The sequence below is a fragment of the Capra hircus genome, chromosome 17 (genome assembly GCF_001704415.2).
Source record: "Capra hircus breed San Clemente chromosome 17, ASM170441v1, whole genome shotgun sequence".
Classification (NCBI taxonomy): Eukaryota; Metazoa; Chordata; class Mammalia; order Artiodactyla; family Bovidae; genus Capra; species Capra hircus.
This window is the reverse complement of record NC_030824.1, coordinates 69248393-69536750: the sequence shown is the minus strand read 5'-3', so window position 1 is coordinate 69536750 and position 288358 is coordinate 69248393. Positions and strand designations below refer to the sequence as shown.

The window sequence follows — 288358 nt, the reverse complement described above, 5'->3', positions numbered from 1 at the left end:
CTTCCTGGGATCCTGGATAGTTTGCATCCACCAGCAGGCTCACAGCTTGAGATCATCTCCCCAGAAGAGACAAATGGAACACCTGGGACTATGCCCTCACAGCACACACAGGATATCGAGTGGCAGGAACCAGGGAGGTGCATAAGATGCACAGACCACATAGGACCATTCGCCCACCAAGCACCCAGTCGCTTGAGTAGCCTGGACCTGGGAAGAGCAAAAATCCCACAGCCTATCTAGATCTGTGCCCTTGCAGAGCACCTAAGAACCTGAGTGGCTGAGACCTGGGAAGTTCATGCAACACAGGGTCCATTTGGGACAGTACCATTGCAGAGCAGCCTGGAGCTTGAGCAGTGTGGACCCAGGAAGTACATACCACCTTGGGCTGTGGCAAACCAGTGTAGTCCATCCACTGTGAACACTCCCCACACATGCCAGCTGTATTTGTTTTCAGTGTCCCTCCCTCCCCACAGCACAACTGAACCAGTGAGCCTAAATCAGTGGCCACCATGGCACCACCATGTCAGGGAGGAAATTAGACACTGAAAAGACTTGCAGAGTAAACCAAAATAAACAAAGAAGGGGAACCATCCTGGAAGTGACAGGAGCAAGAGCTTAAAACCTTGAAGCTAATGCTGAGACTGTGCTTTTAAGGAGTAACTATACACCTTGAGAACAAGTACAAACAAGAAAAAGGGACTTTCTAACAATAAGCTAACCCCACATGACCCACAACTGCTGAAGAAAAATTTCTAGATATCTTTTTACTATTATAACTTTTAATTTAAAAAATTTAATTCTATATTACTCTTTCAGTTTTATAGCTTACTATCACCTTTTAAAAAAAAAAAACTTTTTTTAAAAGTCTATTTTTTGAAAACAAATTCCATATGTATTTCTTCAGTTATTGAGATCAATTTTGTTTTCTGTTTTCATATTGTATTTTTGAGACTCTAACCTCTATTCTAGGTTTTTAGTCTTTGCTTCTTGATATTTGCTATCAATTTTGTACCTTTAAGAATCTAATCTTCATAACCATTTTCACTTAGGGATTTGATCACTGGTTTGATAGCTGTCTTGCCTTTTCACTCTCACTTTTCTCCTCCTGGTCACCTCTATCTCCCTCCTCCCTCTTCTCTATATAACTCTGTGAATCTCTCTGGGTATCCCTGGCTGTGAAGATGTGTTTCACAATTGACTTAGGGGTTTTATCTTCTGTGTTGGATGGAGATATCTTGAGGCTACTGTAAGAAGAGGACTGAAACCCAAAGTCAGGAGTCTCACCTCCAGAAGTTTAGAACACCAGAGAACTCCTGACTCCAGGGAACATTAATACACAAGAGCCTACCCAAAAGTCTCCATACCTTCACTGAAATGAAGCTCCACCCAAGAGCCAACAAGTTCCAGTGCAAGATAAACCATGCTAATTCTCCAGCAAAGCAGAAACACAATCCTGAACATAAAAAGAAAGGCTGCCCAAAGCCATATCAAACCCATAGACACCCCAAAACTCACTACTGGAAATTTCATGGCACTCCAGAGAAAAGAGATTCACTTCCACCCAACAGAGCACAGACACAAGTTCCCACAGCCAGGAAATGTTGACAAGCCACTGGTCTAACCCTACCCACAGGAAGAAGACTCCACAATTAAGAGAAACCATGACATTCCAGACTACACAAAGGGCATGCAAATACAGCAATCTTAACAAAATGAAAAAGCAGAGAAATATTCAACAGATGAAGGAAAATGATAAAGATAAAAACCCACCAAACCAAAACCAACCAACAAACAAACCAAAAAAAAAGGAGATAGGGAGTTTACTTGAAAAAGATTTCAGAATAATGATAGTGAAGATGATTCAAAATCTTGAAAACAAAATGGAATTACAGATAAATAGACTAGAGACAAGGATTGAGAAGATGCAAGAAATGTTTAACAAGGACCTAGAAGAAATAAAGAAGAGTCGATCAATAATGAACCATGTAATAACTCATATTAAAAACACTCTGGAAGGAATCAACAGTAGAATAATGGAGGCAGAAGAGAGGATAAGTGAGACGGAAGATAGAATGGTGGAAAGAAATGAAGCACAGAGGAAAAAAGAAAAAATAATTAAAAGATGAAGAAAAACTCAGATAACTCTGGGACAATGTTAAATGCTCCAATATTAAAACTATATGTGTTCCAGAAGAAGACAAAAAGAAGGCAAGTGAAATTACTTGAGAAGATAATAGTCAAAAACATCCCTAAATGAGAAAGAAAATAGCCACCTACATCAAGAAACCCAGAGAGTCCCAAACAGGATCACCCCAAGGCAAAACACCCCAAGACACATAATAATCAAACTGACAAAAATTAAACACAAAGGGCAAATATTAAAAGCAGCAAGGGAAAAGCAGCAAATAACACACAAAGGGGTCCCCATAAAGACAACAGCTGATCTTTCAATAGGAACTCTTGAGGTCAGAGGGAATGAAAAATATACAACCAAGATTACTCTTTCAGCAAGGATCTCATTCAGATATGAAGGAAAAATCAAAAGCTTTACAGAGAAAGAAAAGCTGAGAGAATTCACCACAAACCAGATCCTCAACAAATGCTAAAGGATCTTCTCTAGACAGGAAACACAGAAAATGTTTATAAAAAAGAACCCAAAACAACAAAGTAAATGGTAACAGGATCATACTTATCAACAGTTATCTTAAATGTAAATGGGTTAAATGCCCTGACAAAAAGGCAAAGACTGGCTGACTGGATTCAAAAACAAAATCCCTACATATGCTGTCTACAAGAGACCCACCTCAAACCTAGAGACACATACAGACTGAAAGTGAGGGGCTGAAAAAAAATATTTTCTGCAAAAGGAGACCTAAAGAAAGCAGGATTAGTGACACTCATATGAGATAAATAGACATTGAAATAAAGACTATGACAAGAGACAAAGAAGGACCCTACATAATGCTCAAGGGATCAATCCAAGAAGAAGACATAACAATTATAAATATATATATATATATACTCAACATAGAAGCACCTCAATACACAAGGCAAATGCTAACAAGCATGAAAGGGGAAATTACGAGTAACACAGTAATAGTGGAGGCCTTTAATACCCAACTCACTGCTATGGATAGACCAATGAAACACAAAATTAGCAAGGAAACAAAAGCTTTAAATGATATAATGGACCAGTTAGACATAATTGTTATCTACGGGGCATTTCATCCAAAAACAATGGATTTCACTTTTTTCTTAAGTGCACATGGAACATTCTCCAGAATAGGTCACATCCTGGGCCACAAACCTAAACTTGGTAAATTTTTAAAATTTGAAATCATTTCAGACATCTTTTCTGATCACAATAGGGTGACACTGAATATCAACTACAGGAAAGAAAAAGAAAACTATAAAAAACACAAACCTATGGAGGTTAAACAACAAACTTGTGAATAAACAATGGATCATGAAAGAAATCAAAAATAAAATCAAAATAGGCATAGAAAAAAATGAAAATAAAAGCATAACGACCCCAAACCTATGGGATTAAGTAAAAGCAGTGCTTAGAGGGAGGTTCACAGCAATACAAGCCTACCTCAAGAAACAAGAGAAACATCAAATAAACAACCTAAGTTTACACCTAAAGCAACACAGAAAAAGAAGAACAGAAAAACATCAAAGTAAGTAGAAAGAAAAAAATCATAAAAACCAGAGCAGAAATAACTGAAAAAGAAATGAAACAGACTATAGCAAAGATCATCCAAGCTAAAAGCTGGTTCTTTGAGAAGATAAATAAAACAGATAAACTGTTAGCCAGACTCATCAAGAAACAAAGGGAGAAAAATCAAATCAACAAAATTAGAAAAGAAAATGGAGAAATCACAACAGACAACACAGAAATGCAAAAGATCATAAGAGACTGCAGAAAGCAACTCTATGCCAATAAAATGGACAACTTGGAAGAAATGGACAAACTCTCATAAAAGTATAAGCTTCCAAAGCTGAACCAGGAAGAAATAGAAAATCTGAACAGATCCATCACAAGTATAGAAATCTAAACTGTAACCAAAAATCTTCCAACAGCAGATGAATGGATAAGAAAGCTGTGGTACATATACACAATGGAGTATTACTCAGCCGTTAAAAACAATTCATTTGAATCAGTTCTGATGAGATGGATGAAACTGGAGCCGATTATACAGAGTGAAGTAAGCCAGAAAGAAAAACACCAATACAGTATACTAACACATATATATGGAATTTAGGAAGATGGCAATGACGACCCTGTATGCAAGACAGGAAAAAAGACACAGCTGTGTATAACAGACTTTTGGACTCAGAGGGAGAGGGAGAGGGTGGGATGATTTGGGAGAATGTCATTCTAACATGTATACTATCATGTAAGAATTGAATCGCCAATCTATGTCTGACGCAGGATACAGCATGCTTGGGGCTGGTGCATGGGGATGACCCAGAGAGATGTTATGGGGAGGGAAGTGGGAGGGGGGTTCATGTTTGGGAACGCATGTAAGAATTAAAGATTTTAAAATTTAAAAAATAAAAAACTAAAAAATAAAAAAATAAAAAATAAAAATAAATAAAAAAACAAAAATCTTCCAACAAAAGTCCAGGATTAGATGACATCACAGAGAAGGCAATGGTAACCCACTCCAGTACTCTTGCCTGGAAAATCTCATGGCTGGAGGAGCCTGGTAGGCTGCAGTCTATGAGGTCACTAAGAGTTGGACCTGACTGAGCAACTTCACTTTCACTTTTCACTGTTATGCATTGGAGAAGGAAATGGCAACCCACTCCAGTGTTCTTGCCTGGAGAATGCCAGGGATGGGAGAGCCTGGTGGGCTGCCTTCTATGGGGTAGCACAGAGTCGCACATGACTGAAGTGACTTAGCAGCAGTAGCAGCAGCAGATGGGATCACAGGGGAATTCTACCGAAACTTTAGAGAAGAGCTAGCACCTATCCTACTCAAACTCTTCCAGAAAATTGCAGAGAAAGGTCAACTCCCAAACTCATTCTATGAGGCCACCATCACCCTGATACCAAAACCAGACAAAGATGTCACAACAAAAGGAAAACTACAGGCCAATATCACTGATGAACATAAATGCAAAAATACTCAACAAAATCCTACCAAAGAGAATCCAACAACATATTAAATAGATCGCACATCATGACCAAGTGGGCTTTATTTCAGAGGTGCAAGGATTCCTCAGTATCCACAAACCAATCAGTGTGATAGACCATATTAACAAATTGAAAGATAAACCATATGATTATCTCAATAGATGCAGAGAAAGCCTTTGACAAAATTTAATACCCATTTATGATATAAACTCTTGAGAAAGCAAGCATAGAAGCAACATACCTCAACTTAATAAGAGCCATATATGACAAATCACATCAAACATTATCTCCAATGTTGAAAAATTGAACGCCTTTCCTCTAAAATCAGGAGCAAGACAAGGGTGCCCTTTCTCACTGCTACTATTCAACATAGTTTTGAAAGTCCTATCCACAGGAATGAGAAAATGAAAACGAATAAAAGGAATCCAAATTGGAAAAGAAGAAATAAACATCACTGTTTTCAGATGACATGATCCTTTATATAGAAAACCCTAAAGATGCCAGAAAGTTACTAGAACTAACCAATGAATATAGTAAATTTGCTGGATATAAAATTAATACACAGATATCCCTTGCATTCCTATACAAGAACAATGAAAAAACAGAAAAATTAATTAAGAAAACAATGTCATTCACCATTGTAATGAAAAGAATAAATTACATAGGAATAAATCTACCTAAAGAAACAAAACCTAAGATGGAAAACTATAAGAGACTGATGAAAGAAATCAAAGATGACACAAATAAATGGAGAAATATGCCATGCCCATGGATTGGAAGAATCAATACAGTGAAAATGAGTATACTACACAAATCAATCAATAGATTCAGTGCAATTTCTGTCAAACTACCAGTGGTATTTTTCACAGAACTAAAACAAAATACTTCACAATTTGTATGGAAACACAAAAAAACTCAAATAACCAAAGCAGTCTTGAGAAAGAAGAATGGAACTGAGAAATCAACCTTCCTGACTTCAAACTACACTACAAAACTACAGTAATCAAGACAATATGGTACTGGTACAAAGACAGAAATATAGATCAATGAAACAAAATAGAAAGCCCAGAGGTAGATCCAAGCACCTGTGGACAAAGGGGACAAAATATAAAATGGAGAAAAGACAATCTTTTTTTACAAATGATGCTGGGGAAACTGGCCAACATATGTGAAAGAGTGAAACTAGAACACTTTCTAACACCATACACAGAAATAAGCTCAAAATGGATTAAAGGTCTAAATGTAAGGCCAGAAACTATAAAAGTCTTAGAGAAAAACATGAGCAGAACACTCTATGATATAAATCACAGCAAGATCCTCTATGACAAATCTCCAAGAGTAAGGGGAAAAAAAAATGGGACCTAATTAAATTGAAAGCTTTTTCAGAATGAAGGAAACTATAAGCAAGATGAAAAGGCAGCCTTCAGAAGGGAGAAAACAATAGCAAACAAAACAGCTGTCAAAGAATTAATCTCCAAAATATACAGTGACTCTAGGAGCTCAATACCAGGAAAACAAGCAACACAATCAAAAAGTGGGCCAAAGAACTAAACAGACATTTCTCCAAAGAAGACATACAGGTGGCTAATAAACACATGAAAAAAATGCTCAACATCACTCATTATCAAAGAAATGCAAATCAAAACCACAATGTGATATCATCTCACACCAGTCAGAATGGCTGCCATCAAAATGTCTACAAACAATAAATGCTGGAGAGGGCGTGGAGAAAAGAGAACCCTCTTACACTGCTGATGGGAAAGCAAACTAGTACAGCCACTATGGAGAACAATATGGAGATACCTTATAAAACTGGAAATAGAACTGCCCTACGACCCAGCAATCCCACTGTAGGGCATACACACTAAGCACACCAGAACTGAAAGAGAAACACGTGTCCCAGTGTTCATTGCAGCAATGTTTACAATAACTAGAACGTGGAAACAACACAGATGTCCATCGGCAGACAATGGATAAGGAATGGAATATTACTCAGCTATAAAAAGTATAGCATTTGAGTCAGTTCTAATGAGTTGGATGAAACTGGAGCTTATTATAGAGTGAAGTAAGCCTGAAAGAGAAACCCCAATACAGTATATTAATGTATATATAAGGAATTTAGAAAGATGGTAATGATAATCTTTTATGCAAGGCAGCAAAAGAGACACAGAGGTAAAGAACAGACATTTTGGCTACATGGAAGAAGGCGAGGGTGAGATGATATGAGAGAATAGCATTGAAACATGTATATTGCCATATTAAAATAGATGACCAGTGCAAGTTCAATGCATGAAGCAGGGAACTCAAAGCCAGTGCTCTGGGACAACCCAGAGGGATAGGGTAGGGTGGTGGGAGAGGGGTTCAGGATAGGGGGACACGTGTGCACCTGGCTGATTCATGTTGATTTATGGCAAAATCCACCACAATATTGTAAAACAATTATCCTCCAATTCAGATAAATTAATTTAAATTAAAAAAATAAATGTTTTACACATTGTAAGGAGAAGAAGAGGTGTCTTAGAATTCCCCTTGTCAAAAAAATATATATGCAGAAGATTGTTTCAAGATGGCAGAGTAGAAGGATGTGTAGTCATCTTCTCCTGCGAAAGCATCTAAATTGCAACTAGCTCTTGAACAATCATTAACAGTAGAATGCTGGAACCCACCAAAAAATGATACCCACATCCAACAACAAAGGAAAAGCTACAGTGAAATGATAGGGCATAAAGTGTTAGTCACTCAGTTGTGTCAATCTCTTTGCAACGCCATTGAATTTAGCCCACCAGCCTCCACCATCCATGGGATTTTCCAGGCAAGAATATTGGAATGGGTTGCCAGTTCTTTCTTCAGAGGATCTTCCCACCTCAGGGATTTTCCTGACCCAGGGATCAAACCCACATCTTCCATATTGCAGGCAGATGCTTTACCATCTGAGCTACCAAGGAAGAGCAATAATCATGATGAAATCAAATCACATATCTACTAGGTGGGCAAGCCACAAACTGGAGAACAAAAATTACAGAAATTCTCACACTGTTGGAAACTTCTGAGCCCCACATCAAGCTTCCCACTCTGAAGGTCCAGCAAAGTGATCCCAGGGAATCTGACTTTTAAGACTACTGGGATTGGATCACAGGACTTCCACAGTACTGGAGGACACAAATATTCCACTATTGGAACAAAATAACAACAACAACAAAAAATCTTGTGTGCACCAGGACCTACAGAAAAGGAGCAGTAACCCCACAGGTGACTGAGCCAGACCTACATGCAAGTGTTGTGGGGGTGGGGGGGGATCTCCTCTGGAGGGATGGCTCATCATGGAGTAGAGGCAATGGCAGCAGCAATCCCTAGAGGGGCACTTTGGTGTAAGCCCTCTTAGAGATTGCTATTCAGTTCAGTTGCTTAGTCGTGTCCGACTCTTTGCGACCCCATGAATCGCAGCATGCCAGGCCTCCCTGTCCATCACCAACTCCCGGAGATCACTCAGACTCACGGCCATGGAGTCGGTGATTCCATCCAGCCATCTCATCCTCTGTCGTCCCCTTCTCCTTCTGCCCCCAATCCCTCCCATCATCAGAGTCTTTTCCAATGAATCAACTCTTCACAGGAGGTGGCCAAAGTACTGGAGTTTCAGTTTTAGTATCATTCCTTCCAAAGAAATCCCAGGGCTGATCTCTTTCAGAATGGACTGGTTGGATCTCCTTGCAGTCCAAGGAACTCTCAAGAGTCTTCTCCAACACCACAGTTCAAAAGCATCAATTCTGCAGTGCTCAGCCATCTTCACAGTCCAACTCTCACATCCATTCATGACCACAGGAAAAACCATAGCCTTGACTAGTTGTACATTAGTCGGCAATGTAATGTCTCTGCTTTTGCATATACTGTCTAGGTTGGTCATAACTTTTCCTCCAAGGAGTAAGCGTCTTTTAATTTCTTGGCTGCAGTCACCATCTGCAGTGATTTTGGAGCCCCAAAAAATAAAGTCTGACACTGCTTCCACGTTTCCCAATCTATTTCCCATGAAGTGATGGGACCAGATGCCATGATCTTCGTTTTCTGAATGTTGAGCTTTAAGCCAACTATTTCACTCTCCTCTTTCACTTTCAAGAGGCTCTTTAGTTCCTCTTCACTGTCTGCCATAAGGGTGGTGTCATCTGCATATCTGAAGTTATTGATATTTCTCCCGGCTATCTTGATTCCAGCTTGTGCTTCTTCCAGCCCAGTATTTCTCATGATGTTCTCTGCACAGAAGTTAAATAAGCAGGGTGACGGTATACAGTCTTGACGTAGTCCTTTTCCTATTTGGAACCAGTCTGTTATTCCATTTTTAGTTCTAACCATTGCTTCCTGACCTGCATACAGATTTCTCAAGAGGCAGGTCAGATGGTCTGGTATTCCCATCTATCTCAGAATTTCGACAGTTTATTGTGACCCACACACTAAAGCAGAAATAGATGTTTTGCTGGATCTCTCTTGCTTTTTCCATGATCCAGCAGATGTTGGCAATTTGATCTCTGGTTCCTCTGCCTTTTCTAAAACCAACTTGAGCATCAGGGAATTCACGGTTCACATATTACTGAAGCCTGGCTTGGAGAATTTTGAGCATTACTTTACTAGCATGTGAGATGAATGCAATTGTGAGGTAGTTTGAGCATTCTTTGGCATTGCCTTTCTTTCGAATTGGAATGAAAACTGACATTTTACAGTCCTGTGGCCTCTGCTGAGCTTTCCAAATTTGCTGGCATATTGAGTACAGCACTTTCACAGCATCATCTTTCAGGATTTGAAATAGCTCAACTGGGATTCCATCACCTCCATTAGCTTTGTTTGTAGTGATGCTTTCTAAGGCCCACTTGACTTCACATTCCAAGATGTCTGGCTCTAGATGAGTGATCGCGCCATCGTGATTATCTGGATCATGAATATGTTTTCTGTACAGTTCTGTGTATTCTTGCCACCTCTTCTTAATATCTTCTGCTTCTGCTAGGTCCAGACCATTTTTGTCCTTTATCGAGCCCATCTTTGCATGACATGTTCCCTTGGTATCTCTAATTTTCTTGAAGAGATCTCTAGTCTTTCCCATTCTGTTATTTTCCTCTATTTCTTTGCATTGATCACTGAAGAAGGCTTTCTTATCTCTTCTTGCTATTCTCTGGGACTCTGCATTCAGATGCTTATATCTTTCCTTTTCTCCTTTGCTTTTCACCTCTCTTCTTTTCACAGCTATTTATAAGGCCTCACAGACAGCCATTTTGCTTTTTTGCATTTCTTTTCCATGGGGATGGTCTTGATCCCCGTCTCCTGTACAATGTCACGAACCTCATTCCATAGTTCATCAGATCTAGGCCCATAAATCTATTTCTCACTTCCACTGTATAATCATAAGGAATTTGATTTAGGTCATACCTGAATGGTCTAGCAGTTTTCCCTACTCTCTTCAATTTAAGTCTGAATTTAGTAATAAGGAGTTCTTATGATCTGAGCTACAGTCAGCTTCTGGTCTTGTTTTTGTTGACTGCATAGAGCTTCTCCACCTTTGGCTGCAAAGAATATAAACAATCTGATTTTGGTATTAACCATCTGGTGATGTCCATGTGTAGAGTCTTCTCTTGTGTTGTTGGAACAGGGTGTTTGCTCTGACCAGTGCATTTTCTTGGCAAAACTGTATTAGTCTTTGCCCTGCTTCATTCAACATTCCAACGCCAAATTTGCCTCTTACTCCAGGTGTTCCTTGACTTCCCATTTTTTCATTCCAGTCCCCTATAATGAAAAGGACATCTTTTTTGGGTGTTAGTTCTAAGGTGTTGCTATTAGCACCACCATATAAGCTGCACACTCCCAGGTTGGTGTGCCTCAGGTCAAATAACTAACAGGGAAAGAACCTAGCCCCACCCATCAGCAGATAATTGGATTAAAGCTTTACTGGACCTGATCTTGCCCAACAGAGTGAGACACAGTTTTCTATGAGAGGATGCCAGCTCTTTCCTATCAAGAAGTCTTCACAAGCCTTTTAATCTCACCTACTAAATGGTAATATGTGACAGAATGTGGTCCACTGGAGAAGGGAATGACAAATCATTTCACTATTCTTGCCTTGAGAACCCCATGAACAGTATGAAAACGCAAAATGATAGGATACTAAGAGAGAAACTCCCCAGGTCAGTAAGTGTTCAATATGCTACTGGAGATCAGTGGAGAAATAACTCCAGAAAGAATGAAGAGATTGAGCCAAAGGAAAAACAATACCCAGTTGTGGATGTGACTGGTTATAGAAGCAAGGTCCGATGCTGTAAAGACCAATATTGCATAGGACCTGGAATGTTAGGTCCGTGAATCAAGGAAAATTGGAAGTGGTCAAACAGGAGATGGCAAGAGTGATCCATGAACTAAAATGGACTGGAAAGGGTGAATTTAACTCAGATGACCACTATATCTACTACTGTGGGCAGGAATCCCTTAGAAGAAATGGAATAGCCATCATGGTCAACAGAAGAGTCCGAAATACAGTACTTGGATGCAATCTCAAAAACGACAGAATTATCTCTCTTCGTTTCCAAGGCAAACCATTCAATATCACAGTAATCCAAGTCTATACCCCAACCAGTAACTCTGAAGAAGCTAAAGTTAAACTGTTCTATGAAGACATACAAGACCTTTTAGAACTAAAATCCCCAAAAGATGTCCTTTTCATTAGAGAGGACTGGCATGCAAAAGTAGGAAGTTAAGAAACACCTGGAGTAACAGGCAAATTTGCCCTTCGAGTACAGAATGAAGCAGGGCAAAGGCTAATAGAGTTTTGTCAATAGAACTACTGGTTGTAGCAAACACCCTCTTCCAACAACACAAGAGAAGACTCTACACTTGGACATCATCATATGGTTAAAACCAAAATCAGATTGATCATATTATTTGCATCCAAAGATGGAGAAGCTCTATACCGTCAGCAAAAACAAGACAGGGAGCTGACTGTGTCTCAGATCATGAACTCCTTATTGCCAAATTTAGACTTAAATTGAAGAAAGTAGGTAAAAACACTAGACCATTCAGGTATGACTTAAATCAAATCCCTTATGATTATACAGTGGCAGTGTGAAATAGATTTATAGATAAATAGATTAATAGATCTGATAGACAGAGTGCCTGATGAATTATGGACATAGGTTCGTGACGTTGTGCAGGAAACAGGGATCAAGACCATCTCCAAGAAAAAGAAATGCAAACAGCAAAATGGCTGTCTGAGGAGGCCTTATAAATAGCTGTGAAACGAAGATAAGCAAAAAGCAAAGGAGAAAAGGAAAGATATAAGCATCTGAATGCAGAGTTCCAAAGAATACCAAGGAGAGATAAGAAAGCCTTCCTCAGTGATCAATGCAAGAAAATTGAGGAAAACAACAGAATGGGAAAGACTAGAGATCTCTTCAAGAAAATTAGAGATACCAAGGGAATATTTCATGCAATGATGGGCTCGATAAAGGACAAAAATGGTATGGATCTAACAGAAGCACAAGGTATTAAGAAGAGGTGGTAAGAATAAACAGAAGAACTGTACAAAAATGATCTTCATGACCCAGATAATCACGATGCTGTGATCACTAACCTAGAGCCAGACATCCTGGAATGTGAAGTCAAGTGGGCCTTAGAAAGCATCACTTTGAACAAAGCTAATGGAGGTGATGGAATCCCAGTTGAGCTATTTCAAATCCTAAAAGATGATGCTGTGAAAATGCTGCACTTAATATGCCAGCAAATTTGGAAAACTCAGCAGTGGCCTCAGGACTGGAAAAGTCAGTTTTCATACCAATCCCAAAGAAAGGCATTGCCAAAGAATGCTCAAACTACTGCACAACTGCACTCATCTCACAAGCTAGTAAATTAATGCTCAAAATTCTCCAAGCCAGGTCTCAGCAATACATGAACCATGAACTTCCAGATGTTCAAGCTGGTTTTACAAAAGGCAGAGGAACCAGAGATCAAATTGCCAACATCCGCTGGATCATCGAAAAAGCAAGAGAGTTCCAGAAAAACATCTATTTCTGCTTTATTGACTATGCCAAAGCCGTTGACTGTGTGGATCATAATAAACTTTGGAAAATTCCGAAAGAGATGGGAATACCAGACCACCTGACCTGTCCCTTGAGAAACCTATATACAGGTCAGGAAGCAACAGTTAGAACTGGACATGGAACAACAGACTGCTTCCAAATAGGAAAAGGAGTACGTCAAGCTGTATATTGTCACCCTGCTTATTTAACTTCTGTGCAAAGTACATCATGAGAAATACTGGGCTGGAAGAAGCACAAGCTGGAATCAAGATTGCTGGGAGAAATATCAATAACCTCAGGTATGCAGATGACACCACCCTTATGGCAGACAGTGAAGAGGAACTAAAGAGCCTCTTGATGAAAGTGAAAGAGGAGAGTGAAATAGTTGGCTTAAAGCTCAACATTCAGAAAACGAAGATCATGGAATCCAGTCCCATCACTTCATGGGAAATGGATGGGGAAACGGTGGAAACAGTGTCAGACTTTATTTTGGGGGGCTCCAAATCACTGTAGATTGTAATTGCAGCCATGAAATTAAAAGACGCTTACCCCTTGAAAGGAATGTTCTGACCAACCTTGACAGCATATTCAAAAATAGAGACATTACTTTGTTAACAAATGTCCATCTAGTCAAGGCTATGGTTTTTCCAGTAGTCATGTATGAATGTGAGAGTTGGACTGTGAAGAAGGCTGAGCGCTGAAGAAATGATGCATTTGAACTATGGTGTTGGAGGACTCTTGAGAATCTCTTGGACTGCAAGGAGATCCGACCAGTCCATCCTAAAGAAGATCAGTCTGGGGTGTACATTGGAAGGAATGATGCTAAAGCTGAAACTCCAATACTTTGGCTATCTCATGAGAAGAGTTGACTCATTGTAAAAGACTCTGATGCTGGGAGGAATTGGGGGCAGAACGAGAAGGGGTCAACAGAGGATGGGATTGCTGGATGGCATCACCGACTGATGGACATGAGTTTGGGTGAACTCTGGGAGTTGGTGATGGACAGAGAGGCCTTGCGTGCTGCACTTCATGGGTTTGCAAAGAGACGGACACCACTGAGTGACTGAACTGAACTGAAGTGAACTAGATGGTAGACATAAAAGCAAAAAGGGATATAATCCTGCAGTCTCCAGAATGAAAGCCACAGTTACAGAAAGCTAATCACAATGAAAAGGCATAGACTTATGGCCCAGATGAAGGTACAAGATAAATCTCCAGAAAAATAACTAAAAGAAGTCAAGATAGCCAACATTTCAGAAGAAGAATCCAGAATAATGAAAATGAAGATGATCCAGGAATTTGGAATATGAATGGAGAAGAGGTGAAAAACGTTTACCAAAGACCTAGAAGAACTAAAGAAGGAATGAACAGAGATGAACAACACACTAGAGGAAATTGATAGCAGAGTTACTGAGGCTAGAAATGGACAAATAATTTGGAATACAGAATGGTGGAAATAACTTCTGCAAAGCAAAAAAAAATAGAAAAAAAGAATGGAAAGAAAGAATGACAGCATAAGAGACCTCTGGGATAACATTAAATGCACCAACATTCTCATTATAGTAGTCCCAGAAGGAGAAGAGAGAAAGGATGTAAGAAAATATTTGAAGAAATAATAGCTAACAATTTGTCTAATGTGGAAAAGGAAATAGTCAACGTAGTCCAGGAACTTAGAGTCCCAAGTAGGATAAACCCAAGGAGGAACACCCCAAGACACAAACTAATCAAACTGACAAAAATTAACGACAAAGATAAAATATTAAAACCAGCAAAGGAAAAATGACAAACAATATACAGGGTAACTCCTATAAGGTTATCATCTAATTTTTCAACATAAACTCTACAAGCCAGAAAAGAATAGCAAGATATATTCAAAGTGATTAAATGGAAAAACTTGCAACCAAAAATACCCTACCCAGCAAGACTCTTATTCAGATTTGACAAGGAAATCAAAAGTTTTCCAGAGAAGCATAAGTTAAGAGAATTCAGCACCACCAAACCAGCTTTACAAGTACTAAAGGAACTTCTCTTGGAAGAGACATACAAAAAATAAACCTCAAAAAATTAGAAAAATGGTAGTAGGATTATACATATCAATAATTACCTTAAAGGTAAATGGGTTAAATGCACCAACCAAAAGACATAGACTGGCTGGGTGAATACAAAAACAAGACTGTTTTTATGCAGTCTATATGAGACCCACTCCAGACCTAGGAATACTTACAGACTGAAAGAAAGGGGATTGGAGAAGTATTTCACACAAATGGAAACCAAAACAAAGCTGGAAAATCAATACTTATATCATACAAAATAGATTTTAAAAATAAAGGTTGTTAATAAGCTTGTTTTGTCTCTACAAATAAGGACACTACATGACCTAGGATTCAATCCAAGAAGAAGATATGACGATTATAAATATATATCCATCCAACATAAAGTACCTCATACTAACACTCATAAATGGGGAAGTTTACAGAAACACAATAAAATCAGGAACAAGACTAGGATGTCCACTGTCACCACTTTTATTCAACATAGTTTTGGAAGTCTTAGCTACAGCAATTAGGGAAGAAAAATAAGTAAAAGGAATCCAAATCAGAAAAGAAAAAATTAATCTACCACCGTTTCCAGATGACATGATACTATACATAGAAGATCCTAAAGATGCTACCAGAAAAAATACTGAACCTCATCAATGAATTTGGTAAAGTTGCAGGTTACAGAATTAATGCACAGAAATTTGTTGCATATCTACAAACTAAAAAAAAAAAAAAATCAAAAAGAAAAATTCAAGAAAGAATTCCATTATTATTGCATCAAAAAGAATAAGATACCAAGGAATAAACGTACTTATGGAGATGAAAGACCTATATTCCAAAAACTATAAGATCCTGATGAAATGAATCAAAGAACACATAAACTGATGGAAAGATATACTATGTTCGTAGATTGGAAGAATCAATATTGTTAAAATGACTACATTACCCAAGGCAATCTATAGATTCAATATAATCCCTATTAAATTACCAATGGTGTTTTCATGGAACTAGAATCAAAAAATCTCAAAATGTATATGGTGACACAAAAGACCCTGAATAGTCAAAGCAACCTTGAAAAAGAAAAGCAGGGCTGGAGGAATAAGGCTTCCTCAAAAATAGTATGGTATTGACAAAGAAAAAAAAAGAAATATAGATCAGTGGAACATAATAAGCCTATGGACAATTAATATATGACAAAGGAGGCAAGTCTACATAATGTTGGAAAGATCATCTCCTCAACAAATGGTGCTGGGAAACCTGGCCAGCTACATGTTAAAAAATAAAATTAGATCCTTATTTAACTCCATATAAAAAACTAAGCTCCAAATGGGTTAAAGATCTGAAAGTGAGAACAGACACTATAAAAACCTTAGAGGAGAACATAGGCAGAATATTCTCTGACATAAATCACAGCAATATCTTTTTCAATCCATCTACAGAATAATGGAAACATAATAAAAAATAAGTAAATGGGACTTGTTTAAACTCAAAAGCATTTGCACAGAAAAGAATACAATAACCCCAACAAAAAATTCCACAGATTAGGAGAAAATATTTGCAAGTGATGTGACCGATAAAAGAGCAGTCTAAAAATTTACCAACAGCTCATGACACTTAGGGCTTCCCTTGTGGCTCAGCTGATAAAGAATCCATCTGCAATGTGGGAGGCCTGGGTTTGATCCCTGGGTTGGGAAAATCCCCTAGAGAAGAAAGGCTACCCACTCCAGTATTTTGGCCTGGATAATTCCATGGACTATACAGTCCATGGGGTTGCAAAGAGTCAGACATGACTGAGTGAATTTCACTTTCACTTTCACTTTCTTTCATGACACTTAACAGATCAAAACAAACAGACCTCTCAAAAAGTGAGCAGAAAACCTAAATAGGCAATTCGCCAAAGGAGACATACAGATGGCCAATAGGCACGTGAAAAGATGTTCAGTTCAGTTCAGTTCAGTTCAGTCTCTCAGTCGTGTCCAACTCTTTGCAACCCCATGAATCGCAGCACACCAGGCCTCCCTGTCCATCACCAACTCCCAGAGTCCACTCAGACTCATGTCCATCGAGTCAGTGACGCCATCCAGCCATCTCATCCTCTGTCATCCCCTTCTCCTCCTGCTCCCAATCCCTCCCAGCATCAGAGTCTTTTCCAATGAGTCAACTCTTCACATGAGGTGGCCAAAGTACTGGAGTTTCAGCTTTAGCATCATTCCTTCCAAAGAAATCCCAGGGCTGATCTCCTTCAGAACGGACTGGTTGGATTTCCTTGCAGTCCGAGGGACTCTCAAGAGTCTTCTCCAACACCGCAGTTCAAAAGCATCAATTCTTTGGCACTCAGCCTTCTTCACAGTCCAACTCTCACATCCATACATGACTACTGGAAAAACCATAGCCTTGACTAGACAGACCTTTGTTAACAAAGTAATATCTCTGTTTTTCAATATGCTATCTAGGTTGGTCAGAAATTCAAGTCAAAACTACAATGAAATATTACCTTAACCCAGTCAGAATGGCATTACACCAGATGGTTATCATCAAACAATCCACAAATAGTAAATCCTGGAGAGAGTGTGGCTAGAAGGGAACCCTCCTACACTGTTGATGGGAATATAAACTGGTACAGCCACTATGGAGCATGTTATACAGCCACTATGGAGCATGTTATGGAGATTCCTTAAAAGACTAAAAATAGAGCTACCATGCGTGTGCATGAATGCTCATTCAATCAGTCATGTCTGACTCTTTGCTATCCACTTTGTAGCCTGCCAGGCTCTTCCATGGGATTGTCCATGGGATTTTCCAGGTAAGAATACTAGAGGGGTTGTCATTTACTTCTCCAAGAGTTACCATATGACCCTGTAATCCCATTCCTGGGCATATATTTGGAGAAAAACATGGTCTGAAAAGATGCATGCATCCCAATATTCATTATAGCACTGTTTATAATGGCCAAGACATGGAAGCAACCTAAATCTGCAGGATTTAGGTTGAGGAATGGATAAAGATGTGGTACACATATATAATGGAATATGCATATATACAGCCACTAAAAGGAATTAAATAATGCCATTTGCAGCAACATTTATGGAACTAGAGCGTGTCATACTAAGCGAAGTAAGTCAAACAAAGCAGGAGAAATATCATGACACACATTGTATGTGGGATCTAAAAAGAAATGATACAAATGAACTTAGTTAGAAAACAGAAACAGACACAGCCTTTGAGAAGGAGCTTAAGGTTACCAGGTGGAAGGATGGGGTAAGGAACAGTTAGGGAGTTTGGGATGGGCGTGTACACATTGCTATATTTAAAATGAATAACCAGCAAGGATTTGCTATATAGCACATGGAACTCTGCTCAATGTTATGTTGCAGCCTGGATGTATTATGAGTACAGAATGGATTCATGTACGTGTATGAGTAATCCTTTTGCTATTCACCAGAAATTATCCCAACATTGTTAACTGGCTACACCCCAATACAAAATTTAAAAGTTTTATATATATATAATATGTTTATATTATATATATATATATATATATATATATATATATATATATGTTTGATATTCAAGCCCCAGTATCTCAGAATGTTCTCTTATTTGGAGATAGGTTCTTTACAGAGTAATGAAATTAAAATGAGTTCATTGGTGTGGATCCTAATCCTATATTGCTTGTGTCTTCATAAAAAGAAGAAATTTTCACACTGATTTGACTGAGGTGGACAAAGAGAAGAGCATCTGAAGACACCAGGAGATTGCTATCTACAAGCCAAAGGATGCCTGTGGCCACCAGAAACTGGGGAAGATATCTCGAGCAGATTTTATCCCACAGCCCTCCCTCAGAAGGAATCAACTCTGCCAACACCCTGATTTCAGTCTTCTAGCTTCCAGGATTTTGAGATAGTACATTTCTGCTGTTTAAGCCACCCAATTTGTAGAACTTTGTTACACCAGCTTTACCAAACAAATATGTACTATTAATTTACTAGTAGTTAAAAGGAAAGTGAACTCACCCTCCCTACACAATCATAAACTAGCCTTGAAAATAGAAAGCATAGAAAGCTATGTAAATAAAATGCAATCAATCATGCTCATTGTAAATTCCCTTCCCATCAGTATTTCTTAATCGGAGGAGATGAGACATCTAGGGGACATTTGGAGACACTGGGAAATATTCTGTCACAGCTGCTGGCATCTAGTGTATCTGGAAGCAAAGGATGCTGCTAAGCACCCTATAGTAGACAGGCAGCCCTTCACAATAAGATCCATATGGTCCAAAAGGTCAAAACTACTAGTTGACAAATTCTGTTGCTTATGTTTCAGACCGAAGTTTTCTTTATACATAATATATTGTTATTTTCATTCAACAAATAGTTGAATGCTTTCTACATTTCATGTGAACATGAAAGGATATTTATTAAAACATATATTTTCTTAGTATTATAAACATCAAGTGCAATGTAGCACACCATCCACAAAAAAAGTGGCTCTTCTGTAAGCATCATGCCCATCTGCTTTTGGCCACTTTCTTTAACTAACTAATGTAAGGTTCATTATTCTTTTTCCATTTTTCAATCTGCTTAGAGCAATACATCACTCTCTCCATATACCGACTAAATCTTCTCTAATAAAATGATACATGTCTCAAGAATGCACCTGCTCAGAAACGGGTTTAGCCTCCCTGTTTCTGTAAAACGTATGAGAAATAATCCAGACTGAAAGGAAAGTAACAGACAAGCTGCTACTAGGTTCTGATCTGATGGAACTGAGGCTACATACTCTGTGGTTTCTATTATAACGGTCTACACAATCTTTTTGGTATAGTATGTCTCCCTTCCTGGTCCACAAAAGGATTAAAACGCTTTTAACTGTATGAATTTCTGACTTTTTTCTTTAGAGAATGTGTAATGTGTTAATAGATTTTTTTCCTTTGATGAGTCTGAATTCAAATCTCAAATTGAGATAGCTAATGAAAAGATGTCTTGTAGTTTCACATAAATGTCTGATGGTCTTTTATATACTTTAACCATTGTTTATTTGAATTTGCTTCCAAAATTTTGAGCATTACTTTACTAGCATGTGAGATGAGTGCAATTGTGTGGTAGTTTGAGCATTCTTTGGCATTGCCTTTCTTTGGAATTGGAACGAAAACTGACCTTTTCCAGTCCTGTGGCCACTGCTGAGTTTTCCAAATTTGCTGGCATATTGAGTGCAGCACTTTGACAGCATCATCTTTCAGGATTTGAAAGAGCTCAACTGGAATTCCATCACCTCCACTAGCTTTGTTTGTAGTGATGCTTTCTAAGGCCCACTTGACTTCACATTCCAAGATGTCTGGCTCTAGATTAGTGATCACATCATCATGATTATCTGGGTCGTGAAGATCTTTTTTGTACAGTTCTTCTATGTATTCTTGCTACCTCTTCTTAATATCTTCTGCTTCTGTTAGGTCCATACCATTTCTGTCCTTTATCGAGCCCATCTTTGCATGACATGTTCCCTTGATATCTCTAATTTTCTTGAAGAGATCTTTAGTCTTTCCTATTCTGTTGTTTTCCTCTATTTTTTTTTTTGCATTGATCGCTGAAGAAGGCTTTCTTATCTCTTCTTGCTATTCTTTGGAACTCTGCATTCAGATGCTTATATCTTTCCTTTTCTCCTTTGCTTTTTGCCTCTCTTCTTTTCACAGCTATTTATAAGGCCTCCCAGACAGCCATTTTGCTTTTCTGCATTTCATTTCCATGGGGATGGTCTTGATCCCTGTCTCCTGTACAATGTCACGAACCTCATTCCAGAGTTCATCAGGCACTCTATCTATCAGATCTAGGCCCTTAAATCTATTTCTCCCTTCCACTGTATAATCATAAGGGATTTGATTTAGATCATACCTGAATGGTCTAGCGGTTTTCCCTACTTTCTTCAATTTCAGTCTGAATTTGGCAATAGGAGTTCATGATCTGAGACACAGTCAGTTCCTGGTCTTGTTTTTGTTGACTGTATAGAGCTTCTCCATCTTCGGCTGCATAGAGTATAATCAATCTGATTTTGGTGTTGACCATCTGGTGATGTCCATGTGTAGAGTCTTCTCTTGTGTTGTTGGAACAGGGTGTTTGCTCTGACCAGTGCATTTTCTTGGCAAAACTCTATTAGCTTTTGCCCTGCTTCATTCTGCATTACAAGGCCAAATTTGCCTGTTACTCCAAGTGTTTCTTAACTTCCTACTTTTACATTCCAGTCCTCCATAATAAAAAGGACATCTTTTTTGGGTGTTAATTCTAAAAGGTCTTGCAGGTCTTCATAAAACTGTTCAACTTCAGCTTCTTCAGAGTTACTGGCTGGGGCATAGATTTGGATAACTGTGATATTGAATGGTTTGCCTTGGAGACAAACAGAGATCATTCTGTCATTTTTGAGATTGTGTCCAAGTACTGCATTTCGGACTCTTTCATTGACCATGATGGCTACTCCATTTCTTCTGAGGGATTCCTGCCTGCAGTGGTAGATACAGTGGTCATCTGAGTTAAATTCATCCATTCCAGTCCATTTTAGTTCGCTGATTCCTAGAATGTTGACGTTCACCCTTGCCATCACTTGTTTGACCACTTCCAACTTGCCTTGATTCATGGACCTGACATTCCAGGTTCCTATGTAATATTGCCCTTTACAGCATCGGATCTTGCTTCTATCACCAGTCACATCCACAACTGGGTATTGTTTTTGCTTTGGCTGCATCCCTTCATTCTTTCTGGAGTTATTTCTCCACTGGTCTCCAGTAGCATACTGGACAGCTAATGACACTTCATGGGAAATACATGGGAAAACAGTGGAAACAGTGTCAGACTTTTTTTTTTTTGCGGGGGGGGGGGCTCCAAAATCACTGCAGATGGTGATTGCAGCCATGAAATTAAAAGACGCTTACTCCTTGGAAGAAAAGTTATGACCAACCTAGACAGCATATTCAAAAGCAGAGACACTACTTTGCTGACTAAGGTCCATCTAGTCAAGGCTATGGTTTTTCCTGTGGTCATGTATGGATGTGAGAGTTGGACTGTGAAGAAGGCTAAGCACCGAAGAATTGATGCTTTTGAACTGTGGTGTTGGAGAAGACTCTTGAGAGTCCCTTAGACTGCAAGGAGATCCAACCAGTCCATTCTGAAGGAGATCAGCCCTGGGATTTCTTTAGAAGGAATGATGCTAAAGCTGAAACTCCAGTACTTTGGCTACCTCATGCGAAGAGTTGACTCATTGGAAAAGACTCTGATGCTGGGAGGGATTGCGGGCAGGAGGAGAAGGGGTTGACTGAGGATGAGATGGCTGAATGGCATCACGGACTCGATGGACGTGAGTCTGAGTGAACTCCGGGAGATGGTGATGAACAGGGAGGCCTGGTGTGCTGCGATTCATGGGGTTGCAAAGAGTCGGACACAACTGAGCGACTGACCTGAACTGTACTGAACTAGTTGAATTTGAGGTACATTTTTTATTAAAAGAAAAAAAATAGATTCTAAATTACTCCAAAGATAAGAATGAAACACACTGACAGCTTTATTTCGTGTGTATTAGCATTTATTCATTTATTCACCATATCAGAGAAGAGTTTCAAATGGCCTTTGACCAGGAAGAATCTGAGTATTTCATGTTCCTGATAAAAAGGTATCATTTTTTTCCTACGTAAATGTTTAAAGCCATTACTTGATTCACAATAACTCTAAATTGATAGGTCTAAATATGAAATGGAGAAGGCAATGATGGCCCACTCCAGTACTCTTGCCTGGAAAATCCCATGGACAGAGGAACCTGGTAGTCTGCAGCCCATGGGGTCACTAAGAGTAGGACTCGGCTGAGCGACTTCACTCTCACTTTTCACTTTCATACATTGGAGAAGGAAATGGCAACACACTCCAGTGTTCTTGCCTGGAAAATCCCAGGGACAGTGGAGCCTGATGGGCTGCTGTCTATGGGGTCGCAGAGAGGTGGACACAACCAAAGTGACTTAGCAGCAGCAACTATAAAACTGCGCAGGTGAATGGTTTGCTGAAAACAAAAGTTGTGTGCATTTTAAAACATTATCAAGGAATAAGTATTACCTATATTGTACACAACAAAATTGAGTGTAAATGATCTTACAACCTTATGTCACATTTTTACTTGAGTATTATGCTATTGGGAGAATATTATAAGTCTTAAAGGGAACTTAAAGAGAAGAGCTTAAAAGGAAGCTTGCAACCTCCAGAGGCAGGACCTCTACAGCTTTTTGTTGTATATGTTGATAAAGCTTTTGCTGAAAGCCTGGAGTGCTGCAATTAAAGGAAAAGAAGAAACTTTAAATGTTTGTATGTGCTTGTTGTTTATTTATTCATTTGTCTCCTGGGAGCATTAAATCCTTGAGGCTTCTGTCAAATACCACTCTTGCTTTTCAAAAAACAGGGTTTCCTTGGGGAAAAGATGCAAATCTTTTCAACAGCAAAGAGTCAGGAATAAACTGAAGGATAATAGAGCTGTGTGGAGTATAAGCTTCCATGTGAATGCTGTCAGCATAAATTGTGTCGTTAGTAACACCATAATAATAATAATAATAACAATATCAGAAAGACAGAGTTTTGAGAAAATAAAAAGACAAGAGTGTGTAGTGCAAAGCTTAGGAAGGGGAGTCTCTAGGGAAGGAAATGTGCAGAGATTTTATTGTAATGCAGGAAACAGAGCATGACTGTAAAAAAGAGTGAATTCTAAAGAAGAAAAAAAAAGTCAACCACAGCTAAAGAATACAAGACAAAAGGGTCATGAATGTATGAGGAGTTAGTAAAGACACTGAAGATTTATTAAAGGAACTGATGTTGAATAGAAATTGAATAAACCTCCAAAAGAGCCTGAAAACATTCTCTGACATGGAAGTAACAATAAATAAAGATGCACAGATCACAAAGACAATTTTGAAATACTGATATAGCCATTGGGGTTTATTATTTTAATAATAGGAGGTAGAGAACTATGATAAATACCCTTATGAGAAGGGATTTGTGAATTAAAACTAAACTAACACTTCTATATTTGCTTCTAATTTATTATACTTTATAAAATTTATTGTCAGTTTGATTGTCAAATGATCACTTTTAATCAAAGTATCACAAAAAATCTCTAATCAATCTAGCATCTGAAATAAAAGTCCTTAAGTAGATTGTTGATGAAAATGATGCCAGCAGGTAACAACACCACTTCAATTAATTCAATTATTTCCTTTCCTAATAATTAGAGATAAAAGAACAGATACGATATAACCAGTAACCCAGAATGGATGGTTTCCTGACAGTATTTTTTTTTTTTTCATTTGATAACCTCCCTTCTGTGGAAGGTAATGAATTCTCAAACACTCAGAGAGGTGGAACTCATTTCGTTATTCCTAGTTCACTCTGCACCAGATCTCCCTCATCTACTCTGTTTTAGATGGTCAGGAATTATTCAGCAGTAGCTGACAAATTATTTATTATTTCTGGCATAATGCTCAGAACCCAGTGGGAAAATTCCATACTGGGTTCTACACAGCCAATGGAAGCATTCTTGGGCTAATATTTTATACTCCTGCAGGGCTTCTTTCACAGCAGTTATTTATTCATTCTATCATCTCAAATTTACTAGTTAAAACCTGTAATCTGGCAGATACTAAGCAGTTTTCCCTTCCCATCTGGGATCTGGATTAAATTCTAAATGCAGAAGATTCTGAAGCTTTCTTTGTAGGAAGGAGTGGATATGCTGCAGTGTCTCTGTGGAAGGAGCCTGAGTTCCAGCAGCAGCCTAAGTGATGTTTTATCAATGGTGCTGTATAGAAGGAGAAGACTTGAGACTAATGTAAAAATAAGACTGAAAACCAGAAGCAGGAGGCTTAAGCCCAAACCCTGAGAACACCAGAGAACTCCTGACTCCAGGGAATATAAATTGACAGGAGCTCATCAAACGCCTCCATACCTACACTGAAACCAAGCACCACCCAAGGGCCAACAAGATCCAGAGCAAGACATACCACGCAATTTCTCCAGTAACACAGGAACACAGCCCTGAGCTCCAATACACAGGCTGCACAAAGTTACTCCAAAACCATTGACATCTCATAACTCATTACTGGACACTTCATTGCCCTCCAGAGAGAAGAAATCCAGCTCCACCCACCAGAACACCGACACAAGCTTCCCTGACCAAGACACATTGACAAGCTACCTGTAGAACCCCACCCCACCCACAGCAAGGAAACTCCACAATAAAGAGAACTCCACAAACTGCCAGAATACAGAAAGGCCACCCCAAACGCAGCAATATAAACAAGATGAAGAGACAGAGGAATACCCAGCAGGCAAAGGAACAGGAGAAATGCCCACCAAACCAAGCAAAAGAAGGAGATAGGGAATCTACCTGAGAAAGAATTCCGAATAATGATGGTGAAAATGATCCAAAATCTTGAAATCATAATGGAATCAAAGATAAATAGCCTAGAGACAAGGATTAAGAAGATGCAAGAAAGGTTTAACAAGGGCTTAGAAGAAATAAAAAAGAGTCAATATATAATGAATAATGCAATAAATGCGATCAAAAACACTCTGCAGGCAACAAATAGTAGAATAACAGAGGCAAAAGATAGGATTAGTGGAGTAGAAGATAGAATGGTAGAAATACATGAATCAGAGAGCAAAAAAGAAAAACGAATTAAAAGAAATGAGGACAATCTCAGAGACCTTCAGGACAGTGTTAAATGCCCCAACATTTGAATCATAGTCCCAGAAGAAGAAGACAAAAAGAAAGACCATGAGAAAATACTTGAGGAGATAATAGTTGAAAACTTCCTTAAAACGGGGAAGGAAATAATCACCCAAGTCCAAGAAACCCAGAGAGTCCCAAACGAGATAAACCCAAGGCGAAACACTCCAAGACATGTATTAATCAAATTAACAAAGATTAAACACAAAGAACAAATATTAAAAGCATCAAAGGAAAAACAACAAATAACACACAAGGGGATTCCCATAAGGATAACAGCAGATCTTTCAATAGAAACTCTTTAAGCCAGGAGAGAATGGCAAGACATACTAAAAGTGATGAAAGAAAATAACCTACAGCCCAGATTACTGTACCCAGCAAGGATCTCATTCAAATATGAAGGAGAAATCAAAAGCTTTACAGACAAGCAAAAGCTGAGAGAATTCGGCACCACCAAAACAGCTCTCCAACAAATGCTAAAGTATATTCTCTAGACAGGAAACACAAAAAGGGTGTATAAACTAGAACCCAAAACAATAAAGTAAATGGTAATGGGATCATACTTATCAATAATTACCTTAAATGTAAATGGGTTGAATGCCCCAACCAAAAGACAAAGACTGGTTGAATGGATACAAAAACAAGATCCCTATATATGTTGTCTAACAAGAGACCCACCTCAAAACAAGGGACACATACAGACTGAAAGTGAAGGACTGGAAAAAATTTTCCATGCAAGAAGAGACCAAAGGAAAGCAGCAGTAGCAATACTCATATCAGATAAAATAGCCTTTAAAACAAAAGCTGTGAAAAGAGACAAAAAGGACACCACATAATGATCAAAGGATCAATCCAAGAAGAAGATATAACAATTATAAATATAAATGCACCCAACATTGGAGCACAGCAATATGTAAGACAAATGCTAGCAAGTATGAAGGGGAAATTAACAATAACACAATAACAGTGGGAGACTTTAATTACCCCACTCACACCTATGGATAGATCAACTAAACAGAAAATTAACAAGGAAACACAAACTTTAAATGATACAATAGACCAGTTAGACCTAATTGATATCTATAGAACATTTCACCCCAAAACAACGAATTTCAACTTTTTCTCAAGTGCACACGGAACCTTCTGCATTATAGGTCAAATCCTGGGCCATAAATCTAGCTTTGGTAAATTCAAAATTAAAAAAAAAAAAGAAAGAAATCATTCCAATCATCTTTTCTGACCACAATGCAGTAAGATTAGATCTCAATTACAGGAGAAAATCTATTAAAAATTCCAACATATGGAGGCTGAACAACACACTGCTGAATAACCAACAAATCACAGGAGAAATCAAAAAAGAAATCAAAATATGCATAGAGACGAATGAAAATGAAAACACAACAACCCAAAACCTGTGAGACACTGTAAAACCAGTGCTAAGGGGAAAGTTCATAGCAATACAGGCATACTTCAAGAAACAAGAAAATAGTCAAATAAATAACTCTACACCTAAAGCAACTAGGAAAGGAAGAAATGAAGAACCCCAGGGTTAGTAGAAAGAAAGAAATCTCAAAAATTAGGGCAGAAATAGTTTTTGGTCTTATATTTAGATCTTTAATCCATTTTGAGTTTATTTTTGTGTGTGATGTTAGAAAGTGATCTAGTTTCATTCTTTTACAAGTGGTTGACCAGTTTTCCCAGCACCACTTGTTAAAGAGATTGTCTTTACTCCATTGTATATTCTTGCCTCCTTTGTCAAAGATAAGGTGTCCATAGGTCTGTGGATTTATCTCTGGGCTTTCTATTTTGTTCCATTGATCTATATGTATGTCTTTGTACCAGTACCATACTGTTTTGATGACTGTGGGCTTTGTAGTAGAGCCTGAAGTCAGGCAAGTTGATTCCTCCAGTTCCATTCTTATTTCTCAAGATTGCTTTGGTGATTCGAGGTTTTTTGTATTTCCATACAAATCTTGAAATTATTTGTTCTAGTTCTGTAAAAAATATGGCTGGTAGCCTGATAGGGATTGCATTGAATTTGTAAGTTGCTTTGGGTAGTATACTCATTTTCACTATATTCATTCTTCTGATCCATGAACATGGTATATTTCTCCATCTATTAGTGTCCTCGTTGATTTCTTTCATCAGTGTTTTATAGTTTTCTATATATAGGTCTTTAGTTTCTTTAGGTAGATATATTCCTAAGTATTTTATTCTTTTCGTTGCAATGGTGAATGGAATTGCTTCCTTAATTTCTTTTTCTACTTTCTCATTTTTAGTGTATAGGAATGCAAAGGATTTCTGTGTGTTGATTTTATATCCTGCAACTTTACTATATTCATTGATGAGCTCTACTAATTTTCTGGTGGAGTCTTTAGGGTTTTCCATGTAGAGGATCATGTCATCTGCAAACAGTGAGAGTTTTACTTCTTCTTTTCCAATTTGGATTCCTTTTATTTCTTTTTCTGCTCTGATTGCTGTGGCCAAAACTTCCAGAACTATGTTGAATAGTAGCGGTAAAAGTGGACACCCTTGTCTTCTTCCTGACTTTAAGGGGAAATGCTTTCAATTTTTCACCATTGAGGATAATGTTTGCTGTGGGTTTGTCATATATAGCTTTTATTATGTTGAGGTATGTTCCTTCTATTCCTGCTTTCTGGAGAGTTGATTAAAGATCTAAATGTAAGACCAGAAACTATAAAACTCCTAGAGGAGAACATAGGCAAAATACTCTCTGACATAAATCACAGCAGGATCCTCTATGACCCACCTCCCAGAATTCTGGAAATAAAAGCAAAAATAAACAAATGGGATCTAATTAAAATTAAAAGCTCCTGCACAACAAAGGAAAATATAAGCAAGGTGAATAGACAGCCTTCTGAATGGGAGAAAATAATAGCCAATGAAGCCACTGACAAACAACTAATCTCAAAAATATACAAGCAACTTATGCAGCTCAATTCCAGAAAAATAAATGACCCAATCAAAAAATGGGCCAAAGAATTAAATAGACATTTCTCCAAAGAAGACATACGGATGGTTAACAAACACATGAAAAGATGCTCAACATCACTCATTATTAGAGAAATGCAAATCAAAACCACAATGAGGTACCACTTCACACCAGTCAGAATGGCTGCGATCCAAAAATCTGCAAGCAATAAATACTGGAGAGGGTGTGGAGAAAAGGGAACCCTCCTACACTGTTGGTGGGAATGCAAACTAGTACAGCCACTATGGAGAACAGTGTGGAGATTCCTTAAAAAATTGCAAATAGAACTACCTTATGACCCAGCAATCCCACTGCTGGGCATACACACCGAGGAAACCAGAATTGAAGTAGACACATGTACCCCAATGTTCATCGCAGCACTGTTTATAATAGCCAGGACATGGAAACAACCTAGATGTCCATCAGCAGATGAATGGATAAGAAAGCTGTGGTACATATACACAATGGAGTATTACTCAGCCATTAAAAACAATTCATTTGAATCAGTTCTGATGAGATGGATGAAACTGGAGCCGATTATACAGAGTGAAGTAAGCCAGACAGAAAAACACCAATACAGTATACTAACACATATATATGGAATTTAGAAAGATGGCAATGACTACCCTGTATGCAAGACAGGAAAAAAGACACAGCTGTGTATAACAGACTTTTGGACTCAGAGGGAGAGGGAGAGTGTGGGATGATTTGGGAGAATGTCATTCTAACATGTATACTATCATGTAAGAATTGAATCACCAGTCTATGTCTGACGCAGGATACAGCATGCTTGGGGCTGGTGCATGGGGATGACCCACAGAGATGTTATGGGGAGGGAGGTGGGAGGGGGGTTCATGTTTGGGAACACGTGTAAGAATTAAAGATTTTAAAATTAAAAAAATAAAAAACTAAAAGAAAAAAACAAAAATTAGGGCAGAAATAAATGCAAAAGAAACAAAAGAGACCATAGCAAAAATTAACAAAGCCAAAGGCTGGTACTTTGAAAAGATAAAGAAAATAGACAAACCATTAGCCAGACTCATCAGGAAACAAAGGGAGAAAAATCAAATCAATAAAATTAGAAATGAAAATGGAGAGATCACAAGAAAAAAAAAACAGAAATGCAAAAGATCATAAGAGACTACTATCAGCAATTATATGCCAACAAAATGGACAACGTGGAAGCTATGGACAAATACTTACAAAAGTACAACTTTCCAAAACTGAACCAGTTTAGAAAGAACTGGTTTCTTCCCATTTAGGAAGATATAGAAAATCTTAACAGACCCATCACAAGCAAGGAAATTGAAACTGTAATCAGAAATCTTCCAGCAAAAAAAAAAGGCCAGGTCCAGACGGCTTCACAGCTGAATTCTACCAAAAACTTAGAGAAGAGCTAACACCTCTCCTATTCAACCTCTTCCAGAAAATTGCAGAGGAAGGTAAACTTCAAAACTCATTCTATGAAACCACCGTCACCCTAATACCAAAACCCCAGAAAGATGCCACAAAGAAAGAAAACTACAGGCCAATATCACTGATGAACATAGATGGAAAAATCCTTAACAAAAATCTAGCAATCAGAATCTAACAACACATTAAAAAGATCATACACCATGACCAAGTGGGCTTTATCTCAGGGATGCAAGTATTCTTCAATATCCTCAAATCAATCAATGTAATACACCACATTAACAAATTGAAAAATAAATACCATATGATTATCTCAATAGATGCAGAGTAAGCCTTTGACAAAATTCAACATCCATTTATGATAAAAACTCTCCAGAAAGCAGGAATAGAAGAAACACACCTCAATATAATAAAACCTATATATGACAAACCCACAGCAAACACTATCCTCAATGGTGAAAAATTGAAAGTATTTCCCCTAAAGTCAGGAACAAGACAAGGGTGCCCACTTTCACCACTACTATTCAACATAGTTCTAAAAGTTTTGGCCACAGAAATCAGAGCAGTAAAAGAAACAAAAGGAATCCAAATTGGAAAAGAAGAAGAAAAACTCTCACTGTTTGCAGATGACATGATCCTCTACCTAGAAAACCCTAAAGACTCCACCAGAAAGTTACTAGAACTAATCAATGAATATAGTAAAGTTGCAGGATATAAAATCAATATACAGAAATCCCTTGCATTCCTATACACTAATAATTAGAAAATAGAAAGAGAAATTAAGTAAACAATTCCATTCACCATTGCAATGGAAAGAATAAAATACTTAGGAATATATCTATCTAAAGAAACTAAAGACCTATATATAGAAAACTTAAAACACTGGTGAAAGAAATCAAAGAGGACACTAATAAATGGAGAAATATACCATGTTCATGGATCAGAAGAATCAATATAGTGAAAATGAGTCTACTACCCAAAGCAACTTACAAATTCAATGAAATCCTTATCAAGCTACCAGTGGTATTTTTCACAGAGCTAGAACAAATAATTTCACAATTTGTATGGAAATACAAAAAGCCTCGAATTGCCAAAGCAATCTTGAGAAAGAAGAATGGAACTGGAGGAATCAACTTGCCTGACTTCTGGCTCTACTACAAAGCCACAGTCATCAAGACAGTATGGTACTGGCACAAAGACAGAAATATAGATCAATGGAAACAAATAGAAAGCCCAGAGATAAATCCACAGACCTAATGGACACCTTATCTTTGACAAAGGAGGCAAGAATATACAATGGATTAAAGACAATCTCTTTAACAAGTGGTGCTGTAAAAACCGGTCAACCACTTGTAAAAGAATGAAACTAGAACACTTTCTAACAGCATACACAAAAATAAACTCAAAATGGATTAAAGATCTAAATGTAAGACCAGAAACTATAAAACTCCTAGAGGAGAACATAGGCAAAACACTCTGACATACTTCACAGCAGGATCCTCTATGACCCACCCCCCAGAATACTGGAAATAAGAGCAGAAATAAACAAATGGGACTTAATTAAACTTGAAAGCCTCTGCACAACAAAGGAAACTATAAGCAAGGTGAATAGACAGCCTTCTGAATGGGAGAAAATAATAGCAAATGAAGCCACTGACAAACAACTAATCTCAAAAATATACAAGCAACTTATGCAGCTCAATTCCAGAAAAATAAATGACCCAATCAAAAAATGAGCCAAAGAACTAAATAGACATTTCTCCAAAGAAGACATACAGATGGCTAACAAACACATGAAAAGATGCTCAACATCATTCATTCTCAGAGAAATGCAAATTAAAACCACAATGAGGTACCATTTCACACCAGTCAGAATGGCTGCAATCCAAAAGTCTACAAGCAATAAATGTTGGAGAGGGTGTGGAGAAAAGGGAGCCCTCTTACACTGTTGGAGGGAATGCAAACTAGTACAGCCACTATGGAGAACAATGTGGAGATTCCTTTAAAAACTGGAATTAGAACTGCCTTATGACCCAGCAACCCCCCTGCTGGGCATACACACCAAGGAAATCAGAATTGAAAGAGGCACGTGCACCCCAATGTTCATTATAGCACTGTTTATAATAGCCAGGACATGGACGCAACCTAGATGTCCATCAGCAGATGAATGGATAAGAAAGCTGTGGAACATATACACAGTGGAGTATTACTTAGCCATTAAAAAGACTACATTTGAATCAGTTCTAATGAGGTGGATGAAACTGGAACCTATTATACAGAGTGAAGTAAGCCAAAAAGAAAAACACCAATACAGTATCAATTCAGTTCACTTCAGTTCAGTAGCTCAGTCATGTCCGACTCTTTGCGACCCCATGCATTGCAGCACTTTAGGCCTCCCTGTCTATCACCAACTTCAGGAGTTCACTCAAACTCACATCCATTGAGTCAGTGATGCCATGCTGCCATCTTGCATATATATGGAATTTAGAAAGATGGTAATGATAACGCTGTATGTGAGACAGCAAAATAGACACAGATATATAGAACAATCTTTTGGACTCTGTGGGAGAGGAAGAGGGTGAGATGGTTTTGGATAATGGCATGGAAACATGTATAATATCATATATGAAATGAATAGCCAGTCCATGTTTGATGCATGATACTGGATACTTGGGGCTGGTGCCCTGAGATGACCCAGAGGGATGGTACAGGGAGGGAGGAAGGTGGAGGGTTCAGGAAGGGAAACATGTGTATACCTGTGGTGGATTCATGTTGATGTATGGCAAAACCAATATAATATTGTAAAGCAATTAACCTCCAATTAAAATAGATAAATTTTTATTTAAAAAAAAATCCTAAATGCAACTCCTCTGAAAACTAAAGATTAGCATAACCTAAATCCTACTGACATTTAGAGGCAGGAGAAACCATTTCTAAGTGGAAAGTCCAGGAAGGCATCATGGAAGAACTTGGTTGGAATTGGTTGGAAGTGCCTCAAAAGGCAAAGTTGTGAAGGAAATTAATTCCTGCCTATTACAGGCAGAATGAAGGCAAAAATCTTAAGTGTAATGTTGCAGAAAGTAAGTGAGTGGGTAGGAGCCATTCAAGGTTGCCTAGAAAGCTGTATACTGCAAGGAAAGCAGAAGAGATTCCACTGTGAAAATAGGCAGGGCCTAGGCTGTATATTGTCACCCTGCTTATTTAACTTATATGTAGAGTACATCATGAGAAACGCTGGACTGGAAGAAACACAAGCTGGAATCAAGATTGCCGGGAGAAATATCAATAACTTCAGATATGCAGATGACACTATCCTTATGGCAGAAAGTGAAGAGGAGCTTAAAAGCCTCTTGATGAAAGTGAAAGAGGAGAGTGAAAAAGTTGGCTTAAAGCTCTCACGTTCAGAAAACGAAGATCATGGCATCCGGTCCCATCACTTCATGGGAAATAGATGGGAAAACAGTGGAAACAGTGTCAGACTTTATTTTGGGGGCTCCAAAATCACTGCAGATGGTGATTGCAGCCATGAAATTAAAAGACGCTTACTCCTTGGAAGAAAAGTTATGACCAACCTAGATAGCATATTCAAAAGCAGAGACATTACTTTGCCGACTAAGGTCCATCTAGTCAAGGCTATGGTTTTTCCAGTGGTCATGTATGGATGTGAGAGTTGGACTGTGAAGAAGGCTGAGCGCCAAAGAATTGATGCTTTTAAACTGTGGTGTTGGAGAAGACTCTTGAGAGTCCCTTGGACTGCAAGGAGATCAAACCCGTCCATTTTAAAGGAGATCAACCCTGGGATTTCTTTGGAAGGAATGATGCTAAAGCTGAAGCTCCAGTACTTTGGCCACCTCATGTGAAGAGTTGACTCATTGGAAAAGACTCTGATGCTGGGAGGGATTGGGGGCAGGAGGAGAAGGGGACGACCGAGAATGAGATGGCTGGATGGTATCACGGACTCTATGGACGTGAGTCTGAGTGAATTCCAGGAGATGGTGATGGACAGGGAGGCCTGGCGTGCTGTGATTCATGGGGTCGCAAAGAGTCGGACACGACTGAGCCACTGAACTGAACTGAACTGAACAAAGAAGGTCAACTCTCCAAGGTAGTTTAATCATTAATCAAGGCAAGGGAAAGCTCCTAAGCAAAGGAGCAAATTTAATATGATAAATTTTCAAGTGTTTTGAATTAACTAGTGAAGATAACTGCAGATACAAAATTCAGTTAATAGAATATTTTAACAATATAGGTATAAGTTTTGTTTGAAATGGGAAGTGAACAACTGGTTTAAAAGCTCTGATGGCATCATAATTACTATTTATATTCAAGGTACCCAGTACCTTATACTGTATAAAGACAAGAAAATGCTTTGCTAATAAGCAAAGATTTAGAAGTAAGTTAGGAACATACACAGAACTGTGAAAACCAAAGAAAAATCAATTCCAGAGGCTGTGGCATGGTTAAGAAGGACTAAATGACTGATAGCTTTTACATAGGGCAACGTGACAATGAAGAGAAAAATAAGGGCTTAATCAGTGGGTGGCAGAAAACAGAAGGCAGAGAGTCAACCCCTATTTCAAGAAAATTAAAAGGGAAATTTTAAAAGAGACACTGTTTGGTGAAAGGTGAATAATGAATTAAAAGCTACCTCAGAAAAATACACTTGATGAGACAAAGCCTAGTGTTCAGGAACCATGAGACCTCCAGCAAGAGATCAATTATATATAAAATTAAACATAAAATCCAGTCATTAATATTTGTTTAGCACTATTATGAACTGAAAACTATGCTAAGTGATGGAGATATGAAGATAAAAATACACTGTTTCTGTCCCCACAGAATCTATATTCACAAGGAGAATCATCTAGGACTAACAGAAAATTATTATGCAGTAATGACTTTAATTAAAGCATGTACCAATTGTAATAAAAATAGGAGAGGAAGCAAAGGTTTCCTGGGAGAGTTATAGAAGATGCTGTACATCCATTTTATCTCTTCTCATTAAATGAACTCTTCTCATGCTTTTGCAGAATCTTCTCACTCGGCAAAGTCCACATGGTTTGAAAAGACTGATCAAGATTTCCAGCTGCAGGATAAATATACAGCCCTGGGCCAGCCAATCAGAATAACCTATCCTTCAGTGACTAGGGGATGGACATGTGACCCAGTCTAAGCCAAAATCCTTCACAGAATGTTATTTAACTATTAAGTATCAAGACAGAGCCATTTTCTCTTTTTAAAATGGTACATAACAGAATCAAGCAAGCTTTGAGCATAAGGGTTCTCTCTGCAGAAGAGAAAAGCCAGCCTGATAATGAAGTCAACCATGAGGAATAAAATCCAAGAAAAGAGGAAAATAAAGATAACAAAAAAGAGAAAAGCCAGCCTGATAATGAAGTCAAACATGAGGAATAAAAACCAAGCAAAGAGGAAAATAAAGACAATAAAAAAGTAAAAATTCCTAATATATTTTAAGACCCTTAAGACTTTATCCACATCCATTTTATCTGTCTTCTTTGAGAAGACAGATAAAATAGGCAAACTGTTAGCCAGACTCATCAAGAAAAAAAGGAGAGAAGAAGCAAACCAATAAAATTACAAACAAAAATGCAAAAATTACAATAAACAGCATAGAAATGCAAGAGATTATAAGAGACTACTAAAGTAACCACATGGCTAATAAAATGGACAACTTGGAAGAAATGGAAAAATTCTTAGAAAAGTGTAAAATTCTTAGAAAGTATAACCTTTCAAAAGTTAACCAAGAAGAAATAGAAAGTTCTAACAGCCCCATCACAAGCACGGAAATTGAAACTGTAATTGAAAATTCCAACAAACAAAAGCCCAGGACCAGATGGCTTCACAGGTGAATTCTACCCAAAAGAATTAGCTCTTAGAGAAGAGCTAACAGCTATCCTACTCAAACTCTTCCAGAAAATTGCAGGGGAAGGTCAACTCCCAAATTCACTCTATGAGGCCACCATCACCCTAAAACCAAAACCAGACAAAAATGCAACAAAAAAAGAAAGCTACCAGCAAATATCACTGATAAACATGGATGCAAAAATCCTCAACAAAATCATAGCAAACAGAATCCAATAACATTAAAAAGTTTATACATCATGACCAAGTGAGATATCCCAGGGATGCAAGGATTTTTCAATATTCACAAATCAGTCAATGTGATACACCATATTAACAAATTGAAGGATAAAAACCATATGATTATCTCAATAGATGTAGAGAAAGCCTTAGGCAAAATTCAACACCCATTTATTATAAAAACTCTCCAGAAAGCAAGCATAGAAGCAACATACCTTAACTAAATAAAAGCCATATACATCAAACACATAGCAAACATTATCCCCAATGGAGAAAAATTAAAAGCCTTTCCTCTAAAGTCAGGAACAAGGCAAGGGTGCCCACTCTCACCACTATTGTTAACATAGTTAAGGAAGTCCTAGCCACTACAATCTTTTTTTTTTTTTTTTTTTTTTTTTTTGGTACAGTTCTTCTGTGTATTGATGATGGACAGGGAGGCCTGGTGTGCTGCAATTCATGGGGTCGCAAAGAGTCATACACGACTGAATGACTGAACTGAACTGAACTGAGCCACTACAATCAGAGAAGAAAAAGAAATAAATGGAATCCAGATTGGAAAAGAAGTAAAACTCACTGTTTGCAGATTACATGATCCTCTGCATGGAAAACCCTAAAGACAAAAAAAATTACTAGAACTAATCAATGAATATAGCAAATTTGCAGGATACAAAATTAATACAGGAGTTGCTTATATATTTTTGAGATTAATTGTTTGTCAGTGCCTTCATTCACTATTACTAATGGCATTGAAACATGTATAATATCATATATGAAATGAATCACCAGTCCCGGTTTGATGCATGATACTGGATGCTCGGGGCTGGTGCACTGAGATGACCCAGAGGGATGGTACGGGGAGGGAGGAGGGAGGGGGGTTCAGGATAGGGAACACATGTATACCTGTGGTGGATTCATGTTGATGTATGGCAAAATCAATACAATATTGTAAATAATTAACCTCCAGTTAAAATAAATAAATTTATATTAAAAAATTAATACAGAAATCCCTTGCATTCCTACACACTAACAATGAAAAACAGAAAGAGACATTAAGGAAAAAATCCCATTCAGCATTTCAATGAAAAGGATAAAGTACTTAGGAATAAATTTACCTAATGAAACAAAAGACCTATACAGAAAACTATAAAACACTGATGAAAGAAATCAAAGGTGACACAAATAAATCCTGAGAAATATACTATGTGCATGGATTGGAAGAATCAATATAGTGAAAATGAGTATTCTACATAAAGAAATCTATAGATTCAACACAACGCCTATCAAGCTACCAATGGTATTTTTCACAGATCTAGAACAAATAATTTCACAATTTGTATGGAAACACAAAAAAACTCAAATAGCCAAACCAATCTTGAGAAAAAAGAATGGACCTGGAGTAATCAATTTTCCTGATATCAGACTATACTATAAAGTTAAAGTCATCAAGACAGTATGGTACTGGCACAAAGATGAAATATAGATCAGTGGAACAAAATGGAAAGCCCAGAGATAAATCTATGGATGCCTTATCTTTGACAAAGGCAGGCAAAAATATACAGTGGAGAATAGACAAACTTTTTTACAAGTGGTACTGGAAAAACTGGTCAACAACATGTAAAAGAATGAAACTAGAACACTGTCTAACACCATACACAAAAATAAACTCAAAATGAATTAAAGATGTAATGTGAGACCCGAAACTATAAAACTCTTAGAGGAAAACATAGGCAGAACACTCCCTGACTTAAATCACAGCAAGATCCTCTATGACCCACCTCCCAGAGTAACGGAAATAAAAATAAACAAATGGGACCTAATTAAACTTAAAAGCTTTTGCACAACAAAAGAAACTATAAGCAAGGTATAAAGGCAGCTTTTAGAATGGGGAAAGCTACTAACAAATAATTAATCTCCAAAATATACAAGCAGTTTATACAGTTCAGTACTAGAAAAATAAACGACCCAATCTAAAAGTGGGACAAAGAGCTAAACAGACATTTCTCCAAAGAAGACATACAGATCGCTAATAAATACATGAAAAACATCACTCATTATCAAAGAAATGCAAATCAAAACCACAATGAAATACCATCTCACACCGGAAAGAATGGCTGTTATCAAAAGGCCTACAACCAATAAATGCTGGAGAGGGTGTGGAGAAAAGATACCCTCTTACACTGCTGGTGGGATGCAAACTAGTACAGCCACTATGGAGAAGAGTGTGGAGATTCCTTAAAAATTGAAAATAGAACTGCCATACTACCCAGAAATTCCACTGCTGGGCAAACACACCAAGGAAACCAAAAATGAAAGAGATACATGTATCCCAATGTTCATTGCAGCACTGTTTGCAATAGCTAGGACATGGAAGCAACTTAGATGTCCATCAGCAAACAAATGGATAAGAAAGTTGTGGTACATATACACAATGGAATATTACTCAGCTATAAAAAAAGAACACATTTAAGTCAGTTCTAATGAGGTGGATGAAACTAGAGCCTATTATACAGAGTGAAGTAAACCAGAAAAAGAAATACCAATACAGTATGTTAACATATATAAATGGAACTTAGAAAGGCGGTAACAACAACCCTATATGCAAGAAAACAAAAAAGACACAGAGTTAAAGAACAGACTTTTGGACTATGTGGGAGAAGGCAAGGGTGGGCTAATATGAGAGAACAGCATTGAAACATGTATATTACCATATGTAAAATAGATGACCAGTGCAAGTTTGATGCATGAAGCAGGGCACTCAAAGCTGGTGCTCTGGAACACCCCAGAGGGATAGGTTGGGGAGGGAGGTGAGAGGGGGGTTCAGGATGGGGGGAAACATGTACACCATGGCTTATTTATGTCAATGTATGTCAAAACTACTACAATAGTGTAAATGGTCACCTCCAATTAAAATAAAATAATTATTTTTTAAAGATTTTTCCCAGCATAATTAGAAGCAACCATCCAAACTCATTTTGCAAATTGGTTTGACAAAAGTGTTTTAACATACTGTTATGGACTGAAAGTCTGTGTCCTTCCCAACATTTGTTCTGAAACCTTAACCCTAAGGTAATACCATTGCTAATCCTGCTCACAGTGCCAACTGTCTTGCCATTCACACTGTGCACACTCCATTGAACCCAGTGTAGCCAAGGCATGAGCTAAGAGGCTGGAAGAAGATGTGAGGATCCATAGAAACTGTAGACACATTGATTCTCTCCTGGCTGGTGCAGCAGCCATAGCAGCAAACATAACATCACAACATAACCACACACAACCCTTCAGGACTTTTCCAGGTGAAGCTCATACAGGCGTACCACACAAAGTAACCCATGATCAAATGGATATCTCATGATGTGCATATGCAGTACTGTATTTGATCTCAGCTGTTACTTAGTCATTATTTAGAAAATGTGGGGGCAAGAGAGCCTGAACATGCCATCTTGGCTAATTTGCTCTCTCTCCATAAATAGTATTTGGAGATGGGGTCTTTGGAAATAATCAGGGTGATCTGAGATCATGAGGGAGGGACCTGGTCTGATGGAGTTAGTGTTCTTATAGAGAGAGTGCTTTCTCTTTTTATTTTCACTTACATGCACTGAGGAAAGGCTGTGTGAGGATACAGCAACTCAAGGAAAGAGTTCTCACCAGACACAAATCCTGCTGGCAGTTTGAACTTTGACCTCCAATCTTCAGTACTGTGAAAAATAAATTCCTGTTCTTTAAACAACCCAGTTTATGGTATTTTGTTATGGCAGCCCTAGCTGATTAAGATAACTATCAGATACATGGTCACTCAGAACCTTATGTATTATATGTAATATTTGGTTAATAGTATCTAATGGTGATTTTTATCTATCTCCATTACTAGATCATGACCTATATTGGCAGTGCTCCTTTTACTACTAGATATACAGTCATCAATGCCTTTACATCTAATAAGGTTAGAGAATCAATTCCAGAAGTCTGAGAACCAATTCAGGAAACTCATCCTTAAGATTCCACACCTCTATAACCTCTTTCAGTATCAAGAAAGGGAGAGATTTTAAGGAATTGTTTTATACAATTGTAGGAGCCAGAAAGTTTGAGATCTGTATGGCAGGATATCAGGCTAGAAATTCATGTAATAGTTGATGTTGTAGTCTAGGGTATGAATTTCATGGAGCAAAGGCCTGGAAAATCAGGCAAGGTTTCTATGTTGCAAATTTGAGAATTCCTTCTTCTAGAAACCTGTCTTTGCTCTTGAGGCCTTCAACTGAATGGATGAGGCCCAGCACATTGGGGAATGTAATCCAGTTTACTTAAAAGCTACTGATTTAAATGTTAATTACATCTAAAAAATATTTTCACAGCTACATCTAAACTGGTATTTGACTAAATAACTGGGCACCATAGCCAAGGGCACACAAAAAATTGACCATCACCTCTACATAAAGATTTGTACACAAATGTTCATATCAGCTTTATTCATAAGGATTCCAACCTAGAAACAATTCAAAATGTCCATCATCAGATTAACAGACAGACAAATTATAATATGTCCATTCAATGAAATATCACTCCTTAATAAAATGTAAGCAAAATGAATGACTCTCAAAATCATTACGCTAAATTAAAAACCAAACCAGAATACACATTGTATGATTCCATTTAATCAAATTCCAGAAAATTCAATCTATAGTTACAGAAAAGGAAAAAACAAAAAAAGAGAGAGAGAGGTGTATGTGCCAGGAAAAGAAGATGGGAGGAGGAATGAATTACAAAGAGAGGTGAGAAAAGCTTTGGGGGTAGGAGTGATGGAAATGGCTTTATTTTGGATGCGGCAATAGTTTCATTGTGTACATATGTCATCATTCATATGGTAGACACTCCTAAGAAGGCCCCAACAATCCCCACTTCCTGGGAGTCATGCCCTTGTGGAATCCCCTTTGATTAAGAGTAAGTTTCATTTAGTAGCTCACTTCTTTGTAATCCAGGCATAGTTGACACATAACATATTATTTAGGTGATGCCTGTGAAGAAAGCTGAGTGCTGAAGAATTAATGCTTTGAACTATGATGTTGGAGAAGTCCATTCTAAAGGAGATCAGTCCTGGGTGTTCATTGGAAGGACTGATGCTAAAGCTGAAACTCCAATACTTTGGCCACCTCATGCGAAGAGTTGACTCATTGGAAAAGACTCTGATTCTGGGAGGGGTTGGAGGCAGGAGGAGGAGGGGACGACAGAGGATGAGGTGGCTGGATGGTATCACTGACTTAATGGACATGAATATGAGTAAACTCCGGGAGTTGGTGATGGACAGGGAGGCCTGGCAGGCTGCAATTCATGGGGTCGCAAAGAGTCGGACAAGACTGAGAGACTGAACTGACTGAACTGAGTGATAAAGAGTCAGCCTGACAATGTAGGAGATGTAAGAGATGAGGTTTGATCCCTGGGTTGGAAAGACCCCCTGGTGGAGGGCACGGCAACCCACTCCAGTATTCCTGCCTGGAGAATCCCCATGGACAGAGGAGCCTCGTGGGCTACAGTCCCTAGGGTCTCAAAGAGTCAGACATGACTGAAGTGACTTAGCACAAATGCACAACTCACTTTTAGTGAATTAAATGTGATAGAAGTGATGCATTGTCACTTCAAGATTAGATTACAAAGAAACAACTATGGCTTCAGCCTGGGACACTTTCTCTCTCTCTCTCTCTCTCTCTCTCTCTCTCTCTCTCTCTCTCTCTCTCTCTCTCTATCTATCTCTGTCTCTCTCTCAAGATGTATATATACTTTGCTCTGAGGGGAACAAGCTGCCCTGAAGAGGTTCACAATAGCAAGGGTTGATATATCCAGCCAACAAGCCACATGAGTGAACTTGGAAATGGATCTCTGAGGCCTGCCAATAGTCATGGGAGTGAGTTTCAAAGAAGATTCACACTTTGTTCCACACTGAGATGACTAACTCTGGCCAACACTTTCATTTCAGCCAGAGTACTCAACTCAGCAGTTTCCAGATTCCCAGTCCACAAAAATGAGGAAATAAGGAATTTTTGTTGTTTTAAATCACTAAGTTTTAAGGTAATTTATCATAAAGTAATACATAACTCATACGCTTATCAGATTGTACCTTTTAAACATATGTGCAGTTATTAAACTGCCTATCAGTTAAACATCAATAAAGCTGAAAAGAAAGAAAAAAGATAAAGGAAGGAGGGAAGAGGAAGAAAAAGGGAGCAATAAGGGGAAAGTGAGGGAGAAAGAGAGGAAAGTAGTGAGGGAGAAGGAGAGGATAATAGAGAGGGATAAGTAAAGGAAGAGAGAGAGATATGCAGGGAGAGGGGGCAGAGAGGATGGAATAAAGAAACTATGAGGCCAGAACAATCATACATGGTCAGAATAAGGAATGGAAAGGAAGAACATGATGTGGATGCTTAATGTTCTTGATAAATTATTCAATGACTCATTTATTGGAAGGAAAAATAGAAGTTTATCTATTTGGAATACTCAAATCCTACAAAGGAGTAATTTAGAACAAGAGTTAAGTGTAATGTCTTAGAAACAGCACTAGGCAAAGAAGAAAATGGCTGCTCCCACTTCCTGATTCATTACACGTTGAAATTAGGGACAGGAGAAGACTCTATCAAGAAGACTTCTTACGGAAATCAAAGGTAGACACCACTTATGAAATGAACTTAGAGTGTTGTGCAAAGCATCAAAGTGTCAAGGAGCATGGATTTTAATGGACACAGAGGAAATGGTATGGTGGAAGAATATTAATAGAAAGATATAATTAGGGAAAGATTTAGTCAGCAATATTTGAATTTGATTACAAGAAGGTCTTCCCTGGTGGCTCAGATGGTAAAGAATCCACCTACAATATGGGAGACGTGGGTTTGATCTCTGGGTTGGGAAGATCCCCTGGAGGAAGGGAATGGCTACGCACTACAGTATTCTTGCCTGGAGAATTCCATGGACAGAAGAGCCTGGCAGGCTACAGTCCATGGGTTCGCAAGGAGTCAGACACGACTGAGCGGCTTTTACTTTGCTTCCCTGGTAGCTCAGACAGTAAAGAATCCGCCTGCAATGCAGGAGACCTGGGTTTGATTCCTGGGTTGGGAAGATCCCCTGGAGGAGGGGATGGCAACACACTCCATTATTCTTGTCTGGAGGATCCCCATGGGCAGAGGAGCCCGGTGGATGACAGTCCATGGGGTGACAAAGGGTTGGACATGACTGAGCAAGTAAGCACACAGCACACACACAAGAAAGACTATTGCCTGAAAGACTACTGCTTGAATCTGAAACAAAGACAAGTGTGAGGGTGAAATATCCAAACTGAACAACATGCAAAGCTTTTACGATTAGAGTGGAGTAGACTTAACAGTAGGAATTAAGAGAGACACATATTCCTCTAAAATAGAAGTAGATTCCTGATTGTATACACAAAGTGAACTTATATTCAAAGACATTTTTAATCCTTGAAAAGGAACTGAAGACAAATTGGAATTCAGAAACTGGAAACTGATCATTTAATATTCTACATGAGATTACTCATGTCTATTCCATGGTACAGCAGATATTTTGATTGTACACTCAACACCTGTTGTCCCCTCCTTCCTTTAAAACAGAACAGCTATTTTACTCACATTTCCACCCCTGAAAAAGGTATTCTTATCCCCAAACCACAGGTAAATTCTGGTTAGCCCAAACCAACTGTAGTTATCCCATTATTTCACGAATGGCAGGTTTATAGACAGATACGCAATCCAGTTTGGAATAATGAAACAGACTTAAAAGGAATCAGGAGAGAAGTTTTTAAAAGTTTTCAACTAACACACAAGAAAGCAACATTGCCTCCTCTGTTCAACTTGCTCTGTCTGTTGCATTGACTAGAAAGGGATATCTTAAGACCCTTGTTGGGAGAAGCCTAGGTCCCAACTAACTCGAACCTAACACAGCGGAAAGCTAGAAAACAAAATGAATGCTTGATGACATGTTGGACCAGTGAATTAACCAAACCTAGAAATACCTATCTCCCAACAGTTGGTCATTGAGCTGATTTGCTTACATATAGCCAAATTGATTTACTCAGGATATTAACTGCATGGCATATTAAAGTGTGACATGAAAAAAGAATCCCACCACAGGCTACCATAACAAATACCACATATAGGGTGATTTAAAACAGAAATTTATTTTCTCACAGTTCTGGAGGCTAGAAATCTATGAGTAAGATGTTTTCTTTCAAGGTCTCTCTCCTTGGCCTGTAGATGTCATCTCCTTCTAGTGTGTCCATCCACATGGTCTTCCTTCTATGTGCATACATGTCTGTGCCCAAGTTTCCTCTTCTTACCAAGACATCTGTCATATTGGATTAGAGCCCACCCATATTATTGCCGTTTACCTTAATTGCCTCTTTAAAGGCCCTGTGTCCAAGTAGAGTCACTTTATGAGATACTGGGGATTAGGACTTCAACATATGCATCTTGAAAGGACACAAATTAGCCCATAACACTTAGTAATTGGCACTGTGCTCAATTCTGGGGATGAAAATTTAATAAGAATGGTCCCTTTTCTCATAGCACTTTCATTTTAGTAGGAAAATATCAATTAAACATGATTCTTTAATTACAGGCACAACTTGGAGAATAAAAAGTATGACAGCATGGAGTTAGGACAATAAATCTAGTGCAAATGGAAGTAATTTTGCCTCCCAGGGGACATGTGACAACATCTGAAGACATGTTTTATTGTTGCGACTTGGGAGAACTACCAGCAGATGCTGCTAAACACCCTACAATGCACAACGCAGCTCTCCCTCAACAATTATCTTTTCCACAATGTCATAGTGACACTGTTAGGAAACCCTGACCCCATCTACAGGATCATGGAAATGTCCTTTAAACTGACCTCTGAAGAGTTTATACTAATTTACTGAAAGAGCAGAGTAGAAATGGAATTACAGGCAGAGATAACAGCAGATATGAATGCCTTGAGTTAGCAAGAAAAATGGCACATGTGAGAACTGAAAAAAGGCCAATTATGAAATGCTACAGGGAGGGGAGATAAAATAGGAAGAGGTACAGCAGGAGCATGAGGCAGCTCATGCAATCCTGGGCCATATTTGGGACTCTGGTCTTTATTTTTAACTTGATTGAAGAATGATGATGAAGCAAGGAGTATGAAGGATCAAGGAGAAGGTAAACCTACACTCTTTTAGTGATTTAGTGATATTTTGTGTGGTAAATCTTAAGAAGGTGATAAAAAAAGGGGGGATTCATTTGTGATCAATTATATTGTTAATAGTTATACAAAGGAGAAAAAGAGCACTCATGAAAAATTGGATGTAGGAAAAGAATTGGAAGGTAAGACATACTACCTAGGTAGAACATTTTGTTTTGTGCTTGGAAAAGCTAACAATTCTGTAGATCTAAAAAAAAAAGTGCAAAGAAGGAATAGTAAGGGTGAAACAGAATCAGGAATGGCTTAGGTGTCTAGAATTTACACTGTAGGACAATGATTTTCAAGCTTTAGTTTGAGTAAAATCAACCCTGAAGAGCTTTTAAAAGTATAAATTCCTAAACTTGTGCTCAACCTCCAGTTTTCTAATCAAGGTCAAGCAATTTTCACTTCTAAAAAAATCCTAGGTGATTTTAATGAAGGGATGAGGGCTTCTCTATTTTTTCCTTCAGAAAATCTTTAGGAAAATATGAGTTGATTTTCATTGTAGAAGGTATCTAGTGACAATGTGAAGGCTGATCTGAAGGGAGGTAGGGTGACTCTGGAGGTAAAAGAACCAGATAGGGGCACATTATGGTAGATCTAATAACTGAGGAGAGAATGTGAGTTATACAACAGAAGGAAAAGTAGATAAAGCTGGGGTTTCCTTGAAAGGTAGAATTGGCAGAGCTGAAGTAACTGATTGAATGTAGTCATGGGTGACTTCCAGGCTTTCAAGTTGGGTTACTGGGTAATGGTTGTACCATTAATTAGAATGGAAATCCAAGGCAGGGAGCAGCTTTGGAGGGTAGGTGAAAAGTGGAAATGTGACACTGCTATGCTGCTGCTGCTGCTGCTGCTGCTGCTGCTAAGTCCCTTCAGTCATGTCCGACTCTGTGCGACCCCATAGATGGCAGCCCACCAGGCTCCCCCGTCCCTGGGATTCTCCAGGCAAGAACACTGGAGTGGGTTGCCATTCCCTTCTCCAATGATGAAAGTGAAAAGTGAAAGTGAAGATGTTCAGTCGTGTCTGACTCTTAGCGACCCCATGGACTGCAGCCTACCAGGCTCCCCTGTCCATGGGATTTTCCAGGCAAGAGTACTGGAGTGCGGTGCCATTGCCTTTGCCAAGAGTGCTATAGTCTACCCAATATTTTCCATAGTTCAGTAGATGGTTAGAGATGGAGGTTAGTGATAAGAACATAAGCCTAGACATTAGAAATCAAATTGGGATCAATTGTATATGGCTTATTATACAAGCCTTGAGAATGGTAAGATTGCTCATAAACAATATTTAGAATGAGAAAAAATGACGACAGAAGAATGACAATTAGACACCGAGAACATGTAGAGGCATAGAACAAAGGAAAGGGATAGTCAAGTAGATGAAAAAGAAAAGAAAAAAGTCTAAGAAACTAGGGAAGGAGGAATTTTTATGACTTACTATTTCCAATATGTTGGTAATATAAGGGGAACGGGAAGCAACTTATGAAACACTATAATTTTGAAATTTTTCATATATATTTAATTATAAATAAAAGTTACACTTATAAAATGCTTACTACATGCTGGGTACAGTCCAAGTATATATCTATGACATAAGTACTACTAACATTCCTGTTTTATTAAGTAGAAAACTAAGGCACACAGAGGTTAAGTAACTTGCCCAATATCCTACATTAGTACCATGTAGTCTTGCTCCAAAGTTCACACCCTTAAACTTTGTAATATAAATTCCTTATTCTTCAGTTAAAAAACTTACCATACAAGGTCATATGTTTTCCTCCATAGTAGAACATGCACAATACCTAATTCTAAGTGCACAGTGGATACTTACTGAATTGAATTCTCTGTGTAGCTAAAACCGTGAAACAAAAGGAAGTCTCTCTTCAAAGAACAGAGGAAATGATCATTACTGATTCCACCCATAGATGTTTCTGATTAGGAAAAGTTAAGGCAAAAATAAAAGGAAAGGAAAGGATGGAAAAAATAAAAATAAGGTATGGCAAAAGGGATAAGAGGAAGATAGGAAAGGAAGGGAAAATGATCCCTCAAAAGGAATACACATTTTTAGCCATGGCTCCTTAGATTCTGAGATTTTTTTTTTTTATTTAGCCTTTAATTCATTTTGGAACATTACAAAATTCATCCTATCTCTCAGGACCCCTATTCTTGTTTTGCACCAAATGGGGATCAGATATTTGTATTCCTAAAATAATTAGAGCTCTTTGGGGTAAAATTATTATCAAACCACAAAAGAACATTTGATTGGTGTACTTGTGGGCTGTTACCACAGGAACAATCAAAAATCTGAAGCTGTGAATTTTCCATGTGGAAAGGAGCAATATATTTATATGAAAAACCTCTCAGTCAGTAAACAATTCTAGACAAGCTAAAGATTTCTCAGTTTCCATGTGAAATAGTATTCATTAATGAAGGTGTTCTTCAATCATAAGTAAAAAGTTAAAATTGCCTTACTATCCTAATATCACTACTTATAAATTATTATTTTAAAGATCTAAGACTTTAGCATTTGTCTTCATGGTTCTACAAGGTCAGCCTGGCACTAAACACATAAATATGAAAATAAGTGTCAGCTGACTCATCAGATATTAGAATATGTTGGGAGCATTCAATGACTGTTCTATTACAAAAACTGTAGAAGGAAAATATGTTCCTTAGTGATTCTGGTGATGGTCTGACCTGGTTAAAGCAAATGTTGTGTAGAGGTGTAGAGGAACCTGTGGAGGAGCAAAGGTAGTTTTTTTACAGCTGCCCAACATCCTGGAAGGTGGTTTTGCTTTCTCTTCCTAGAGGAATTAAAGAAGAGATCTTATGTCTTCCTTGAAAGTCAAATTCATTTATTATTAACCTTGATTTTACTTGCTTGAACATACTCACTCTTCTTTATGTTTGTCTCTGTGCTCACTGATAAATGCATAGTGTGTACTCTCTTCCTAGTGTCACTCCCTGAATCAGCTCCCACACACTCACCAATTTTAACGCCATCCTCTTGCTCACCCTCAGACTGCAATCCTGACCTCTATTCTTGCTTTAGAATTGTATTCATGCTATTTGATATTTCTTCTTGGGTACTACTATCTCAAACTGAATATCTTCAAAAGAGTGCTCCTGCTTCCCTCCTATAAGATATGCTCCTTTTTAACCTCAGCATTACAGCACCAGTTGTCAGTTCATCTAAAAATTAGGAATAATAGTTAATTCTCTCTTTTGCTTATACCCACACCAAATTCATTAGCAAGTTCTATCAACTTCATTTTAAAATACACTCCAGGGAAAATCAAATCAGCATGGCAGAGTAGAAGGATGTACCCTCATCTCTCCCAGTGCGAGCACCAAAACCACAACTAGCTGTCGAACAACCAGCTGGAAGACTCTGGAACACACTAAAAAGATACCCCAAGTCTGAAGACAAAGGAGAAGCCACAATGAGATGGAAGAAGAGGCATAATCACTTTGAAATGAAATCCCATACTGGATGAGTGACCTACAAACTGGAGAAGAATAATACCAAAGAAGTTCTCCCACTGTTCTGAAGGTTCTGAGCCCTATCTCAGTCTCCCTAGCCTGGGGATCCACCAAAGGGAGCAGGAATTCCTGAGGAATCTGACTTTGAAGGCCAGTGAGATTTGATTATAGGACTTCCATTAGACTGGGGAAAACAGAGATTCCATTCTTGGAGGGCACAAACAAAATATTATATGCACCAGGACTCAGGGGAACGAAGTAGTGACCCTAAAGAAGATTGAATCAGACCTAACTGTTAGTTTTGGAGGGTCTCCTGTGGAGGTATGGGTCAGCAGTGGCTCACTGTGTGGACAGGGGCACTGGCAGCAGAAGTTCTGGGAGGTGCTCCTTGGCAAGTGAGCCCTCTTGGAGGACAGCTTACACCTACCACAGAACGTCCACACTATGCAGAAAATACAAGAGAAGGAAGAGATCTACAAAAATTAAACCCTAAACAATTAAGAAAAAGGTAATACAATCATACCTATGGATAACTACTTTAAATGTAAATGGATTAAATGCACCAACAAAAAGACATAGACTGGCTGGGTGGATGAAGACATGTGCATGTATACATTTCCACTTATCACATCACTCTACTTAAACCCCCAAATTGTATGTAATTATTTAATACTGTTAGGTTAATCATGTTTCCATTATGGCTTACAATTGTAATTATCTTTAATCTTTTTTCTGGCTATTAATTGTGAAAAAGGATAAACATATTTTACCATTGTGATTATGCAACTAGTATTCATTTTAATACCACTGTACCATGATTGGTCAACAGAAAAATTAGAATCCTATATCACTAAAACTACCACTTAATAGAAAAACCTGTAATCACTTTTTAAAATCCAGATGCACATTGGAATTATCTTGGAATTTTTTGAGAAATACAGATGCCCCAATTTTTTTTTTTCCTCCAAAGCTGCAGATGTGATTCTAATGAGCAGCATGTTTTCAAAAAACTTGAATATATGATGATCTTTGACTTTATCTAGTTTGTTCCACATTTTCTATTTCATATTCAGGGCTTCCACTTCATTAATTTGTGTTTTTCAATTTCTCCATCTCCTTTTTTATTGTTCTTTATCAAGCCTTTATTAAGTGCAGTAGAAAAGTTTTTGTATACATACATACATATGTATAATAAGTATATTATATATATTTTTAAAAACTTGTGAATTTTTGCTTAGCCTTTGTTTCTACTTGCTTGACTAAATATAAACAGAATGTTAGTTTCCTAATTTATATTCACTCAAAACTTTGATATAGTTCCATTTATTCTGGCATCTAGTATTACTGCTAAAAGTCTAGAAAGTTTATTTTAGTGACTTTAAAAAATTTTATAATACCATATAAGAAATGAATCGCCAGTCTAAGTTTGATGCAAAATACAGGATGCTTGGGGCTGGTGCACTGGGATGACCCAGAGGGATGGTATGGGGAGGAAGGTGGGAGGAGGGTTCAGGATTGGGAACACTTGTACACCCGTGGCAGATTCATGTTGAAGTAGGGCAAAACAAATACAGTAAAGTAAAAAAAAAAAAAAAAAAAAAAAGTTTTTTGATTGAGACTTAAATGTTCTAATCCAATTCTGAAAATATAAAGAAATACTTGTTGCAAAAAATAATAACAGAAAATTAACATGTGATAAGTATAAAGAATCCGCCTGCAATGCAGAAGACCCAGGTTTTGATCCCTGGGTCAGGAAGATCTCCTGGAGAAGAAAATGGCAACCCACTCCAGTATTCTTGCCTGGAAAACCTCATGGACAGAGGAGCCTGGGGGGCTACAGTCCATGGGGTACAAAAAGTCAGACACAACTGAATGACTAAGCCACACAGTATTTGTAACTAAAGTACAAGTTTTTTTGTTTTCATACCTTTCTCAAAATTCCACATTGTATTTATTTGCTTTGAGCAGCTTCAGCTGCATACAACAAATTCTGATAAATGGTTATAAATATTTTTATTCTGTTACAAATATTTCTAATTTTTCTTGTTTATGGCTTCTTAGATGTAACCGTCATTTGAAAATGGAAATTTAATTTCCAAATACATATTTTGTGTTTTTTTTTAAATATGCATGCACGCATGTGTGCTCAGTTACTTTAGTCAGACCTGGCTCTTTGCAACCCCATGAACTACCAGGATCCTCTGTCCTTGGGATTCTCCAGGAAAGAATACCAGAGTGAGTTGCCTTGCCCTCCACCAGGGGCTCTTTCCAACCCAGGAATCTGACCTGTGACCCCTGAGACTCCTGCAATGAAGGTGAATTCTTTACCCACTGAGCCACCTGGGGAGCCTTTTATAAGTATCATTGATATTAATTTCTCATTTAAATTTAGAGAGAATAGCATTGAAACATGTATATTATGATATATAAAACAGATAGCCAGTCCAGGTTTGATGCATGAGACAGGGTGCTCAGGGCTGGTACACTGGGATGGCCCAAAGGGATGGGATGGGGAGGGGTGTGGGAGGGGGGTTCAGGATGGGGACACATGTACACCCATGGCTGATTCATATCAATGTATGGCAAAAACCACTACAATATTATAAAGCAATTAGCCTCCAACTAAAATAAATACATTTTTTTAATTTAAATACTTTCTTCTCTGAAATCACCCTTTGTGTTTTGTTTTGTTTTGTTTTAGTCTTTTAACCTTCTTGAGGCTTTCAATTGCTAAGTCAATTGTCTCTTTTGGTAAATATTGCATTGCATTTGAAAATATGTGGTTATTTTCAAATATCTTTTGATAATGATTTCTAACACAATTCCACAGCAATAAGAGAACAAATTTTGTGTGATTTCAATACCTTTAGACTGTAAAGTTATATGTCTTTGTATATGTCGATGGATATGTTCCAGTATCTCCTGGTTTATAGTCTATGAGAACTTGAATAGAATTTGTACCCTACTACTGTGTGAAAAATGCATAAATCTTAATTGCATTGAATTGGTTCATAGTGATTTTCATGTCTACTATATCCTTCTATTTTTCTGTCTAGCCATTCTATTAATTTCTGAGAATTTGATGTTGAAATTCTAACTAGAAATTTTAATTTATCTACTTAAGAATATAGCTATAATATATAGTGGAACTATATGTAACTTTGTTCTATATTTTAAAGTCTCCTATAAATTTTTATCATCCTTTCATAATTTAAATTGAAAAAAAATACAATTTAAATGTCTCCAGCTTTCAATACTGTTTCTCATATTCTCCAGTCCCAACTATAACCCAGCCATTCTTCACAGAACAGCTAGGAGAAAGAGGAAAGGAAGAGGAGAAGATGGAATCAGATCTTGCCATTCCTCTTCTTTCTAATTAACAACAAAGTCCAGAATCCTTAACCTGATATCCATATCAAGTATTTAAGTCACTGTTACTCTCTAATTCTTGCTGATGCCTTCTAGTTTCCAACTGTGCAACTTTTTGACCCACCTTAGTCTACAAAGCCAAAGATCCTACCCTCTTTCACAGTCCTTCACCTTCATCATCTTCTCATCCACTTCTTTGAAAAATTGCACAATTGATCAATAATTATAACCAGTTTTTTACATATAATCTTTTGTTGCCCTAGCAAAGCCCAAACACTCCATTTATGCTTAATATATTATTTCTTCTCATCCACGTGAACACATTGCCTCATACCTTTCACATTTCTTTCCAATATCTTAAAATTTTCCTTCTGCACTAAATCTTATCCAAAAGCACATAACAGTATACTTTCTCCCATGTTAAAAGTTTTGCGTTATTTCATGATCCTCTATTTCTGCTCTATTTCTACTTTTTCTTTCTACAATAAAACACCTCAGAAGAGTTCATTGTTATCAGTATTCTTCTCCCCTTTCCTTGAGCCCACTCTAACTGTCCTTTTAACTACTGAATTGGAAATATACACTCCTCCTGTGGGTCTCCTTTGCTTTCACACTGTACCACATTCACAACACTTCTGATGCCAGATATGTGGGGGTTTTCCCCAATCAAGCAATACTCTGATACCAGCTGAGTGTCCCAAAATTTAACTCACTTCTGACACTATCTATCTGGAGATGGCATCAGATCCCATAGGACTCAGTCCCACAATAATCCCCCTCCTCATTATAGATGTCAATTAGTCTTCACCCCTAATTCTGCCAACCAGCTATAAGTCAACTTTTCCATAGCCCTCTCTCTAGACTGGACCATTTTGTAGAAGGGCTTACAGAACTCAAGGAAACACCTATTTATGTTTACTAGTTTATTAAAGGATATAATAAAAACAAAATACAGATGAACAGTCAGAGAGGGCTTCCCTGGTGGCTCTATGGTAAAGAACACACCTGCAACTGAAGGAGATGCAAATTCGATCCCTGGATTAAGAAGATTCCTTGGAGAAGGAAACGGCAACCCACCCCAGTATTCTTAACTAGGAAATCCCATAAACAGAGGAATCTGTGGGATCACAAAAGAGTCAGACATGACTTAGCAACTAAACAACAACAAACAGCCAGATAAAGCAATACTGAGGGGGGAGGTCTAGAAGGACCTCAAATGCAGAAGCTCTGTCCCCATGTAGTTGCAGTGCACCAATTCCCAGCATTTAGATGTTTTCACCAACTCAGAAGCTCTCTGAACCCTGTATTTGGGGGATTTATATGGGCACTTCATCATATAGGCATGATGAGCTATTAACTCCACTTTTAGCTCCTCTCCCCTCTCTAGAGGAGGTGGGCAGTGGCAGTACTGAAAGTTTCAAGCTTCACCTCATAGCTTGGTCTTTCAGAGAACAGGGCCCCATCCAGAAACTGTCAAGGAGCTCACCCAAAGTCACATCATTAGAACAAAGTCTCTCCTATCACCTAGGAAATTCCAAGAAATTTGGGGGCTCTGTGTCAGGAACCAGAATCAAAGAACAAGTATTAGAACAAAGGATGCTCCTAGTGCTCTTATCATTCATGAAATTACAGAACTTTCAGGACCCCTGTACCAGGAACTGTAGCTGCTGCTGCTGCTGCTAAGTCACTTTAGTCATATCCAACTCTGTGCGCCCTCATAGACCACAGCCCACCAGGCTCTGCCATCGCTGGCATTCTCCAAGAATGAACACTGAAGTGGGTTGCCATTTCCTTCTCCAATGAATGAAAGTGAAAGTGAAGTCGCTCAGTCCTCTGGCTCTTCGCGACCCCATGGACTGTATCCTACCAGGCTCCTCCATCCATGGGATTTTCCAGGCAAGAGTACTGGAGTAGGTTGCCATTGCCTTCTCTGAGGAACTGTAGGCAGAGACCAATAGATACAGTTTCTGTTATTTCACAACTACCACTCCCACAAAACTTCTTTTACCTACTTCACCTCAAAGTTGTTGAAACACAATGCGCTCTGTTTCCAAGCTATCTTTTATGTGACTTGCAACAGTATTTGAAACAGTTCTTTACTGTTCTTTACTTTACTCCCCCTGCCTTGTTAACACTTCATTCAATAATGTCTGGCATCCCATACTCACTTGCTTTACCTTCTATCTCATTAACCGTTCTTTCTCAGTCTACATTGCTGGCTTCTTGTCTTTTCCCCAATCTATTACTGTTGATGTACTCTAAGGTTGAGTCCTCATACCATTTCTCCTCTCTTTCCAGTCTTCTTCCTTTGATGATCTCACCCAGATACATGGCTTTATATACAATGTGGTGGTGGTTTAGTCACTAAGTCATGTCCAGATCACCCTATAGACTATAGCCTGCCATCACCCTATAGACTGTATCCCGCCAGGCTCCTCTGTCATGGAATTCTCCAGACAAGAATACTGGAGTGGACTTCCATTTCCTTCTTCAGGGGATCTTCCCAACCCAGGGATCCAACCCATGTCTCCTGCATTTAAGGCAATTTCTTTACCACATATATCATGCATATACTAATAATTCCCTAATTTATAACTCTTAACTCCAAATTCACAAACCCAAGAACCTTCTCAATAACCTTAAATAACATCTAAATGTCTAAAAGCTATTTAAAACTTAAAATGTCCAAATTTGAGCTCTTGATCTTCCTTCTCAAGCTTTCACCTCTAAAGTCTTCCCCATTTTAACTCCATTTTTCCAGGACCGTAGGCTGAAATCTTTCTTTCTCTCATACTGCACATCCAATCTGTCAGCACACTATTCAGGTACCACCTGAGTACAAACAACTAGGCTTCCTGTTTCTCTACAAATTACCTGTGTAGATTACTGCAGTAGCCACATAACAGGTCTCCTTGCCCTTATGTTTGCCACATTACAGGTTTTTCTCAATGCAGCAGCCAGAGTGACCCTGTTAAAACATAACTGATCCCATCAAAACCCTCTAATAGCATTCAATTTCAGTATAGGGAAAAACCACAATCTTTAGAATAGCCTACAGGGATTTAAGGGATATGACCCTTTCTACCACTCTGATTTCATATCTTCCTATGTCCTCAGTCTACCTTGTTCACTTCATTCCAACGTACTGGTCTCCTCATTGTTGCTGAAACAAGCCAGGCAGAAGCCTTGTACTTGCAATTCCTTTTCCCCAATGATTAACACAGCTTATCTCTTTTATCTTCTTCAGGAATTTTTTTATGTTTTTTTCAACTAATTATTTATTACATTACATTCTCAAAACCTAGCAATTCTCACAATTGGTTAAAAATCTAAAATAGGCCAGATGCAAATCACTCTTTTTTTTTAATTTTAAAATCTTTAATTCTTACATGCATTCCCAAACATGAACCCCCCTCCCACCTCCCGCCCCACAACATCTCTCTGGGTCATCCCCATGCACCAGCCCCAAGCATGCTGCACCCTACGTCAGACATAGACTGGCGATTCAATTCTTACATGATAGTATACATGTTAGAATGACATTCTCCCAAATCATCCCACCCTCTCCCTCTCCCTCTGAGTCCAAAAGTCTGTTCTACACATCTGTGTCCTTTTTCCTGTCTTGCATACAGGGTCGTCATTGCCATCTTCCTAAATTCCATATATATGTGTTAGTATACTGTATTGGTGTTTTTCTTTCTGGCTTACTTCACTCTGTATAATTGGCTCCAGTTTCATCCATCTCATCAGAACTGATTCAAATGAATTCTTTTTAATGGCTGAGTAATACTCCATTGTGTATATGTACCACAGCTTTCTTATCCATTCATCTGCTGATGGACATCTAGGTTGTTTCCATGTCCTGGCTATTATAAACAGTGCTGCGATGAACATTGGGGTACATGTGTCTCTTTCAATTCTGGTTTCCTCGGTGTGTATGCCCAGCAGTGGGATTGCTGGGTCATAAGGTAGTTCTATTTGCAATTTTTTAAGGAATCTCCACACTGTTCTCCATAGTGGCTGTACTAGTTTGCATTCCCACCAACAGTGTAGGAGGGTTCCCTTTTCTCCACACCCTCACAAAGAACTAAATAGACATTTCTCCAAAGAAGACATACGGATAGCTAACAAACACATGAAAAGATGCTCAACATCACTCATTATTAGAGAAATGCAAATCAAAACCACAATGAGGTACCACTTCACACCAGTCAGAATGGCTGCGATCCAAAAATCTGCAGGAATTTTTTAAATTCCACTATTTAAAATGATAACCTCTCTTTTTCTACAATACTTCCTATTCCTCTTTACTGCACTATTTTCCTCTGTACCACTTATCAATATTATTCATTTATGAATTCACTTCTCTGGAAATTCTTTAACTTCTCTAATCCATGAAGTACGCATGCCTGTGTGTGTGATAAGGGAACACACCATATTGGACCCAGCCCTCTAATCTGCATGCAAACAGAATGGTGTGGAAGGTTTTCTTCTGAATGTCTCATGATTCCCCCGTCAATGATATAATTAAAATCTGAGTCTAAGCGATACTTCATAATAATCATTTTTACCCCTATTTTTGCAGATAAGAGTGTCTCCGAAAGACTTTAAATGACTGCCTAAGGTCACTCAGCCAGTAACAACTTGAAACATAATCTAAATCCAGGACTTTTTGACCCCAAAGTTCATGCACAAAATCACTTTTCTAGGCCACACTGTCCTAAAGCTGTGCTAATTATGTAATATATAACTTTCATGAAAAGAATGTACTTTCTTTTGCAATATACTATCTGCTTAAGAATAATTTTGCCTATGAATGTTATAATACAAGCTATGACTTCTTTGTCCTTTTTCCATAATACGTTAATTCTTTGTAATTATAAACTGCAAATTCCATTAATTCTAAAGAGAACACCTGCTTACACCTTCAGTACCACAAATATTTATTTTAACAACCTGTTTTATTCTTTCTACTTTGCTCTCTATACTCATAATTGCCATAATTGAGGCTGAGATTCATTTTTCACAGTCAACCTAGGCCAAACAACAAATATAGACTTGCACTTTGTGAAAATGAAATGTGATTCACACTCTCAGAAATTTCTCCAGGCTTTATTTAGGAAACAGCTAAAGATATCTAATGATATATCCCCAAAATATCCCAACCCACTCACCTCCCTTCACTCACTGGTAGATTGATGACTTTGATTTCAGCTTCTCTGCAAGGAGGCAGCAATAGACAGCCTTGCCAATACCTTCTATGAAATGCACTGCAGACCTCTGTGATAAAGACCAGAGCTAGTTCTGCCTTCTGAGCAAATCTTTTCATTCCCCTTCTTCACATTTGGCACCTGTTCCTGGTCAGCTGGCTAAAACTGAGCTACTCCTGAGTACAAATGGCCAAATACCTTCCATTTTATGGAAAACTTTTGAATCCTGGGGTTTAGAGTAGGTAATAGTCATTTTGTAGGTACTTCATGGTCCATCTCAGTAAGTTCATATATGCTGAGCCTTGAGAGAAAAATCAGTGTCTAAATTCTTCATTCAATCAACTCAAGAAGCCTGAAAGTTTCCTACTAGCTTCCATTCTTTGATTTTAGCATTAGACCTTTCCTGGATTTATTTTAAATATAAATATTTCTGAAAGAAGTAAAATATTGTTAGTATCACTTTACTGCTGACTAGTTTATCAGATGTTTTCTTAGAACAGAAGTCATAGAAGCAGTATTAGATTTATGACTTAAAAAAAGGTGGAAGTGCTGGCCCAGAAAAGGGAAATCAGTAATGCATAGTATAAACCTGGCACTTTTCCAAGGCCCCATAAGTGGTTGATAGGAGGAAAAAAGGAAGGAACAAGGAGCAAAAGAAAATTATGTAATATTTTCATAGAAATACAATAAACACAAAGATTTTTTTCTTAAGTCTTCTAAGAGTTAAGTTTCAACAAGGTTCAACATTACTTTTATAACTCACATTCAATATTTACATTCTCTAAAAATAATTTTAATCCAAAATTTCTATTCAAGATTTTCTTCATCATGTCCTTACCAATTATACACACTTAAATATTATTGCTTATGCTCCAGAACTACCCCACCCTCCCATTTCAGATACCTAATATCTGAAAAGTAAAAATCAGTCATTAGTGTTCATCCTTCCTAGGACTAAACTACTCTACAGAATTTCTTAGATCTAGGATTAATCTGTGTGCTTCGTACTTCTCCACTCTACAAAGTGTACAGTAATACCTTCAATTCTAGAGAAATACTCAGATTCCCTGACATAAAGGGAATTAACTCAAACAGCTCTGCTAAAATCACACAAGCCCGATTATCCCCTACAGAACATTGGAAAATACTTCAACCATCTTAACCTCTATTTGCCTAGTACCTATCAGCAGTTTACTCTACTCTCACTAAAATTATCTAAGGATTTGCAAGCAGTTGGTTGCAAGGATAAAAAAGCCTATAAAAATACCCACATTGTTTTTTCTACTTCCTTCTTCCAAGTACACTGGAAAGGACAGGATTTCACACAGGAAACACTTAATGATAATATTTGGAGGAAACTTGCTGACTTTGTAAGACACAACTGGCCAAAATTCAGGTCAGAAATACCCAGGGAAGTAAAAGGCTCCTAGAATTATGGATATAAGGTTTCTGCAGGCAAAGAAGCCTTCTGTAAAGGACAAAGGATAATATGCTTACAAATGAAAAGAGAGAAATATTAGCAAGGCTGCCAACAGCCCAGAGTGTGGTAAACAGGTATGCCAAAAAGTAACTAAAGTGTGACTTTGCAATGAGTGAAAGAAAAAAACAGGCCTTTGACTTAATGAATACAGAAGAAGGAAAATGAGAAAGGGAAGGGAAAGGAGAAGATGAAGGCAAGAAAAGAAAAGAACTACCCAGGACCAGATTCAGCAAAATAAGATCCGTGCTGTAGGACTGAGTGGATAATTCTCTGAGATGCCAATGGAGAGAATTATGTAAGAAAATCCTATACTAAAGAACGTTTGAGAGTGTTCTTGCTATGTGCATGCACCCTAAGTCGCTTCAGTCCTGTCCAACTCTTTGCTACCCTATGGACTGTAGCCCACCAGGCTCCTCTGCCCATGGGGATTCCCCAGGCAGAAATACTGGAGTGGTTTGCCATGCCCTCTTCCAGGGGATCTTCTCAATCCAGGAATTGTACCCACATCTCTTATGTCTCCTAATTGGCAAGCAGGTTCTTTACCACTAGCACCACCTGGGAAGACCCTGGTTTTTGCTATAGTCATTAACTTTATTGATAATTATAAACTGCTGAGCCCATGAAGTAAAATTATCATTTCGTTTCCTAAAAACGTAAGTACTACAAAAGATGTTCATTTATTTCCTCCTAAAGCACTATAAATCAAATCAAAACCACAATGAGATCCATTTTACACCAGTCAGAATGGCTGTGATCCAAAAGTCTACAAGCAATAAATGCTGGAGAGGGTGTGGAGAAAAGGGAACCCTCTTACACTGTTGGTGGGAATCCAAATTAGTACAGCCACTATGGAGAACAGTGTGGAGATTCCTTAAAAAACTGGAAATAGAACTGTCTTATGACCAGCAATCCAACTGCTGGGCATACACACCAAGGAAACCAGAATTGAAAGAGACACGTGTACCCCAATGTTCATCACAGCACTGTTTATAATAGCCAGGACATGTACGCAACCTAGATGTCCATCAGCAGATGAATGGATAAGAAAGCTGTGGTACATATACACAATGGAGTATTACTCAGCCACTAAAAAGAATACATTTGAATCAGTTCTAATGCGGTGGATGAAACTGGAGCTGATTATACAGAGTGAATTAAGCCAGAAAGAAAAACACCAATACAGTATACTAACACACATATATGGAATTTAGAAAGATGGTAACGATAACCCTGTATGCGAGACAGCAAAAGTGACACAGATGTAGAGAACAGTCTTCTGGACTCTGTGGGAGAGGAAGAGGGTGGGATGATTTGGGAGAATGGCATTGAAACATGTATACTATCATATAAGAAATGAATCGCCAGTCTAGGTTCGATGCAGGATACAGGATGCTTGGGGCTGGTGCACTGGGATGACCCAGAGAGATGGTATGGGGTGGGAGGTGGGAGGGGTTCAGGATTGGGAACACGTGTACACCCATGGCGGATTCATGTTGATGTATAGCAAAACCAATACAGTATTGTAAAGTAAAATAAAATAATAATCAATAATAATAAAGCACTATAAAGATAAATGTGTTTTGTCCTATTAAATTCACTGGGGAACAAGTTCCAATGCTAATATTGGAATACATGGAAGGACATGTTAGATGTTTAGAATGTTAAGCAATCAAAGTCAAAAGATATCTCAAATGTTCTTATGAGTTAAGAAACTAAAGCTAAATGACACCCAAAGTCATATCCAGCTAGACAGAACTGGATATTAAACTTTCACCCAGTTTAATATCCAGTTCCTGTGAGCTGTGGTAAAGAGCCATTTCCAAGAGTGTTAAGAAAAGGAAAAGCCCATTATCTTCTCTGCCACAAATGCATATGATGCCAGGAACTGGACTAGGGACTAGGGATATTAAGGTGACTCCTCCACGGAGTTCATGAGCTGAGGGAGAGAATGAGACAAACACTTATAAACAACTAAAATCTATGAAGACACATATAGGATAATATCAGAGTATACAGCTGGGGCACCATTCTGGAGTTCTGGGGGACAATTATAAGGGAATGGGCAGGCCAAAGACAAATAGGTACATTAGAAATGCAGTCTGTAAAGATCAAAGTTTTGCTAACAACTAAACAAAAATGGTTTTGCCTCCCCAGCTTCTCAGAAAAGACTGAACAGAAAATGGGGGAATGCCTTTGGGTTTGGAAGGTCCCTGTCTGGGCCCAGTAGATCTGTGATCCAGAATTTTAAACTGGCACATAGCCCAGGTTTACAGCTGACAGGTGTGTGTCCAGAAGGGCAAAAGGAAAGCCTGTTCTGCAGGACATTTCATGTGTTTCACTCCTAAATCCCTTTCCCTGAGGTAGATTTTGGCTGTAAAAACACTTCTGCTAATTCCTTGCCAGAAGAATTCATTATACTCATAAGTGCTGGTCATAGAACCAGGAAGTGATCTCAGAAGCTTCTGAAAATTGGAGATTCTATAAAGCCCTCTTTGAATTGGAGAATTTCATCTTTAATAATTTCATAAGTAAGCCTTTGGGCTTTACTAAGTGTCTCGTCTTGGGCATACTCTCTTCAGTACTATAGGCACTGGAGAAGATGGGCCTAAATAATGAAGAAATGATCCTTTATTCTTCTGAAGATGTGTCAAGAGCCTTGAATACATGACATGATTAAGACAGAGGAACCAGAACAGAAATTAACACAGAGTATGAAGCTTCTGAGCTTCCTTTAGTTTAGTGTATAAGACAAGGAACACTTTTCTCCCTGGAGCTGCAGAGTTTGAGATCATTTGAGCATACACTGCTTAATAGGGACTAGAGTGATCATTAGAGCTGGGAGGAAGTAACAATGCAGGAATGTGATCTAGGAAATAATAGAACTAGTAATTCCTTTATAAAGAGTAGGAAGGAGAGAATGTTTTCCATATCGTTTTTCAGGTATACACTAATGATATCATATGTGGTAATTCTTGCTAATAGACAGCCCTCTCCTCAATAGGAATGTGATATCCATCATCTGAGGAAAGCAGAACTCAGAACCAAAGGAGAAATATTCATTTTTACACTTACAAAACAAGCTCTAAAAGTCCAATTTGGAGACAAGGCTTTCACTTGGGAGAGCTAAGCTATGTTCCAAAAGAAAAGAATTTGTGTAATACAAGGAACCAAGGTAAAGGACCAGAATGTATATAAAAGTTAATCAGCGCACATGGAAGGGTGCTGGGTAATGTAAAATTGCATTTTACCCCCCCCCCCGCAATGGAAGGAGAAGAAGCCCGTTTTGGATCAGGTAAAGCTGCTATAGAACAGCTAGAAAGGGTTAAGACATTAGTACAGGGTCTTCTCCCTTCTTCCAATTTTGGATTAAAGTTTCCAAAGGATGATGGAGACACCAAGATAATGTTTATGATTCTGATGCCTGAAAGTCTGTGAGAAGACTACTCTGATGACTTCACCAAGCAGAGGGTAGGCTCAGAAAGGGGAGAACAGAGGAACTAGGTAAACCCTTGACTGTTCCTCTGTTTGAACAAGCGCCCTACAGTGTATATGGTCATAATATCTACTCTACCTGTGCTTCCTCTGCTCTGCTCTTAAGTGTTGGTTGTTGAAAGGGACCCTTGTTCAGGCCTCATGTTTCCTTGTGAGGGAATTTCACCTAGAGGGACACTTCTGGTTTATCTTCAGCGCCTCTCATAACTCCTGAAAGCAAGAAGCACAACTTATTTTATTGCTGAGCTTGGGAGAGGGACAGGGCTCTGTGACCTCTGACCTGTCTATCCAGAGAGTCTGCCTCTGGGTCAGATTAGACAACTATGTGGGGTGGAAGGTGAAGGATTTATATGTAGATGCAAATGTCCTTCTGGACTTGGGAGCCAGAAGCAGGCCCATCATTATCACATGCTATCACAATGATTTTTTTCTTACATTGGGTCTATTAAAACTTGAAATTATACTTTCTTAAGGAAACTTCATATTCAGAAACAATCTCTGTTTGTAAATATGCATGTGATTGAGTACTATTGCTTGTGCATGAAAGCTATTGCATTTGGATTATATTGACTAATGGATGAACACTCAATGACACTATATTTTAATGACAAATGAAATGGTATAAAATATAAGCTAAGTACTCTACTGTGCTTTCTTGGAACACAGAATATTAGAAACCACAGGAAACAAGTAAGTAAGGAATTTTTAATTCTGATCTTCTTACCACAGCCATCAGTACTTTCACTAGCATTATAAAAGTTAAATTGTATACTGCTGCTAGATTTCTATATAGTCAGAAGCATCTACTATCTTTGAATTAAAATCTGGCAGATGAAAGAAATTACAAAAGTTTCAAAATTTACAGATATTTGTATCAAAGATTTTCAAAGACATGGGATGCTGTACATTGTAAATACCTGCAAAACTGTTTTTGATTAGTCTGAGAGATCAGAGCCTACTATATTTCAATTTGTCTGTCAATGGAAAATTAAGGAGATGCATACCATTTTGAAATTTCCAAGTGAGTGTAGCTGAGGAAACTGCAGACAGATGGTCCAGGTACAACACCCTAAAAAGCAGCACACACTGCATCTCTAGGAAGGAAATCATTACTTCACTGAGTATAATTTGGAACTGTGTTTTCAATAAGTCAAAGATTTCTTCTTGTTTAGTTGAAACATGTTGTGTTTCAACTGTGTGTGTGGCACACAGTTCAGAGCAAACATATCTTATTCTTCCCTTGAAGCCTGTAATTTAAGCATCAAGGATCTTCAAAACAGATATTTCACATAAGGGATAAAACATCTGATTGATTTCCCAATTTCTGACAGCAGAAACATCCAAGAAGCCTAGTTCATGAGATGGTGTTTTCACTGGCATCCCCAGCTGACAATAATAATAAAGAGATTCAGAGATCTTCCAAATGTGGTCCAAAGGTTCTTGATTCACAGCAGTGAATTCATATCACTGCAAGCATCATGTGAAAAGTATATATAATCTGCCCCATTATAGAACTAGGGGTTAGGAATGTTATTTAATTCTTTAAGGCAAAGACAGCATGCAAAGCTCAATCCTTTGAAATCTAAGTCTCAGTTCACATTATTAAATTGATTATACAAAGTACAGTGGAAATATGGGTGATACAGCTAATTTGATCTTTGTGGACAACAAATTAGATTTGTTTATTTAAATGTCTTAATATCTTCCAGGAAAAAATGAGTGTTAAATGTTAGGTCTGCACAGATGAATACACTATACTTGGACTTTAATAATAAAAACCTAAAACATAAGAAATTGAATGATTTGAGATCTCAAGGTGTTAACCATAATACTCCAGTTAGCTTGTTCTTCATGTAGAAATTTTAGGATGAACAACTTTTGTTAACTTTGTTTTTTTCTTTATATTTTGAATCTTATAGTGTCAACAATATACAAATCAGAGCTTGGAGCTGAATATCTATAGTTAGATTCTTGCTGCAGTTTATGCTGACCACAAACCCCCTCCTGTTTCCATCTCATGCCACCATGCTCTTATTCTCCTCCTGTGCTATCTCTGAATATTATTCAGGAGATTTCTGAACCAAATTGCCTGGATTCAAATCCTAGATTGGAAGCCTACATATGTCTCCGTTTCCTTACATGCACCTCATGCTTGTTGCAAGGATTGAATACACCAATGACTATAGCCCATAGAGGCCAAGATAACAGAGTAGGAAGAACTTGAACTCACCTGCATTACAGCCATTTGTACAGCAACTACCAATGAGAAAGTAATAAAGATTATCAGAAGAGATTTTCCACTTCTAAAAATATCAAGAAGGAACCTCAACAAAAAAAGGGAAAAGAGGCAGAGACACAGTATATTCAAATCCACAGCCCAGGTAGACACCCACAAATGACAAATACGGGGCAGAAATCTCTAATTGATATACATATTTAAAAAAAAGAAAGTAATACAAACATAACAGTAAAGACAATGATCAAATCACAAGGGAAGAGAACAAAAGAGGAAGAAGAAAAACAGCTATAAAACAATCAGAAAACAATCATCAAAATGGCAATAAGCACACACCAATAAATAATTAAGTGGTAATAGACTGAAACACTCAATCAAAAGAGAGTAGCTTAATGAATTTTTAATTTATTTCTTTTTTATTAAAGTATAGTTGATTTATAATGTTAGTTTCTGCTGTACAGCAAAGTGAGTCACTTATACATATGCATATATCCACTCTTTTTTTTTTTTTGGATTCTATTTCCATATAGGACATTACAGAGTACTGAATACAATTCCCTGTGTAATAAGTAGGTTATTATGAATTATATAGCTTATATATAGTAGTGTGTATGTGTCAGCTCCAATCCCTAATTTATCCCCCCTGGTATCCATAAGTTTGTTTGCTACATCCATTACTCAATTTCTGTTCAGTAAACAGGTTCATTTACATCATTTCTTATATATCACATGATATTTGCATTTATCTGACTTACTTCACTAGGTATGACAATCTCTAGGTCCATCCATGTCACTGCATATACATTATATTGTACTTTTTATTGCCAAATAGTGTTCCATTGTATTTATGTACCATATCTTACTTATCCATTCCTCTGTTAATGAACATTTAACTGCTTCCATGTCTTGGCTATTATAAATTGTGTTGCAATGAACATTGGGGTGCATGTATGTCTTTACATTATGGTTTTCTCCAGATAAATGCCCAAGAGTGGGATTCCAAGGTCATATAGTAGTTCTATCTTTAGTTTTTAAGGAACCTCCATACTGTTCTCCACAGTGATTGTACCAGTCTACATTTCCATCAAAAGAGTAAGAGGATTCCCTTTTTTCCATACCTTCTCCAGGATGTATTGTTTATAGATTTTTTGATGATGGCCATGCTCAGCAGTGTTAGGTGATAGCTCATTGTAGTTTTTATTTACATTTCTCTAATAATTATTGATGTTGAGCATCTTTTCATGCTTCTTTTTCTTTTGCCATCTTATTTGGAGTTCAGTTCAGTTCAGTTCAGTTGCTCAGTCGTGTTCGACTCTTTGCGACCCCATGAATTGCAACATGCCAGGCCTCCCTGTCCATCACCATCTCCCAGAGTTCACTCAAACTCACGTCCATTGAGTCAGTGATGCCATCCAGCCATCTCATCCTCTGTCGTCCCCTTCTTCTCCTGCCCCGAATCCCTCCCAGCATCAAAGTCTTTTCCAATGAGTCAACTCTTCACATGAGGTGGCCAAACTGGAGTTTCAGCTTCAGCATCATTCCTTCCAAAGACCACCCAGGGCTGTTATCGTTTAGAATAGACTGGTTGGATCTCCTTGCAGTCCAAGGGATTCTCAAGAGTCTTCTCCAACACCACAGTTCAAAAGCATCAATTCTTTGGTGTTCAGCGTTCTTAACAGTCCAACTCTCACATCCATACATGAACACTGGAAAAACCATAGCCTTGACAAAACCGACCTTTGTTGGCAAAGTAGTGTCTCTGCTTTTGAATATGCCATCTAGGTTGGTCATAACTTTCCTTCCAAGGAGTAAGCACTTTTAATTTCATGGTTGCAATCACCATCTGCAGTGATTTCGGAGCCCAAAAAGATAAACTCTGACACTATTTCCACTGTTTCGCCATCTATTTCCCATGAAGTAATGGGACCAGATGTCATGATCTTCATTTTCTGAATATTGAGCTTTAAGCCAACTTTTTCACTCTCCTCTTTCACTTCCATCAAGAGGTTTTTTAGTTCCTCTTCACTTTCTGCCATAGGATGGTGTCATCTGCATATCTGAGGTTATTGATATTTCTCTTGGCAAACTTGATTCCAGATTGTGCTTCTTCCAGTCCAGCGTTTCTCATGATGTACTCTGCATAGAAGTTAAATAAGCAGGGTGACAATATACAGCCTTGATATACTCCTTTTCTTATTTGGAACCAGTCTGTTGTTCCATGTCCAACTTACCTCTTAGAATAATGGAAATAAAATCAAATATAAACAAATGGGACCTAGTTAAACTTAAACACTTTTGCACAGCTTTAAGGAAACTATAGACAACTTGAAAAGGCAACTCTCAGAATGGGAAAATATAAGAGCAAATGAAACAACTGACAATGGGTTCATCTCCATAATATACAAGCAGTTCCTGTAGCTCATTGTGAGAAAAACAAACAACACAATCAAAAATTAGGAGAAAGAAGACCAAAATAGACATTTTTTTCAAGGAAGACTTACAGACGGCTAATAAACACAAGAAAAAATGCTCAAGAAAGCTCATTATTAGAGAAATGCAAATCAAAACTTCAATGAACGATCACCACTGATTAGAATCAGTTCAGTTCAGTTTCTCAGTCGTGTCCGATTCTTTGTGACCCCATAGACTGCAGCACGCCAGTTTTCCCTGTCCATCACCAACTCCCAGAGCTTGGTCAAACTCATATCCATCGAGTTGGTGATGCCCGTCTGATCTGAATGGCCACCATCTATAAAATATACAAATGATAAACTCTGGAGAGGGTGTAGAGAAAAAGGAACCCTCTTGCACTGTTGATGGAATGTAAACTGATACAGACAACATGAAACACAGTATAGAGATTCCTCTAAAAATTAGAAATAAAACTATCATATGACCTAACAATCCCACTACCAGGCATATACTCTGAGAAAACCATAATTGAAAAAGACACATGTGACCCAATGTTTCATTGATGCATTATTTATAATAACTAGGACATGGAAGCAACCTAGATGTCCTTCAACAGATGAATGGATAAAAAATTATGGTACATGTATTCAGTGGAATTTACTCAGCCACAAAAAAGGAACGCATTTGGGTCAGTTCTAATGAGGTGGATGAACCTAGAGCCTAGAGTCAGAAAAAGAAAAACAAATGTTGTATATTAATACATATATGTGTAATCTGGGGCTTTCCCAGTGTTGCTGGTGGTAAAAAGCTGCCTGCCAATGAAGGAGACATAAGAGATGCAGGTTCCATCCCTGGGTGGAGAAGATCATCTGGAGGAGGGCATAGCAACCCACTCTAGTATTCTTGCCTGGAGAATCCCATGCACAGAGAAGTCTGGCAGGCTACAGTGCATTGCATTGCAAAGAGTCTAACACAACTGAAATGACAGCTTGCACACATGCACATATGGAATCTAGAAAGATGATACTGATGAACTTATTTTAGGGCAGCAATGAACACTTAGACATACAGAACAGCCTTGTGGACACAGTGGGGAGAAAAGAATGGGACAAATATATATATATATATTTGTCAGTCAGTCAGTTCAGTCGCTCAGTCATGTCCAACTCTTTGCGACCCTATGAATTGCAGCATGCCAGGCCTCCCTGTCCATCACCAACTCCCGAAGTTCACTCAAACTCACGTCCATCGAGTCAGTGATGCCATCCAGCCATCTCATCCTCTGTCGTCCCCTTCTCCTCCTGCCCCCAATCCCTCCCAGCATCAGAGTCTTTTCCAATGAGTCAACTCTTCGCATGAGGTGGCCAAAGTACTGGATTTTAAGCTTCAGCATCATTCCTTCCAAAGAAATCCCAGGGCTGATCTCTTTCAGAATGGACTGGTTGGATCTCCTTGCAGTCCAAGGGACTCTCGAGTGTTTTCTCCAACACCACAGCTCAAAAGCATCAGTTCTTAGGCACTCAGCCTTCTTCACAGTCCAACTCTCACATCCGTACATGACCACTGGAAAAACCATAGACTTGACTAGATGGATCTTTGTTGGCAAAGTAATGTCTCTGCTTTTCATATAATGGTAAAGATACCATCAAAACTGTAAAATTTAATAAATTAATTCCATAAAGTTTCAGGATACAAAATTAATATACAGAAATTTGGTTTTTTTCTCTGCATTAACAATGAACTATCAGAAAGAGATATTAAGAATACAATCCCATTTATAATTGCAATGAGATATCACTTTACACCTGTCAGAATAATTGTCAAAAAGAGAATGAACAGCAAGGGTTGGCTAGGACGTGGAGAGATGAGAACACTCGGTCACCGTTGGTGGGAATGTAAATTGATGCAGTCACTATGTAGAAAAATATGGAGGTTCCTCAAAAAGTTAAAAATAAATTTATCCAAAATCCAGCAATTCGACTTCTGGGTATTTTTCCAAATAAAACAAAAACACTAATTTGAAAAGGTATTGCAACTCTATGTTCCTTTTAACATACCTCACAATAGGTAAGATATGGGAGCAACCTAAGCGTGCTCCCTGATAACAAATGGCTAACAATGCAGCATATGTGTATGTGTGTGCATGGATGTATGCATATGCACATATATTGAGCGGGGTTTCCCTGGTAGCTCAGTGAGAAAGAATCCACTGTCAGTGTAGATGTGGGCTCGATCTTGGAATTGGGAACATACCTTGGAGAAGGAAATGGCAACCCACTCTAGTATTATTGGCTGGGAAATTGCATGGACAGAGGAGCCTGGTGGGCTACAGTCGATGGGATTACAAAAGAGTTGGACACGACTTAGTGACTAAATAGCAGCAACTAGTATATAATGAGAGGTTACATCACCATAAGAAAGAATGAAACCTTGGCATTTTTTACAACATAGATGGGCATAGAGGGTACTATGCTAAGCGAAATGTCAGACAGAGAAAGACAAATGTTATATGATTTGGCTTTTATGTGGAAATTTTAAAATAAAACAAATGAGCAAACATAAAAACAAAAACAGAGTCACAGAACAGAGAACAAACAAGTGTTTTCCAAAAGAGAACAAGATGGGTGGATGAGTGAAATAGGTGAGGTACAAGCTTCCAGTTACAAAATAAAAAAGTAATGGGTATAAGGTGTGTAATATGGGGAATATAGTCAAGAAAAAATGTAATATCTTTCTATGAGAATAGAGGGTAAGAGACTTATACTGGTGATAATTTTGCAATGCATAGAAATATCAAATCTTCATGTTATACACCAGTAACTAACGCTGTGTATGAAAATTATACTTCAAAAAACAAAGAAATTCCTCAGAGAAAAAGAGATTAGATTTGTGGTTACCAGAGGCAGGTGTAATGGAGGAAGGTGAATTGGATCAAGGTGGTCAAAAGGTAAAATTTTCTAGTTATAAGAAATAACTATTAAAGATATAATTTAAACATGATAAATATATTAACTTCTATATATTATTTATGAAGTTATTAAGAGAGTAAATCCTAAGAGTCCTCATCATGAGAAAGAAAATTAATAGTTTTTTTTTTTCTTTTTTCTCTCACTATTTTTTCTCATCATCTATATGAGATGGTGAATGGTCACTAAATTTATTGGGGTAATTATTTCATCATGTATGTAAGTCAAATCATAGTATACACCTTAAACTTATTACAGTGTTGTAAGTTAGTTTTGTTGTTGTTTTTCAGTCACTAAGTTATGTCTGACTCTTTAGAACTCCATGGACTGTAGCACAGCAGGCTCCTCTGTTCACTGTCTCCTGGAGTTTGCTCAAATTCATGTCCATTGAGTCAGTACATTAGTTATATTTCAATAAAACTGGAAGAATTTTTAAACTACCTCTAAATTAGATATCTCTAATTTAAATACCTCTAATTAAATATCATTTGAAATGCTTGATAAAGTAAGAAAATTCCATTTTTTTTAAAAAAAACGTTTAATGATTATAAAGAACTTGGAAGGGTGCCAGGCACATAAGAAGTACTCAATATATGTTAGCCATTTCAGTCAACATCATCATCATATTATTCTTTTATATTCTGTTTCTCTGACCTCCTGTTAAATAAAGTCACTCCATTGTCCTTGCCTGGAGAATTCCAGGGACGGGGGAGCCTGGCGGGCTGCCGTCTATGGGGTCGCACAGAGTCAGACACGACTGAAGTGACTTAGCAGCAGCAGGAGACCATTTATTCTGACTTCAAGTCACATGAAGGAACTTCATCTATAACAACCCTTCCAGTTTCTTTCTTGTGCTTCTCAATGAAGAAGGAGTAGCTTATCAGACTGCTGAGCTTCAGAAAGGGACGCTCATTTTTTTTAGTCTGCTTTCATGCAGAAACGTGTTTTCTGATTAACTCTCCTTTCCAAAGCCAAGGACAAGTAAAAATGTCTATTAGGTGAAATTCTAGCAATACTTTTTCACCTCAGAAATGTTCTCTAATCAATTTTTGTCAGTAATTGGGGTAATGTTTCCATTGTTAACTGTCTGCTTTTTGTGTCTAGCTCATGTTTGTTTTTTGTTTGTTTGTTTGTTTGTTTGTTTTTCCAAACAGCAAAGGAAAAGGAATGTAACCTATTCGCTGGCTAAAGTCCCAGCATTAACCTGCACCCAAATTCTAGTCCTTGCCCTGCATTCTCAATCCACTCCTTTTAATTCCATCTCTCAGCTAATGACACAACTGCAGACACATTTCTGGGATAGCTCTGCCCAACCACTGTCCAAAATGTAGTTCATATCTATACCCTGGCCATGATCTTTCTTATTGTTGCTGTTGTTCAGTCTCTCAGTGTGTCCTACTATTTGTGACCCCATAGACTGTAGGACACCAAACCTCCCTCCCCCTCATCATCTCCCAAAGTTTGCCCAAATTCATGTCCATTGCACTGGTGATGCCATTCAGCCATCTCATCCTCTGACACCCTCTTCTGCTTCTGTTACTCAGTCTTTCCCGGCATCAGGGACTTTTCCAATGAGCTGGCTATTTGCATCAGATGACCAAACTACTAGAGTTTTAGCTTCAACATCAGTCTTTCCAATGAGTATTCAGGGTTGATTTCCTTTAATTTTGATGGGTTTGATCTCCTCGATGTCCAGAGGACTCTCAGGAGTCTTCTCTAGCACCACAGTTCAAAGGCATCAATTCTTTGGCGTTCTGCCTTCTCTACAGTTCACTCTCACAACCGTACATAACCACTGGGAAGACCATAAACTTGACTGTATGGACCTTGTCAGCAAAGTGATGTGTCTGCTTTTCAACACATTGTCCAGGTTTGTCATAGCTTTCCTGCCAAGAAGCAATCATATTCTGATTTTACAATCAACATCTTCAGGGATCTTAGAGCTCAAGAAATGAAAGTGTGTCACTGCTTCCACTTTTTCCCCTTCTATTTGCCATAAAGTAATGGGGTCAGATGCCATAATCTTAGTTTAATATTTATAATTAAGTTGGCTTTTCCATCCTCCTCTTTTAACCTCACCAAGAGGTTCTTTCTTCTTTGCTTTCTGCCATTAGAATGATATGATCCACATATCTGAGTTTGTTGATATTCTCCTGCCTATCTTAATTCCAGCTTGTAACTCATCTGGCCCAGCATTTCTCATGATGTGTTCAGTATATAAATTAAATAAATAGAGTGACAACAGACAGCCCTGTCATACTCCTTTCTCAATCCTGAACCAATCAGTTGTTCCATACAGGGTTCTGCTACTTCTTGACCCGAATACAGGTTTCTCAGGACACAAATAAGATGGCCTGGTATTCCCATCCCTTAAGAACTTTCCACAGTTTGTTATGATCCCCACAGTCAAAGGCTGTAGCAAAATCAATGAAACAGAGGTAGCTGTTTTTTCTGGAATTCCTTTTCATTCTCTACGACCCAGTGAATGTTGCCAATTTGATCTCTGGTTCCTCTACCTCTTCTAAACCCAGCTTGAATGTTTGGAAGTTCTTGGTTTGTGTAATTCTGAAGCCTAGCATGCAAGATATTAAGCATGACCTTACTAGTGCAGGAGATGAGTGCAATTGTCTGACTGTTTGAACATTCTTTAGTACTACCCTTCTCAGGAATTGGGATGAGGATTGACCTTTTCCAGTCCTGTGGCATTGCTGGGCCTTCAGAATTTTTGACATATTGAGTGCAACACTTTGATAGCATCATCTTTTAGGGTTTTGAATAGCTCTACTAGAATTCCATCATATTCACTAGCTTTATTGACAGCAGCCCTTCCTAAGACCCACCTGACTTCACACTCCAGAATGGCTGGCTCTGGGTGACTGATCACACCATTGAGGTTATCTAGTTCATTAAGATCTTTTTTGTACAGTTCTTCTGTTTCTTCTTTCCGTCTCTTCTTGATCTCTTCTGCTTCTACTAGGTCTCTACCATTTCTGTCCCTTAGTCTGTCCTTCTTTGGATGAAATGTTCCCTTGATATTTTCAGTTTTCCTGAAAAGATCTCTAGTCTTTTCCCTTCTGTTGTTTTCCTCTGTTTTTAAGCATTGTTCATTGAAGAAGGCCTTCTTGTATCTCCTTATTCTTTGGAACTCTGCATTTAGTTGGGTGTACCTTTCCCTTTCTCCCTTGCTTTTTGTTTCTCTTCTTTCTTCAGCTATTTGTAAAGCCTCCTCAGATAACCACTTTGCCTTCTTGTTTTTCTTTTTCTTTGGGATGGTTTTATTTGCTGCCTTCTGTACAATATTACAGACCTCTGTCTACTGTTTCCTATGCATAATCTCTTGAATTTATTCATCACCTCCACCAAATTCACCATAATTCATAAGGGATTTACGTTTTACCTGGCTGGCCTAGTAGTTTTACCTGCTTTCTTTAGGTTAAGCCTGAATTTTGCTATAAGAAGCTGATGATCTGAGACAGTCAGTTCTAGGTCTTGTTTTTGCTGACTCCATTTTTAGCTACAAAGAATATAATCAATTTGATTTTGGTATTGATCATTTGGTGATGTCCACGTGTAAAGTCATCTCTTGTGTTGTTAAAAGGGGGGTATTTTCTATGGCCACTGCATTCTCTTGGCAGAATTCAGTTAGCCTTTTCCCTGCTTTGTTTTGTACTCCAAGGCCAAACTTGCCTGTTATTCCAAGTATCTCTTGACTTCCTGCTTTGCATTTCAATTCCCAGTGATGAATAGAACACCTCTTTTGGTGTTAGTTCTAGGTGGTCTTCTAGGTCTTCATAGAACTGATCAGCTTCTTCAGCATTGGTGGTAGGGGCATAGATTTGAATTCCTATGATGTTGAACAGCTTGCCTTGGAAATGAACGGAGATCATTCTTTCATTTTTGACAAGTGCTGCATTTGGGATGCATCCAAGTGCTGCATTTTGGATTCTTTTGTTGATTATGAGGGCTACTCCATTTCTTCTAAGGGATTCTTGCCCACAGTAACAGATATAACGGTTATCTGAATTAAATTCACCCATGCCCATCCATTTTAGTTCATTGATTCCTAAAATGTCAAAGTTTAGTCTTACCATCTCCTGCTTGAACACATCTAATTCACCTTGATTCATGCACCTAATATTCCATGTTCCTATGCAATACTGTTTTTGCAGCATCAGATTTTACTTTTATCACTAGACACATCCACAATTGACCATCAATTCTACTTTGGCCCAGCTGCTTCATTCTTTCTGGAGCTATTAGCAGTTGTCCTTCACTCTTTCCCAGTAGCATGTCGTACACCTACCAACATGGTAGGAGGAGGGGGCTCATCTTTCAGGGTCATATCTTTGTGTCTTTTTATACACAAAGACTTTTTATTCATGAAGTTCTCACAACAAGTAGACTGGGGTGGTTTGCCATTCCGTTCTCCTCCTCCTTATTCCAGCTTTAATGTCTTTGTTAGTCACTTGTCTCCCAAGTGAAAATCTCGAGTTTTAACTGACCCCTCTCTTTTGCTCACCTTACATGTTCAATTCTATCTGCCTGATAGATCTCCTGTTTTTCTTGTCCTCATTTCCCACCCTGACACCCTTAATTTGGACTTTCCTCATGTCTCATATATAACAATACCCTGTACTTTGCCTGCCACCAATCTTTCCCCCTCCTCTCCATTTTCTAACTGCTGCTAGGGTGATCTTTCTAAAACAACAACAAAAGAAATCAGTGTAACAATCTTCCTGAATAAGGTTTGAACTCTTCAAGGTAAAAGCTTGCATTATTTGTCTCCTATCTAACTCTCCAGCCTGATTCCTCATGATCAATCTCTTGTGTTGATATGCTCTATAACTTGGTCATATTGTACCCTTTTAAAAATACTGATATTTATTCACATGACTTAATTTGTAGGCTTAAGCACAAAAATAAAGTATGCAGTCAAGATAAAATTTAATTTTACCATCACCAAAAATTCTATCCTACCAAATATGAGTAAAAATCCATGAGTACTTCAAATATACATTCAAACTGTAATATTTTAAAGATAACAATGGTTAAATCAAATGAGCATGTTGAATGATACTTTCCTTTATGTCACATCAATGTTAACGTCGGTGTTTTCAGTGAAGAAAAATCCAACAAAGAACCTCTCATGTCTCATGTCATACTATTCTCAACATAGAACTCGTTGGGCTCAAAATTCAGTCTCTCAAGCCTTTAGGCATTACATGCTGCTCCCTTTCCCCCAAATCTTCTTCACCACATGTTTCTTAACCCTATGACTTCAAGTTGGATATAATTTCCTTCAAAGAGTCTTTGCTAACCTCCTGCATACCCACTGTAATTCTCTCATCCCCACTCCTGAACCTTCGGTGCACATCACTGTGGCTGCCTGTTTTGCCAGCATGTCCTTCCAATCTTATTTAAGGCAGGCACCCTGTCTATTGACTAGTGAATCACAACAACATATCAATCATCGTGTTGCACACAGTAAGTGTTCAACGATTGCTTGTTAAAGAAATTAACAGGCAAAATGCAAGTATAAAGTAATATACCACGCTTTATGGTAAATACAAAAGATAGAAAAGTGGATAGAGTAGAAAGGCACAAAATAGTAAATGGTACTATATTGACTTTACAATATACTTTGAAGAATCAAATTATGTGATACAGATCAGCTCTCTCAGTAGTTTATTCCCCTGTATTCTTCAAACAATAAATATCAATGACAATTTTTCAACTGCATTCTGATACAGCAAAAAAAATTCTGAAAAACTACATTAATTTATAACAGTCAATAATTGTGTTTTGACAGTGTATTTACGATCATTTATTGCCTTTAGTACCCCTAATAAGGAAGAACAGAATCCTCTGCCTCAGCACGCATAGCTGTCACTGCCTTTATTACCTGTGAGCAGTACATGCTTGCCAATGCTAGTTGTATATGAATTGGGGTTTGCATTTCATGAACTTAGACAATAGCAATTGATATTTTTTCCTGTGCTCTTAAAATCTCACTATTATAAATACCCATAAATAATGTCACTCTGTATTGGCACATGAACCTGTGAAACATGTCCTCTTGAAGCTAATCATAGATCATGCTGCTGTCATTGATTCCAGACTTTAATTCCTAACGGCTTGATAAAGCCATGGCTGTGAGTCCTACTGGGTTAGTACGCACTAGGACAATGTCTCTGATTTTATCCACACAAAAAAATCAGCTTTGAGTCATTCAACTTTTTAAACAAAGCGTCATGAGCATTTTCCACCAAAACTTGTTTTTAATTAGGGCCTTTTTACAACATGGATGCCAGACTCTTCTAGAAAAAGCAGTAGTCAACCAGCTAATAACACTCCTGGGTAAATCACTGACTGGGTTTGCTTCTTGCTGCAAGAAAACTAAAGCTAGACATTTATGGGTTCTTGGGCTTCCCTTGTGGCTCAGCTAGTAAAGAATCAGCTTGCAAATCGGGAGACCTGGATTCAATCCCTGGGTTGGGAAGATTTCCTGCAGAAGGGAAAAGCTACCTACTCCAGTATTCTGGCCTAGAGAATTCTATGGACTGTATAGTCCAAGGCGGTGCAGAGTCAGGCATGACTGAGCAGCTTTCACTTTCACTTTTATGGATTCTTAGACATGAAATCCTGCAGGCACATCATAGATGACATACCAAGGACAACTGACACTGTTTTAAAGCCTATGTTTTAAAATAAGCTGTAGGAATTAGGGGAAAACAGATATATCAGGTCGGTTTACCTGATGACAGTATAATTGCATTGTGCCGGTTTTGACAGATCAGTCATGCACTACCAGAAATGCAGCCCATTGAGCTTTGTGCCAGCATTCACACCCAGCTCATATATTTTAAGAGTACTAAACATAATCAACTCAGAGAACAAAAGTCCTCAGTTCAGTCACTCAGTCATGTCCAACTCTTTGCGACCCCATGAATCACAGCACACCAGGCCTCCCTGTCCATCACCAACTCCTGAAGTTTGCTCAAACTCATGTCCATCGTGTTGGTGATGCCATCCAGCCATCTCATCCTCTGTTGTCCCCTTCTCCTCCTGCCCCCAAGCCCTCCCAGCATCAGAGTCTTTTCCAGTAAGTCAACTGTTCTCATGAGGTGGCCTAAGTACTGGAGTTTCAGCTTTAGCATCATTCCTTCCAAAGAACACCCAGGACTGATCTCCTTTAGAATGGACTGGTTGGATCTCCTTGCAGTCTGAGGGAGTCTCAAGAGTCTTCTCCAACACCACAGTTCAAGAGCATCAAGTCTTTGGCACTCAGCTTTCTTCACAGTCCAACTCTCACATCCACACAAGACCACTGGAAAAACCATAGCCTTGACTAGATGGACCTTTGTTGACAAAGTAACGTCTCTGCTTTTGAATATGCTATCTAGGTTGGTCACAACTTTCCTTCCAAGGAGTAAGTGTCTTTTAATTTTATGGCTGCAATCACCATCTGCAGTGATTTTGGAGCCCAAAACAAATAAAGTCTGACACTGTTTCCACTGTTTCCCCATCTATTTCCCATGAAGTGATGGGACCAGATTTGCATGAAATGTTCCCTTGGTATCCCTAATTTTCTTGAAGAGATCTCTAGTCTTTCCCATTCTGTTGTTTCCCTCTATTTCTTTGCATTGATCGCTGAGGAAGGCTTTCTTATCTTTTCTTGCTATTCTTTAGAACTCTGCATTCAGATGCTTATATCTTGCCTTTTCTCCTTTGCTTTTTACTTCTCTTCTTTTCATAGCTATTTGTAAGGCCTTCCCAGACAGCCATTTTGCTTTTTTGCATTTCTTTTCCATGGGGATGATCTTGATCCCTGTCTCCTGTACAATATCACCAACCTCATTCCTTAGTTCATCAGGCACTCTATCAGATCTAGTCCCTTAAATCTATTCCTCACTTCCACTGTATAATCATAAGGGATTTGATTTAGGTCATACCTGAATGGTCTAGTGGTTTTCCCTACTTTCTTCAATTTAAGGCTGAATTTGGCAATAAGGAGTTCATGATCTGAGCCACAGTCAACTCCCAGTCTTGTTTTTGCTTACTGTATAGATCTTCTCCATCTTTGGCTGCAAAGAATATAATCAATCTGATACTGGTGTTGACTATATAGTGATGTTCATGTGTAGAGTCTTCTCTTGTGTTGTTGGAAGAGGGTGTTTGCTATGACCAGTGCATTCTCTTGGCAAAACTATATTAGCCTTTGCCCTGCTTCATTCCGTATTCCAAGGCCAAATTTGCCTGTTACTCCAGGTGTTTCTTGACTTCCTACTTTTGCATTCCAGTCCCCTATAATGAAAAGGAAGGAGAAATTGTCCTCAAACAAGATACATTGTTTTATATCATCCTTAGAACAGAGTTTAAACTAAGTTGTTTGTTGTGTAATCATCAGTTGACTAAAAAAAAAAAAAAAAAAATTTTATGTGACTAAGACTAAGGAATGTAAAGGGGAAGAAAAAGACATTTGTTCTTCCCTCCTCCTTGAGAATTCCAGACCCCTATCTCCTCTTCAGGCACCCCAGACCCCTCTCTCCTCCTCAGGATCCCCAGACCCCTTTCTCCTCTCAGGGACCCCAGACTTCTTATCAACCTGCCTACAAATTGACTTTGTCATCCTCTACATAGAAAACCTTAAAAACTCCATGAGAAAATTACTAGAGCTTATCAATGAATATAATAAATTTGCAGGATGTAAAATTAATACACAGATATAACTTGCATTCCTACCCACTAACAATGAGAAAACAGAAAGAGGAAACTATCCTATTCAGCATTAAAATGAAAAGAATAAAACACTTAGGAATAAATATACCCATAGAAACAAAAGACCCTTATACAGAAAACTATAAAACACTGATGAAATCAAATTGACACAAATAGATGGAGAAATATACCATGTTCTTTGATTGTAAGAATCAATATAATGAAAATGAGTCTACTACCCAAAGCAACCTATAGATTTGATGCAATCCCTATCAAGTTACCAATGGTATTTTTCACAGAACTAGAACAAATAATTTCACAATTTGTATGGAAATACAAAAAAACTCAAACAGCCAGATGATCTTGAGAAAGAAGAATGGAACTGGAAGAATCAACCTGCCTGACTTCAGACTATACTACAAAGCTACAGTCATCAAGACAGTATGGTACAGGCACAAAGACAGGAATATAGACCAAAGGAACAAAATAGAAAGCCCAGAGATAAATCCGCACATCTATGGATACCTCATCTTTGACAAAGGAGGCAGAAATATTCAATGGAGAATAGACAATCTCTTTAACAAGTGGTGCTGGGTAAACTGGTCAACCACCTGTAAAAGAATGAAACTAGAACACTTTCTAACACCATACACAAAAATAAATTCAAAATGGATTAAAGATCTAGATGTAAGACTAGAAATTGTAAAACTTTTATAGGAAAACATAGACAGAACACTTTCTGACATAAATTACAGCACAATCCTCTATGATTCACCTCCCAGAGTAAAGGAAATAAAAAGAAAAATAAACAAATTGTACTTAATTAAACTTAAAGCTTTTGCACAATGAAGCAAACTATAAGCAAGATGAAAAGGTAGCCTTTGGAATGAGAGAAAATAATAGTGAATGAAGCAACTGACAAAGAATCACCAAAATATACAAGCAACACATGCAGCTCAACACCAGAAAAATAAATGACTCAATCAAGAAATTGACCAAAGAACTTGGTGATCATTTTACAATACATACAATGGTGGAGTCATTGTGTCATCTACCCAGATCTAATATAGTGCTAGAAGTCACTTATGCCTTAATAATAATGTGAGTCAGTGAATTTGCATCAGATCAGTTCAGTTCAGTCACTCAGTCACGTCCGACTCCTTGCAACCCCATGGACTGCAGGACACCAGGCTTCCCTGTTCATCACAAACTCCCAGAGCTTGCTCAAACTCATGTCCATTGATTCAGGGATGCCATCCAACCATCTCATTCTCTGTTATCCCCTTCTCCTCCTGCCTTCAATCTTTCCCAGCATGAGGGTCTTTTCCAATGAGTCAGTTCTTCACATCAGGTAACCAAAGTATTGGAGCTTCAGCTTTAGCATCAGTTTTTCAAATTAATATTCAGGACTGATTTGCTAAGATTAACTAGTTTGATCTCCTTGCAGTCCAAGGGACTCTCAAGATGTCTGCAATCCAAAAGTCTGCAAGCAATAAATGCTGGAGAGGGTGTGGAGAAAAGGGAACCCTCCTACACTGTTGGTGGGAATGCAAACTAGTACAGCCACTATGGAGAACAGTGTGGAGATTCCTTTAAAAATTGCAAATAGAACTGCCTTATGACCCAGCAATCCCACTGCTGGGCATACACACACCGAGGAAACCAGAATTGAAAGAGACACATGTACCCCAATGTTCATCGCAGCACTGTTTATAATAGCCAGGACATGGAAACAACCTAGATGTCCATCAGCAGATGAATGGATAAGAAAGCTGGGGTATGTATACACAATGGAGTATTACTCAGCCATTAAAAAGAATACATTTGAATCAGTTCTAATGAGATGGATGAAACTGGAGCCGATTATACAGAGTGAAGTAAGCCAGAAAGAGAAACACCAATACAGTATACTAACACATATATATGGAATTTAGAAAGATGGCAATGATGACCCTGTATGGAAGACAGCAAAAGAGACACAGATGTGTAGAGCGGACTTTTGGACTCAGAGGGAGAGGGAGAGGGTGGGATGATTTAGGAGAATGGCATTGTAACATGTATACTATCATGTAAGAAACGAATCGCCAGTCTATGTCCGATGCAGGATATAGGATGCTTGGGGCTGGTGCATGGGGATGACCCAGAGAGATGTTATGGGGAGGGAGGTAGGAGGAGGGTTCATGTTTGGGAACACATGTACACCCGTGGTGGATTCATGTCAATGTATGGCAAAACCAATACAGTATTGTAAAGAAAAATAAAGTAAAAATTAAAATTAAAAAAAGAAAGAATCTTCTCCAACACCACAGTTCAAAAGCATCAGTTCTTCAGTACTCAGCTTTCTTTATAGTCCAACTCTCACATCCATACATGACCACTGGAAAAACCATAGCTTTCACTAGATGGACACTTGTTGGCAAAGTAATGTCACCGCTTTTTAATATGCTGTCTAGGTTGGTCATAGCTTTTCTCTGAGGAGCAAGCATCTTTTAATTTCATGGCTGAAGTCACCATCTGCAGTGATTTTGGAGCCCCCCAAAACAAAGTCTTTCAATGTTTCCATTGTTTCCCATCTATTTGCCATGAAGTGATGGGATCAGATACCATGATCTTAGTTTTCTGAATGTTAAGGTTTTGAGCCAACTTTTTCACTCCCCTCTTTCACTTTCATCAAGAAGCTTGTTAGTTTTTCTTCACTGTCTGCCATAAGGGTGGTGTCATCTGCATATCTGAGTATCCACAATGCCCAGTTGTGGATGTGACTGGTGATGGAAATAAAGTCCAATGCTGTAAAGAACAATACTGCATTGGAACCTGGAATGTTATGTCCATTAATCAAGGTAAATTTTATCAAATATTGACACAGATTATGTGAATTGTATTTTGACACTAACTTTATTGTTCAAATTGTATTTTGCTTAAGCTCATTAAGAAATTAACTTGTCTTCTTGGAGTTTACATTGACATATATGAGGCAAAATGTACCAGCTCTTAAGTGAATTATCTTCTGAATGTAATTTTCAAATGTAAAAGTAACTGTAAGTCACACTTACTTTTTATAATTACAAAGTATGTGTAAGTCACACTTACTTCAGCCTTTCTTTGTCTTTTTACTGCCCTAGCTTAGGTGTTTAGTTCCTCTCACTTGGACTTCAGCATGATAGGATGTCCTTATTTTTAGAATTCACGTGTTGGAATTTAGAAAGATGGCAATGATGACCCTGTATGCGAGACAGCAAAAGAGACACAGATGTGTAGAGTGGACTTTCAGACTCAGAGGGAGAGGGTGGGATGATTTGGGAGAACGGCTTTGAAACATGTATAAGATGCCTGAAACATACCTTCAAATAGATCAGGAGGAAAAACTACAGAAAGTAAATATAGTAAAATGTTAAGAATTGAACCTAGAGGTTTTCAATGTGCTTATCTTTCAGCTTTTCTGTGTTTGAAAATTTTGTATCAAAATAAGGAAAAATAACTCCTTAATGGATTCAACTTACTCATCCTCTAAGTTTTTGCAAAGCAACTATAATTGTCTTCTTTAAAACTAATGATAATGTCACTCTCTTGCTTAGAAAACTTCAGGAACTCCAAAATCACCTTGTAGAATTGGAGACACTGTTTATTAATAACACTGATGATATACATGGGCCCTGTGGTCAGACCACTTAGGTTCAAGTCCTAGAGTTACTACTTGTTATCTTGTGAAATGGACACATTTCTTAACCTCTCTGTGCCTCAAATTCCACATATGTGAAAAGAAAAGTGAAGTCACTCAGTCATGTCTGATTCTTTGCGACCTCATGGAGTGTAGCTTACCAGGCTCCTCCATCCTTGGAATTTTTCAAGCAAGAATACTGCAGTGGGTTGCCATTTCCTTCTCCAATTTATGAAAAGAAGATAAATAATAACAATACCTACCACACAAAGTGTCATAAGGATTAAATGGGCAAATGCATGTAGCTCGCAAAAGACTGTGTGCCCAGCACATAGTTATGTATCACTGGTAGTTTTATGTAGGTTTAAGTTGCTTCCTTTCATAATATTATTTTTTAATTATTATTATTTTACTTTACAGTATTGTATTGGTTTTGTCACACATCAACAAGAATCCACCACGGGTGTATATATGTTCCCAATCCTGAACCCCCCACCCACTTCCCAAGCCTTTAGAAAATGCCAGATTAAATTAAGTAAAGTGAGAATCTTGACTGTATGAATTCTAATTACAATTAAATATTTTAGTGTCAATGATGAATCTTCAGATATGTGAATCTCACATTCAGTGCATCTCCTTGGACAAGTACATTGCAGATGTGACTTAGGGAACTGCTGAAATAGGAAATAAAATCTCAGTTCCTTCACTTGATTTTGAAGGGCTTCCAGGACAAAGCTGCACCCACCCGTCAGCCTCTCAGTCTTCTGCTTTCACTTACTTTGTTCTTCAGCCAAACTTCAATCCCTGCCACATCCCATGTGCCATTCATTTCTCCAAGAGTGCTTTCCTGTCTGCCTGTGGAAATTTTTCTCCCATCTCCACCCATCAAAACCCGCTCAAGTCGAGTTGCCTTTACAAAGACCACCCAAAATTAATTTTCTATCCTTACTCCAACTGCATATTTTGTTTGTTGTTGTTTAGTTAAGAAGCTATTTTCAACCCTTCTGCAACCCCAGGGACTGTAGCCTTCCAGGCTCCTCTGTTCATGGGATTTCCCAGACAAGAATATTAGAATTGGTTGCCATTTCCTTCTCCGGGGATCTCCCTAACCCAGGGATAGAACCCACATCTCTTACATTGGCAGGCGAATACTCTACCACTGAGCCACCAGAGAAACCTGAGTATTTCGTTCAAAATTCTATAAAATTCTATGAAAATAAATGACATTTTATCATATATTATGGGTTTTTACTTTTATTTTTATGAAAAATCATATTGGAATTATCTGTAACTGTGTAAGAAGCACATTCAAGATATAGAGGAAAACATTTGTTCACACTCATTTTAATCTCTTCCTTCAAATAATTTTTTAATTCTTTGTGACACACACTGGTAGTAGTATATTCTGAACTGAACATGTCTGCATCCATACAAAGCTATACATTGCTAGAGGGTCAAATAGAATCTGGTCATTTTCTACATCTCTCATAATACCTAACAGAGTTCAATCAGTTCAATTCAGTTGCTCAGTTGTGTCTGACTCCTTGTGACCCCATGGGCTGTAGCCAGCCAGGCTTCCCTATTCATCATCAACTCCTGGAGCTTGCTCAAACTCATGTCCATTGAGTCGGTGATGCCATCCAACCATCTCATTCTCTGTCATCCCCTTCTACTGCTGTCTTCTATATTCCCCAGCATCAAGGTCTTTTCAATAAATACTCTGTATGCTACATAAATATGTGGAACATTATTGACTATCAAAATCTGTGCTCACACACTTTGACTCAGAATAAAAGAAAGAAGAGAAAGAATAACTTTTAAAATAATGGCTATTTTGGAGAGGTGGGCAAAATGGCAAAGTAAGAAGACCCTGACCTCACATCTTCCTTCTGTCACACTAAAAAAAATTACAACTATTTGCAGAGCAATTACCAATCAGAATGGCCTGAAAACTAATAGTAGAAAAGATTATCTGCAACAAAATATATGACGAAAGAACTACACTGAGATAAGTTGGAGGGGCAGAGTCCAGTCTAGTCTAGACCCATATCCCTGGTCCACGACTCACAAAGAGGAAGATAATCAATCACAATTACAGAGGTTCTCACCAAGGAGTGATGTATCCAAGCCCCACATCAGGACTGCAACCCAGAGGTTGTGCACCAGAAGGACAAAGCCCCAGGATGTCTGGTTTTGAAGGCCAGTGGGGCTTACATGGGGGAAAGATGTAGGGCTATAGTAAGCAGAGACTTTGCCCTTAACGGGCGCACTCAAAATCCCACACACTCCAAGTCTCCCAGTGCAGAGGCAGTAATTAGGAGTCTGTCAGATCCACTTGCTTGCTGATCTTTGAGAGCTTCTTGGAGAGACAACTGAAACTCTCTCTGGTGACAGAGACACTTGTGGCAGGTATTTTGAGAATCTCATTCTACAATGAGGCCACTAGTGCTGGCAAGCACCATCTTGGTGTCCTTCTAACTTATTAGTGTCAGAGGCATATTCACACACAAGTAAGTTAACACCAGTCCTGGGACACCCTGGGCCAAACTGCCAGCCATACAGGGACCCAGTCCCACACACTGAAGAGCTAGGCTTCTGCCCACACAGCCAGCTGTGCTGAATCCAAGCCCCACCCACTAGTGGGCTAGTAGCCAACCAAGCCAAAGGTAAGCGCCCCATTACCATTCTCATAATAACCCCACCACAACAGGAGGGCCAACAGAGCACACAGGGCGGCACCTCAAGCATACAGCTCTGGTGATAAGAGAGAGTGCTACTGGGCCACATAAGGCATCATATACATAAGACCATTTCTCCAAGATCTGCGAATTTGCCTGACTTGCCTAACACATATAAATAAATACAGATGATTAGGCAAAATAGGGAGACAAAGAAGTACGTTCTAAATAAAGAAACAAAGCAACACTTTACAGGAAAACTAAGCAAAGTGGAGATAAGCAATCTACCTAGTAAATAATTCAAGGTAATGATCATCAAGTTGCTCAATAAACTCAGGAGAACAGTAGATGAACACAGAGAGAACAAAGTGTTGGAAAATACAAAGAAGAACCAAATAGAGTTGAGGATTACAATAACTGAAATTTCAAAATACACTGGAAAGAATAAAAAGTAGATTAGGTGGTAACATCTATATATTCAATGCAACCTCTGTCAAAATTCCACTGGCATTTATCACAGAGCTAGAACAAAAAATGCTAAAATGTGTATGGAAATTTAAAAAAAAGTTAAAATAATATTGAGAAAGAAGAACAAAGGAAGAGGTATTATGCTTTCAGATTTCAAACTTCAGTTTGAAATGTGCAAATCTACAGTAATCAAAATAGTACGGGAGGGGACATATGTATACCTATGGATGATTCATGTTAAGTTTGGCAGACACAAACACAACATTGTAGAGAAATTATCCTTCAATTAAAAATAAATAAATTTAATTATATTTACCAAAAAATGAAAAGACAAACAGTATGGTACTGGAACAAAGATAGATATATATAGATCAATAGAATAAACAACCTAGAAAGAAACACACACCTGTATAGTCAATAGAGACAAGACTATACAATGGGGGAAAGACAGCTTCTTCAATAAACAATGGTGGGAAAACTGGACAGCTATGTGCAATAGATTATGTGCAGTGGATTACTTTCACACACCATACAAAAATAAATAAATAAACTCAAAATTGATTAAAGCTGTAAATGTCATATCTAAAACCATAAAACTCCTGAATTACTACATAGGTAGTAAAGGATTTTGACATCTGTCCTAGCAGTATTTTTTTTTTTTCAATCTATCTCTTCACACAAGTACAACAAAAGCAAAAATAAACAAATCAAACTAAAAGTTTACTCAGAATTGCTTTGGTAATTCTGGATATTTTGTGGTTCTGTATAAAATTTAGGATTATTTGTTCTAGTTTTATGAAAACATCAATGATATTTTCCTTGCATATTTTATGAAAATGTCATAGGTAATCTCCACAAAGAGACAGGCATGACTGAACTAACATGGGTATTTTGACAGGGATTACAATCTGTAGACTGCTTTAGGTAATATGGCCATTTTAACAATATTAATTCTTCCTAACCCAAGAGCATGGGCTATCTTTCCATTTCTTTGAATCATCTTCAGTTTCCTTTATCAGTGTTTTATAGTTTTTAGCATATATGTCTTTCACTTCCTTGGTTAAGTTTATTCCCAGATATTTTTTGATGCAATTTTAAATAAGATTTTATTTTACTCTCTCTTTCTCATATTTCATGGTAGTGTAAAAAATGCAACAGATTTCTGTATGCAAATCTTGTATCCTGATACCTTGCTTAATTTATTTATCAGTTCTAATAGTTTCATGTGTAGTTTTTAAAAAGAAAGTTCACACCAGTCATAAAGGTTATCCTCAAAAAGTCTTCAAATAATAAATGCCAGAGAGGGTGTGGACTCTAACACTCTTGATAGGCATGTAGAGTGGTACAGACACTATGGAAAATAGTATAAAGACTCCTTAAAAACTAAAATAGAGCTAACAAATGGTCCAGCAATTCGGCTCTTGGGCATATATCCAGAAAAGGTGAAATTCTAATTTGAGAAAGATATATGTACCCCAGTGTTCATAAAAGAACTATTTACAATAGCCAAGACATGGAGACAATCTAACTGTCCATCACTGGACAATTAATATAAGAAGCTATATATAATGGAGATTGCCTTTTGCAGCAAATCTATGAACCTAGAGAAAATCATACTAAGTGAAGTAAGTCAGACAGAGAAACTCAAGTATTATACCATTTATATGTGGAATCTAAAAAGTAATAAAAATTAATCTATAAAGAAAACAGAAATAGAATCACAGGCAGAAAACACACTTATGGCTACCAAAGAGGAAAAGGGTGGGAGGAGGATAAATTAGGAGTATGGGATTAATAGATACTAGTTCAGTTCAGTTGCTCAGTCCTGTCCAGCTCTTTCCAACCCGTGGATTGCAGCTTGCCAAGCTTCCCTATCCATTACCAAATCCTGGAGCTTGCTCAAACTCATGTCTATCTATTCAGTGATGCCATTCAATCATTTCATCCTCTGTTGTCCCCTTCTCCTCCTGCCTTCAATCTTTCCCAGCATCAGATCTTTTCCAATGAGTCAGTTCTTCACATTAGGTGGCAAAAGTATTGGAGTTTCAGCATCAGTCTTTTCAATGAATATTCAGGACTGATTTCCTTTAGGATGGACTGGTTTGATCTTCTTGCAGTCTAGTCACAACAGTCTTCTCCAACACCGCAGTTCAAAAGCATCGATTTTTCAGTGCTCGGCTATCTTTATGGTCCAACTCTACATTTATACATGACTACTGGAAAAACCCAGCTTTGACTAGACTGACCTTTGTTGGCAAAGTAATGTGTCTGCCTTTTAATATGCTGTCTAGATTGGGTCATAGCTTTTCCTCCAAGAAGCAAGCGTCTTTTAATTTCATGGCTACAGTCACCATCTGCAGTGATTTTGGAGCCCAAGAAAATAAAGTCTGTCAATGTTTCCATTGTTTCTCCATCTATTTGCCATGAAGTGATGGGATCAGATGCCATAATCTTAGTTTCTTTTAGTGGATAAGATCATGAGCTCTTTGTTGCAAAATTCAGACTTAAATTGAAGAAAGCAGGGAAAACCACTAGACCATTCAGGTATGACTGAAATCAACTCTCTTATGATTATAAAGTGGAAGTGACAGATTAGGGGCTAGATCCAATAGACAGATTGCCTGAAGAACTATGGGCAGAGGTTTGTGACACTGTACAGGAGGCAGTGATCAAGACCATCCCCAAGGGGGGGGGGGGGGATGTTAAAAGGCAAAATGGTTGTCTGAGGAGGCCTTACAAATAGCTGAGAAAAAAAGAAAGTGAAAGGCAAAGGAGAAAAGGAAAGCTATACCCATCTGAATGCAGAGTTCCAAAGAATATCAAGGAGAGATAGGAAAACTTTACTCAGCGGTCAATGCAAAAAAAAAAAAAAAAAAAGAGGAAAACAATAGAATGAAAAAGACTGGAGATCTCTTTAAGAAAATTAGAGATACCAAGGGAATATTTCATGCAAAGATGGGCACAATACAGGACTGAAATGGTATGGACCTAACAGAAGCAAAAGATATTAAGAAGAGGTGGCAAGAACACAAAGGAGAACTATACAAAAAAGATCTTCATGACTCAGATAACCACGATGGTGAGATCACTCACCTAGAGCCAGGCATCCTGGAATGTGAAGTCAAGTAGGCCTTAAGAGGCATCACTACAAACAAAACTAGTAGAAGTGATGGAATTCCAGTTGAGCTATTACAAATCCTTAAAGATGATGCTGTTAAAATGCTCCAATCAATATGCCAGCAAATTTGAAAACTCAGCAATGGTCACAAGACTGGAAAAAGTCAGTTTTCATTCCAATCCCAAAAAAAGGCGAGGCCAAATAATGTTCAAACTACCACACAATTGCACTCATCTCACCTACTAGGAAAATAATGCTCAAAATTCTCCAGGCCAGGCTTCAACAGTGCATGAAGCAAGAACTTCCAGATGTTCAACCTGGATTTAGAAAAGGTAGAGGAAACAGAGACTAAATTGTCAACAACTGTTGGGTCATAGACAAAGCAAGAGAATTCCAGAAAAACATTTACTTCTTATTTACTCACTGTGTGCATCACATCAAACTGTGGAAAATTATTCAAGAGATGGGAATACCAGACCACTTTACCTGCCTCCTGGGAAATCTGTATGAAGGTCAAGAAGCAACAGCTAGAACCAGACTGGAACAATGTACTGGTTCAAAATTGGGAAAGGAGTACCTTAGGGCTCTATATTGTCACTCTGCTTATTTAACTTATTTGAAGAGTAAATCATGCAAAATGCTGGGCTAGATGAGTTGGAATCAAGCACAAGCTGGAATCAAGCTTGCCAGGAGAAATATCAATAACCTCAAATATGCAGATGACACCACCTTTATGGCAGAAACAAAGAAGAACTAAAGAGCCTCTTGATGAAAGTGAAAGAGGAGAGTGAAAAATTTGGCTTAAAACAGATACTAACAACTATACATAAAATATATAAGCAACAAGATTTGCTATATAATGCAGGGAATTATAGTCAATATTTTGTGATAACCTACAATGGATGTATATAAATTATGTATATATATATATATGTATATATCAATTTTGTACACCGGAAACTAACACATTACATGTACACCCATGGTGGATTCATGTCAATGTATGGCAAAGCCAATACAGTATTGTAAAGTAAAATAAAGTAAAAATAAAAATTTTAAAAATAAATAAATAAATAAATAATTTCTGTACGGGACTGTCTGTGCTAATTTTTAAAAATAAAGAACTTTTTCTGCTTCTCCATTTGAATGCTATAAACTAACTGAAGAAATGAACTCTGTAAACAAACTGAACATTTTGATTTCCCTTTAGTAATGGCAATAGGCAAGGTGCAGAAACCAAAACTTAGTACGGAGAAAGTAAATGTTATTTGGGCAGCATACCCCATTGACATGAAATCCAGAGGGAAATGGTAATTTAATATGTTCAGATTCTGATCATCTGGAAATATTGTTTTTGTTCATTGCTCAGTCATGTTTGACTCTTTGCAACTCCATGGACTGCAACATGCCTGCCGTCCTCCCTGTCCTTCACTGTCTCTTGGAGTCTGCTCAAACTCATGTCCATTGAGCTGGTGATGTCATCCAACCATCTCAGCCTCTGTGGTCCTCTTTTCCTCCTACCCTGAGTCTTTGCCAACATTATGGTCTTTTCCAATGAGTCAGTTCTTCATATCTGGTGGTCAAAGCATTGGAGCTTCAGCTCCAGCATCAGTTCTTCCAATAAATATTCAGGGTTGATTTCCTTTAGGAAAAGAATGAATGATACACATCCAATGAATTGTTTTAGAACTTCCCTATAGGAAGCTTCTAAGTTTGATTTGTGTTGGAGAAATTTTGATCAAAAAAGGAACATGTGCATGGGATTTGAATATAGTCCAAAAAGTGGCCTTCTTGGACCCCAAATCATGTAATTCTAGAAGACAGCATAAGGAGAGTAATGTCTGGAGAACTCGTGGAGTTAACCAATAAATATCTATCTAGAATTCTAATGTCTCAGGCAATAAGCAATTTGATATTTTATATGAGAACTTTTACATTGGAAACAAAATGCCCTACCAAAAATTGTTGCTGTAAATTCTGTAAGCTTTAAGCACTGGGAGTGATTCCAAAGCAAAAGGAAACAGCTAAATGGTGTACAGACAACATTTCACTCCCATACAGTAGTGGCATTACCAGAGCTTATTTTAAGCCAGGCCAAGGAGGGCTGAGTGGTACAGATTTTGGCTATTTTCAGAAGGGGGCTAAAGGCATTTGTAGAAAATAAAAACATGAAAATTCTATGCACTTATATATAGATTAAACCACAGATCAGTTTCTCTGGAAACATAAAGGCAGTGAAAGGGTCATCTTGTTATTGTTCAAAGGTATTATGGTACTCAAATGGCTGAACTAATAATAAGTGAAGCAGAGAAGGAAGAATCTGACTCTCTAGCTTTTCCAGGCATCACTGGGCTAACCATGACTTAGAGGTTTGACTCTGTTTGGAAATTTTAAGTGGATATGAAAGAATTGCCAAGTTTCAAAATCTTCATGGAAGCAAATTAAAAAACATAATTACCTTGGGTCCTTCAAAAAGCGGGGGTGGGGGAGTGTCAGGGAATGTATTTGTCTATATTATCATTTGAAATAACAAGTATGTTCTCATGTGGTTTTCTTCTTCCTACTCCTGAAATGTGAATTGCAATCTTAAAGCCTTCAGTTATGAGCAATATACTTCAGATGTGATCTCCTGAAGCAAATAGTTTCTGTAGAAGGAGAAAGCTGGAATAATGGTCGGAAGAGCTTGAAAGATGACTTCTTTCATATCATGGATTGGCCACTCACTAGGTTGTAACTTTAGTTAAGACTCCAAACTTCAGTTTCCTAATCTAAAAAATGGGATAAATTATACCTACCATACAGTATTGTAAAGATAAAATAAGATAATGCATGTACAGTGCTTTACTTGTAGTAAGTCTGACTTTATTTTTCAGTCTTTTTGTTTGAGAGTCTAGGTAAAACCATGTTGTTGTCCAGTCACTCAGTTGAGACCAACTCTTTGCAATCCCATGGACTGCCGCATGCCAGCTATGGGATTGATAGTATGTAATGATAGATAGTAAATACATATTTTAGTATCTAATACAGTCTATTTTTCTCAAGCAGAAATGTGTCTGACTGCTTCCATATTCTTCATCATAAAATTTAATTTCCTGGTGATGCAAAGCAATAAAATCACTGTGTGATTACAACCATCAAAGTCTTGTGTGTGCTAAGTCACTTCAATTGCTCTTTGTGAACCCATGGAGTGTAGCCCACCAGGCTCTTCTCCAGGCATGAATACTGGAGTGGTTGCAATGCCCTCCTCCAGGTAATCTTCCCAACCCACAGATCAAACCCATATGTCATGTTTTGAAATTGGCATGCTTGTTCTTTACCACTGAGCCACCTGGGAAGCCCTACCATTGAAGCCTTAACTATTTATCATGCAAGTCCTTTGAGTAACTTTTCATATCCTCATCTGATTCTCATGGTAAAACTAGCTTTATGTCTCTTTTTGCTAAAGTAGGCAATAAAGCGCAAAAACTTAAACAATCTGCTTACAGTTACACAGCTTATAAGTGGCAGCCCTGAAACTCAACCCCAAGTAGTCTGACTGAAGGGCCCATACTCTCAGAAACTATTACCTACAATGATGAATACACATTCAGTTCCCAGAATACTTTTGCTCCCAGTGAGAGAGACAGTGTATGCTGCCATCACTTGATAGCAACTGCCCTCAGACCTCTCCTGCTATCACACACACATGTACAAAGTCATTTTCAATGATAAAGCTCACATCTCATTTTCATATGAAATTCTTTAAGAACTATCAGGAAAAGTGCTAGGATTTCACCTACTTCAATACTGCATTGAAAGTTTATATGCCTATTAAAGGAAAGCTACCTTCTGACTCCAAGATTCTTGTCTGTGTGTTGTGTTAGCACATCCAACTTTTTGCAACCCCATAGACTTTAGCCCACCAGGCTCCTCTGTCCATGGAATTCTCCAAGCAATAATGCTGGAGTGCGTTGCCATTTCCTTCACCAGAATCTTGTCTGATATCTAACAAGGAAAGCCTTAATTAGTCTGTTCCTCCATTTTTCACTTCATTGGTGGATTAGTAGATTAGTGATGCCATTGAGGGGAGAGTTATTCCTATCACTGTCCATCAGCTAATTTCTTCATCCTTCAGATGCTCTCTGGAATGTCACTTCTTCAGAGAAAACTTCCATTCCCCTTCACAGACTTAAGCTACTCACTCATCCGGCTTGTAACTTTCAATACCATGAAATGGTAATGATGTCAATTCCTAAATTTATACCTCCAACTAAGACAAGGTATTGACCTCTGCATGATCAACACACACTTCAATCTTGACATGTCCTAAACTGAATTCCTGGTCCTTAACCTCAAAACCTGCCCCATCTTCAGTCTCTCTCATCTCAATTAGTGGCTCCTCTACTTTTAAGTTGGTCAAAGCAAATGTCTGTCCAACAGACAAATGATTGTGCCTCCTCTCTTTATCTCCTCCTCTATTTAAAAACGTTCCATCCAAAACTAGAAAAAATGGTACTTGATGAACCTAGCAGAGAATGGACTTATGGACACAGCAGGGTAAGGTGAGGATGGGGTGAATTGAGAAAGTGGTATTTACATATATGCTCTATCACTTAGAAATAGTTAGTGGGAAGTTGCTAAATAGCACAGGGAGCCCAGTCTGGTGCTCTCTGATGACTTAGAGGGATGGGATAAGGGGAAGGAATGGAGGCTCAGGAAGGAAGGGATATATGTATCATTATGACTGGATCACATTGCTGTATGGCAGAAACCAACACATAATTGTAAAGCAATTTTCCAGCAATTAAAAAAATATATATTTTTTTAAATTTCCGTCCAATCCTTCAGGAAATTCTATTAGCTGTACCTTCAAAGACTAGCCTGAATTTTACCACTTCTCAATACCATCAACATCCATACTACTATAATATTTCTCTGAATTTTGGATATCTTGGCTTCTCTCTTTGATGCTTTAAAACTTTCATCACAACAGCCAGAGTGATCCTCTTATAAGTAAGATGATGTCTCTATTCAGAACATTCATAGCTCCTGGCTCTGACTAAAATAATGTTTCAAAGGCCTACAAGGTCCTACGTGGTCTGCCACTCACTGCCTTTCTGACAAGTCCCCTAAATCTCTCTATTCCTTCCAGCCACATTGGCTTCCATGCAGCTCCTTGAACTCACCAGATGTGTTCCTGCTTGCTCCAGGGGTTTGAACTTGCTCCTCTCTGACCACAGCTCTTTCCCTCATTTCTTTCAAGTTTTCAGGCACACTTCACCCTCTCAAAAAGCCCTTTCTCACTGCACCATTAAAAATTGCAGATTCTTGCTCTGTGCTGTTTTTCTCCTTTCACAGTTTTATACTTCTCCATAGCACTTATATTGGAAGCAATATACTACAAAATTAGCTTCTTTTGTTTGTCTGTATCACTAAAGAAATAAATCAAAAGAATTCAATATGGAAATCTTTCTTCAAAAGCTTGCTTGAATCTGGGAGGGATCTTCCAAGAATAAGAAATCTCTTCCGAGGATAAGAAAGAAGAATGTTATAGGATTATTTCAGCATATTCCAAACAGAAAAATCAAGTTACAAGCCTGAATTATCCGAAGCCTGAAAGAAAAGAGGTTAGAAAATTTTTTACTCCTAAGAGCAAGCTGACTTTGCACTTAAAAAAAAAAAAAAAACATGTGCTTTTGATATGTTTTTGTGTTTTTGTTTTGTTTTTACTCCTAGTACACAATTACCCCTCTCAAGACAGTTGTCTTTATTTTTTTTTTTTTACTTTATTTTACTTTACAATACTGTATTGGTTTTGCCATACATTGACATGAATCCACCACGAGTGTACATGCGTTCCCAAACATGAACCCCCCTCCCACCTCCCTCCCCATAACATCTCTCTGGGTCATCCCCGTGCACCAGGCCCAAGCATCCTGTATCCTGCATCAGACATAGACTGGCGATTCATTTCTTACATGATAGTATACACGTTTCAATGCCATTCTCCTAAATCATCCCACCCTCTCCCTCTCCCTCTGAGTCCAAAAGTCCACTCTACACATCTGTGTCTCTTTTGCTGTCTTGCATACAGGTCATCATTGCCATCTTTCTAAATTCCATATATATGTGTTAGTATACTGTACTGGTGTTTTTCTTTCTGGCTTACTTCACTCTGTATAATCGGCTCCAGTTTCATCCATCTCATTAGAACTGATTCAAATGTATTCTTTTTAATGGCTGAATAATACTCCATTGTGTATACGTACCACAGCTTTCTTATCCATTCATCTGCTGATGGGCATCTAGGTTGTTTCCATGTCCTGGCTATTATAAACAGTGCTGTGATGAACATTGGGGTACATGTGTCTCCTTCAATTCTTGCTTCCTCGGTGTGTATGCCCAGCAGTGGGATTGCTGGGTCATAAGGTAGTTCTATCTGCAATTTTTAAAGGAATCTCCACACTGTTCTCCATAGTGGCTGTACAGTTTGCATTCCCACCAACAGTGTAGGAGGGTTCCCTTTTTTCCACACCCTCTCCAGCATTTATTGCTTGTAGACTTTTGGATCACAGACATTCTGACTGGTGTGAAGTGGTACCTCATTGTGGTTTTGATTTGCATTTCTCTAATAATGAGTGATGCTGAGCATCTTTTCATGTGTTTGTTAGCCATCCGTATATCTTCTTTGGAGAAATGTCTATTTAGTTCTTTGGCCCATTTTTTGATTGGGTCGTTTATCTTTCTGGAATTGAGCTGCATAAGTTGCTTGTATATTTTTGAGATTAGCTGTCAGTTGCTTCGTCTTTAAACTGTGATAGTAGATGTTAAACTTGCTTTGAAATTGGGGAAAATAAATTTTGTTAGCTTTTTGTTGGTGTTATATTGCCATCTAGTGATGAAAAACTATATGACTAGCACACAGCTAAAAGGCAAAGTAAAATCTCCACACGGCTTTTCCATTCCTTTACTCTCTAAAATTTTACTGGATTTTTTCTTTCTGGCTTACTTCACTCTATATAAAGATGGCAATGATAACCCTATATGCGAGACAGCAAAAGAGACACAGATGTAAAGAACAGACTTTTGGACTCTGTGGGAGAGGGAGAGGGTGGGATGATTTGGGAGAATGACATTGAAACATATATACTATTACGTAAGAAATGAATCGCTAGTCTATGTTCAATACAGAATACAGGATGCCTGGGGCTGGTGCACTGACTGGGATGACCCAGAGAGATGATATGGGGAGGATGGTGGGAGGGAGGTTCAGGGTTGGGAACTCATGTACACCTGTGGTGGATTCATGTCAATGTATGGCAAAACCAATACAGTATTATAAAGTAAAAAAAAAAAAAAATTTAAAATTAAATAAAATTTTACTGGAGTGTGGCTGATTTACAATGTTATGTTAGTTTTATATGTACAGAAAAAATGAATTAGCTATACATACACATATATCCATTCATTTTTAGATTCTTTTCCCATATAGGTCATTATAGAGTGTTAAGTAGGGTTTCCTGTGCTATACAGTAGGTTCTTAATAGTTATCTATTTTATATATGGTATTGTGTACATATCATTCCCTCTCCCATATCTCCTGGTATCCATAAGTGTTTTCTACATCTGTGATTCTGTTTTATAAATCAGTTCATTTGTCCCCTTTTATTAGATCCCGCATATAAGTGCACATATAGGGCTTCCAGGTGGTGCTGGTGGCAAAGAACCCACCTGCCAGTGCAAGAGACTTAAGAGACACAGCTTTGACCCCTGGGTTGGGAAGATTTCCTGGAGGAGGGCTGGCAACTCACTTCAGTATTCTTACCTGGAGAATTCCATGGGCAGAGGACCCCAGTGGACTAAGTCTGAAACCATTGCACTGCACATAAGTGATATTGTATATTTTTCTTTGTCTGACTTGCTTCACTGACTTTACTTCAATCTCTAGGCTCATCCATGTCACTGCAAATGGCATTACTTCATTCTTTTTTATGGCTGAGTAATATCCCTTTGTACTTTATCCATTCCTCTGTTGATGGACATTTAGGCTCCTTCCATGTCCTGGCTATTGTAAATAGTACTGCAATGAATATTTGGGTATATGTGTCTTTTCAAATTATGTTTTTTTCCAGACTTATGGTCGAGTGGGATTGCTGGATCATATGGTAGTTCTAAAGCTAATATATACAAATGGTACCTAATTAAACTTAAAGATTTGCACAGCAAAGGAAACCATAAACAAAACAAAAAGACAATCACAGAATGGGAGAAAATGTTTGCAAATGAAGTGACTGACAAGGGCTTAATCTCAAAATAAGCAGCACATGCAGCTAACTATCAAAAGAAGAAAACAAAATCAAAATGGACAAAAATTCTAAATAGCTATTTCTCCAAAGAAGATATACAAATGACCAAAAAAGCTCATGAAAAGATTTTTGACATCACTAATTATTAGAGAGATGCATACAGAACCAACACTCACACTGGTCAGAATGGCCATCATCGAAAAATCTACAAACAATAAATGCTGGGGAGGGTGTGGAGGAAAGGGAACCCTCTTACACCGCTTGTGGGAATGTAAATAAGTTCAAAAAGCTATGTGGAATGTAGAAAAGGATACAAATGGACTTACTTACAAGACAGAAATAGAGTCAGAGATGTAGAAAACAAATCTATGGTTACTGAGGGACAAAGCAGGGAGGGATAAATTAGGAGACTGCGATTGATGTATACACACTACTGATAGAACAATGTCAGAAACCTGATCTCCAAAGATTTAGCTTCAGGATCACTCAGAACCAGGCTTGATCACTCAGAACTTTTGGGTGGCAGAAGTTTTATTACAGTGAAAAAGGAGAGGCAGAGATTCTGACATAGACATCAGAAGGACAGAGAGTGCCCACTCGCTAGTCTTAGCAAGGGAGGTATATGCTTTTTCAATTGGTTATTACTGTAAATCAAAAGAATATCTCTAGGTTGTACACTTCTTACCAGACCCACTCCCACAACTTACATTTTAAGATAATGGGATTAGAATTAACAATAGAAAGATCTTACCAGACCCACTCCCACAAAGTACACTTTAAAATGACAGGATTAGTCAAAAGTTTCTTAAGGAGAAACATGTCCTCAAGCAGAATACATCGTTGTTACATAATCATTGGTACAGTATGTGTGTTAGTCACTCAGTCATGTCTTTGCGACCCCATGGACTGTAGCCCACCAGGCTCCTTTGTCTATGGGATTCTCCAGGCAAGAATACTGGAGTGGGTTGTCATTTCCTTCTCAGAGCTTAAGGAAAAACACCCTTGAGCAAGAGGAGTTGTTTTGTTGTGTCATTAACTCTGGAATTAAACAAAAAAGTGTTGTCATTTTCCCCTCCAGAGCCCCAGACCCCTTCTCCTCAGAGACCACAGACTACCTAAGAATTAACTCTCTCACTACTATATATAAAATAGATAACTATCAGTAATAAGGACCTACTCTATAGCACAGTAGGTCTATAATGATCTGTATGGTATCAAAACTCCATAATGATCTGTATGGGAAAAGAATCTAAAAAGGAGAGTGTATACATATAACTGAGTAAGTTAACTGTACAGCACAAACTAATACAACATTGTAAATCAACTATTCTTCAATAAAAATTAATTTTAAAAAACTACACATCCAGCTCATCAAGCTTTGCCTTGGACATCCCTTCCGGACAATCTACTGAGTTAGAACCTCTTCCTGACTAAAGCTTGCCCCTGAAATGTCCAAGCATGGAAAATTATTTCTGTATTTGATAACTTCCCTATATCAAATAAAAAAGGCTTCCCTGATAGCTCAGCTGGTAAAGAATCCACCTGCAATACAGAAGACCCTGGTTCAATTCCTGGACTGGGAAGATCCTCTGGAGCAGGGATAGGCTTTACCCACTCCAGTATTCTTGGGCTTCCATGGTGGCTAAGCTGGTAAAGAATCTGCCTGCAGTGGAGGAGACCTGGGTTCGATCCATGAGTTGGGAAGATCCCCTGGAGAAGGGAACAGCTAGCTACTCCAGTATTCTGGCCTGGAGAATTCCATGGACTGTATAGTCCATGGGGTCTGAAAGAATCAGACGTGATTTTCACTTTCACTTTTTTCTATACCAAGTTGACAGCTTTTGCATGATTCATAAATCACTTTAATGGTACTCATGAAGAAAACACCCTATTTGGGAGATGTTTTCATTAATGTCTCTTCTGGCTTCATGGCAATCAAGGGATGCTTTGGTCAGGGACCTGAAACACTTTTCTATCCACTTCAAAGCAGAGAAACTTTTGAGACCAGTGTAGTTCCATTTAGATATATGTGAAAACAAATATTTATGCATATTTTGGGGATCAATGATAATCACAAACTATTCATATTACATAGATTTATTCATCTTCTAATAAATTTACATTATTGCACTCAACTGACACTTAAGCCCCTGGAAATTACCAGCTTTTATGAATAATTTTTTCTGGCTAATAATCCCAAACTGCTAGTTTATTTGCCTTTCATCTCTCACCACACTTACTTTATATAACAAATACATTTAATAATTTTATAATAAATATTTTAATTGGCTTATCTTTTTCTTAATAATGTCTACATTTCTAAACATAACATATAAAGAAAAATGTGATGCAGAAATTAGAATACATTCACTTAGTTGCTCTTATATGAACAAAAATGGATTGGTATACACTTATAAGATCATCTTGTCTGGTTAACATCTGGTATGGGTATATTTAGAGTACAAGGAGGTCTCCAGAGAGATGGAAGCATGTTTACAAAATGAAACAGAGGTGGTGGTACAGGCCTTGTAATCTATTGATTTATTGCCACTGTGAAAAACAAGGACATCCTTCATTTTTATTCAAGGGAGTTAAATGTTTTTCTCATGGGAAAGATTGTTACAGTTATGGATACTGTGTGCTACATCAATCCACTCAGTTACTATAACAAAATATCATAGACTTGCATTTATAAACAACAGACATTTATTTCTCAAAGTTCTGGGAGCTGGAGGTCAAGACACAAGCAGGTTCAGCATCTGGGCTCTTGCCCACTTTCTGGTTCATACATGGCTTTTTTCTTGCTGTGTTCTCACAATGCAGAAGAGATAAGGGAGCTATCTGGGGTCTCTTTATAAGGGCACCAATCCATTCATAACTGCTACATCCTTGTGACCTCATCACCCCACAAAGGCCCCACCTCCAAATACCATTACAATGGGCATTGGGATTTAACATATGAATTTTGTGGGGAGGGACACAAACGTTAGGTCTATAGCTCATGTAAACAACATATTCTTATAAGAAAGGACAGTAAGTTAAGGGGTTTATTGAAACTCCAAAAGCAGAAACTGAATATTATCTACTTAAATAGCTCATTAGTAGATAATGAGTAATTAACTGATTTTATTTTGCCTTGTCTTGGTAGAAAAATTTTAAAATAAAGCTAAGAAAGGTGCCTGATATACCATAAACTATGGACAAGCTACACACAAGATGGCTAAGTAGAAGGACATGTTCTTATCTGCTGCAAGAACTCCAAAATTACAACTCACTGCTGAACAACCATTGACAAAAGAATGTTGAATCCCACCAAAAAAAGATACCCCACATCTAAGGGCAAAGAACAATGGAGTGGGTTGCCATTTCCTTCGCCAATGCATGAAAGTGAAAAGTGAAAATGAAGTCACTGAGTCGTGTCCAACTCTCAGCGACCCCATGGACTGCAGCCTACCAGGCTCCTCCGTCCATGGGATTTTCCAGGCAAGAATACTGGAGTGGGGTGCCATTGCATGGCCCTGCCCAACAGAGCGGGATCCAGTTTCCCCCACAGTCAGTCTCTCCCAACAGGAAGCTTACATAAGCCTCTTATCCTTATCCATCAGAGGGCAAACAGAATGAAAACTACAATCACAGAAAACTAACCAAACTAATCACATTGACCATGGCCTTGTCTAACTCAATGAAACTGTGAGCCATGCCATGTATGGTCAACAAAGACAGACAGGCTATGGTGGAGAGTTCTGACAAAACGTGGTCCACTGGAGAAAGAAATGGCAAACCACTTCAGTCTTCTTGCCTTGAGAACCCCATGAACAGTACAAAAATGTAAAAATACATGACACCGAAAGAAGAACTCCCCAGGTTGGTAGGTAATTCCAGAAAGAATGAAGAGATGGAGCTAAAGTAAAAACAATGCCCAGGTGTAGATATGACTGGAGCTTGAATTACAGTCTGATGCTGTAAGAACAATATTGCATAGGAACCTGGAATGTTAGGTCCATGAATCAAGGTAAACTAGAAGTGGTCAAACATGAGATGGCAAGAGTGAACATCAACATTTTAGGAATCAGTGAACTAAAATGGACTGGAATGGATGAATTTAATTCAGATGACTGAATGGAGGAGGGGTGAAATCACATTTGTTTTTTTTTAATTTTTATTTTTACTTTATTTTACTTTATAATACTGTATTGGTTTTGCCATACATTGACATGAATCCACCACGGGTGTACATGCGTTCCCAAACATGAACCCCCTGCCCACCTCCGGAGAAAAGAAATCACATTTAGAATCAAACCCCATATCCACCAGAGAGCCTCAGAGGGTTCAAACAAAACCTAGTGCACATCAGGACCCAGACACCCTACAGAGACTGAGCCAGACCTGCCTGTGAGAGTTTGAGTGTCTCCTGGGGAGGTACAACTACTACTGTGGGCAAGAATTCCTTATAAGAAATGAAATAGCCATCATAGTCAACAAAGGAGTCCAAAATGCAGTACTTGGGTGCAGTCTCAAAAATGAGAGAATGATCTCTGTTCATTTCCAAGGCAAACCATTCAATATCACAGTAATCCAAGTCCATGTCCCAACCAGTAATGCTGAAGAAGCTGAAGTTGAATGGTTCTATGAAGACCTGCAAGACTTTCTAGAACTAACACCAAAAAAAGATACTCTTTTCATCATAGGGGACTGGAATGCAAAAGGAGGAAGTTAAGAGTTACATGGATAAACAAGCAAATTTGGCCTTGGAGTACAAAATGAATCAGGGCAAAGGCTACCAGAATTTTGCCAAGAGAACGCACTGGTCATAGCAAACAACCTCTTCCAACAACACAACAGAAAACTCTACACATGAACATCACCAATGACCAATACTGAATCAGATTAATTATTATTTTTCCAGCCAAAGATGGAGAAGGTCTATACAGTCAATTAAAACAAGATCATGAGCTGATTGTGGCTCAGAACATGAACTCTTTATAGCAAAATTCAGACATAAATTGAAGAAAGTAGGGAAACCACTGGACCATACAGGTACGACCTAAATCAAATCCCTTATGATTATACAGTGGAAGTGAAAAATGGATTCAAGGGTTTAGATCTGATAGACAGAGTGTCTGAAGAACTATGGACAGAGGTTTGTGCCACTGTACCAGAGGCAGGGATCAAGATCATCCCCCCAAAAAAAGAAATGCTAAAAGGCAAAATAGTTGTCTGAGGAGGCCTTAAAATGGCTAAGAAAAGAAGAGATGCTAAAGGCAAAGGAAAAAAGAAAGATATACAGATTTGAATGCAGAGTTCCAAAGAATAGCAAGGAGAGATTTAAAAAAAAAAAAAAAAAAGCCTTCCTCAGTGATCAGTGCAAAGCAATAGAGGAAAGCAGTAGAATGGGAAAGCCTAGAGATCTCTTCAAGAATATTAGAGATACCAAGGGAATATTTCATGCAAGGATGGGCACGATAAAGGAAAGAAATGGTATGGACCTAACAGAAGCAGGAGATGTTAAGAAGAGGTGGCAAGAATACACAGAAGAACTATACAAAAAAGATCTTCACGACCCAGATAATCACGATGGTGTGATCACTGACCTAGAGTCAGGCATCCTGGTATTTGAAGTCAAGTGAGCCTTAGGAAGCATCACTATAAACAAAACTAGTGGAGGTGATCGAATTCAAATTGAGCTATTACAAATCCTTAAAAATGATGCTGTGAAAGTGCTGTACTCAATATACCAGCAAATTTGGAAAACTCATCCGTGGTCACAGGATTGGAAAAGGTCAGTTTTCATTTAAATACCAAAGAAAGGCACTGCCAAAGGATGCTCAAATACAACTGCACTCATCTCACATACTAGCAAAGTAATGCTCATAATTCTCCAAGCCAGGTTTCAGCAGTATGTGAATCGAGAACTTTCAGATGTTCAAACTGGATGTAGAAAAGGCAAAAGAACCAGAGATCAAATTGCTAACATCTGTTGCATCACAGAAAAATATCTACTTCTGCTTTATTCATTATGACAAAGTCTTTGACTGTGTGCATCACATCAAACTGTAGAAAATTCTTCAAGAAATGGGGATGCCAGACCACCTTACTTGCCTCCTGAGAAATTTGAATGCAGGCCAAGAAGCAACAATTAGAACAAGACATGGACAAACCAGTTCCAAATTGTGGAAGGAGTACGACAAGGCTGCATATTGTCACCCTGCTTATTTAGCTTATATACAAAGTACATCATGAGAAACACTGGGCTGGATGAAGCACAAGCTGGAATCAAGACTGTAAAGGAGAAATATCAATAACCTCAGATGACATCACCCTGATGGCAGAAAGTGAAGAACTAAAGCGCCTCTTGATAAAAGTGAAAGAGAAGAGTGAAAAATTTGGCTTAAAGCTCAACATTCAGAAAACTAAGATCATGGCATCTGGTCCCATCACTTCATGGCAAATAGATGGGCAAACAAAGGAAACAGTGAGAGGCTTTTTTTTCTTGGGCTCCAATATCACTGCAGATCATGACTGCAGCCGTGAAATTAAAAGACGCTTGCTCCATGGAAGAAAAGCTATGCCCAACCAAGACAGCATATTAAAAAGCAGAGACATTACTTTGCCAACAAAGGCCCTTCTAGTCAAAGCTCTGGTTTGTCTAGTAGTCATGTATAAACGTGAGAGTTGGACCATAAAGAAAGCTGAAGAAATTGAAAGCCGAAGAAACTGAAAGCCAAAAATTGATGCTTTTGAACTGTGGTGTTGGAGAAGACTCTTGAGAGTCCCTAGGACTGCAAGATCAAACCAGTCCATCATAAAGGAAATCGGTCCTGAATATTCATGGGAAGGACTGGTGCTGAAGCAGAAGGTCCAATACTTTGGCCGTCTGATTAAAGAACTGACTCATTGGAAAAGACTCTGATGCTGGGTAAGATTGAAGGCAAGAGAAGAAGGGGATGACAGAGGATGAGATGGATGAATGGCATCACCAACTCGATGCACATGAGTTTGAGCAAACTCCAGGAATTGGGGATCTACAGTGAAGCCTGGTGTACTGCAGTCCATGGGGTTGCAAAAAGTCGGACATGACTGAGCAACTGAACTGAACTGATACCATAAACATTTAATAAATAATAGTGACTCACTAACTGAAGTTGTGCTATATATTTGAACTAATACAGACAAAGTGGCTCAGACGATAAAGCGTCTGCCTACAGTGTGGGAGACGCGGGTTCGATCCTTGGGTCAGGAAGATCCTCTGGAGAAGGAAATGGCAACACAACCCAGTACTCTTGCCTGGAAAATCCCATGGAGAGAGGAGTGTGGTAGGCTACAGTCCATGGGGTCGCAAAGAGTCAGACACTACTGAGCGACTTCACTTTCCTTTTCTTTAGGGCAGAAAGTGAAAAGAAAGAGAAAGTGAAGATAGTAGGGGACTGGAACGCGAAAGTAGGAAGTCAAGAGATACCTGGAGTAACAGGCAGATTTGGCCTTCCAATACAAAATGAGGCAGGCAAAGACTAACAGAGTTTTGCCAAGAGAATACACTGATATAGCAAACTCTGTCTCAGCAAGTGGCAAACTCATATTTTATATATCAGGTTAAAAAATAAAAAATGCAAGACCAGCTAATGAATAAAGATCCAGAACCGACACTGAAGTCCCAAAGACTTGTGACTTCTAACTACTGCACTACTGCCTCCAGCAAATAATAATATACCATGCACATCAGTTAATCAAATATTTCTTGAGTAACTATTATGCTACATTTTTTCAATTAAAAACTGAGGGCATGGTGTCTGTATCAAGCTTACACTGGGCATAACAATATAAACAAAAATTTAATGAAGTGTGATACATTCAATGAAAGAGTTACAAGATTGTGAGAGCACAAAAATGTTGAGTAATTCAGGAAGTAAAGAGAAAAAAAGTAGGGCTGGCCCTACAGAATTTCAAGGCTGTGGACACTAACACGTGTTACCACACATGAAAAATACATGTATTTAAGAGAAAGAACAGCTCAATGCAAATGTGTTCTTAGCCTTTCAGAGACCTCTTGGTGCCAACTTGCAAGGCCAGTTTGGCTTGTAGTTGTTTTGGAAGCCAAGGGGGTGCCACGGTGAATCCAAAATCAGTGAGAATTAAAACTCAAAAGTTTTAGAACACATTTATTTTACTTTCTAAAAAGTATGCTTTTTCTTATCATTTATATGCCATATTTTATTAAGTGAATTAACAAAAAGGTAATGAATATAGCTTAAAATATGATAAAAATACTGACTTTGAAATTTTGCATAGGAACTTACACCATGGGCAGGCCAATAGACTCCCTTGAACAAAGTAGGCATGACACAGAAGCAAGGATGATGAGTTATGATGATATTTCAACTTTATAAAAAGATACAAGGGATTCTCTATTTATTATTTCTTCAGACTGATGTATACTTATTTCTCACAGAAAAATAGTGCTATAGATCTTATTACAAAAACCATACATACTGAGATGTACTTGAAAAGATACACAGTTATTTCATTCTTTCTCCAAGTTGTAGACCCTTGGTGAAACTTCCTCCTTAGAAAGAAAAACAGAACACACCTTTGCATCATTCATGAAAAAAAACCATAACCCACAAGAGATAAAAGATAGACTAGAAGTCAGTCTTTTAAGAGATCAGGCCAAAATTTTTTAGCAATCTTAAAATCTTAATTATGAATGCCCCAGAAATATGCAGGTGTGAGTTTGTCGGCATCAAATCCAGCTGATCATGTGGTAAAAGTAGTTTTCTTATGTCATCCTAGCCATAAAAATCTACCATTGCCCTGCTAAGATACACAGAATTTTTTCACCTTACTACCTCAGAATAACTGAGCACTGTACTTAGGGGAAAAAAAAAAAAAACAACCTTCTTTCCAACTTCATCCTAGCCTACAAATCTAACTTGAAAACTACTGCTACTGCTAAGTCACTTCAGTTGTGTCCGACTCTGTGCGACCCCATAGACGGCAGCTCACCAGGCTCCGCCGTCCCTGGGATTCTCCAGGCAAAAACACTGGAGTGGGTTGCCATTTTCTTCTTCAGTGCATGAAAGTGAAAAGCTAAAGTGAAGTCGCTCAGTCATGTCCGACTCTTATCGACCCCATGGACTGCAGCCTACCAGGCTCCTCCGTCCATGGGATTTTCCAAGCAATAGTACTGGAGTGGGTTGCCATTGCCTTCTCCAAAACCTAGCCAGGCCTAATTCCGTGGCTCCAGCCCTTGCCCTTGGCAATGGTTCACACCCTGAAGAGTGGCTCCTCTCTGGATCCTAACAAATCCACCTCATCGCTTTGTCCTTCAGTGAATTTTTGCAATGAGACATCAGGGCCTGAGTTTCATTAGTTTTGGCCAAGCTTGAGTCCCGGGAGAGAGCTGAAGGACAGGAAGAAAAAGCAGTGGGAGAAATGTACCAAGGAATCCCCTTCATAGCCCACCAGAAAATTTGCTAAATATCTGACCGGTGCTCACAATTTCATTGGTCTGATCCTTGGCACAGAGAAAAGAAAGAACAGAAGAACCCCCACCGGCTTGTGTAACAGCTACTGGGGCTCCGCAGATAGCACCTTTGGGACGTGCTGAGGAGTAGCCTCTCCAGAGTCCCTCAATTGTGCCCTCTGCCATCCGCCTGTTCACAGGAGGTTTGAGGGAACAAGAAACGAGAGATTGTAAAGGAATTGAGATTTCATTAAGCATGTCCCTCCAGCCATAGGAGCAAGGAAAAACATTAAATCAATTATTTTTTTTTATTTTAAGGTAACATAATCTATCATGCCTCTCCAGGCTACCTATTATTAATACTTAACACATACATCATAAAATGTAAATCATTTTAAAATAAAGTATAATATTTTTATATTCAAGAAATAGTACCAACACAATTCTGGGTATAAACCATATAACGAAGAAAATATAAGTGAACTAACCTGTTACTGCTATTTATAAATTGAAACTATTCATTCCTATGAAAAGAAGAAAATACAGTTGGACAAATTAATATTTAATAGATGTGTGTTGAACTTATTCGAATTTTAACATTTGGGCAACATTGGGACATGGAGATACATACACACAAACAAATCATGAATCAGGAAAATAATTCAGTTCATACCCCAGAATTTCTTACTTAAAATCCTCAAAGAATTGTCCCCTGGGATGACCCATCAGTGCAATATATTTCTAAATTATGTTTGTGTTTGTAACAAGTAGATAGTGTGAAGTAATGGGAAGATCGAGACTTGGTAGTAAAGGATTATGTTTCAGTGCTATCTCTGCTATTTTTTCTAACCTTTGGCAAGTTACTGAACCTTAGTTTGTCCTTTGTAAAACAGGGAAGTTTACAAGTTTCAGCAGGTCACTGTGAGGATAAAGTAGGGAACTTCAGTTCAGTTCAGTCCTCAGTCATGTCCCACTCTTTGCGATCTCATGCACTGCAGGGAAGACTGCTTCCCTGTCCATCACCAACTCCTGGAGCTGGCTCAAACTCATGTCCATAGAGTTGGTGATGCCATCCAATCATCTCATCCTCTGTTGTCCTCTTCTCCTCCTGCCTTCAATCTTTCCCAACATCAGGGTCTTTTCCAGTGAGTCAGTTCTTTGCATAAGGTGGCTGAAGTATTGGAGTTTCACCTTCAGCATCAGCCCTTCCAATGAATATTCAAGACTGATTTCCTTTATGATGGACTGGTTTGATCTTCTTGCCGTCCAAGGGTCAGGAGTCTTCTCTCAAGAGTCTTCTCCAACATCACAGTACAAAAGCATCAATTCTTCAGCACTCAGCTTTCTTTATGGTCCAAGTCTCATCCATATATGACTACTCGAAAAACCATAGCTTTGACTAGATGGACATTTGTCAGCAAAGTAATGTCTCTGCTTTTTAATATGCTGTCTAGGTTGGGCATAGCTTTGTTTTCAAGGAGCAAGTGTCTCTTAATTTCACAGCTGCAGTCACCATCGGCAGTGATTTTGGAACCCAAGAAAAGAAAGTCTCTCACTGTTTCCATTGTTTCCTCATCTGTTTGCCATGAAGTGATGGGACCAGATGCCATGAACTTAGCATTTTGAAAGTTGAGGTTTAAGCCACTTTCACTCTCCTCTTTCACTTTCTTTTTTTTTTTTTTTATCCTCCCACCCAGCCATCTATAAGGAGCTCCTTTTTTTTTCGCTATAGCATTGTCAACACTTGATAATGTATGTTATTTTTGCCAGTCTTTAGGATATGAAATTGTACCTCCTTGTAGTTTTAATGTGCAGTTAATGACTGTGTTTAATGACTGACTGCTAATAATGTTGACCATTTTTTCCGTGTCTTAACATTCAGATTTCTTTGCAATGCATAAGCATACATATTGTTCACTTTCCCACTGTTAAAAAAAAAATTCATAGACTTATAAGAGTTATTCATGTATTTTGGATACCAGAGTCTTTTTTTTTTTAATTTTCTGTAATTTCATTTTAGAAATGGAAGGAAGCTCGTTTCAATGGGCTTCTCTCAACTAGTGGCTTGTCTTTTCATTTTTAGAATGTGTTTGGGTAAAAAGATTCTTTTAAAAATTTAAACAATATGCATTGATTGAAGATTGATTCTTCTCTTTATTTTGTGGGTACCTTGTTTAAGAAATCTTTTTGGCAATTCTAGGTGCTAAAGGTGTCACCCTTTTGTGTCTCAGAGACTATTAGTTTTATTTTCACATTTAATTTTCAAGACTTTCTTATCAAAGATTATTTTATAAAGACCATAATCACTTTCCAAATTTGGGCACAGCATGTAACTTCTCTTGGTCTGACTTTCTCCCTCATGAAGTTGGACTTTGAGGCAGGTGTACTGTATGACTTCTGCTCCTGGTCCTCTGCTTCGAGACTTCCTCATGTTCTGTTGGGGGTGCTCAGAAGTCTCCTAATGGAACTTCTTGCCTAAAGGATCCCCTTCTTCTGATTCAGCTTGCGTATAGATTTACTTTTCTAAAGACCTATCGAAGTCATTGTGGGACTCCTCCAGTTCTGACCTTGAGAACTTGAGAGCCGCAATCATGACCTGAATCTCCCATCAGAGCACAGACCTGGATCATGGGTGGCTCGTCCTCAGATATGTGAGTGGGACAAATCCATGAAAGCACAGCTGGCTTCCTTCATGACTCAGCTCCATTTCTTTTCCTTAATATTTTTATTGAAATGTAGTTGATTTTTAAAAAATTACAATATGTGTGCTCAGTCATATCTGACTGTTTGCCACTCTGGGAACTGCAGCCTGCCGGGCTCTTCTGTCCGTGGAATTTTCCAGGCAAGAATACTGGAGTGGGTTGCCATTTCTTATGCCAGGGGATCTTCCTGACCCAGGGATCGAACCCACGTCTCTTGCATCTCCTGGATCTTTACCACTGTGCTACCTGGGAAGCCCCAAATTGATTTATAGTGTGTTAATTTCAGGTGTACAGCAAAATGATTCAGTTATATATGTATGTATATATATTATTTTTAGATTCTTTTCTATTATAGGTTATTATAAGATATTAAATATAGTTCCCTGTCCTTGTTTATATGCTTTATATACAGTAGTGTGTATATGTTAATCCCAAACTCCTAATTTACACACCCTCCACCCTCCCCCTAACATTTCTAAGTTAGTCCCTAACATCAAACCTCTCTTCTACCACGACCACCCCTGCTTGTCAGGACTGTGCTATTCTGGCCCCTCTCTCCTCTTCCTTTGTTGCTTTTTCCTTCCTGTATTTAATTTCTGTTGAGTTGACAGAATCAGCAGCAGCCCGTTCTCTAGAGCTGGGACAAGAGGACTCTGGGATCGTCTCTTTGCTTCGTGTTCTTCTGTATAATTTGAGGGTTCTACCACAAGCAAGACTTTGTTGCAAAACCATGATTTCAAAGTTTCGTCTATCCTTCAAGGCCCAGGCTAATCTTAGCTCTCTCATGAAGTGTTTTATGACTACTCTAGCCCAGAGCAAACTCTCCATCCTCTTTCACTTTCATCAAGAGGTTCTTTAGTCCCTCTTCACTTTCTGCCATATGGGTGGTGTCATCTGCATATTTGAGGTTATTGATATTTCTCCTCGCAATCTTGATTCCAGCTTGTGCTTCATCTAGCCCAACATTTCTCATGAAGTACTCTGCATATAAGCTAAATAAGCAGGGTGACAATTTGTTCCATGTCCGGTTCTAACTGTTGCTTCTTGACCTGCATACATATTTCTCAGGAGGCAGGTAAGGTGTTCTGGTACTCAGCACTTGTCACAGGACTGAAAAAGGTCAGTTTTCATTCCAACCCCAAAGAAAGGCAATGCCAAAGAATATTCATACTACTGCACAATTGCAATCATCTCACACGCTAGCAAAGTAATGCTGAAAATTCTCTAATGAAACTTCAACAGTACGTGAACAGAGAACTTCCAGATGTTCAAGCTGGATTTAGAAATTCCAAATTGCCAACATCCACTGGATCATCAAAAAAGCAAGTGAGTTCCAGAAAAACATCTACTTCTTCTTTATTAACTACACCAAAGCCTTTGACTGTGTGGATCATGACAAACTCTGGAAAAGTAGGGAAAGTGGCCAGTGAGTAGTGGATACCCAGCAATATATTTTTATCCATCATTTCCTTAATTCCCATGACTCCATACTCAGACCTTTTGATAAGTTTAAGATGCTCTCTACTTGATAATACAAGCAAATAACTCACTCAAATATTTGCTTTTATTTTTTTCACTTTCTTTTTAAATTTAAATTTATTTATTTTAATTGTAGGCTAATTACTTTACAATATTGTATTGGTTTTTCCATACATCAACATGAATCCACCATGGGTACTTTTAGCGTCTTTCTCCTATAGGAGAAATATCTTGAATGATACTAAGAGCACTCCTATAGGAGAAATAGGCAAGGGAAATAAAACCAAAATAAACTAATGGGACTCCATCAAACTAAAAAGCTTTTGCACAGCAAAGGAGACCATCAATTAAAAAAAAGACAGCCTACCAAATGGGAGAAGATATTTGCAAGTGATATATTTGATGTGTGAGTATATAAAATATATATTTATACATATAATATATATTACTACAAAAATTTATACAGAAAATACATAAAGAATTCATACAACCGAAGAACAAAAGTCATCAGAAGATCTGATAGACAACTTTCCAAAGAAGACATGAAGATGGCCAACTGGCACATGAAAAGTGTTCTCACATCACTAATTATTAGGAAAATGCAAATTAAAACCACAATGAGATATCACCTTACACTTTTCAGAATAGCTGTCATCAAAAAGATAAAAAATAGCAAGTGTTAATGAGGAAGTGGAGAAAAAGGAACACTTGTACACTATTAGTGGAAATGTAAATTGATGAGGCTGCTTTGGAAAATAGCACGGATGTTCCTCAAAAAGCTAAAAATAGAGTCGATGGGAAGATGGCAGAGGAACAAGATGGGGAGATAAACTTCCTCCCCACAAATACATCAGAAATATATCTGCATGTGGAACAACTCCTACAGAACACCTGCTGAATGCTGAATGAAACCCAGACTTTCAATTAACCTCCAATTAAAATAAATAAATTTTTATTAAAAAAAGAAAGAACTCACCCTAATTTTTTTAAGTACTCTTTTGTCATAATGCATTTTTTCCATGTTTTTGATTTTGTATTTTTGCTAATCTAGTTTTTAGTATTCATTTTCACTTATTGGTTAGTTTATTGACTTGATTTCTCTCTCTTTTGATTCTTGTTTTTAATTCTTTTTCTCTTTTTATGCTTTGTAAGTGTGTAAGTTTCTTTGGCTAATCTTGGCTGTTAAGTGTTGCTTTTACCATTAGTCTTGGAGTCTTGTCTTCTGTGCTGTGTAGCCTATGAAATGTTGGTGCTACAGTAAGGAGTTGGGCCTGAACTTCCAAAGAGGGAGACCTGAGTCGAGGTCTCTGTACCACCAGAGACCTCCTGCCCCCTCTCATTAATCAGTGAGAGCTTTCACAAAGGCTTCCATCACAATTCTAAGACCAAGTTCAAGCCAAAGAACAGCAAGCTCCAGTGCTAGATGCCTCATGTCAAACTTTCAGTGAAACAAGCACAAAATCCTGTTAGACAGTTTACCCAAAAGCATACCAAGCCCCCAGAAACCCCCAAACACACTACCAGCCATGGCACTGCCCTTCAGAAAGACAAGATATAGCTCCATCCACAAGAACACAGGCACAAGTCCCCCCAACCAGGAAAGCTTAGCAAGGTCCAACCCCACTCATGGGGGGAAGACACCACAAATAAGAGGAACTACAGTCTTTCAGCCAGCAGAAAGAAGATGACAAACATAGTAAATTAAACAAAATAAAAAGACAAAGAAACATGCAATAGATGAAGGAACATGGTAACACCCACAAGATAAACAAATGAAGAAGAAGCAGGCAGCCCACCTTAAAAATAATTCAGAGTAAAAGTAGGAAAGATGATCTAAAATCTTGGAAGTAAAAGAGAGACACAAAGGGAATGAAGGCGTGGATCAAGAAGATACAGAAATATTTAACAAGGACCTAGAATAAACAAAGAACAGACAATCAGCAATAAACAACAGAATGAGACAAAGGATACACTGGAGGAAACCAGTAACATAATAACTGAAGCAGAAAAACAGATACATGAGCTGGGGTGGAAATAGCTGAAGCAAAGCAGAATAAAGAAAAAAGGATGAAAAAAAAAAAAATGAGGACAACCTCAGAGGCTCTTGGGACTACATTAAGTGCACCAACATCTGGTCTCTGGTGGTACAAAGTCCTGGACTCAGGTCTCCCTCTTTGGAAGTTCAGGCCAACTCCTTACTGTAGCACCAACATTTCACAGGCTACACAGCACAGAAGACAAGACTCCAAGACTAATGGTAAAAGCAACCTTTAGCAGCTAAGATTAGCCAAAGAAACTTACACACTTACAAAGAGTGAAAGGGTTCCGGAAGAAGGGAAAAAGAAATGGCTTGAGAAAATACTTGTTGAGATTACAGTCAAAAAATTCCCTAACATGGGAAAGGAAATAGCCACCCAAGTCCAGACAGACAAAGAGACCCATAGAAAATAAACCCAATGACAAATAAGCCAATCAGACATATTAATTGAAACATATTATTCAGGAACATATTAATCAAACTAACAAAGATTAAGCACAAAGAAAAATATTAAAAAGAGCAAGGAAAAAGAAACAAATAACATTCAGGGAGATCCACATAAGACTAACAGCTGATCTTTCAACAGAAATCTGTCAGGCCAGAAGGGGTAACAGGGTATACTTAAAGTGATAAAAGGGGGAAAACCTGCAACCAAGATTGCTCTATCCAGCAAGGATCTCATTCAGATTCAAAGGAGAAATAAAAGATTTTACAGATAAACAAAAGTCAGGAGAATTCAGCACAATCAAACCAGCTTTATAACAAATACTAAAGAAACTTATCTAGAAAAGGAAACATAAGAGAAAGAAAAGGCCTACAGAAACAAACCCAAAATAATAAAGTAAATGATAATAGAATCATACGTATCAATTTATATCATTTACATAAATGTAAATGGATTAAAAGATCCAACCAAAAGAAGTAGATTGGGTGAAAGGACATGAAAACAAGACTCCTATGTTTGCTGTCTACAAGAGACCTACTTCATAACTATAAATATATACAGATTGAAAGTGAGGGGATGGATAAAGATATTCCATGCAAATTGAAATCAAAAGAAAGCAGGGGTAGCAATACTCATATCAGATAAAATAGACTCTAAAATAAAGACCATTACAAGACACAGTGAAGGACACTACATAACAATGAAGGGATTAATCCAAGAAGAAGATATAACAATTATAAATATATATGCGCCCAACATAGGAGCATCTCAATACATAAGGCAAATGTCAACAGTTCTTAAAGGTGACTCAGAAGTAGCACAATAATGGTGAGGGATTTAACACTCCACTCACATCAATGGACAGATCATCCAGACAGACAGACAAATTAATAAGAAACACAACCTTAAAAGATATGCAAGAATAGTTGTACCTAACTGATATCTGCAGAGCATTTCATCCAAAGAGTTCATTTCACTTTTTTCCAAGTACACATGGAACATCCTCCAGGATTGATCACATTTTGGGTCACAAATAAAGTCTTGGTAAATTTTTTTTTAATTGAAATTATTTCAATCATCTTTTCTGACCACATTGCTATAGACTTAGATGTCAAATACAAGAAAATGCCTGTAAAAAACACAAACACATGGAGGCTAAACAATATGCTCTGAATATCCAAAGGGTCACTGAAGAAATCAAAGAAGAAATTTTTAAAAATGCCTATAAACAATTGACAATGAAAACACAACTAAAAACCTATAGGATGTAATAAAAGTAGTGGTAAGAGGGAAGTTTATAGCAATACAAGCCAACTTCAAGAAACAAAAGAAATATCAAATAAAAGCAAGTAGAAAAAGAAGAACCCAAAATTCCAAAATTAGTAGAAGGAAAGAAATCCTAAAGATCAGAGCAGAAGTAAATGAAATGAAGACAATAGCAAAGATCAATAAAACTAAAAGCTTGTTCTTTGAGAAAATAAACAAATTTGACAAACCATTAGCCAGACTCATCCAGAAAAAAACTGAGAAGACTCAAATCAAAAAAATTAGAAAACAAAAAGGAGAAATGAAAACAGACAATTCAGAAATGCAAAGGATCATAAGAGACTCGGAGAGGGCAATGGGAACCCACTCCAGTACTCTTGCTTGGAAAATCCCATGGGCAGAGGAGACTGGTAGGCTGCAGTCCATGGGGTCGCTAAGAGTCGGACATGACTGGGAGACTTCACTTTCACTTTACGCTTTCCTTTTTTTTTTCCGGGGTAGTGGGAGGGCAGTTAAAGGTCACCGGGCTTTAAAACAGACTTGGACAGGATGGTCCCAGCCTCACAAGGGGACAGCCCGGCGGTCGTGGGAACACTCATCACAGAAGCCCTGTCCACAGGCCCGGTAGTGGTGCTTCGAGAGCTTGACACTGAACTCCTTCCAGCAGCTGTGGAAGTGCAGGATCTCGTGGTCCAGTATGCCGGCCTGGCCGCATCCTTCACCAGACCTAGTGGTATATCAATGGCTGTCACTACGGCTCCTAAAGTGTTCTGCACGGCCTCGCCCACCTTCCCAGTGATCAGCGTTCCACTTTTGTCGTCCCCCTGTGCCTCAGTGACATCTAACTGGGAATTCCTGGCCTCATAGCAGTTGTCACACACCTGCATGGGCTCAGGGGCACAGCCCCACTCAGGCACTGGCCAGGTCTTGGATGAACAGCTGTCACAGAAGCCCTCCCCACAGGCCCGGCAGTGATGCTTGGTGTCATTATCTTTAAAGGATGTAGCACATTTGCTGCAGCTCAGAATCTGGAAGTTGGGCTTCCAGTAGGCAGGGGCAATCTGCTCTGTCAGCCAGGACGTCACAGCCTTGGTTGGCCCAAGGCTAAGCTCAGACACCGACTGAGCCATGAAGTTCATTCTGTCCAAGAGGCGCTGGGCAGCATTGTTATTGTCTTTCAGAAATCCATTGGTTCCAGGCCACATGTGCACAATCTCTGTCCCCACCACCGTATCCACAGGATCTTGGTTCCCAAACCAGTACTGCCGGCTACGATAGACCACACTGCAGTTGGGACATTCTATCAAGTACCCAGACCAGGCATATTTTGCAAGACCCATCCAGGGGGAGTCAGTGGAAGCAGCCGTCTTGGGCACCACACTGACTTCATTGCCTCTCTCGTAGCAGGCCTTGCAGGTGAAAACCCGGTTGTCATACTGGTGGGAATATCTGCAGTGGCTCTTGGCTTCATGAGGTACCCCTTCTTTCCCATGATTCATGCTATTCTTACATCCAGCTCTGCAGCTGAGACACAGGGAGGAGCAGGTGGAGTACTCGTCTGCAAAAAAGGAGCTGTGTGCCATCTGGTCATCGGGGATCTCACCACTGAAGCGGTCACTCAGAGCCTTCAGGTCTTTGAAGATGATGCCCAGGTGCCGGGGAGAATGGGTGGTATTGTTCTCCAGTTGCTTCTCCAGAGCACGCCCAAGCCCAGAAAAGTCAGTGGGAAGGTTGTAGGCCCTCGTCCCCTTGTGGTGAATAGAACTGAAAGCTTCTGGGAAGCATCCCAGCTTTCAGAACCGGTCCTGGATGAGCTTCTCTGGCACCTCGGAGGGGTGATCAGAGCCCAGCAGCTGGGTGTGCACAGTCTCATGGAAAATGATAACGGCAGGGCCCAAGGTGGACAAGGGGATGTCCAGGCCACAGTGGGCAGTGGTAGCCTTGAGCTCCTTAGTGAAATGTTTCAAATAAGCTTCTGAGGAACTTGAAGAGGAACTTGAAGAGGTCATTGTGCAGTCGGTCTACATGAGTTCAATAGATGACGAGGTCTGAGATGGCCAGGACCTTAAGCAGCAGCCCTGTTCTCTGGCTTAGATTCACTGTAGCTCCCAAGAACCCTTTGATGTCTATCACAGCTACTCTGTGGTTGGGTCATATGCTGCCCACACTCCCACAGTGTAGGACTCCTGGGTAGGGGAGGTTTTGAAGACTTCTTGGCCATAAAAGAAAGTGTGGTTGAGGGTATGAGACTTCCCATCCCCAGTATTTCCAAAGATGGAAACCACTTTCAGATACTGATCAGGTTTGCAGTCCAATTTCCTGATGAAGTCCTCTTCATTCATTACCTGAATTTCTTCATTTTCATCTACTAGCAGGAAACTCACAACCTTCTCAGTCATCTTCTTCCTCTTGGTCTCCTCATCCATCCCTTCTTCTTTCAGCAACTCCTGGACCTTAGTGACATGGTACACCGTAACGGGGTGCCTCCTTTTGTTACCCCCAGAATGAGTCCTCTTCTGGCACTCCAGGCACAAACTGATTTTACAGGTCTGGCACCTCACCACTGCCCTCTGCTTCACACCTGGAGAGTGCCCATTGGGGCCCTTTCAGGGGTCACAGTAAGGGACATGGCCAGCTTTGAGTCTGATCCGCTCATGGTCTCTCAGGTGCTCCTGACGATGGAGTTCCTCCTCACAACGGAAACACTACAGGCTGCAATACTCATCACACTCGAAGACAGCTTTGTCAGTCCCACTGCAGGTGTAACTTTCCTGGCACAGCAACCCTGGATTCAGGCCCTTCTCTGCTGGGGAAGTCTGGGCACTCATATTCAGACTGGAAGGAAACCGCCTACCATGTAACAGTACCTGGGCTTTCCCCGGGGGAAGTGAAGACAGAGGTGTTGAGTCTGAAGACTGCACACAACTTCCACAGGGTTCTGAATACCCTAAAAAAAAAAGTGTTTTGTTTAAAAAAAAAAAAAATCGATGTCCTGTTAGAATTCTTCATACACTCACAAATGTTCCAATGTTTAATTTTCTGCCTCTAAGATTCTTGAATCAGCAGCAATGTTGATTTGGTTTGATATTTTCATCTTCCATAAAGTGTGGACAAATATGTGGTCAAAATCAACTCAAAAGGGTCTTTTATGGCTATCAGAGAGATCTGATGGATTTACTGAGGTGGGCTCATGGGTGTGGCCTCAGCCGCAAGGTTTTGGTAATGAAAGAGTGGTCAGGAGCCTTTCAATATTATCCAACCTCAAGTCAATATTTCTGGGGAAACCACTAAGCAGTTCTGTCATGGCGAGGCAGCATCTGGGAACTATGGGGCACTGGTGGAGGTGGGGGCTGTTCTTCAGGGCACCGGTGGATCCATCCACATCTCCATTTCCACCACCCTCCACTTTACACTTTCATGCATTGAGGAAGGAAATGGCAATCCACTCCAGTGTTCTTGCTCTGAGAATCCCAGGGAAGGGGGAGCCTGGTGGGCTGCTGTTTATGGGATCGCACAGAGTTGGACATGACTGAAGCAACTTAGCAGCAGCAGCAGCAGCACAAGAGACTACTAAGAGCAACTATGCCAATAAAATCGATGACCTGGAAGAATTGGAAAAATTCTTAGGAAAGTATAACCTTTTAAAACTGAATGAGAAAGAAATTGAAAATTTGAACCCAAACATGAACATCAAACCTGATCAAACCTGTGATCAAAAACCTTCCAACAAACAAAAGCCCACAGTCAGATGACTTCACAGATGATTTCTAGCAAAAGAGCTAATACCTATCTTTCTCAAACTCTTCCAGAAAATTGCAGAGGAAGGAATACTTGCAAACTCATTATATGAGGCCAACATCACCCTGACATAGAAATCAGACAAAGATATCACAAAAAACAAAATTACAGGCCAATGTCACTGATGAACATAGATGAAAAAATCTTCAACAAAATTCTAGCAAACAGAATCCATGATCAAGTGGGCTTTATCCCTAGGATGCAAGGATTCTTTGATATATGCAAATCAATCCCTGCGAAAAAACCATATTAACAAGTTGAAAGATAAAAACTATACAGTCCTCAATAGATGCAGAGAAAGGTTTTGACAAAATTTAATACCCATTTATTATAAAAAAAAAAAAGAAAACTCTCCAGAAAGTAAGCATAGAAGGAACATACTTGAACATTATAAAAGTGAAAGTGAAAGTTGCTCAGTTGTGTCTGACTCTTTGTGACGCCATGGACAACTCCATGGAATTTTCCAGGCCAGAATACTGGAGTGGGTAGACTTTCCCTTCTCCTGGGGATCTTCCCAACCCAGGAATTGAATCCAGGTCTTCCACATTGTAGGTGGATTCTTTACCAGCTGAGCCACAGGGGAAGCGTAATACAGACCATATACCAAAAATCCACAGCAAACATTATCTTCAGTGGTCAAAAGCTGAAAACATTTCCTAAGATCAGGAACAAGACAAGGGTGGCCACTCTCATCACAATTATTCAACATAGTTTTGAAAGTCCTAGCCACAGCAAATCAGAAAAGAAAAAGAAATAAAAGAATACAGATTGAAAAAAAAGGAAAACTCTCACTGTTTGCAGATGACATAATAACATACATAGAAAATCCTGAAGATGATATCAGAAAATTACTTAAAGCTAATCAGTGAATTTAGCAAAGTGGAAGGATATAAAATTAATATTCAGAAATCCCTTACATCCTATACACTAACAATTAAAATTCAGACAGAGAAATTATGGAAACAACCCTATTCACCACTGCAGCAACAAAATAAAATATCTAATAATAAACCTACCTAAAGAGCCTGTATGCAGAAAACTAAATCACTAATGAAAGAAGTCAAAGGCAACACAAAAAGATGGAGAGATGTACCTTTTCTTGGATTGGAAGAGTCAATATTGTGAAAATAACTATACTATCCAAAGTACAGATTTAATGCAATTCCTTTCAAAATACTAGCAGTATTTTTCACAGAACTAGAACAAAAATTTCACCAAAAGAAACACAAAAGACCCCAAATAGCCAAAGCAATCTTGAGAAAGAAGAATCACACTGGAGAAATCAACCTCCCTACCTTTAGACTATTCTACAAAGCTATAGTCATCAAGACGCATGGTGCTGGCCCCAAAAAAATGGAAATATAGATCAGTGGAATAGGACAGAAAGCCCAGAGATAAACCCACACACCTATGGGCACCTTATCTTTGGCAAAGGAGGCAAGAATACACAATGGAGAAAAGATAACCTCTTCAGTCATTGGTGTTGGAAAACTGGATAGCTATAAGTAAAAGAATGAAATTGGAACACTTTCTAACACCATACACACCATACGCAAAAATAAACTCAAAATGGATTAAAGTCTTAAATGAGAGGCCAGAAATATAAATTTCGTATAGTAAAACATAGACAGTACATTCTTTGACATAAATCATGGTAAGATTCTCTTTGACCCACTTCCTAGAGGAATGGAAATTAAAAGAAAAATAAACAAATGATACCTAATTAAACTTAAAAGCTTTTTCACAGCAAAGGAAACAATAAATGATTAAAAGGCAACCCTTAGAATGGGAGATAATAATTGCAAACGAAGCAACTGGCAAAGGATTAATCTCCAAAGTATATTAGCAGTTCTTACAGCTCAATATTAGAAAAACAAAGTCCAATCAAAAAATGGGCAGAAGACCTAAACAGACACTTCTTCGAAGAAGACCTACAGGTGGCCAATAAATACCTGAAAAGATGCTCACTATCACTCATTATTAGAGAAATGCAAATCAAAACTATAATGAGTTATCACCTCACACTTATAAGAATGGCTTTCACAAAAAAAAATCTACAAAAAATAAATGCTGGAGAGGATACAGAGAAAAGGGAGCTCTCTTGAACTGTTGGTGGGAATGCAAACTGCTACAGCCAGTATGGAGAGCACCATTGGGATTCCTATAAAACTATAAGTAATACTACCATGCTGCTGCTAAGTCACTTCAGTCGTGTCCAACTCTGTGGGACCCCATAGACGGCAGCCCATGAGGCTCCCCCATCCCTGGGGTTCTCCAGGCAATAACACTGGATTGGGTTGCCATTTCCTTCTCCAATGCATGAAAGTGAAAAATGAAAGTATTGTCACTCAGTCGTGTCCGACTCTTACCGACCCCATGGACTGTGGCCCACCAGGCTCCTCCATCCATGGGATTTTCCAGGTAAGAGTGCTGCTATATGACCCAACAATTCCACTACTGGGCATATACCCTGAGAAAACCATGACTGAAAAAGACATTTGTACCCCAAAGTTCATTGCAACACTATTTGCAATACCTAGGACATAGAAGCAACCTAGATGTCCATCAACAGATGATAAAAAGAAGTCATGGTACATATATACCATGGGACATTAACTCAACCATAAAAAAGAACAAATTTTTGTCCATTCTAGTGAGGTGGATGAACCTAGAGTCTGTTACACAGAGTGAAATAAATCAGAAAAAGAAAGACAATTATTGCATATTAATGTATATATATGGAAACCAGAAAGGTGATATTGATTAATCTATTTGCAGGGACGGAATGGATATGTAGATATAGAGAACAGCCTTGTGGACACAGTGAGGGAAGGAACGATTGGGACAAATGGAAAAAGCAGCACTGACATATATACACCACCATATGGAAAACAAATAGTTGATGAGAAGCTACATGGGGAGCACAGCTTGGTACTCTGTAATTGCCTGTAGAAGGTTCCCACTACAGAGGGGTAGGATGGGTTGAAGGGTGAAAGATGTACCTGCTGATCTGCATTGTTGTATGGCAAACACCAACACAACATTGTAAAGCAATTTTCCTCCAATTAAAAAATAAAAACAACTGAAATTGAATTACTATATGATTCAGCAACTTCACTTCTGGCTATATAAATTAAGAAAATGAAAACACTACTTTGAAAAGATGCACTCACACCAAAGTTCACAGCCCATTATTTACAATAGCTAAAATATGGAACGAAGAAGGCAATGGCACCCCACTCCAGTACTCTTGCCTGGAAAATCCCATGGATGGAGGAGCCTGGTAGGCTGCAGTCCATGCTAAGGGTCGGACATGACTGAGCGACTTCCCTTTCACTTTTCACTTTGATGCGTTGGAGAAGGAAATGGCAACCCACTCCAGTGTTCTTGACTGGAGAATCCCAGGGACAGGGAGCCTGGTGGGCTGCCGTCTATGGGGTCGCACAGAGTCGGACACGACTGAAGTGACTTAGTGGCAAGATATGGAAGCAACCTAAGTGTCTGTCCATCAACAGATGAATAAAGATGTGGACAATATGCATGTATAAAGTGGAATATGATTTAGCCATAAAAAATGAAATTATGCCATTTACAATGACATAGATGGACATAGAGGCAATATGTCTGGTGACATAAGTCAGACAAAGGAAGATGAATATTTTATGTGAATCTAAAAAATAGAACAAGTGAATAAAAATATAGCAGAAACAGACTCAGAGATATAGAGAATGAACTAGTGGTTACCAATGGGGATAAAGAAGTGGAGAGGTGGAGAGAAGGTAGGTGATTAATAGGAACAACCAACTATGTAAAAATAAATAAGCTATAAATATATATTGTATCCCTGGAGGAGGGCACAGCAACTCACTCCAGTGTTCTTGCCTGGAGAATCCCATGGAGGGAGGAGCATACTTGTATTATAAGTATCTGAGATCCATTTCTGGCTCTGGTGACTTTGAACAGGTCACTTACCTGGAGTTAGTAAAACTGCAAAGTTCAAGGACATAGTCCTCTAGGCTCCCAAGACCTCTGACACCATCTGCAAAGTTAGAGGGGAAAGTCCACAGAAAACCACCCTTACTTTGACAGCAACTGCAAGTTCAGAGAATTCCCAAACCACCCTCTAGTATGATAGTCAGAAGAAGGACTCAGAAATGAAAGCTGTTATATTCATGATTATGGTTTATTACAAGACAAGGATGCATATTAAAATCAGAAAGTGAATTGATGCAAAGGGCAGAGTCTGGAAGTATTACAAAAGTGAAGTTTCTATCACCGTCATGACATTGCTCTCCTCTCAGTATCCATGTGTGATGATATACACAGAGTATTGCCAATCAGGGAGGCTCTGGCAAGTCTCCACTTCAGAGTTTTTATTGGGACTCTATTACTTAGACAGGATTGACTGATTGATTGCCTTTGTGGCTGAACTCAGCATCCAGGTCAACTAATACTTTGCTCCCCACCCTAAATCACATGGTTTGTCCCTGTGGTATTGGCAACTCCCATGTTAAGACCGTCAGGTGTGTTCAGCCACCACCATAAACAAAGACATTCTACCAGTTTAATATAGAGGCAACTCCCAGAAATCAGGGGCAAAGGTCAGTGCTCTCTCTGGGCAAGTCTAAAATCTTTGCTACACATTACTTAACATCTCTGAGACTCAGTTTTCTCATCTAAATGAGAATAATCATGTTGACCTTATGATTTTTACACCTTAATTCATAAAACATGAAACAATTTTCTAGATTCAAAAAGTCCCACTTTAGAGAATCCTTTGAGATTTCTGCTTAATTAGAGTAGTTTCTCTGTCTGGCTCAAATATTTTAAGTAGTTCCTGCCTCCAAACCCTACATTCCAAAGAGTTCTTTGATAATTCTCATTGTACAACATCCTCAAGAGCAGACAGTCTCTACTGTCAGGAGAACTAGTCCACCACAGTAGAAAGCCCACTGGGTCAAGCACTGGTAGAAGAGCTGGCTCCAGCCCTCATCAGCTGTATGATCTAGGGCAAGTCATTTAACTTCTGTAAGCCTCAGGTTTCTCATCTGAAAAATGAAGATATCATGCCTGCAAGATCTACCTCACAGGTAGATTTCATATATATGTGAAAATGTTTTTAAGCAAACTTTATCAAAAGTATGGTCAAGCTCTCAGATACTAGAACTCCATATGTTCCCTCCTTCCTGAACCTCCCTCCCACCTCCCACCCCATCTGACCTCTCTAGGTTGTCACGGAGCACTGGATTTGAGCTCTCTGCATCGTACAGCCACCTTCCACTGGCTATCTAATTTTACATATGGTTTGTGCTTACGTATGTTTCAATGCTACTCTCTCACTTCATCCCACTGCCTCTCCTCTCCAGCCTCACCCCCACAGCACCCCAATCGTGTCCACAAGTCTGTTCTCAATGTCTGCCCTGGACTTAGGTCCATCAGGACCATCTTTCTAGATTCCATATATATGCATTAATATATGCATATATATTCCATATATATGCATAGTATATTAATGTAATAATGTGTTTTTCTCTTTTTGACTTACTTCACTCTATATATCAGTCTCTAGGTTGATCTGCTTCATTAGAACTGAGTCAAATGCATTCCTTTTTGTGGCTAAGTAATACTCCATTGTGTATATGTACCACAATTTGTTTATCCATTCATCTGTTGATGGACATTTAGGTTGCTTCCATATCCTAGCTCTTGTAAATAGTGCTGCAGTGAACATTGGGGAACGTGTCTTTTTCAGTTATGGTTTTCTCAGAGTATATGCCCAGTAGTGAGACTGCTAAATCATATAGTAGTTTTATTCCTAATTTTTAAAGGAATCTCCATGCTATTCTTATAGTGACCGTATCAATTTGCATTCTCACCAATAATTCAAGAGGGTTCCCTTTCCTCCACACCCTCTCCAGTATTTCTGTTTGTAGTTTTTTGGTGTTGGCCATTCTGACAGGTGTGAGATGATACCTCATGGTAGTTTTGATTTGTATTTCTCTAGTAATGAGCAATGAACAATAATGAGCAATAAACACCTTTTCACATGTTTATTGGTAACCCATATGTCTTCTTTAAAGAAATGTCTGTTTAGGTATTCTGTCCACTCTTTGATTGGGTTGTTTATTTTTCTAATATTGAGCTGCATGAGCTGCTTGTATATTTTGGAGATTAATCCTTTGCTAGTTGTTTCATTTTTTCATTATTTTCTCCCATTTTGAGGATTGTCTTTTCACTTTATTTATAGTTTCCTTTGGTGTGTAAAAGCATTTTATTTAATTGGGCCCCATTTGTTTATTTTTGTTTTTATTTCCATTACTCTAGGAGGTGGGTCATAGGGTGTGTTTCCCTCTAAGAGTTTTGTAGTTTCTGGTCTTACATTTAGGTCTTTAATTCATTTATACCTTATTTTTGTGTACAGTGTTAGAAAGTGTTCTAATTTCATTATTTTACACATAGCTGTCCAGTTTTCCCAGCACCACTTATTGAAAAGACTGTCTTTTCTCCATCATATATTATTGCCTCCTTTGTCAAATATAAGGTGCCCATAGATGTTTCAGTTTATCTCAGGGCTTTCTATCTTGTTCCATTGTTCTATATTTCTATTTCTAGACCAGTACCATACTGTCTTGATGGCTGCAGCTTTGTAGTATAGTCTCAAGTCAGGCAGGTTGATTTCTCCAGCTCCATTCTCCTTTCTCAAGATTGCACAAAGCTTTTTCTGAACCATGGTACAATTTAACTAAAACATACTCAACACCACAATGTAAAGATTTTAGTATGCCTTCCATTTTGATCTTCCCTTACTTTCTATAGAGAATTTCCTATTTGTAGGCATATAGGATTATCAAATAAAGAACTTTAATAAATATCTTAATAATAACCATCCTTTCTCCTAGTTAATAAGAGAAGACTGAGCTTCTGGAAGGTGCCAAGTCCACTGCAACTATCACTCAGCAGAGTCTTCTAAGCAGGGCCCAGGGCTTTCTCTGCAAAGCCATGATGCCTGATCTTTCAAGCTCATTTTCCCTAATGTTAAATTAGTTTTGCTACAGTTTCTACTATTTGACAATATGAAAAGAAACTTAACTCTTTAATAAATTTCTGTTTTACTCAGGGACTTGATTTAAGATAGCTGGTCAGTCAGTTCAGTCACTCACATGTCCAACTCTTTGCAACCCCATGGACTGCAGCACACCAGGCTTCCCTGTCCGTGACCTAATGCAGAGCTTGCTCAAACCCATATCAATCAAGTCGATGATGCCATTCAACCATCTCATCCTCTGTCAACCCCTTCTCCTCCTACCTTCAATCTTTCCCAGCATCAGGGTCTTTTCTGGTGAGTCAGTTCTTCTCATCAGGTGGCCATAGTATTGGAGTTTCAGCTTCAGCATCAGTCCTTCCAATGAATATTCAGGACTGATGTCCTTTACGATGGACTGGCTTCATCTCCTTGCAGTCTAAGGGACTCTGAAGAGTCTTCTCCAACATCACAGTTCAAGAGTATCAATTAATCCGCACACAGCTTTCTTTATAGTCTGACTCTCATTCATTAATGACAACTGGAAAAACCATAGCTTTGACTAGATGGACCTTTTTTTGGAAAAGTCTCTGCTTTTTAGTATGCTCTCTAGGTTGGTCAAAGCTTTTCTTCCAAGGAACAAGCATCTTTTAATTTCATGGCTGCAGTCACCATCTGCAGTGATTTTGGAGCCTAATAAAATAAAGTCTGTCAATATTTCCATTATTTCCAGTCTATTTGCCATGAAATGATGGGGCCAGATGCCATGATCTTAGTTTTCTGACTGTTGAGTTTTAAGCCAACTTTTTCACTCTCCTCTCTCGCTTTCATCAAGAAGCTCTTTAGTTTCTTTTCACTTCCTGCCATTAGGGTAGTGTCATCTGCATGTTTGAAGCTATTGATATTTCTCTCAACAATCTTGATTCTAGCTTTTTCTTCATCCAGTCCCGCATTTCACATGATGTACTTTGCATGTAATTTAAATAAGCAGGGTGAAAAGATACAGACTTCATGTGCTCCTTTCCCAATTTGGAACCAGTCCATTGTTCCATATCCAGTTCTAGCTGCCGATTCTTGACCTGCACACAGATTTCTCAGGAGGCAAGTAAGGTGGTCTGGTATTCCCTTCTCTCTAAGAATTTTCCACAGCTTGTTGTTATCTCTAGTCAAATGCTTTGGCATAATCAATAAAGCAGAAGTAGATATTTTTCTGGAACTCTCTTGCTTTTCCTATGATGCAATGGATGTTGGCAAATTGATTTCCAGTTCCTCTGTGTTTTCTAAATCCATCTTGAACATCACAATGTTTCATGGTTCATGTGCTGTTGAAGCCTGCATTGGAGAATTTTGAACATTACTTTGCTAGCATGTGAGATGACTACAATTGTGAGGTAATTTGAACATTCTTTGGCATTGCCCTTCTTTGGGATTGGAAGGAAAACTGACCTTTTCCAGTCCTGTCACCACTGTTGAGTTTTCCAAATTTGCTAGCATATTAACTGCAGCACTTTAACAGCATCATATTTGAGAATTTCTAATAGCTTAACTGGAATTCCATCACCTCCACTAGCTTTGTTTGCAGTGATGCTACCTAAGACCCACTTGACTTCGCATTCCAAGATGTGTGGCTCTAGGATCTGGCTCAGAGTGATCACACCATCGTGGCTACCTGGGTTATGAAGATCTTTTTTGTATAGTTCTTCTGTGTATTTTTACCACCTTTTCTTAATATCTTCTGCCTCTGTTAGGTCCATACCATTTCTGTCCTTTATTGTGCCCATCTATGCATGAAGTGTTACCTTAGTATCTCTAATTTTCTTGAAGAGATCTCTAGTCTTTCCTATTCTATTGTTTTCCTCTTTCTCTGCACTGATTACTGAGGAAGGCTTTCTTACCTATCTTTGCTATTCTTTGGAACTCTGAATTCAAATGTGTATATCTTTCCTCTTCTCTTTTTGCTTTAGCTTCTCTTCTTTTCTCAGCTATTTGTAAGGCCTCCTCAGACAACCTTTTTGTCTTTTTGTATTTATTTTCTTCAGGATGGTCTTGATCCCTGCCTCCTGTACAATGTCACGAACCTCTGTCCAGAGTTCTTCAGGTACTCTGTATATCAGGTCTAATACCTTGAATCTATTTCTCACTTTCACTGTATAATCATAAGAGATTTTATTTCAGTCATACTGGAATGGTCTAGTGGTTTCCCTTAGACCTTGACTTTCTTCAATTTAAGTCTGAATTTTGCAATAAGGAGTTCATGATCTGAGCCACAGTCAACTCCTGGTATTGATTTTGCTGACTGTGTAGAGCTTCTCCTTCTTTGGCTGCAGAGAATATAATTAATCTGATTTTGGTGTTGGCCATCTGGTGACGTCCATGTGTAGAGTCTTCACTTGTGTTTTTGGAAGAGGGTGTTTGCTATGACCAGGGCATTCTCTTGACAGAATTCTGCTAGCTTTTACCTTGCTTTATTTTGTACTCCAGGGCCAATTTTGCCTGTTTCTCCAGGTATCCTTTGACTTTCTACTTTTGCATTCCAGTCCCTTATTATGAAAATGACATCTTTTGGGGGTGTTAGTTCTAAGAGGTCTTGTAGGTCTCCATAAAACTGTTCAGCTTCAGCTTCTTGAGCGTTACTGGTTGGGGCATAAACTTGAATTACTGTGATATTGAATGGTTTGCCTTGGAATTGAACAGAGACAATTCTGTCATTTTTGAGATTGCATCCACGTACCACATTTCAGACTCTTTTTGACTAAGAGGGCTATTGCATTTCTTCTGTGGAATTCTTGCCCACAGTAGGAGATATAGTGGTCATCTGAATTAAATTTGCCCATTCCAGTCCACTTTTGTTCACTGCTTCCTAAAATATTGATGTTCACTCTTGCTAACTCCTGCTTGACCACTTCCAATTTGCCTTGATTCATGGACCTAACATTCCAGGTTCCTATGCAATTTTGCTCTTAACAGCATCGGACTTTACTTCCATCACCAGTCACATCCACAGCTGGTCGTTGTTTTTGCTTTGGCTCTGTCTCTTCATTTTTTCCTGGAGTTATTTCCCCACTCACTCTTCTCGAGTAGCATATTGGGTACTTATGGACCTGGGGATTTCATCTTTTGGTGTCACATCCTTTTGGCTTTTCATGGGGTTCTCAAGGCAAGAATACTGAGGTGGTTTGCCATTCCCTTCTCCAGTGGACCATGTTTTATCAGAACTCTCCACCATGACCCGTCCATCTTGGATGGCCCTACACAGCATGGCTCATAGTTTCATTGAGTTAGACAAGGCTGTGGTCCATGTAATCAGCTTGATTAGTTTTCTGTGATTGTGGTTTCCATCTCTCTGCCCTGACAGATAAAATAAGAAGTTTATGTAAGCTTCCTGATGGGAGAGACTGACTGTGGGGAAAACTAGGATTTTTTTTTCCTGATGTATGGGGCCTTGTTCAGTAAATCTTTAATCCGATTTTCTGTTGATAGGCAGGACTTTCTTCTCTCCCTGTTGTTTGGCCTGAGACCAAACTATGGTGGAGGCAATGAAGAGAATGACAACCTCCTTCAATATGTCCCCTACAGGCATGCCGCACTCCATGTCCCCAAGCTCTCAGCAGGCCAGTGCCTACCCACCCCTATACCAGAGACTCCTATACTCTCACAGAAAAATCTGGCTCAGTCTCTTGTGGGGCCACTGCTCCTTTCTCCTGGATCCTGGTGCACACAAGGTTTTGTTTGTGCCCTCCAAGAGTCTGTTTCCCCAGTCCTGTGGAAGTTCTGTAAAAATCCCACTTGCCTCTAAAGTCAAATTCCCTGGGGGTTCTCAGTCCCTTTGCCAGATCCTCAGGTTGGGAAATCTGTTGTAAGCCATAGAATTTTCTTAACTTTGCAAGAAATTCTTTTGTATAATTGTTCTGGAATCTGTGGGTCATCTGCTCGGCAGCTCTATGGTGGGATTAGTGATGACTTCCTCCAAGGCTTATGCTGTGTGACCCAGGTAGCTGCACCCTGAGCCCCTGCCTCTGAAGCAGACTATTGCTGACGCATATCTCCACTGGAGACTCAAACACATATCTGGCTCAATCTCTGTGTGGTCTCTGAGTCCTGGTGCTCACAAGGTTTTGTTTAAGTCCTCTGAGTGTCTCCAGTGGGTATGGGGTTTGATTCTAAACATGATGTCACCCCTCCTACCGTCTTGCTGTGGCTTCTCCTTTGCCCTTGGATGTGGGGTATCTTTTTGTGTGTTGGGGGGTGGGGATCCAAGATTCTCCTGCCAATGATTGTTCAGCAGTGAGTTGTAATTTTGGAGTTCTTACAGGAGAAGATGAGAAGGAAAGAAAAGATTTCAGATAAGCCAGACACATTCCAAAATTAGGATTTGCGCTCCCAAGGTCAGGGTTGGGCTAGGGTATGGCTAGAGGTTGTGGACAAGGCCCAGGGGATCCTCTTGATGGCAAGTTTCCAGAAAGAAAACTGAGGCTGAGGAAGGCCCCTTCCAGATGGAAGGTCCACAGTAATGAGGGGGAAGGAGTGCCTAGGCTGCTTGACCTCAGCCTCTTTCCTGACTAAATGCAGTCATGATGCAGAGAGGGTCAGAGGGACAGGGGGAGGGGGGAAGGCGGGGGGGGGGGGGGTGGGGGGACTGGGAGGGGGAAGAATGTGGCACAGCCAATGCCAGGGGATAGAGGAGGCAAAAGAGATGGAAAGACATGAGAGAAGGAAAGTTATGGAAAGTCCCGACAGATAAGATATGCCTGAGACAGAGGTGATCAGGAAAACAGAAAAGTAGAAAAGAAATGCAAGAGAAATGGGTAAATGTTTTCTGTTGTGAAAACTCAAAAATAATATCAGGTTTGAAAGTGACTCCAAAGTGCAGGAAAAAATGACTTTCTGCTTTTCCATTTCTTCGTTTAGCTACACCCTCAAAGAATTTGTCAGTGTTGGCCACATATAGCTTAAGGAGGATCACAGTTTACCCAGATACAAAAAGCTAGAGTCTACGTTATCTCATTCTGAGATGGGTGAAGGGTCATATTCTTAAATTTGTGTGTGTATAGTAAAAGGCAGAAAAGATGATATGACCAAGTAGACTTTTCACTTACAAAGGACTCAACCAAACTAGCAGCTAATCCTTTTTCACATCTTCCTGTCAGTTCTGCCTGTTTGCTTCACAGGATCTTGGCTGGATCCTGTGGCTGGATCTTGAGGTGGACACACAGAGCTGGTGCTTTATTACTTTATTTACATACTGTACCACTCTTCATCCTGTTCACAGTGCCAATTGTCTTGCTGTTGACACTGTCCACACCGTTCGCTGAACCCAGGTTAGGCAAGGTGTGAGCTAAGAGGCTGGAAGAAGATACAAGGAGCTGTAGGAACTTAGTCACGTTTATTCTCTTCTGGCTGGCATAGCAGCCGCAGCAGCAGGCATAACGTAACACAACCTAACCGCACACAACCTCTCTCCTGGCTGACACAGCAGCCACAACAGTGTTCTCTCCTGGTTGATGCAGCAGCCATAGCAGTAAATACACTATATTCTCTCCTCTCATGGCTGACCCAACAGACACAGCTATGACACAGCAAAAAAAAAAAAAAAAAAGCCGCCTCTTTCTTGGGTGAAGTTCATATATCCCTACAGCACAAAGCAGCTCATGACCAAGCAAGTACCTCATGGCATGCATGTGCAGTACTATGTGATCTCAGCTGTTACATAGTCATTATTTACAAAACGTGGGGCAAGAGAGCCTGAACACACCATCTTGGCTACTTTGAACATACCAAGTACACACATATGTACTTGGCTTTAAAATACCTCTGTATATTTGGTGAACAGGGTAATATATTTTAGGTATGAGAGGGTAACAGGCAAGAGGGCCAGGGGTCTCCAAACGGAGGAAATAGGCTGCAAGTGTCAGACATTTTTATCTCTCTCTTAAGAGGCAGGAGGAAACAAACTAGTGATATATTTTTCCCCCTTCTCAAATTTTCCTCTTTTCCCCTTCTACAAATTTAAAAGGAGGTGTCTGTTAAAATACTGTGTTGCCATAATAACACCTAGTTCCACCTGAAGTTAACTATTCTCAAACCTTGAGTTAACCTATGTATTCTTCTTATGGAAGTGTTTGTCTTAAGCTATGTTAATGTACTATGCATTTACCCCAGACTCTGTCTTCAAGTAGGTTCCCCCTAATGACTCAGCAGCAGCAGCAGCAATCTATGTAAATGAAACTGTATGGTAACCTGCTCTTCTACAAGATTCAAGTCAATCATTTTATGGCCCAGGATGAATCACCTGGTGCCGAGATTATCCCAAAATGCATCTTATGGGTGAGGGGCCTGGTGCCATTCTGAGTTTTAAGACATTCCTTTCTTTCATTAACAGACTGCTAATGACTATATAACATCCAGCTGAAGACTAGTAGGGGGGTACTCTTTCTGCCCGCTTCTGATGCCTATGTCAGAAGCTTTCTCTATCTCCTTTATACTTTAATAAAACTTTATTACACAAAAGCTCTGAGTGATCAAGCCTTGTCTCTGGACCTGATTGAATTCTTCTCCTCCAGAGGCCAAGAATCCTGGCATCTTTTCATGGGTCAGCAACAACCTTTCAGGTTTAAAGCAAAGAATGCTGCACCACCGCTGCTCTAATCTTCTCTGCATGCATGCCAGCATGCTAAGTCGCTTCAGTCATATCTGACTCTTTGCAACCCTGTGGACTGCAGCCTGCCAGGCTCCTCTGTCCATGGAATTGTCCAGGCAAGAATACTAGAGTAAGTTGCCATGCCTTTCTCCAGGGACCGGACCCCAAATTCCACAGCCACATTTCACGTGATCAGATGAGCCAGGGCAGCAATTGCACAGAGCCCTCCTGGTCAGGCTTAACGTTTTCCCTCACCATCTTTAAACTTTTAAAGTTTAAAATAAACACAGAGGAAAATCTGCAGGTATGTTTCTGGAGTGAAGGATAGCTATGGGCAAATGACTGTGGCCAGCTGCTTGCAGACTGTTTCATTGCAAGGGCAGATGAGAAGGTAACAGGCAGGAAGGCTAGGGGTCCCCAAGTGGAGAAAATAGGCTGCAAGTGTCAGACTTTTTTTCCCTCTCTCTTAAGTGGCAGGAGAAAACAAACTAAAAGTGTCAGATTTTTTTTTTTTCCTTCTTGCCCAATATGCTACTGGAGATCAGTGGAGAAATAACTCCAGAAAGAATGAAGGGATCAAGCCAAAGCAAAAACAATACCCAGCTGTGGATGTGACTGGTGATAGAAGCAAGGTCCGATGCTGTAAAGAGCAATATTGCATAGGAACCTGGAATGCCAGGTCCATGAATCAAGGCAAATTGGAAGTGGTCAAACAAGAGATGGCAAGAGTGAACGTCAACATTCTAGGAATCAGCAAACTAAAATGGACTGGAATGGGTGAATTTAACTCAGATGACCATTATATCTACTACTGCTGGCAGGAATCCCTCAGAAGAAATGGAGTAGCCATCATGGTCAACAAAAGAGTCTGAAATGCAGTACTTGGATGCAAGCTCAAAAACGACAGACTGATCTGTTCGTCTCTGAGGCAAACCATTCAATATCACGGTAATCCAAGTCTATGCCCCAACCAGTAACGCTGAAGAAGCTGAAGTTGAACGGTTCCATGAAGACCTAGAAGACCTTTTAGAACTAACACCCAAAAAAGATGTCCTTTTCATTATAGGGGACGGGAATGCAAAAGTAGGAAGTCAAGAAAAACCTGGGGTAACAGGCAAATTTGGCCTTGAAATGTGGAATGAAGCAGGGCAAAGACTAATAGAGTTTTGCCAAGAAAATGCACTGGTCATAGCAAACACCCTGTTCCAACAAAACAAGAGAAGACTCTACACATGGACATCACCAGATGGTCAGCACTGGTGATTGATTATATTCTTTGCAGCCAAAGATGGAGAAGCTCTATACAGTCAGCAAAAACAAGATTTCGACCTGACTGTGGCTCAGATCATGAACTCCTTATTGTAAAATTCAGACTTAAATAGAAGAAAGTAGGGGAAACCACTAGACCATTCAGGTACGACCTAAATCAAATCCCTTATGACTATACAGTGGAAGTGACAAATAGATTGAAGGTATTAGATATGATAGACAGAGTGCCTGAAGAACTCTGGACAGAGGTTCATGACATTGTACAGGAGGCAGGGATCAAGAACATCCCCAACAAAAAGAAATGCAAAAGGCAAAATGGTTGTCTGAGGAGGCCTTACAAACTGATATGAAAAGAAGAGAAGTGAAAGGCAAAGGAAAAAAGGAAAGATATACCCATTTGAATGCAGAGTTCCAAAGAAGAGTAAGGAGAGATAAGAAAGCCTTCCTCGGTTATCAATGTAAAGCAATAGAGGAAAACAATAGAATGGGAAAGACTAGAGATCTCTTTAAGAAAATTAGAGATACCAACGGAAATTTTCAAGCAATGATGGGCACAATAAAGGACAGAAATGGTATGGACTTAACAGAAGCAGAAAATATTGAGAAGAGGTGGCAAGAATACACAGAACTACACAAAAAGATCTTCATGACCCAGATGATCACGATGGTGTGATCACTCACCTAGAGCCAGACATCCTGGAGATCAAGTGGGTCTTAAAAAGAATCACTACAAACAAAGCTAGTGGTGGTGATGGAATTCCAGTTGAGCTATTACAAATCGTCAAATATGATGCTGTAAAAGTGCTGCACTCAATATGCTAGCAAATTTGGAAAACTCAGCAATGGCCACAGGACTGGAAAAGGTCAGTTTCATTCCAATCCCAAAGATAGGCAATGTCAAAGAATGCTGAAACTGCCGCATAATTGTATTCATCTCACATGCTAGCAGGAGAAGGCAATGGCAACCCACTCCAGTACTCTTTCCTGGAAAATCCCATGGATGAAGGAGCCTGGTAGGCTCTAGTCTATGGGGTCGCTAAGAGTCGGACATGAGTGAGTGACTTCTCTTTCATTTTTCGCTTTCCTGCATTGGAGAAGGAAATGGTAACCCACTCCAGTGTTCTTGCCTGGAGAACCAGGAACGAGGGAGCCTGGCGGGCTGCTGTCTCTGCGGTCGCACAGAGTCAGACATGACTGAAGTGACTTAGCAGCAGCAGCAGCACATGCTAGAAAAGTAATGCTCAAAATTCTCCAAGCCAGGCTTCAGCAATACATGAAATGTGAATTTCCACATGTTCAAGCTGGATTTAGAAAAGGTAGAGGAACCAGAGATCAAATTAACATCTATTGGATCATCAAAAAAAGAGATTTCCAGAAAAACATCTACTCCTGCTTTATTGACTACACCAAAGCCTTTGATTGTTTGGATAACAACAAACTGTGGAACATTCTTAAAGAGATGGGAATACCAGACCACCTGACCTGCCTCTTCAGAAATCTGTATGCAGGTCAGGAATAAACAGTTAGAACTGGACATGGAACAACAGACTGGCTCCAAATAGGAAAAGAAATACGTCAATGCTGTATGTTGTCACCCTGCTTATTTAACTTATGTGTAGAGTACATCATGAGAAATGCTGGACTGGATGAATCAAGATTGCTGGGAGAAATATCAATAACCTCAGATATGCAGATGCTGCTGCTGCTAAGTCCCTTCAGTCGTGTCCTACTCTGTGAGACCCCATAGACAGCAGCCCACCAGGCACCCCTGTCCCTGGGATCCTCCAGGCAAAAATACTGGAATGGGTTGCCATTTCCTTCTCCAATGCATGAAGGTGAAAAGTGAAAGTGAAGTTGCTCAGTCATGTCCAGTTCCTAGCGACACCATGGACTACAGCCTACCAGGCTCTTCTGTCCATGGGGTTCGCCAGGCAAGAGTACTGGAGTGGGTTGCCATTACCTTCTCCAGATGTGCAGATGACACCACTGTTATGACAGAAAGCGAAGAACTAAAGACCCTCTTGATGAAAGTGAAAGAGGAGAGTGAAAAAGCTGGGTTAAAACTCAACATTCAGAAAACTAAGATCATGACATCTGGTCCCATCACTTCATGGCAAATAGATGGGGAAACAGTGGAAACAGTGATGGACTTTATTTGGGGGGGCTCCAAAATCACTGCAGATGGTGACTACAGCCATGAAATTAAAAGACACTTTCTCCTTGGAAGAAAAGTTATGACCAACCTAGACAGCATATTAAAAAGCAGAGTCATTACTTTGCCAACAAAGGTCCACCTAGTCAGAGCTATGGTTTTTCCTGCAGTTATGTATGGATGTGAGAGTTGGACTATAAAAAAGCTGAGTGCCAAAGAACTGATGCTTTTGAATTGTGGTGTTGGAGAGGATTCTTGAGACTCCCTTGGTCTGCAAGGAGATCCAACCAGTCCATCCTAAAGGAAATCAGTCCTGAATATTCATTGGAAGGACTAATGCTGGAGCTGAAACTCCAGTACTTCAGCCACCTGATGTGAAGAGCTGACTCATTTGAAAAGATCCTGATGCTGGGAAAGACTGAGTGTGGGAGGTAAAGGGGATGACAGAGGAGATGGTTGGATGGTATCACCGACTCAATGGACTGACTTTGAGTAAACTCTGGGAGTTGGTGATGGACAGGGAGGCCTGGCATGCTGCAGTCCATGGGGTCGCAAAGAGTCAGACACGACTGAGAGTGAACTGACCGAACTGAACTCATAGTCTAAGTACGGGTTTAACTTGCATTAAGAGGCCATCCCCGAATCTAGTCTAAAGCAAGTTGCTCTGACATTTCTCTTTATCCACACACTAGTCCTTCCTATCACTTTACTCATCACAATGCATAATTACATGTTCATTTTCATGCATATGTATTTAAAGTTTATGTCCACACCTGATCCATGGAATCACATTTTGACCACCAAAATAATATACACAGTACATGCAGTGCTTGCACTGTGCTTGGCATACAGCAGTCACTTAACAAACTTAAAATTATAGAAGATGAATCAGTGAGAGGCTGCTCTCAAGGGAATACATTTTTTATCACATGATCAAAACTGTAGACCAAAAATAATAGAGAATTAAATACATATCATAGGGATATTTTAAAATTTTTATTCATTTAGAATGCAATTCTGGGACAATCTACAACCAAGAAAAAACCCTACATTTTGAAGTAGTGTTAGCACACTGAGTAATATAACACTATTGTGCCAATGTATACAAGCAAGAAATCAATTTCCACTCTTTTCATAAAACTTCTCACTAAACATTTACATTTTACTCCCATCAAGTAGACTTACCCTGGTGGCTCAGAGGGCAAAGCATCTGTCTACAGTGCAGAAGACCCGAGTTCAATCCCTGGGTTGGGAAGATCTCCTGGAGAAGGAAATGGCGACCCACTCCAGTACTCTTGCCTGGAGAATCCCATGGACAGAGGAGCCTGGTAGGCTACAGTCCATGGGGTCGCAAAGAGTTGGACACAACTGAACGACTTCACTTTCACTTTCCCATCAAGAATGTGTTAACAAGATCATACGTCTATAGCTAGACAGCACACTACACAATGATGATTAATACAGGACTGTTTAAGTTTTGCAGTATAGTGCTGACAATTCAACCTGTAGCTGTTGACTTTTCCAATGGCTTCATTATGTGACACTGTCACCAGTTACATTAATTAAAAGGACTCTATTTTTTCTTTTTTTTTTTTTCGCTTTTAGCTTTTATCCTGTCAAAGTACCCCTTGTTTACTCTCCCCTTCTATCCATTGCACAGATGCTTTTTCAAATACATTTTCCTTTCTTTTTTTAGGATTTAAAAAAATTTGTACTTTATATTAGAGTATAGCTGATCAACAATGTTGTGATAGTTTCAGGTGTATGGCAAAGGGACTCAATCATATATATATATATCCATTCTCTCCCAAATATCCCTCCCCTCCAGGCTGCCAGATAACACTAAGCAGAGTTCTCTGTACTATACAGTAGGACCTTGTTGGTTATCCATTTTAAATATAGCAGTGTCTACATGCTGATCCCAGACTCCCTATCTCTTCTTCCCCTATGGCAACCATAACTGGATTCACTAATTGTTAAAACCTAGAATTACTCAAAAAGTTCTATATTGTAAATAACATATGGAATATTGTATCTAAGCCTAAAATGGCAAAATCACTCAAATCTCTTCTACAGTCCTCTGTATCGCATATATAGGAAAATTAATGTTATAGACCAAGTTCTTATATTTTAACCTGAGTCTATTTTAAGTAATATCTATTAATATTTAAATGATCAAAAATAAATCAATGTTAAATATTAACTGCACAAAATCTAAAAGAAAATGGCCACATTACATCATACAACATACATTATATAGATTAAAAGCAATTAATTAGAAGCTTTCTTAAAAGTTTAAAGTTTCTGACATCATCTTCCACCATTCCATTAATTCTTCCTTCTCTTCTTTCCTTTCAGAAAATGACTCCAGTTCAAAATCAACCTAAAGGAGAAAATAAGAATATATTATTATCAAATTGATTATGTACTTTAAAAAACTAAAATTAAAAATGTACAGGTTTAAAGTTTATTAGAATAATCTCAATCTAGCCATCTGAATTAAAGTAAACCCTAAAAAATCTCTCATGATAACCAAAAAGATACTTTTAGGGAAAAAGAATATCAAAAGTCATTATGTTTGAAATGTGCTTTGATCTAATAAGGTCTCAAAGAATCAGACATGACTGAAGCAGTTTAGCACATGCGCATGCTCAGTATTATTGGAAAGCAGATTATTTATGGGCAGATTATTTAAAGGCAGTCTTTTCCCCCATAAAAAGATGTAACTTCTTTCAAATCAACCCACCCTCTCCTCCCTCACCGCGTCCAAAAGTCAGTTCTTTATGCCTGTCTCCTTTGCTGCCCTGCAAGTAGGATCATCAGTTCTATCTTTCTAGATTCCACGCTGCTGCTGCTAAGTCGCTTCAGTCGTGTCCGACTCTGTGACGTCAGCCCACCAGGCTCCCCAGTCCCTGGGATTCTCCAGGCAAGAACACTGGAGTAGGTTGCCATTTCCTTCTCCAATGCATGAAAGTGAAAAGTGCGAGTGAAGTTGCTCAGTCGTGTCCGACTCTTAGTGACTCCATGGACTGCAGTCCACCAGGCTCCTCCGTCCATAGGATTTTCCAGGCAAGAGTAGTGGAGTGGGGTGCTATTGCCTTCTCTGTTCTAGATTCCATATATGTGCATTAGTATATATTGTCTTTCTCTTTTTAACTTATTTCACTCTGTCTATGGCTGATTAATACTGATGTATGGCAGAAACCATCACAATATTGTAAAGTAATTATCCTCTAATTAAAAATAAAAAATTTTAAAAAAGCACATAGCTTTTACAGGGATCTGTGAAAGAACTGATGGAAATACATACACCTCCAAACCACCATGAAGATCAGTAACCCAGGAACTCAATTCGCCTATAGACTGGGCATCCTCATCAGGTCTATGGAGAATTCATACATTTTTCCACAAAGGACTATTTAAAATATGCAAGCTATTTGGGCCCATGAGATAGCCATGCTCCATTCCACATGGAGCTAAGAGCTCTTTGATTCGGCTACTCAAGCCTATGGTTATTTAAGAATGTGACTACTCAAAACCTCTTTGAATTAACACATAGCAGAAAGGCCAAGGGTCAAAATAGTTGAAATCTTTTATAACCTGACTCTGAAGGCACATTTTTCCAGGATTTATTTGTTCAAATTTACCTCCTGATTTTAATACATATCCAGCCTAATAAACACATACAATCAAAACCAAAGGATCACTTGAAAACCCAAGATATTTAGCTTGCAAAACCAAGCATTTATACTCCAAACTTTGGGTATATAACCAAAAATACAATAGATTCTTTTCAAGTAAGGCTTTTAATTGGAAATCCTGTAGGCCATTCCATAGTAATATATTACAAGGATAATAGTAAAATCATGCTCTATGAGATTTTTGGTCTCATCACCATCACCCTTAGTAGTAAAATATCAATAAATGTCATCTACTTAAATAAGTATCATTTTTTATAGTTCTTATCATAGAGGACCTGACTTTGCTAATAGTATGTGCTTAATAGATGTTTAGTTAGTACCTAAAATTACATTGCAGGCCTAATTTATTTTTTAAAATACTTATTGAGTAAGGTATGATACTAGCTGTTAGGGATAAAAAGATAAATCAAACAGAACATTATTTAGATATAAATCAAGATCAGCAAATAAAACTTTAATTTTTTTGTTTTATTTAATTTTTTTGTGGATCTCTTCAGAAACTGAGAAATGGTAACAGAGTTTCACATTGAGTGGTATTAAATTAAACACTGAGCCTTTGGGCAAGTCACTTAATTTTTCAAGGCCTCAGTTTTCTCATCTTTTAACAGATGGACGACAGGGTAATAATAACTCTACTTCATAGAGTTATTATGAAAGCTAAATATAATGATTTAAATATGCTTGACCCATGGTAAGTGTTTAATGAATTTTAGCTATTATGATCACTTACCCTGACAGCAGGGCTATAAGGAACTGCCACTTTCTTTGCTATTGCCAGATAGCCTGGCGCTGAGGCTGTAAGTTTATAGTTTCCAGGAACGAGCAATCTCCAGTAATCACCATCCTTTGCTGTGGGGAACAGAATATCAAGTCACAGGCACATATGAGAAATTCATAGTTATGCAACCTAAATTCATTTTTTATTCCCTGTCTTTAGATATTTATAGAATTTAATGAAATTCCATTAAAAAGAGTATGACACTCTCTATTTTATTTTATTTTATTTTATTTTATTTTTTTAATTTTAAAATCTTTAATTCTTACATGCATTCCCAAAAATGAACCCCCCTCCCACCTCCCTCCCCACAACATCTCTCTGGGTCATCCCCATGCACCAGCCCCAAGCATGCTGTATCCTGCATCAGACATAGACTGGCGATTCAATTCTTACATGATAGTATACATGTTAGAATGCCATTCTCCCAAATCATCCCACCCTCTCCCTCTCCCTCTGAGTCCAAAAGTCCGTTATACACATCTGTGTCTTTTTTGCTGTCTTGCATACAGGGTCATCATTGCCATCTTCCTAAATTCCATATATATGTGTTAGTATACTGTATTGGTGTTTTTCTTTCTGGCTTACTTCACTCTGTATAATCGGCTCTAGTTTCATCCATCTCATTAGAACTGATTCAAATGAATTCTTTTTAACGGCTGAGTAATACTCCATTGTGTATATGTACCACAGCTTTCTTATCCATTCATCTGCTGATGGACATCTAGGTTGTTTCCATGTCCTGGCTATTATAAACAGTGCTGTGATGAACATTGGGGTACATGTGTCTCTTTCAATTCTGGTTTCCTCGGTGTGTATGCCCAGCAGTGGGATTGCTGGGTCATAAGGTAGTTCTACTTGCAATTTTTTAGGGAATCTCCACACTGTTCTCCATAGTGGCTGTACTAGTTTGCATTCCCACCAACAGTGTAGGAGGGTTCCCTTTTTTCCACACCCTCTCCAGCATTTATTGCTTGCAGATTTTTGGAGGAATCAACTTGCCTGACTTCAGGCTCTACTACAAAGCCACAGTCATCAAGACAGTATGGTACTGGCACAAAGACAGACATATAGATCAATGGAACAAAATAGAAAGCCCAGAGATAAATCCACACACATATGGACACCTTATCTTTGACAAAGGAGGCAAGAATACACAATGGAGTAAAGACACTCTCTAGAAGACATCATTTTTTGTAGCAGTTTTACAGATAATAATGTTATTTAATGAATCTTCTAATATAATGAATCATCATAGTCACATCAGAAATAACACAGATTAATGGATATTCTCAAGTCCCCAAGCTGCTGGCACCATAATTTCATTCTTGCTGTGAAGATCTGAAGATCTGAGAGTCTAGGTCAGTATCTCACAATGTGTGACCTGATGGCACCTCTTTGGAAATCCTGAGGGATGTGTTAGAATTTAGATTTCAAAAGACAAAACAGCTGGCATGCTTTCTAGGATTGCATTTTCAACCAACTTTGCAGAGGATTTCTAAGCAGAGTTGTGTTCCTGTACCTCCATCCTCTTTTTGAACAGCTTAGGTTCCCAGATCCCCTAGTCATCCACTCACATGTCTCCTTCAACTGATGTGCTGTTCCCCACCTGCTTATATGCCTGGCAAGCCGTCAGCACTGGAAAACACCCACCCCTCTACTCTCTGCCTGCCTCTGTGGCTGCAAGGGGCTGGGGAAAACACACACTGATGATGAGCTGTCCCCTGTCTACAAACACAAGGCCCTGGTCCTGCCCTGTTTTCCTCCCAAGTCCTTTCACTTTCCTGTTTCTTAGATTAGTGCACATCAATCACCTGAGAGACAGTAAGGAGCAAATCCTAATTCCCTAGATCTGGGATGAGGCCTGAGATTCTGCATTTCTAGCTAGTTCCAGGTGGTTGCTGAATTCAGTCTTGGTAGGGGCCACACTGAATAGCAAGGTCCAAGTGAAATTTTCCCTTTTCCTAACACCTGTACTGCATCCCCTTCATCCTCACTCTTAGTTGATGCTTCACGTTGTATTAATATTTCACTGTGAATATGGAAACCATCAGAAAAAAATAAACTCCCATCACCATCTCTTCTCCTTTATGAACTCTACATTTCCTTTAACCTAGTGTCTCATTTCTCTTCTTCACTTTACAGCAAAAGTTCTAGAAAGACTTGTCAATACTCTCCATTTCAGGCCCTTTCCTCCTCCTCCACAGTCCACTGAAATAGACTCATCAAGACTCCACACTGCCTCATTCAAAGGTGCATCTTTCCTGACATTTCACATTTCATCTCTCCTGAAATGCTTCCAGGTTTCCCAGACAAGGCACTACATTTTCTCTCCACCTTTGACTCCACTGCCCCATTGCTTGTTTCTCCTTACTACCCTATGCTGCCCTTGAAAAACTGCAGTGTCAAGGGAGAACAAGATGGCAGAGGAGTAGATGGATGTGGAGTACATCTCTCTTCACAGATACATCAGGAATACACCTTCAGACACAGAAGTACATCTAGAACACCAGCTGAGAGTGGACAGGAGTACCTGACCAGTGGCAAAGAATATATAGAACCACAAAACTCGAGAGGATGAAGGAACTAGGGGAGAAAACAGGAATGTTAGTAGGACTGGACCTGCCTTTGGTGGGTGGGGGAACTGAAGCAGGGGTCCAATCCCCACATTGGGGCAATTGTCTGAGTCAGAGGAGAAACATTTAAGGCTGAGAGTGAAACCGCTGATCTGTGGCAGCCTAAATGGAATGAGAATCAGACAGTCCTTGCCACAGCCATTCATACCCCGGGCAGGAATGCTGGTCTCCTGGAAGGGGCAGCTGCTGGGAGCTGGAGTTTAGGGATTGTGGAGCAATCCCAGGGTAAGGGCTGCTGTTGACTGCAAAGACATAGATTGAGGGGATGTGAGGGAGGAGATGGTGGTGGGAAATGCCAGTAGAAGAAAGCCAAGCAGCCATGGAAGCAAGGTGATACTGCTGAGTCACGCGTATGGGGGTGGAGCCATCATCATAGCCTCTCTCTCCCTGCATGCCAGGATTGGCAGCTGAACAACAGAGTGGCTGGCCCATCAAGTGCCTGACTGCACTGAACTACAGAGTAGGACCCCACACAGGGTACTCCTTTCAGTGGCTGATGCGCCAAACTACAGAGTAGGAACCCACCCAGGTGCCCCTTTAAGTGTCCCATGTGCCGGTCTACAGACTACGACCCCAGTCAGGGGGGCCCTTCTATGTGCTTGACACGCCAAACAACAGAGAAGGACCCCAGGCAAAGGAGCCCTCTAAGTGCTCGAATGGGTGGAGCTGTGAAGAAAGACTGGCCAAAGAGGCCTTCTGATCACCAGCTACAAGAGGCTCAAAAACGACTCTGATAGGGCCGTATCTCCTGCAGCGGAAGCAGTCTGTGTTCCTGCACACTTGGCGCCGCCAGGGTCCCCGAAACCCAAGCAACTGCACCATGTTCACGCTCAACTCTCACAGGGGAAGAGATGTCACAGGCAAAAAAAAAAATAGTCTTGCATTTATGTGCACAGGGTCACTTCAGTCGTGTCCAGCTCTTTGTGACCCTGTAGACTGTGGTCAAAATAGAGAGCCCAGAAAAAAACCTATGCACCTATGGTACCTTATTTTTGACAAAGGAAGCAAGAATATACAATGGGGCAAAGACAGCCTCTTCAATAAATGGTGCTGGAAAAACTGGACAGCTGCATATAAAAGAATGAAATTAGAACACTTCCAAACACCATACACAAAGATAAACTCAAAATGGATTAAAGACCTAAATGTAAGACCAGAAACTACAGAACTCTTAGAGGAAAACATAGGCAGAATACTCGATGACATAAATCAAAGCAAGATCCTCTATGACCCACTTCCTAGAGTAACAGAAATAAAAACAAAAGTAAACAAGTGGGACCTGATTAAACTTAAAAGCTTTTATACAGCAAAGGAAACTATAAGCAAGGTGAAAAGACAACACTCAGAATGGGAGAAAACAATAGCAAGTGAAACAACTGACAAAGGATTAATTTCCAAAATATACAAGCAGCTCATATAACTCAATGCCAGAAAAACAAACAACCCAATCAAAAAGTGGGAAAAAGACCTAAACAGACATTTCTCCAAAGAAGACATACAGATGGCTAACAAACAAATGAAAAGATGCTCAATATTGCTTATTATTAGAGAAATGCAAATCAAAACTACAATGAGATATCACCTCACAAAAAGCCTACAAACAATAAATGCTGGAGAGAGTGTGGAGAAGAGGGAACGCTCTTGTACTTTTGCTGGGAATGTAAATTGATACAGCCACTATGGAAGATGGTATGGAGATTCCTTAAAATAAACTAGGAGTAAAACCACCATATGACCCAGCAATCCCACTTCTAGGCATATGCCCTGAGGAAACCAAAATTGAAAGAGAAACATGTATCTCATCATTCATTGCAGCACTATTTACAATAGCTAGAACATGGAAGCAACCTAGATGTCCATCGACAGATGAATGGATAAAGAAGTTGTGGTACATATACACAATGGAATATTACTCAGTCATAAAAAGGAATGCATTTGAGTCAGTTCTAATGAGGTGGATGAACCTAGAACATATACAGAATGAAGTGAGTTAGAAAGAGAAAGATGAATACCTTATATTAATGTATATATATGGAATCTAGAAAAATGGTACTGAAGAATTTATTTACAGGGCAACAATGGAGAAACAGACATAGAGAATAGACTTATGGACATGGGGATAGGGGAGAAGAGGGTGAGATGTATGTTAAGACTAACATAGAACTTACATTACCATATGTAAAATAGTCAATGGGAATTTGCTGTATGGCTCAGGAAACTCAAACAGGGGCTCTGTATCATCCTCGAAGGGTGGGATGGGGAGGGAGGTGGGAGGGAGTTTCAAAAGGGAGGGGATATATGTATTCCTATGGCTGATTCATGTTGAGGTTTGACAGAAAACAGCAAAATTCTGTAAAGCAATTATCCTTCAATAAAAAATAAATTAATTTTTTAAAAAAAGCTACAGTCCCAGAACCTGCTCCTCAGATTTCATTCCTTTCTACCTATTTATACTGCCAACGTGAGATTTTCCTAAAATTTTCACATCTGGAATGCAGAGAAAATAATGTTTATATGTTACTAAGGTTAACAAAAGCAGTTGCTTGTGGCCATAGGATGCACGGCCTAGGTCCTTCAAGAAGTCCCGCCCCGGGGGTGAAAGGAGCAAAAATTTGGCACAGGTTCTGGCATATTGGTCCAGAAGGTAGGCGGGCACTTCACCAGGTGTTGATAAGCATTGCTGTTTGAATAAATAAATGGATTTTTAGAAAACAAATATTCAAGTTAAAAAATACAAATTATAAATGTGAGGTTAAATGAGAGTTAATGGTATAGGATGTTTGGGAACTAATTTAAAGGTTAACTAATGCTAAGGTCTTGAAACATGTAGAGTTTATAGCTAAAAAGATATTGTTGTTTTTGATAAGATACAAACAAATGAGAATTACACTAAAATGAGTTGGAGAGATGTTTATTAACAGGAGTAGATAGGTTTGCCAGAAAAACACATCATTTCCCCCAAACTAGGAAAATGGAAAGAAGGCTTTAAACCTTGAAATAATTAACATCAACTTCAATCCTGTAAGGTCCTTTTCAGCCTTGGATATATCCGGCTTTATGATACAGATTAAATGAAGAAATGGATGGGACATCCTGGACAACAAAACACAGGCAGTTACCCTCCTTCCTACTCTTCTGCTCCTTCCTGAGTTTCACCAATTAACAGCTCTTTAGAATTTCTTCTTAGGAGAGATCATTAAGAGACAGCATTTTAATTCCAGCTGGTTCACCTTCCTTTGCCTTGACAGCTGCAAAGAGCCTCATAGACAGCCCTGCCTCACAGCCCTCCTAAGTAACTGCCTGACTTGTTCCCCAGATAAAAATTTAACTAGATCAAAGCTGGAGAGAGACAGTGTAAAGAGACACGAGGTATTTAATTGCTTTGCATAGAACAGTATAAGAATGTAACTAGGCTAAGAAGTAGCCACGGTCTCATATGCAATACTAGAGCCTCTGATCACAGCAAAGAACACCCACCAGATGTGACATCATGGTCTATTCCTTCCACAGAGATGGTGGCGTTAGCAATTGGGTTACCCTGAAGATCTCGGACAAATCCTTTAACTCCTCGGTGTATCTGTGATGATCAAGAATAACAACAACAACAAAAAAAAATTGTATTAGAAACAACCTAAAAACATGCTTCATATCAAACATCTCCTTATTTTCTAGCAAAATACTGCAGATTCCTATTGTTTAGGAATCAAAACAAGCTCAAAAAGTCACTGAATTTTGTGTACATTCTTTACTCTGCTTTTTCTCAAGTAGACAAATGAGAAGTAACCCCTGGAAAATTGATATCTTATTCTGAGTCAAATAAGACTTTGAAGTACCTTCCAAACCACCAAAACAAACAAACGAAAACCTGTCAATGTGTAAAACAGTTCTGGTCTGAACATATTCCATTGCTTTCTATTTTAAATTTGGTTAATTATGTATACTTTATATGTCATGAATCATTTAACAAGATATCACATCATAGCCCTTCAATATTTGTTCCTTATAGATAAAAGGATATATATACTGTGAATATTTTTGCATTAAACCCACTAATAATATTATTTTGGTTGAAAATCACTGCATGAAAAGTCAGTGAACTTACTAACTGAAAACTGGGTTTATTAATAAAAAAGATTTTATGTCGAGAACAAGCTATTGAATTAAGTTGCTGTCATCAAAACAACTTTATTTCTAAATGATAATTCAACTAAGTCAACATGTATTTGAAGTAAAGGAGGGTCACTTAAGATCTTTGAGAAAGTACTGCTTCTGGAATATCAAATGATAATCTATCAATTTTGATAATTTAGCAAAACACCATCCACCCTACCCCAGTTGCTCTTCACTCATATGACCCCAGAAAATGAATTTTCTTTTGCTATTGATGGTATTTACATATTTTCCTATAGAAAGTAGAATAAATCTCACGTGTCCTTTTGTCATTGAAGAGTAAATATGGCAGTGGTACAATGTTTTTTCAAAGAGATACCCTCTGTATACTAATAAAATTTTTTTAATTTGTTATTTAAAAAAATAACAATAAAACTCTTTATAACGCATAATTCTTTTCTCCAAACGCAATTTACTCATGATAAAAAAGTGATACAGGGACTTTCTGGGTGGTTCAGTGGCTAAGACTGTGTGCTCTCAATGCAGGAGGCCTGAGTTTGATCCCTGGTCAGAGAACTAGATCCCACATGCCACAACTAAAAAATCCTGCATGCTGAAGATTGAAAATCCTATGTGCTAAAACTAAGATCCAATGCAGCCAAATAAATAAACATTTTTAAGTGATACATTTGCAGTAATAATAATAATTTTAATGGCAATCAGTAAAGTGAGAAGAGAGTAAACACATTTTTAAAACAAAAAGATATTTTTAATCTTTTCCCCAAGACTCACCTATGGATTAGCCAGCCAAATTAAATGAGACTGCAATTTAGCTACTGGAAACAAGAGACGTTAGCTTTCTGAATGAAATTCACATGGTAAAAGTATTAGAAAAATTGTGAAGATCAATTTATTCATCTTGGGGCATTATAATCCTGATATATGTTTAAAATTTCCTTGTCATTGCAAAAATAAATCAATCACTTCAAAAACATATAATTCACCTACGTTAGGTATAAATATATACATTAATATTCATAATTGTACGTTTTTCTGCCTCTGCAACCCAACACTTAAATTACAGTATGTGATTAACAAATAGTTATGTTAGGTAGGAAATTAGGCATGAGCAACAAGCGGTGGCCTAGCTGAAAAGGATGCAAGCTGATCTCTAAACCCCATCCTAAACACACCCAGGAGAGCTCACAGATATGCTACAAAAATAACCACAGTGATTTTTCCAACTTCTGCACATGCACCCTAGGCACACAGTGAATACAAACTAACCACAGGGGCTTCTTCGAGTAATCTTAAACAGCTAGGAGCCCATTAAGGACTCATAAATACTCATAATATGTATGGATTTATGGATTCTTACATAGTCATAAATATGTATGTGTTCATATGTACATATATTTGATTGTACAAACTGAATGATGGGAAAGACATACACAACAGAGACTGTTGCTGTGTAACTTGCAAGTGTCAGTTGGCCTTGAGTGTATGCCCTTTCCTGATAGGTGGTGAGTACAGGCCCTATTTTGCACAGGACAGAACCAAGAGGAAGAGACAGGAAGTATAATAGGATAAGCCAAGAGGGATTGTTATGACTACTTTGGGATTGGCCTATTGCCACGTCTCTTTAATAAAAGTTCTGTCTGCTTGAGCTATAACTGGACTGTAACTTGTCTGTTGTTTCAAACCCTTTAGTCTATCATTCTAAATCTTTGTTGCTATAAGACAAGAATCGAGGGTGACAAATAAACCAACTTCTTCAGTTTAGTTCAGTCACTCAGTCGTGTCCGACTCTTTGCGACCCCATGAACTGCAGCACGCCAGGCCTCGCTGTCCATCACCAACTCCCAGAGTTCACTCAGACTCACGTCCATCGAGTCAGTGATGCCATCCAGTCATCTCATCCTCGGTCGTCCCCTTCTCCTCCTGCCCCCAAACCCTCCCAGCATCAGAGTCTTTTCCAATGAGTCAACTCTTCTCATGAGGTGGCCAAAATATTGGAGTTTCAGCTTTAGCATCATTCTTTCCAAAGAAATCCCAGGGCTGATCTCCTTCAGAATGGACTGGTTGGATCTCCTTGCAGTCCAAGGAACTCTCAAAAGTCTTCTCCAACACCACAGTTCAAAAGCATCAATTCTGTGGTGCTCAGCCTTCTTCACAGTCCAACACTCACATCCATACATGACTACTGGAAAAACCATAGCCTTGACTAGATGGACATTTGTTGGCAAAGTAATGTCTCTGCTTTTGAATATGCTCTCTATGTTGGTCATAAGTTTTCTTCCAAGGAGCAAGCGTCTTAATTTATGGCTGCAGTCACCATCTGCAGTGATTTGGGAGCCCAAAAAAATAAAGTCTGACACTGTTTCCACTGTTTCCCATCTATTTCACATGAAGTGATGTGATCAGATGCCATGATCTTTGTTTTCTGCATGTTGAGCTTTAAGCCAACTATTTCACTCTCCTCTTTCACTTTCATCAAGAGGCTTTTTAGTTCCTCTTCACTTTCTGCCATAAGGGTGGTGTCATCTGCATATCTGAGGTTATTGCTATTTCTCCCAGCAATCTTGATTCCAGTTTGTGTTTCTTCCAGCCCAGTGTTTCTCATGAGGTACTCTGCATAGAAGTTAAATAAGCAGGGTGACAATATACAGCCTTGACGTACTCCTTTTCCTACTTGGAACCAGTCTGTTGTTCCATGTCCAGTTCTAACTGTTGCTTCCTGGCCTGCATACAGATTTCTCAAGAGGCAGGTCAGGTGGTCTGGTATTCCCATCTCTTTCAGACTTTTCCATAGTTTATTGTGATCCACACAGTCAAAGGCTTTGGCATAGTCAATAAAGCAGAAATAGATGTTTTTCTGGAACTCTCTTGCTTTTTCCACGATCCAGCAGATGTTGGCAATTTGATCTCTGGTTCCTCTGCCTTTTCTAAAATCAGCTTGAACATCAGGATGTTCACGGTTCACATATTGCTGAAGCCTGGCTTGGAGAATTTTGAGCATTACTTTACCAGCATGTAAGATGAGTGCAGTTGTGTAGTTGTTTGAGCATTCTTTGGCATTCCCTTTCTTTGGGATTGCAATGAAAACTGACCTTTTCCAGTCCTGTGGCCACTGCTGAGTTTTCCACATTTGCTGGCATTTGCACTTTCACAGCATCATCTTTCAGGATTTGAAACAGCTCAGCTGGAATTCCATCACCTCCACTAGTTTTGTTCGTAGTGATGCTTTCTAAGGCCCACTTGACTTCACATTCCAGGATGTCTGGCTCTAGATAAGTGATCACACCATCGTGATTATCCGGGTCGTCAAGATCTTCTTTGTACAGTTCTTCTGTGTATTCTTGCCACCTCTTCTTAATATCTTCTGCTTCTGTTAGGTCCAGACCATTTCTGTCCTTTATCGAGCCCATTTTTGCATGAAATGTTCCCTTGGTATCTCAAATTTTCTTACAGAGATGATGGTTAAATAAATAAATGTCTGATATACCAATTATGGAGCATTATTTTTCTGCTTGAAATTTTCCACTATAGCAGTAAACCTCAATGGAACTGTTATGGGCTACCAGGACTCCACAGGAATGCAGACTGGAAAACACAGTCATTTTATGGTGTTTGCAAAAGAAATCCCAGAAGTTTATTAATAAATTTCACTCATATCTGGGGAAGGTATTTTACTACACTGTTATTCCTATAATTCTCCCTCCCCAGATTCCAAACATTTCAGTCAAGCAAGGCTAAAAAACAAAAAAATTAAATCTTCATTTTTGCTAGAATTGTTTAATGTCAATAACCCTTAAATCTTCAAATACTCCTGCCCTTCAAGGAGTGTGATTCAGTGTTGGGACTGAAAACTCATCTTTAACAATAATCTAGATGAGTCTGAGGCAAGTGCTCATGAACCATTCTTTGAAAAATTCTTTGGAAATTTTGAGAACTAGACAGTTTCATGGCGATTTCATAGGAGCTCTTTTTAGCAAACTATTTATGTTGATTAACTTTACAACTCCAGGTCCTAGAAACATCCTTTTAAGTTTCAGCAAGAGATTTCTTCTCAACCAATCATTGAATTGGATCTCCTAATTACCAATAGAGTTTTGCCAAGAGAACGCACTGGTCATAGCAAATACCCTCTTCCAACAAGAAAAGAAGACTCTACATATGGACATCACCAGATAGCCAACACCGAAATCAGATTGATTATATTCTTTGCAGCCAAAGATTGAGAAGCTCTATACAGTCAGCAAAAACAAGACCAGAGGTGACTGTGGTTCAGATCATGAACTCCTTATGCTGTATTCAAACTTAAATAGGAGAAAGTAGGGAAAACCACTAGACCATTCAGGTATGACCTAAATCAAATCCCTTACAATTATACAGTGGATGTTAGAAATAGATTTGAGGGACTAGATCTGATAGACAGAGTGCTGATAAACTATAGATGGAGGTTCGTGACATTGTACAGGAGACAGGGATCAAGACCATCCCCATGGAAAAGAAATGAAAAAAAACAAAATGGCTGCCTGAGGAGGCCTTATAAATAGCTGTGAAATGAAGAGAAGCAAAAAGCAAAGGGGAAAAGTAAAGATATACCCATTAGAATGCAGAGTTACAAAGAAGAGCGAGGAGAGATAAGAAAGCCTTCCTCAGTGATCAGTGCAAAGATATAGAGGAAAACAACAGAATGGGAAAGACTAGAGATCTCTTCAAGAAAATTAGAGATAACAAGGGAACGTTTCATGCAAAGATGGGCTCAAAAAAGGACAGAAATGGTCTGGACCTAAAAGAAGCAGAAGATATTAAGAAGAGGTGGCAAGAATACACAGAAGAACTGTACAAAAGAGATTTTCATGACTCAAATGATCACGATGGTGTGATCACTCACCTAGAGCCAGACATCCTGGAATGTGAAGTCAAGTGGGCCTTAGAAAGCATCAGTGGAATTCCAGGTGAGCTATTTCAAATCCTGAAAGATGATGCTGTGAAAGTGCTGCACTCAATATGCCAGCAAATGTGGAAAACTCAGCAGTGGCCCCAGGACTGGAAAAGGTCAGTTTTCATCCCAATCCCAAAGAAAGGGAATGCCAAAGAATGCTCAAACTACTACACAACTGCACACATCTTACATGCTGGTAAAGTAATGCTCAAAATTCTCCAAGCCAGGCTTCAGCAATACATGAACCGTGAACTTTCACATGTTCAAGCTGGTTTTAGAAAAGGAAGAAGAACCAGAGATCAAATTACCAACATCTGTTGGATCATGGAAAAAGCAAGAGAGTTCCAGAAAAACATCTATTTCTGTTTTATTGACTATGCCAAAGCCTTTGACTGTGTGGATGACAATAAACAGTGGAAAATTCTGTGGGAATACCAGACTACCTGATGTGCCTCTTGAGAAACCTGTAAGCAGGTCAGGAAGCAACAGTTAGAACTGGACATGGATCAACAGACTGGTTCCAAATAGGAAAAGGAGTACATCAAGGCTGTAATGGTCACCCTGCTTATTTAACTTATATGAAGAGTACATCATGAGAAACGCTGGGCTGGATGAAGCACAGGCTGTAACCAAGATTGCAGGGAGAAATACCAATAACCTGATATGCAGATATCGCCACCCTTATGGCAGAAAGTGAAGAAGAAGTAAAGTGCTTCTTGATGAAAGTGAAAGAAGATAGTGAAAAAGTTGGCTTAAAGCTCAACATTCAGAAAAGAAAGATCATGGCATCCGGTCCCATCACTTCATGCGAAATAGATGGAGAAACAGTGGCTGACTTTATTTATTTTATTTTATTTTAGCTCCAAAATCATGCAGATGGTGATTGCAGCCATGAAATTAAAAGATGCTTGCTCCTTGGAAGGAAAGTTATGATCAACCTAGACAGCATATTCAAAAGCAGAGACATTACTTTGCCAACAAATGTCCATCTAGTCAAGGCTATGGTTTTTTCAGTAGTCAAGTATGGATGTGAGAGTTGGACTATAAAGAAAGCTGAGCACTGAAGAATTGATGCTTTTGAACTGTGGTGTTGGAGAAGACTCTTGAAAGTCCCTTGGACTGCAAGGAGATCCAACCAGTCCACCCTAAAGGAGATCAATCCTGAGTATTCATTGGAAGGACTGATGCTGAAGCTGAAACTCCGATATTTGGGCCACCTGATGCAAAGAGCTGACTCGTTTGAAAAGACCCTGATGTTGGAAAAGATTGATGGCAGGAGGAGAAGGGGATGACAGAGGATGAGATGTTTGGATGGCATCACCAACTCAATGGACATGAGTTTGGGTAGCCCTCGGGAGTTGGTGATGGACAGGGAGGCCTGGCATGCTGCGGTCCCTGGGGTCACAAAGAGTCAGACACGACTGAGTGACTGAATGAAATGAATGGAATCATCTATTTTCCATCTGTTATAAAACTAGTCAATGATTAGATTTTAGGCCCAAGTGTTCAATTATTAATCACCACCATATTGTTCCACTGTCATGAAACAATTTCAACACAGAACTTCTGGAAGCCTTCAGTGATATTCCACCAGCCTTTGATTCCCTAATCTGGAGTGTCCTTTGAGGCAAGCTGGTGTGTGTTCACTGCAAATACCAATCTTACTGCTTCCATACATTCTGTACAATAATAGTGATGTTACACCAGGATGGGTCACAGGGATCTGTCGACAGATCAGATTTTCATTTCAAGAGGCATAAAACAGGACTGTATCATCTGATCCCTCTTCTTTTCAGCTGATTCTTATGTAAACTGATACAGCTTTTAGATTAATTAATGCACCTGCCACCATAAATATGCCAATCACTCTACTCTTTCTGATGGCACACATTTGGGTTTTGTTTTATAGTGCATTTTTTCTCAAGCACTAAGATAGGACTTCCTTGGTAGTTTAGTGGTTAAGAATCCACCTGCCAATCCAGGGAACATGGGTTCAACCCCTGGTCCAGGAAGATTCCACATGCCATAACCATGCACCACAGCAACTGAGCCTGGGCACCACAACTACTAAGCCTGTGCTCTAGAGCCCATGAGCCACAACTACTGAGCTTGCACACTCTAGAACCCATGCTCTGCAACCAGAGAAGACACCACAATAAGAAGTTTGCACACCACAACTAGAGAGTAGCCCCCACTCACTGCAACTAGAATAAGTTCATGTGAGGCAATGAAGGTTCATGTGCAGCAATGAAGATTCAGCACAGTCAACAATAAATAAATTAGAACTGAGAACTTAAATAGCAGCTGAACTTTTTCTTTTAATTCTTGACAGGATAATAATTTTACTGACATCAACTGTAGGGAAACCTAGAGCATAGCTCCAAGAAGCCTTTTCTGAACTGGCAGCACTGGCTTAAGGACCCTTCTGTGTACTGCTATTGCTCTTTATGTTAACATTTATCATCCTCTCTTGTAGTTAGGTATTGATATCTGAACTTAAGATGAAACACACTCTCTCCAGAGAGAGAGGGTGCCTAGGACATAAAAGTAGCTTAATAAATTTTTGCTATAAAAATAAATAAATAAAATGAAAAGTATTGAATTAAGGAAGCATTCTTTGATATCTAAACAAAGAACACACCAAATAGCCTCATCTTACTTACTCAGCCTACAACTTTACTTTCAAATTTTGCTCTTAAAATATCCATCCAAATATAGCTCTCCTCAAACGACATTCTACAAGGGTGCCCACTAAGATTTTTTCAGAATCAACATAGCTAATTATCTTTAGCTTTGTTGTTGAAAATATCTTTTTATGTTAACATGCACTTTTATGTTAATTCCACTGACTGATACAAATCCTGTATAATGGATGTTTTTTAATCACTGTCATCACTGTATCTATTCCATGATAATGCCTTTTGGTAAGGTACATGGATACTTGTGGAGAAGGCAATGGCAACCCACTCCAGTACTCTTGCCTGGAAAATCCCATGGACAGAGACGCCTGGTAGGCTGCAGTCCATGGGGTCGCCAAGAGTCGGACACAACTGAGCAACTTCACTTTGACTTTTCATTTTCATGCATTGGAGAAGGAAATGGCAACCCACTCCATTGTTCTTGCCTGGAGAATCCCAGTGACGGGGGAGCCTGGTGGGCTGCCATCAATGGGGTTGCACAGAGTCGGACACAACTGAAGCGACTTAACAGCAGCAGCATGGATACTTGACAAGTGTAAAAGAATTCTTAAGCTGGTTTCACATTTTTAATGCATTGGGTTCACGTGTATATGTTTCTATGTACCTGTGGGTGTGAGCTAAGTCACTTCAGTAGTGTCCTATTCTTTGCAACCCTATGGACTGTAGCCCACCAGGTTCCTCTGTCCTTGGAATTTCCCAAGCAAGAACACTGGAGTGGGTTACCATTCCCTTCTCCAGAGAATCTTCCTGATCCAGGGATCAAACTTGCATCTCTTATGTCTCCTGCATTGGCAAGCAGGTTCTTTACCACTAATGCCACCTGGGAAGCCCTTTTATATGTACATGTATGTGCAAATAGCTACTTATCTATACAATAGCATTTGTTTATATCAAATTAGTTTAAAAATCAGTCTCTACTACCTGCCAATATATGAAACTAACATTACTCTCCCTGACTTTGGATGTAAATGGCCACATACAGAATGGAAAGTGAAACTGTCAAGGCACTGCAAGCAAAGAACAGAGTCCTTAGGTCTTTCCCAACAGTACTGCCCCTGGTGTCGGTCTCTACCTAGTACAGAGGGATGGGGTTAACAGGGAACTGGCCTGGATCAAGTCTGAACAGGTAGGTATTTTATTCTGACCCGTGGTGAGATTCTCCAAAATTCTGTACAGTGACTCTCTGCTAAAGATCTAAATTTATGTCATGAGAGGCAACACAGCATGGTGATTCTGGAACTAGACAGCCTGGATTCTGGCAGAATAACTTCAGACAAGTTGTTTAACTTCTCTGTGCTTCTGATTTCTTATTTTTAGTTCATGGGTGATAATGGTGGTGGAATAAAAGATGATGTTGATGATGATATAACTTTCCTCATGGAATTGTGACAATTAAATTAATCAGTTACCACATGTAAGGCACTTAGAATAATGCCTGGGAAAGAGTTAATGCCCAGTATATGTAACTTACCCATCATTGCCATTACCTCATCTCCAGTTGAGTCTGGACTGTGACGAGTGAGGCATAAGGAGACTTTCACTCCTAGGTGCTGATCCTACACCTGCATAACCCTGGGAGTGAATGGCTCATTAAATTTTGTATCCTGGGTGCCTCATTTACCTCATTCTAGTTTTGATCCTGCCTGGAATGTCTGACAAACCCAAGGTGATCAGGGTAGAGGAGTATCTTAGGATTGCCCTTGATTAATGCAATATGAAAGAAGAGAGGGTGTCACTCTACCTTTCCATAACTTCAGTTTAATCAGTTCTCAGTGAATATTCATGAACTAAAAAAACAATTACAAATGAAAGACTATTTGAATCACGACTGATGCATTTTCCAAATGTAGCATTCTCACTCTGGGTCAGGTGGATTCATATAGTCTGGGATCCTCTTAGGAGACTATTGTGCACCAGGTTACTATTGTGCACTTAGATCTCCCATTTTATGCTGGAGACTGGGTTTACCTGATGAATGTAGCTAATGAGGGAGTTTTTGTTATCCTCCCAGTAGTTCTTCAAAGTCTCTTCAGGTGGAAACTTTTCACAGCTAAGCTCCACAGTAATCTCAAAGCAGTTGCTGCTGAGGTAATTGAAATCTTGCATTCCTGCCAAAACACCAAATGAAAAGTTAAAATATGCATGTGGTGACTAGAACCCATACCAACTGTTCTGCTGACAGCTAGGTAAAAACTGTACCAATCCATGCATCTTGAGGAGACTGTGGAAAATTGCCAATGAAATCATCTACTATATGAGAAGGAACAACATACTTGGGGGATAGTTACCACTTCACAAGCACAAATTCTCTCAGGTTCTTAAACAGTCATTTAGTGTAATACATTGCTGTTGTATAGTCCTAAAGCAAGTATCAGCCACATTCCACAGTGCTGGAATCAACTTCAAAGACAACAGGAAAGTGACATCATCAAAAAGGTGAAACAGGAATTTTCTACTATCTTCCCTCCCCCAAAAAATACAAATTTTAACAATTACCCATGAATAGAATGTGTTTATGGAAGTTCAGGAATCTAATGGAAAAGTTAAAGCACACTATTGGAGAAAAAAATTCAAGACTGGACACGTTGAAGTGAGGAAGAGGAACAGTTTCACTTTACCTGTATTACCTCCTTCCCTAAGGTGGCATAGCTTAGTGCCAAAGAGACTTAATTAGTAATATGAAAACATATAAAAACATACAACGCATTGGTAAAGGTAAGTATATAGTCAGATTCAGAATATTCTAGTACTGTAATATGAAAGTGTATTATTCACTCTACTATAAGTTTTTAAATATTAAAAATAAGTATAGCTACAATAATCTGTTCATAGATACACAAAATGGAAAGATGTAAATTGTGACATCAAAACAGAAAATGTGGGATAAAGTTTTTGCTTGCAATCAAAGTTAAGTTGTTGACAGCCTAAAATGGACTATTACACTATAAGATGTTTCATGTAAGCCACATGGTAACCACAAAGCAAAAACCTATTCAGAAACAGTAGAAAGAAAAGAATCAAAGCATATCATTGTAGAAAATCATCAATTCACAAAGAAAGAGAGCAAGAGAAGAAGAAAGGAACAAGGTAACTTCAAAACAGAAAAACAATATGGCAAGGCCTTCTCTATCAATAATTATTTTAAATGTAAACAGATTAAATTCTTTAATCAAAAGACATAGAGAGCTGAATAGATTTAAAAAAAATAAGACCCAACTATGTGGTGCCTACAAGAAACTCACTTCAGGTTTAAGAACACACATAAGCTCAAAGTGAAGAGATGACAAAAGATATTCAGTGCTTATGAAAACCAGAAGAGAAAAGAGGTAGCAGTACTTTTCTCAGGCAAAATACAGTTTAAGCCAAAAACTGTAATAAGAGACAAATACCATTATATTTTGATAAATGGGTCAATTCATCAAAGGATGATACAACTATCAAAAATACACAAACACTCAACATTGGAGTATCTAAATATATTAAGCAAATACTAATAGGCCTGAAGAGAGGAATGATTACAGTACTATAACAGTAGGGAACTTCAGTATCCTACTTCCAATAATGGATAACTAGATCATCCATACAGTCTCAGCAAGGAAAAACTGGCCTTGAACTATACTTTATATTACTGTGAAGAAGGCTGAGCACCAAAGAATTGATGCTTTTGAACTGTGGTGTTGGAGAGTCCCTTGGACTGCAAGGAGATTCAACCAGTCCATTCTGAAGGAGATCAACCCTGGGATTTCTTTGGAAGGAATGATGCTAAAGCTGAAGCTCCAGTACTTTGGCCACCTCATGCGAAGAGTTGACTCATTGGAAAAGACTCTGATGCTGGGAAGGATTGAGGGTAGGAGGAGAAGGGGACAACTGAGGATGAGATGGCTGGATGGCATCACGGACTCGATGGACATGAGTCTGAGTGAACTCCGGGAGATGGTGATGGACAGGGAGGCCTGGCGTGCTGCAATTCATGGGGTCGCAAAGAGTCAGACACGACTGAATGACTGAACTGAACTGAACGGAACTGAATAGCCATACAGAACAAGCCATTCAACAGCTGCAGAATAAACATTCTTCTCAAGCATACATGGAACATTCTCTAGGAGAGATCATATCATAGGTCACATAACAAATCTCAGCAGACTAAAGTAGGCTGAAATCATGCCAACTATCTTTTCCAATCACAACGGTATAGAACTAGAAATCATAACAAGAGAAAAACTAGAAAATTCACAAACATGTAGAAAAGTAAAAAACACACTCTTGAACAAGTCAAAGGGAAACCAAAATATCTTGAACAAATGAAAACAGTAACACAACCTACCAAAACTTATGAGATGTAGCAAAAGCAATCCTAAGAAAGAAGCTCATTATGACAAATGCTCACATTTAAAGAAAAAAGAAATATGTAAAATAAATTATTTACTCTTACACTTCAAAAAACTAGAAAATGAACAAATCAAGCACAAAGTTGCAGAAGGATGGGAATAATAAGGATCAAAGCAGAAATAAACAAAATAGAGGCAGGGATAACAATAGAAAATATAAATCTAAGGACTGTTTTTTTTTTCCTTATGGTTTTATTTATTTTTAAATTTATTTATTTATTTTAATTGGAGAATAATTACTTTAAAATATTGTGATTTTTTTGCCACACATCAACATGAATCAGCCATGGGTACACATGACTGGTTTTTGAAAAGATAAAACAGACAAAGCTTTAGTTAGACTTACCAAGAATAAAAGAAAGGGGAAAATTTTCAACTAATACCATAGAAATGCAAAGGATCATAAAAGACTGTGAACAATTATAAGCCAACAACTGGACAACCTAGAAGAAATGGATACATTCCCAGAATCATACAACTTACCAGACTGAACCAGGAAGAAACAGAAAATCAAAACAAATCAATTACTAGTAGGGAAATTGAATCAGTAATCAAAAACTTCCCAAAAAGAAAAGCCCAGAACCAGAAGGTTTCACTGGTGAATTCTACCAAACGTTTAAAGAAGAATTCACATCAATCCTCACCAAAATTTTCCAAAAAAACTGAAGAGAAGGGAACACTCTCAAACTTTTTTTACAAGTCCAGCATAATGCTGATTTCAAAGCTAGATAAGGATACTACAGAAAAAGAAATTACAGGCTGGCTAATTATCATGATGAATAAAGATGCAAAAATTCTCAACAAAAATTAGCAAATTGAATTCAACAGCACATAAAAAGCATCATACACAATGACCAAGTGAAATTTATCCCTAGGATGCAAGGATGGTTCAACAAAGACTAATCAACAAATATAATATACTGCATTAATAGAATGAAAGATAAAAATTAAATGATCATTTCAAAATATGAAGAAAAATCACCTGAAAAAATTCAGCATGTTTTAATGATAAAAACTCTCAACAGGTTGGGTAGAAAAGGAACATACCTTAACATAATAAAGTCCATATATGACAATTCCACAACTAACATACTCAGTGTTGAAAGATTTAAAGCTTCTCCTTTAAGATCAAGAACAAGACAAGGAAGCCTACTCTCACCATTCCTATTCAATATAGTGTTAGAAGTCCTATCCAGAGAAATGAGGCAAGAATAATAAATAAAAGACACACGTTAGAAAGGAAGAAGTAAAATTATCTGTCTGTAATGATATGACTTTATATATAGAAAACCCTAGAGACTACCAAGCACACACACACACACACACACACACGCACACACACACAACTATTTGGACTAATAAAATAATTCATTAAAGTCTCAGGATACCAAATCAACATACAAAGATAAGTTACATTTCTATCTGCTAACAAAAAAACTATCCAACAAACATATAAAGAAATCAATCTCACTTACAATAGCAACAAAAACAATAAAATACTTAGGAACAACTTTAACCAAGGAGATGAAAGAGCTAAACAAAGAAAACTATAAGACAATGATTAAAAAAAAAAAAGAAAGAAATGAAAGAACGTACAATGATAATGGAAAGATATCCCATGTTCATAAATTTAATACTGTTAAAATATCCATAGCACTCAAACTATCTATAGATTGAATACAATTCCTATCAAAATCCCAATGACGTTTTTCACAAAGCTAGTGGAAAAAAATCCTAAAATGCATATAGAAACAAAAGATACTGAATAGTCAAAATAATCTTGAAAAAAAAAAAAAGAACTAAGGAAAAATAAGAACTTCCTTATTTCAAGTGGCAAGTGAAAGTGTTAGTCACTCAGTCATGTCCAACTCTACAACCCCATGGACTGTAGCCAACCAGGTTCCTCTGTCCATGGAATTCTCCAGGCAAGAATACTGGAGTGGGTAGCCATTTCCTACTCCAGGGGATCTTCCCAACCCAGTGATCAAACCCAGGCTGCCTGCACTGCAAAACTATAAAAAACAAAACAGTTTGGTATCAGCATAAAAACAGACACATATACTAAACAAAATCAAGACTGAGCCCAGAAATAAACCCTGATGTATACAGCCAACTAAGGAGATCAGTCCTGGGTGTTCTTTGGAAGGAATGATGCTAAAGCTGAAACTCCAATACTTTGGCCACCTCATGCGTAGAGTTGACTCATTGAAAAAGACTGATGCTGGGAGGGATTGGGGGCAGGAGGAGAAGGGGATGACAGAGGATGAGATGGCTGGATGGCATCACCAACTCGATGTACATGAGTTTGGGTGAACTCCGGGAGCTGGTGATTGACAGGGAGGCCTGGCGTGCTACCATTCATGGGGTCGCAAACAGTCGGACATGACTGAGCGACCGAACTGAAATGAACTGAATATTTGACAACAGAGCCAAGAATGCTCAATGGAAATAAAATGGTCTCTTTAATAAAAAGTTTTGGGAAAACTTGATACATACCTGTAAAAGCAACAAATGGGACTTTTATCTTACACAAAAATTAATTTAAAATGGGTTAAAGGATTAAATTCAAGACTTTGAACTGTAAAGCTCCTAGAAGGAAACAGAGAAAAAAGCTCCCAACATTGGTCTTAACTAAATTTGGGGGCCATGATACCAAAAGTATTGGATTAGTGCAAAAGTGTGGTTTTGCATTGTTGAACTTTGTCATTTGATACTGGAATACATTCTTAAATAAATGTGGTTATGTTATACATCATTTTACTGCACAATATCTAGCTTTATGTTTTTTGCTAATGACATTACTTGCTGTTTATTTTATATTTATTTTAGACTATAGAAATGATGTTAGACAAAAAGCAAATTCAAGTGATTTTCTGATTTGAGTTCAAAATGGGTCATAAAGCAGTGGAGACAACTTGCTACAACAATGCATTTAGCACAGGAACTGCTAGTTCAGTTCAGTTCAGTTCAGTCGCTCAGTCATGTCCAACTGTTTGTGACACCATGAATCGCAGCATTCCAGGCCTCCCTGTCCATCACCAACTCCCGGAGTTCACTCAAATTCATGCCCATCGAGTCAGTGATGCCATCCAGCCATCTCATCCTCTGTCGTCCCCTTCTCCTTCTGCCCCCAATCCCTCCCAGCATCAAGAGTCTTTTCCAATGAGTCAACTCTTTGCATGAGGTGGCCAAAGTACTGGAGTTTCAGCTTTAGCATCATTCCTTCCAAAGAACACCCAGGGCTGATCTCCTTTAGAGTGGACTGTTTGGATCTCCTTGCCGTCCAAGGGACTCTCAAGAGTCTTCTCCAACACCACAGTTCAAAAGCATCAGTTCTTTGGCACTCAGCTTTCTTCACAATGAACATACAATGCAGCAGTTGTTCAGGAAGTTTGACAATGGAGACAAGAGCCTTGAAGATGAGGAGCACAGTGGCTGGCCTTTGGAAGTTGACAATGACCAACTGAGAAGATCATCAAAACTGACCCTCTTACAACTACATGAGAAGTTGATGAAGACTCAACATCAATCATTTACAGTCATGAGGCACTTGAAGCAAACTGAAAAGGTGAAAAAGTTCAGCAAGTGAGTTGATTGAAAATAAAAAAAAATCATTTTATAAGCGTCATCTTCTCTTATTCTACATAACAACAATGAACCATTTCTCAATCAGATTGTGATGTGCAACAAAAAGTGGATTTTACACGACAATAACTGGTAATAACCAGCTCAGTGGTTGGACCAAGAAGAAGCTCCAAAGCACTTCCTAAAGTCAAACTTCCATCAATAAAAAGATCATGGTCACTGTTTAGTGGTCTGCTGCCATCTGATCCACCACAGCTTTCTGAATCCTGGCAAAACCATTACATCTGAGAAGTATGCTCAGCAAATCAATGAGATGCACCAAAAACTGCAATTCCTACATCTGCCATTGGTCAATGGAAAGGGCCCAATACTTCTATATGACAACACCCAACCACACATCATACAACAAATGCTTCAAAAGTTGAATGAATTGGGCTATGAAGTTTGGCCTTAACCACCACATTCATCTGACTTTTTCCCAACCATCTACCACTACTTCAAGCATCTTGAAAGAGTAAACTTAGGCAGGTTGATAGGCAGTCCAGGGCCCTTTAAGGAGAAGGTGAACATTCTCACTCATGCTTTCCTTTAGCCTTGTGCAACAATGTTTCTTGCCCAAAAGAACTGGTTTTTCTTTAGATCTGGAGCTAATGAATATACAGCAGCCATACATTTTACTCAGAGAAAATGCTTTTCTTAGACACCCATTATGCTTTTCTTAGGCTCTATGTTAATGATTATAATTGTAACAAATCTTGTCTGGGAAACTGTTTCTCAGTAACAATACATATCATCCATAAATATGTTGCCAGGAACTTACTCCTTCTAGCTAATCTTGTACTGAAGTTATCTCAGGATGCATGCCTTGGGAGAGGGTCTGGTAGAACTTTTACAACCTTGAGGTATTCTTTTTATCTATTCTCAGCAGCCAGTTGAAAAGTATATAATGTTCTGCTTCAACTAGTGAGTTGGATACTCTATCTACCCCTTTCTGATGTCAGAAGCTTCTATTTGAGAAGCTTTCTCTGTCCTATCACTGTATATAAAATGTTGCTGCACAAAGCTCTGAGTGACTGAGACTGTGTTGGTCCCAGAGTTAAATCTTCTCCTTCGGAGACCACAAACTTGGCACCAAACACCGTAAACTATCAATCTCAATAACGTTTTACAAAGAAAATGCTTCCACAACCAGCAAGAGACAGAAAAAGCTTTCCTAGAGTTTGCTGAATACCAAAGCATGGATTTTTATGTTATAGGAATAAACAAACATTTCTTGTTGGCAAAAACGTGTTGATTGTAATGGTTCCTATTTTGACTAATAAACATGTAATTGAGCCTAATTATAATAATTTAAAATTCACAGTCTGAAACAGTTTTGTTTGCACCAACTTAATACAAGTAACAAAAGCAAAAATTAATAAGTGGGACTGCATCAAACTGAAAGATTCTGCACAGCAAAAGATACAGTCAACAAAACGAAAAGGCAGTTTAAGGAATGAGAGAAAGTATTTCCAAATCATATATTGGATAAGGAACTAATATTTAAAATATGTAATGAATTCATACAACTCAAGATTAAAAAAAAAAAAAACGATTAAATAATGGGCCAAAGACCTGAATAGTCATTTTTCCAAAGAAGACACACAGATGGCCTACAGGCACATGAAAAGATGTTCAACATCATTAGTCACCAGAAAAATGCAAATGAAAACCACAATGAGATATCACCTCACACCTGTCAGAATGGCTATCTTCAAAAAGAAAACAAATAACATCAGTGGACAAGAATGAAGAGAAGAACCCTCCAACATTGTTGTAGGAAATGCGAATGGGTACAGATACTACAGAAAACAGCATACAGCTTTCTGAACAAACTAAGAATAGAAATACCATATAGCCTGACATACATCCAAAAAGAGAAAAAAACACTAATTCAAAAATATACATACACCCCAACATTCAAGGAGCATTATTTACATTTGACAGGATATGAAGGCAACCTAAGTGTCCATCAACAGATGAGTGGATGAAGATGTGGTATATACACACAATGGAACACCACTCAGCCATAAAAAAGAATGAAATTTTGCCATTTGCAACAACGTGGATGGACTTGGAGGGTATTATGCCTAGTGAAATAAGTCATACAGAGAAAGATAAATACTGTATATCCCTCATACATGGGATTTAAAAAATAAAGCAGTGAATATATAACAACAACAAGAAAAAGAAAAAAAAATTCACAGATATAGAGAACTAACTAGTGGTTACCAGTGGGGAGAGCAAGGAGGGGAGGGGAAACATAGGGGTAGGAAATTCAGTTCAGTTCAGTCACTCAGTCGTGTCTGACTCTTCATGACCTCATGAAACACAGCACGCCAGGCCTCCCTGTCCATAACCAACTCCGGGAGTTTGCTCAAACTCACATCCATCAAGTCGTTAATGCCATCTAGCCATCTCATCCTTTGTCATCCCCTTTTCTTCCGGCCCCCAATCCCTCCCAGAATCAGAGTCTTTTCCAATGAGTCAACACTTTGCATGAGGTGGTCAAAGTACTGGACTTTCAGCTTTAGCATCATTCCTTCCAAAGAAATCTCAGGGCTGATCTCCTTTAGAATGGACTGGTTGGTTCTCCTTGCAGTCCAAGGGACTCTCAAGAGTCTTCTCCAATGCCACAGTTCAAAAGCATCAATTCTTCAGTGCTCAGCTTTCTTCACAGTCCAAATCTTACCATCCATACATGACCACTGGAAAAACCATAGCCTTGACTAGATGGACCTTTGTTGGCAAAGTAATGTCTCTGCTTTTCAATATGCTATCTAGGTTGGTCATAACTTTTCTTCCAAGGAGTAAGCGTCTTTTAATTTCATACTGCAATCACCATCTGCAGTGATACTGGAGCCTCAAAAAAAAAAAAAAAAAAAAAGTCTGACACTGTTCTCACTGTCTCCCCATCTATTTCCCATGAAGTGATGGGACCGGATGACATGATCTTCGTTTTCTAAATGCTGAGCTTTAAGCCAACTTTTTCACTCTCCTCTTTCACTTTCATCAAGAGGCTTTTTAGTTCCTCTTCATGTTCTGCCATAAGGGTGGTGCCATCTGCCTATCTGAGGTTATTGATATTTCTCCTGGCAATCTTGATTCCAGCTTGTGCTTCTTCCAGTCCAGCATGTCTCATGATATACTCTGCATCATCGCTCAGAATTCCCCAACCCAGGCTTCAGTAATACATGAACCATGAACTTCCAGATGTTCAAGCTAATTTTTGAAATTGCAGAGGAACCAGAGATCAAATTGCCAACATCCACTGAATCATCAAAAAAGCAAGAGAGTTCTAGAAAAACATCTATTTCTGCTTTATTGACTATGCAAAAGCATTTGACTGTGTGGATCACAATAGACTGTGGAAAATTCTGAGAGAGATGGGAATACCAGACCACCTGACCTGCCTCTTGAGAAACCTATATGCTGGTCAGGAAGCAACAATTAGAACTGGACATGGGACAACAGACTGGTTCCAAATTGGAAAAGGAGTACGTCAAGGCTGTATATTGTCACCGTCATTATTTAACTTATTGAGTGCAGCAGAGGTACAAATTATTACATATAAAATAAATAAGCTACAAGGATATATAGCATAGGGAAGATAGCCAATATTTTATATGGTGATCCACTCCAATATCCCTGCCTGAAAAAAATCATATGGATAGAAGAGCCTGGCGGGCTACAGTCCATGGTGTCACACATAGTTAGATATAACTGAGCAGTTGAACACAAAGAAATTGAGTACAACCTTTAAAAATTCTGAATCACTATGTTGTACACCTGTAACTTACATAATACTTTACATCAACTACCTCAATTTTAAATAAAACAAGATAAACACATATAAGAAAGAAAAATATCTGAAAGAATATATTTATCAGGGCATAATTCAACCAAAAAAAAAAATAAAAGCATATTAAACAAACCAAGTCCTATAATTAGCCACTACTGCTACTGTATTAATTCTCTTTTCACTTTTCTTTTCAGGTGGGCCATGAAAAATTGTTCTTAGGCTGAGGAAAAAAACGGTATCTTTACATTTCACTCTTTATCCTTGGTAAAGGTGATACTACACAACTGTGAGTGAATAAGGTAGCCAGAAAAGTGAGAGCTCTTCAAAGTTTATACTCGAACAGAGAGCCATAAGAGCTGCCTTGATGTCTAGAACTGCTTCCTCCAGCTGTGCTGAGGTGAGTTTTTCCATGTCCAGACTCAATAAAATGTGTAGCACTTCCTGAACTGATAATAGTACTTACTGCATTAATGAATACAAAATAAACATCCTATATGAAGTGGAACTTATTAAATAAAAACAAAAGGTATATGAACCAAGATATGCTAAAGGCCAAAGCCAGCCCTCTAAAATATACACTTACATATGGCAAAGCATGACTAACATATAATCATGATGGTATCTTGTTCCCTAAGGCCAGAATTTGAAAACTAGGGTAATTAACAGTGTTCAATTTGAATTTTCCCAGTGGATATCTTCAGTTCCTTTCCTACATCTCTTCTACATCTCAAATTCAACCATCTCATCATCTGTCGTCCCCTTCTCCTCCTGCCTTCAATCTTTCCCAGCATCAGGGTCTTTTCCAATGAGTCGGGTCTTCTCATCACGTGGCCAAAGTATTGGAGTTTCAGCTTCAGCATCAGTTCTTCTAATAAGTATTCAGGACTGATTTCCTTTAGGGTTGACTGGTTGGATCTCCTTGCAATCCAAGAGACTCTCAAGAGTCTTCTCCCACACCACAGTTCAAAAGCTAAATATAAATGGTAATTATTTTTTTAAAGTCACTATTCACATGAAGAGTGAAAGGGAAACTCACCTCCAGGCACGCTGTACCATGCAGCGCCATTGGTCGTTCCTTCTACAAAGCTGCTGTCATCATCATTCTTGCGACATGGGGGCCGATCTGGGTCTGACATCGGGGGGTTGAAGGATGAGTATGCCCGAGCTAAGCTTTGGAAGATGTCATCATCTGGGCAGAAGCTGTATTCGTGAGCACTACCTGGAAAATAAAGCCACAACACTAAAGAAACTGACACATACCAACTAGTACTGCATGTTTTCTGAAGATTGATTTAGTGTTGATCTCCTGCTGATGCATTTTTAGCTACATCACTATGGGAAAGGAGTGAAGGCTTAAGTACTCAACAATTACACTTAGTTTTCTTTCAGGTTTTATAAGGTCCACTGCTATTACTGCAAAGTAAAAATTGAGTAGAATGTACTTTCTTCTAGTGAACTGAACGCTTCACAAGAAAAGAGATAAGCACATAGTAAATTGGACTTGGGAAGACAGTAAGGAGATTTCCATTGTTAAAATTTTTAATTTATAAATTGCACCTGTACAAATCCACTAGGCACTGTGAACCACTGTCACACACATTTTTCAGTATCTGAATTTACAGTTTTTAAAAACCTATTACTACTGAAATAAATAACATCTATTTTGGTACACAGTATTCTTATTCTGTATTATCAAATATGCCAGTCTTTAAATTTCCCAGCTATTGACAAACCATTAAGTCTAAATTTCAAGTTTCCTGTGTTGGTGCTTTCAAATTGTGGTGCTGGAGAAGACTCTCAAGAGTTCCTTGGACAGCAAGAAGGTCAACCCAGTGAATCCTAAAGGAAATCAACACTAAATATTCATTGGAAACACTGATGCTGAAGCTGAAGCTCCAATACTTTGGCTACCTGATGCGAAGAGCTGACTCACTAGAAAATACTCTGATGCTAAGAAAGACTGAGGCCAGGAGGAGTAGGGGATGACACAGGATGAGATGGTTGGATGGTATCTCCAACTCAATGGATATGAATTTGAGCAAACTCCTGGGAAACAGTGAAGGACAGGGAAGCCTGGCATGCTGCAGTCCACAGGGTCACAAAGAATCAGACATGACTTAGAGGCTGAACAACAACAATATCCTGTATTACAAAGACCTAACTCTTCAAAGTCTCCTGAAAATTGATTCAAAGTAGGTAATTTCTTGAAACAACAAAAATTAAGCCGAGAATATCTATCTGGCTAAAGTTTGCTGTGTCTAAAGATTAGCTATAACTAGTTCAGTTCAGTCCAGTCGTTCAGTAGTGTCCGACTCTTTGCGACCCCATGAATCGCAGCACACCAGACCTCCCTGTCCATCACCAACTCCTGGAGTTGACTCAGATTCACATTCATCGAGTCAGTGATGCCATCCAGCCATCTCATCCTCTGTCGTCCCCTTCTCCTCCTGCCCCCAATCCCTCCCAGCATCAGAGTCTTTTCCAATGAGTCAACTCTTCGCATGAGGTGGCCAAAGTACTGGAGTTTCAGCTTTGGCATCATTCCTTCCAAAGAAATCCCAGGGCTGATCTCTTTCAGAATGGACTGGTTGGATCTCCTTGCAGTCCAAAGGACTCTCAAGAGTCTTCTCCAACACCACAGTTCAAACACATCAAATCTTCGGTGTTCAGCCTTCTTCACAGTCCAATTCTCACATCCATACATGACTACTGGAAAAACCATAGCCTTGACTAGATGGCCCTTAGTCGGCAAAGTAATATCTCTGCTTTTTTTTTTTAATTTTAAAATCTTTAATTCTTACATGCGTTCCCAAACATGAACCCCCCTCCCACCTCCCTCCCCACAACATCTCTCTGGGTCATCCCCATGCACCAGCCCCAAGCATGCTGCACCCTACGTCAGACATGGACTGGCGATTCAATTCTTACATGACAGTATACATGTTAGAATTCCCATTCTCCCATATCATCCCACCCTCTCCCTCTCCCTCTGAGTCCAAAAGTCCGTTATACACATCTGTGTCTTTTTTCCTGTCTTGCATACAGGGTCGTCATTGCCATCTTCCTAAATTCCATATATATGTGTTAGTATACTGTATTGGTGTTTTTCTTTCTGGCTCACTTCACTCTGTATAATTGGCTCCAGTTTCATCCATCTCATCAGAACTGATTCAAATGAATTCTTTTTAACGGCTGAGTAATACTCCATTGTGTATATGTACCACAGCTTTCTTATCCATTCATCTGCTGATGGACATCTAGGTTGTTTCCATGTCCTGGCTATTATAAACAGTGCTGCGATGAACATTGGGGTACATGTGTCTCTTTCAATTCTGGTTTCCTCGGTGTGTATGCCCAGCAGTGGGATTGCTGGGTCATCTCTGCTTTTGAATATGCTATCTAGGTTGTTCATAACTTTCATGCCAAGGAGTAAGCGTCTTTTAATTTCATGGCTGCAGTCACCATCTTCAGTGATTTGGGAGCCCAACAAAATAAAGTCTGACACTGTTTCCACTGTTTCCCTATCTATTTCCCATGAAGTGATGGGACCAGATGCCATGATCTTCGTTTTCTGAATGTTGAGATTTAAGCCAACTTTTCCACTCTCCTCTTTCACTTTCATCAAGAGTCTTTTTAGTTCCTCTTCACTTTCTGCCATAAGACTGGTGTCATCTGCATATCTGAGGTTATTGATATTTCTCCCGGAAATCTTGATTCCAGCTTGTGTTTTTTCCAGTCCAACATTTCTCATGATGTACCCTGCATGGAAGTTAAATAAGCAGGGTGACAATATACAGCCTTGACGTACTCCTTTTCCTATTTGGAACCAGTCTGTTGTTCCATGTCCAGTTCTAACTGTTGCTTCCTGGCCTGCATACAGATTTCTCAAGAGGCAGGTCAGGTGGTCTGGTATTCCCATTTCTTTCAGAATTTTCCACAGTTAATTGTGATCCACACAGTCAAAGGCTTTTGCATAGTCAACAAAGCAGAAATAGATGTTTTTCTGGAACTCTCTTGCTTTTCCCATGATTCAGCAGATGATGGTAATTTGATCTCTGGTTCCTCTGCCTTTTCTAAAACCAGCTTGAACATCTGGAAGTTCATGGTTCACGTATTGCTGAAGCCTGAGTTGGAGAATTTTGAGCATTACTTTACTAGCATGTGAGATGAGTGCAACTGTGCAGTAGTTTGAGCATTCTTTGTCATTGCCTTTCTTTGGGATTGCAATGAAAGCTGACTTTTTCCAGTTTTGTGGCCACTGCTGAGTTTTCCAAATTTGCTGGCATATTGAGTGCAGCTAAAACTAGTTAAATAAAATCAAAGCATCACTTCTTCTCCCTGACACCACCAAGAAACACTTCCAATTGTAGAAGTGTGAATGCATAATAAGACACACGCAGAGATATTCATGGGCCCCGGATGGAGTTCTAAAAGTTTGCCTTCAGTTTTAAGCTGTCTTGTACATAAAGCTACATAGATCCATTATTCCTCCATTTACCGGAATCCAAGAGTTACCCAAGTTCACAACTTCTGTTTTTTCCCTTTCTCTTACCTAAGTGATTATGTTTCTCTTCATTTAATTTTTTTTTAATTACAGTCTTTTTTTGCCAGATATATGGCAGTGCCACATGAAACAGAGGATATTCCAGTTCAACAGATGTATTTATATAGGCAAAATCACTGAACAATCAGTTCCTTAAAAGAATATCACAGAAATCATTCAATAAACCCTTGTAAAGTAATTGTAAACCTTGAATTAATTAGAGAAACAGGAAGAACACCTACCACTCCGCGTCTCATCATATGGATAATTGGCCACAAGGTCTCCTCCATGAAGATTGGCAGAGAGCACAAAAGGAATATCCATAATCCAATGAATGACAGCCTTCGTCTCAGGAGCAAGCTGTATTAAAGATCAGAGGTTAAAAGGATTCTAAATGTGGCATTCATTGATGGGTCACTTGACAGAAAAGACATAAAAGGTAAGAACAATAACAACTGAAATCTTGTCATATTCCAAGCACTCTGTGATTGTTTTCATAGAAAAAAGAAAAGAGGAGCATTCCCCATCTCTATCTTTCTCAGACTTATAATAAAAAAATATTTCTATTTCCTTAAAAGTTCTATTTAAAAGCTACCCGTTTTCTTTCTTTGTATGACAGCATACAAATCATTTACAAATACGGGTACATCTCCATCTGAACTTGTTAATAATAATGATAAGACAAGGAGAAAAGAAAATAGCTAAGCCAAACAAGGTTCTTCTTTATGGTGGTTCAACTCAAGAAAAGTGGTAGATTTTCTTTCCAAGTTTTGTTTACTATTTCTCCAATTCCCTTCAACCACTTCGACATTTTTCCTATAAAAAAATTAAATCTGGTCTTTTTCAGATTTTACCACCAAATAATGTACTTTGGGATGATCATCTCAAATTTTAAAACAACAGCAAAAGTTTTAGGAATTCCTGTGGTCTTTTGAAAGATTCACAGCCCCTCTTACCTTGGAAGCAAAACAAAGGAGGAAAGAAATCTATACCAAAGAATTAATCTGAGCCAAAAGCTTGACACTTTCATGTGATGTGTTTTTAACAGCAACTAGGAAGACTCTCAAAATCCCAATTACCTTTTGATTTGAATTCCTCACTCCACCCCACCCCCACTGGAGATGTGGTTCACATTGTTCTTAGGGACAGAATATCTAAAAACCACTGGATTGTATACTTCACATGGGTGAGTTCTATGGTATGTAAATCATATATTAATAAACCTGCTTTTTAAAAAGAGGAAAAGAAAAAATAATACAGTCCTGAGTACACAAAGTAGTATTTGACTACTGGATTTTTGCCTACTGTTAGTTCCTATACAGAGACTATTTCTTACATATATTGCATACACTGTTCATGTTACTAAATGTTCAAAAACAAACAAACTCCACAATTTTATCAGTTAAACTTAATTTCTCTTTGACTATTATAGAGTCTTTTAGGCTGACGAAATGCTGAAATATCCTCAGTACTGTAATCACATATTTAACTAACCCACAGAGGTGGCTTTGGAGCACCCCTAAATGGGGCTGGTTAAGCCAGTCCTTAACAGAATCTAGAGCCAAATATAACCTATTTTTTAAACTTTCATTGAGAGATTATAAGTATAGTTCAAATGTTATGCTCTATAATTATATAGCTTGGCTCTTAAATATATCAAAGCCATGTTTATTCTATATTCTTCACAACTCTAGCCACTAAAGACAAGTATTTAATATAATTATTTGATGTAATCATTGTTTGGATTCAAGCCAAGGCCCATATACTGAGCCCAGACAATGGTGGACATAACCAGACTGAAGACCTCGAGAGCAGATGAGAAACGATTCAGCAGGAAGAACTCCAGGGAACAGAATGATCCTGTGCTCAGAGAGGTTCAGAAGAGCAAAGAGATCATCTGGAGGACTTGGTAAAAATGTATGTTCCTTTCCATCACTCAACCCCATTGCATATACACCCTAGACTTCCTGATTCAGCATTCACAGGAATCTGAATTTTTTTAATTGACATATAGTTGATGTACAACTCATGAGAAATGCTAGACTGGAGAGGAACTAAAAAGCCTCTTGATGAAAGTGAAAGAGGAGAGTGAAAAAGTTGGTTTAAAGCTCAACATTCAGAAAATGAAGATCATGGCATCTGGTCCCATCACTTCATGGGAAATAGATGGGGAAACAGTGGAAACAGTGTCAGACTTTATTTTGGGGGGCTCCAAAATCACTGCAGATGGTGACTGCAGCCATGAAATTAAACGACACTTACTCCTTGGAATGAAAGTTATGACCAACCTAGATAGCATATTCAAAAGCAGAGATATTACTTTGCTGACTAAGGTCCGTCTAGTCAAGGCTGTGGTTTTTCCTGTGGTCATGTATGGATGTGAGAGTTGGACTGTGAAGAAGGCTGAGTGCCAAAGAACTGATGCGTTTGAACTGTGGTGTTGGATAAGACTTTTGAGAGTCACTAGGACAGCAAGGAGATCCAACTAGTCCATTCTGAAGGAGATCAGCCCTGGGATTTCTTTGGAAGGAATGATGCTAAAGCGGAAACTCCAGTACTTTGACCACCTCATGCATGAGTTGACTCATTGGAAAAGACTCTGATGCTGGGAGGGATTGGGGGCAGGAGGAGAAGGGGACGACCGAGGATGAGATGGCTGGATGGCATCACTGACTCGATGGACGTGAGTCTGAGTGAACTCCAGGAGTTGTTTATGGACAGGGAGGCCTGGTGTGCTGTGATTCATGGGGTCGCAAAGATTCGGACATGACTGATCAACTGAACTGAACTGAACTGAACTGAACTGATGTACATTACAGGAGTTTCAGGTATACAGCATAGTGATTTTCAACTTTTAAAGGTTATATTCCATTTATAGTTATTACAAAATACTGGCTATATTCCCTGTGATATACAATATGTCCTTGCAGCGTATTTATTTTATTCATGGTAGTTTGACCCACTTAATCCCCAACCCCATCTAGCTCTTCCCTTTCCCCCTCCCCACTGTAACCACTAGTTCTCTATATCTGTGAGTCTGCTTCTTTTTTGTTATATTCACTACTCTGTTTTATATTTTAGATTTCACATATAGGTGATACCATACAGTATTTATCTATCTATGTCTGATTTAGTCCACTTAATACCCTCCATATCCATCCATGTTGTTGTAAATGGCAACATTTTACTCTTATGTGTGTATGTGTGTGTGCTTCTTTATCTAGTCATCTGTTGCTTCCATATCTTGCCTATTGTAAATAAGGAATCTGCCTTTTTAATCCTTCATTCCTATAACTCTACAGATTTTAAACCACACTAATGATACAGCATCTTCCCTCATAGCTCAGTTGGCAAAGAATCTGCCTGCAATGCAGGAGACCATGGTTCAATTCCTGGGTAGGGAAGATTTGCTGGAGAAGGGATAGGCTACCAACTGCAGTATTCTTGGGCCTCCTTTGTGGTTCAGCTGGTAAAGAATCTGCCTGCAATGTAGGAGATCTGGATTCAGTCCCTGGGTTGAGACAACCCCCTGAGGAAAGGAAAGTCTACCCACTCCAGTATTCTGACCTGGAGAATTCCATGGGCTGTATAGTCCATGGGGTTGCAAATAGTGAGACACGACTAGCAACTTTCACTTTCTAATGATACAGAGAAGAGATTGATGGTTGCCAGAGGCAAATTACAAACTTTGGATTATAAAATAAATCCTAGACATGTAATGTATAGCATGGATACTATAGTTAATATAGTTAACAGATTTGGGAGAATGGCACTGAAACATATATAATATATATGAAACAAATCGCCAGTCCAGGTTCAATGCATGATACTGGATGCTTGGGGCTGGTGCACTGGGACGACCCAGAGGGATGGTACGGGAGGGAGGCAGGAGGGGGGTTCAGGATGGGGAACATGTGTATACCTGTGGCAGATACATGTTGATGTATGGCAAAATCAATACAATATTGTAAAGTAATTAACATCTAATTAAAATAAATAAATTATATTTTAAAAATAATAACAATACTGTATTGTATACTTGAAAGTTGCTAAGAGAAAATATCTTAAAAGTTCTCATCACAAACAAGAAAAAAATGTAACTATGTATGCTGATAAATGTTAATTAGACTTATTATCCAATCATCTCACAATATATACAAATATCAAATCAATGTGTTGTATGCTTCAAATTACATTATAAATTAATTATATCTATATGTATGTATCTGTCTATGCCTATCTATATCTATAGATATATATAAACACAGTACCTACATACCTACATTTGAGCTATTTCAGATCCTAAAAGATGATGCTGTGAAAGTACTGACAAAGATGGAAAAAGGAGATGAGGCAGACATGGGCAATATCATCCATGATTTAAGCAGATTTACTGCAGATTTAGTAAAATGTAAACAAATCTTGCTTCTCTTCCTGAAAAGAGTTCAAAACTTAACTTTTATATATTTCTCTTTTTATTATCTTTATAATACCCAGGAAAGGTATTGGCATTGAGACTTTTTAAAATAAAAGCTCTAATTTTTTTTAAGTTTCATGACATGCATCTTTTTTAAAATATTGCTTAAACTAGGTATATGAAAATATCTAATATAAAGCTTATAGAAATATTGTATAGGTTCCATTGGGGAAAAGGATAGTAGTGCTGGCTGAAAATGACAGTATTTTCACTAAAACTGTTAATCTAATAGCCTGTCAACATGAGTTTATTTCATGCTTGTTCCATGATTGGTAACAAGAATTCTTTTTCTTGTTGCTTAGTTTCTTTTTTCCTACACAATACTATAAGACGTTTATCAGTTTTCACAAGTAATAGACAAAGAGTAAAAGATAATTACAATTGCAGCCCATAATAGTAACATGATTAACTTAACAATGTGAAATAATCACATACAAGTTGGGGGTCAAGTAGAGTGATGTGGTAAGTGGAAGTGCATACATGCACATGTTTTCATCCACCCAGTCAATCTATGTTTTTTGATTGGTGCATTTAACCCATTTACATGTAAAGTAATTATTAAAATGCATGATACTTTTACCATTTTACTAATTGTTTGGGGTTTATTCTCTGTAGGTCTTTTCCTTCTCTTGTGTTTCCTGCCTAAAGAAGTTCCTTTAGCATTTGTTTTCAAGCTGGTCTAGTGGTGCCTAATTTTCTTAACCTTTGCTTGTCTGGAAAGCTTTTGATTTCTCCATCAACTCTGAAGCAGAGTTTTGCTGGGTAGAGTATTCTTGGTTGTAGGAGTTCCCTTTCATCACTTTAAATATATCATGCCATTCCCTCTGGCTTGTAGAGTTTCTGTTGAGAAATCAGCCTGATGTGAGTTCCTTTATGTTATTTGTTGTTTTTCCCTTGTTGCTTTCAATATTTTATCTTTATCTTTAATTTTTGTCAATTTGATCACTATGTGCTTTGATGGGTTTATCCTGCCTGGGACTCTCTGTGTTTCCTGGACTTGGTTGACTAGTTTCTTTCCTACGGTAGGGAAGTTTTCAGTTATTATTGTCTTCAAATATCTTCTCAGGACCTTTCTCTCTCTCTTCTCCTTCTGGGACTTCTATAATGCAAATATTGCTGCATTTAATATTGTCCCAGAGGTCTCTCAGGCTGTCTTGATTTCTTTTCATTCTTTTTTCTATATTCTGTTCTGTGGCAGTGATTTCCACCATTCTGTCCTCCAGGTCATTTATCTTTCTGCCTCAGTTATTCTGCTATTCATTCCTTCACATCTCCATTGTTTTCTCAAGATCCTAGATCATCTTCACTATTCATTACTCTGAATTGTTTTTCTGGAAGGTTCCCTGTCCCCACTTCATTTAGTTGTTTTTCTGGGGTTTTATCTTGATCCTTCATCTGGGACATAACTTTCTGCTTTTTCATCATGATTCAGTTCAGTTCAGTTCAGTTGATCAGTCGTGTCCGACTCTTTGCTACCCCATGAATCACAGCACGCCAGGCCTCCCTGTCCATCACCAACTTCCAGAGTTCACTCAGACTCACGTCCATCGACTCAGTGATGCCATCCAGCCATCTCATCCTCTGTTGTCCCCTTCTCCTTCTGCCCCCAATCCCTCCCAGCATCAAGAGTCTTTTCCAATGAGTCAACTCTTCGCATGGCCTAAGTACTGGAGTTTCAGCTTTAGCATCATTTCTTCCAAAGAAATCCCAGGGCTGATCTCCTTCAGGATGGACTGGTTGGATATCTTTGCAGTCCAAGGGACTCTCAAGAGTCTTCTCCAACACCACAGTTCAAAAGCATCAATTATTCGGTGCTTAGCTTTCTTCAAAGTCCAACTCTCACATCCATACACCACTGGGAAAACCATAGCCTTGACTAGACAGACATTTGTTGGCAAAGTAATGTCTCTGCTTTTCAATATGCTATCTAGGTTGGTCATACCTTTCCTTCCAAGGAGTAAGTGTCTTTTAATTTCATGGCTGCAGTCACCATCTCCAGTGATTTTGGAGCCAAAAAAATAGTCTGACACTGTTTCCACTGTTTCCCCATCTATTTCCCATGAAGTGATGGGACCAGATGCCATGATCTTCGTTTTCTGAATGTTGAGCTTTAAGCCAACTTTTTCACTCTCCTCTTTCACTTTCATCAAGAGGCTTTTTGATTCCTCTTCACTTTCTGCCATAAGGGTGGTGTCACCTGCATATCTGAGGTTATTGATATTTCTCCTGGCAATCTTGATTCCAGCCTGTGCTTCTTCCAGCCCAGATTTCTCATGATGTACTCTGCATATAAGTTAAATAAGCAGGGTGACAATATACAGCTTTGATGTACTCATTTTCCTATTTGGAACCAGTCTGTTGTTCCATGTCCAGTTCTAACTGTTGCTTCCTGACCTGCATATAGGTTTCTCAAGAGGCAGGTCAGGTGATCTGGTATTCCCATCTCTTGAAGAATTTTCCACAGTTTATTGTGATCCACACAGTCAAAGGCTTTTGCATAGTCAATAAAGCAGAAATAGATGTTTTTCTGGAACTCTCTTGGTTTTTAGATGATCCAGCGGATGTTGGCAATTTGATCTCTCGTTCCTCTTCATTTTCTATCATATTAGCTTTCTGTAATGTTGTTTTTGTTTTAGCTGCTATGGAACTGTGGTTCTTCTTGCTTCTTCTGTATGCCCTCTGATGTAAGAGGCTAAAAGGCTTGTGTATGCTTCCTGATGGGAGGAACTGCTAGTGGGAAAACCTGGACCTTGCTCTGGTGGGCATGTGGCCTTGCTCAGTAAAGCTTTAATCCAATTATCTGCTTATAGACGTGGTTGCACTCCCTCCCTGGTAGTTGTTTGGCCTAAGCACCCCAGCCCTGGGGCCTATGGGCTCTATGGTAGAGTTAATGGTGACTTCCAAGAGGGCTTTCATCAAGGATGACCATCCCAGACTACTGCTTCCAGTGTCCCAGTCCCTGTGGTGAGCCCCTGCTGACCCACACCTCAACAGGAAACCCTTCATTTTGGTTCAGTCTTCTGTGGAGTCACTGTTTCTTTCCTCTGGGTTTTGGTGTGCACAGATTTTTGTTTGTGCCCTCCAAGACTGGATTCTCTGTTTCCCCCAGTGCTGTAGAAGTCCTATAGTCAAATCATACTGGTCCTCAAGGTCAAGTTCCTTGGGAATTCCTAGTCTCTTTCTTGGATCCCCAGGCAGGGAAGCCTGATGTGGGGTTCAGAATCTTCACAACAGTGAGAAAACTTCTTTGGTATTATTGCTCTCCAGTTTGCAGGTCACCCACCAGCAAGTATGGAATTTGATTTTATCATGATTGCACCCCTCTTATCATTTCTCTGTGGTCTCTTCTTTGTCTTTAGATGTGGAGTATCTTTTTGTGGTGGGTTCCAGTGTCCTCCTATTGATGGTCATTCAACAGCTAGTTGTGATTTTGGTGCTCTCACAGAAGGAGATGCTCTCATTTCTTAATTGTAACAGACAGCATGGGCAATGGGGAAAATTTGGGAAGATAGCCACACTAAGCTTTCAGAACAATTTTTCATTTCTGTCTTATGCCACACCACACAGGACTATCCTCTTTTCCCTTCTGATTATCCCTGCCCTTTTCTTTTCTAGCCCTCCCTTCTCCCAGGAAAGATGATTTAGGAGCAGAAAAAATGAAGATCTGTGACTCAGAAACAAGTGTGTTTAATTCACCCATTTATCAAGTTCTGCCAAAATCCTTGGCCCCAGACAGCCCTTTCACAGACTGATCCCCATTTATAGACTCAGCCCAGGTTTCTGGGATGAATTCTAAATATAGACAGGAAAATTTTAAGAATTTTAGACCAATAATCTGAGACTCCCTTTCTCCTGGATCTTCTAACAAGTGTCTCAGCCATGTGCTGAGTGCATGTCTGGAGCTCCAGCAGCTGGTTTTCAGATGTTGTGATCTTCTTGGCAGGCTGGATTGAACTCATTTATAATAGGCTTCAAGCCTACTATATGTTAGATTCAAATAGGAATTCTAATTCCTGTAATCAGGGGACTGAAATCTAAAATCAAAAAGAAAAACAGCCGTATAAACAAATAGTAATATGACATATACAAAGTTCTACGTAACTATAAGCACCAGGCTGGAAGTATATATAAAGAACACAAAGGCAGGCTTAACAGAATGTCTGGAAGAGCAGAGAAAGGCTTCACAGAGGAGGTGATATGGAAGGAAAGTGAAAAGCACTGTGAACAGCTGGAATAAGCACGCATATAAAGATATAAAGTTATTAGAAGAAGGTACACTTAAGAAGTACATGGCATATCAAAGCCAGATTAAGGGGTGGCTGAGCTGGTAGCTGCTAGGGGCCAAGGGAAATTTGAATGGCCCTGGAGCTATAATAAAATGAAGACACTGTCCTTTCCAATCTCTCACTTAGAAAGGTAGTAGAAGAAGTTGATAAGTAAGAGTGGAAATGCCAGGAAAGACACAAGAGGCAGAGGGACCAGCAGTCCTCACCATTCCTCCATAATGGGCTCACCTCCCCTACATGGAACTAAAAACAGCGTTCAAACAGTATAAGCTTCAAACTCAATGTTTAGTGGGTGAGTGTGTGTCCATTTGACCCTGTGGTCCATAATAAAGCACTGAGAAACAATACCGACACAGTAGTAAGAATTCTAGATCCTGGCCTCAAGCACTTTATATGTACTAACTCACTCAATCCTCACAACCACTCTATGTAATAGATACTACAATCATCTCCATATTTCAAATGAAGATAAAGAATCACACAGTTGTTAAATAACTTTGCAAAACTCATACAGCAAGAACAGAACCAACATTTGAACCAAGGTGGCTGCCTCCAAAATCTTCACACTAAACTCTCACAGTGGTTTCACATTTTGAGTTTTTACTTTATTCTTTGGAGAAATGGAGACCTGACAAGTTTAGAGATTTTAAGCAATAGAGCATTTATTTCTGTATGAAGATCACTCCAGAGGAATTTGAGAAGACTAAAAGGAGTTGGAAGAGGCTGAACCCAAAACAAGGATGGCAGCTACCTTCCTCATGAGGACAGAAGACCATAGGGCCTGAGTTTTCAGAGGAGAGAGAGGCTGAGAGTGTCATCAAGATCTGGTAACATGTGTGGGGAGTAGTGACAGATAGAAAATTCAAGGTCTTAATGATCGAGTAAATGAGAGAATAGTGTTTTCTTAGGAAAAGATTTATTTCTGGCCATGCTAAGTTTGAGGCCCTAGATGTCACCACATAAAGGGACCGAGTGAGTAAGTAAAGAGATCTGGGAGAATCTGTATAATCAACAACATACTGAAGGTACAGAAGAGGATAGAAACCCAGGGAGAGAAATAAGGGTAGCAGATGGGACCCTAAAGGCCAGTGTTTAAGCCAAGGCAGAAGAAGCAGGGAAAGAAACTCAGAAGTGATTTAAAAGCTACTAGAAGAGGTAGAAGAAAGTAGAGTTGTGCAAAGCAGGAGAAAGTTCTGGAAAAGAAGAAAATGTCAACAGTGTAAAATCCTGTAGGAGAAGCAAATCAAATGTGCTGATAAAGGGCCCCTAAATAGGCCGAAAATACTTTCTAAACAACTGGGTTCCTCCCTCCTGCCCCTACTGTTACATTCAATGTCATAAATTCATGACCAATTCTAGTCTCAAGACTAGTTTCCAGGCCCCAGGCTCCCAGCCTTGACTTTCACAGCCACAGGGAAGTATCCCATAGAGGCATTCATGACACTTCTGCATACTTCATTGTTATAAAGATAATAGATGTATTTCCTCAGACTGGAGGAACAGAACCCAAGAAAACCATACATGTTCTCTACCTTTGTGTTTTGATCCACAATTTTCTTCAGATTTTTCAACAGATGATTATTTGGACCACCTTCTTTCTCATTAACATAAACTATTCGGTCCAGGTCTGGAAAGTTCCGGTTCAGATCTATTCCCTGGGCATTGCTTCGACCCACGAACCAGTCCTTCAGCTCACCAAGCTGGAAAAAAAATCAGAGGAAAATCATCAGTTATTTATTTAAAGTCTTCATTAATGGCTTTTAAAATAATTTTTAAGACTATTCATTTCAACAGTATCCTCCTACAGTGGCACTTCATTATCTAACTGATACACACATGAAAGTATCAGGTTTAAAGCATTTTTTATAGATATTTTCAAAACATTCTCAATGAACAATATTTTAAATGTTAATTATACATACAAGATATTCAACATCAAACTGCATATATGTTAGCTACTAATGTAGATGGCACATCTCACAAACTGCATATATGTTAGCTATTAATGTAGATGGCATGTCTCACAGCACACTACTCTTTACTTGGTTTAAGTAAAATACTCACTGTCTCTGAAAACCACAGCAATCTACTTACAAATATTTGAAAGAATAAATTACTAAAGAAGGTTGGGCACTTAAAATGAGTTTAGTGTGAATTATTTACATATTACCTCTCTCTTATAGTCTTAATGAAAAAGTGTGAGCTCTGTAACTTCTGTTTCAACTTTGTAAATTGAAAATTTTCTGCTTAATTCTAAACACTTCATTTCACTGATATAATCCCAAAACAATAAATTTCTAGAATATTCATTTATATTTCATTTTTTGTTTTACTATTAATACTAAATCTCTAATACAGAGATAATGTCCATATTCTTAAAGTCATGTAAGTTCAGATAGCTTAGACTGTGAGGAATTGAAATCTGTGAGACAAAAAATAGCAATGACAGTTTTTTGTCCATCCTGATATTCCTGAATATCACTTTAAAATAGTCAATAATTTAATTCTCTATGTACTAGAATATACTAGAATTTTTCTCTTCATAACTTTAGAAATTATATCAACATTGTACTTACAGAAATTTACTGTTTGGGTTTTTTACAAGGTCAAACGGTAATTGGATCTTTTATTTTTAATGTACAAAACAAATTCTTAGCTATAGATCAACATACTAAATATATACTTCAATACGTTCCCATTAAACACAAAAATTATTTCAAACTGTAGAAAACAACAAATAAAATGTCCTGCATCCCTGTCCAAACACTTAATTATGAAAATGTAATTACTACTCATTTTCCCTAACAGTTAAAATTTACTAAATTAGTTTTTTATTTATGTTAGGAAGGCTTTGTTCTGTTTATTTGTTTCTTTTTTACCTATGGATCATGTATATCAATAGATAAGAATACGATTAAGCATCCATAAAATATTATCTAGCCAAATATCCTTATTTCTTGATTTCAGTAGATGGCAATATGATATCATCTCATTTAGAAACAGCAATGTCCTCACTCTTCAATACATGGGAGTAGATAGCTGTCAATCTTCTGGATTTTTAGAAAGAAAGTAACCTAGTGACAAACATGAACGAATAAATATGATTCATTAAACAACAATAACCAAACAATTAAATATTGACATAAATTTTCTCATTTGGAATTTCTGTGGACAAAACCCTCACCCATCATTCCTTACCTTCTGAACTTTTTTATTACCCAGAAACTGAATACCATTTCACTTATACTCAGCCCTGCACTCTCTGTAAGCCTCATGTGAGCATATATTCCTTGTCTATAAGTATATATGTACAAACCTTAAAAAAAAAAATTCATGCTCTGCTGTGATCTGACTCACACCCACCTGAGATGCTGCCTTTTCAAAGCCATCAGGGTTCAGGGAAGGCATGATGTGGATTCGGGTGTTATGGATCAGCTGGACAATTGTCTCATTCCCTTTTTGGTACTCATTGCACAGGTACTGGGCCAGAAAAATGAGCAGCTCCCGTCCGACAGCTTCATTGCCATGCATATTCCCAATGTATTTAAATTCAGGCTCACCTAAAAGCCCAAAAATAAATAGTATAGAGACTTTTTCTATCATACCAAAGAGAAGGCAAATAACACACAGTGTAAAAAAAAGTTGTATAGTTACTAACTTATTACACAAAGATTATAACTTCTTTGCCCTCCACAGTTGATGTCTAAGAAATCTAATGTAAGCATAAAATACTTAACATTTCCCTTCCATCTTTTGAGTTATGTCTTCCAAGTATCCCACTTATTGTACCCTGAATTTTGACCCCCAAAATTATAAGCCTAAATCCTAAGTTTGAATGTAATTGTATCTGGAGATATGACCCTTAATGAGGTAATTAAGGTTAAATGAGGTCATAACCCAGAAGGACTACTGCCCTTATAAGAAAATGAAGAGAGAGATAGCAGAAGCAAAAAGAGCTACAATCCTAGAGCCTGCAAAATTAAAGCAACAATCACAGAAAGTTAGACAAAATGCAAATGCAGAGGATTATGTCCTAGATGAAGGAACAAGATAAAATCCCCAGAAAAAAAACAACTAAATGAAGTGGAGATAGGCAAACTTGTAAAAAAAAAAAATTTTTTTTTCAGAATAATTATAGTGAACATGATCCAGCACCTCAGAAAAAGAATGGAGGCAAAGACTGAGAAGATGCAAGAAAAGGTTAACAGATACCTAGAAGAACTAAAGAACAAACAGAGATGAACAATACAATAACTGAAATGAAAAACATACTAGAAGGAATCAATTGCAGAATAACTGAGACAAATGAGCAGATAAGTGACCTGGAAGAAAGAATGGTGGAAATCACACTGAAGACCAGAATAAAGAAAAAAGAATGAAAAGAAATGAAGATAGCTTAAGAGACCTCTGGGACAACATTAAATGCACCAACATTCACATTATAGGGGTTCCAGAAGGGGAAAGAGAGAGGACATGAGAAAATATTTGAAGTCATGATAGGTGAAAACTTCCCTAATATGGAAAAGGAAGCAGTCAACCAAGTCCAGCAAGCACAGAGAATCCCACACAGGATAAACAAAAGGAGAAACATATTGACACATACTAATCAAATTGACAGAAACTAAGACAAAGAAAAAATATTAAAAGTAACAAGGGAAAATGAAAAATAACTCACAAGAAAACTCCCAGAAGGCCATCAGATAATTTCTCAGCAGAAACAATGCAAGCTGAAAGGAGCGTCGTGATATATGTAAAGGTGTGAAAGGGAAGAATATATAACCAAGAAAACTCGACCCAGTGAGAATCTCATTCAGATTTGATGGAGACATAAAAAGCTTTACACATAACTAAAAGCTAAGAGAACTCAGCATCACCAGACCAATTTTACAACAAATGCTAAAGGACTCCTCTAGGCAGAAAAGAGAATAGCAATTCTAAGGAAAAATAATTCTATACATTCAGTTCAGCACAGTTCACTCTGTCATGTCCAATTCTTTGTGACTCCACAGACTGCAGCACACCAGGCTTCCTTGTCCTTCAGCACCTCCCAGAACATGCTCAAACTCATGTCCATCGAGTTGATGATGCCATCCAACCATCTCATCCTCTGTTGTCCCCTCCTCTTCCTGTCTTCAGTCTTTTCCAGGATCAAGGTCTTTTCCATTGAGTCGGCTCTTCTCATCAAGTGGTCAAAGTATTGGAGCTTCAGCTTCAGCATCAGTCTTTCTAATGAATATTCAGGGCTGATTCCCTTTACGTTTGACTGGTTTGATCTTCTTGTAGTCCAAGGGACTCTCAAGAGTCTTCCATGGTGCCACAGCTCAAAAGCATCAATTTTTTGGCACTCATGCTTTCTTTATGGTCCAACTCTCACATCCATATATGACTAATGGAAAAACCATAGCTTTGATTAGATGGACCTTTGTTGGAAGCAATGTCTTTGCTTTTTAATATGCTGTCTAGGTTTGTCATAGCTTTTCTTCAAAGGAGCAAGCATCTTTCAATTTCGTCGCTGCAGTCACCATCTGCAGTGATTTTGGAGCCCAAGAAAATAAAGCCCACTGTTTCCATTGTTTCCCTATTTGCCATAAAGTGATAGGACCAGATGACATGATGTTTGTTTTTGAATGTTGAGTTTTAAGCCAGCTTTTTTCGTGCTCCTTTTTCATTTTCATCAAGAGGCTCTTTAGTTCCTCTTACTTTCTACCATGAGATTGGTGTCATCTGCATATCTGAGGTTATTGATATTTCTCCCAGCAATTTTAATTCCAAGGGGTGCTTCATCCAGCCCAGTATTTTGCAGGATGCACTCTACATACAAGTTAAGTAAGCAGGATGATAATATACAGCCTCAAAATACTCCTTTCTCAATTTGGAACCAGTCTGTTGTTCCATGTCCCATTTTAACTGTTGCTTCTTGACTGGCATACAAATTTCTCAGGAGGCAGGTAAAATAGTCTGTATTCCCATCTCTTGAAGAATTTTCTACAGTTTGTCATGATCCACACAGTCAAAGGCTTTGGTATAATCAATAAAGCAGAAGTAGATGTTTTTCTGGAACTCTCTTGCTTTGTCTATGGTCCAAATGATGTTGGCAATTTGATCTCTGGTTCCTCTGTCTTTTCTAAATCCAGCTTCAACATCTGGAACTTCTCAGCTCACATACTGTTGAACCCTATCTCGGAGAATTTTGAGCATTACTTTGCTAGTGTGTGAGAAGAGTACATTTGTATGGTAGTTGGAACATTCTTTGGCATTACCTTTCTTTGGGACTGGAAGGAAAATTGACCCTTTCCAGTCCTGCGACCACTGCTGAGTTTTCCAAATTTGCTGGCATATTGAGTGTGGCACTTTCCCAGCATCATCTTTGAGGGTTTTAAATAGTTCAACTGGAATTCCATCACCTCCGGTAGCTTTGTTTGTAGTGATGCTTCCTAAGGCCCACTTGCTTGCATTCCAGGATGTCTGGCTCTAGGTGAGTAATCACACCATCATACTTATCGGGGTCATGAAGATCTTTTTTGTATAGTTCTTCAGTGTATTCTTGCCACCTGTTCTTAATATCTTCTGCTTCTATTAGGTCCATATAGTTTCTGTCCTTTATTGTGCCCATCTGTACATGAAATATTCCCTTGGGATCTCTAATTTTCTTGAAGAGATCTCGAGTCTTTCCCATTCTATTGTTTTTCTCTATTTCTTTGCACAGACCACTGAGGAAGGCTTTCTTATCCCTCCTTGCTATTCTTTGGAAATCTGACTGTTTCCATGTTGAACAGTTCTACGATGACCTATAAGACCTTCTAGAACTAACACCAAAGAAAAAAAGATGTCCTTTTCATCATAGGGGACTAGAATACAAAAGTAAGAAATCAAGAAATACCTGGAGTAACAGGCAAGTTTGGCCTTGGAGTACAAAATGAAGCAGGGAAAAGGCTAACATAATTTTGCCAAGAGAAAGCACTGGTCATAGCAAGAGATGACTTTATCATTGGACTTCACCAGACGGTCAATACTGAAAGCAGATTGATTATGTTCTTTGGAGCCAAAGATGGAGAAGCTCTATACAGCCAGCAAAAACAAGACTGGGTGCTGACTGTGGCTCAGATCATGAACTCCTTATTGCAAAATTCAAACTTAAATTGAAGAAAGTGGGGAAAACCATTAGATCATTCAGGTATGACCTAAATCAAATCCCTTATGATTATACAGTGGAAGTAACAAATAGATTGAAGGGATTAGATTTGATATACAGAGTGCCTGAAGAACTATGGACAGAGGTTCTGCACATTCAAACTATTATATCAAAACCTCATGGGAATAGGAAACCCCAAAGCTACAAAAGATATACACACACAAAAGAAAAAGCAATGCAAACACAAAATAAAGATGGCAATCAAACCACAAGAGATGAGAACAAAAGAAGAAGAGAAGAAAAAAAAGACTAACAAAAACAAATCCAAAATATTAAGCAAATGGCAATAAGAATACACATCTCAATAATTACCTTAAATATAAATGTACTAAATGCACCAACCAGAAGACATAGACTGGTTGTGTGGATTTAAAAAACAATGTCTTTATATATGCTTTCTAAAAAAGACCTACCTCAGACCTAGGGACACATACAGACTGAACATGAGGGGATAGAAGAAGGTATTCCATGTAAATGGATATCAAATGAAAGCTGGAAAATCAATATTCAGAGCAGAGAAAATAGACTTTAAAACAAAACTGTTACAAGAGACAAAAAGGGACACTACATAATGATCAAGGGATCAATCTAAGAAGATTTAACAATTGTAAGTATACATGCACACATCATAGGAGCACCTCGATATATAAGGCAAATAAGAACAGTCATAAAAGGAGAAATTAACAGTAACACAGTAATAGTGAGGGAAGTCAGCACCCAATTTTCAACAATGGGCAGATCATCCAAACAGAAAATCAATAAGAAAACACAGGCTTTAAATGACAAATTAGACCAGATGGACCTAATTGATATTTATAGAGCATTCCATCCAAAACCAGCAGATTACACATTATTTTCAAGTGCACACAGAACATTCTCCAGGATTGACCACATGCTAGACCACAAAGCAAGCCTTAAAATTTAAGAAAACTGCAATCATATCAAGCATCTTTTCTGATCACAACACTATGAGATTAGAAATAAACTATAGGAAAAAAATATAAAAAAAAACAAACACAAACAATCAGGGCTCAACAATATTCTACTAAACAACCAATGGATCATTGAATAAATCAAAAAATACCTAAAGACAAATGAAGGTGAAAGCACACTGATTCAAAACCTACGGAATGCAGCAAAAGCAGTCCTAAGAGGGAAGTTTACTGCAATACAATCTTACCTCAGGAAACAAGAAAAGTCTCAAGGAAACAACTTAACGTACATCTAAAACAACTAGAGAAAGAAGAATAAGCAAAACTCTAAGTTAGTAGAACCAAATGAATCATAAAGATCAGAGCAGAAATAGATGAAACAGAGACCAAAAAAACAACAAAGAACGATGAAACTTGAAGCTGGTTCTTTGAAAAGATAAAAAAGATTGATAAACCTTTAGCCAGACTCTTCAAGAAAAAAGGGAGAGGGCTCATATCAATAAAGTTAGAAAAGAAAAAGAAGTTACAATTGACACCATAGAAATACAAAGGATCACAAGAGACTACTACCAGCAACTGTATGCCAATTAAATGGATAACCTGAAAGAAAAATGGACAAATTCTTAGAAAGATAAAGTCTCCCAAGACTGAATCAGGAAGAAACAGACTAATCACAATACTGAAATTGAAACTGTGTTTTAAAATTTTCCAATAAACAAAAGTCCAGGACTAGCTGGCTTCATAGTTGAACTCTATCAAACATTTAGAGAAGACTTACTATGTATCCTTCTAAGAGGATTAACAGACATGTAGGAAGGCCAGGGTTCCCCAAGAAGCAGGAGGAAATAAACTGCAAGTGGCAGACATTTTTTTCTCTTCTAATTCTGTGCTGTCATGATGTCATCTGGTTCTGCCTGAACTTAACTTTTCTCAAACCTTGAGCTAGCCCATGCGTTTTTCTCATGGAAATGTTTTAATGATGTTAATGAACTACGTATTTGCTTGGAAATCTGCCTTTCTTCAAGATTCGTGTCAACTGTTTTATGGCCCAGGACTACTCCCTTTGTGCCAGTGCTATCTCAAAATGCATGTTGTAGATGAGGGGGCCATGTGCAACTCTCTCAGTCTTGAGATATTTCTTTTATCTGATTAGCAGCTGCAGTGTAGGAGACCTGGGTTTGATCCCTGGGTTGGGAAGATCACCTGGAGAAAGAAATGGCAACCCACTCCAGTATCCTTGCCTGGAAAATCTCGTGGACAGAGGAACCTAGTGGGCTGCAGTCCATGGGGTCACAAAGAGTCGGACACGACTGAGCAACTAACGCTTAATGCTAACAGGTATATAACGCTTTGCTAAGAGCTCATCCGAAGAGTTGACTCATTGGAAAAGACTCTGATGCTGGGAGGGATTGGGGGCAGGAGGAAAAGGGGATGACAGAGGGTGAGATGGCATCACCGACTCGATGGACATGAGTTTCAGTGAACTCCAGGAGTTGGTGATGGACAGAGAGGCCTGGCATGCTGCAATTCATGGGGTCACAAAGAGTCGGACACGACTGAGCAACTGAACTGAACTGAACTGAAGAGCTCACAAGGGGGCACTCTTTCTGTCCCCTTCTGATGTCTATGTCAGAAGCTTTCTCTATCTCTTTTATACCTTAATAAAACTTTGCTACACAAAAGTCCTGAGTGATCAAGCCTCATCACTGCCTGTGGATCAAAATCCTCTCCTCCACAGGCCATGAATCCTAGTTTCATTCACAGCTTGCAGCCAGAGCCTTTCACTTCTGAAAATGTTCCAGAACAACTGCAAAGGCAGAACAATTCCCAAACTCATTCTGTGAGGCCACCATCACCCTGACACCAAAACCAGATAAAGATATCACAAAAAAGAAAATTACAGGCCAATATCACCGTAAAGAATCTGCCTACAAGGTAAGAGACCTGGGTTTGATCCCTGGGTTGGGGATATCGCTTGAAGGAAGGCATGGCAACCCACTCCAGTATTCTCACCTGGAGAATCCCCAAGGACAGAGGAGCATGGCAAGCTAGAGTCCATGGGGTTGCAAAGGGTCAGACACAACTGAGCAACTAAGCACACATGCACATCACTGGTAAACATAGATGCAAAAATCCTTAACAAATATTAGAATTCTGAATCCACAATCAATTAAAAAGGATCATGTACCATGATTAAGTAGAATTTATCCCAGAGATACAAGGATTTTTCAATATCAGCAAATCAATCAGTATGATATACCACATCAACAAATTAAAGAATAAAAACCATATGATCATCTCAATAGATGGGGAAAGTTTTTGATAAAATTCAACAGCTATTTATGATAAAATCTCTCCAGAAAGTTGTCATACAAGGAACATATCTCAACATAATAAAGCCCATATACAACAAACCTGCAGCTAACATCATACTCAGTTGTGAAAAGATGAAAGCATTTCCTCTAAGATCAGGGGCAAGATAAGGATATCCACTCTCGCAACCTTTATTCAACATAGTTTTGGAAGTCCTGGGTACAACAATCAGAGAAGAAAAAGAAATAAAGGAATACAAGTTGGAAAAGAAGTTAAACTGTCATTGTCTGCAGATAACATAATACTATACATAGAAAATCCTAAAAATGCTACCAGGAAACTACTAAAGCTCATCCAGGAACCTGGTAAAATTACAGATTACAAAATTCATACACAGAAATCTTTTGTATTTCTATACACTAACAATGAAAGTTCAGAAAGAAAAATTCAAGAAACAATCCTATTTACCACTGCACCAAAAAGAATAAGGTACTTAGGAATACGCCTATCTAATGAGAAAAAGACTGTACTCTGAAAACTATAAGATGCTGGTGAAAGAAATTGAAGAATACACAAGCAAATGAAAGGTATACCATGTTTGTGGATTGGAAGAATCAATATCATCAAAATGACTGTCATACCCAAGGCAATCTACAAGATTCAATGCAATTCTTATCTAATTACCAATCGCATTTTTTCACAGAACTAAAACAAAAATCTTAAAATTTGTATGGAGACATAAAAGACCTCTAATAGCCAAAGCAATTTTGAGAAAGAAAAATGGAGCTGGAAGAATCAAGCTCCCTGACTTCAGACTATAAAAGCTATAGCCATCAAAGCAGTAAGGTATCATGGAATAGGATAGAAAGCCTAGAGATAAACCCATGCACCTGTGGTCAATAAATGTATGACAAAGGAGGCAAAACTAAAGAATAGTGGAAAGACAGTCTCTTTAATAAATGGTGCTGGGAAAACTGGACAGCTACATGTAAGAAAATGAAACTAGGTCATTCTTTTAAGCCACACACACACAAAATAAGTTCAAAATGGATAAAAGACCTAAATGTGAGACTTCAGTTCAGTTCAGTTCAGTCGCTCAGTCATGTCCGACTCTTTGCGACCCCATGAATTGCAGCACGCCAGGCCTCCCTGTCCATCACCAATTCCCGGAGTTCACTCAAACTCACGTCCATCGAGTCCGTGATGCCATCCAGCCATCTCATCCTCTGTCGTCCCCTTTTCCTCCTGCCCCCAATCCCTCACAGCATCAGAGTCTAGACACTATTAAACTCCTAGAGGAAAACATAGGCAGAACTCTCTCTAACATAGATCACAGTAATATCTTTTTCAGTCTATCTCCCAGAATAATGGAAATAAAAGTAAAAATAAACAAATGGGACCTACTTAAACTCAAAAGCTTTTGCACAACAAGAAAACAATAAGCAAAATAAAAAGACCACCAATGAATTGGGAGAAAATATTGGCAAATGATGTGACCCACAATGCATTAGTCTCCAAAATTTACAAATAGCTCATAAAGCTTTATATCATCAAAACAAACAACCAATCAAAAACTGGACAGAAGACCTAAATAGACATTTCTCCAAAAACGTACTATGACCAAAGGCCACATGAAAATAGTTTCAACATCACTAATTATTAGAGAAATGCAAAACTACAATGACTATCACACAAGTCAGAATGGCTATCATAAAAAAATCCATAAACAATAAATGCTGGAGAGGTGTGGAGAGAAGGGAACCTTCCTAAACTCTTGGTGGGCATGGAAGTTGGTACAGACACTATGGAGAACAGTATGGAGGTTTTTTAACAAACTAAAAATAGAGCTACACTATGACCCTGCAACTCTCCTCCTGGAATATATCCAGAGAAAAACATGGTTCTAAAGGATACAAGCTCCCCAAGCATCATCACAGCACTATTTACAATAGCCAAGAAAAAGAATGAAATAATGCTATTTGCAGCAACATGATGGACGCAGATATTGTCATACTGAGTGAAGTAAGTCAGACAGATAAAGAGAAACATCATGATATCCCTTATATGCAGAATCTAAATAGAAATGAAACAAATGAACTTATCTACAAAATAGAAACAGGCTCACATACATAGAGAAGAAAATTATGATTACAGGGGTTGGGGAGGAAAGATGGGGAAGGGATTGTTAGATAGTTTGGGATCAACATGTACACACTGCTATATATATCATAGATAACAAAATAAGGACCTAAGTATGGCACAGGGAACTCTACTCAAAGTTATGTGGCAGCCTGGGTGGGAAGGGAGTTTGGGGAGACTGGATATAAATATATATATATATATATATATATATATGACTGAGTTCCTTTTGCTGTCCACATGAAACTACCACAACTTTGCTAATTGGCTATACTCCAATATAAAATTAAAAGCTTAAAAAAAAAAAGAAGAAGAAGAAGAGGAAGAGACACCAAAGAATCCTCCCTACCCACCCTCTCTCTTCAGATGCATGAAGAAAAGGCAGTGTGAAGACACTGTGGACAGGCAGCAACCTAAAAGCCAGGAAGAGGGGCCTCACTAGGAACCAACACTGCATATACCTTGACCTTGGAATCCCAGCTTCTAGAGCTGTGAGAAAACAAGTGTCCATTGTGTCCACAAGTGTCCAAGTGTCCATGTGACCCAGAGTCCTGGGTGATTTAAATATCATTATCATATCACATTATCTTGTCATTGTGAGAAGATTTACCTCACATAATCTAGTTTTCTCCCTGCAAAAGCTCAATAAAATACTGACGACACTTATTATCATTATCATAGAAATAGGGGAAAAGAAGATAAGTTTTGTTGAAGGGCCCAGAATTCAAACATAAATCATGCTGCCCATTCCCTTGCATTTTATAAGGAGTAATAAAACTGCAGAGCATGGCTGCAAAATAATATGAATTAATCTGTTGTTCTGATTCTTTCTGCTTCACCCATCCAACAGGCCTAATTTCTGCAATGGAAAAGATCTTCCCATTTAAAAAAAAGAAGAAGTTGGAATTATTCTTCTCTCAGAAATACATTATCTAAATATTTTCTGTGATTTGAGTGACCACTAACTTTAGAAACCCTGTCCCTTGTGACTTCTCAGCCTGAGCTGAAGCTAATCCTAACCTAAGGATCAGGAGGGAGCAGTCAGAGGTATATTTATAAAGTCTCCGTAAAACTACACTCAGGGTCTCGTCCAGAAGGTATGTATGTGGGAAGCAAGTTTTCTTTCCTTCTGATTTCATAGTCATAATATTATGACTAGTAAAATCATAATGTTTCATAGTCATAATATTCAAATCATAATAATCTTGTACCTTTCCGTCAAGCTCACCCTCTCAGTGTGTGTGTTGGTGGGACTGAGGTGCAGGGGAAGCTGCCACAGTCCACTGAGACTGGACCAAGAGAAAACACAGACCAGGATGCCAGGGGGTCTTAGAAACCTGCCTCCCCAGAGTATTTGAGGAGATTGCAATGTCGGAGGCTTTCTGGTCACGTTGCTTTACCCCAGTACAGCTTGAAGCTTCAGTCGCTCAAAAGAGCTTGGCCCACAACCCATAATGAACACATTGAAATTTTCTATTACTCTTCTGGATTAAAAAACAAAAATTCTTTAATGACTTAAAGGAGAAATAGCAAACTCAGTCACTTAGCCAATTTGGCTGCCAGAGCCTAAACTTGTGTTTGAATTTGAATGCTCTGGCACGGAGCGTGCAGTTTCCAGTCTGCTACAGGTGGCACCATACCATATCACTGCTTTATTTGTTTCCAGAGTCAAAAAATTTCCAGTGTGGTTTTGCTTCTTTAACTATGGAGAAAATCTCAGAAACAAATCTCTCCCAATATGCTTATTATATTTTTAAGAAGGTAGTAATGACAACAGCAATGCTTTAGGCTGACATAAAGGTAGGATTGTAAAGGTCATGTTATAGAAGATATTCATATATGGAAATAAAGTACAAGGCATATATGAGTTAGCAAAAGAAAATAAAGCGTATTTTTATATCCTTCTTTGGTCTTCAGGAATAAAGTTGATTGCTAAATAATGCTACCATCAAAATATAGAAGGGCTATGATCTTTTAGCACTTCCCTTGTGGCTCAGATGGTAAAGAATTTGCCCACAATGTGGGAGACCTGGGTTCAATCCCTAGGTTGGAAAGATCCTTTGGAGAAGGGCATGGCAAGCCACTCTAGTATTCTTGCCTGGAGAATCCGCATGGACATAGGAGCCTGGGGGGCTACACTCCATGCGGTCACAAAGAGTCAGACACAACTGAGCAAGTAAGCACAGCACAGCATGGCACATGATCTTTTAAGTCTACTGTCTTATGAGACAAGGAAGAAACGCAGTTCAAATACAGCATTTGTTGAATGTATGCAAATATGCAAATCCCAGTATCAGACAGTAAGGGGCACCCAAAGCAAGTAAAGCAGCACTCTTAAACTCAAGGAATGCAGGGTCTGGACGAGGGTGCAGACATGCAGACAGCAGTCAGGAGGGAGGAAGCAACCATGAAGAAGAAAGAAATGTTGGATCCATAATCAACCAGCTTCAAGTCCCCAAGATGAAATGTTGCCACCACCGCTCTGGCCTCTCTCTAGCCCTTTTCCCTCCCAAGGCCAGATCTATTTTTTGAGAAATGAAATATTTTTCACCATATCAGTAAACAAAGATGTCGCAGTCAGCAGTGGTCACAGCCCTCCAATGTCAGCTGGTGAACCCTAAGGGCACTCAGGAAGAAGAAAAATACTTGTGATCTACCACTCATCAGACTGCAGCCACCCCATACGATGAACCCCAAGGGAGCTCAGGATGTGAAAAACATAATATACTGGCCCCAGATAGGTGAACTACATTTGAAAGGAATGATTTCAGTGAGCCCAGACTCTTGTACCTTCCCATATATAGAGAAGTGCTAAATTCTTTAATTGGGAATGCCTGGTTTTCTTTCAGTTCAGTTCAGTTCACTCACTCAGTTGCGTCCAACTCTTAGCGACCCCATGGACTGCAGCATGCCAGGCCTCCCTGTTCATCACCAATTCCTGGAGTTTACTCAAACTCATGTCCTATGAATTGGTGACGCCATCCAACCATCTCATCCTCTGTCATTCCCTTCTCCTCTTTTCTTCAATCTTTTCCAGTACCAGGATCTTTTCCAATGAGTCAGCTCTTATCATCAGGTGGCCAAAGTATTGGAGTTTCAGCTTCGACATCAGTCCTTTCAATGAACATTCAGGACTGATTTCCTCTAGGATGGACTGGTTGGATCTCCTTGCAGTCCAAGGGACTCTCAAGAGTCTTCTCCAACACCACAGTTCAAAAGTATCAATTCTTCTGCACTCAGCTTTCTTTATAGTCCAACTCTTACATCCATACATGACTCCTAGAAAAACCATAGCCTTGACTAGACAGACCTTTGTTGGCAAAGTAATGTCTCTGCTTTTTAACATGCTGTCTAGGTTTTCTTCCAAGGACTAAAGTCTTTTAATTTCATGACTGCAGTCACCATCTGCAGTGATTTTGGAGCCCAAAAAAATAAAGTCTGACACTATTTCCACTGTTTCCCCATCTATTTCCCATGAAGTGATGGGACTGCATGCCATGATCTTTGTTTTCTGAATGTTGAGCTTTATGCCAACTTTTTCACTCTCCTCTTTCACTTTCATCAAGAGGCTCTTTAGTTTCTCTTCAATTTCTGCCATAAGGGTGGTATTAGCTGCATATCTGAGGTTATTGATATTTCTCCTGGCAATCTTGATTCCAGCTTGTGCTTCATCCAGCCCAGCATTTCTCATGATGTACTCTGCATATACGTTAAATAAACAGGGTGACAATATACAGCTTTGACATACTCCTTTCCCAATTTGGAACCAGTCTGTTGTTCCATGTCCAGTTCTAACTGTTGCTTCCTGGCCTGCATACAGATTTCTCAGGAGGCAGGTCAGGTGGTCTGGTATTCCCATTTCTTTCAGAATTTTCCACAGTTTATTGTGATCCACACAGTCAAAGGCTTTGGCATAGTCAACAAAGCAGAAATAGATGTTTTTCTGGAACTCTCTTGCTTTTTTGGTGATCCACTGGATGTTGGCAATTTGATCTCTGGTTCCTCTGCCTTTTCTAAAACCAGGTTGAACATCTGGAATCTCATAGCTCACATATGAACTTGTTGAGCTTGTTGAAGCGTGGCTTGGAGAATTTTGAGCATTACTTTGCTAGCGTGTGAGTAGAATACAATTTGCGGTAGCTTGAGCATTGTTTGGCATTGCCTTTCTTTGGGACTGCAACAAAAACTGACCTTTTCCAGTCCTGTGGCTACTGCTGAGTTTTCCAAATTTGTTGTTATATTGAGTGCAGCACTTTCACAGCATCATCTTCCAGGATTTCAAGTAGCTCAACTGGAATTCCATCACTTCCACTAGCTTTGTTCATAGTGATGCTTCCTAAGGCCCACTTGACTTCACATTCCAGGATGTCTGGCTCTAGGTGAGTGATCATACCATTGTGATTATCTGGGTCATGAAGATCTTTTTTATATAGTTCTGTGTGTTCTTGCCACCTTTGTAATATATTCTTTCTCTGTTAGGTGCATACCATTTCTGTTCTTTATTGTGCCCATCTTTGCATGAAATATTCCCTTGGTATCTCTAATTTCCTTGAAGACATCTCCAGTCTTTCCCATTCTATTGTTTTCCTCTATTTCTTTGTACTGATCACTGAAGAAGCCTTTCTCTCATTTCTATTCTTTGGAACTCTGTATTCAAATGGGTACATCTTTTCTTTTCTCCTTTGCTTTTCACTTCTCTTCTTTTCTCAGCTATTTGTAAGGGCTCTTCAGATAGCTTTTTTTGCATTTTTTTCCTTGGGGATGGTCTTGCTCCCTGTCTCCTGTACAATGTCAGAACATCCATCCATGGTTTTCTTTAGTTAACTATAATCTTTTGATGTTCAGACTACCTGCCCTTTGTTGCAAAACTTCTAAATAACCTGGTTCCTCCCTGTGCCTCCTTGGGGCAGTTCTCTCAGGGTTACTTAAGATGCCGTCTTCTGGGCTTGGAGTTCTAAAAATTCCCACTGAATAAAATATAACTCTCAACTTTAAGTTGTGAGCATTTTTAAGTTGACACTTTTTAAAATACAGTCCTTATCTGGTTCCCTCTACATGAAAATCCATCAGGTAACTTCCCACTGGACTATACCATAAACACCAAAGTTCTCCATAGTGTTACTGTAGGCAGGTAGCTGGATATGAGCAGAAAAAGGGGAGCATGAGCCAGGTGGCAGGACACCATGCATCTTGTAAACAGTGTACATCCATGGGCAGATAAAGAAAAGGAGGAACCTTCAGACTGATAGGAAACCATACATTTTGAGGCAGACAAAGAAAGGTAGGAAGAGGCAAGAATCTCCAATGTCCAAATGTAACCTGTTGCTCATTATGTTGTCATTACAATAAAATTAGCCCAGAAGCTAAGAAGTACCCATCATGCACTGATGCCATAACAATTCTAATCTAAGCTAAATAAGGACAAAAATCCCTCCTCCCCTTGGGAAGGTGGAGGTGGGATGAAAATCAAGGAAGAAGACCCTCCAAACTTCTTCCCTAATGAATATTCCACCCATTCATTTGTATGCCCCTCATAACCAGCTTGCCAAAGGAACCCAGCTACTCACTTGTCTGCCAGCTCTCCCTCTGAGAGCATATTCTTACTTAAATAAATCCTCACTTTGCTTTCTTGATTTCCCTGTCTCATTTCTGAATGAGGGGTCTGGTCTGAAGACTCTGGTGTCTCCTGAGCACCATCTCCTCTCCCATCTTCCAGCCATGCTTTCCTCAGCACAGGGCTCTTCCTCTGATGCTCTTTGCTCTTCACACTCAGTTTGCTCTCTCATCTCTATGATCATGGTGACTATGGTTTCCTTAGAGCATGTTTGTCACAGTTCAGTTCCTTTGTTATCTCTAGTACCTCAGTTGAAATTGTACATTAATCCGAGTGATTATATGTTTAGTCCCCACTACTGTATGTAGTGGGATGGTGTCCATGTCAGCTTACATGTTTATCACCTGTGCCTGGCATTGAGTCTGAGACACAGTGAGAGAATAAATTCATTATTAAGTAAACAAAGGAATAGTGTTCTCCTAAATCCTATGATCCCAGCAACATGCTGCTGCTGCTAAGTCGCTTCAGTAATGTCCGACTCTGTGCGGCCCCAGAGATGGCAGCCCACCGGGCTTCCCCATCCCTGGGATTCTCCAGGCAAGAACACTGGAGTGGGTTGCCATTTCCTTCTAAACTTGCCCTTGAGATGTTCCTTTCTGGAATAGTGAGAGGAATAACTGAATAACTGAAGGGGCCTGAGGCAGTGTCAGGGAAGTCACACCTGAGGCCTCAGCACCTGTTGCCCTATCTCACATTCTCAGGCAGGAATGGAAAGTCTTTGGGAATGAAGGCAACAGTGTTGTGAACAGCTGATCTCCTAGGAAGAAGATTAATCTCCATGATCACAAAGAAACACAAAAACTCTCCAGGCAAGCAGCTCCCTAAGGATGTTTTTGCTGTAAAGTCCAAACAAAGGATTCTGAAGAGACTTTGCCTTCATAATCTTTAGTCCAGAAATAGAGATAAAATGGAAGAATTTAGACTTGGAATAAGCTTCTCTGTGTCAATTTACTTTCAGTTTGTTTAACAAAAGAGTGACAGCTTTTCCTCAGCAGCTTTGTTTTCTGCTGCTATACAGATGGAGTTTACAACAGGATGGCAGACGCATTCATTCCTGCTTGCCAGATCCAAGGTTTAACACGGACGTCACTCCTCGTGGATGTAACTGGTGACGCACGTGCACCTGGGCGCGGGCTTCTCTCTCTCCTGGCAACAAGAAGAAAAGGCAGCAGCCACGCTTCCCAGTACACTTGGGGATGATTGTTTATACTTTCATCTTGCTTTACTCAATATCTTTTCATGAAGTAGTTACCCTGTTAAGTGATTCTGCAGGTGAGGAATCACACTTGCACAGGCTGCGTCACACTGGCTCAGGAAGTACAGTTTCCCTGTGGCATCAATTTTTCCTCAGTTTTGGGTACTATCAGTTTTCCAGTTTTCCAGGCACACAATCCTCAATTAGGCCAGCATTAAAAGACAGTCAACTCACAAACCACATTCAGTCTGTGTCAGCTGTTTCTGTCTTTCTCATTTGTGTTTCCGAATGCACCTGAGTGGATCTGTATTTTCATCAGAACAAGATAAGAATAACTTACAAGAATTTTTAAACCTAAGAATCAAACTTTTATTGAAGTCAGAAATAATAAATACTAAACTGGAGCAAACAAATGATTTTAAACTCTTAATTTTTCCCACATGCATTGATAGGATTTGAATAAATAAATCAGGAAGAAAGGAGAGGGGAAAGGGAGGAAGGAATTTCTATTGTTTTAAAAATAAAACATAAGTATTTTCTACCCCAGAACCCCACACCTTTAGGCTCAGCATTTGAGTGAAGTTTGCAGCTGACAGCAGAATGTCAAATCCCCAAATAGGAGTAATTAATGACCAGAGAGACCATGAAGCAGAATCCATATTCAATCAGCTAAGCCTGAAACAAAATGACCAAACAAATAGGTAAAAGTAAAAAATAATACTCCCTGCCTTTCCCACAAAAAACAACAACAACAACAACAACAAAAACTTTCACCTCCTTATTTGACCCAATTAGTCCCTCTAATATGTTTTCCTCCTGGAAATAACTGATAGACAGGCCAACTACTGGGTAAAATAATTGATCAAATATTTCCCCTTTAAATCTTAGAGTCAATTATTTAATGACTTTATGGGAAGAAACCTGCAGAGGGAAAATATCTAGTGAAAAATGAGATAAATGTGAAAGTGGGTGGTAAATTGTGAAGTTCTATTTAAGAGGCATAGGGCAATGGCACCCCACTCCAGTACTCTTGCCTGGAAAATCCCATGGACAGAGGAGCCTGGTAGGCTTCAGTCCATGGGGTCGCTAAGAGTCGGACACGACTGAGCAAATTCACTTTCAATTTTCACTTTCATGCACTGGAGAAGGAAATGGCAACCCACTCCAGTGTTCTTGCCTGGAGAATCCCAGGGACGGGGGAGCCTGGTGGGCTGCCGTCTATGGGGTCGCACAGAGTCGGACACGACTGAAGCGACTTAGCAGCAGCAGCAGCAGCATCACTATACAGAAAAAATACGCAGACTAAGGATACTTTAAGAAAGAACTTGATGATAGTAACAAACCCTTCTCTTTCATCCTGAAAATAGAAATGGAACTCATACCAAGATTAATCCTCCAACATCAAATTATTACCAAAATATAATTCCACTAACTCATTTGAAGTAAATATACGTGTTCAATTGTGTCTGACTCTTTGGGACCCCATGAACTGTAGCCCCATGAGGCTCCTCTGTCCATGGGTTTTTTCAGGCAAGAATACTGGAGTGAGCTGCCATGTTCTACTCCATATAAATTCTCTGGGCAAGAACATTGGAGTAGATAGCCATTCCCTTCTCCAGGGGATCTTCCTGACCCAGGGATCAATCTCAGGTCTCCTACAATGCATGAAGATTCTTTACCATCTGAGTCAGCAAGGAAGCCCCCACCAGGGGAACACTCAAATACCTCCATATACTTAACTCACTGATTACACAGTTCTTAGAGCTAGGGACAATTCCAAATATTTGTTACCTGGTACATGTAATATATTAAAAACACTGCTGAATACCTATAGCATCCAAAACTAAAACCCCATTTCTCAAAGATATCATGTTAAAATGAAAACATAATGATTTTCAGAAACAGATAAACAGTTACACAAGCAGCACAGTCACTGAACTGACTTGATTCACTGCGTAAGCAAGTCAGACACACCTTGGAACAGATGGCCTTTTAATCAATGACTTTCCTCCCTCAGTGGTAAACCTAAGATTAAGACATTAGTGTTAGTAATGATTTCCAATTGTTTGACATCCTAACATATTATAGCCTGTAAATCATTCTTACAGAATGAACCCTGCAAGTTTCCTAGAACTTGTGGACAAATAATAGTCATTAATTGTCTCCTGTGTTAGCACATCTTAGCAACCTAAAATGCTGAGCAAATTCCTAAAAGAAATGCAAATAAACAATGGAAGAGAGTGACTATGTTTATAAAATTAGATTCCTCTTCTACAGAAGTGATGAGAAGCAAAGAAGGAGGGAAGGGAAAAAGAAATATGTTAATTAAAATATTTGTTTTCACATGAAAATGCTAGATTACAATGAGAAGCTGGTAAATATTTCATAGCCAGCTCTTATCTGTAGCATTTGCTAACTTCCATGCTGTAAATACTCCCACCATAGCCAATTTGAAGCTATATATCTAAGATCAATTTGCCCACAAATTTACTGAATAGTAAAAAATAGCTCTCATGAACCAGTACAAACATATTCCAGCATACCACTGCATATGGAGAGCAATTATTTGGGATGTATGACTCTCAGTTTCTTCATAAGTTTTCCAGAGGGGAATCTGAGGCCTAGAAAATCTGAAGGCTTTTCAAACACATGATAAGAAATATAATCAGATTAGCTTCTATTCTACTGTCTTTATGTTTCATTTTATACTGGAAGAATTGAGAGAGGTTCAGATTTTTTTCTTATATTGAAATAGACCTGTTTTCCAAAGCATTGCACCATTGTTCATTTATTCTAGGAGGAAGGAAAGGTAGAGAGAAGTGGGGAATATTTTGGGGCTGAGTTAATTATCCTAGTAGTTAGTAATTCACTGGATCCTTTGCTCTAAATTTGGCCAAAATAAATCAATGAAAAAAAAATTAACTTTAACCTAGATATTTATCAGCAATTTCATGTCTTCAAAGTTCCTCTGTTCTTCTTACAGTCTTGAACTACAAGGCTATCTTTACGATGGAAAAGGCAATATAATTTCTGTGCCCACTCACAGAAATCAGTATTTAAAATTAGTAATGTGAAACATTTTATAATTACTGAGGAGAGACTGCCCACAAAAACATTTATATTCAGAAAAATCTTTGACTTAAAAACATCTTGAAGTGAACAAAGAGACTTTTAATACAGAAATGAGATAAGGCAGATATTGTTTTAATGATGTAGTCTCATGATAGATAATCTTTCTGTAATCAGAGAATTGCTTTAAAGCACCACAACAATTATAGATCTACTCAAAAGCTTGGTAGGATGTGTTTGTGCATTCATTTACTAAAAATGGCTTTTGGACCTTAAAGCATCCTTTAAAAGTATCAATTTCTAGTTATTTTAGATAACTCAGAAGATTCTGCTGTCTCACCAGTATTCTTATCAAATAAAATAAACTATAAGAAAAATTTCTCTAAGAGGCCAGGAACAGAATAGAATTAAAAGAACAGGCACTAGAAGAGAAGAAAAGAAACAGGAAAGGACCTAGTTTCAGACAAGTGATTATGATTTAGTCTTTTTGCCTACTCTCTCTCTAACATATTTGGCTGTGATTGGTATGTCTATTCGAAAAACAATGCTCATGAAGAATTCACTTTGTATCTTGAGAAGATTAGATGTAGCATCAAGTTTCTGAAGATTGAAATTTAAGTTTCCTAAAGTTGTTATGCAGGGAAGGATTTAATTGATCCTGCAAAAGTCCAGATGACAAAACTAGAATTGAAATTAGAAGGTTCCAACAGGGAGCATTAACACAGGTGAAGAACAAATCTTTCAGCTAGAGCTGTTGGAAGATAGAATGGCTAGGATGAAGTCATTCATTCCTCTGGAAGGCACAAAGCTATCTCAAAGACATGGTATAGAGGTTGGACTGGATGGTCTCTGAAACATCATCCTATGATTCCATTGAAATAGGACCTTTGACAAGCTATTGGTATTCAAGCATCTAAACTTGTACTATACAAATCACAGCCCTCAATACATGATAGTTGACAATTTTGATAGTTCTCTGAAAGAGAAAATGATGAATCATCATAGTGAACTAAGACATGGTCACAAAACGTAATGAAAAAACATGAGTCTATTTCCACCAATGCCCATGAATAAAGAGTTCATCTTATTTCAAAAATGAATATTTTAGAGGGTGAATAAAATCTGTGTGGGTGGAAAATGCCAAGCATTTCTAGCAGACATGGATGAATGATGAAGAAAACCCTCAATTTGCTAATAAGCAGATAAAGTGGTAGCACAAGCATGTGCACTACCTAAAACAAAATCAGCAACGTAAAAGCTTAGTCGATCAGTCCCTCACCAGAAACTCCTTGGAAATTTCTTTTCAGTTCTCTCAGGAAAAAAAAAAACCCTCAAAAGTCAAATTTACTTGTCAAAACATCTTTAAGATGTTGTTTTTTTTCAACATCATAACTAAAGACTTGCAATGCAAAACATATACTAGTCTCAGAAGAAATGAACAATACAGTAGAATCTTTAAAGATGAGTAAAGGATCAAATGGAGCCTGGGTCTCTCTACTGCCTCAGCACTGAAGCCAGCACCTAGCCAGTTATGGTTCACCTGTGGGAGGGCTGGGTCTACTCCAGGTCTCCCTCCAGATTATTCCATACCAGGGCACGCATGAAGTATCTTCTTTTTTTTCAAAGTCTTTAAAGAAAAGCATGCTGACATAACAGCTCTGTAGGTCAGAATCACTTGTGGGCTTCCTATACATACAGATTTCTGAGCTCCATTACCATAGATCATACTTCAAAAGATCTGAGGAAGAGGCTGAATACATGTATTTTTCGAAGGACCTAGAGGCGACTCTGATGCATTTCCAGGATTGAGAAGGAGTGGTTAAGGAGGCAGGTACAGGGAAAGTCTACAGGTGGGAGGAGGTCAATAATGACACCAAACAGGTGGGATTTCCAACAGCTAATTCCATCAGAATATAACCCGAGTAGGAAAAGGAGTACATCAAGGCTGTATATTGTCACCCTGCTTATTTAACTTATATGCAGAGTACATCATGAGACATGCTGGAGTGGAAGAAACACAAGCTGGAATCAAGATTGCCGGGAGAAATATCAATAACCTCAGATATGCAGATGACACCACCCTTGTGGCAGAAAGTGAAGAAGAACTCAAAAGCCTCTTGATGAAAGTGAAAGAGGAGAGTGAAAAAGTTGGCTTAAAGCTCAACATTCAGAAAATGGAGATCATGGCATCTGGTCCCATCACTTCATGGGAAATAGATGGGGAAACAGTAGAAACAGTGTCAGACTTTATTTTTTGGGGCTCCAAAATCACTGCAGATGGTGACTGCAGCCATGAAATTAAAAGACGCTTACTCCTTGGAAGAAAAGTTATGACCAACCTAGACAGCATATTCAAAAGCAGAGACATTACTTCGCCAACTAAGGTCCGCCTAGTCAAGGCTATGGTTTTTCCTGTGGTCATCTATGGATGTGAGAGTTGGACTGTGAAGAAGGCTGAGCGCCGAAGAATTGATGCGTTTGAACTGTGGTGTTGGAGAAGACTTTTGAAGGTCCCTTGGACTTCAAGGAGATCCAACCAGTCCATTCTGAAGGAGATCAACCCTGGGATTTCTTTGGAGGGAATGATGCTGAAGCTGAAACTCCAGTACTTTGGCCACCTCATGCGAAGAGCTGACTCATTGGAAAAGACTCTGATGCTGGGAGGGACTGGGGGCAGGAGGAGAAGGGGACGACCGAGGATGAGATGGCTGGATGGTATCACGGACTCAATGGACATGAGTCTGAGTGAACTCCAGGAGATGGTGATGGACAGGGAGGCCTGGCATGCTGCGATTCACGGGGTTGCAAAGAGTCAGACACGGCTGAGCGATTGAACTGAACTGAACTGAGGATGATAGTTCTTAACACTTTATGGATCATAAACTTTTTCTCAGAAGTTGATTTAAAACAACACTATGAATTCTTTTTCCTCACATTTGCAAGAAAGCAATCCACAAAACTATGTAAAGATCTTACAAACGTAAGGAATTGTATACTAAACAATGTATGGAAAGAGGGAATTACATGTCAGGAAAGAGGGAAATGCATAGCCACCATAAATATTAATCTCTTACACAGGCTTGTTTTCCCATCTAAACAAACAGGAGACTATTATGTGTACTTCCTTCCTGCAAATAGAACACAGAACACATGTACACCCATGGCGGATTCATGTTGATGTATGGCAAAACCAATACAGTATTGTAAAGTAAAATAAAATAAAATAAGTTGGGAAAGTGGGGAACACGCACTTGGGTAAGACAAACTTGGGTTTGAATTTCAGCTCTAACATATCTAAAGTTCTGCACCTTCTCTGAGCCCTAGTGTTCTTTTCTGTAAATTGTATTAAAACCTCTTTCATTGACTCATTGAGAGGGTTAAATAAGAAAATATTTAGATATTTTGCACCATCCCAAATGAATAATAGGTAACTAATAAATGGAAGTAACATTACCCATTACAAACATTGCTATGATATGAGTAATCTTCCCTACCCAAGAAATATAGAGGCCAGAAGCTTCCAACAGGAATAAGAGGTTGTGCTTGGATCTTTCAAAGAACTATGAAACCAAAGTGGATTTGGAAAACTAACCAATCCTTCCAGGAATGTAGATAATAATTTCAGCCTACGTCAACCTCTCCCATATAGCAGGCTCTTTGAGCCTGGATATGCATGTGAATGGCCTGGAGATCATGTTAAAATGTAGATTCCAATTCAGTACTTCTGCAGTGGGGCATGAGAGCCTGAAGCTCTAATAATCTCCCTGTTGATACCATGCTGTTAGTCTGTGGACCACTCTTTCAATGAGGAAAGACTATCTGAAACCTCTAAAATCAAGAATAGGGGAGAGAAGGAGATAATAAGAGAGACTGATTTTTAAATAATAATAACTCTTTAGAAACTTGAGTGCTTTCTCTTATTGTTGGCTTACTCCAATCAACCTGAGTGCCTACCACCCCAAAGGCATGCAGCATAATTCTGGAGGCCATGACGCAGCCTTGGGTCTAAGATTCACTATAAATGCTAAACTGTGTGACTAAAAAACTATCTGCTGGTGTATTCTGAACCCAAGTTAAATGTAGAAAGATGGTAGACTATTACAGGGTTTCCTGAAATAACCCTAAACACTCTGAAACTATTCAGATCATAGGAAAGCAGACGGCTCTTCTCAATTCTAAGTTCAATGTTTAACTTTTAAATATACATGAAATAATTATGTACAGAGATACATTTTTAATAAAGTTGTGAATAAATTGTGAGTCTTCAGGACATGTGCTATCATATTTTATTTTGTTTATAGTTTTCTCATTAAGTATTTTCATGATTTTCACTGATTGAAACTATTCTAATTTTACTTCCCATTCTATCTCACCCATTTTCTGTTACTCTTTGTATTTCCTCAGAGACTAAGACCGATAGAAAAAAAATTTTTTTGCAATGAAGAAAAAAGGTTAGTAAAATAAAGGACAAAATCATATAAGGACAAGTAGACAACTAAACAAATTCACATGCCCCCCCCCCCCCCCGGCCAAAGACTAGAGATTTCTGATCTTATATAATACTTCATATTATATGTTTGTATTAGTACTTTACCTTTTCCTTCCCTTAGGGATTCTTTAATGTTAATTTAAATAATTGTTCTACAAGCATTCAAAAGTAAAATATATATATATATATATTGAAATGTTTTTTATGAGTTACCTGGCTTCAGTTAAAAGATAGTGAAGAAATAATGTCTTAAGTATTAGCTAATTACTTTTAATTTCATGTGATCACAAATAAACCATATCAAGAATCCCAAAATATCAACATAAAATTTTATATTGAACCTCGTCATTACTTTTGCTATCATTGGTTTTGTTCATGATTCTTTTAAAGCTATTTAAGATTGCATATTTGGATGGTTTGAGATATCTTGTCAAAACATTCTTATGGGAACATTTCTTAGTGAACAAAATAAACAGTTGTCTGTTTTCAAGTTTAATGATAAAAATCATCATGTGTATCAAAAGTTTCTATCTAAAAAGATTGTCTAACTGCTTAACAGCTCAGAAAAAGAAAAATAATTACATCCCAAGCCCAACAAGAGAAGAGAATGTCTTTTCTGGGAACAGAATTAAGTAACTAAAAACAAACAGAAAAAATGCTCATGAAACTGCATGAAATCAAAAACAACCAAAAACTTGTACAGCTCTATTCACATAGATAGATATGTATACTTCAATAGCTTCTTCCAAAGAGTTACAGTAATTCACACACCCATCAGCAATATATGACAGTATTTGTTTACCCATACCATTGCCAGCAATGGAGCTTATCGTCTATTTTTAATTTTAATAATACTTTTGATTAAATTTTAATTTCTTTTATTATAGAAGTTGAACCTCTTTTATGTATTTCATACATTTGTACTGGCCATCTGCCCTCCATCTTAAATACCTTGTTTAATTGCAGGCTTTGCCTATTTTTTAAATCATATTTCTATTTTTCTTATTGTTTTATAGGAGCTTATCACACATTAAGTACAAGTTGCTTGTTTATCATGCAGTCTTGCAAATATTTTCTCAGTTTAGACTTACCTGTTTTACTTTTTGTCATATATTTCCCACACAGAAATTCCTAATTTTGTTAGTCAAAAAATTTTCAACTCTTTTTAAGTGGCATCTGGATTTTTCCTCTCTTTTAAGCAAAATTAAATAAATGTAATTCTAAAGTGTCTTCTGTTTATCATTTTAATCTTTGAATTTAGATCTTTATTCTACCTCAAATATATATATATATATATATGATGTGAAATAGCTTTTAACTTTATCTTATTCCAGATGGAGACCATAATTGGAGGTCTATAACATTTTCCCTCTGCATTTAAATTAGACATTTATCACAAATTCGATTTCCATATATAATTTAAATCTATTTCTGGATGTTTTTCTTTTCTACTAGTTTCTGGATTTCATATAATGCTGATTTGATCATATAATCTTAAAAGTATATTTTAACAGCTGGTAATACAGTATAATTTTCATTTTCTAAGACATTCTCTAGAACTGTGATACATTCATTCTTTCATATAAAAGTGAAAATAATTTCCTTCATTTTGGAAACATAAGACTGTGGTTGGAATTTCATTAAAAATGCACATTCATTTGGAAGAATTACTATTTTCATGATTTTAAGTCTTCCTGTGAATTCAGTTTTCATTTATTGAACTCTTATCAATAATGTTGTACATCCTTCCTCACATAGAAGCTGCACCCTTCTTGTTAAATATATTCCTGGATATATAATGATGAAAGGAGTATATTTTCCACTATTCTATCTAACTTATTATTGCTGCTATTTTTAAAAAACTGTTGTCTTTTTGTTATTCTCTTTATTTTTTCAAATGCAAAGAAAATACTAAAATCAGCAAAAGAAGGTGGGAAATTTTCAAAGCTGTAAGCGAAAATTAACCAATACAATAGGAAATATTAATTAAATAAGTTTTGTTGAGCCTGAAAAGAGAAAAAAAAGTAAAATAAATTTACATACTATTAAAAGAAAGGGAAAAAATAACATAAATGTACACAAAGTTAAAATCACTTTTATTCTTACTAGTAAAAAAAAAAAGCAACAAAAGAGAAAGGAAACAAGTGGGATTACATCAAACCTGTGAACTCTTTTCCCCACCTGGCCATCATCATCCCCAAACCTCCACCTCAATTTAAAGCTATTTCTTTGCCTAATACGTTTCAAACCCAAATGGACTGTCAACGTAAGAAGATAATGTCAAAATGCAAGTTCTGGAGGTAAACAGGCTAGATTTCTGTGTTTCTTCATTTACCAGCTGGGAGACTTTGGGTAGGAGAAGGCAATGGCAACCCACTCCAGTACCCTTGCCTGGAAAATTCCATGGACGGAGAAGCCTGGTAGGCTGCAGTCCATGGGGTCACTAAGAGTCGGGCACGAATGAGTGACTTCGCTTTCACTTTTCACTTTCATGCATTGGAGAAGGAAATTGCAACCCAGTCCAGTGTTCTTGCCTGGAGAATCCCAGGGACAGAGGAACCTAGTGGGCTGGCACCTGTGAGGTCACACAGAGTCAGACACGACTGAAGCGACAGCAGCAGCAGCAGCAACAGACTTTGGGTAAGGTATTTATCCTCTGTACCTCCGTTTCCTCAACTCAGACACTGAAATAACAATAAAACCTACTTCATAGCGTTATTGGGAGGATTAAATTTTAAAATCTATTAAAAGCACCTAGGATAGTGGCTTGCATGTAATAAGTGCCTCAGAATATTAACTATTTGATAATGGTGATGATGGTGGAGAGGAGAGAGGAGAGAGGGGAGTAGGAGAAGAGAGAGGAAGAGGAGAAAGCACTCAGAAAAATGCTGCTTGCTAAATTCTTTATCCTGACTTCTATGTGGAAGGCACTTCCAATGACTCTTAACATGCTCCTTCTCAGAATTCCTAGAGAAACTTCAAAATGATCCAAACCTCAAGAGATGCCCAAATCTTTGTACTTAGAACCCTTTTAATTGGTCTTTGCTAAGCTCTTTGATTTTCTGCTATGAGCCAGGCCCTGGGGTCACAGTGGAAAACAAAGCAGATGTAGACCTTGCCTTCATGAAACTTCAAGTCTCTTAGACCTTGGGTTTTAAATTCTGGGATCACTCTTAGGCTTCATTGCTCTTCCTCAAAGTAACATAAAGGCTTCTCCTGGAGCTCTGACTCACTAGCACAAAATCAGATCTGAATACACAACTGTAGGTTGACTCAACTAAATTTTCATTGGAGAATAAAAGGAGTGTTTATACAAAATCTGCCTATTCCTCTGTTATCTCAGTCCAGTAGAACTTTCTATACTGGTGACAATTTCCTATATCTCTGTTGTCCGCTATAGTAACATGAGGGCACCCAAAATGTGGCTAGAGCAACTGAGAACTGAATTTTTAGTTATACTTAATTTTAATAGCTGTATGTGGCTACCATATTGAAGAACACAATATTGAACACATATGGAAGAATATTTTTGTTTGTTTATAACAATCTGGAAACTGAATTTGGCTTTTTTATTATTATTATTAATTCCTTGTATGCTGAGTTTATTTACATTGCAAAAAAAAAAAGGTTTGAGGCATATTGGAAGGAAGTTCAGAAATAGTACTGTGGACAAACAAGCACACGCTGTAGTTGTATTTTGGAATAAAACTTCATTGTTTTGCATAGAAAGAAACGTTCCTTAGTAGGGAAATTTTAAAAGGTTCTGCCAAACAAGAAATGCTACTTGGATAATAAGAATTTACTCACCTCACCGACCCCCCAGAAAAAGAATTTTCTCCCTTCTCTTAGCAAGAGAGATGATCAATGATTAGAACAATTTACAAATGTCAATTTGAACACATCTGCATTTGCAGCCTGGCACAGCAGTGAGAGAATGGTGGGGATGTTTTAGCACCTGCATCTCCCTTGCTTTGTCTCCCTTTGGATGGTCTTTGTACTGATGAAATTTTCCATCCAGTGACATCCTGCACTTTCTTTAAGGTGCAGCATTTTATATTCTTTTACTGATGAGATTAGATTGTAGGGGGTAGATTTTTAAGATTTATGTCATACTGATGTTTTTTGATGCTGTCCCTGCAATAAGGAGCATAGAAGCCACACTGGAAACCAAGTCTCCAACTCAAAGGGGGCTATCAGACATTCAGTAGCCAGGGCTGATCAAGAATTCACAGGTCTCAGGGAAAGTGCCTCAAGGCAAGTATTTGCCCGTTGGAGATAGAGAGACAGATGTGGCCATACTTTCTTGCTCAGTCCTTGGAATTGCCCCAACACTGATGTTAGCATTTACTAAAGGTTAGAATGCTCAAAGTACCCCACAATTGCACTCATCTCACATGCTAGTAAAGTAATGCTCAAAATTCTCCAAGCCACGCTTCAGCAATACATGAACTGTGAACTTGCAGATGTTCAAGCTGGTTTTAGAAAAGGCAGAAGAACCAGAAATCAAATTGCCAACATCCGCTAGATCATTGAAAAAGCAAAAGAGTTCCAGAAAAACATCTATTTCTGCCTTCTTGACTATGCCAAACCGTTGACTGTGTGGATCACAATAAACTGTGGAAAATTCTTCAAGAGATGGGAATACCAGACCACCTGATGTGCCTCTTGAGAAACCTGTATGCAGGTCAGGAAGCAACAGTTAGAACTGGACATGGAACAGACTGGTTCCAAATAGGAAAAGGAGTACGTCAAGGCTGTATATTGTCACCCTGCTTATTTAACTTATATGCAGAGTACATCATGAGAAATGCTGGGCTGGATGAAGCACAAGCTGGAATCAAGATTGCCAGGAGAATTATCAATAGCCTCAGATATGCAGATGACACCACCCTTATGGCAGAAAGCGAAGAAACACTAAAGAGCTTCTGGATGAAAGTTAAAGAGGAGAGTGAAAAAGTTGGCTTAAAGCTAAACGTTCAGAAAATTAAGATCATGGCATGCGGTCCCATCACTTCATGGCAAATAGATGGGGAAACAGTGGAAAGGGTGGCTGACTTTATTTTTTGGGACTCCAAAATCACTGCAGATGGTGATTGCAGCCATGAAATTAAAAGACACTTACTTTTTGGAAGGAAAGTTATGACCAACCTAGATAGCATATTAAAAAGCAGAGACATTGCTTAGTCAACAAAGGTCCATCTAGGCAGGGCTATAGTTTTCCCAGGGGCCATGTATTGATGTGAGAGTTGGATTATAAAGAAAGCTGAGTACCAAAGAATTGATGCTTTTGAACTGTGGTGTTGGAGAAGACTTTTAAGAATCCCTTGGACTGCCAGGAAATCCAACCAGTCCATCCTAGAGGAAATCATTCCCGAATATTCATTGGAAGGACTGATGTTGAAGCTGAAACTCCAATATTTTGGCCACATGATGCAAAGAGCTGACTCATTGGAAAAGACCCTGATGTTGGGAAATATTGAAGGCAGGAGGAGAAGGGGACAACAGAGGATGGAATGGTTAGATGGCATCACCAACTCGATGGACATAAGTTTGGGTAAACTCCAGGAGTTGGTGATGGACAAGGAGGCCTGGCGTGCTGTGGTTCATGGGGTCGCAAAGAGTCAGACACAACTGAGGGACTGAACAGAACTGAATAGGTCATAGTGACACTATAACATAGCTCAGTTGGGAGGATATGAAGAACATATCCTGTAAAGTGGATAAGGCTTAAAGGATTACATAGAAATTATTATAAAAATTTACTCTTGTTCATTCCTATGGTGTTTCTATGAATCATAAAATCAGTGACATTTTCCAAAACCTTGAAAGTAATACCAATATTCCAGAAACCAGTTTGGGAGAGGGTATGGCAGTAGCTGAGGGAATTATGAAACTTATGCTTGGTTCATTTCTGCTGCAAATTGAATACGTTGGTAATACTTTCATTTGCTAACATGCATGTTATAAGAGGGACTTAGATGATCTGAAGTCTGAATAAGTAAACAAAGTTATTTTCTGTGATGGTGAAGATTAACTCTAAAGCCACCAATCTTCCTGTCTCCCACGGATTCAGCACTGAAAAAATCATTATGGGCCTTTGTGGTTAAAGACATCACTGCATGAGAAGTATTTTGAAAACTTGGGAACGATATATGGAAAATAAAACAGAAAACACACATAAACACACTGTGCTTTTGCAGGAAAAACTGAACAAGAAAGGAAGGCTGGTGTGGAAGTCTTATGTAAAGCAACATAACAGCATAAATATAGTATGAAAACAATAGCCATTCAGCTAAGGTATTCAAATCTAAAAAATTCTAGAAAGCATAGAAGTAAATCTTCAAACAGGAAAACGGTATTTTGTTCATTCATCAGGTTAATGAGTTGATCTGGGGAAGGTTAGCTGTCTTGTAAGTCCATCAGCTCTCCATCACCTCAACATTCTTTTCCCTAGAATATTGACATTTTCTCAGTTTAAGAAATCTGCTCTCAAAAAGAAAAAAAAAGAAAGAAAGAAGAAATCTCCTCTCCTTCTCTAATCAGATGGCTGCCCCAAGCTTCTGGTACACAGAAAATTCTAGCATCAACTGCAAATTTATATTCTCATTAGTAACAGCATCCTTTTATTGTTAGTCTCTCTGAATTTTTTATGAGTAGGAAATGCAGCATAAACTTTTCATCACATAAGAAATAAGTTTAAAACTGAGGTAAAATCTTCAAAAAGACATAAAAAATTGCTGCAGCCAGTTCTGCCACAACATATTGTTTTACCCATGTGGATAAATCAGCAATAGAGAACACAGATGACTCTTATATGAATAACTTACTTTTAACATTTTAAGTAGGAAATGAATTCCTCTTAATTTATAAATCAAAATGAAAAACAAGGACATGGTCTACTGTCCTTCCCCAGTTAAGTCTATGGTTTTTCTTCTTTTCTACCTTATCTATTTCCCTTTTCAGATGATCTTTTTGTTGCCTTGACAAATTTTAAAGTTGGCTCAACCCAAGGCCACTCTTCACAATTACTCAGTTCAGTCCAGTCACTCAGTCAGTCTGACTCTCTGCGATCCCATGGACTACAGCATGCCAGGCCTCCCTGTCCATCACCAACTCCCGGAATTTACTCAAACTCATGTCCATTGAGTCAGTGATGCCATCCAACCATCTCAACCTCTGCTGTCCCCTTCACCTCCTGCCTTCAATCTTTCCCCAAATCAGAGTCTTTTCAAATGAGTCAGCTCTTCGCATCAAGTGGCCAAAGTATTGGAGTTTCAGCTTCAACATCAGTCCTTCCAATGAATATTCAGGACTGATTTCCTCTAGGATGGACTGGTTGGATCTCCTTGCAGTCCAGGGGATTCTCAAAAGTCTTCTCCAACACCACAGTTCAAGAGCATCAATTCTTTGGTGCTCAGCTTACCTTATAGTCCAACTCTCACATCCATCCATACATGACTGCTGGAAAAACCATAGCTTTGACTAGACAGACCTTTGTTGGCAAAGTTAACATGTCTGCTTTTTAATATGCTGTCTAGGTTGGTCATAACATTTCTTCCAAGCAGCAAGCGTCTTTTAATTCACCATCTGCAGTGATTTTGGACCCCTCCAAAATAAAGTCTCTCACTGTTTCCACTGCTTTCCCATCTATTTGCCTGATGGGATCAGACGCAATGATAGTTTTCTGAACGTTGAGCTTTATGACAACTTTTTCGCTATCTTCTTTTACTTTCATCAAGAGCCTCTTTAGTTCTTCTTCACTTTCTGCCATAAGGGTGGTGTCATCTGCATATCTGAGGTTATTGATATTTCTCCCGGCAATCTTGATTCCAGCTTGTGCTTCATCCAGCCCAGCATTTCTCATGATGTACTCTGCATATAAGTTAAATAAGCAGGGTGACAATATACAGCCTTGACGTACTCCTTTTCCTATTTGGAACCAGTCTGTTGTTCCATGTCCAGTTCTAACTGTTGCTTCCTGACCTGCACACAGGTTTCTCAAGAGGCACATCAGGTAGTCTGGTATTCCCATCTCTTGAAGAATTCTCCAGTTTCTTGCTATCCACACAGTCAAAGGCTTTGGTATAGTCAATAAAGCAGAAGTAGATGTTTTTCTGGAACTCTCTTCCTTTTTCAATGATCCAAGGGCAATTACTAGACAGCCAGTTTTTATGTTTTGTTATTTGGAGGTGGGGTATTTTTGGTGGTGGTTATTAATTGGGCTGGTTTCTTGGTTGGTTTTTTTATAAATGTGAAACTAGACCCAAAAACATCTTTAGTGAAATAAGCAAATGAAATGCTTTCTCAATATTCTTTTTTTCTGTGTCAGAATTATAAGAGCCAGATTCTCTGAAGGTTTAAGTCTGTTCCTGGCTGCAAATCAGACACCTTTGAAAAATACACTTGCTCTTTTAAAATACCAGGACACATTAGTCAGAACTGCTTTGTGCCAAATCACCCATTGTGAAAGGGACTAGTCTTCACAATGGAAGTCAGTCCAAGCATCTCTGCCTCTGCCCAGTCTTTGCACTAAAATAGTAGTAAGCTTACTATTTTTTCATTTCCTTATATATTTCAGGAGTAAGAGTTTTTAAAGTTTTAACAAAAATTTTTAAATATTGTAACTTTTCCCATTATTCATTAAGACTGCTCTTTATGGTCAGTCATTTTTATGATCCTACATTGCTATGCAAAGTGAAAACTGCCTATGTACTTAGGTATCATTAGCACAAAAGTTAGATCTAAAGCTGTGACACTGTGAGAGACATACTTAAAAAAATGTTTTATCAACTGCAAGTTGTGACTCATAAGTGTGTACTGCAATGAATTTAGTGGATGTGAAGACAATGTTTAATGAATTAGAGAAGAGAAAAGAATACATCAAAGTGCATTGTGTTTGGAGGACGTTGATGAGGTGTGTGTGTGTTTGTGTGTGTGAGCATGCATGGTCAGGAATATTATGAAATGTAACTTTTTTTTTTTTTACTACATATGAATCAAAATGAGTTTCAAAGTCACTGAACAAAGAAATGTATACAGAGAGAGGAAAAGGCTCAAGGACAAAGTCCCAGATACTCTAAATATTTGAGTTTGGGTAGTTGAAGGAACTATAAAGCAAATAGAGAAGAATCAGCCAATGAGAAAAGAGGAGAACTAAGAAACCAAGTCAAAAAGTATTTGTTTTAAGAAGGAAGAAATGACTAGCAAGAGTGGCTACTAATCCAATCACTACTGTATTAGCAACGTGGGTCCTGACAGTCTCACAGTCACAGAGATAGTAAACTTCAGTGGGGTTGAAGGAGAAAAAACTTAACTGTAATTTATTCAACAGGAAGGAAAGTGAAGACTCCAACACAAAGGTCTTCCAGTAAAATAGCACAGATTGATATCCAAAATATGTGAGGGGCATGACACCAATGAAGGGAAAACATGTCAGTACACACGGTATCGATAATGACATATAAAATGTGTTCAAATGTATTATTATACATATTATTTTTCTCTCCCCTTCTATACATTTTATGAATCATAAAGCTAAGAGGGCACACAAGAGGTAACAGTACTCATATTTCCAAAGCTTTAGGTAATTTTTAATATTTTGCATCATAGGTATAATCATTTTCTATGACTAAACAACCCATGACCTATTCCACTAATGAATTAACTATATATGTCTTTGTAAAAACCCAAGTTCAAGCTTTCATCCTTTCTTCCTTTGTATCTCTGAATTATTTTCCAAGTTGTATTCTCTTCTACAGCCCCAAAAGCATTAGCATTTCAATTCTCCCAGAGGTTGGGAAATTAAAATGGGGGCTTTTTTCAGGCTTCAGATGCAGAAGAGCAGGCCTCTGACCTGCCTGGACACTGCCTGGATTCCATGTCTGCCTGCAAGCACAGCAAGTCAGGTGGCACTTTAGATAAGAAGAGAGTGAGTCCTGGAATTCTTAATCTCCTGAAGTTCTGACCAATACCCAAAGTCTAACAAAATCCTATGACTCACCAGGTGAAACAAACAGCCTCTTAAAAAGGTTAAAATAAACCCAGAGCTGAAACTTCTGTGTGCAAACTGATGATAATATCAGTTTGAGGCTTGGGATTATAATCAGCAGTCCCCGAACCTGCAATTTGAAGTCTCACCCAGGGGGTGGATGCACTACCTGGGACCCTTTCCCAAGTGGGACTCCAGATTGTGGTTAAGGAAGGGACTTCACAACACTGTTTTTAAGTCTGAAGATAAGTCCAATTTGATGATATGTACACTGTTACTTCTCTCTATTGTTTCTTTTCTTTTAATGATTGTATATTGAAATTAGGTCAAAAAAATCTTCTATAAAAAATTGAAATTGTTTATGTGTGTAACAAGTGGTTTCTTCTGCTCTGTTAACAAATTCTTCAAACCTAAAATGGAAGTAAAACTTTCAGCACAACACCCAGAAAGTCATAATGTGCAAAATCATGGTCCTTTTCATTTCACAGAGGCTATATAGATAGATTATTTGAGACTATAACTTTTCCATATTTTTTCCTACAGTTTTGACTAACTAGCTACAAAGATCTTTTGTTAGCACACATCAATCACCAAGTGTTGCTACAGCTTTTCTACCTGCTCACCCCCTACTAGCAGATTCCCTCATTCTTACTTCCAGAGCTTCATCTCCATCAGGAGCTCATTAAACCCAATGTTCATGGCAACATAGTCCAGGTGGGCACTGTGATCCCATGCTGGTGTTTGTTGGTTCCAATGAGATCTATAGGTGCTGAAAGTAGAGAACTATAAGAAAGAGGGCACATTAGGTTGAGACACAAGAAACTGCCTTGTTTGTAGGTCAAGAATAGTCAAGTGTAGGCAGTTTCATACAGTTCAGCCTCTGCAAAAAAATGTTTTTGTTGTAAAAATCTGTGTGTCCTCATGGCTACATATCAAGTTTCATCTTCATACTAGAAACTAGAAACAGTTTTTCTAATATCAATTTTCACATTTACAGATAACAATTGTACATTTATTTATTTAGCAAATATTTGCTAACTGCCTAATCTAAAGGCTCAAGATTTGATGCTGAGAATTCATAGCTGAAACTCCAGACATGTTTTATGACCCTCAGGTTTCACTGTATAGTAAGAGGCTAAATGTTAGACAAACAATGACGCAAGTGTTTGTTTCATTAAAACTACAACTAAAAACCATTTTTTAAAAGTATGGAATAGCATAAAGAACCTACATTAGTCTGGGGGGATAGGGACAATTTCCCTTGGAAAGTGATATTTAAGCTGAGAGCAGAAGGTTGAGTGGGAGTTAAGAAAGTGAAGTTTTCCATGGAAAGGAAAACAACTTGTAAAGACTGTAAATCAAATTGTAAAGATCACAAGTCAGGAAGGAGCTTGGAGCTTTCAAGGATCTCACTGACATAAGGCCAAAAGGACTGGCTTTAAATGATCAAGAAAGAAGGGGTCACAAGCAGATGAAAGACACAGGCATTTCCAGTTTACTTCCGTGAGCTGTGAAAGCATTAGGCAGGAGTCAGATGCCATTCACTCAGCATTTAAGCATCATAAGCCAGAGGAGGATTGAGGAGGATTTTCTAATTGAGGAGGATTCTCAGCAAACTATAGCTAGGACACTAAACCCTGTTGCTGCTGCTGCTGCTAAGTCATTTCAGTCGTGTCTGACTCTGTCCGACACCATAGATGGCAGCCCACCAGGGTCCCCCGTCCCTGGGATTCTCCAGGCAAGAACACTGGAGTGGGTTGCCATTGCCTTCTCCAATGCATGAAAGTGAAAAGTCAAAGTGAAGTTGCTCAGCCATGTCCGACTCTTCGTGACGCCATGGATGGCAGCCCACCAGGCTCCTCCGCCCATGGGATTTTCCAGGCAAGAGTACTGGAGTGGGTTGCTATTGCCTTCTCTGAAACCCTGTTGCTATCTCTCTGTAAATAAAATTTTATTAGAATACCAATACCATTTTGTTTATCCCTTCAATGACAGATTAAATAGCTGAGACAGAGATGGTATGGCTGAAAAGCTGGAAATTGTGTCTATTATTGGACCTTTACAGAAAAGTTTATTGACTCCTGATGTGGGGAATGAATTGGAGGAGCCAATAATGTAAAAGGAAAGAAGTTAGGAAGCACTGTACTGGCCCAAGCAGGACTGGAACTAGACAGCGGTGGAAGTCAGGAACAGCAGTGGACAGACTTGAGAAAGAACCAACAGGGATAGCTTATGGGCTTGGGAGGGCAGCTGGGGGTGGTGGTATCACTTACGCAATTAGGAAACAAAGAATAAATGGGTTCAAGAGGGCAGATTAGGAACTGTTCCTGAACTTCCAAGACAAACAAGAGTAATCCATCTGGCTTCCCTGATAGCTCAGTTGGTAAAGAATCTGCCTACAATACTAGAGACCTGGGTTAGATCCCTGGGTTGGGAAGATCCCCTGGAGAAGGGAAAGGCTGGAGAATTCTTCTGGCCTGGAGAATTCCAAGGACTGTATAGTCCATTGGGTCGCAAAGAGTCGAACACAAATGAGTGACTTTCACTTCACTTCACATCTGGATGATGGAGTCACTGGTGAATGACAGTCACTGGTGAATCTATCATCTGCACCCAACACCATGGCTAGAATATAGCTGTACTCACAGAACATCAGGTGAAGGAAGGCAGGGCAAACAAATCTTCCCAAACCAATCACATTCTCGTTTTTTGAGTATCCAGACCCTCTTTTCCTTTTGATAGTCTTACATTGTTTTACAGTGGTTGTTTTTGTTTTGTTTGGGGGAGTGGATGGCGAGTAGGAGAGATGGAGTATATGTTTTGTTCTGTTTTTCTATCTACCACATTCTTCTCTCTTGCCTTTTTTACTTAGGTTCTCTATTGGCCCCTACAATTGATGGGAATATCTATTCTGTGAAATCCTCAATATGTGCCCTTCCCTTTAGATCTTTTCTCATATATTTAACCATGCTTATTACTCTCTGGGATCTTTATTATCCTTTACCACACTTTAGTGCCTTCATATTCAAATAATCAAAAAATCAGCTTTCCCAAGTCTATGTCCAAAACTCCAAGTCCTTCAGGTACTTAATTTCAGCTATCACCATTGTATGTTATACAGAAAAAGCAGAAGATTTCCATTTTAAATGTTTCAAACTTGTAAGGCAGCAGCATGTTGTGGTGGGAAAAGTATGTTTTTTTGCCCTTATTATCAACTATGTGTCCTGATGTAATGGGGCTATGAACACCTACTTCATAGAGACCTAAGGGAATTAAACACAAAGATTCCATATAGAAAGCACCCCCAAGTTATCTTTCCCTTCTCCCCTTTCCCTTCCTTCTCTTACCCAGAAAGAATCAGTTCTGTTAGTCCTTTGCCCTTTTTAACAAGGGTAATTTTGTAGTATCAATATGCCTAAACCACAGCCAGAGTGGTATGGAGTTGATACAAAAACAAATGCTGATACTAACCTGGGTGGCATAATGTAGGCATGGACAGTGAGCAACAGCAGTGTCCCTTCAGGATAAGCGAGCCCTACCAGAGAAGGATCTGATGGGTATGGAGCCCACTCAACATCAAAGCTCCTGAGCTCACAGGAAATATGGCCCATATATCAATACAAGAATATCTAAGGCAAAAAGAAAATAAAAAACTGGGAGGCTGGGGAAAGGCAGGAACATGCAAACTCACTAGGAAATGGGGCTGGAGCTCCATCTTTCCAGAGTGAGCAGCTGCAGTAGCGGGCTGAGGCCAAGAGCTGAAGGGATGGCTGTCTTTGGAGGTAAGTTTACTGGAAAAGGCCAGAGCACAGGGCTGCTCATGAGCAACCATCAAATCCAAAGATTCCTCTGGTAGGGCAGGCTCTGCATCAGTAACAGGAGACTATGGCTCGGACATGCCCAGAGTCCCATTCAATCCTTAGCCTCCTCCAGACTGTGCCAGCATCCTTCAACATAAATCCAAATATTCAACATAAATCATTTTCTGATTGTTCTTTTCACTTCTGAAGTACAACTTGCTCACTCTAAATTTCACTCTCCCTTAATAGCCGTGAGAAGTTTATATCCTTAAATTTCTTTTTACATTTCTTTTATAAAGCATATAGATCTATCATTTTCACATAGATCTACATTTTTTTCAAACTCCAACATGAAATGAAAACTATATATTTTACTAGCACACAGTTTCAATTATCAATCATAATTTGAGTTCCAGAGAGCCCTTATCACCCTCCTTTTGGGACTTGTGCTAAAAATGATACTTAATATTAGTTGACAACAATTTTAGTCTGTTACCTTCAAAATGTCATTGCAATGGGATCCTGCAGAATATATCTATAAACATCATTCTGAAATCCCACACAAGCATTTAGGTTTAAAACCAGGCCCCCATAATAGTTTTTATGTTATTTTGTCAAACATTGTTTTGCATTGCTTTAAAAAATTTTGTGCAAACTTAGCAGTGTGACATTTTCTCAACAGAAGAAGTCTTGTAGCAAATATAACTAAGATTACTTCTTCCCAAAACTGAAGTTAAATTTTCCAAAATAAGTTTAAAAATTCCCAAAATAAGTTAAAAATTAACTTATTAAGCAGTTAATTTTTAAAATAAAAACTATCCCTCATATATATTTACATACACATATACATGGAAAGAGGGCAAAAAAAGACTAATTCCAAAAGCACTACTGTGATTATTTATATTTTTAATTTTCCCAGCTATGTCCATGTCTTTCTTTTATAAACCAGAAATAGTCCATTTCAGATAGACAAAGGAGATTTTTACTTCCTCTTACTTCTAGAAGAATTTGAGGCAGCTTACACAATTTAACATTATATAAACTGTTGTTGTTCCTGTTTAGTTGCTAAGTCATATCTGACTCTTTTGTGACCTACTACAAAAATAAATAAAAAGACTAAAATCAATCCATTTTAAAAAGCATGATATCAATAAATGATATTATTTCTATCTTTCTTTGATATTTGCAATCAGCTTGCAAACAGAAGAATCATTCCCAAGAGAATCCTGGATGAACTCATGCTAACTGAGGTTATGACTTCCCCAGGGATTAAAAGCTAAGCATTATCTTTTTTATCAGCCACTATACTCCAGTACTCTCTCGATAGCACCCCACTCCAGTACTCTTGCCTGGAAAATCCCATGGACGGAGGAGCCTGGTAGGCTGCCGTCTATGGGGTCGCACAGAGTCGGACACGACTGAAGCGACTTGGCAGCAGTAGCAGCAGCAGCAGTCATATATACAGCATGAAAAATAATCTAAAAACATAAGTCCAGCATAAACAAGAATTCATAATCCCTTACAGTTTGTCTTGGTGGTTTTATTTTTCTAATATTATATGTATGTATATTTAACCATTCTTATAAATTTTAAGTGTTGGTAATGTGACAGAAGCTTAATAATTTTTAAAGTGTGTCTAAAAGAACAAAGAATCTTCTCAATATGCTTACTTTGGGAATGCTTTCTTACAGGTTTGGATCTCTAAACATTTCAAATAGGGGAGATGCAGGGTATTACTAAAAACTGTTAAATCAGTGACCTTTAAAAAATCACAACTCTGAGTTCACATCCTCTGTCGTCCCCTCTGGCCTGCTGTTAACCCACAGCCTGCACAGGCAGACGTAAGTGTAGTTATGAATCCACCAGCTTCCATACGAAATCAGGCAAACTGAGAACTGCCCAGCTGAACCTAGCCCAAATTGCTGACCCACAGATTTGTGAAGAAAATCAGATGACTGTTTTAAAGCCACTAAGTTTTGAGGGTGGTTTGTTATGTAGCAAGAGATAACAAACTAATACAGGAGAGAAGAGTGACAGGACTGGTTAAGAGAAACAAAGAAGACTGACGTTATTAAAAGATAAACTGAAATATACTAAAATTTTTTAGAATTTATTTCAGCAAAATTTGATTCAAATCAGGTAGTATCCAATCTAGCAAATAGAAAGGAGCTTCATGAAGTGTACAAAATGGCAAATTTCTACAGGCAGAAGGGAGCACAAAAAGGAAGTTATACAAGGCCAAAAAAAAAAAAAAAATGCAGGTCGCTTATTGCAAAATTACTTTCCTTCAGTGAATGGCAGAGATCTATTGGGCAGATTACCTACTAGTGCTGACAGGTGCTTCCTAATTGACTGGTGAAGATTTCATTTCCAAATTTGCTGTATGACCCAGAGTACTCAAACCAGAGCTCTGAAACAACCTAGAGGGGTGAGAAGGAGGTTCAAGAAGGAGGGTACATATGTATACCTATGGCTGATTCATGTTGATGTTTGGCAGAAACCAACACAATACTGTAAAGCAATTATCCTTCAATTAAAAATAATTTTTAAAAAAGAGAATAAAAAAAGAGATTTCAAGAGACCTGAAACTATAATTAAGTCTGGTTTGGTGATGTGGGGCTCAGCATAAGTGATTCCATATGCTATAAGAAGAGATACCACATACAAAAGAGGAGAAAGCAATGTGACTACAGAGGCAGAGACTACAGTGAGGTGGCCACAGCCAAGGAATGCTGGCAGCAACCACATGCTGGAACAGAAAAGGAAGGGGCTAGCCCCTAGAGCTTCCAGAGGGAGCACTGGCCCTGCCAACACCTTTATTACAGCTCAATAATACTAATCTCAAAATTCTAGCCTCCAAAACTGTAGAGAATAAATTTCTGTTGTTTTAAACCACCAAATTTGTTTCATAACCCACAGGAAACTAATACAATGGGTAATGAATGTATATGGGATACCAGCTGTCTTTATGTGTGATGTCAAAGAAAATATTATCTCCCATTACAGACAGATCTTTTTTCTTTGAGCAGTAGGTCATTCTTTGAGTGTTTTCACACTGGAATACTTCAAACTAGCCAATGAGTAAGAAAGTACAGCATAAAGCATAAAATCTTAAGGAAAGAGTTCATTTCACTAGTAGGCAATAAAAACACTATTTTTATTTATAGAATGCAATATAAATTCATATGATTTTTTGAAGAAAATTAAACCTAAAATAAATATCAAATTTATTGACATTTATATCAAGGTATGGGTGCTTAAAGTGCACCCTGAGACTGTTGGAGATTCTAAATCACTATCCCCTACTGCTAGAGGAAATTTCATGAACAATACCAAGATGAGTTATATTCACGTGCATTCACATGACAGGGACAATGGACACTCCTGACAGAGTTTTAGAGAGATGAAGCATCATCAGTAGGGAGTTCTGTCCACATTGTAGAAGGCAGGGTCTACTTCAGAGGATCTAATATTCAGAAACAAAGAATCAAAAAATTTTGTAGGTTCTTACCCAATGTCCATATAATTTTTTTTTAATTCAGAAAGTATTCTCCACAAAACGAATAAATTATTCTATATCCACAAAATGGAATATTATGCAACCATTAACATGTCTTCCAAATCCCTGTAGGAAATGGTTAAGGAGATGTTTCTGGTAAAATGCTTTAAAAAAGCAAGACAAAACTATAACATCTATATACACATATGCATGGAAAGAGGGCAAAAAAGGAGGAATGCCAGAGCACTGCTGTGGTTATTTATGGTTCCATTTTCCCAGCTGTGCGCCTGTCTTTCCTTTATAAACCAGAGATGGTCAACCTAAGATGGACACAGAGTTTTACGTCTTCCTATGTCTAAAAGTATTTGAGGCAGCTTACAGAAATTAAGAGGCTTCCATGGTGGCTCAGACAGGAATGCAGGAGACCTGGATTCAATCCCTGGGTCGGGAAGATCTCCAGAGAAGGGAATCTTCACTCCAGTATTCTTGTCGGAAGAATTCCATGGACAAAGGAGCCTGGCATGCTACAGTCCAAGGGGTCGCAGAGTCAGACATGACTAAGTGACTAACATTTTCACTTTACACAATTTAACATTACATGAACTGCTGTTGTTTTTGTTTAGTTAAGTCATGCCTGACTCTTCTGCTACTCTCCATGGACTGCAGGCCACCAGGTTCCTGTGTCCATGGGATTTCCCAGGCAGAGTGATCGCCATTTCCTTCTCCAGGGGATCTTGCTTACCCAGGGATCAAACCCTCATCCTCTACATTTTCAGGCAGATTCTTTACCACCGAGCCACCAGGAAAGCCTCTGACATAAACTAGACAACTGAAACTGAAAATAGAACCAAAACCAACAAAAGAGGTGTCTCAAACTTTACCATGCATAGAAATCACCTGGGACTTTGTTAACTCAGAGACGTTGATCCAGTGAGTCTGTCTGGAACCTGAGAGACTGAACTTCTAAAGCAAGTGTTGCCAATGCTGCTCGTAGAGAGGGTGGGATGGGCACCACACTCCAGAGAGCAAGGAAAGAAACAGGGAGCAGGTGGCGTAGAGCACCTGAGATGACATACTCAGTATAACTGAATGCTGCATTTAGCATTTTTCCCACTTGTTTAAACAGAATGAATCACCATACATAACAAAGGCTAACTTTGGAAACTGTAGTTTAGTAAAAAGAATTTCTCCAAAACCTGGCCTTAAATTTAAAAAAAAAAAAAATACAGGTTTGCTGCGCACGCTTCTTGAAAAAACAGTATTTATAGATTTACAAGGCGGGCGCAGGAGGGCCAAAAGGAGCTACTCCACGTTCAAGGTCAGGAGGGGTGTCTGTGAGGAGATACCCCTCATCCAAGGTAAGGAGCAGCAGCTACGCTTTGCTGGAGTAGGCATGAAGAGATACCCCACATCCAAGGTAAGACGGCAGGTGTTGTGAGAGGGCATCAGAGGGCAGACACACTGAAATCATAATCACAGAAAACTACTCAATCTAATCACATGGACCACAGCCTTGTCTAACTCAATGAAACTAAGCCATGCTATGTGGGGTCGTCCAAGATGGGCAGGTCATGGTGGAGAGGTCTGACGGAATGTGGTCCACTGGAGAAGGGAATGGCAAACCATTTCAGTATTCTTGCCTTGAGAACTCCATGAACAGTATGAAAAGGCAAAATGATAGGATACTGAAAGTGGAACTCCCCAGGTCAGTAGGTGCCCAATATGCTACTGGAGATCAGTGGAGAAATAACTCCAAAAAGAATGAAGGGATGGAGCCAGAAAAAACCAATACCAGTTGTGGATGTGACCGGTGATAGAAGCAAGGTCTGATGCTGTAAAGAGCAATACTGCATAGGAACCTGGAATGATAGGAATGCGAATTGGAAGTAGTCAAACAGGAGATAGCAAGACTGAACGTCGACATTCTAGAAATCAGTGAACTAAAATGGACTGGAATGGGTGGATTTAACTCGCATGACCATTATATCTACTACTGTAGGCAGGGATCCCTTAGAAGAAATGGAGTAGCCATCATGGTCAACAAAAGGGGCCAAAGTGCAGTACTTGGATGCAATCTCAAAAACGACAGAATGATCTCTCTTCATTTCCAAAGCAAGCCATTCAATATCACAGTAAACTAAGTCTATGCCCCAACCAGTAATGCTGAAGAAGCCAAAGTGGAACGGTTCTATGAAGAACTCCAAGACCTTTTAGAAATAACACCCAAATAAGATGTCCTCTTCATTATACGGGACTGGAATGAAAAAGGAGGAAGTCAAGAAACACCTGGGGTAACAGGCAAATTTGACACATGGACATCATCAGATGGTCAACACCAAAATCAGATTGATTATCTTTTTTGCAGCCAAGATGGAGAAGCTCTATACAGTCAGCAAAAACAAGACCAGGAGCTGACTGTGGCTCACATCATGAATACCTTATTGCCAAATTCAGACTTAAATTGAAGAAAGTAGGGGAAACCACTAGACCATTCAGGTATGACCTAAATCAAATTGCTTATGATTATACAGTGGAAGTGAGGAATAGATTTAAGGTCCTAGATCTGATAGATACAGTGACTGATGAACTATGGACGGAGGTTTGTGACATTGTACAGGATACAGGGATCAAGACCATCCCCAGGGAAAAGAAATGCAAAAAAAGCAAAAGGGCTGTCTGCAGGGGCCTTACAAATAGCTGTGAAAAGAAGAGAAGCAAAAAGCAACAGAGAAAAGGAAAGATACAAGCATCTGAATGCAGAGTTCCAAAGAATAGCAAGAAGAGATAAGAAAGCCTTCCTCAGCGATCAATGCAAAGAAGTTGAGGAAAACCACAGAATGGGAAAGACTAGAGATCTCTTCAAGAAAATTAGAGATACCAAGGGAACATTTCATGCAAAGACGGGCTCAATAAAGGACAGAAATGGTAGGGACCTAAAAGAAGCAGAAGATATTAAGAAGAGGTGGCAAGAATACACAGAAGAACTGTACAAAAAAGATATTCATGACCCAGATAATCACGATAGTGTGATCACTCACCTAGAGTCAGACATCCTGGAATGTGAAGTCAAGTGGGCCTTAGAAAGCATCACTACGAACAAAACTAGTGGAGGTGATGGAGTTCCAGTTGAGCTGTTTCAAATCCTGAAAGATGATGCTGTGAAAGTGCTGCACTCATTATGCCAGCAAATTTGGACAACTCAGCAGTGGCCACAGGACTGGAAAAGGTCAGTTTTCATTGCAATCCCAAAGAAAGGCAATGCCAAAGAATGCTCAAACTACTGCACAATTGCACTCATCTCACATGCTGGTAAAGTAATGCTCAAAATTCTCCAAGCCAGGCTTCAACAATACATGAACCGTGAACTTCCAGATGTTCAAGCTGGTTTTAGAAAAGGCAGAGGAACCAGAGATCAAATTGCCAACATATGCTGGATCATCAAAAAACCAAGAGAGTTCCAGAAAAACATCTGTTTCTGCTTTCTTTTCTATGCCAAAGCCTTTGACTGTGTGAATCACAATAAACTGTGGAAAATTCTTAAAAAGATGGGAATACCAGACCACCTGACCTGCCTCTGGAGAAGTCTGTATGCAGGTCAGGAAGCAACAGTTAGAACTCAACATGGAACAACAGACTGGTTTAAATAGGAAAAGGAGTACGTCAAGGCTGTATATTGTCACCCTGCTTATTTAACTTATATGCAGAGTACATCATGAGAAACGCTGGGCTGGAAGAAGCACAGGCTGGAATCAAGATTGCTGGGAGAAATACCAATAACCTCAGATATGCAGATGACACCACCCTTATGGCAGAAAGTGAAGAGGAACTAAAGAGCCTCTCGAGGAAAGTGAAAGAGGAGAGTGAAAAAGTTGGCTTAAAGCTCAACATTCAGAAAACGAAGATCATGGCATCTGGTCCCATCACTTCATAGGAAATAGATGGGGAAACAGTGGAAACAGTGTCAGACTTTATTTTGGGGGACTCCAAAATCACTGCAAATAGTGATTGCAGCCATGAAATTAAAAGATGCCTACTCCTTGGAAGAAAAGTTATGACCAACCTAGATAGCATATTCAAAAGCAGAGACATTACATTGCCAACTAAGGTCCGTCTAGTCAAGGCTATGGTTTTTCCAGTGGTCATGTATGGTTGTGAAAGTTGGACTGTGAAGAAAGCTGAGCACCAAAGAATTGATGCTTTTGAGCTGTGGTGTTGGAGAAGACTCTTGAGAGTCCTTTGGGCTGCAAGGAGATACAACCAGTCCATTCTAAAGGAGATCAGTCCTGGTGTTCTTTGGAAGGACTGACGTTGAAGCTGAAACTCCAATACTTTGGCCACCTCATGCGAAGAGTTGACTCATGGGAAAAGACTTAGATGCTGGGAGGGATTGGGGGCAGGAGGAGAAGGGGACGACAGAGGATGAGATGGCTGGATGGCATCACCGACTCGATGGACATGAGATGGGTGAACTCCGGGAGTTGGTGGTGGACAGGGGGGCCTGGCGTGCTGCAATTCATGGGGTTGCAAAGGGTCGGACACGACTGAGTTACTGAACTGAACTGAACTGATGACCTCTGAACAACATATGCCAGTAAAACCTCCCAGAACTGTGACAACCAAAAACATCTCCAGACATTCATAAACGATCCCTGGGGAGCAATCTCCCCTTGAAAACCACTAATTTAAAACATCGACTTGGACTTACTGGTATTAAGTAACTTTTTAGGAAACTATTTTACTTTTAAAAGTATCTGACTTTGAGCAATCTTTGCATGATTTTAAGTACATTGTCAATATCTTAACAACTCTGACAGATTATCTTTCATTTATGGCTCATCTTTATCCAAGAAACAGGCAGGTTGATTTTCTACTAAAATTTTTCCTAAACAAGAATCAGGCAAAGTTTTCACCCTGTCTCTGTCTGTAGGCATATAAAGGGAGCATTAATTTAAACTATTGCTTGAACAGAGTTTTATAAATACCTTAGACTTGAAATTAACTCAAGAACCACAAAATACAGTAAGAAAAAAGGAACTGTAGCAGTTTCTTAACAAGATAAAAGTATGGAAGCTGAAAAATCAAAGTAAAAACGTAAGTTAAATACAAAGAACCAATAAATATTAAAAGGGAATTTATATTTTTATATTAATAAAAAGATTATAAATCTATATTATCTTTATAGTCAGCAATAGTGGAATTTAAAAGACATTTCTACTTTTTAAATCATTATAGAAATTAAAAGATGATGACCTTTGTTGCAAAATGCAGAATAGAAAACAAATAGTAATAGAAAATAAAAGAATGACAAGATTAAACATCATAATTTTGGCAATCAATATCAATCTTTTATATTTTAATATCAAAATGATAAAAAGCCTATTATGTGATGAGAAATAACTAACTCTACAACTTCTGATAAATATATCTAAAATAAAATGACATGGAAATATTTTTTTTAAAGATCAGTGCTTCATCTCCACCAACAGAGAACTATGTGCTAATTCAGACAATGTTTTCTGAGTCACCAGGAATTTTACAAGAGCATTCCACCAAAGTAATTTTGTTCAATGAATACACTTTTCTTCCTTCTGAAAAAAAAAGAATATGTATGATGCATATAAAACAAATCAAAAAATTAAAAAGTAAGCTAATTTGCAGAGTTGCCTTTAACTTTTTCTAAAACGAAGACATATTTTGAAGTTACAATATTACTGAGTACATATAAGTCTGATTAATGCATCAAGAAAAGTACATACAAAAACACCTTTGGAGATATAAGTAGAAAACTGTCAAAGGACAATTACATAAGAGACCAACCAACTTTAATCAATTTTCAGTAGGTCAAGCAGACAAAAAGAAGAATAGCAGAGATTTTTAAAAAGAAAGATAACATTAATCAAAACATATTCAACTTGATAATCTAGAAATGAGGACTTCATCTTCTAAGCATACAAATGTAACATAATGACTAGTTACATAACTGGTCATAGACAAATTTCTTAGCAATTTTATCCCAGGGATGCAAGCATTCTTCAATATCCGCAAATCAATCAATGTAATACACCACATTAACAAATTGAAAAATAAATACCATATGATTATCTCAATAGATGCAGAGAAAGCCTTGGACAAAACTTAACATCCATTTATGATAAAAACTCTCCAGAAAGCAGGAATAGAAGGAACATACCTCAATATAATAAAAGCTATATATGACAAACCCACAGCAAACATTATCCTCAATGGTGAAAAATTGAAAGCATTTCCCTTAAAGTCAGGAACAAGACAAGCGTGCCCACTTTCACCACTACTATTCAACATAGTTTTGGAAGTTTTGGCCACAGCAATCAGAGCAGAAAAAGAAATAAAAAGAATCCAAATTAGAAAAGAAGAAGTAAAACTCTCACTGTTTGCAGATGACATGATCCTCTACATAGAAAACCCTAAAGACTCCACCAGAAAATTACTAGAACTAATCAATGAATATAGTAAAGTTGCAGGATATAAAATCAACACACAGAAATCCCTTACATTCCTATACACTAATAATGAGAAAATAGAAAGAGAAATTAAGGAAACAATTCCATTCACCATTGCAACAAAAAGAATAAAACACTTAGGAATATATTTACCTAAAGAAACTAAAGACCTATATATAGAAAACTAAAACACTGGTGAAAGAAATCAAAGAGGACACTAATAGATGGAGAAATATACCATGTTCATGGATCGGAAGAATCAATATAGTGAAAATGAGTATACTACACAAAGCAATCTATAGATTCAATGCAATCCTTATCAAGCTACCAGCGGTATTTTTCACAGAACTAGAACAAATAATTTCACAATTTGTATGGAAATACACAAAACCTCGAATAGCCAAAGCCATCCTGAGAAAGAAGAATGGAACTGGAGGAATCAACCTGCCTGACTTCAGGCTCTACTACAAAGCCACAGTCATCAAGAGAGTATGGTACTGGCACAAAGACAGAAATATAGATCAATGGAAGCAAATAGAAAGCACAGAGATAAATCCACGCACCTATGGACACCTTATCTTTGACAAAGGAGGCAAGAATATGCAATGGAGAAAAGACAGTCTCTGTAACAAGTGGTGCTGGGAAAACTGGTCAACCACTTGTAAAAGAATGAAACTAGAACACTTTCTAACACCATACACAAAAATAAACTCAAAATGGATTAAAGATCTAAATGTAAGACCAGAAACTATAAAACTCCTAAAGGAGAACATAGGCAAAACACTCTCCGACATACATCACAGCAGGATCCTCTATGACCCACCTCCCAGAATACTGGAAATATAAGCAAAAATAAACAAATGGGACCTAGTAAACTTAAAAGCTTCTGCACAACAAAGGAAACTATAACTAAGGTGAAAAGACACCCTTCGGAATGGGTGAAAATAATAGCAAATGAAGTCACTGACAAACAACTAATTTCAAAAATATACAAGCAACTCCTGTAGCTCAATTCCAGAAAAATGACCCAATCAAAAAAATGGGCCAAATAACTAAATAGACATTTCTCCAGAAAAGACATACAGATGGCTAACAAACACACGAAAAGATGCTCAACATCACTCATTATCAGAGAAATGCAAAACAAACCACAATGAGGTACCACTTCATGCCAGTCAGAATGGCTGCAATCCAAAGTGTACAAGCAATAAGTGCTGGACAGGGTGTGGAGAAAAGGGAACCCTCTTACACTGTTGGTGGGAATGCAAACTAGTACAGCCACTATGGAGAAGAGTGTGGAGATTCCTTAAAATACTGGAAATAGAACTGCCTTATGACCCAGCAACCCCACTGCTGGGCATACACACCGAGGAAACCAGAATTGAAAGAGACACGTGTACCCCAATGTTCATCACAGCACTGTTTATAATAACCAGGACATGGAAGCAACCTAGATGTCCATCAGCAGATGAATGGATAAGAAAGCTGTGGTACATACACACAATGGAGTATTACTCAGCCATTAAAAAGAAGACACTTGAATCAGTTCTAATGAAGTGGATGAAACTGGAGCCAATTATACAGAGTGAAGTAAGCTAGAAAGAAAAACACCAATACAGTATACTAACGCATATATATGGAATTTAGAAAGATGGTAATGATAACCCTGTATGTGAGATAGCAAAAGAGACACAGATGTATAGAACAGTATTTTGGATTCTGTGGGAGAGGGAGAGGGTGGGATGATTTGAGAGAATGACATTGAAACATGAATAATATCATATAAGAAACAAATCGCCAGTCTAGGTTCAATGCAGGATACAGGATGCTTGGGGCTGGTGCACTGGGATGACCCAGAGAGATAGTATGGGGAATGAGGTGGGAGAGGGGTTCAGGATTGGGAACACATGTATACCTGTGGCAGATTCATATTGATGTATGGCAAAACCAAAACAGTATTTTAAAGTAAAATAAAGTTAAAAAAAAAAAAGCAAACTAGGAAAAAAATAAAATTAAATAAATAAATTTATATTTTAAAAAATAAATAAATAAAAGGCAAAGTTGTATAAATAAAACTATAGATCACATTCTCTAATAACCATACAACAAAACTTGTAATTAATAAAAAGTTTGAAAAGAGGCTTGTCACCTGCTTATTTTTAACTTATATATAGAATACATCACTTGAAATAGGCTGGATGAAGCTCAAGCTGGAATCAAGATTGCCAGGAGAAATACTAATAACCTCAGATATGCATATGACAACATCCTAATGACAGAAAGCAAAGATGAACTAAAGAGCCTCTTGCTGAAAGTGAAAGAAGAGTGTGAAAAAGCTGGCTTAAAATTCAACATTCAAAAATCTAAGATCATGGCATCCAGTCCCCTTGCCACTTCATGGCAAACAGGAAAAAAAAAATTAAAACAGTGACAGACTTTATTTTCTTGAGCTCCAAAATTACTGCGGATGGTGACTGCAGCCATGAAATTAATAGACACTGCGCCTTGGAAGAAAAGCTATGACAAACGTAGACAGTGTATTAAGAAGCAGAGGCATCTCCTATGGCTGATTCATGTCAATGTATGGCAAAAACCACCACAATATTGTAAAGTCATTAGCCTCGAATTAAAATAAATAACAATTTTTAAAAAAAAGAAAAACAGAAACATCACTTTGCTGACAAAGGTCTGTATAGTGAAAGCTATGGTTTTTTTCAGTAGTCATTCTGGATGTGAGAGCTGGACCATAAAGCAGGTTGAGTGCTAAAGAACTGATGCTTTCAAATTATGGTGCTGGAGAAGACTCTTGAGTCCTTTGGACAGCAAGGATATCAAACCAGTCGATCCTAAAGGAAATCAACTCTGAATAGTCATTGAAAAGACCAAGGCTGAAGCTGAAACTCCAATACTTTGGCCACCTGATGCAAAGAGCTGATTCACTGGGAAAGACCCTGCTGGGAAAGATTGAGGGCAGAAAGAGAGGAGGACGCAGAGGATGAAATGGTTGGATGGCATCACAAACTCAATGGAGAAGTTTATGTAAACTCCAGGAGATAATGAAGTACAGGGAAGCCTGGCATGCTGCAGTCCATGGGGGTCACAAAGTCGGGCAAGACTGAGCAACTGAACAACAACAAATAAAATTAGAAAGTTTAAAACTTTTTTCCTAAAAAATTAGGCAATTTTTAAAAAGAAAAAAATAAAAATTAAATAGCAATAATGAGTTTGCTTTACCAAAACCTTTAGGATTTGTCCCTTTAGGGCTTCCCTGTTAGCTCAGCTGGTAAAAGAATCCACCCCAGTTTGATTCCTGGGCCAGGAAGTTCCCTGGAGAAGAGATAGGCTACCCACTCCAGTATTTTGGGGTTTCCCTGGTGGCTCAGATGGTAAAAAATCCTCCTGCAATGTGGGAAATCTAGGTTCAATCCTTTGGTTGCGAAGATTCCCTGGAGAAGGGAACAGCTACCCAACTCCAGTATACTGGCCTGAAGAATTCCATGGACAGAGGAGCCTGACAGGCTAAAATCTATGAGATTGCAAAGAATCTGACAGGACAGAGCAACTTTCACTCAGGATTTAGTGAGTTAGGATTGGTCAAATGTATATGTATTCAGAGATATTATCATTATTTTTTCATATCTACATATTAAAATAAATAGAAAACCCGATTTAAAAATTTTAAAAGATGGAAATTTTCTTTAAAAATAAGTAAAAGTAAACAAATAAGATGGAAAAACTGAATTCAATAAACAAATTCCAAAGCCCCTTTTTTGAAGAAATAATAATGTTGATAAAATAGACTGTGTGTGTTAGTCGTTCAGCTGTGTCTGACTCTTTGTGACCCCATGGATTGGGGCCCACCAGGCTCTTCCGTCCATGGGATTTTTCAGGCAAGAATACTGTAGTAGGTTGCCATTCCCTTCTCAAGGGATAAAATAGACTAACGCTTTCCAAACTAGTGTTAAGAAAAAGTCAGTAACTGTGCCAAGAAACTCTTCCTCTACACAAATAAGTTCTTTATTTTTAAGTTCTTTAAAACATTAAATAGACCAGGAGTTTTCTCTTTTACTTTAAAACTTCTTAGATCTTTTCTTATGTTAATATGTACTTTGAATCCTCAAGGAGGGTATTTACTACAATTTACCAAGCTTATTTGCCCTCTTTTTTAATATTCTGAGGACAGCTTGCAAAATCCTGTACTAGACAAACTTGTAGCAAAACTGCTAATGAAAAAAGCAGAAATAATAAATTAGAAAAATAGAAATAATATATGGAGAAAAATGTGCTAAAATGGAATGCTATGCACAGTCACACATTAATTAAAATGGGAGAACACAATGAGAAAACACTACCTTTTCATTTTAACTTTTGTTTTAAATCAGGATGTGATATTAATTAGGATTATAAGATGGATGAAAATGTAAGCACAAAATATTTAGCCTAAATCAAATTTTAAGTGAGGATCTATAACTATAATTCAAATTGTCCTTTCTCCTGCTGAAAAGATAGGCTGTTTGAAGGGAGACAAAGAAATTTCAAGTGTTTCTCTTTTAAAAGCGAGAAGGATAGGGGATTTGTTAGGCAAATGTTAGGGATTCTTTGGGCAAACTTGGAGAAGAAAAGGGAATTCACCCATTGGGAATGATCCCTACTTCAGTGAGACACAGGGACAGGAACTTTAAATTGCCAAGTCCAGGAAATGGAATGGGGCAGAGGTTATTTGCTGATCAGTCACACAAGGGACATAAACATTAAGATTCAGTCCCCTCTCTGCACACTGGAGGACAAGAAGTCAGTAATGCACATCCTGAAAGTAAACCCTTCAATATATCTATTATTTTCTTCCCCAAAGAAACCATTAGCCTACAGAGCACAGCAATGAAAAGTCTGCAGATCCAACTATGAGGGGAGCAGAAAAAAAACAGATTTAGATGGTAAAATACTTTTTACTTTACTACAACACTTAAGTGTTTGCCATGCTTAATTTGGCCAGTCTTAGGCAATTAAAGGAAAAGAGCGGATAATCACACAGTGTTAAGAATGTAATTTTCCTATGATACAGACCTAAATATATTTACTATTACATTAATAAATATGTTGATCTCCTTAAATGATTTTCTGAAAATAAATTACAACTCTAATTCCAAATCTGACAAAAATTATAAAAAATAGAAAAGCCAACTGAAAAAAATGCACAACCTAAAAGCTGAGAATTATTGGGGACAATATGAGTACTTAAGCCAGGGATACAGGCTCTCAGTAGCTCTGAGAGACAGCTCTGAAGAGGGAAGGGAGGAGCCAGGATACATAGGAGTTTTTGCAACCAAGACCAGGTAATCAGAACATCAAAAGATTACTGTTAATTAAAGATAACCAGACATCTCAAGTTAATGAATTTAACACTTTTCTATGTTATCGTACTTATGCTCAGTCATAAGTACTTAAGTCGTGTCCTTCTCTTTGCAACCCTATGGACTGTGGGCCGCCTGGCTCCCCTGTTGGTGGGGATTTCCAGATAAAAATACTGGTGTGGGTTGCCATTTCCTTATCCAGGGTATCTTCCCTACACAAGGGTTGAACTCATGTCCCCTGTGTCTCCTGCCTTGGCAGGTGGGTTCTTTACCACTGAGCCACCAGGGAAGACCTTTTTCTATGTATGGGAAGATGCAAGAGTCAGGGTTTATTAAATTATTCCTTTGATACGTATCTTAGCTCTCTAGGGTCAGTATCCTGCTTTTCTCCATCCTGAATCCCCTCAGGTACACAAGTGAGAAGGAGAGTGACTGCAGTGTCTGACTGCTAGATGGTGGGGCATCTTGTTTCTATCCTGAGTTCTCTTAAGGCTCACTGTTAGGGCAGCTGTAATGTGATGGCTTGAAGGTTGCAACACCATTTCAACTGATATGGCAGGCAACATTTTTCATTGATAAAGCCAATCTCCTTTATGAAAAGAGACATAAAAATCTAAGTGAAACATCAAAAAACAGAATATATTAGAACAATCTGCCCCAGAGTTTTTTGCAATATCTTTTAAATAAAAAATTATTTCAAGTCAAAACAACATTTGATAAAACTAATTAAAGGCTAATTAAGGCTTAACATATTGAATCTGCAAGTGTAGAATATAGTCATTTACATGCTCAAGTAGGCACATGGACCATCATGCAGTGATACAGAGCCATTCCCTTAAAAGTCAGAGGGAAGAGATACCTAATAGTATTGGTATGCAACAATATACTAGAAATTCTTAACTTTTACTATACGCATGTGAATAAATTAGGATATGTAAACTCTGAAAAAGAAAATGCAAACATCATATACAAATTATATTGTATATTCAGAAAAAAAATGAAAGGATCAACTGAACTGTTATTTGAGAGGTAGGCAAAATGGCCAAAAACAAGATACATATACAAAAACTGAACAGTTCTTATACTCCAGCAATAACAACTTTAAAATACTATTGAAAGGCAATTCATCCACAGTAGCAATAAAAGCATTGTTTATATAGGAATGACTATAATAAAAGTATATTACCAATATTAATAAACTGTTAGAATTTTCTGAGAAACAAAATATATACATTATTTTCATTTTTCCCAGATTCATTCTTTGACGCATTTTCAGTCGGTATAAAGGGATATTTTTGTTACATGATAAAATGATTCTATAGCCAACATCACAGTCAATGGTAAAAAGCTGAAAGCACTTCTACAAAGATAAGGAACAAGAATACAGATGCCCATTCTTGCCATTTCTATTTAGTATAGTATTAGAAGTCATAATTCAGAGAAGAAAAAGAAATAAAAACAATCCAAATTGAAAGAAGTAAAACTGTCACTGTTTGCACATGACCAATACTATATATAGAAAATACTAAAAGCATTACCAAAAAACTTAGAACTCATCAGTGAATTCAGTAAAGTTGCAGGATATAGAATTAGAAGTATATATGCTTCTAATACTAATATATATACTAATAATATATATACTGTATATAATATATATTCTGCTAAGTCACTTCAATTGTGTCCGACTCTGTGCGACCCCATAGATGGCAGCCCACCAGGCTCCCCCGTCCCTGGGATTCTCCAGGCAAGAACACTAGAGTGGGTTGCCATTTCCTTCTCCAATGAATGAAAGTGAAAAGTGAAAGTGAAGTCGCTCAGTCGTGTCCGACTCTTAGCGACCCCATGGACTGCAGCCCACTGCACCTCCTCCGTCCATGGGATTTTCCAGGCAAGAGTACTGGAGTGGGGTGCCATTGCCTTCTCCTATAATATATATAGTTTTATATATTATATAGTAATAATATATATACTATATAGTAATATATAATATATACATTGTATATATATATTACAGTATATATTCTATTATATATAATTTTTACAGTATTATATTGTATATAATATAACAGTATTGTATTATATATAATATAATAATATATATACCATATATAGAAGTCTATTTCATTTTTATACATTAAGAATGAGCTATCAGAAAGAGAAATTAAGAAAACAGTTACATTTACAATTATATAAAAAAGAATAAAGTATCTAGGAATAAATTTAGCTGATGAGGTAAAAGACACATACTCAGAAAACTAAAAGACTAATGACAGAAACTTAAGACAACACAAACAAATTGAAAGATATACTGTGTTTGTGGATTGGGAGAATTTAAAAAATGGTCATACTAACCAACACAATCTACAGATTGAATGCAATCCCTGTCTAAATACCTAAGTCATTTTTCACATAACTAGAACAAATAATTCTAAAATTTGTATGGAAATACAAAAGATCCCAAATATCCAAGTAACCTTAGGAAAGAAAACAGGCTGAAGGTATTAAACTTCTGATTTCAAACTATACTACAGCGGTATTGTAATCAAGCCATTATGGTACTGGCACAAAAACAGACACATAGATCAATGGAATAGAATAGCCCAGAAACAAATCCACATGTATATGGTCCATTAGTCTGTAAAAAAGCAAGGAAGAATGTACAAAAGGGAAAAGACAGCTTCTTCAATAAACAGTACTGGGAAAACTGGACAGCTAATTGTAAAAGAATCAAACCGGATTACTTCCTCACACCATGTACAAAAATAAACTCAAATATGGATTAAAGACTTAAATGTAAGACCTAAAACGATAAAAATCCTAGAAGAAAACATAGGTAGTACACTCTTTGACACTGGTTTTAAAATATTCTTTTTGGATTTTTATCCTGAGGCAAGGGAAACAAAAGCAAAAATAAACAAATGGAAACACAACAAACTAAAAAACTTCTACACAGTGAAGGAAAGTAGCAACAGAATGAAAACTCAGCCTAGTATATGGGAGAAGATATTTGCCAATTATATGCCTGATAAAGGACTAGTATCCAAAACATACAAAGAACTGACAACTCAATGTCAAAAAACAACCAATCTGATTTGAAAATGGGCAGAGGATCCAAATAGACACTTTTCAAAGAAGACATACAGATCATCAACAGGCACACTTTAAAAAAAACCTCAACATCACTAACCAACAAGGAAATACAAATCAAAACCACAAAATACCATCTCACACTTGTCAGAATGTCACTTGATATCTATCTTCAAGGACAACAAATAACAAGTGCTGGTGAAAATGCAAAAAAAAAAAAAGGCGGGGCGAGGGGGGAACCCTAATAACTCCTGATGGGAATGTAAACTGGTACAGCAGTTTACTATGGAAAATAGCATGGAGTTTCCTCAAAAATTAAAAACTATTTTAATTAAAATTTTATTTAAAAATTAAAATTAAGAACTATGACACAATTTAGTAATTGCCCTTTTTCTGAAGAAAGCAAAAACATTAATTAATTCAAAGAGATATATGCACCCCTATGTAGAACGCAGCATTATTTATAATAGTCAAGATACAGAGGCAACCTAATTGTCCATCAATAGATAAAGATGTGGTATATATATACAATTAAATATTAATCAGTCACAAAAAATTAAATTTGCCATTTGTGACAACATGGATGGATTTAGAGAGTATTACGTTAAGTGAAATAAGTCAGAGAAAGACAGATACTGTATGATCTCACTTATATGTGAAATCTAGGAAACAAAACCACATTGCCATCCTATTGCCATTCTTAGGGGAATTGTTTATTACATCAAAATGTGAAAAACAAAACTTTTAAAATAATTTTGGTCACAGTCTCTAAGTAAACAAAACCTCTAATGGAATAACCCATATCACATTTCTGTTATACTGACACAAATACACACTTAATCCTCTGTTGTAGCACTATTACTGTTTCTTTTAATAAACACTAGCCAAAGTTTTAATTTTTTCCCCAAACCTCAAAATATAGATGAATAATTTTATAGTCTGTGATTTTTAGCACAATTACCCCTCACTGAATACTTCCTGTCACCATATGCCTCTGTTAAGGCCAAATAGAACATTTTTTGGCTTGCTTCCTTTCTGCAATCTGTTGTCTGGCATTTTTCTACCACCTCCTGGCCTTCTGTATTTTTGGAGAGCTGCTCCAATCTGATCGAGTCTCAGCTCTTCCCACTCATGTGTTCCTGGTTTTACCAGTGGATTTTGAATGTCAATCAATGGGCAAAGTTCTCATTCACATAAAATGTGTTTGCCTTGCTGCCAGCTGATGATACTTGTGTTTTAAGCCAACATATTTATTACTTCCTGTATCTATTATTCTAAACAACTGTTGCATCTGTATCTTCTATCTTAAAGATGTAGACAACAAGAAACTTAGTTCCCCTCAGAATTTTATTCAACAGTGGGTATAACAACGTGTGTGTATGCTAAGTCGCTTCAGTCATGTCTGACTCATTGCAAACCTGTAGACTGTAGCCTATCAGGCTCCTCTGTCCATGGGATTCTTCCAGCAAGAATAATGGAGTGGTTTTGCCATGCCCTCCTCTGGGGGATCATCCCAACCCAGGGATCAAACCCAAGTCTTATGTCCCCTGCATAAGAATAGGTGGGTTCTTTACCACTACCACCACCTGGGAAACCCAAGTGTAACAGTATCATGAATTTGATCCTTAAAGTCCTTCATAACTTACATTCAGTGAAATACCTTACACAGAACCATGGGGGGAAATATCACACTTTGTTAATACTGAGTAAAAAATAATTTATGGGCCTGACTTGACTTTTCTCATCCACCATAAATTACTTATTAAGTGTCCACCTTGTTCCAGGCATTATTCTAGGGGCTGAAGAATCAACATATTAAAGTTATTATTAAAGAGACAACACATTAAAGTTATAACAGAAGTTACAGAACTTACAGCCCTAGACACTTTTGAATGAGTTAAATGGTGACATTTTTCCCTTATACTGACATTATCTACTTATTTTAGTGCTCTTTTCTACATGGCTCTTTCTGGAATAAAATCTAGGAGGTTCTAAATTTAATGTACTTGTTGCCATTGAAAAACACAAAGCCAGTGATGAAAAACTCTAATTGCCAACAAATATTTTTTTATGACTGAATAAGTGAATAGCTCCCAGCTCTATTGTTCATAGTTTGGCAACTCTAAAGCTAATTAGTCCCTCTGAGCTTGTCTTCTTACCTCTAAAGTAAAATTCGCACCTCAATAGATTACCGTGTTAAAGAAGGTAATAATTCACATAAAGTCCCAGCCCATAAATGTTGCTCAATAACATAGTTCTATATATACCTATCCCTGGTGGCTCAGATGGTAAAGCATCTGCCTACAGTGTGAGAGACCTGGGTTCAGTCCCTGGGTCGGGAAGATCTCCTGGAGAAGGAAATGCAGCCCACTCCAGTATTCCTGCCTGGAAAATCCCATGGACGGAGGAACCTAGTAGGCTACAGTCCATGGGATCGCAAAGAGTTGGACACAACTGAGCGACTTCACTTTCTTTTCTTTCATATATACCTATAGCTGATTCATGTTGATATATAGCAGAAACCAACACAATATTGTAAAGCATTTAACCTCCAATTAAAAATAAATTTTAAAAATAAGAAAAAAAGATAATAAAGCTGTCTCTAAATCAAATGTCATCCAATAATATCGAAACCATATTTCACTGAGTCCAAACATTTTCATATGGCTACATATGCCTTTTAGGAAATTCACTCATTTTTTTAAAAGTTCAAATTAAACAGAATGGACAGTTTTCCAATTTCCATAATCATCAACATCACAACTGCCACTCAGCCTGTACCAGCTACCCCATTCCATATTATCTTCAAGTCTGAGAAAATGCCCTATCTCTCTGCCTCTTGAATTCAGTGGTCAATTTACACCTTTTATAAGAAACCTACCAGCTTTCCAAATAAAATCCAATCCCTATCCTGAAACATTACAATGAAGAAAGCATCATCCAATAAGGTCAAAGGAAACTGGATGGCAGAGTTTCAGCTCTTTTTTTCTGAACTCCCATTCACTTTGACTCACTCAGACTGTTTTTAAAAAGTCAGACTTCATTAATAATGAACAGAAAATGATTGACAGTTCTGACTTTTCCTGTCTACCATAAATTATTTATTAAGTGCCCACTGTGCATCAAGCATGGTTCTGGGTGCTGAGGATACAGTACTGGAAAAGACAGACAAAATGCCTACCTCTGCAAGCAGAAGGCCTAACATGATGTGTGACTGCAAAACAGGGTGATGAACAGGCAGCTGTGGGTTTACTAGAGTCTATATGGCCAATCTAAACCAGACCTTGGGAACTGGGGGAATCTTACCTACTCTGAAATCTAAACAGTAAGAAGAAGCTAGTCAGACAAAGATTGGAAGAGTAGACTGTGAAGAGGGAAATCGCATGTCCAAAGCCTGGAACTGGAGTGTTTGGGGGCTGTGCAGATAAAATTATATGGAAGGGCTTAAACTGCCTATTGCATCTCCTTCCCTTGTTGGTTTCCAATCTGTTACCCCAAAGCCCCTAACTTCCCATGTGTGAGTGCTTCACTATGCCATGAGCTGTGCTAATGAAAACTGGAAAAAGTATTCTGTGTCCTCAAAGCGAGCGTGAGGAGAGCAAGCCCCCGGAACCAGGCCTGTGATGGCAGCTGGACTGCAGACAGCCGCCAGGGGAGGAAAGCGGAGGGAGGCAGGCAGAGTCAGGACCAGGCTTGGCCACACCCTTCCATAGATACACTTCTCCCTCCATCAGGCTGAGTTGTACTAAAAAGGCCAGAGTTTCCCTGCACTGAACCGGAAGGCACTGACTTGGTCTCAATTAAAGTTATAGCTGAGCTAACACAGGATTATGGATGGTGGCCAAGCTGGAAGGAAATACAGATGAGAATGTGCTTACCTGGACCAGCACCTAAGTCTCCAAAAAAGCATGAATGCCATGCATAGAACTAGAGAACTCAAGCCAAGTTTATATTCTCTCTATTTTATATCTACTGTTTAAATCTAGTGGATTTAGATCCTAAAAAAAAAAAAAAAAACTAAACTACACACTCAACCAAAGAGCCTGTCTTCTTTGAGGGCTTATATATAATAGCATGGTGAAATTTATCTAGTCATTCCTGATAGCTCAGTTGGTAAAGAATCCAGCTACAATGCAGGAGACCCTGGTTCAATTCCTGGGTGGGGAAGATCTGCTGGAGAAGGGATAGGCTACCCACTCCTATTCACTCCAGTATTCTTGGGCTTCCCTTGTAGCTCAGCTGGTAAAGAATCCACCCGCAATGCAGGAGACCTGGGTTCGATCCCCGGGTTTAGAAGATCCCCTGGTGAAGGGAAGAGCTACCCACTCCAGTATTCTGGCCTGGAGAATTTCATGGACTATATAGTCTATGGGGTTGCAAAGAGTTGGACACCACTGAACAACTCTCACTTTCATTTTCACTTTTTAATGAAATTTCATTCATTTCTCCCATTTTACTTACCAAAGGACTTATTCATGACAATTTGATCTATGCAACATTATTATCTACAAAACTGAAATTATGCACTTTCAAGTTATGAAATAATTAGATGATGCTGGGGGACCAGAAGGCTTCCCTGGAGGCTCAGATGGTAAAAACTCTGCAGTGCAGTGCAGAAGACCTGGGTTCAATCCCTTGATTGGGAAGATCCCCTGGAGGAAGACATGGCAACACACTACAGTATTCTTCCCCGGAGAATCTCCATGGACAGAGGAACCTGGTGGGCTACAGTCCTTGGGGTCACAAAGAGTTGGATATGACTGAGCAAGTAAACACAGCACAGGGCAGGGGACCAGAGACAGACACAGAATATAAATGTTCACCCAAAAGTTTGTACTTCTGAAAACTTAAGTATTATTATTGTTAATTACCTCAAAACATATCTTCAAGGAAAATAACGCTGAGAAAATATTAGACTGTGGTGACAGCTACCCTAAATAATGATGCGTTCATTTTGCTATATTTAATTCATGTGGTAAAATAATTTATTAAAATTACCTTCCGGGTAGCAGGGTAGTTTTAAAAGACAACTCAAGCCAGTGATGGACAGGGAGGCCTGGCGTGCTGCAGTTCATGGGGTCACAAAGAGTCGGACACAACTAAGCAACTGAACTGAACTGAACAAGTCAGTTCTTACATAATCATTCCCTAAAGAACAACTTGGAGAAGGCAATGGCACCCCACTCCAGTACTCTTGACTGGAAAATCCCATGGCTGGAGGAGCCTGGTAGGCTGCAGTCCATGAGGTCGCTAAGAGTTGGACACGACTGAGCAACTTCACTTTCACTTTTCACTTTGATGCATTGGAGAAGGAAATGGCAACCCACTCCAGTATTCTTGCCTGGAGAATCCCAGGGGCCGGGGAGCCTGGTGGGCTGCCGTCTATGGGGTCGCACAGAGTCAGACATGACTGAAGTGACTTAGCAACAGCAGCAGAGAACAACTTTTACAATCCTATCTGTTACCCCCACATCAGAAGAAGCAGATCAACTCACCACCACAGAAACCTGTTAAAAACTTTCTACGAAGGTTTTCCCAGTCAGGAAGTCAATGATGCAGAAAAACTTTCAGGTTTGGCACTACTAACTTTTTCACTGATTTTAGCTGATAAAGATTTGCGATCAGTAAGGCTAAGGATGTAACAAAGATTCTAGACCAATGTTTCCTTCAAACATATTAATTTGGAGTTAACTTATAACACGAAGGTAATAACTGGAAAACTCATTTTAGTGTTAACATTGCTACCAAAATTGGCTTCCTGTCCTTCCAATCTGGCACTTACTCTTTGCAACCCCATGGACTGAAGATTGGAGAGTTAAACAAAAGGATTTGTATTTTGTATTGATATGTTCTAGCAACTCTAAGTACTGAAAGCTTTTGTAAAAGGATAGGAGAAAAAGACCATATAGTAGTTACTCGACTTTTTGACAAGACATAGTATTACATGATAACCTTGGAAAAGGGCAAAAATGCTCTTTTGGTTTTCCCCCTACCTGATTCATGTTCCATTCCTTCACAACTTCTTATATTGTCTCTTCTTGATTTTCTTGACCTCTAAATGTGAGGGTACCAGATAGAATACACAGAAGAACTACACAAAAAAGACCTTCACAATCCAGAAAATCACTATGGTATGATCACTCACCTAGAGCCAGACATCCTGGAATGCAAAGTCAAGTGGGAAGCATCACTACAAACAAAGCTAGTGGAGTGATGGAATTCCAGTTGAGCTATTTCAAATCCTAAAAGATGATGCTGTCAAAGTGCTACACTCAATATGTCAGCAAATTTGGAAAACTCAGCAGTGGCCACAGGACTGGAAAGGGTCAGTTTTCATTCCAATCCCCAAGAAGGGCAATGCCAAAGAATGCTCAAATTACCACACAATTGCACCCATTTCACACGCTAGTAAAGTAATGCTCAAAATTCTCCAAGCCAGGCTTCAACAATACATGAACCGTGAACTTCCAGATGTTCAAGCTGGATTTAGAAAAGGCAGAGGAACCAGAGATCAAATTGCCAACATCCACTGGATCATCGAAAAAGCAAGAGAGTTCCAGAAAAACATCTATTTCTGCTTTATTGATTATGCCAAAGCCTTTGACTATGTGGGTCACCACAAACTGTGGAAAATTCTTAAAAAGATGGGAATACCAGACCACCTGACCTGCCTCTTGAGAAATCTGTATGCAGGTCAAGAAGCAACATTAGAACTGGACATGGAACAATAGACTGGTTCCAAATTGGGAAAGGAGTACTTCAAGGCTGTATATTGTCACCCTGCTTATTTAACTTATACGCAGAGTACATCATGAGAAATGCTGGACTGGATGAAGCACAAGCTGGAATCAAGATCGCTGGGAGAAATATCAATAACCTCAGATATGCAGATGACACCATCCTTATGGCAGAAAGCAAAGAAGAACTAAAGAGCCTCTTGATGAAAGTGAAAAAAGAGAGTGAAAAAGTTGGCTTAAAACTCAACATTCAGAAAACTAAGATCGTGGCATCTGGTCCGATCACTTTTGGCAAATAGATGGAGAAACAGTAGAAACAGTGACAGACTTTATTTTGGGGCTCCAAAATCACTGCAGATGGTGACTGCAGCCATGAAATTAAAAGACGCTTGCTACTTGGAAGAAATTTTATCACCAAACTAGACAGCATATTAAAAAACAGAGACATTACAGTATATTAAAAAACAGAGACATTACTTTGCCAACAAAGGTCCATCTAGTCAAAGCTATGGTTTTTCTAGTAGTCATGTATGGATGTGAGATTTGGACTATAAAGAAAGCTGAGAGTTGAAGAAATGATGCTTTTGAACTGAGATGTTGGAGAAGACTCTTGAGAGTCCCTTGGACAGCAAAGAGATCCAACCAGTCCATCCTAAAGGAAATCAGTTCTGAATATTCATTGGAAGGACTGATGCTGAAGCTGAAACACCAATATTTTGGCCACCTGATTCAAAAAACTGACTCATTTGAAAAGACCCTCATGCTGGGAAATATTGAAGGTGGGAGGAGAAGGGGACAACAGAGGATGAGATGGTTGGATGGCATCACGAACTCAATGGACATGAGTTTGAATAAACTCTGGTAGTTGGTGATGGACAGGGAGGCCTGGCATGCTGCAGTCCATGGGGTTGCAAGGGGTTGGACACAACTAAGCGACTGAACTGAACTTGACTGACTCAGGAGAAGAGAGTTCCATCCCTGGGTCAGGAAGATCCCCTATAAGAGGAAATGGCAACCTACTCCAGTATTCCTGCCTGAAAAGTCCCATAAACAGAAGAGCCTGATGGGCTATAGTCCAAAGAGTCTCCAAAAGTCACTAAGGTTCACTTCAAAATGCAAATATTATCATCAGCAAATGACCAACTGTTGGTGCAGTCATGTGACATGGTACTTTTTAAGCTCAATTTTATTTCTGGGTACATTTTTCTGATTCACTTTACCATATATATATATATATATATATATATATACACATATACATATACCTACATACATACATACACAGACACGCATACATGTATGTATATATGACCACCCAGGTTATTTTTGCTAACATTTCTTTGGATAAACAGTACAAACCAATTTGGATTTTTATCAAACTACTGTAACGATGGAGCCAGGCAGCCTTCAAAGGAACACTTTCCAGCTCTTTAATACACACACAATTTATTCAGAAAAAGTATTCTTACCTTCCTGACTGCGTTACTGTTGTTATTTTTCTTACATAAAAGCTATTCTTAGAAGCCTAACAAATTTTGGTTTTCAAATAAGAACATCTGGCTTTAGGTTGTGTACAGCTACTCTTAATATTTAAGTTCACCTTTCTTTAAGGCAGGTCATCCTATTCATTACAAGACTCTTTAAAATTTATAACTTTGCTTTTATTTATAATAAAAAAAACTTTCTTTGGAATAAAATATATATTACCCAAAAAGGCAGAACTATTTTCAAAATATGTTCATCTGACCAATTTGATACATAAAGCCTCTTCAAGGAATCATTCCTCAAGTTATTTTAGGAGGATCAATGAAAGAGTAAAAGCTTAAAATAAAAATTACATACTTTTAAAAATTCTAAATCCTTCATTGATTTTATTTTACTGTTCTATTCTAGGAAAAGTAAACAAATCTTCCAAGAAATAATAAAGCTAAGACTTTTTTTCCCAGTAATCTATAAGCAAGTTCAGAAAATGTTTCAAACTGAGCATTCTTCCTACCCATATTAGAAACAGTATTCTCCAAGTGCTATTAATAATTTAACTTAGAATCATAAATATGCATGAATGGAAGATCACTTGCCCTATCCCAATGCTCAGAAAGACCTTGGACTGCACTTTTCAGAAAAATAAATGTTTAGTATCTCTAGGCATGTCTATGCCAGATGCTCTAAGGAAGATGAAGACTTCAGTGGCAGCTTCCTGGACTCTGGGATGCACTGGTTGCTGCACCTCTGTGTTCCCACGGCAGTATCCCATAATATGCATTATGTGCCATAATTATCTGTTAAAAAGTCAGTTTCCCACAGAAAAGTTTCCAAGCCATTTTAGTCATCCTTGCTTTTTCATTTGAGAAAACAAGCTCAGAAAGGTTAAGTAACTGGCTTAAAGTCTCAAAAGTAGTAAGTGATAAAGCCAGGATTCAATTAAGAGACATCTGATTACAAAGTCCCTCAGGCTCTTCATTATATGTTATATGTCAATTAAATTTCAATTAAAAGAGAGATTGAGAGATAGAGAGCCTGCTAAGAAGTTTGAGTCTGACCAGAGTACAGGCAGATCACTGGAGGGTTTTGAGCAGAGGAGCTGTTGAGATCTATGTTTGGCAGAAAACACTCTTCAACAGTGGGGAGAATGGGGAAGGAGGACATGCTGATTGGAGGTTGATAAGCCAACAAGGAGCCTGGGGCATTAACCAAGCTAGAGATAGAGGAGCAGGCCCCAGAACTTCTCCTTGCTGTAGCAATTCAAATACAGCACTTATCAATTTTTTTATCTTTTCATATGTTTTCAATGTGAAGAAAAATACTTGCCCTGCTTGCCTCATGGGCTATTGTTATGGCTAAGACAGCACACAGTGCCAGAGCTGACTGCATGACCTGGGTATGCGGCACATGGGAGCACAGACTTGGGGGTAAGAAAGTCTGGGTGCCAACACAGTCTTCTCTGCTTCCTCTGTGAAACTTTGGGCAAGTTATGTCACCTCTCTGTGCCTCGGTTTCCTAATATGTGAAATAAAGGTAATACTGGTGCCTAATCCACAGTTTATTGAGAGGATTTAATGAAAGAATATCTGTTTTATTTATGGCCTTATTTCTAGCATCTATAATTGTGCCTGGTACTTAGTAAGTGCTCATTAATGTTAAAATTAATTTGAAAATTATAAAGGACTATGTAATTGTAATGAGTTCCTCTTCTTTTACAAGACAATTTTGGCTGAGAGCTTCCCAAATGGCTCAGTGGTAAAGAATCTGCCTGTCAATTCAGGAGACACAGGTGAGATCCACTGGTCAGGAATAGCCCCTGGAGGAGGAAATGGAAACCCATTCCAGTATTCTTACCCGGAGAATCCCATGGACAGAGGAGCCTGGCAGGCTACAGTCCATAGGGTCACAAAGAGTCAGACACAACTGAATCACTGAGCACTCATATGTAATTGTGAGGAATCACTGTAACTACAAAATGTATTTAATGTCTCCAATTTCCCCCACTAACACTATACTAAAAAAAAAAAAATCCACAATCTTTGTTAATAGCACATCTATTCTGTTAAACATAAAAAGGAAGTTTACATCCTTCTCTTTTGTTTCTTTCTTAACTTTTCCATTATGTGCTCTATTCTTTCAAACAAAACCCCATCTGTTGAATGTATTTGTAAACCCTCAGTTTCAGGCTGGCTCAGCCCCAAATGCCCTCCAGCATCACCTACACCTGCTGTGCTCGTGGACAGATATTGTTTCACCAGAACAGCTGCCCCTTGGGTGAGACATACTAGCTCAGATGATGGCAGCCGCTTGCTGTGCCCAAAGTTGTGAATGAGTACAAAAAAGATGGTTCCATCGTAGACAGAAAATGCTTTCATATTTGAAGAGAGGGATTCATTCTCATGGAGGACGTTAGACACTCAGACCCTACTGTTCTGCACACTTGCTTTCTGCACTCCTTCCAATAAAGAAAGGTTTTCTCCTGCAGCCATCAGTAACAGGTGTAGTGCTTCATCCAGCAGGGCCAGAATCCACGGAACAACTCATAAGACACTAATAAGAGCAAATTCTTCACTATGAATACAATTATTGAAAAAATCATTTGATCATTAAACAAAATGTGTTTGCCATGTACCCTATCCCCTGACAGGCCCTACCCATGAGAAAGTGGCTTCAAGCACATTACAAGGTTTCCACTGTGTACCATAAAGAGTTAGAATTCAAGTGGCCATACCTAAACAAGAGGAGAACACTGGTGTTCATCTTTATTCAAAAGAGACTAAGGAGGCCACTGTTGCCCAATCATTTAGCAATTTCTGTGGTACTGACTGGCCAACTCTATGGAATGTCAAGTGGATTCTACTAGAGGGTTGACTGTGAACTCCAGAATGAGATAAACAATGAAATAAGGGATCACAGGAAGTTGAGGGGGAAAAGTAGCAAGGAGTTAGGGGGAAGCGAGAGAGGGAAAGGAGGAAAGGGAGGGAGAACGTGGGAAAGGAGAGGAAGATGGGAAAGATGGAGGAAAAGAAGCAGAGTTGGCAAAGTCATTTTTTAAATAAACAAGCACTGGCAGGGCCTCTCTTATGCGGCTAAAAAAGCTTCCTTTCTAATAACAGTTGTTTTAATTTATTTTCACAGAAGACAAAAAAAAGCGGGGGGGGGGGGGGTAATATTTCCTCCAGAGAAGAAAAAGGCCAATTCTCAGAAACAATGAGTTAGATTTTTATCTTAAGTGATAGTGTGGTCAAGATCCTGTACAATAATACTGAAATAATCACTTCCCTATATCTTTCACGTCTGAAAGACTATAATGGCTTCCATTCACACACTCTTTGGTCCTGGATTCATCTCCCTGTACAGTCAGGAAATTACCTTTGACATCCCCCAAACTAGACTTCCTGCTGAACTGTTGTTCTTTAGCCTCAAATCCAGTAGCACCCACAGAAAGAGAATGCCAACACACACACACACACACACACACACACACACACACACACACACAATGTACCTAAGAGGCAAGGTAGCACCATGAATGAAAAAAAAATTTAGAGCAAGATTTTCTCATTCTCTAAATTAAGCCCAGGTTAATTTTGTGTGTTAGTCGCTCAGTCTTGTCCAACTCTTTGCAGTCCCATGGAGTGTAGCCCATCAGGCTCCTCTGTCCATGGAATTCTCCAGGCAAGAATACTGGAGTGGGCTGCAATTTCCTATTCCAGGGGATCTTCCCAATCCGGGTATCAAAGCATTGCAAGTAAATGGTTTACTATCTGAGCTACAAGGGAAGCCCAGGTTTTTAGTTAAGCCTTTCAAATATCTGCTAATAAATTATTCCACCCTTCATCTGGGGAAGGAATAAATGTGAAAACAAATTTGATTCACTTCCTTTAGTTATCTTTTCTTTTCTTTCAATAGCTACAAACTTATAAAACTTCTGCCTCTTAAATCAAATAGTACTGAGATTCTATTTCAGCACTTTTGGGGATGACAAAAATCCATTCAAATGTATACTAAAAAAATAAATTCCATTAATAGCTGGGTCTTTGGCAGCTGACAGAGTTACTGGTCTCTTTAATTAACTCCCCAGAAAGGGTGTGAGTTCTTTGGGCACAACTGTGAATAGGACCATTAGTAATCAGCCTGCATCAAAAAGGAATCAGTTCAAAGCTCTTGGCTTCAATGATCATTTTTTTGATCAAATTGTCCTTCTCAGTAGATCATTCATACAGCTCAAGACTGATCTACTAAGATCCCTGATTTTTTTAATTAATTAATTTTAAAAAGCCTTGTATGGTTGACAGATACAGAGGCGATCAGTACACAACCCTGAGATTATATGAATTCCATTAATATTGCTTCTGCAATGAATTTACAGAACTCAGCAATACGAAGATTACTAGGTGAGCATAAAATCTAAATAAGCTATAGTGTAAAACAATAAAGACTAGTCCATTCATGTTTACTGCAGGATGAGGTTATCATAGTATTTCAAAGTTTCTTAGAAAAGGAACACATTTGAGTCAGTCCTGATGGGGTGGATGAACCTAGAACCTATTATACAGAGTGAAGTGAGTCAGAAAGAGAAAGATAAATATCGTATTTAATGCATATATATGGAATCTAGAAAAATGGTACTGAAGAATTTATTTACAGGGGAGCAGTGGAGAAACAGACATAGAGAATAGACTTATGGACATGGGGAGAGGGGAGGAGAGGGTGAGATGTGTGGAAAGAGTAACATGGAAACTTGCATTACCATTTGTAAAATATAGCCAATGGGAATTTGTTGTATGGCTCAGGAAACTCAAATAGAGGCTCTGTATCAATCTAGAGGGGTGGGATAGGGTGGGAGATGGGAGGGAGGTTCAAAAGGGAGGGGATACATGTATACCTATGGCTGATTCATGTTGAGGTTTGACAGAAAACAACAAAATTCTATAAAGAAATTATCCTTCAATAAAAAACAATAAATTTTAAAAAAGAAGTAATAACCCCCCCAAAAAAAACAACTTCTTAGAAAAGCTTCTTTTTTTATATTTTCTTTATCAAGATTTCATTTGTACTTTGAAGAACTTAAGGCCAAAGAGAATCATCAAATTAAGTCCATTATTTAATTTTAGTCTCTCATACAAATGGCATCAATTCACTGAAACTGACTGTGGGTTAGAAGATTCTAACCAGCCTCACTCACATTACTTTCCTGAATCAGATTCACAGTCTAGCTGCTCTCTCTACACTTCTTCCACCAACTGCTCCTGAACCACCACCCACTCCACAATGAGACTGCCTATGCACTCAGCAGCTCAGCTGCTGTAGGAGAAGTTGCGACAAAACAAATGTAAGAAGATATATTTCTGCTCTGTGACTTCAGCAGTTGGAAGCAAAGACTTGAGGTAGGTTTCTTTTTTACTTTTTTTAAAAAATTTATTGCTATATAGTTGATTTACAATGCTGCATCCATTTCAGGTGTACAGTAAAGTGATTCAGTTATAAATACATATTTTTTTTAAATATTCTGCCATTGTAGATTATTATAAGATATTTAGTAGACTTCCTTAGTTATCTATTTTATATATAGCAGTGAAGTGAAGTCACTCAGTTGCTCTTTGCAACCCCATGGACTGTAGCCCACCAGGCTCCTCTGTCCAGGCAACTTTCCAGGGTACTGGAGTGGGTTGCCATATGTATATTTTAATCCCAAACTCCTAATTTATCCTACTCCTATGTAACCATAAGTTTGTTTTCTACATACTTGAGTCTATTTCTATTTTGTAAATAATTTCATCAGTATTCTTTCTAGAGTCCACATCTAGGCCATATCATATGATATGTCTTTCCCTAACTTACTTCACTTATTATTATAATCTGTAGGTCCATCAATGTTGCTGTAAATGGCATTATTTGATTGTTTTTATGGCTGAGTAATACTTCCTTGTATTTGTACACCACATCCTTTTATCCATTCAGTGCTGCAATTAACACTGGGGTACATGTATATTTTTTTAATTACAGTTATCTCTGATTATGTGCCCAAGAATGGAATTGCAGAGTCAAGGAGGCAAGAAAATACAATGGAGAAAGAGTCTCTTCAATAAGTGGGCTTCCCTGGAGGCTCAGACAGTAAAGAATCAGCCTGCAATGCAGGAGACCCAGGTTCAATCCAGGGTTGGGAAGATCGCCTGGAGAAGGAAACAGCTACCCACTGCAGTATGCTTGCCTGAATGTAAGTGGTGCTGAGAAAACCGGACAGCTACGTGTGAAAGAATGAAATGAGAACACTTTCTAACAACATGTTGTCGTTGTTCAGTCACTAAATCACGTCCAGCTCTTTCTGACTCCATGGACTGCAGCATGCCAGGCTTTCTTGTCCTTCACTATCTCCCCGAGTTTGCTCAAACTCATGTCCGTTGAGTCGGTGAAGTGAAGTGAAGTTGCTCAGTCGTGTCCAACTCTTTGCGACAGCATGGACTGTAGCTTACCAGGTTGCTCAGTCCATGGGATTTTCCAGGCAAGAATACAGGAGTGGGTTGCCATTTACTTCTCTAGGAGATGTTCCCGACCCAGGAATTGAACCGGGGTCTCCCACACTGTAGGCAGACCTACAGTCTGAGCTACCAGGGAAGTCGGTGATGCCATCCAAGCAGCTCATCGTCTGTTCCCTCCCTTCTCCTGTCCTCAATCTCTCCCAACATCAGGGTCTTTTCCAGTGAGTCAGCTCTTCCCATCAGGTGGCCAAAGTACTGGAACTTCAGCTTCAGCATCAGTCCTTCCAGTGAATATTCAGGCTTGATTTCCCTTAGGATTGACTGGTTTGATCTCCTTGCAATCTAAGGACCACTCGAGTCTTCTCCAGCACCACAATTCAAAAGTACCAATTCTTCAGCACTCAGTCTTCTTTATGGTCCAACTTTCACATCAGTTCATGACTACTGGAAAAACCAAAGCTTTGACTATACAGATCTTTGTCAGGAAAGTGATGTCTCTGCTTTTTATTAATAATTATTAATACATTAATTAGTAAACCTAGACAAACCATCTAGATTTGTCATAGCTTTCCTTCCAAGGAGCAAGTGTCTCTTAATTTCACGGCTGCACTTACCATGTGCAGTGGTTTATAAAATAAAATCTGGAGCCCATGAAAAAAATCGGTCATTGCTTCTACTACTTCCCCTTCTTTTTGCCATGACGTGATGGAACAAATGTCATGATCCTAGTTTTCATAATGTTGAATTTCAACTCAGCCTTTTCACTCTCATCAAGAGGCTCTTTAGTTCCTTTTTGCACATGTGTGCATGCTCAGTCATGCTCAGTAGCTTCAGTCATGTCTGACTCTCTGCGACCCCATGGACTGCAGCTCGCCAGGCTCTTCTGTTCATGGGATTCTCTAGGGAAGAATACTGGAGTGAATTGCCATGCACTGCTCCAGGGGATCTTCCTGACCCAGGAATCGAACTCAAGTTTCCTGCATCTCCTGCACTGCAAGCAGATTCTTTACCAATGACCCATCAGGTAAGCGCAGTTCCTCTTCACTTCCTGCCATTAGAGCAGTATCATCTGCATATCTGAGATTATTGATATTTCAATAATCTTGAAATATCTGGCAATCTTGATTCCAGATTGTGACTCATCCAGCCTTCACATGGTGTACTCTGCATATGTTAAATAAGCAGGGTGACAATATATACCCTTGTCATATTCCTTTCCCAATGTTGAACCAATTCCTGTCCCATTCTAACTGTTGCTTCTTGACCCTCATACGTTTCTCAGGAGACAGGTAAGGCCATCTGGTATTCCAGAATTTTCCACAATTTGTTGTGATCCACACCGTCGAAGGCTTTAGTATAGACAGTGAAGCAGAAGTAGATGTTTTCCTGGAACTCCCTTGATTTCTACATAATACAATGAATATTGACAATTTAAATCCAGCTTGCATATCTGGAAGTTCACATTTCACATACTGTTAAAGCCTAGCTTGAAGGATTTTGAATCTTATCTTGCTAGCATGTGAAATGACCACAATTGTATGGTAATTTGAACCTTCTTTGGTATTGCCTTTCTTCGGGATTGGAATGCAAACTGACTGTTTCTAATCCTGTGACCACTGCTGAGTGGCCACAAATTTGCTGACATACTGACTGCAGCTTGTTAACAGCATCATCTTTTAAGATTTTAAATAGTTTAACTGGAATTCCACCACCTTCACTAGCTTTGTTCGTAGTAATGCTTCCTAAGGCTCACTTGACTTCACACTCCAGGATGTCCAGCTCTAGGTTTGTGACCACACCATCATAGTTATCCAGGTCATTAATACTTTTTTGTATAGTTTTTCTGTGTATTCTTGCCACTTCTTCTTAATCTCTTCTATATCTGTTAGGTCCTTACCATTTCTGTCCTTTATCATGCCCATCCTTGCATGAAATGTTCCCTTGATATCTCCAATTTTCTTGAAGAGATCTCTCATCTTTCCCATTCTATTGTTTTCCTCTGTTTCTTTCCATTGTTCATTTAAGGATTTCTTATCTCTCCTTGCTGTTCTCTAAAACTCTGATTCAGTTGAGTATATCTTTCCCTTTCTCTCTTGCCTTTCACTCTTCTTTCCTCAGCTCTTTGTAAAACTTCCTCAGACAACCACTTCGCCTTCTTTCATTTCTTTTTCTTTGGGATGGTTTTGGTCACTGCCTCCTAAATAATGTTATAGACCTCTGTCCATAGTTCTTCAGGCACTCTCTCTACCAAATCTAATCTCATGAATCTAGTCATCACCTCCATTGTATAATCATAAGGGATTTGATTTAGGTTAAACCTGAAAGGTCTAGTTGTTTTCCCTACTTTCTTCACTTTAAGGTTGAATTTTGCAATAAGAAGCTCCCTCATTTGAGCATAAGAATCATTTTAGCAGGTAGCATTAGGCTTGCCCTGAAATATACTCTCCAGTAAGTCTACTCCCATCTTTAATATTCCCAGTATTTGAATGAAGCAAAGATGAAAGTGTGAATTAAGAGTTGCTTTCAAGGGTGGAATGGAAGCTGGTTTGCGTGGCAGTCTCTAGGAAGACTCAGCCAAGTGCTATCCTCTCCTGCCAATCAGATGTGCTCAGGTAAGGATCACAGTGAGGGAGATAGTCATTAATGCATCCTGACAGGTTTCTGAGAAAAAAAAAGAGTAAGGCTTTCTCACTTTTTACAAACTGCTGTACAATATGAAAGAGGTACTAAATGTGATGCAGTTAGCTCCTGAGAAAAGTGATGCCATGGCAGTGAGGGATGAAATTCTCAGCTAGTTCAGGTCATTTTGTGAATAGCATGTGTCACTTCCTGGAAATATACTGGTTGGCCCAAAAGTTCATTTGAGTTTCCATAAAATGTTATGAAAACCCCAAACTTTGCGGCCAACTTTATAGTAAACAAACCCTGGAGCAGGAAATGGCAACCCATTACAGTATTCTTGCCTGGGAAATTCCATGGACAGAGGAGTCTGGTGGGCTTTAGTTCATAGCGTCTCGCAGAGTCAGACATGACTGAAGCAAAGCATGCACATGCACTTCCCCAGAAGCATACTGTAAGCCTTCCAACCTGGGCAGGGCTCATCATCTGGTGTTGAATCTTATGCCTTTTCATACTGTACGAGGTTCTCTAGGCAAGAATACTGGAGTGGGTTGCCATTTCTATGTCTAGTGGATCACATTTTGTCATAACTCTTCACTAAGAACTATTTGGGTGCCCCTGCTTGTGAAGGACCTAAGCTACTCCATTTTGTTAACAAAAAAACTCCATTTTGTAAGGGTCCAGGAAAAGAGCCTTTAAAAATCCAAGAGCCTTTGAAAATCCCCTGACCTCACCCCACCACCCTCGAGCCAATCAGACCCCAGACCAAAATCTCCTGACTTAACGTAGTCTACCTAGGTAATGGGAACCAATCAGAACCCGGGGCCAGCCCGGGAAAATAAGAATCAGTCAGAAACCAACACCTAATCCTTCCACAGAAGGTAACCAATTAGATGTCTCCCAACCCAGAAACTCCCGTTTTTCAAATTTCTCACGCGAGAATACCCTATATAAGCAATGTAACCCAGAACTCGTGGCTCCTCCCTATAGCCGCTGCATCGGTATCGGGTGGGAGCCCCAGCTCAAGCTTGGTAATAAAAACTCTCTTGCTTTTGCATAGGATATTGGCTCCCTGGTGGTCACTGGGAGATTTCGCGACTTGGGCATAACACTTGGCATGGCTCAAATCTTTATTGAGTTGCTCAAGCCCCTTCACCACAACAAGGCTGTGATCCATGAAGGGAAAAAAAGAGACATACAAAAGGCACGTGAAAAGATGCTTAGCATCCTTAATTGTTAGAGAAATGCAAATCAAGTAACAATGAGATACTACTTCACACCTAGTAGAATGACTATGTCAAAATGACATAAAATAACCAGGTATTGATATAGGAAAATCAGAACCTTCATGTATTGATGGGAGGAATGTAAAATGGTGCAGCCACTTTAGAAAACAGTCAGGCATTTCCTAAACATGTTAAACTAAAAGTTACAATATGACCCAGCAATTTCATTGCTAGGACTGTATCTTTAAAAATGACAACATATGTCCCCACAAAAACTTGTACATGAATGTTCATAGCAGCATTGTTCATATCATCAAAAAGTAGAAAGCAATCCAAATGTCTATCAGCTGGTGAATGGCTAAACTGTGGAATATTCATAGATAAGTATTATTTGGCAGTAAAAATGAATTAGGTACTAATACATGCTACAACATGGATGAATCTTAAAAATATTATGCTAAATGAAAGAAGCCGATTAACAAAAGACCACACATTGTATGATTCTATATATATGAAATACTTAGAAAAGGCAAATCCATAGAGACAAAAAGTAGATTAGTGATTGCCAAGGGCTACAGGAAATGAGGAAATGGAGAATGATTGCTAATGGGCACAGGGTTCCTCATTAGGGAAATAAGATGCTCTAAAATTGCCTGTGGTGATGGCTGCACAGAACTGTGAATACACTGTGTGAATTGTTTGGTGTGTGATATCTTTCTCAATAAACAAAACTTACTGTAATAAGTATACTATAGTAAAAATAATAATAACAGTAAGGCTTCAGCCATTAAAATAAAAGAAGCAAGTTTTAGCATAGAGCTTGAGAACAGTATGACTGAAATCTCAGGGACAAAATCTGTGATGTCAGTTCAATTATATTCTTCTTAATTACAGTGTATCAAAGGAAATTTTTAAAAAGATGAAAATAAGATTAGAAATGTGAGTTCAAGGGGCCATTAACTTTCTCTTTTTATGTCATTAGCAAGTCAGAAAATACATCCCTGTGGTATATATGCAATTTAAATTTTCAAAAATTAAATCATTGCCACATTAATAATAATGACAACATTTCAGAGCTGGAGCCCTAGTGATTGTCTATTTCAACTTGTGCTTTTTACAAAAATAAACTCCTCTAACATTTTTCATACCACTCCACACTGCCTCCTCACCAGTATACAAACATTAGCTTTTACTTAATGCAGTTCTAATAAGTTGTCTTCTGGAACATGTGTTTCAATGGTCTCAAGTTTGAAGTTTCTTTTGTCTTAAATTTTTCATATTACCTTCTTTTCAAACTTAGCTCACTTGAATATTTGCTATAATGGTAGGTGGTGATGGTTTCCTTTGGTGATATATATACATCATAAACCTTTCAGCTTTTTTCCTTTTAATACATTTTCTAGGTAGTTATACAGAGCTAGAAAAGAATCAAGTGGCCATCTAAGAGCTCTTCATAATTGCTATTAATTTTTAGTTCTTTCCCAGTGCTGGACTTTAAAAAAATTTAATATCTGAGCTTTAACAACTCACATTTAAAATCTGAGCTCAAATTTGGTGTGTCTACACTTCAAGACCAACTATTTCCCAATATTTGTTCCAATCTTGAAAAAAGGAGGAAGTCTTGCAATTTACATTCCATAGTTCAAAGTATAAATTATTCTGAAAATTTACAAGTATTTAAAGACATAGATAGTTTTCCCCTTTCCATTTTCAACTTGCCAAATTTATTATATTTCCATATCAAATCTTTTCTCTTCAGTGGAAATAAATCTTTTTGTGATATATTTTTGAAAGTCTGTATCTTACTTCATGTGGTATCGTATAACAAGCTAGAATCACCTGAGGTACAAACATCCTTCGACAGTGAATTATGTATCAGGAGAAGTTTCCATGTGCTGTGCTTAATCACTCAGTCGTGTCTGACTCTTGGCAACCCCATGGAATGTAGCCCTCCAGGCTCCTCTGTTCATGGGATTCTCCAGGCAAGAATACTGCAGTGGGTTGCCATTTCCTTTTCCAAAAGTCTCCATAACTATGAGAATAATAAAGGTATAACAACTGGGGCCAGTCATTTACAAAAATCATGCAAAATCTGAAGAGGTAAATTAATATCTAAGTAAACAGCGGGTGGGAGAAGGCAACGGCAACCCACTCCAGTACTCTTGCCTGGAAAATCCCATGGACGGAGGAGCCTGGTAGGCTGCAGTCCATGGGGTCACGAAGGGTTGGACACGACTGAGCGACTTCACTTTCACTTTTCACTTTCATGCATTGGAGAAGGAAATGGCAACCCAGTCCAGTATTCTTGCCTGGAGAATCGCAGGGACGGGGGAGCCTGGTGGGCTGCCGTCTATGGGGTCACACAGAGTCGGACACGACTGAAGCGACTTAGCAGCAGCAGCAGCAAACAGTTGGTGAATCAAGCTGAAGATGTTTTCCATCATTATCATACATTCTCCTTTCTCACATACAGAATGGCTCAAAATGGTCGTGATAAAGTTTTACTAAATCTTTAATAAATATATCTTATCAATGAAAATGAAGTTATAGTCTTCTGAAGAACAGATATGAAAAACAATCTACAGATTTACCACTTCGCCCTACCTATCTTTTCCTCTTTATCCCACTGTCACCACCCTCTTCTAAGTCCTCATCAAATTATGCCACTATTATTTCAATGGCTTCTTGGCTATTTTCCATGCCTTCATTTTTAATACATCTGGCTTGATAATAAAATAATGAATTTTACTGAAACACCACTTTTCATAGAGTCACCCTTATACTTAAAAAGCTTACAGATGCCCCTGTTACCCACCATCATCTCTAAGGTTCTCTGCTCAGCTCTGGGTTCCCCTGAACATGAACCTGCCTCCACTCAGATAGGCAGGTGTTCTGCATCTCATCAAGATGGGAAATATGGGAGGAGAATAAGGTTTGAGGAATAATAGTAATTCCTATTTCTTATTAAAGATTATCATGTGCCATGAGCCATTATTAGTATATTACATGTGTTATTTCATTCTCTCCCCACATAAATCATGCTTAAGAGGTTTGTTGGTTTTACAGAATGAACACTGAGTCACATAGAGTTTAAATATCTTCAGCAAGGTTTCTAAACTATTAAATGGGACAGCTGGCAACCTGTCTCCCTTACTCCAACACTCAAATTCTCTACCATGTGTTGAATTTCACTTACAGTGAAAGTGTCCACTAGGCAGATGAATATATAAATCTTAAATTTTAAGAAGAGAAGTCAGATCAATATTTTGCAGTCATTGGCTTAGGTCAGCTGTACCTATCTCTAAGAATGAGCATATCCACAGAGAAAGTGTATAATAGAAAGAAGGAAAAAACAAGAACAGAACTCTGAGCAATGCTACCACTTGAAGGCTGAAGAGAAGAAAGGGGGACCTGGGAAGTGACTGAGAATATATGAGCAGAACCAGGAGAGTTACTCAGCACAAGTCAAAGAAAAGAAATTTCAAGTCACAGTAAAAGATCATGGTCAACTCATAAAGCAAAAAAATTAAATAAGGTCAAGTAAGATAAAAAATGAAAACTGCTCACTGAAATTTTTAGTTAAGACCTAGGGTGACTCAAAACTTGTCATCCAAACCTGGACAGTTTTGAGAGTGAAAGAGAGCTCCAGTAGCAAATACCTCAGGAATATTGTCCCGTGCAAGCCAGGACATAAGGACACCCTGTTAAGGGGTCACCAGTTCCCTTCATGCAAACAGTTTCAATAGAGAGAAGCAGTGCAAGCCACACTGTTGTACGTTCAGAAGGAAAGTGTGATGAAGACTAGTCTTTCAAGAACTTTGGTTTGATTGATGGGTAACAAAAAGGTTAGTGTTGTAGTGGAATACTTCCTCCACTTCCAACTATTCATGCTCTAACTATTAAGCATCCTCCGCAATCATTATTTTAAAAAACACAGTGTGAGAGGATGTTTTATTGAATAGGTACATTTTTAGGTACATAAAAATTAATGTGACCAAGTGAAGGTGTGTATTTAGGGAATTAAATTTATGTAACATATGTTATTTATGTAGTATATGTAAAGCTCAAAAATAAAGCTTTTTAATTTCCAGTCTCATAGCCAAGAATTATGAATTACTAATTGGCTATAATAGGCAGTGATTTGAAGTAGAATTTCTTAGTCACTTATTTCTTAAAACAACTAATGCCAGCAAAACCTGTTTCTAACACCTCAGTTTGTCATCCCATATTCATTATCCAACAGAACTGTACCTTTTGAAACAGCTAATGCCAGATGGTCTCCTCAATAAAAAACAGCAGGAGGCAACATATTAATGCTACTCAGCAAACAAGTCTGCAGACACTCAACCAATGAAATTAGTCTTCAGTTGCTAAGCCATCCTGTCACCATGGCAACATCTAGTTCAGAAAAAAATATTGGATTTTTAAGTTTAAAGGGCCACCCATCTTAAAATTTCAGTATCCTTCAAGCTTATGATGATCATACTTCAGCTAAAAGAACTGCCTAGATTTTCTCACTCATCTCAAATCAGACCTACTCATTTGCCCTTTCACTTAAAAATATTAATTTACACTCAGTTTCTAACTTTATTGACTTCCTAGATAAACACATCCCATTTAAAGGTGTGTTTGTTTCTATATATTTATGTGCACATACTTGCAGGCTAATAGTTGTAAATATAATGACAAATGTTACTGCCTTAGAAAATTTTCACTGGTACATACTCTTACCAGTCTATTATATCTGATTAAAGAGGATAAGCAAAGAAATAAATAATGTGGTAAGACCAGAATGATATTCTTATTATTACTTAAGATAACTAATATGAACATTCAAAGTAACAATTAAATCTTATTTTTAAAACAGCTTCATATTTAAGTCGAAATGATAATTTGCCCAAGGAAAATGATCTTATTTTACCTCATGAAAATGCAGAGAATCTGAAATAATGTTTGGAAATATATTGTAGAATCAAGATATGATGATGAGGTGGAGAGGAGCCTTATTTTAGAAGCAAGGACACAGAGTATCTTAGAACATGGCAGCAACTCCCACTCAAATCACATGGTAAGAAGAATTCTCCAAAATGAAAGAAAGGCAAGAAGAAAGGAGATAATTCAGAAGAAGGAAAGGGGAAGAAGCAAATGGTGTCTAATGTACTTATTTTTATATTTAGCTAACAATGTAGTTATATATAAATATATTTTTCATATCTTGTTTTGCCACTTATAAGCCTGTGATCTCTCAGGTAAGGGAATAAATCACTTATCTCTCTGTGCTTTAGCTTCCTAATTTATAGAATAGGGATAATAATAGTACCAACTCCACAGGGGTTGAGGATTAGATGAGTTAAGCTTTTAAATAGTACTTGATATGTACTGAGCATTACTTAACTATGAGGGGGGAAAAGTATATTCAATTGTACATTTTGCAACATTTAAATTTTCTGTTTAATCTTTGTATTTCATCTTTAAATTTGATTTTTTTCTTACTTCTACTGTTTCCTAATGTTTTCTTTTTCTATGTTTGCCTCATATTTCAGTCTGTCTTAATCTTTTTAGCCATCTTTTACTATCTTAACTTCCTATCTGAGATTTCCTGTATTTGATGGCTCACTTCCTAGGAGATACCTCAAAGCCAAGTTGTAGGAGTTACAACAGACAGACTGACACCAGGCCACAAACCATGATTGTGACACTGATAGCTCCTACATCACCTCTGTCACCTCCCCCTAATTAAAGATGACTTCAGGAACTCATCCCAGGAAACAAAAACCTCACCATGCAAAAAAATACAGCTGATGGTCTGAAAAGTTTTTTTCATGAAACCTGTTGTATTTGAAATTTCTGCATAAGAGCACATATGTATGTGCACACACATGCACACACACACGGACACTTTCCCTTTGAAGGGAGGAGAAAAGAGCAAAGTCAATGGAACATCTTTGAGGTGCCTCCTTTTTGTGGGGAGAAAAACGTTGCAATGGTCTTAGAACAACTGATTGGATAGAGGTCAATATAATTTTTTATTTATCATACTTAAGAGAAGGCCAGAATTCCACATCTCAGAATTAGCCAGGCCCTCTGGCCCATGCATGCATGACTGGGTCATCACATCCTGCTTCTGAAGTACTCCAGGCACCCATGGGTCCTGCACGTAATGGATTAGCACCTTCTAGAATTAACATTTCCCAAGAGTCCTGTACAATTCCCTACATGGGAAACAATAGCTAATACCTTTGAACTACATAGAATGCACAGCATTTATGATTTCAAGGTGTATCCTAAGTGTCTATTTAGCTTCTAAACTGAATATATACTTAATAGAAAGCAAGAAAAAAACGAAAGCTGATTCACAGTCTTCTCTTTATTCTAATCCATTTACATAAAAGGACTTGGAAATGATGGTAATAAGTCACTGTTTATTAGTCTGACAAAAAGAAATGGCTGCTAATAAAACTGCCCAAAGGATCCCAGCATTACTTACTGACCCCTACTACACACAGAACTCTCGCTCCCCAACCTTCTTCCTGCCCTTGCACCTGATTAGGCTCTGGGCTCCCACTCTCCTAATGCCCAACAGCTATGACTGTACACAGACCAAAAGAAGATTTAAGTAATTAACTGCATCATTCAGACCAAACACTTTCATCTGAAATAACATGGTCATCAAAAGGCAAGTTATTTACCCCAAATTAACTGAAATTACCTTGTCATTTCACTGTGTTATTAGCCCCCTTCCTGCTCATGAAAATACAACCTCTCATACAAACATCAGCCTGAAGATATAGGCATGTTTTTTGTTTGTCCATGTCCTGATTACAAATTACCAACAGAATTTTTATCATCTACTCATCTTGGTAGAGTTTCTCAAATGGTAAGAAACAAAACAAAAAATTTCAACTATATTTTATATTCTTAAATTCCTGCAACAATGAATTCCACTATTCCCTGAATAATAATTTAAGGACGCACTTTACTCCAAGCATAGTTCTTATATATATATTTATTCTTTTACTATAGGCTATTTATTAGATATGCAACATAATATCAATAATTCTTACACCATTGTAATGTGTTATAAAAGATTCACAAATATGGATATGAAGTTCTTTTTATTTTTAATTGGAGTATAATTGCTTTACAATGTTGTATTAGTTTCTGCTGTACAACAATGTGAATCATCTATATGTATATATAAATCCCCTTCCTGTTAGGCCTCCCTTCCACCCTTCCCCATCCAACCCATCTAGGTCATCACAGAGAACTGAGCTTACTTCGCTGTGCTATACAACAGTTTCCCAATAGCTATCTGATGCCAAAAAGAAAAGAAAACCCTCTTGCACTGTTGGTGGGAATGTAAATTGATGCAACCAGTATGAACAGAATAGATGTTCCTTAAAAAAACCATAAATAAAACTACCATATGACCCAGAAATCCCACTACTGGGCATATACTCTGAGAAAAGCATAATGCAAAAAGACATATGTACCTGAATATTCACTGCAGCACTATTTACAACAGCCAGGACATGGAAGCAACTTAATCGTCCATCAACAGATGAATGAATAAAGAAGATGTGGTACAAATATACAATAGACTATTACTCAGCCATAAAAGGAACAAAATTGGGTTATTTGTAGTGATGTGGATGAACCTAGAGTCTGTCATACAGAGTGAAGTAAGTCCGAAAGAGAAAAATAAATATCATCAGTTCCGTTCAGTTTAGTCACTCAGTCGTGTCCGACTCTTTGCGACCCCATGAATCGTAGCACACCAGGCCTCCCTGTCCATCACCAACTCCTGGAGTTACTCAAACTCATATCCATCGAGTCGGTGATGCCATCCAGCCATCTCATCCTCTGTTGTCCCCTTCTCCTCCTGCCCCCAATCCCTCCCAGCATCAGGGTCTTTTCCAATGAGTCAACTCTTCACATGAGGTAGCCAAAGTATTGGAGTTTAGCTTTAGCATTGGTCCTTCCAATGAACACCCAGGACTGATCTTTAGGATGGACTGGTTGGATCTCCTTGCAGTCCATATTAATGCATATATAAGAAATCTAGAAAAATGATACTGGAGATGCAGACATAGGGGATAGACTTATAGGCACCATGGGGGAAAGAGAAGGCAGGGCAAATTGAAATACTGGAAATAAAGGAACTCTCAAGAGTCTTCTCCAACGCCACAATTTAAAAGCATCAATTCTTTGGCACTCAGCTTTCTTTACAGTTCAACTCTCACATCCATACATGACCACTGGAAAAACCATAGCCTTGACTAGACGGACATTTGTTGGCAAAGTAATGTCTCTGTTTTTGAATATGCTATCTAGGTTGGTCATAACTTTCCTTCCAAGGAGTAAGCATCTTTTAATTTCATGACTACAATCACCATCTGCAGTGATTTTGGAGCCCAAAAAAATAAAGTCCGACACTGTTTCCACTGTTTCCCCACCTATTTCCCATGAAGTGATGGGACCCAATGCCATGATCTTCATTTTCTGAATGCTGCTGCTGCTGCTGCTGCTGCTGCTGCATCGCTTCAGTCGTGTCCAACTCTGTGCGACCCCATAGACGGCAGTCAACCAGGCTCCCTCATCCCCGGGATCCTCCAGGCAAGAACACTGGAGTGAGTTGCCATTTCCTTCTCCAATGCGTGAAAGTAAAGTCACTCAGTCGTATCCGACTCTGTGCGACCCCATGGACTGCAGCCCACCAGGCTCCTCCATCCATGGGATTTTCCAGGCAAGAGTACTCGAGTGGGGTGCCACTGCCTTCTCCCATTTTCTGAATGTTGAGCTTTAAGCCAACTTTTTAACTCTCTTCTTTCACTTTCATCAAGAGGCTTTTTAGTTCCTCTTCACTTTCTGCCATAAGGGTGGTGTCATCTGCATATCTGAGGTTATTGATATTTCTCCCAGCAATCTTGATTCCAGCTTGTGCTTCTTCCACTCCAGCATTTCTCATGATGTACTGTGCATATAAGTTAAATAAGCAGGGTGACAGTATACAGTATGCCAAAGTGATTTAACCTCAATCCTTTCTGGATTTCTTGCCTCTCAACATACTTTCCCGCCACCCATGTCCTATTATTCTACCTGGAAATACAGACCCATTTACAGATTATAGATCAGGAAACTGCACTAAAGAATTGAAAATACACTGTTATATTACTGTACACACCAGCACAGACTGCAGTCCACATAAATAATTCATGACTCTTGGCATTGAAACATGTGTAATACCATATATGAAATGAATCACCAGTACAGGTTTGACGCATGATACTGGATGCTTGGGGCTGCTGCACTGAGACGACCCAGAGGGATGGTACAGGGAGAGAGGAGGGAGGGGGGTTCAGGATGGGGAACACGTGTATACCTGTGGTGGATTCATGTTGATGTATGGCAAAACCAATACAATATTGTAAAGTAATTAACCTCCAATTAAAATAAATAAATTTATATTTAAAAATAATAATAATAATTCATGACCCTTATTGGCCACAGAATAAATAGTTATATTTATCCCCCATCTGTATACATTGCTGTGGGGAATATTTTGACAATAATGCCCAACCTCCTATATCAGGAAATGGGTTCTAGCTTTCAAGGCTATATAATAAGCTTGAGCACATTGTTTAAAAATCTCTCTGAAACAATTTATTCATTTTTAAAATAAGAGTATTCCTTTCAGCTAAGGGAAAAACCTATAATTCAGTGTTTCACAATTCTACGTAACATTAATGAAGATTGGGATTAACATAAGGAGTAATTCAAAATAAATTTAACCTAATCAAAAATGTATAATTATAAATTGTAAATAATAAATCTTAATAGTGAAATTTTCTCCCCAAAAGCATTCAACAAACTACACAATCATATTTAAGTGTTAGAAAAGAGTAGCTAGATGAATGTTCTAGAGGGGCTGCAGTACATGAAGAAAAACTGGGTTGCATCTTCCTTCAATAACTCAGACTATAGCACTTTTCTTGTTGTGGTTCTTATTTTGTTGTTAAATAGTTTGTGAAATGCATAAATGGGTTGTATGTACCTGCTGGAAACTGGCCTAATAAAACCAAAATTACTTGACATCTTTTTACTCTGTGCCTTTAAGAGAGTGTTCAGTAATAGCTACCTTGAGGGAAAATAATAGATACCTTGAGGGGCTTCCCTGGTGGCTCAGATGGTAAGCAATCTGCCTGCAATGCAGGAGACCCAGGTTTGATCCCTGGGTTGGGAAGATCCCCTGGAAATGGCAACCCTCTCTAGTATTCTTGCCTAGAGAATCCCATGGACAGGAGGTCTGTGGGGTTGAAAAGAGGCAGACATAACTGAGCAACTAACCCTGAGGGGAAAGGAATTGTTTCTCTATCTTGAGGCAAAAGGAATCATTACCTACTACAATGTAATACATATCATATGCTTAATATAATTACACTTACATGATAACCATATCATTAGACATACATATATATATATATATATATATACATATCTGTTGTTGTTGTTCAGTCACCAAGTCATGTCTGACTCTTTGCGACCCCTTGGACTGCAAGGGATCCCTGTCCCTCACCATCTCCTGGAGTTTGCCCAAGATCATGTCTATTGAATCAGTGATGTCATCCAACCACCGCACCCTCTGTTACCCTCTTCTCCTTCTGCCTTCAATCTTTCCCAGAATTAGAGTCTTTTTCAACGAGTTGGCTCTTCACATCAGGTGGGCAAAGTTTCAGTCATCAGTTGTTCCAACAAGTATTGGAACAGCTAAGGGCTGATTTCCTCTAAAACTGACTGGCTTGATCTCCTTGCTGTCCAAGGTACTCTTAAGAGTCTTCTCCAACACCACAGTTCAAAAGCATCAACTCTTCAGTGCTCTGCCTTCCTTACAGTCTAGCTCTCACATGCATACGTGACTACTAGAAAGACCATAGCCTTGACTATATTACCTTTCTTGGCAAAGTGATGTCTTTGCTTTTTAATACACTGTCTAGGTTTGTCATAGCTTTCTTTCCAAGAAGCAATCATCTTCTAATTTCATGGCTGCAGTCAACATCTGTAGTGATTTTAGAGTTCAAGAAGAGGAAATCCGTCACTGTTTCCACCTTATCCCCTTCTATTTGCCATGGGTGTTCACTGGAAGGACTGATGCTAAAGCTGAAACTCCAATACTTTGGGTACCTCATGCGAAGAGCTGACTCATTGGAAAAGACTCTGATGCTGGGAGGGATTGGAGGCAGGAGGAGAAGGGGACGACAGAGGATGAGATGGCTGGATGGCATCACCGACTCGATGGACATGAGTCTGAGTGAACTCCAGGACTTGGTGATCAACAGGGAGGCCTGGCGTGCTGTGATTCATGGGGTTGCAAAGAGTCGGACGCGACTGAGCAACTGAACTGAACTGAACTGAACTGAATGGGACCAGATGCCATGATTTTAGTTTTTTTAAATATTGAGTTCCAAGCCAACTGTTTCACTCTCCTCTTTCACCCTTATCCCTTTCATGAATCACTGCCTTGTCATGGTTGAAGGGTTACATAACTCAGTGAAGCTGTGAGCCATGCCATGCAGGGCTCCCCAAGACAGATAAGACATAGTTCAGACAAAATGTGATCCACTGGAGAAGGGAATGGCAAACCACTCTAGCACACTTGCCATGAGGACCCCATGAACTGTATAAAAAGGCAAAAAGATATATACGTATCTGTCCAAAGGATTCTCAAGAGTCTTCTCTAACACCATAGTTCAAAAGCATATATATATCATAACCTCCATCTCAAATAGTTTTACCCTCATGATGAGAGAAATCAACCCTAAAGGACAACATCCCAAAAACTGTTATCTCTAACAAGGTGGAAATTTCAAGTTAATGGAATGTGTCATTATTTCACATTAATGGAATATAATTATATGTCACAATGCTAACTGAATATAGCTATGACACCACCATTGGGATAGTGGAGAAAGAGACAAAAGATGCATCAATGATCTTATACTGGCACAGAATGAAGTCCTCTAATCTTCTTTCCAGATGTGGTTTGTCCTTTAAGACCTGCTCAAATCCGCACCTCCTTCTGAACCCCTTCCTTTGATGATCTGTCAACCTTACCATAGAAATTGAATTATACCTTCATATTAAGTACCCTGTTAAAAACTGCTGTGTGCTGTTCCTTTTGTAAGTATCTCTTCAATGTTCAGAATGTCACTAAAACAGCAGGCACTTGGCTATTCTTGTGAAGTACATTACAGATACAAATATAATAGCACACACAGTAATGAAAGATGCGCTTCATTCTGCCCTGCGCTATTCAAGAGTTTGAGTTTTAAGTGTGAAATGGTTTAAAAGCATTTCTATCTGGTATTTCCAAATGTCTAGTGAATGAATGCCTTCAGTTTTCTTGGTAATTTGTACAATTGGGGTGATTTATACCTGCAACATTAAGAAAACTAAGATTATGGCATCTGGTCCCATCACTTCATGGGAAATAGATGGGGAAACAGTGGAAACAGTGTCAGACTTTATTTTGAGGGGGTTCCAAAATCACTGCAGATGGTGACTGCAGCCATGAAATTAAAAGACGCTAACTCCTTGGAAGAAAAGTTATGAACAAACTAGATAGCATATTCAAAAGCAGAGAGACATTACTTTGCCAACAAATGTCCGTCTAGTTAAGGCTATGGTTTTTCCAGTGGTCATGTATGGATGTGAGAGTTGGACTGTGAAGAAAGCTGAACGCTGAAGAATTGATTCTTTTGAAGTGTAGTGTTGGAGAAGACTCTTGAGAGTCCCTTGGACTGCAAAGAGATCCAACCAGTCCATTCTAAAGGAGATCAGTCCTGGCTGTTCATTGGAAGGACTGATGTTAAAGCTGAAGCTCCAGTACTTTGGCCACCTCATGTGAAGAGTTGACTCATTAGAAAAGACTCTGATGCTGGGAGGGGTTGAGGGCAAGAGGAAAAGGGGACGACAGAGGATGAGATGGCTGGATGGCATCACTGACTTGATGGACATGACTCTGAGTGAACTCCGGGAGTTGGTGATGGACAGGGAGGCCTGGCATGCTGCGATTCATGGGGTCACAAAGAGTCGGACACGACTGAGTGACTGAACTGAACTGAACTGATACTTGCAAGGTTAATATGATATAAAAATACTAAAGTGTTACTACCTTGTTCTGGAAACAGGACATCATGGAAAGTCTGGTATGAACTAGCTACAAAGGAAAGCCTTTTTGGCCTCTTCAAAATGCTGGTAAGGGTATGAATTTTTACTTATGCTACTGTCTTTACAGAAGCTATAAACACATTATTTATTCTATAAATTTTGGGGGAAATACCATCCAGCCTCACCCTCTGTAGATTCATTTCAGAAACACGTTTTCATTCATTCCCTCTCCTTGTGCAAACATGGCATAGAATTACTGCAGCCAATGTTTCAGCCTCAATGTTAGAAAAACAACAGCAACAATACAAGTTTTAAAACTATTCAGGAAAAATGCTTGATGTTCCTGAAAGTTATGTGTCATTTTTAAAAATATACTTTTTGCAAACTGAAACCGAGTCCAAAGAGAAGGGAAAATATTTGTTAGAATAATACAAGGTGCCATCCAGCGATTTGAATCAACTATGAAAAGCACACCAAAAGATCTAGAAATAATGTAAAAGATGTCTCAGAAATATTAAAGACATTTATCACATATTTCATGGCTTTTATCATTAGTTCAAGACCTAGAGTTGTCCTCAACATACAGCATCTCATGTAGACACCAGAGTGAAATTAATTCTGTCAATGAGATTTCTCCAGGTCGTCCACAGGTAATAGTGAAGAATGACAAATTAGGCACTAAGGTGGGTTTGAAAAGTACGTGAGAATGTGTAAAATACACATATGAACCAATTCCCCATGGATATTGAAGGATGACTGCACAGACTTAACAAAATGTGCAATATTTTAAGACTCAAACTGTTCCTTCTACAGCTGTTTAAAATAACTTCCTTAAAAAATGAACACCTGAAGTTACCTGTCTTTTTTACAGTGTAACTGTTCTTAATATATTCACTAAGATTTTTCAAAAGTAATAGCAATTTATGTGCCTTTTAACAGGGAATTAAGATCATTGTGACAAGGTCTCTAAAAAACTAGACAGTCCACATTTCTAATTTTTCTCTTAAATACCTCTTTTCAACAACAGGCAAACCCTCCTTGGATCTTTCAGTTCAGCTCAGTTCAGTTCAGTCGCTCAGTTGTGTCTGACTCTTTGCGACCCCATGAATTGCAGCACGCCAGGCCTCCCCGTCCATCACCATCTCCCGGAGTTCACTCGACTCACATCCATAGAGTCCGTGACGCCATGTAGCCATCTCATCCTCGGTCATCCCCTTCTCCGCCTGCCCCCATCCCTCCCAGCATCAGGGTTTTTCCAGTGAGTAAACACTTCACATGAGGTGGCCAAAGTACTGGAGATTCAGCTTTAGCATCAGTCCTTCCAAAGAAACCCCAGGATTGATCTTCAGAATAGACTGGATGGATCTCCTTGCAGTCCGAGGGACTCTCAAGAATCTTCAACACCACAGTTCAAAAGCATCAATACTTCGGCACTCAGCCTTCTTCACAGTCCAACTCTCACATCCATACATGACCACTGGAAAAACCATAGCCTTGACTACATGGACCTTAGTTGGGAAAGTAATGTCTCTGCTTTTGAATATACTGTCTAGGTTGATCATCACTTTTCTTCCAAGGAGTAAGCGTCTTTTAATTTCATGGCTGCAGTCACCATCTGCAGTGATTTGGGAGCCTAAAAAGATAAAGTCTGACTTTGTTTCCACTGTTTCCCCATCTATTTCCCATGCAGTGATGGGACCGGATGCTATGATCTTCATTTTCTGAATGTTGAGCTTTAAGCCAATTTTTTCGCTCTCCTCTTTCACTTTCATCAAGAGGCTTTTTAGCTCCTCTTCACTTTCTGCCATAAGGGTGGTGTCATCTGCATATCTGAGGTTATTGATATTTCTCCCAGCAATCTTGATTCCAGCTTGTGTTTCTTCCAGTCCAGCGTTTCTCATGATGTACTCTGCATATAAGTTAAATAAGCAGGGTGACAATGTACAGCCTTGACGTACTCCTTTTCCTATTTGGAATCAGTCTGTTTTTCCATGTCCAGTTCTAACTGTTGCTTCCTGACCTGCATACAGATTTCTCAAGAGGCAGGCCAGGTGGTCTGGTATTCCCATCTCTTTCGGAATTTTCCACAGTTTATTGTGATCCACACAGTCAAAGGCTTTGGCATAGTCAATAAAGCAGAAATCGATGTTTTTCTGGAACTCTCTTGCTTTTTCCATGATCCAGCAGATGTTGGCAATTTGATCTCTGGTTCCTCTGCCTTTTCTAAAACCAGCTTGAACATCAGGGAGTCCATGGTTCACGTATTGCTGAAGCCTGGCTTGGAGAATTTTGAGCATTACTTTACTAGCGTGTGAGATGAGTGCAATTGTGTGGTAGTTTGAGCATTCTTTGGCATTGCCTGTCTTTGGGATTGGAATGAAAACTGACCTTTTCCAGTCCTGGGGCCACTGTTGAGTTTTCCACATTTGCTGGCATATTGAGTGCAGCACTTTCACAGCATCATCTTTCAGGATTTGAAATAGCTCAACTGGAATTCCATCACCTCCACTAGCTTTGTTTGTAGGGCCTTTCTAAGGCCCACTTCACTTCACATTCCAGGATGTCTGGCTCTAGATGAGTGATTACATCATCATGATTATCTGGGTCGTGAAGATCTTTTTTGTACAGTTCTTCTGTGTATTCTTGCCACCTCTTCTTAATATCTTCTGCTTCTGTTAGGTCCAGACCATTTCTGTCCTTTATTGAGCCCATCTTTGCATGAAATGTTCCCTTGGTATCTTTAATTTTCTCAAAGAGATCTCTAGTCTTTCCCATTCTGTTGTTTTCCTCAATTTCTTTGCATTGATCACTGAGGAAGGCTTTCTTATCTCTTCTTGCTATTCTTTGGAACTCTGCATTCAGATGCTTATATCTTCACTTTTCTCCTTTGCTTTTCACTTCTCTTCTTTTCACAGCTATTTGTAAGGCCTCCCCAGACAGCCATTGTGCTTTTTTGCATTTCTTTTCCATGGGGATGGTCTTGATCCCTCTCTCCTGTACAATGTCACAAACCTCATTCCATAGTTCATCAGGCACTCTATCTATCAGATCTAGGCCCTTAAATCTATTTCTCACTTCCACTGTGTAATCATAAGGGATTTGATTTAGGTCATACCTGAATGGTCTAGCGGTTTTCCCTATTTTCTTCAATTTGAGTCTGAATTTGGTAATAAGGAGTTCATGATCTGAGCCACAGTCAGCTCCTGGTCTTGTTTTTGTGGGCTGTATAGAGCTTCTCCATCTTTGACTGCAAAGAATATAATCAATCTGATTTCGGTGTTGACCATCTGGTGATGTCCATGTGTAGAGTCTTCTCTTGCGTTGTTGGAAAAGAGTGTTTGCTATGACCAGTACATTTTTTTGGCAAAACTCTGTTAGTCTTTGCCCTGCTTCATTCCCCATTCCAAAGCCAAATTTGCCTGTTACTCCAGGTGTTTTTTGACTTCCTACTTTTGCATTCCAGTCCCCTATAATGAAAAGGACATCTTTTTTGGATGTTAGTTCTAAAAAGTCTTGTAGGTCTTCATAAAACCGTTCAACTTCAGCTTCTTCAGCGTTACTGGTTGGGGCATAGACGTGGATTACTGTGATATTGAATGGTTTGCCTTGGAGACGAACAGAGATCATTCTGTCGTTTCTGAGATTGCATCCAAGTACTGCATTTTGGACTCTTTTGTTGACAATGATGGCTACTCCATTTCTTCTGGGGGATTCCTGCCCGCAGTAGTAGATATAATGGTCATCTGAGTTAAATTCACCCATCCAGTGCATCCAGTCCATTTTAGTTCAGTGATTCCTACAATGTTGACGTTCACCCTTGCCATCTCTTTTTTGACCACTTCCAATTTGCCTTGATTCATGGACCTCACATTCCAGGTTCCTATGCAATATTGCTCTTTACAGCATCAGATCTTGCTTCTATCACCAGTCACATCCACAACTAGGTATTGTTTTTGCTTTGGATCTATCCCTTCATTCTTTCTAGAGTTATTTCTCCACTGATCTCCAGTAGCATATTGGGCACGTAATGACCTGGGGAGTTCCTCTTTCGGTATCCTATCATTTTGCCTTTTCATACTGTTCATGGGGTTCTCAAGGCTTACTGAAGTGGCTTGCCATTCCCTTCTCCAGTGGACCACATTCTGTCAGACATCTCCACCACGACCCACCCATCTTGGGTTGCCCCATAGGCATGGCTCTTTAAGTCCCCATAAAGATAAATATTATCTAATTCCTCACTTGTGATAGGTATGAAAAAGCTGTTTATTTAAGACCGAACTAGAGACTATTTATGGGGAGCCATGAAGTAAATGAGCCAGGACAATGTGGGTTTGTGCATGCTAGGTCACTTCAGTTGTGTCCAACTCTGTGTGACCCTGTGGACTTCAGCCCATCAGGCCCCTCTGTCCCTGAGACTCTCCAGGCAAGAACACTGGAGTGGGTTTTCAGGCCCTCCTCCAGAAGGATCCTGACCCAGGGATCAAACCCAGGTCTCCCACATTTGCAGGCAGGTTCTTTACCATCTGTGCGACCAAGGAAGCCCCACATTTATCAGAGGAAGCCTCTCAGATGACATCCAGATGATGACCCTTTCTTATTCTAATACCCACAGAAGAGGAGGAAGCAGAGGGTGAGGAGTAGAACAGGAAAGGCTACATCCATCTATTATGGTCTCCAAACTCATCTCACAGGGTACTTAGGCAGAATCCTCATGAAAGGAAAGACAATGTGGCCAAATATTTAAAATCCTGGTGGAATATATGACCATATTTAAAGAGAAAAATAATAGCCCAAGGAAATTTTGGAAAAAAAAATTTTGAGAAATGATTTTTCATATAAGCCACTTAGATAAAAGTGAAAATTCTTTAATTTCTGATAAAAGCTACAGATAAAGTAAAAACAATTAAAATGAAGGCATTCTATAGATGCAGGTGAAATTTAAAATAATGCAAAATGACTGCTACACTCATCATTATCCCGCCGTCATCAAGACTTAAACAAAACCTACATGTCTATATGATATTTTAGTCTACGTGTCAATAAAGCATTAGTCACTGCTGCTGATGCTGCTGCTAAGTCGCTTCAGTCGTGTCCGACTCTGTGCAACCCCGTAGACAGCAGCCCACCAGGCTCCCCCATTCCTGGGGTTCTCCAAGCAAGAACACTGGAGTGGGTTGCCATTTCCTGTTCCAGTCCATGAAAGTGAAAAGTGAAAGTGAAGTCGTTCAGTTGTGTCTGACTCTTCGCGACCCCATCCATGGGGTCCTCTGTCCATGGGATTTTCTAGGCAAGAGTACTTGAGTGGGGTGCCATTGCCTTCTCCGATTAGTCACTATACATCTATAAAATAGTTACATGAGAAATATCCATATTTTGCATTGCATTAGCATCTTCCAAAAACTGAATTTGGCTCTTGAGAGAATATATTTAACAAGCAGAATTGTCTCTATATATTTCATTATATAGGTCCTGCTGATTTTGTAGAGTTAGTGCTGTTTCCCAAAGTAGGTTAACTTAATTTTCATGATACTGATTATGTGCAGAATATGGCCTAACATAATATACTGAGATTCACAGTGAATAAGACTGGTTTTCTCTAATAAAATTTTTAAAATTGTGCTATACAACATCACAACTTGAGACAAATGGAGCTATTTCAATAGAACTATCACACTTTAAAAGCAGATGTCCAGTGCCACACCTAACACAAAAGGGCAAAAACCATTTTATTTTGTAAATGTCTAAGATTTCCAGTAGTTTCACTTGCAGATATTGTCTTTATATCCACTACATTAAGAATAGTATAAGGAACTATTTGACCCTTGAATCTATGTGCAGAATACATTTTGCAGAATTAAGGGATGTGTCCAATAGTTATACACATGTGACATTGTACAGGAGACAGGGATCAAGACCATCCACATGGAAAAGAAATGCAAAAAAAGCAAAATATCTGTCTGGGGGGGGGGGCCTTAAAAATAGCTGTGGAAAGAAGAGAAGTGAAAAGCAAAGGAGAAAAGCAAAGATATAAGTATCTGAATGCAGAGTTCCAAAGAATAGCAAGAAGAGATAAGAAAGCCTTCCTCAGCGATCAATGCAAAGAAATTGAGGAAAACAACAGAATGGGAAAGACTAGAGATCTCTTTAAGAAAATTAGAGATACAAAGGGAACATTTCATGCAAAGATGGGCTCAATAAAGGATAGAAATGGTCTGGACCTGACAGAAGCAGAAGATATTAAGAAGAGGTGGCAAGAATACACAGAAGAACTGTACAAAAAAGATCTTCACAACCCGGATAATCACAATGGTGTGATCACTCATCTAGAGCCAGACATCCTGGAATGTGAAGTGAAGTGGGCCTTAGAAAGGCCCTACAAACAAAGCTAGTGGAGGTGATGGAATTCCAGTTGAGCTATTTCAAATCCTGAAAGATGATGCTGTGAAAGTGCTGCACTCAATATGCCAGCAAATGTGGAAAACTCAACAGTGGCCCCAGGACTGGAAAAGGTCAGTTTTCATTCCAATCCCAAAGACAGGCAATGCCAAAGAATGCTCAAACTACCACACAATTGCACTCATCTCACACGCTAGTAAAGTAATGCTCAAAATTCTCCAAGCCAGGCTTCAGCAATACGTGAACCATGGACTCCCTGATGTTCAAGCTGGTTTTAGAAAAGGCAGAGGAACCAGAGATCAAATTGCCAACATCTGCTGGATCATGGAAAAAGCAAGAGAGTTCCAGAAAAACATCGATTTCTGCTTTATTGACTATGCCAAAGCCTTTGACTGTGTGGATCACAATAAACTGTGGAAAATTCCGAAAGAGATGGGAATACCAGACCACCTGGCCTGCCTCTTGAGAAATCTGTATGCAGGTCAGGAAGCAACAGTTAGAACTGGACATGGAAAAACAGACTGATTCCAAATAGGAAAAGGAGTACGTCAAGGCTGTACATTGTCACCCTGCTTATTTAACTTATATGCAGAGTACATCATGAGAAATGCTGCGCTGGAAGAAGCACAAGCTGGAATCAAGATTGCTGGGAGAAATATCAATAACCTCAGATATGCAGATGACACCACCCTTATGGCAGAAAATGAAGAGGAACTAAAAAGCCCCTTGATGAAAGTGAAAGTAGAGAGTGGAAAAGTTGGCTTAAAGCTCAACATTCAGAAAACGAAGATCATAGCATCTGGTCCCATCACTTCATGGGAAATAGATGGGGAAACAGTGTCAGACTTTTTTGGGGGGGGCTCCAAAATCACTGCAGTTGGTGACTGCAGCCATGAAATTAAAAGACGCTTACTCCTTGGAAGAAAAGTTATGACCAACCTAGATAGTATATTCAAAAGCGGAGACATTACTTTGCCAACAAAGGTCCGTCTAGTCAAGGCTATCGTTTTTCCAGCGGTCATGTATGGATGTGAGAGTTGGACTGTGAAGAAGGCTGTGCCGAAGAACTGATGCTTTTGAATTGTGGTGTTGGAGAAGACTCTTGAGAGTCCCTTGGACTGCAAGGAGATCCAACCAATCCATTCTGTAGGAGATCAGCCCTGGGATTTCTTTGGAAGGACTGATGCTAAAGCTGAAACTCCAGTACTTTGGCCACCTCATGCGAAGAGTTGACTCACTGGAAAAGACCCTGATGCTGGGAGAGATTGGGGGCAGGCGGAGAAGGGGATGACCCAGGATGAGATGGCTGGATGGCATCACGGACTTGATGGACGTGAGTCTGAGTGAACTCCGGGAATTGATGATGGACATGGAGGCCTGTCGTGCTGCAATTCATGGGGTCACAAAGAGTCAGACACGACTGAGCGAGTGAACTGACTGACTGACTGTGCCTGCTAAGTCGCTTCAATCATTTCCAACTATTTGCGACTCTATGGACTATAGCCCACCAGGCTCCTCGATCCATGGGATTCTCCAGGCCATGCCCTCCTCCAGGGGCGATTTTACCTACCCAGGGCTTGAACCCATGTGTCTTACGTCTCCTGCATTGGCAGGCGGGTTCTTTACCACTAGCGTCACCTAGGGAGTCCATCCACTGGCTATACAACATGTCCATTAAGTTCAACATTCGTGAAAGAGTGAATCCAAGACCAATACCCAAATACACATTTCAGTACACTAAGGAACTGCCTGAAAGGGTGACTGGCAGATAAAGGAAAATAGCATGTACATCATGAATATTCAGTAACTATTCCCGAAATTAAATTGACAGTACAAGCTATATTAACAAAAGCCTATAGTTTCTTTTCATCTTGCAAAGTTGATTCCAGCTTAGAATGCTACATAGAAATTTTTATAATGGTTATGAGAAAAGGTTGTTTTAAAAATTACCCCTTGGCCAGGAAGGGAAACATACGAAGTATTTAGGACACTGATCAGGGAGGTGATGGTTCAACCTGTATATTCTAGTTATCCTACTCTGAACTCATGGTCAAAGCTTATGATTTGTTCAATTTGCTGAACTGAGCACTAGAAACAAGACATTTCTTGGGGGACAAAAATTACAGCATGGCAATGAAGGGAAATTTTCTGGGTTTTTTTAATACTTTAGGCTATAGAGGAAGGGAAGTCAGGCAGGTCCACTCTGGCAGCATCACATGTAGGACTTACACATTTGAGTAGCTGCCTGCATGTGCAAATACGTGAGATAATTGTTGCCTTTCCTAATTACCTTGACATGAATTACCACAGCAAGGGATTTTTTTTTAGAATCCATAGAAGTCCTATTTAAAAAATAAGTAATCTGTATCCACTTTTTAAATATTAAAATTTCTATTTGAAATCAAGTACCTTTAATATCAGCAGCATTATTATTATTGAACTATGGTGTCAGAGTGATTTCATAGGTAAACAGATCTCTATTTAAAAAACAAAATATTTACTGGTAGTAGAAAGTTGTTTCAGGGTTTACTATCATAATTAAGTTACTTATTTTTGTTTTGTTTAAGAATCAACTCTGTAACTCTGTACAAAAGCTACCCTCAAATTTACTAACTGTGAACAAAGTCGAAGATAAATCATTTGACTTATTAAGAGACATTGACAACACAAACAGTCCCTTCTTCAAGGCCATATTGTATTAGAAAGAACTGGCTGCTAGAAGGCCTAGGAAAACTTCACCCTGAATTTCAAAAGAAACAGAAACATTCAGAGAGCAAAGGATTAGCAGCAATTCTCATAAGTAACATGCTTAGTTGCTTCAGTTGTGTCTAACTCTGTGCAATCTATAGCCACATGGACTGTAGCCTGCCAGGCTCCTCTGTCCATGGGCTTCTCCAGGCAGGAATACTGGAGCGGGTTGCCAGGCCCTCCTTCAGGGGATCTTCCTGAGCCATGGATCAAACCTGGTTCTCCTGCATTGTACGCAGATTCTTTACCACTGAGCCACCAGGGAAGCCCCAAATCTTTATGCTATCGCTCTTCAAAGAATTGTGGAAACACAAAGAAAAGATCCCGGTGCGGGTAAGAAAATTAGGCAGGGGTGAGAAAGGATTCGAAGATCTTCCACTTATACTGAGTCAGTAAAGGAATAAAGCAATCAGGACCTAAGCATTTTCATTATAAATTCTTCAGAAAAATAAGTTAGTTTGCCAAAGTAAATCCTGGAGTTGCCCTAGGTTTATTTAGCTACCTGAAGATACAGTCCTAAAGACATTCTCAAATAATGATGAACACTTTCACTGTTTCTAATTAATGAAGCAAAATAAGATGTCAAACTGAAGCAAAGAAGGAAAGGCCTACATTTTAAAAATTGAGAGAAGACAAACACTTGTTAACAAGGATACCCAGATAACGGGAAGAAGTCCCTCAGAGTCTCCTACTGGGCTTATGCAGATGGGCTTCCACTGTAACATCCAAGGGCTCCTGTGATGACAAGCCAAGGAGGCCCCTTCCAATGGGGAAAGCCAATGAACAAAGGCTAGGCCAATTTGCAATCATGAAGACACATTTTAACAAATTAGCCCATGTTCTTAATAACTCCATGAAAACAAATTCATTAAATTATTTTCTATATTACTCTGGTCTCACAGCAGCCCTGTGAAGTTTGAGTTCTTAAAGTATTTCTATGGCAACCCATGTCAGTATTCTTGTCTGGGAAATCCCATGGACAGAGGGAGCCTAGCAGGCTACAGTCCACGGAATCGCAAAAGAGTCAGACATGACTTAGCAAATAAACAACAACGATTTTATTGACAAGAAAAGGAGGTAAACAGAAGTTAAAGCATGAAGCTACTTAACAACAAAAGAATTGGAATGCATTTGTCACTTTAATCTTTCCAGTCAAAAGTACGTGTCCTCAAAATCATGTTCTCAATTCAATAAGCACATCTTAAGAGATTATATAAGTCATTAAGTTAGCTATTTATGGGCAAAAAAAAAAAAAATTGGAAAACATATGCTCCACATCCCTGAGGAACTCCTTATTTGAGTGTCTCTGCTAAAGAATTACCAAATAAATCCCTCAAAATACAAAAATGAATAATAATAAGGACCGCAAGGAGATCCAACCAGTCCATCATAAAGGAAATCAGTCCTGGGTGTTCACTGAAAGGACTGATGTTGAAGCTGTAACTCCAATATTTTGGCCACCTGATGCGAAGAGCTGACTCACTTAAAAAGACCCTGATGTTGGGAAAGATTGAAAGCAGGAGGAGAAGGAAATGACAGAGGGTGAGATGGTTGGATGGCATCACTGACTCAATGACATGAGTTTGGGTGGACTCCAGGATGGGGAGGCCTGGCGTGCTGCAGTTCATGGGGTCACAAAGAGTCAAACACGACTGAGTGACTGAACTGACTGACCTACTGAGTGCTATACTTTTCAAACTAGTGAAATACCAGGCACAAGATAAGCTCCTTGGGGACAAAAAGAAGTTCCATGGTGAAAATACTGTAGGGTATACAGCTGGAGGTTTGAAACACACATTATCATATTTCAAGTCTTGCCACACCCAAACCTATTAATCTTTGTTTACCTAATCCTTTTCAAACCAAGCTAACTAATATTCCATTAAGTACACTTTGGGAAAAGCCTGTCATGTGTCACTTCTTCTTCTGGAGCTGTTTTTGTATTTGTCAAAAATAGCTTTTCTAAAGAACTATAAAGGTGAGTATTGGAATATCCTCTGTGCTACACAATGAGGGAGATGCTGGCAGATGATTCCTTTGCTGCCTCTCAAATCAGTTTCACAGAAAGACACTTATTTTATCTGATACAAGGTTAGGGGCCAGCTCAATTTCTTCTCTTCCTTTAGCCAATCACAAATCAATCAAATACATTATTTCCAACAAGAGCTACAGTGACTCACTTGGGTCTAAAAAATAACTCTTGGCCACATGTAGTACATTTAGATCCCTCTCCAGAATCTAACATCAATATTCGCTAGTTGTAAGGTGTCACTCAGCTGTAAGCATTTCCCACTAACTCACACTAATCTAGTATTAAAAGAGGCCATACAAAATAACCAAATCCCCACTTCCTTTTTTTTTTTTTTGAGTTGCATAGAAATTTTGCCAGCGTTTAATATTCCATCACAATATTTGGCAAATGCACACTGGCATCCATACACTTTAAATCTGGACAGATTTGGGGAGGAACAAGTCCAAAATAATCATTCCAGACTTTGAGAGGGGAAAGTCTATGCCCTAAAGAACATTTCTAAGATAACATTTTAGCTATAAATCAGATTTACTCCCCAAGAGCAATTTTAAACTACATGTAAAAGAATTAAGAGCTTTAAACAAACTAATCTTAACTCATGTTTAGCCCTGAGAGAAGTAGTCTGGGAAAACAGATTCCATTGCTTAGACATAAATTGATAATGGTTTCTTTTATAAGTACTGCAATGATGAATATATATGCCTAGGAAAGCATATGTTTGGGTTCAAGCATATGAGCCCCATATGTAGAAATATTTTAAATGTATAAAATAGAAGCAAACAGAAGGAAAAATGGGAAACAAGAACAGGTTTGGCAGGAATATCTCAAGGGAACACATCTGAGTGCAGAGCCTAAATCTTAGCTGAGCCTCTATCCCAGTCCTAGATCTGGAGTCCAGATTCACGACGTGTGAGGAGATGAGACTGGGGCCAAGACCATGCACAGGTCTTCTGAGAATGGCTAGACCCATCACCCTCCTCCAGCAGATTTGTTCAGTCCTCCAAAGTAATAAAAACGATAACTGAGATCTAGCATCCAGCTGGGCAGAATAGATGTTGATATTCCTCCCTCACCAGTTCCAAATAGAATTTTCTTTCCCTTTTGATGAATTCAAATGCAGAATACCTGAGAGAATAGACCATTTTCAGGAGATCAGTTCAAATTCAGCCCATGGTCTGGTGCCAAACAAGTCTGATGATCATTTTTTTCCACTTAGGAAGGGAGGTGGTGGGATCAAGGAACACCTTTTGTCCATAACTGCAAATCTAACCACGTCAACTTCTACCACAAAGAAAGGCTTGATGTTGTCTTGTTTGGGGAGAGTTTTTCTATGATGATACTAAATATTTGGTCATGATCTACAATTTTTTAAAGTTCAGAAAAATAATTTAGATTAAGAAGACATATGACACCTTGCTCATTTTGGAAGATAAAATGAATATGGGCAACTTCATCAATGTTTAAGTCAAGTAAACAAATTTGTTAAGCTAAACATTATTTCCGGGTAGCTTCATCAGAAACATTATTTCATCTCTCCCCAAAACACTTATAATATGAAAAGAGTTGAGGTACATTGGAATTGGTAAATTTCAGTAATCAGTATATCCCTGCCTTCTCATCATCCATTCTTCAATAACCAAATGCCCCTGACCTAATGTCCATAGTCTCCTTTCTCTGGGCCTCCCACTCCCTTCTTACAGCCCTGACGACCTTTAAACTGTCCTGCAACCTCCCAACTCTCAATCTCCCACAGGGCGAGGACCATCCTGTGTATTACTATACAACCCATGTAAGTTTGCTCACTTAGTGTATGGTGTTCAAAACACACTGAATTAACCCATTTCTATCTCAAAATAAGTATGAAAATTCCTTTTCATTCCTTAAAATATTTTAATCTAAAAAGGAATATGAAGGCCGTTTAAGAATGGTGACTACATCCCTTCATTCAAAACTTCCTAAAAGTTAATTCCCTCAAGCTCTGTTAAGCTCATATACTGATCAGATCTCCGCACCCAAAGCCAGTGCTCTAGGACAACCCAGAGTGGTAGGGGGCATGGTGGGGAGGGAAATGTGGTAACTCAGGATAGGGGGACACATGTACACCTGTGGCCAATTTATGTTGATGCATGGCAAAAACTATCATGATATTGTAAAGTAATTATCCTCCAATTAAATAACTGAAAACCAACAAAAAAAAAGACAGGGCTTTCCTGGTGGCCCAGTTTTTAAGAATTTGCCTTGCAATGCAGGGGACATGGGTGAAACCCTTGTCGGGAAACTAAAATCCCCCATGCCATGGGGCAACTGAGCTCACGTGCCTCAACTAAAGAACTTGCGTGCTGCAGCTACTGGAGCCCACACACAACAACTAGAAAGTCCATGTGCCAAAGCGAAAACTCACACCTGACCAACTAAGACCAGATGCAGCCAAATATATAAATAATTTTTTAAGAAAAGACAATAGGCGCCACATGGAGTTGCTCATGCTAAAGCCTCACAAAACCAAACCAAGACTAAATGACAGTTTTGGCTCTTTCAGAAATGAAATAACCCAATCAAATAGGAATCCTGTGATCAGTACAACGTCCTGTAAAAGGGAGTAACTTTGCAATAAGCAATCCATTTTTTGCCTAGTGTAACTTCCTTGTTCCAGCTCCCATCTACCTATAAGCCTTTCATTTTGTACAAATCTTAGGAACATCTTTCTATCTGCTAGATTGAATGATGTTCAATTCGTGAATAACCAAATAGTCAATAAGATCTTTAAAATTTACTCAGTTGATTTTTTTTTTAATTAGTTCCCTGAAGATTTCCAACCTGTTCATCTCTTCTTAAAGATGGTAGAGGGGATGACCCAGAGGGATGTTGCGGGGAGGGAGGTGGGAGGGGGGTTCATGTTTGGGATCGCATGTACACCCGTGGTGGATTCATGTCAATGTATGGTGAAACCAATACAGTATTGTAAAGTAAAATAAAGTGAAAATAAAAATTAAAAAAAAAAAAAAAGACGGTAGAGGGGGAAATCACCCCGTGTTTTTCATGCTGGCACATAACAGTTTATTGCAACCTTTAAGAATACAATTGGTAGACATTTTGTATTCTATTTATTAAGTAATACCATGAACTTAGTTTCCTTCATTTAACAAGCAGTAAAGCAGGTAATGTAAATATTTCTTTCTTTGCCTTCTTAAAATAAGTTAAGTTGCTGTATTTTGTGTTTAAAAGGAACAAAACATAGAAGGCATTGTGTTATTCAGCAAATGACTGACTCATCTTTTTCCCTAATGTGACCTGAGTGCCTGCTGTGTGCCAGACCTGCCCTGGGTGCTGGAGACACAGCTCTACCCCAAGGAGCCTAGAGCTGGAGAAAGGGACCTGCAGATCTTGACAGACTATACATTTCAGATATTTAAGCAAAAGAATTATGGTTTTCATTTTCAAAAGCATATCACATTTTAACAGTAATATCACTTTACAATTTTGTTTCTAAACTTGAAGACAACAAATAGTTAACATTTGCTTTCATATGATCTCTTTGAAGAAATAACAAAATCTGAGGAGCAGTCTATGATAGAATAACTAAAGGTTCCAATTAAATAGGCAGGAGAATCACAAATATTTAGATTCTCCTTAAACCTAAGATGTCTTGACTTCAATTATCTAAAATAACTGAAGATGAGTTTTCACATATAAAATTTTTCTTTATCTTCAGATACAAATATGAAACTAACTTTCTAAATTTCCGATTCTACATGCTGAATCCTGCTAGAGAGCATTCAGTTCAGTTAAGTCACTCAGTTGTGTCCGACTCTTTGTGACCCCATGGACTGCAGCATGCCAGGCCTCCCTGTCCATCACCAACTCCTGAAACCTACTCAAACTCATGTCCATTGCATCGGTGATGCCATCCAACCGTCTCATCCTCTGTCCTCCCCTTCTTCTCCCACTTTCAATCATTCCTAGCATCAGACAGCATTACTGAAAATGTTTTCCAGGATCCAGTTTTAGGGTTTTGATGGCAAAATTATACAAACCTTTCCATTTACATTATTTGAAGGTAAGAAATGTTTCCCATTTTACTAAAAATTTACTATTGATCAGACCATACTCCTTCCACTTGAAGATCAAAGTGTCTCCATGGATCACATATTTTAATCCCATCTCAATTTGGTTCTTAAATATCATTATAAAACTATTCTGGCCCTACATTTGAGAGTTTTTACCTGTTTTCTTGCTTTGTCATTAAAAAGAAAAAAAAGCATACCATGCTGATGCAATTAGCCCAGATTAACCTTTATAGTCAGAAGACCAGGCCTTAAAACTTGTTATTTTCAAAGAGCAAAGAAAAAGAAGAACCAAAAACATTTTTCAAGATATCTCTTTATTAATACCAATTGCGTAACATTTAACATAAATTAAAACATGCCCTACACACTCAAGAGGAAGATGAATAAGATGGTCATATGGAAACATCCGTTGTAATAAAATCCTGATCGCAAACTACTCATCTCCAAGGGCTAGAACAGAAAAAAAAAAAAAAAAAAAAAGGAATATTCCTTTTTCCTCAGAAAGACTGTGTGCAGTTTTGAGATCGGAATGCCTGCCATAGGCGGCTTTATCACCCTCTACCCGCCAGCGTTACCAAGATCCTAACATCCCAGCAGTGCGTGTTACCTAATAGGCGCATACAGGTAGAGATGGACACCTAGAGCCTCCAAGGCCAATAAACTGGTCCTCTGGAAATTAGAAAACAAATGATAAATGACTTTTCCTCATTTCCTCAGACCCTGCCTTCTGCACCTTATCGTTCTACTCCAGCTTGCAAGGAAGGACGACCTCCTTCCTGAGGCCTCACAGTTATTCCCTAACGTCTTAGGCACAGCGAAGTGGGGGGTGACAGCGGGTTTGCGGGGGCGCAGATTTGCTTGCCGCGCTCCCACCTCCATCAGCGGCGGCCCCTCCGGCCTGGGCTCACCCAGGGGGAGGGGTGTGCAAGGCTGGGGAGGACAGCCAGCCGACAGGGCTTGGCAAATCCCAGCCCCAGCCCTCCCCCCGCGTACACTTTCCACCCCGGGTGCCTCTCGCCCTCCTCTCCCACCGCCGGGCCACCCCGCGCGGCTCCCTTACCCGGCTCGTGGACGCCGGGGCTGTCGGACAGCTCGAGCACCAGCAGCTCGCGGCCCTCGAAGCTGCGCCCCACCGTGTAGATCCTGCTGACCGCGGCGCACTGCAGCCACACGGACACGAGCGCCTCACGAAGCTCTGGGTAGCGGTGGTACTCAAAGGAGATGCCGTCCTCCTGCGGCCGCCGGCGCCGCCTCGCGCCCGCCGCAGGGCCCCCAGCCCCCCGGGCCTCGGCGCCCAGGAGCCAGGCACAGGCGGCCAGCGAGCCGCACAGCGCCAGCAGCGCGCAGCCCCCTCGCCGGGCCATCGCGTCCCGCGTCTTCTGTGCGGCCTCCTCTGGGCCCGGAACCTCGGGGTGCACGGCCTGTGGGTCCCCTCGACTCGCCTCCCGGCGGCCTGGAGCGGGGAGGGCAGCGAGGATCTCAGCAGGGACCGCGAAGCAGGAGAGGAGCGCAGGACGCGCCGCCGCCGAGTGTGGGACGCAAGGGAGGCGGCGCGGAGCCCGGCGAGGCGCACGGGCGGGGCAGGGAGGGCGGCGCCGCCCGCCGGATTCGCGGCTAACCGGGGGCCGCTGTGCTATTTGCGGACTTGGAGCCACGTCAGAATCAAATGGCGCCGCTAGGACCCAGGTGAGATGACAGCTAAGGTCGGATGTGGGCACTTTGCTCTCATCATTGAGAGACCTGTGACAGTGCCTGTTGGGGAGTGGGGGAAAACACTCTGAGATTGTTAGAGTCTTTTAAACGTGCCATCTGTTCCAAGCGGACCAGGTTTTCATCTTGATGCTCCCAAGACTAGATAATATTCCAGAAAAAAAAGAGAGAGAAACACAAAGGCAGTCACTTGCCTTCTGCCCGTGATGTGTCTTTAATAACTGTATTGATAGTTCAAACACAAACCCACCAGTTGGCTGCTAATTGATTGCATGGTCGGTCTGAAAAACAGAACACTGGGCACTTGGATTTAGAGGTTTAAGAAACTGAAAATGCGTTCTATCGATTTGCAGATAGTGTCTTTAATTGTATTTATGCACATACCTGGGTTCTTCCCGAGGGGAAGGAAAAGAGTAAGACAATGTCATCCGCCAGTGCCTGTGCCAACCCCCTTCTGTAATTCCTATGGAGAAAGCGGAGTACAGCTCAAGCGCTGGTCAAGGGATTTAGTTGGGTATTAAGGTTAAATCTTTCCAAAACCGCTTTTCCGGGAGGTTCAGGCTCAGTCTCTTACCTGGTTGTAACTAAGATGCTGCCAGGACTGCAGTCATCTGAAGGCTTGACTGGGGCTAGAGAATCTTCTTCCAAGAAAAAAAAAAGTTAAAGATCATAACTGTTACAGAAAGAAAACTCTGATCATGAAAGATACTATCTCCATTCCCCTCCCATCATTATTGCAAAAATATAAAATCATTTATAGCTTTAGATACCCAGCCTTTACACAGAATTTGTAGTAGAGCAAATGTTATTCTGAAGAGGTTGCCTTTTGGATTCAATAATAGCACAAATCTAAGTAAGTAATCCACTGGGTATTTCAACCAAGCAGGAAAAATACACATCATATGGGTAATTTTTTATGTTAGACATTTGTTTGTTTTAACTCATTCCTTTTCCCCCTAACAGTGCAGTGCACTGAATAAAAACTCTCATCTGGGAATGGATTCATTAAAAAAAAGAAAAAATGGTGCTGGT

The 288358-nt window shown here is 38.8% G+C and overlaps 1 protein-coding gene and 1 pseudogene across 1 annotated transcript; both read right to left on the bottom strand.

Moving 5' to 3' along the window:
* LOC108637867 lies at positions 115164 to 117485 on the bottom strand (annotated as a pseudogene).
* Positions 136499 to 287221, bottom strand: CPE (carboxypeptidase E). The gene is made up of 9 exons (XM_018061636.1): positions 286677 to 287221; positions 182877 to 183073; positions 181046 to 181213; positions 170993 to 171110; positions 167244 to 167426; positions 156362 to 156501; positions 146111 to 146210; positions 139953 to 140071; positions 136499 to 137904 (listed from the first exon to the last, which is right to left on the bottom strand). Exons 1-9 carry the CDS (start codon positions 286978 to 286980, stop codon positions 137809 to 137811), a joined length of 1425 nt encoding a protein of 474 aa, XP_017917125.1. The 5' UTR covers positions 286981 to 287221; the 3' UTR covers positions 136499 to 137808.

Coding starts and splice junctions, on each gene's coding strand:
- CPE (XM_018061636.1), bottom strand. CDS start 286,980: ATGGCCCGGCGAGGGGGCTGCGCGCTGCTGGCGCTGTGCGGCTCGCTG. Junction 156,502..167,243: donor ATGGTACAGCGTGCCTGGAG/GTGAGTTTCCCT, acceptor GTGTTTTGGCAG/GAATGCAAGATTTCAATTAC. Junction 146,211..156,361: donor TCATTAGCTACATTCATCAG/GTAAACCCAGTC, acceptor TGATCATCACAG/ATACACCGAGGAGTTAAAGG.